The sequence below is a fragment of the Ranitomeya imitator genome, chromosome 2 (genome assembly GCF_032444005.1).
Source record: "Ranitomeya imitator isolate aRanImi1 chromosome 2, aRanImi1.pri, whole genome shotgun sequence".
In the NCBI taxonomy this organism is placed as follows: domain Eukaryota; kingdom Metazoa; phylum Chordata; class Amphibia; order Anura; family Dendrobatidae; genus Ranitomeya; species Ranitomeya imitator.
The window spans coordinates 799,637,069-799,925,426 of record NC_091283.1 but is presented as its reverse complement, the minus strand read 5'-3'; the positions used below and the strand labels follow the sequence as shown (position 1 = coordinate 799,925,426).

Here is a 288,358-nt window from a genome sequence, read left to right as displayed (position 1 = left end):
TGAAAAATCTCATACGAATCCGCAACGTTGGCACATAGCCTTAGAGTTGGGTTGGAATTAGGGTTGTGGTTAGGGTTAGGGGTGTGTTGGGGTTAGGGTTGTGGTTAGGGGTGTGTTGGGGTTAGGGTTGTGATTAGGGTTACGGCTACAGTTGGGATAAGGGTTAGGGGTGTGTTGGAGGTAGAATTGAGGGGTTTCCACTGTTTAGGCACTTCAGGGGGTCTCCAAACGCAACATGGCGCCACCATTGATTCCAGCCAATCTTGTATTCAAAAATTCAAATGGTGCTCCCTCACTTCCGAACCCCGACGTGTGCCCAAACAGTGGTTTACCCCCACATATGGGGTACCAGCATACTCAGGACAAACTGCGCAACAATTACTGGGGTCCAACTTCTCCTGTTACCCTTGAGAAAATAAAAAATTGCTTGCTAAAACATCATTTTTGAGGAAAGAAAAATGATTTTTTATTTTCACGGCTCTGCGTTGTAAACGTCTGTGAAGCACTTGGGGGTTCAAAGTGCTCACCACATATCTAGATAAGTTCCTTGGGGGGTCTAGTTTCCAAAATGGGGTCACTTGTGGGGGGTTTCTACTGTTTAGGCACACCAGGGGCTCTGCAAACGCAACATGACGCCCGCAGACCATTCCATCAAAGTCTGCATTTCAAAAGTCACTACTTCCCTTCTGAGCCCCCACGTGTGCCCAAACAGTGGTTTACCCCCACACATGGGGCATCAGCGTACTCAGGAGAAACTGGACAACAACTTTTGTGGTCCAATTTCTCCTGTAACCCTTAGGAAAATAAAAAATTCTGGGCTAAAAAATTATTTTTGAGGAAAGAAAACGTATTTATTATTTTCACGGCTCTGCGTTATAAACTTCTGTAAAGCACTTGGGGGTTGAAAGTGCTCACCACACATCTAGATAAGTTCCTTTGGGGGTCTAGTTTCCAAAATGGGGTCACTTGTGGGGGGTTTCTACTGTTTAGGCACACCAGGGGCTCTGCAAACGCAATGTGACGCCCGCAGACCATTCCATCAAAGTCTGCATTTCAAAAGTCACTACTTCCCTTCTGAGCCCCCACGTGTGCCCAAACAGTGGTTTACCCCCACACATGGGGTATCAGCGTACTCAGGAGAAACTGGACAACAACTTTTGTGGTCCAATTTCTCCTGTAACCCTTGGGAAAATAAAAAATTCTGGGCTAAAAAATTATTTTTGAGGAAAGAAAACGTATTTATTATTTTCACTGCTCTGTGTTATGAACTTCTGTGAAGCACTTGGGGGTTCAAAGTGCTCACCTCACATCTAGATAAGTTCCTTTCGGGGTCTAGTTTCCAAAATGGGGTCACTTGTGGGGGGTTTCTACTGTTTAGCCACATCAGGGGCTCTGCAAACGCAACGTGACGCCCGCAGAGCATTCCATCAAAGTCTGCATTTCAAAACGTCACTACTTCACTTCCGAGCCCCAGCATGTGCCTAAACAGTGGTTTACCCCCACATATGGGGTATCAGCGTACTCAGGAGAAACTGGACAACAACTTTTGGGGTCAAATTTCTCCTGTTACCCTTGGGAAAATAAAAAATTGCGGGCTAAAATTCATTTTTGAGAAAATAATTTTTTTTTTTTATTTTCATGGCTCTGCGTTATAAACTTCTGTGAAGCACTTGAGGGTTCAAAGTGCTCACTACACATCTAGATTAGTTCCTTTGGGGGTCTAGTTTCCAAAATGGGGTAATTTGTGGGGGATCTCCAATGTTTAGGCACACAGGGGCTCTCCAAACGCGACATGGTGTCCGCTAATGATTGGAGCTAATTTTCCATTTAAAAAGCCAAATGGCGTGCCTTCCCTTCTGAGCCCTGCCGTGCGCCCAAACAGTGGTTTACCCCCACATATGGGGTATCTGCATACTCAGGACAAACTGGACAACAACATTTGTGGTCCAATTTCTCCTATTACCATTGGCAAAATAGGAAATTCCAGGCTAAAAAATCATTTTTGAGAAAAGAAAAATTATTTTTTATTTTCATGGCTCTGCATTATAAACTTCTGTGAAGCACCTGGGGGTTTAAAGTGCTCAGTATGCATCTAGATAAGTTCCTTGGGGGGTCTAGTTTCCAAAATGGGGTCACTTGTGGGGGAGCTCCATTGCATAGGCACACAGGGGCTCTCCAAATGCGACATGGTGTCCGCTAACAATTGGAGCTAATTTTCCATTCAAAAAGTTAAAAGGCGCGCCTTCCCTTCCGAGCCCTGCCGTGTGCCCAAACAGTGGTTTACCCCCACATATGAGGTATCGGCGTACTCGGGAGAAATTGCTCAACAAATTTTAGGATCCATTTTATCCTATTGCCCATGTGAAAATGAAAAAATTGAGGCGAAAATAAATTTTTTGTGAAAAAAAAGTACTTTTTCATTTTTACGGATCAATTTGTGAAGCACCTGAGGGTTTAAAGTGCTCACTAGGCATCTAGATAAGTTCCTTGGGGGGTCCAGTTTCCAAAATGGGGTCACTTGTGGGGGAGCTCCAATGTTTAAGCACACAGGGTCTCTCCAAACGCGACATGGTGTCCGCTATCGATGGAGATAATTTTTCATTCAAAAAGTCAAATGGCGCTCCTTCCCTTCCGAGCCTTACCATGTGCCCAAACAGTGGTTTACCCCCACATGTGAAGTATCGGTGTACTCAGGAGAAATTGCCAAACAAATTTTAGGATCCATTTTATCCTGTTGTCCATGTGAAAATGAAAAAATTGAGGCTAAAAGAATTTTTTTGTGAAAAAAAAGTACTTTTTCATTTTTACGGATCAATTTGTGAAGCACCTGGGGGTTTAAAGGGCTCACTATGCATCTAGATAAGTTCCTTGGGGCGTCTAGTTTCCAAAATGGGGTCACTTGTGGGGGAGCTCCAATTTTTAGGCACACGGGGGCTCTCCAAATGTGACATGGTGTCCGCTAAAGAGTGCAGCCAATTTTTCATTCAAAAAGTCAAATGGCGCTCCTTCCCTTCCAAGCCCTGCCGTGCGCCCGAACAGTGGTTTACCCCCACATATGAGGTATCGGCGTACTCAGGACAAATTGGACAACAACGTACGTGGTTCAGTTTCTCCTTTTACCATTGGGAAAATAAAAAAATTGTTGCTGAAAAATCATTTTTGTGACTAAAAAGTTAAATGTTCATTTTTTCCTTCCATGTTGCTTCTGCTGCTGTGAAGCACCTGAAGGGTTAATAAACTTCTTGAATGTGGTTTTGTGCACCTTGAGGGGTGCAGTTTTTAGAATGGTGTCACTTTTGGGTATTTTCAGCCATATAGACCCCTCAAACTGACTTCAAATGTGAGGTGGTCCCTAAAAAAAATGGTTTTGTAAATTTCGTTGTAAAAATGAGAAATCGCTGGTCAAATTTTAACCCTTATAACTTCCTAGCAAAAAAAAATTTTGTTTCCAAAATTGTGCTGATGTAAAGTAGACGTGTGGGAAATGTTATTTATTAACTATTTTGTGTCACATAACTCTCTGGTTTAACAGAATAAAAATTCAAAATGTGAAAATTGCGAAATTTTCAAAATTTTCGCCAAATTTCCGTTTTTATCACAAATAAACACAGAATTTATTGACCTAAATTTACCACTAACATGAAGCCCAATATGTCACGAAAAAACAATCTCAGAACCGCTAGGATCCATTGAAGCGTTCCTGAGTTATTACCTCATGAAGGGACACTGGTCAGAATTGCAAAAAACGGCAAGGTCTTTAAGGTCAAAATAGGCTGGGTCATGAAGGGGTTAAACTGTTTAGCTCCTCCTTTTCTATAAGAAACTCCACATAGAATGCACCCCATATCTAAGCTGGTAGGAAAAAATAAAAATAGCGAGGCACCATGCATTCTTATGAAAAGTAAAATAATAAATATATTCTTAATATTGACGAGGATAGTAAAAAGAAGGCAATAATGTTCAAGTACAGGTGGAAGGGAGGGATTATAAGAGAAAATGAAAAAAATGTGGCTGAAGTTTTTCTGCAAGATTTGTATGTAAACACTCACACGCTGCATTAATCTCGCAGACCTATATATAGCGGAGAATTGCTGAAGAACATGGCATCCTCTAGAAATCTGAAAATCTTGAGCAATGGTAGACTTACATTAAGCAAGACATTCCAACAAGATTTCCACCACCGCAGAGTAATAACATCGCTGTTACATCTGGAATTCAGAATGGACTATTTTCACACCTACATTCCACGAAAATATAAATACAGGAGAGGTCAAGTTTATGTCTGTATTCCAGCAATGTGGATTTTTATAGAGAAATACAAATTTTTCTCATACGTTAATATTTTGCAATGCATTAACATGACACAATTGTAGATGTGTGTGTTACGCAAAGTGGCCCCTTGAAAGTACAAAATTAAAGACTCCGGAATAACCGGAAAACATTGTAAGATGAGACTATAACTCGATGGAAAAACTAGTAATTGGTTCCAACGACCTAAAATAAGTCAAAATATAATATGACAAAAAGTAAACAGAAAACTAATACTAGTAAAACAAGTCATTGCATAAAAAAAAATCAATAATAACTGCTGGAAGCTACAAATCACTTACCATGCACAGAGGATCTTCTTCAGGATCGTGTGGGGTACACAAGGTGCCACAAAAATATAATAAACGCCGTCTTCACCTGTTGTCCAGAACTCATCCTGGCATAGAACATGAATTAATCAGCTTAACAACCAATCCATGCATGCGTTTCAGTAAAACAAAGGTTTTATCAGTGAATTGGCTACACTGAATTATTATTTTAGTGACTTATACACTTAATTTCATTCATTCCAAAGTGCTGTACAGACAATATCATTACTGTCCCCATTGGGGCTCACAATCTAATTTCCTTATTCGTATGTTTTTGGAATTTCTAAATGTGGTGCTGAAGAAGGATATTATCAACACCATGAACAGCAAGAAGAACAAACAAATCAATTTTAGAACAAATCAAGCTAGACATGTTACTCGAAGAAAGGATGACCAAACTACGTCTTGCCTACTTTGGACACATCATTTGAAGAGAGCAATCACTGGGAAGAATAGAAGGAAGAAGGTGAAGAGTAAGACCAGCTACCCGATGATTTGGTATTATCGAGATAATGGCAGAGAAGAACCTGGTGGACCTATCTAGGCTTGCACAAGATCGATCTTCCTTCAAGTCACCATGGTTCAAGATCGAGCCGAAAGCCGTTAAAAAGTGGAGTGTGGGAGAAAATCAGAATAGCTGGAGGAAACCTACGCAAACACAGGAAGAACATACAAACTCCTTGCAGATGTTGTCCGTGCTGAGATTTGAACTGAGCCACCATGCTGCCCATACTTCCAGCCGATCACATATGCTGTAGATCACAAGGGTCTGGGGCACTATATGTGAAAGTAGCATTATGATAATGGCTCTAGGATGGCCATAGAGAAAGAAATAGTTATTAGTGGCACGATTGGTAAAAAGTCGTTATAGCTTTTGCATTTAATTGACAAAGACAGCAGCCATACCTCCTTGAACCACTGTAATTCAATTAAACTTAAGTAGACACATTTAATCTAGACATACAATGTCATATAGAAACCTGAGATAAATGTCTAATTAATGGGCTGGTTTAGTTTATGATTTAACTGGGGAAGATTTATTAAGCTAAAATTCACCAAGATGCTGGCACAATCTGCGCCAAAAAACTGTCTTGCACCCTATTCATTATGTGTTTTAAATATTTTCTGCCCCTGCTTGGCAAATGGTGTGGTCAGTGAAAAGGGGCATAGTTTATCAGAATGGGGCAGAATTAGGCAGTGGGACATATTATCTTAGATGGTACATACACTAGATAGTCTTAAAGGGACACTGTCACCTGAATTTGGAGGGAACAATCTTCAGCCATAGAGGCGGGGTTTTTGGGTTTTTGACTCACCCTTTCCTTACCCGCTGGCTGCATGCTGGCTGCAATATTGGATTGAAGTTCATTCTCTGTCCTCCATAGTACACGACTGCGCAAGGCAAGATTACCTTGTGCAGGCATGTACTACGGAGGACAGAGAATGAACTTCAATCCAATATTGCAGCCAGCATGCAGCCAGCGGGTAAGGAAAGGGTGAATCAAAAACCCAAAAACCCCGCCTTCATGGCTGAAGATTGTTCCCTCCAAATTCAGGTGACAGTGTCCCTTTAAAGTGCACCACATTTATCATAGAGGTTCACTCAGTTTCATTAATCTGGAATATTTTTGACTGTCTAGTCAGACGAACACCCATTAGTTGGCTTTATTTGTGCCAGAAATGTGCACTATAATTTTGAAATTAATATTATTTTTTAAAGCATTCTTAATTCCAGGGCGCTGAACATATAAATAGGTGAAAACAAGGTTTACAATCCATTACATAAATAAAAAACATGAAGATACAAAAGTCCAACAATTTAATTTTTATTCAACAATAGATAAATAAAAGATACACATCAGAGAAATGTTAAAAGAAACATTAAAATGGTTATTCATATGGAGTTTGCAAAAGACTCTGTTGTCGAGTGTCCTGTGACCAGGGGTTCCTTCCCTGTCCCTAATGCTAGGGGCGCCCTTGCTCACCCTGTTCGGATTACTTCTGATGGTGAAGATGCCGGAGCCACGTACCTTGCCTTAGCTCCTGAATCTGCCCTCAGTCTGTACCCTTCCCCTACCAAGGGAAGAGGGGAGTAGTAGTGTACTGTAATACACAAACCAAACTTACAAGTTAATACAAACAGGGATAATGGAAAATACCAATCATACAACTATACTCACACAAACAACAGTGGTATACACCGGGGAGTGGAAGATGGGGTAAAACTAAAGAAGGAGATGGAGGGGAATTAGCACACACCCACAACCTAGCAACAGTCACAGATTAATCCACCAAATGCCTTCTCAAACAAAAACAACAAGCCACCATCTCCTAACCATTCAGCATAAGCCATCTGTGGCAATGAGTGCTTGCCAGGGCCCAGAATATATAGGAGAAGGGAGTTGCTAACAGTGAACAACTGGGAGCCTTAATGCAGGAAAACTTCCAAGAGCTCTCAACTGAGCAGACTAAGCTCTGAACTGCTAAAAGAAAACTGCACCATTTAATATGAAGGTGAAGTGCTTCTAATCAGTGCAGAAGTAGGAGAAATCAGATTCTGCAGTCTTCTGGCTCCTCTGTGTCGCCGTAAACCCATAACAGAGACCCCAAGCCTGGACAGCCCCTTTAACCTAGAAAATCATTACTTATTTGATTTAAACTACCTGTTGTTAACTGTAATACACCTATTACTGGTGGAGTTAGGGTGGAGTTAGGTCTTTGTCTCTCTGATACTACTCACTTGTCTGTCAGACAGGTGGACTTTCAAGTAAGAACAGTCAAGCTGTTAGATAACGGTGGGTGCAATACATGCTGAGAGGGGGAAAAGAAGTTCCTGCACAGATAATGCTGCAATGAGGAACCACGCACTCAAAAAGACTAGATAACATGTTACTGGGAGCAAATATAGGGACATATTACATTGTTACGCGCACCAATAGAATAACCTCAATTCCAGAAAAGCTGGAACGCTGTTCAAAATGTAAAGAAAATAAGAATGGAATTATTACAGAACATAGAGTACATATCTTTTTCATTTCATTTAAAAAAAATAACCAATTCAGAAACTGATGGCTGAAACACATCTTGAAAAAAATGTTTACGGTTAACAAAAAGCCTGGAAAAGTAAGTAGTACTTATGAAAAACAACTGGAGGGTCAATGTTCAACTAAATTCAATTACTGTATAAAAAGGAAATGTTAGAGAGGCAGAGTCTCTCATAAGCAAAGATGGTCAGAGTCTTAACAATCTATGAATAACTGAGTCTAAAAACTGGAAAATTGCAAAAACTTTGAATATTTCACCATATATAGTACATAATATCATCAAAAGATTCAAAGATTCTGGAGAAATTCATGTGCACAAGAGACAAGGCCATTGAATATTCTAGATCTACCAGAAGCACTGCATTAAAAACAAGCATGACTGGGACTTGAAAATCACTACATGGGTTTATGAATACTTTCAGAAATCATTGCCTGTGAACACAATTTTCTATGCAAACTACAAATGCAAGTGAAAGCTTTATCATGTAAATATAAAGCTGTATGGCAACACAATCAAGAAACGCTGCTATCTGAGTCAAAGCTCAATTAAAACTGACTGAGGAAAAATGGAAAACTGTTCAGTGGTCACATTAATCAAAATGTGAAATTGTTTTTGGAAACCAAGGACTTTGTGCTATACGAAGTCAAGAGGAGACGGACCATCCAGCTTGTCATCAGAAAGGGGTTGAAAATCTGCATCTCATGGTACGGGGCTGCATTAGTGCCTTTTGCATGGGACAGCTTACACATCTTGAAAGACGCTATTAATGCTAAGAATTATATATAGAGATGATTGCACTTGTTTGGAAAACGTTCGCCAATCTCAAATTTGGCACCAATGTAGCACATTCGGATTCGTGTTTTTCCTCAAAGTCAGCAAAGTTCGGAAACAGTTCAGTAAATGATCTTGTTTCCACTACTGCTTTTGTTAGTTTAGCTAGGATAGTGGTGCTGTATGATGAGCGGGGTAAGGACATGTGATTTATGAGGAGAGGGAGTGGGAAGAGGTGGAAGAGGAGTAGTAGCGGCAGACTCTAATTTTGTATTTTTAGCTTAATGGTGCAGATTCCGGCAGCTACTCAGGGCACATAAACCATCCACAACATCCAGACACAATGGCTTCTGTCACTGGCTGCCGAAGTCACATGACCCTTTCCAAATAAAAAGCCTACATGCTGTTTTGGCGCCATTTTGTCAAGTAGCAACGCAGAGAGGCTGCACCTGCTGGAGGCTGCTGCTGCTGCAAGCAATCAGAGAGTTAGCTAGATGGTTTATTATCAGCTAGTTCAGCTAGATAGCATCCTTTGTGAAATGGACCTTTCAGCATATAACGCTCGCATCCTGACAGGTTGGCGCGAGTGTGGGGGTGTGGCCCCACTGTGCCACAAACCAGACTACCCTGGAAGGGGCATGACTAAGCAGCTACCTTGGTGTTCACTGGAGCCTCTGATGGTGAGGTCAGGGTGGTGTCTGCCTGTGGCTGCTGATCCCACTGGGGGACGGAACACAGGCAGGCAGGTGGGCATGGCTGAGACACTGGCAGGCAGGCGGGCACGGCTGAGATAGTGGCTGGCAGGCGGGCACCACTGAGACACTAGCAGGTGGGCATGGCTGAGACACTGGCAAGTGGGCATGGCTGACACACTGGCAGGACAGGCGGACACAGCTGGTACTCTGGCAGGACAGGTACTGACTAGGTAGGGACCGGAATACAGGCAGGTATATGGAAACAGGTAGGTTAGCAGAACCACAGGAGGCGGAGCTAAGAGCAGAAATGTAGGAGGTGGAGCTAAGAGCAGAACTGCAGGAGGCGGAGCCAAGAGCAGAACCGTAGGAGGCAGAGCCAAGAGCAGAAAGGCGCAGAGCCACAGGGTGCAGTGAGCAGAGCAGAGAGAGTTAGAGCCACAGGTTATGGCTGGCAGAGCAGAGCCATAAAGTGTGCAGCAGAGCAAAACAGAGCAGAGCCACAGGTTAGCAGCGAGCAGAGCAGAGAGGCTCAGAGCCACAGGTTGCGGCGAGTTGAGCAGGAAGGAATGGACACAAAGGTACGCACAGCTGAGTGGGAAAGGCAAACGGACAAGGAAAGAATAGGAACAGATATAGACCAGAGTACAGCCAGGATCAGGAACGGGACAAGGCACAGAGACAAGGATTCTGACGAGTGTACAAAGCCCCACTGGGTGGCTGACACAAGAGACACAGGTTCAGAGGGCCAGGGTACAAAGCCCCACTGGGTGGCAGAGACAGGACAGGACCTGGCAGCTCAGTAGTAAGACACTGAGGGAGAAATTTGCTCAGGCATCCTCCAATGGGTGGGGACGCCATCTAAATTGTGCTAGTACTGTGGTGTAGGCATCTGGCAACATTTCATGATCTAAATAGTTTGTGATAATACTGTGGTGCAGGTGCAAGAAGAGAGACCGGGCCGGGGGTACCTTTTGGGTGCCGGGGCCAGAACTGTCGGGACTGTCACCTTTGTTGACTGGGGGAAAGGTTAGAGACTGGAACCGACCTTTGCACTCGACAGCAGGGGGCAGAGGGAGGATAAAAAGGGATGAGCGCACAATAGAGAGGGGACTTGGTGGGAAGACACAGAATGCAGCAGAGGAATTTAGGTGCTCTGTTCTCTGAGCACCGTGACAGCACAGGACCACGCTACATTATCCCGGCTGCTCCCTACAAAGACTGCAACCAGAGAACCGTTTTCTGCCCGTTGGCCCCCACTGCTAAAGTTACTCAACGTCACGGGCCACTGTATAACATGCGCATGCTGCCTGAAGAAACCGGGTGACTGATTGGGAACTTTACCCTTACTCACCTGCTTGCTTCTACCGGGCTCTGTCCAGCCCCGCCAGTGCAAAAGACTGCTCTTCTCCCTGCTACTCAAGATCCCGAGACAGACATGGAGGACTCATCACCACCACCAGGAATCGGTACATCGATAACTACAGGCCTGCAGCATATCTGTCACGTGCTGACAATGTCAACACCACTGTGTGCATCTGAGACTCTTCACTCTGAAGCCATTGGACTGATAAGTTTACTACTATTGAACATTGTTTATAACTTTTGCCCTTATTCCCTCCATCAGTATATTGAAAGTGTTAATACCACCTGCCTCTACCTTCTCTCCTCCCTGCATGAAGTAATATTCTGGTGCAGGCAGGAGGCCAAATTTCCTAATCTAAATGGTTTGTGGTAATATTCTGGTGCAGGCAGGAGGCCACATTTCATAATCTACATTGGTTTTGCTAATACTGTGGTGCAGGCACCAGGACCCATTTCATAAACTAAATAGTTTCTGCTAATACTATGGTGCAGGCACCAGGACCCATTTCATAAACTAAACAGTTTCTACTAATACTATGGTGCAGGCACCAGGCGACATTTCATAATCTAAATTGTTTATGCTAATACTGTGGTGCAGGCAACAGGCCACATTTCCTAATCTAAATCTTTTGTGATAATACTGTAGTGCAGGAACCAGCCACATTTCATAATCTAAATCCTTTGGGCTAATACTGTGGTGCAGGAACCAGGCCACATTTCATAATCTAAATAATTTGTGCCAATGCTGTGGTGTAGGCCCCAGGCCACATTTCCTAATCTAAATCATTTTTCCTAATACAGTGGTGCAGGCACCAGGCTACATTTCCTAATCTAATTCATTTTTCCTAATACTGTGGTGCAGGTACCAGGCTACATTTCCTAATCTAATTCATTTGTGCTAATACTGTGGTGCAGACAAATGGCCACATTTTATAATCTATCTCATTTGCACTAATACTGTGGTGCAGGCAGGAAGAAACATTTTCTAATCTAACTAGTTTGCGCTAATAGTGTGGTGCATGCAGGAGGCCACATTTCCTAATCTAAATCGTTTGTGCTAATACCGTGGTGCAGGAACCAGGTCATGTTTCAGAATCTAAATCCTTTTGCTAATACTGTGGTGCAGGAACCAGGCCACATTTCATAATCTAAATAATTTGTGCCAATGCTGTGGTGTAGGCACCAGGCCACATTTCCTAATCTAAATCATTTTTCCTAATACAGTGGTGCAGGATCTAATTCTTTTGTGCTAATACTGTGGTGCAGACACAAGGCCACATTTTATAATCTATCTCATTTGCGCTAATACTGTGGTGCAGGCAGGAAGAAACATTTTCTAATCTAACTAGTTTGTGCTAATAGTGTGGTGCATGCAGGAGGCCACATTTCCTAATCTAAATCGTTTGTGCTAATACCGTGGTGCAGGAACCAGGTCACGTTTCAGAATCTAAATCCTATGGGTTTATACTGTGGTGAAGGCACCAGTCCACATTTCCTAATCTAACTCGTTTGTCCTAATATTCTGTTGCAACCAGGAGGCTATATTTCATAATCTAAATCATTTGTGCTAATTGTGTTGTGCAGGAAGAAGGCCATGTTTCATTATCTAAATCGTTTGGGCTAATACTGTGGTGCAGGCACCAGGTCACATTTTGTAATCTCAATCGTTTGTGCTAAAAGTGTGCAGGCAGGAGGCCACATTTCTTAATCTAACTCTATTGGGTTAATAGTGTAGTGCAGACACCAGGACACATTTCAGATTCTAAATCATTTGGGCTAATAGTGTGATCCAGCGAGGAGTCCACATTTCAGAATCTAAATCCTTTGTGCAAATTGTGTGATCTTGACATCAGTCCACATTTCAGCATCTAAATCTTTTGTGCTAATTATGGACCACACCCCTTAAACAGAAATTCAGTTACAATTTTTTGCCCATCAAAGCTTGTTTAACCTTGAAGACCCCTTTCTATATGCCCTAGTAAGGTCTATGGGTATAATAAAGTGAACAGACATAGAAAGAGCAAGAGCAAGGGGATGCTTACAACACTTGCTCTGGTAATGCTTACAACACTTGCTCTGGTAGGCCCGGTTGGTCCATATATTTATTTGAATGACAGCGTGTAATATTACATTTTGATTGAAGTGGCCAAAAAGTATAGCTAGCCAGATCTTTCTATAGTAAAATCAGTTTATTGCAGTTCTCATAATAAATGGGTTGTCTGTGACGATAAAGCACACGTAACTGTACTTTAGGATTTTGTATTTTTGGAGACCCATATTTCAATAGCTTGCAGTATCGCCATATATTGCCCTACCTCCTGTGGTAAGCACTTGGACGCAGTTCTTATCATGGACTTGGGACTGGGAGACCTGTGAACCACTCCACAACAAGTGTGCACTGTGCAGATTCTGCAATGGTCGTTTATGCCAAGGTTGTGTTCACCTGGCTTCAGCCCCTCGTCTGACTCTAATCACAACACAGTTTGAGACACCTGTGGGCTGTGTGACGAATGGGCCAAGGCCAGGCTGACGCCTCCTGTACTACCTCCTACTGCCAGACCATGAAGCAACCAGATATGTATGTACACACTGGTGGCAGCAAATTTCACTGGAAAAAAAAATCACAGAGTGCTTTTTTCTGCCGGACACTATGGATGGCAGAGAAAAGCACCTGTTTTTTACAGATTGTCAGTAAATTTACGGATAGTTAGCAGCCATGCCGGTCCCAGGTATCCCGGTCTCTATTTCCTTCAACTGGGTCCGCTGCCCTCTTTTGTGCTCCATGTTGGGTTTTGACAGTTGCCTGGCGTGGATGATTTCCCTAGGCCTATCTGAGGCCTGCTAAGAGGCACACACCTGTATCTCTACTCCTATGTTTGGTGTGCTCCAACATCTGTACTTTTGTGTTTGCATTAATTCCTGCTGGCTTCCACTTTATCCATCCTGCTGCTCCAGTTGTGTGTGCCAAGTCCTCTGCTCACGTACTGTTCTGCTACCTCACTCCGGGGATCCATGTGCCCACGTGGACCAGAGGCTTGGAGAATCCTACTCAACAGGTGGGCGTAACAAGCAGCTATAATCCTACACCAGACAAGAATGGGACATTGCTTGTTATGGACCTGGTGGTTAGGAGCACCCGGAACGACCTGATAGTTAAACTCACACAGGACAAGCTCTGGGAAGTGGGAGCTCTGCTGACCGCAACCCCTAATCCTATCACACAACTAGAAATAGCCGTGGAGCGTACCTAACACGACCTAGACGCCTCTTCACAGCCTAAGAGCTAACTAGCCCTAAAGATAGAAAATAAAGCCTACCTTGCCTCAGAGAAATTCCCCAAAGGAAAAGGCAGCCCCCACATATATTGACTGTGAGTTAAGATGAAAGTCACAAACACAGAAATGAAACAGGTTTCAGCAAAGGGAAGCCAGACTTACTAAACAGACTGAGGATAGGAAAGGTATCTTTGCGGTCAGCACAAAAAACTACAAAAAGACCACGCAGAGTGTGCAAAAAGACCTCCGCACCGACTCACGGTGCGGAGGTGCCACTCTGCATCCCAGAGCTTCCAGCTAGCAAGGAAAAATCATGATAGCCAACTGGACAAGGAAACAATGAACAAATAATTAACTAGCAGGGACTTAGCTTCTGCTGGAGTAGACAGGTCACCAGAAAGATCCAAGAGCGAACTGAACCAGTACAAGAACATTGACAGCTGGCATGGAGTAACGATCTGAGTGGAGTTAAATAGAGCAGCCAGCCAAAGAATAACCTACGTCACCTGTGGAAGGAACCTCAGAAGCAGCAGCTCCACTCACAGCCACCAGAGGGAGTCCATGGACAGAACTCGCCGAAGTACCATTCATGACCACAGGAGGGAGTTCGATAACAGAATTCACAACAATTCCTCTCCCAAAACTTCAGCAATTGGTTTCTTCATTTCCTGGATATTTGCAGACTGTTATAAAAAGAAGAGGGGATGATAGGCAATGATACACACATGGCGCTGGCCCAACGTTTTCGAGATGTGTTACTGCTAGTGATGAGCGAGTATACTCGTTGCTCGGTTTTTCCGAGCATACTCGGGTCATCTCTGAATATTTGCTAGTGCTTGGACATTTAGTTTTCCCCGCCTCAGCTGCATGATTTACGGCTTCTGGACAGCCTGAATACATGTGGGAATTCCCTAACAGGCATTCCTCACATGTATTCAGCCTGTCTAGCAGCTGTAAATCATAAGCAATACACCTCAGAGGACTAATAACTTTCAAAGATAATCAATACAATCCATACATGAGTATATAAAATTAGAAATTATTTGTTCCTCCCCAGTGCAACAGAAAAAGAAGTGGAAACCACTCAACCATTATAGTGAGACCAGTCACCAGAACTATGGAGCAAAACCTAAAAAATCACTAGCAAGGATATAAAATTAATTAAACTTTATTTGCAGCAGTTAAATTACAATATACTTTGTGTGCACATGTTTTAGGACAAAGAATACTAATAAAAGCAAATATACATAAAATCACTAATATATTGAGACCTAAGTAGGAATAAGAGGCACCGGGAAAGAATATAAAAAATATATGCAGATCTCCTGTGAAACTAGATACAATAAAAAAAAACTCCACAAGTGATCCCATTAACATATGAGTTAACTAAGGAATCAAGTATCCTTATTAAGAGAAACCAATGAAAAAACGTGACCAAATAAATCAGGCAGCAAAAACCCATACATAGGGCAACAATGTGCAATGTGCAAACAAAAGGAAATTAATTGGGAGATTCTGTACCTTATAGGTGCCACTTGGTCCAGACAATGCGCACACCCCGACACGCGTTTCGGATTAGAAATCCTTCGTCACCCCCTGACGAAGGATTTCTAATCCGAAACGCACGTCAGGGTGTGCGCATTGTCAGGACCAAGTGGCACCTATAAGGTACAGAATCTCCCAATTAATTTCCTTTTGTTTGCACTTTGCACATTGCACATTGTTGCCCTATGTATGGGTTTTTGCTGCCTGATTTATAATAAAATAAAGTTTAATTTTATATCCTTGCTAGTGATTCTTTAGGTTTTGCTCCATAGTTCTGGTGACTGGTCTCACTACAGCTGTAAATCATGCAGCTGAGGCGAGGAAAACTAATTCTCCGAGCACATCCAAATACTCGGAGACCACTCGAGCAACGAGTATACTCGCTCATCACTAGTTACTGCCATCAATTTCTAAAAGTTAGTTTTTTCAAATTAAATTGAAAAATTCCTAATGTTCTGATCAGTCACCTTCTAATCTGTTTTCTGTTGTGAATAGTATATGGTTATAAAAGATTTCCAAATCGTTACATTCTTGTTTTCTTTACATTTTACTCAGAGCCCCAACCTTTTGGTAATTTGAGTTGCAGTTTTAACTTGTTTGAAGGCATCAAAACCATGCTTTTTTTTTTTACGTTTTCGTGTGAAAGGTACACTTTTAGGAAACATTTTTAACTGTGTAGATTTTTTTTCACTGCATGCATAAACTGGTGACCATCTTCAATTACCCAACAAGTTTGTACAACGCTAACAGCGGAGAGAATTACCTGAACAGTTCACGATAATGAAACAAGATACTAATCGCTTTACCAACACACAACAAAGCTGGCCGTGGTCCTGAAACTTTTCTTTTTACACTTGACACTTACTGTACTCTCACGACAGTTAAGAAGGCAAAGTTTCAGTGTATATGAGCTTAGACAATTGTATAAAAGTTCAGTGTGTACACGGATAAATATGAAGCCACCCAGAGCAATCATGACTCCGAGAGGTTAGTGATGTTTTCATTCGCAATGTATTAGGAATTGAACATGATTATAGATGCAAACCCGCTCCATTACATCATGTGTCACTTCAATTATTGATCTGTTTATCCAGCAATGAGCCATCAATGTACAGATGTCTGTTTGAATTTACTCAGTGTAACTAGAGGCCCTGGGGCCTAATGTAAATGTTCAGCCCCACTGGTCCTACAATATCCCTTATGTATACTGAATATTTGTCTTTTTGAGTTTCATTTCCTAGATCTAATTCCAACTGATGGATTATGTGGTTATATTAACCTAAAAACGACAAGGCTATTTTTCCTTTTTGCGATTCACTCCCCCCCCCCCCCCAAAAAAAATAAAAAAGTAATATTTATATTTTTTGTCGACATGATGTAGTTTTGAATGACACTTTTGTTTAACCATACACTGTACTGTAAAAAAGGGTAGAAAAAAATAGAAGGGGCGGAGAAATAGACAAACAAAAATAAAACAGCAATCATGCCATTATTTTTTGAGTTTTGGTTTTTCAGTGTTCATTGTATGGTAAAAATGGATTTCATAGAATCATAGAATGGTAGAGTTGGAAGGGACCTCCTTCGTCATCTGGTCAAACCCCCTGCTCAAACAGGATTCACTAAATCATCCCAGACAGATGTCTGTCCAGCCTTTGTTTGAAAACTTCCATGGAAGGAGAACTCACCACCTCTCGTGGCAGCATGTTCCACTCATTGACTGTCAAAAAGTTTTTTTTAATATCTAATCTGCGTCTCCTCCCATTCAGTTTCATCCCATTACTTCTAGTCTTTCCTTGTGCAAATGAGAATAAAGATGATCCTTCTAAAATGTGACAGCCCTTGGGATATTTGTAGACAGCAATTAAGTCTCCTCTCAGTCTTCTTTTTTGAAAGCTAAACATTCCCAAATCCTGTAACCATTCTTCATAGGACATGGTTTACAGACCGGTCACCATTCTGGTCGCTCTTCTCTGAACTTGCTCCAGCTTGTTGATGTCTTTTTTAAAATGTGGTGCCCAAAACTGGACACAGTATTCCAGATGAGGTCTGACCAAAGAGGAGTAGAGGGCAATAATGACTTCACGTGATCTAGGCTGTATGCTACATGCAACATGATTCCCCAAATCAGTATAATAAAGGTTTATTTTTTAAATTTAAGTGGAAAATAAATTAAATAAAAAAAAAAAATGGGACTAAGATTGAAGCCATCGACAACCCTGTGATTGCGTCGACAAGGGCAGATAGGAGCCAGTACACATTTACCATGGAAATCGATTCATTTAAATTCTCCTGTTAATGATCCATAGTGGTATTTAAAGGGTTTATCTAGGACTTTTTTTTTTACCATGGACTCAAAAGCTAACACTCAGGCAGTTGTGTTGTGAATTCTGTGGCTGAGTTCACTTCTGTGGTCACAAGTGGTATTGCAGTCTCTGGGCTTCCTCCCTCAGGTGTTTTGGTGAGCTCGTTGGCTGCCTTGCTATTTAGCTCCACCTGAGTCTGTCTTCCTTGCTCCTTGTCAATGTTCCAGTGTTGGATCTGAGCTACTGCATCTTTCCTTGGGCCTGCTGCTCTGCTAGATAAGTGCTTCTAGTTTGTTTTCTGTTTTTTTCTGTCCAGCTTGCTATTGTCTTTTGCTGGAAGCTCTGAGAAGCAGAGGGGTGCACCGCCGTGCTGTTAGTTCGGCACGGTGGGTCTTTTTGCCCCTTTGCGTGGTTTTCATTTTAGGGTTTTTTGTAGACTGCATAGTTCTCTTTGCTATCCTCGCTCTGTCTAGAATATCGGGCCTCACTTTGCTGAATCTATTTCATTCCTACGTTTGTCTTTTCATCTTGCTAACAGTCATTATATGTGGGGGGCTGCCTATTCCTTTGGGGTATTTCTCTGAGGTAAGTCAGGCTTGTATTTCTATCTTCAGGCTAGTCAGCTCCTCAGGCAGTGCCGAGTTGCATAGGTAGTTGTTAGGCGCAATCCACTGCTGCTTATAGTTGTGTGAGGATAGATCAGGTACTGCAGTCTACAGAGATTCCACGTCTCAGAGCTCGTCCTATTGTTTTTGGTTATTGCCAGATCTCTGTATGTGCGCTGATTACTGCACGCTGTGTTGCCTGATTGCCAGCCATAACAGTACAAGGAGCCCCACCAATGATTCCCAATAGAGGGAAAAAAGAAATCCTGACATCATTTTTTTTTCTTAGCTCTGTCTTCAGTCTTTTTTTTCCCCTAGACATTAGAGTGCTTCAGGACACAGCTGTGGACATGGATATTCAGGCTCTGTGCTCCTCAATGGATAATCTCGTTGTAAATGTACAAAAGATTCAAGATACTATTGATCAGAAATCGATGCTAGAACCAAGAATTCCGATTCCTGATTTGTTTTTTGGTGACAGAACTAAGTTCCTGAGCTTCAGAAATAATTGTAAGCTATTTTTGGCCTTGAAACCTCATTCTTCTGGTAATCCTATTCAACAGGTTTTGATTATTATTTTTTTGCGCGGCGACCCACAGGACTGGGCGTTTTCTCTTGCACCAGGAGATTCTGCATTGAGTAATGTTGATGCATTTTTCCTGGCGCTCGGATTGCTTTACGATGAGCCTAATTCAGTGGATCAGGCTGAGAAAAATCTGCTGGCTTTATGCCAGGGTCAGGATGATGTAGAAGTATATTGTCAGAAATTTAGGAAATGGTCAGTACTCACTCTGTGGAATGAATATGCACTAGCGGCTTTGTTCAGAAAGGGTCTCTCTGAAGCTCTTAAGGATGTAATGGTGGGATTTCCTATGCCTGCTGGTTTGAATGAGTCTATGTCCTTGGCCATTCAGATCGGTCGTCGCTTGCGCGAGCGTAAATCTGTGCACCATCTGGCGGTACTGCCTGAGAGTAAACCTGAGCCTATGCAGTGCGACAGGACTATGACTAAAGTAGAACGGCAAGAACACAGACGTCTGAACAGACTGTGTTTCTATTGTGGTGATTCTACTTATGCTATTTCTAATTGTCCTAAACGCACTAGGCGGTTCGATAGCTCTGCCGTTATTGGTACTGTACAGTCCAAATTCCTTTTGTCCATTACCTTAATGTGCTCTTTGTCATCGTATTCTGTCATGGCGTTTGTGGATTCAGGCGCTGCCCTGAATCTGATGGATTTGGATTATGCTAAACGTTGTGGATTTTTCTTGGAGCCTTTGCGGTGTCCTATTCCGTTGAGAGGAATTGATGCTACACCTTTGGCCAAGAATAAGCCTCAGTACTGGGCCCAGCTGACCATGTGCATGGCTCCTGCACATCAGGAAGTTATTCGCTTTCTGGTACTGCATAATTTGCATGATGTGGTCGTGTTGGGGTTGCCATGGCTACAAACCCATAATCCAGTATTGGATTGGAACTCTATGTCGGTAACCAGCTGGGGTTGTCAGGGAGTACATGGTGATGTTCCATTTTTGTCTATTTCGTCATCCATTCCTTCTGACATCCCAGAGTTCTTGTCGGACTTTCAGGATGTATTTGAAGAGTCCAAGTCTGATGCCCTACCTCCGCATAGGAATTGTGATTGTGCTATCGATTTGATTCCTGGTAGTAAATTCCCTAAGGGTCGTTTATTTAATTTGTCCGTACCTGAACACACCGCTATGCGCAGTTATGTGAAGGAGTCCCTGGAGAAGGGACATATTCGCCCATCGTCGTCACCATTGGGAGCAGGGTTCTTTTTTGTAGCCAAGAAGGATGGTTCGCTAAGACCGTGTATTGATTACCGCCTTCTTAATAAGATCACTGTTAAGTTTCAGTATCCCTTGCCATTGATTTCTGACTTGTTTGCTCGGATTAAGGGGGCTAGTTGGTTTACTAAGATTGATCTTCGTGGTGCGTATAATCTGGTGAGAATCAGGCAGGGAGATGAATGGAAAACGGCATTTAATACGCCCGAGGGTCATTTTGAGTATCTGGTGATGCCGTTCGGACTTGCCAATGCTCCATCTGTTTTTCAGTCTTTTATGCATGACATTTTCCGTGAGTATCTGGATAAATTCTTGATTGTTTACTTGGATGACATTTTGATCTTCTCAGATGATTGGGAGTCTCATGTGAAGCAAGTCAGAATGGTTTTCCAGGTACTGCGTGCTAATTCCTTGTTCGTGAAGGGATCAAAGTGTCTCTTCGGTGTGCAGAAAGTTTCATTTTTGGGGTTCATCTTTTCCCCTTCTACTATCGAGATGGATCCGGTTAAGGTTCAGGCCATCCAGGATTGGACTCAGCCGACATCTCTAAAAAGTCTGCAGAAATTCCTGGGCTTTGCTAATTTTTATCGTCGCTTCATCTGTAATTTTTCTAGCATTGCCAGACCATTGACCGATTTGACCAAGAAGGGTGCTGATTTGGTTAATTGGTCTTCTGCTGCCGTGGAAGCTTTTCAGGAGTTGAAGCGTCGTTTTTGCTGTGCCCCTGTGTTGTGTCAACCTGATGTTTCTCTTCCGTTCCAGGTCGAGGTTGATGCTTCTGAGATTGGTGCAGGGGCGGTTTTGTCACAGAGAGGTTCTGGTTGCTCAGTGTTCAAACCATGTGCTTTCTTTTCCAGGAAATTTTCTGCTGCTGAGCGTAATTATGATGTGGGCAACCGAGAGTTGCTGGCCATGAAGTGGGCATTCGAGGAGTGGCGTCATTGGCTTGAGGGTGCTAAGCATCGCGTGGTGGTATTGACTGATCATAAGAACTTGACTTATCTCGAGTCTGCCAAGCGCTTGAATCCTAGACAGGCCCGTTGGTCGTTATTTTTTGCTCGTTTTGATTTTGTGATTTCATACCTTCCGGGCTCTAAAAATGTGAAGGCGGATGCTCTGTCTAGGAGTTTTGTGCCCGACTCTCCGGGGTTATCTGAGCCGGCGAGTATCCTCAAGGAAGGAGTCATTGTGTCTGCCATCTCCCCTGATTTGCGGAGAGTGTTGCAGAAATTTCAGGCTAATAAACCTGATCGTTGTCCGGCCGAGAAACTGTTCGTCCCTGATAGGTGGACTAGTAAAGTTATCTCTGAACTTCATTGTTCGGTGCTGGCCGGTCATCCAGGAATCTTTGGTACCAGGGAGTTGGTTGCTAGATCCTTCTGGTGGCCATCTCTGTCACGGGATGTGCGTGCTTTTGTGCAGTCCTGTGGAATTTGTGCTAGGGCTAAGCCCTGCTGTTCACGTGCCAGTGGGTTGTTTTTGCCCTTGCCGGTCCCGAAGAGGCCTTGGACACATATTTCGATGGATTTCATTTCTGACCTTCCCGTTTCTCAAAAAATGTCGGTCATTTGGGTGGTCTGTGATCGCTTTTCTAAAATGGTCCATCTGGTGCCCTTGGTTAAATTGCCTTCCTCCTCTGATTTGGTGCCTTTGTTCTTCCAGCATGTGGTTCGTTTACATGGCATTCCTGAGAATATTGTTTCTGACAGAGGTTTCCAGTTTGTCTCGAGGTTCTGGCGAGCCTTTTGTGGTAGGATGGGCATTGACCTATCTTTCTCCTCGGCCTTCCATCCTCAGACTAATGGCCAGACCGAACGAACCAATCAGACCTTGGAAACATATCTGAGATGTTTTGTTTCCGCTGACCAGGATGATTGGGTGTCATTTTTGCCGTTGGCTGAGTTCGCCCTTAATAATCGGGCCAGCTCAGCTACCTTGGTCTCTCCATTTTTCTGCAATTCTGGGTTCCATCCTCGTTTCTCTTCAGGACAGGTTGAGTCTTCGGACTGTCCTGGTGTGGATTCTGTGGTGGACAGGTTGCAGCAGATCTGGACTCAGGTAGTGGACAATTTGACCTTGTCCCAGGAGAAGGCTCAGCTTTTCGCTAATCGCAGACGCCGTGTGGGACCCCGACTTCGTGTTGGGGATTTGGTTTGGTTATCTTCTCGTCATATTCCTATGAAGGTTTCCTCTCCTAAATTTAAACCTCGTTTTATTGGTCCATATAGGATTTCTGAGATTCTCAATCCGGTGTCTTTTCGTCTGACCCTCCCAGACTCCTTTTCCATACATAATGTATTCCATAGGTCGTTGTTGAGGAGATACGTGGCACCTATGGTTCCATCTGTGGAGCCTCCTGCCCCTGTTTTGGTGGAGGGGGAATTGGAGTATATTGTGGAGAAGATTTTGGATTCTCGTGTCTCTAGACGGAAACTCCAGTATCTGGTCAAATGGAAGGGTTATGCTCAGGAAGATAATTCCTGGGTTTTTGCCTCTGATGTCCATGCCCCAGATCTTGTTCGTGCCTTTCATGTGGCTCATCCTGGTCGGCCTGGGGGTTCTGGTGAGGGTTCGGTGACCCCTCCTCAAGGGGGGGGTACTGTTGTGAATTCTGTGGCTGAGTTCACTTCTGTGGTCACAAGTGGTATTGCAGTCTCTGGGCTTCCTCCCTCAGGTGTTTTGGTGAGCTCGTTGGCTGCCTTGCTATTTAGCTCCACCTGAGTCTGTCTTCCTTGCTCCTTGTCAATGTTCCAGTGTTGGATCTGAGCTACTGCATCTTTCCTTGGGCCTGCTGCTCTGCTAGATAAGTGCTTCTAGTTTGTTTTCTGTTTTTTTCTGTCCAGCTTGCTATTGTCTTTTGCTGGAAGCTCTGAGAAGCAGAGGGGTGCACCGCCGTGCTGTTAGTTCGGCACGGTGGGTCTTTTTGCCCCTTTGCGTGGTTTTCGTTTTAGGGTTTTTTGTAGACTGTATAGTTCTCTTTGCTATCCTCGCTCTGTCTAGAATATCGGGCCTCACTTTGCTGAATCTATTTCATTCCTACGTTTGTCTTTTCATCTTGCTAACAGTCATTATATGTGGGGGGCTGCCTATTCCTTTGGGGTATTTCTCTGAGGTAAGTCAGGCTTGTATTTCTATCTTCAGGCTAGTCAGCTCCTCAGGCAGTGCCGAGTTGCATAGGTAGTTGTTAGGCGCAATCCACTGCTGCTTATAGTTGTGTGAGGATAGATCAGGTACTGCAGTCTACAGAGATTCCACGTCTCAGAGCTCGTCCTATTGTTTTTGGTTATTGCCAGATCTCTGTATGTGCGCTGATTACTGCACGCTGTGTTGCCTGATTGCCAGCCATAACACAGTTGCTAAATATGCACCTGTTTACATAGCGCCGGATCAGAGCAGTCATTGACTGCCCCTGCTGACAGATCAGCTGCTCAACATCAACAGAGCAGCTCTTATTTTTCTGGGCTGCTCTGTCGATGGTGCGTGACTGCCGACATCATGCTGATTGACAGCTGGCTCCCCGCTGTCAATCAGCATGATAGCGGCACTCACGTGCTGTCAACAGAGCAGAGTGGAAGAGAAGCCACTGCTCTATCAATGTGACTTCAGCGGAAGCTGCTGTATCGCCGGCAGGGATGGTCAGTGTCCACTCCGTGATGCCAGACATCGGTGCTGGGCACAACAGGCAGGTAAGTAGGACCTACCTGCCTGTTAGTTTTTAGGCCCATAGTTAAAAAAAAATCTTGGATAAACCCATTACATGGTTAAACAGCAATGATAGAAGCCAGTGCCGGTCAGCAATGTAACAGCAAAATGTCTAACAGTCAAGGAGCAGCAGGGGTGATTACTGCGCGCTCACTGTGTAGAGAGCAGTGTCCAGATACCTTGCCAAACATCATTAAAATGTTATTTACCTCCAGATTACCAGTTGCAGGCAGCAAGTGGTTTTATGGGTGACAGGAATTAATTTCACATACTGCAGCGATTCCATAAATGTTTGAGTTTCGGCAACCTCTTTAAGTTTAACCATTAAAACACCACGGAATTTTTTTTTTTTTTTCCTCACCTTCTTCCAAAAGCAATAACTTTTTTTTATTCTTTCTTCAACATAGACAGATGAGGGATTATGTTTTTGCAGGACGAGTTGTAGTTTGGAATTACGCCATTTTGCCATAGAATGTATTGAAAAACGTAAAAAAAAAAAAAAAGTAGGATGAAATGATAAAAAAAAAATGCAATTCCACCAATGTGTTTTTGGGTTTTGTTTTTACAGAGATCATTGTGTGGTAAAAAATAATCTGGAAATTATTGCAGAGGTAAGTCCGATTACTGCGATACCAAAAATATATTTCATATTTTCTATTTAAAGAAAATCGGTCATCAAGATTTTATACCCCAAACTATTTGCATGTATGAGTAGGCTTTAATGCTGATTAAATTCTTACCTTACCCGAATCTCATGTTGCAGTGATCCGTCAGTCACAGACAGGCGGCAGGCCGCGGGCGGTGCATAGGGAGAGAGGCAGGAGAGCTGGAAGTGCAGGGACAGCGCTATGGATGTCTCTAAAGCAGCAAAACATATTTGGACAAAAAAAAGCAAGGCTTTAATCAGCATTAAAGCACCTTTATATAGAAGTCCTTATTTTGCGGTATAAAATCCCGATGACAGGTTCTCAAGTGATGAAAAAAACTTCAAAGCATTGTAAAAAAAATATTTTGCTTCATGTCACCATTTTCCGAGACCCGTAGCATTTATAGTTTTCCACTAATGGGGCTGAATGGGGACTTGTTTTTTTGGCAGTGCGCTGACGTTTTAATTGATATCAATTTCGTATATATAAGACGCTTTGACTGCTTATTGTTAGATTTTTTAGGGAGGTGAGGTGACCAAAAAACCCCCCACAATTCTGGTGTTTTAATTTTTTTTTTTTAAACTTAGAGGTTAATTCCATATTTTGATTTATTAGACTGTTATGAACATGGCAATAACAAATGTTTATATTTTTATTTTTTACCTTCCTTTATATTTAACGGGGTAAAAGGAAATGGATATTCATTTTTATATTTTTAAAAACTTAAAGGAAACCCGTTAGCAGGATTGTGCACAGTAACCTACAGACAGTGTCTGGTTGGCGCCGTTATACTGATTAAAATGATGCCTTGGTTGATGAAATCCGTCTCGTGGTTGTTGTTTAATATTTACTTTCAGTTTTGAGTTAATGATATGCACCGTGCTCATGTGGTGCCGCCCCGCACCACGAGCAGATCATTAACTCAAAACTAAAAATGAAGATTAAACAACAACCACAAGACAGATTTCATCAACCAAGGTATCATTTTAATCAGTATAACGACACCGACCAGACACTGTCTGTAGGTTACTGTCACAATCCTGCTGACTGGTTCCCTTTAAACTTGTAAAACTTTTTTTTTTTTTTACATAATTTTTTACTATTCTTATTGGACCTGAACCTGTGATTATTTGATTGCTCTCATACTATATTATACACTACCACAGTACTGCAGTACATAGTGAAAATCTCAGCCTGCTCCTGAGAGTCACAGAAATACCAAGATGACCACGGCCTCTGGTTGTTATAACAATCTATTGGTTCTCCGCAATCATGTGACGGGTGGACTGATGGTAGCAGGTGCATGCAAGTATTCAGGGCCGCCATCAGGGCATTACAACCATTACTGCTGTATGGGGCCCAGTCAGCAGCAGTACACAGAGGGGCCCGCAGATCCGGGGCCCCACTGTTGTGCTTCTACTGATCGGGCCCCATCATGCAGTAAAATACTGTGCACTGCGGCGCTGGGGCCCGGGAGCCTTTTTGGAGCTGTGCACGGCCGTCTCACCTAGTCGGCTGCACAGCTCCTGCTCGGCTGTGGCTAGAATGTATGGGCTCCCTGCAGGTCCTGACTACAGCCCATACATTCTAGCCGTCTCAGTAGTGAAATGTGCTAGAATGTAGGGGCTCCTGTCAGGTCCTCTCAGCAGCCCATACATTCTAGCTGCTGCTTCACTGCTGGAAACACTAGACGCCCCGGGAACGACTGAGGTAAGTATAAAAAACATTTTTGTTTTTTTAATAGGTGAGGTGAGGTGGGGGGGAGTGAGACTGCAGATGATGGGGTGTGTTTTAGGGAGTACTGTACATGATGAAATAATAGGGGGCTGCAAATGATAAAGTGTATTTGAGGGGGTACTACACATGAAATGATTGGGGCTGCAAATGAAGTAAGGGGGACTGCAGATGAAGTGAAGGGGGGATAGGGGACTGCAAATGATGATGTGGGGGTGATGGGGACTGCAAATGATGTGGGGGGACTGCAAATGATGTGGGGGGGACTGCAAATGATGATGTGGGGGGACTGCAAATGATGATGTGGGGGTGATGGGAACTGCAAATGATGTGGGGATGATGGGGACTGCAAATGATGATGTGGGGGTGATGGGGACTGCAAATGATGATGTGGGGGTGATGGGGACTGCAAATGATGTGGGGGTGATGGGGACTGCAAATGATGTTGGGGGACTGCAAATGATGTGGGGGTGATGGGGACTGCAAATGATGTGGGGGTTATGGGGACTGCAAATGATGATGTGTGGGGATGGGGACTGCAAATGATGTTGGGGGACTGCAAATGATGATGTGGGGTGATGGGGACTGCAAATGATGTGGGGGTGATGGGAACTGCAAATGATGTGGGGGTGATGGGAACTGCAAATGATGTGGGGGTGATGGAGACTGCAAATGATGTGGGGGTGATGGAGACTGCAAATGATGATGTGGGGGTGATGGGGACTGCAAATGATGTTGGGGGACTGCAAATGATGATGTGGGGGTGATGGGGACTGCAAATGATGTTGGGGGACTGCAAATGATGATGTGGGGGTGATGGGGACTGCAAATGATGTTGGGGGACTGCAAATGATGTGGGGGTGATGGAGACTGCAAATGATGATGTGGGGGTGATGGGGACTGGAAATGATGTTGGGGGACTGCAAATGATGATGTGGGGGTGATGGGGACTGCAAATGATGTTGGGGGACTGCAAATGATGATGTGGGGGTGAGGGGGACTGCAAATGATGTGGGGGTGATGGGGACTGCAAATGATGTGGGGGTGATGGGAACTGCAAATGATGTGGGGGTGATGGAGACTGCAAATGATGTGGGGTGATGGAGACTGCAAATGATGATGTGGGGGTGATGGGGACTGCAAATGATGTTGGGGGACTGCAAATGATGATGTGGGGGTGATGGGGACTGCAAATGATGTTGGGGGACTGCAAATGATGATGTGGGGGTGATGGGGACTGCAAATGATGTGGGGGTGATGGGGACTGCAAATGATGTGGGGGTGATGGAGACTGCAAATGATGATGTGGGGGTGATGGGGACTGCAAATGATGTTGGGGGACTGCAAATGATGATGTGGGGGTGATGGGGACTGCAAATGATGTTGGGGGACTGCAAATGATGATGTGGGGGTGATGGGGACTGCAAATGATGATGTGGGGGTGATGGCAACTGCAAATGATGTGGGGGGACTGCAAATGATGATGTGGGGGTGATGGGGACTGCAAATGATGTGGGGGTGATATAATAACCAATTATATATTAATGGTGGGTGAACGTCTGTAGTCAGATGTGTAGTGTAGAAGAAAGGGAAAAAATGGGGAATGTGCTCTGGAAGCGGTGCTCTAGATAACTGTGTTATTTTATGCAGATGAGACGAGTCCTGGCAGAAAGAAGTGATAGCGGTCTGCGCTGGATTAAAAAGAAACGCAAAGATGAAGGACTTTAGCTAGAGACGTCACTGGTGAGTATGTTACCTGTACACTGACACCATACACTGTATACTGTATACAGTGCTCCTGTGTATAATGTCACTGGTGATCACTATACTATCTGTACACTATACACTATATACAGAGCTCCTTTGTATAATGTCACTAGTGATTGCTGTATTACATGTACACTGTACCCTATATACAGAGCTCCTGTGTATAATGTCACTAGTGATCACTATATTATCTGTACACTATACACTATATACAGAGCTCCTGTGTATAATGTCACTAGTGATCGCTGTATTACATGTACACTATACACTATATACAGAGCTCCTGTGTATAATGTCACTAGTGATCGCTGTATTACATGTACACTGACACTATATGAAGAGCTCCTGTGTATAATGGCATCGGCGACCACTGTATTACCTGTACACACACTGCATACTAAGTACAGATCTCCTGTGTATAATGGCACTTATGGTGATAGTATTTTTTTTTTTATTAATGATCAGTATTGTACTATTCAGTCACAATGTGGTGGTAATATGTTGTCCGGCCATGGTGTAGCGGTATTTGTTCCTTGTATGTGCTATTATTCGGTCACTGTGTGGTGGTAATATGTGGTCTGTTCATGTTGTGTTGGTATTTGTTCCTTGTATGTAGTTGGTCACCATGTGATGGTAATATGTGGTCTGGACATGCTGCGGTGGTATTTGTCCCTTGTATGTGATATTGTTCAGTCACTGTGGTGGTAATATGTGGTCTGCACATGGTGTGGCGGTATTTGTTCCTTGTAGATAGTATTATAGGTCACTATGTGGTGATAATATGGTGTCTGGTCATGGTGTTGTGGTATTTGTCCCTTGTATGTGGTATTATTGGTCAATTGAAAAATAAATAAAAATACACCTAAATTGTATTGCATATTTTAACAAATGTTTAATAGATTAGAGTAGAGTAGGGCTCGGCCAAAAGAGTCTACCTTGTTGTCGTCTCAAATTTAAAAAAACCTTTTGGCCAAAACAAAAGCTGCTGGCTATGTGTTTGATCTGGTAATGGGAACTGTTAATGTGTGATTTGTGAGAAGTGGAGTTTTGGCAAGAGACAGCGGTGGGGCTGTTGACAGTTCGAGGGGTGGAGGCGGGGCTGGGGTGGAGCCTGGGCGGAGTCTTAAGGGGCCCTGAAAATTTTGCCAGTATGGGGCCCTGAAATTCCTAGTGGCAGCCCTGCAAGTATTGGCTGGTGTTCCATTTAAATGCTGTTGTCAGACATTGACAGCGGCAGTTAAATGGTTAAATGCAGCGACCAGGCTGTTAGAGACATATGCCGGCTATGCAATATTGCCGGTATCAGCCACGTGTTGGGAGCTCAGCTCCAGAAGCCTCTCCACGTATGCGGCCTTCTTCCAAGGTGATAATTAACATACTAATGTAGGAATGGGTTCATTTATTCTCCATAATTAATGTTATTGCTCCTATCTGCACTATTCATTATATTAGATGAAATAATTAAAAGGGTTTTCAAATACTCAGGTAATCCCTGCTACATCGCTATATTTCCCCCTTGTAAATTAATAACACCTATACTCACCACCGATGCCAGCACCATTGCAGCATTGTCAGCACTGGTCCTTCTGGGGATTGAGTGACATTGTTATGTCATGTGATCCCCTGGAGAGCCAGTGCCGAATTCACTGCAACAGTTCCGACAACGGAGGTGAGTATAGGTGTCATTAATTTACAAGGACAAAATAGCAATTTTGAAGGGGTTGACCGAGTAATGGACAACCCATTGAAAGAGTGATTCTCTTAATAGGTTATCAAGAGTACAGCGCTCCTCAGCCTCCTGAATGCAGGAGGTCGGTGTGTGGCGCCCCTGGAGTCCAGTCGCCACAGAGATACTGCACCTCACCCAGAGGTGTGGTATCCCACTCTCAGGTAAGGAGGGAGCACTACCCAGGACTCTAACACTCACATCCAACACACACAGTTCAGTCAGGGCACCTGGGCGTATCCTTAGGGAGGAAGGCCTCATCCCAGGCTGGATAGGAAAGGGTGTTGGAGAGTGGGTTGGGTAGGTAGAGTAGGGGAGGCACCAATTAGGAGGGAAAGTGTGAAGGAGGGAGGAAGTAGAGCTGGGCAGAAGTGCGAGTCTGCAGCTCCTGATGGACAAAGAGAAGTATGAAACAGAGACAGAAAGAAGCTCAAGAGGGGTTCCTAGGGGCACGGGAAGTGCAGAAGCCACCCATAGGACCCGCATCCAGAAGTGGAGAGACCAAGTCACAGTAAGGGGCTCGGCCCCAACTTAGTGAGAAACTACAAGTCTAGCTGAGAAACCAGAGGCTGTGCCTTTTGCAAGAAGCACAGCCACATCCACCCATACTTCGCCGAAAAAGCAGCCGTAGAGAATTCAGACTGAGAATGTCGCCTGACCAGGTTCGTGGTTGCTGGCTCGGGACACTGTGTGTAAGGGGCTGGGCAGGAGAAGAGAAAAGCCAGCATAGAGAAACGGCTAGAGGAAGGCTTATGAAAGGAGTCCAGGAAGGGTGCATCCCAAACTACCTGGGAGTTTGCTGGACCACAGACCTGGGGAACACGGCACACCCGGCTGTGTGCCATAAAGAACTGTGAGTAAAAGTCTGGAAACTTCACCTTGCTGTGTCCTTTTCGTTATTCCAATCGCACCTGCCCGGCATAGCCACTACCGCCATATTATATCTCTACACTACATCTGCCCTGGGGTTAGCTCTACCCGTTGAGAGCTGCAGCAACTCTGCTGCATCACCATCTGCCCCAGAGGATCTGAACTGCAGCGTCGGCCACCATCTCATTGCCGAACACTACGGGTTTCCCATTTACCACCAAAACAACGCTTTATTATTGGACGCTTGGGGCCACGGACTGGGGCCCTGCTGCCGTCCCCTTCCCCTTTAAGAACTGCCGTGTCGGACCCGGTTCCGAGTATCCCACGGCCCCATGAGGCGCTTCAGGTGCATTCCTGATGATTTACAGTTTAGACCAGCTGACCCAAAATGGTGTGCTCTCCCATGCTGCAAGCACAGGCAGCTTTGCCTCTGCAGTATCAGAGGAGCGCAGGGGCACTGAAGTTGGCAAGATTCCACGATCCGGCCAGATTCAAAGTAGCGCTTAAAAGCTCTATAGAAAAGTTCTTGTAAGTGATGGGCTCCTGGCCAAGGAGACTGGCTAACTATGATAGTCTGCAGAGGTGTTTGGTAATCTAGGCAACGAGCAGTAAGCTATAGAGTTAAAGGTGTTTTCCCACAAACAAAAGTTCATTGTAATCAATAGATCTTGGAATAATACAATCCACAATTGGATATGTTTAAATAAAATGTTCCTGTGCTGAGATAATCTTATAAATGTGACACTGCTGTGTACTGTGCAATGGCTGTTTCTGATCATGCAGGAACATGGTCTGATCATACCACAGCTCCTGGGCAGGTGGGAAGCAAAAGAGAATATTTCCGTATGGTTCAGTGAACACCTGCAGATTTACCTGCGTTCAATAGAAGGCAGCGTTTTGGATACAGTATGTTCGCTGTGTCCAAAGAGCTGATAGTTTCGGATGGTGGGCACCCGTGCTAACTCTGCTGCCTCATTATAGTATCTCCTCGGGGGTTTCATCTGAATTACGTCACTCGAAGATTTAAAGGGAAACCCAGATTTGAGTGCTCAGCGTAGAGCGCAGGATAAATGTGACCCAAATTGTTAGCTAAAATGTTCACAATAAAAGCTTCAACTCAATCCACGAAAAAAAAGTCCCCACTCACATCCAAAAGTAAGCCTCCACTCAGGTCCGTCATTTTTTATTGGAAATGTAGGGGGTTTCCATATTACTGGTAGCACAAAGCCTATGGAAAACTGAAATGGCCCTTGCCCCCCAAAAGAAATTCAGCAAATCTAAATGCCCCCTCCCTTCTGAGCCCCAGTGTGCCTAATCCACACTTAAGAGTCCACATGTTTGGCATTTCTGTAGCAATGACAGCCCACCTAATTTACAGGTGCATAAACTGGGCACAATGTACGGTCACTACAATGGCAGTTTGCAATTTTCACTCAGCAACATCGACTGCTGCTTGTTTCTGGAAAACACCCATAAACTCAAAATCATCACAACACCTGTAAATAAATTCCCAAAGGGGTATAATTTCCAAAATGGGGTCACTTGAAAGGGGATTCTGTTCTAGTAGCACTTAGGGTCTCGTTATATGGAGTCCGTAAACTATTCTAGGAAATTCTGCGCTTCAGCATGTCTTTTGTACTGCTCAGCCATACAGCGAGACTCGGGAGGGACAGAGCGCTATTTGCCAATAGCGCTCTCTCCCTCCCGAGTGTCACCGTGTGGCTAAGCAGTACTGTACAGCCACATTTGGAGTATTTCTATATTCATCAGAAATTGTGGGACAAATTTGGTGCCATTTGCAAAATATGGGGCTAAAACAAAATTTTGGTTGTAAAAATATAACTCTTTCTTCATTGCCCATTGATATAAAATTCTGCAACCCATCTGTGGGGTTAATATGCTCACTGCACACCTAGATTAATTCATTGAGATGTGTAGTTTGTAAAATGGGGTCTCTTATCGGGGGTTCTGCTCTTCTGGCGCCTCAGGGGCTCTGCCAATGTGACATGGCACCCTCAATCCAGTCCAGTAAAATGTGAATGCCAATATGGCGCTTCTTCCCTACAGATCTTTGCACTGTGCCTCAAAAGTAGTTTTCAACCACATATGGGATATAGGGTACTCAGGAGAAATTGCACAACAAATTATCTTGCATGTTCTCCTGCTATCCTTGTGAAAATATAAAATTAGGACTAAAATAACATTTTTGTGGGAAAAATCGTTTTTTTTTTTTTTTATTTTTTACTCCTGTGCATTATTAACTACTGTGAAGCAGCTGAGCATTCAAGGTGCCCACCACACATCTAGATACATTCCTTGAGGGGTCTAGCTTACAAAATGGTTTCACTTGTGGGGGTTTTCCACTGTTTAGGCACATCAGGGGCTCTCAAAACGAGACATGACACCGACACACCATTCCATCAATGTATGTATTCCAAAATGTCACTACTTTTATGAGCCCTGCTGTGAGCCTAAACAGTATTTTACCGTCACATATGGGGTACTCAGGAGAAATGGCATAACAAATTGTATGGTGCAATTTCACCAGTTACCCTTGGGAAAATGCAAAACTTTGGGCTAAAAATCATTTTGTGGGGAAAATTGGAATTTTTTTTAATGGCGTCTGCTAATTATTCCAGCAAATTTTCAATTCAAAAAGTCAAATGGTGCTCCTTACTTTCCAAGCCCTACTGTGCACCCAAATAGTAGTTTTTTTTTTACCACATATGGGCTATCAGCGTACTCAGGAGAACTTGCACAACAAATTGTCTGGCGCAAATTCTCCTGTTACCTTTGTGAAAATGATAAATTTGGGGTTAAAAAACATTTTTGAGGGGAAAATAGATAAGTTCCCTGAGGGGTCTAGTTTCCAAAATGTTGCCACTTGTGGGCAGTTTCCACTGTTTAGGCGCATCAGGGGCTCTCCAAACATGGCATCCGCTAATTATTCTACCAAATTTTACATTCAAAAAGTCAAATGGTGTTCCTTCCCTTCTGAGCCCTGCCGTTTGCCCCAAAAATGGTTTTCTCCCACGTAGGGGACATCAACATGCTCAGTAGAAATTGCACAACAAATTTTGGGGTCCATTTTTTCTTGTTAACCTTGTCAAAATAAAAAAAGTTGGGTCTAAAGTAAAATTTTTGTGACAAAAAGGTAAATATTCAACTTTTTCTTCCACATTCCAAAAATTCCTGGGAAGCACCTGAAGGGTTAATATACTTCTTGAATGTAGTTTTGAACACCTTGAGGGGTGTAGTTTATAGAATGATGTTACTTTTAGGTATTTTTTGTCGTATAGGCCCCTCAAAGTCACTTCAAATCGGATGTGGTCTCTAAAAAAATAGTTTTGTAAATTTTGTTGGAAAAATGAAAAATCGCTGATCAAATTTTAACCCTTATAAGTTCCTAACGAAAAAAAATTGTTTCAAAAATTGTGCTGATGTAAAGTGTAAAGTAGACATGTGGTAAATGTTATTTATTATTTTGTGTGATATATTGGTGTTTCTCACAAAATTAGAATATCATCATAAAGTTCATTTATTTCAGTTCTTCAATACAAGAAGTGAAATTCATATATTATATAGAGTAATTACAGAGTGATCTATTTCAAGTGTTTATTTCTGTTAATGTTGATGATTATGGCTTACAGCCAATGAAAACCCAAAAGTCATTATCTCAGTAAATTAGAATAATTAACAAAAAACACCTGCCAAGGCTCCAAAGCATTTAAAAAGGTCCCTTAGTCTGTTTTAATAGGCTCTACAATCATGGGGAAGACTGCTGACTTGACAGATGTACAGAAGGTAGTCATTGACACACTCCACTAGGAAAGTAAATTTTGCATTTAATTTGGAAATCAAGGTACCCGAGTCAGGAGGAAGAGTGGAGAGGCGAACAAGTCAAGCTTTTTGAGTCTAGTGACCAAAGTCAGCGCAGCTGTCTACCAGGAAATTTTAGAGCACCTCAGGCTTTTCTCTGCCGACAAACTATTCGGAGATGGAAATTTCATTCTCCAGCAGGACTTGGCACCTGTCCACACTGCCAAAAGTACCAATACCTGGTTTAAAAACAACAGTATCACTGTGCTTGATTGGCAGCAAATTCGCCTGACCTTAATACCATAGACAATCTATGGGGTATTGTCAAGAGGAAGATGAGAGACACCAGACCCAACAATGCAGATGAGCTGAAGGCTGCTATCAAAGCAACATGGGATTCCATAACACCTCAGCAGTGACACAGGCTGATCATCTCCATGCCACGCCGCATTGATGCAGTAATTGATGCAAAAGGAGCCCTGACCAAGTATTGAGTGCATTTACTGAACATACATTTCAGTAGGTCAACATTTCGGATTTTAAAATAATTTTTCAAGCTGGTGTTATAAAGTATTCTAATTTACTGAGATAATGACTTTTGGGTTTTCATTGGCTGTAAGCCATAATCACCAACATTAACAGAAATAAACACTCAAAATAGATCACTCTGTTTGTTATAACTCTAGATAATATGAGCTTCACTTTTTGTAGTGAAGAACTGAAATAACTTAACTTTTTGACGATATTCTAATTTTGCGAGAAGCACCTCTAAATCTCTGATTTAACCCTGCTGTTGTCTTCGGTCTGGGGAGACCTATTTTGAACTTTGGTATTTTTTGGGGTGTTCAAGATGCAGTTCTGAAACTTGTGGCTGATTGACTTAAATGAGGATGGGTCGGTCGGCCACGAGTTTCAGAGCCGCATCTTGAATATTTTAAAGAATATTGAAGTTCAAGGTCGGTCATTTTTGACCGAAGACAACAGCAGGGTTAAGGGCATAAAAATGTAAAGTTTGCAAATCTGAAAATTACAAAATTTTCACCAAATTTCCAATTTTGTCTAAAATAAACGCAAGTCATATCAAAGAAATTTTACCACTATCATGAAGTACAACACCTCATGAAAAACAACAGTCTCTGAATCAGTGGGATTCATTGAAACGTTCCAGAGTTATGACCAGACAAAGTGACACTGGTCAGAATTGTAAAATTTGGCATGGTCATGAAGGTGAAAACAGATTCAGGGGTGAAGGGGTTAAGATTTTTAAAAATAAGAAAAATTGCTTATTTTTACAAACACTTTTGCATTTTTTACTAATTTATTATGATGAGAAAACTCCTTTAAAGGGAACCTGTCGCCCCCAAAATCGAAGATGAGTTAAGGCCACCAGCATCAGGGGCTTATCTACAGCATTCTGGAATGCTGTAGATAAGCGCCCGATGTATCCTACAAGATGAGAAAAAGAGGTTAGATTATGCTCACCCAGGGGCGGCGCCTGCGCACTGCAGTACTTTGCTCTGCCCTCAACAGGGCAGACAAAGGACGCCTGCGCCGGAGCCGCAGCGAGAATACAAGAAGAGGACGACATCGTAAGAAGATGGGGGGCCCCGGACTGGACCACAACGCCCATCGGACCAGAACTGGACTGGGACCGCCCCTGGGTGAGTATAATCTAACCTCTTTTTCTCATCTTTCAGGATACATCAGGAGCTTATCTACAGCATTATAAAATGATGTAGATAAGCCCCTGATGCCGGTGGGCTTAGCTCATCTTCGATTTTGGGGGGGGACAGGTTCCCTTTAAATAACTTAAAGCCGTATATTTGAGCGTTAAAACGTACGTTTCACTCAGTGTCATTATTTTGCAGGTTGCAGAATAAGGGTCAGTAGATTACAACAACCCACATCTGTACTAATTACTTCAATAAACTTTCCAAAATGGTGAAATAACAATAAGACCAGAACATATTTTTCTGCCCTTTTGCATCATCCTAGAAGGCTAAGGATCTGTCAGGATCGTGTTAAAAAAAATAAACCAACGTATTTGTGAATTCACTTGCGGCATGTAAAAAAAATTTCAGTTTACCTTGAAATTAGAAAGGGGAAAATCTCCCAATTAAAGTTATATTTGACGTTGCCAGATGCTATTACTGCTTCAAATACGTCAACCTGAAACAGATTTTTCTTGAAGTTTCGGAAGGGAAATAATTAACTGGAAATTATAAGAAATGAACTCAATGTATATACAGGAATGTATAGGATTGCTATGTGCACTATATGGGCTGCAGGATGAAAACGCACAGAAGATGTTGCTAACATCAATGTTACAAGCTGAACCATCAGATCACGGCGGAGGGAAAACAAGTGGCCCGAGCAGCAGAGATTTCGTTTTCAAGTGGAGTTGTATAACAAAATAGTCCAAGGGTGTAGCTACATTTTTAGGTCTTGCAGTTTTAAAACATTTTTGAAAGGAAATAGTTCTTAGTTTCACAGCCAGCCTATAGCAACAGCTGGGAGACTACTTATTTCTTCAAAATGATCGTTCAAGCAGACACCTGAAAAATAAATGTACCAGGATAGACACATTACTTCATTTAAAAGTCCCCCAGATGTAAAAGTATATGAAATGGAATGCAAGGCATGCAAATCGTAATCTATCTCATGGTGGTATGAAAATTCTTTAAGATAAACTTGTGGGGGCAGCAGACCTGCTATACTGTTCTAGTAGTTAAATTCTTGGCATTATCTTTAATTATGTGCTATGAAGTCTTGCAATAAAAATATGGTGAGTATTACGGGTTTTTGAAGACTAATTTAAACTGAAGAAAAGTAAAGGGCTTATCCAAGAAAAGCAGATGAAGGCAGATGGCCGATTGCCCCCTGTTTATTTTGAGCTTTCAGACAAGATACCTTGGGAGAAGTACTGGTTTTCCTTAAAGGGTTTGTACAGGTCACCCTATGTGGCTGCGGACCTCACAGCACGCACTGTTAGGATTCTCCGATACAGGCGGCGAGACTGCACAGTACTGTGACCTCAAGGATGCAATGTGCATACTCCCGGTTACATTCCGACTAGATGTACACGACATCGCTCAATTCACGTCTAGTCCGAATGTGGCTGTAAGTATGCATATATCATCCTTCCGGCCACATGACCGCGCAGTCTCACCGCTGGCACCAGGGAATCTTCTCATAGTGTGCCACGAGGAGTCACAAATCTGAAGTCACATAGTAAAAAACCTGGATAACCTCTTCAAAGAGATCAGCTGAGGATGGAGTCAATGCTCCATGGGAGAAAAGTACAGGTGCTTCTCACAAAATTGACTGAGTTTGCCATCACCACCTCCTCAGGCAAGAAATTCCAGATTCTCACTGCCCTAACAGTAAAGAATCCTCTTCTTTGTTTGTGTAAAAACTTTCCCTCTTCCAAACGCAGAGAATGCCCCCTTGTGACCGTCACCTTCCTTGTTATAAACAGATCCTCGGAGAGATATTTGTATTGTCCCCTTATATACTTATACATGGTTATTAGAACACCCCTCAGTCGTCTTTTTTCTAGACTAAATAATCTTAATTTTGCTAATCTCTCTGGGTATTGTAGTTCCCCCATTCCCTTTATTAATTTTGTTGCCCTCCTTTGTATTTGCTCCAGTTCCATTATATCATTCCTGAGCATCGGTGCCCATAACTGTACACAGTACTCCATGTGCGGTCTAACCAGGGATTTGTACAGAGGCAGTATAATGCTCTCATCATGTATCCAGACATCTTTAACTAGGATCCCCAAGTCCTTCTCCATGTCAGGTTTACCTAGTGGTTTCCCGTTCAGTGTGTAATGGTGATATTGATTCCTTCTTCCCACGTGTATAACCTTACATTTATCATTGTTAAACCGCATCTGCCACCTCTCAGCCCAAGTCTCCAACTTATCCAGATAAATCTGTAGCAGAATACTATCTTCTCTTGTATTGACTGCTTTACATAGTTTTGCATCATCTGCAAATATCGATATTTTACTGTGTAAACCTTCTACCAGATCGTTAATAAATAAGGGCATAGTGCCCCCTTAGATGAAGCCCACACACCCAGCCAGCACCCTCATCGTCATGTAGCGAGCCGCCCAAGGCTGCCGCCCCTCACCACGTTACCCAACAATTTGCCTTGAGATGGACAGGTGGTTTCGTCTTGTTAGACGAGATTCAAGGAAGCTCGCAGTTGGTCATTTTACTTGCAATGTCTTGTAAATTTCTATTACCGGTATTTTTTTTTTAAATTAAGTAGAGTCCTGCATGAATATTCAATTTTTCCAAAGTTTTAAACTTACATTTGCAGCATCTAGCCATTTAATAAACTGCTCCCTTAACATAAATAGACAAAAAGAATAGTACAGTATGCAGTCCCTTAAGAAATATTACAGCCATCGGAATCTGTGTTTTATTGTCTACATTCCTTTGTCGTGATATACACGTCCTCGTGTGATACTCCCATCATCCAATACAGTCCTAAATTACTCAATGATCACCCTCCAAAGGTTCCAGAAAACACAACAGGGTAGCTTTCCCTTGTCCAAGTCAATATCAGACAATGATTATTATTGTACTTTATTGTTCTTTTTTCTGCTTTTTCTGTAGCCACAGCAAAATTTACAGCATGATTACCACAAACGCCCCATGCTTCATGCTTGACATGCAATATTCTGTTTTACTGAACTGGAACATGTATCCCTTAGAGGGTCGAATCAGATAACTGGGAACGACTGAACGATTAAAATGTGCCAAAAATGTTAACATGAAATTGCTTAGAAAAAAATCATAGGGTCTTTTTTTTTTTTTACTTTTAGGAATAAGGTTCTCAAAGAGAACCTCACAGCTGACACATGCTGCCCGTGGATTGGGCAGCATATATCAGGTCCTGGCTGCATGGATTCAACCTGGCACGTGGGACTCCGAAATGCTGCAGCGTTTCAGAGAAAAACATGTTAAAAAGGACCAAGCCGCGTTGTAGGCTTGTCGGACAGGTGGGTCACAGGCCGCTGCCCTGGAATGACAGGTCTACAGTAAGAGACCTTCCAATCCAGGGTAGTGGGTGGGGAGAAGCTGCTGGGGACCCGCCTGTCCGATTAGCTTACAGAGCGGCTTGGTCCCCTGCAACCTTTAACGCATGTTTTTTTCTGAAAGGCCGCAGCGTTTCAGAGTCACACATGCCTGGCTGAGTTCATGCAGCCAGTGCCCGATACGTGCTGCCCGTGGATGGGGTAGCATGCATCAGTTGTCAGAATCACTATAAGGATATGCTCACAGTGGCGTAGATCTTCTCATGCGAGAGAATGGGGCCGGTTCTGATCATAATTTGATCTGAATGTAATCGGAGTGTGATCTGAAGCAGCACAAATGTAGAGAAGATGGAGAATATAATTTCTCCATCTTCTCCATTGTCTCTGTGTGCGTACATTGGACTGTGCTCAGCTGATATCTGAGTGTGGTACGATGTTTCATACGCACCCATTGACTGGTGTGGGTGTGCGTGATCCGAATATAGGAGCCATCCGCAGCATGCTGAGATTGCTTTCTCATATCATCGTAGATCCGAGCTGCCCCATAATATAGCACCGACCGAGTGCAATCCGATAAAACATGGGATAGCCCTCGGTTGTGTTATACGCCAGTGTGAGAGAGCCCTTAGCCTATCAGTCAGGACTAGATTAAATTAACTAAAGGAGTTGTTACCCTCTCTTGGTCCAACTCCACCTCACGGGCACTGCTCCGGTCTGTGTTTTCAGGCTGCAGCGTTGATGGGCACTCTACTATTTCATCACCGATGCAGCCTGTGAACTAAGACTGAAGTAGCGGCGGGGAGGCAGCGCTGGACCCGGGGAGGGTAATTAGTAATTCCATTTATTTTAACCTGTTGGTCAATTAGGCAGAAGAGCCCAATTCCTAGTAAACCCATTTACACCAAGGGGATAATGAGCCCCCGTAGATTAGAGAAATAGCTACAGAATAGATTCCTAACCTGGCTATACACATAAGATAGCTGACGGCTCATTCGGCGAACCGCTATCTCTTCTGTCTCCCCCATACACATGAGTGCCTGCCTTAACCAAACTCATGTTTTCAAAGGGGACAGTGGCGAATCGGCTCCCAAATGGCTCTGGCTTATAGCCTGCATACCAAACAGATGAGGCGTTGAAATTAAAACTGTTTATACCTTATATCCCCCAACACCATCTGTTGGGAGACCCCCTACACATTAGACCCCCTTCACATTTGCAGCATGTGTGGTATGCGGTTTTTTCATGAATGTCACACGTACCCATTATAATCTACGGTGCTGCTGACATGTCCGTGGTTTTACCAGCAGCTCGGATGACGGGCCAATACAAGTCTATGGGTCTGTGTAAAACACGTACAGCACACGGATGGCATTAATGTGTCATCCGTGTGATATGCTAATTATGTAAATTGTCTCTTCAGAGAGGAAGAGGACTAGAACTCTAGTGCCACCTACTGGAAGGTAGCAATCCTACAAGTTAATGTCGACCCTTTAACGAGCCTTGTTGCATGACTTAGGATAATAGCCAAACCAGAATCTCAATATGCAGACACTGTGTTTCGGGGTACTGCCCCTCGTCAGTGCAAAGTGGAGATCTGGTTTGGCTGATTGAGAGGCGTCCGACCGATATCCAAGAAGTATTGTTTCTCCTTGCGGAATATCCATGTGATATAAATGTTTAACATTGCAAAATAATGGAGAAGCTTTGGAATTGACTTCTCTTAAGCCATACCGGAAAAAAACAGATGGCAGACCGTCCAAAACACTGATGAAACCGTAACGGTTGGACTGAATGGAACATACATTGTGTAATTTGCAGTGCGTTAATTTTCTCAACTGTCCCATGTAACCCTACTATGACTACCTGATCTACAGAATCTTGTGAGAACCAGAAGTCAACCTAACAGTGCAATCCTATGAGATCCTCCACGTAAGTAACATAGGAATTAATGGATACTGACGTCCTCTCTGCAGGGTTCAGGCTGTTAGCGTGCGGGCCACATGGGACAGTGGAGCAATGGAGAGGAGTATATTAATGAATAAACAGAAACTGACTATGATGAGGTTCAAGTTTTTTTTAATTTCATGTTAAATGATTGCACATCACAATTATACAACCGATACTATACTTCCCCCCCCCCATACAAACTTTGTACCCAGAGAAGCTTTGAAAGGCTTAAAAGTCTCCTCACCTTGGCATGCCAGGCTTGACATGTCACTCTCCGCATGGAGAAACGTTAGCCCTTGGATACCTCTATTCATAATTCATCAGTGATGTATCCACAACACATCAGATTGGTGATCTCACATCATGTTATAGTTCCAAAATGGAAAGGATTATAGAATATTTAACCCTTTTGGCCTCTGCTCATAGATTTCTGATACTGAAAACTGTTCAAAGCAAAGGGGTCTTCGTAATCACGGGCGGCATTCTGATGATTGTATTCAATTACCAGAAATCTCCGAGAAGTGTCAAAAGAGGCTCCTCACATGTATCTATGATATTTACTGGATTATCTGTTAGGCTAGGTTCACATTGCGCTAATGGGTGTCCGCTAGCGGACTCCGTTACATGGCGCAATTGTCGCAATTAACGCTATGTAACGGATCCGTTAGCGCACCCATTGACTGCAATGTGCTAACGGATCTCTAGCGCATCGCTAGCGCATGCCATTTTTGGCATGCGCTAGCGATGTCCCATTAGTTTAGGACGCAAGCAGCGTCCAAGGTCCGTACCTCACTAGCGCAGATTGGGTATCTGCGCTAGCGGGATCGCCAAACGCGATCCCTTTTGGGACATTGCGTTAGCGCAATCCGCTAGCATATGCGCTAAACGGATTGCCCTAACGCAATGTGAACCTAGCCTTAAAGAGGTTATCCAAGACATATATGAGGATACGGTAAGTTATCAGCCTCACATCTGCGGGGGTCCATCAAAAAGACACAGCTAGTTTTTTCACTTCTTTCCAAGAGCTAAAGCTTTATCATTTTTTTCAATTGATGTGGCCACATAAGGGATTATTCCCTGCATAGCGGATTGTACTTTTTAACCCCTTAGTGACCACCAATTCCTCTTTTTACTGACCTGAGATATAAGAGAATAGCATTCCCATACAGGCGACGATCCAGCAGCTGTCAGCTGTACCGTATAAGCCATGATCAGTGTTGCTACCGACTATAGCTATTTAACCGCTTAAATTCTGCTGTGCATAATGACTACAGCATCTAGATGGTTAACAGAGTGTGAGCTCTCCCTCTTTAACCCCATCGGCACCCTGAGATCTTGACCGTGTGGTTCTGATGTTTGCTAGGACAATTAACAGCCAAAAATGGCCTTAAATTTTGCCAGATATAGTGACCGGTTCAGAAATTATCAACTTTTAGATGATAAACATACATTTCTTTATTCCTGTTATGCCACTTTGCAATAATTCCTGAAAAGCACCTGAAGGGTTAATTATCTACCTGTCAAAAGTTTTGAATAAGTTGAGGGGAGCTGTTTATAAAATGGTATCACTTTTGGGGGTTTCCAATATATAAGACCCCCAAAGTCACTTCAAAACCTAATAGGTCTCTAAAAAAATAAGTTTTGTAAATTTCCTTGAAATAACGAAAAAATTACTGCTACATTTTTAAACCTTGTAAAATTCTAACAAAATAGAACAACATTTTACAAATAACACACAAGTAGTCGGCTCACCTGGAAATCTGCCACCTCTCATCCGTTCCTGCACGGAGGTAGGAGCACACAGTCCACAGGAAAAAATATGATATATCCAGCAGGATATTCAAGTAAAAATTCTTGTTTATTTCTTCATATTAAAATATAGATAATGTAAACCACTCAAAAAGTATTACACAGCAACACACATAAAACGTTCATGGAGTTCAGCCATGATTAAGACATCAAGTCGAAACGCGTCAGAATAACGCTGCCACTCCATGAATTTTTTATGCGTGATGCTGTGCAATACTTTTTGAGTGGTTTACTATTATCCATATTTTAAATATGAAGAAATAAATAAGAGTTTTACTTGAATTTCCTGCAGGACCTATGGTATTTTTTTCCCGTGAACATTTTACAAATGGTGCTGATGTAAAGTATACGCGAGAGAAACGTTCATTTATTAATGTTTTTGTGTGATATGAGTTGACTGGATTAAAAAGATAATCAAAGTTTCATCAAAATTGCTGATTGTGTTGGTAAAATTTCTCATATTTTTTATAAATAAATGCAAAACATATCGACCTGAATTTACCATTATCATAAAGTACAACATGTCACGAAAAAAAACAATCTCAAAACCAATGGGATATGTTGAAGCGATCCTGAGTTATTACCACGTAGAATGACACTGATCTGATTTTAAAAATTTGGCCTGGTGACTAAAGGTACCTTCACACTCAGCAACTTTGCAACGAGAACGACAACGATCCGTGATGTTGCAGCGTCCTGGATAGCGATCTCGTTGTGTTTGACACGCAGCAGCGATCAGGATCCCGCTGTGCCATCGCTGGTCGGAGCTAGAAGGCCAGAACTTTATTTGGTCGTCAGGTCGGCGTGTATCGTCATGTTTGACAGCAAAAGCAACGACGCCAGCAACGAGCATAGGGGGCGTGGCAGCGTCTCCTTCTAGCCAGGTAGGCGTGTTACATTCCAAATGGAGACGCCCTCAGCCGCGACGGCCTGGGAGGGACCTTGCAGCAGGAACAATGGTAGCTGGGCGTCTCCCTGTGAACGCTGATAGGCCACAGCAGGATCATCTGTAGCTGCGTTCCGAAATATAAACCGCGACTCTAATCCTTTGCAATCACTTGTGCGTCCTCTGCCATCTACGAGCCTCTCGTGAGCGTCCTGTTTGGAAATCCAGAACTCTGCATCGTCTTCGTTCTCTATATCTCTTTCAGCTTATTAACGGTAAGTATATATTTGTGCTGTTTGTTTCATCTGCCATGCAGCAATGCTAATTTATGTGTATTGTAGAGTGATGTATACTACATCTCTGCAGAGATCTGTTTGAGCTTGCAAGTTTGTGAACAAATACGCTTTTGCGCTGGCTGGCAGCCATTTTGAGCTATTGCTTTATGGAAAGTGTATTGTAGAGTGATGTATACTACATCTCTGCAGAGATCTGTTTGAGCTTGCAAGTGTGTAAACAAATACGCTTTTGCGCTGTAGTATTGGCCGTTAGTGGTCATTACTGGGTAACAAGGATTTGGTGATGTGGTGTGTTTAGGATGTTAAGATGTTCACCAACAAAATGGCCACCGCCGAATTTACATTTGCCATCCACAAAATGGCAGCTGTTTGACATGGAGCTAACAACCAGCGAGAACGATAAGTGAGTCGCCGTTACGTCACTGGATCGCTCCTGCATCGTTCTGGAGTTCCTGTGTTTGACGTCTCTACAGCGACCTAAACAGCGACGTTAAAGCAATCTAGTTTAGGTCGGATCGTTGTCTATGTCTCTGCAGCGTCGCTGAGTGTGACGGTACCTTAAGGGGATAATCATTTCGGTAAGCACAGGAGGTGTTAAAAAAAAGTATTGTTTGTTGACGTAAGAAAAAGGAAAAAAAAAAGCCTTTTTTTTAATTAAAATGTTTACCTTTCACTAAAAGTGACATGTTAACTTCATTCCTTGGGTCAGTACAATTAAAGGGAGGCCAAATTCATGTAGCTTTATTTATGGTTTTCTATTGTTATGCAATAAAGTACATAATATATATGAAATATATTTACAAATTTTTAGAGTTTTTTTTTGCTGGACGAGTTGATGTTTTACATTGATTTTTTTTTATTAAAAAAAAGAAAAACAGTCATTTTAGCATTTTTTTGACACTTTGGTAAAAGACTATAAAAACTAACACAAGATAAAAAGGCCCAGTTATCTTATACCATATCTTGGGTTTATAAAAAAAACACCGGATTACGTACCGGTAATGCTCTTTTATAGAGCCACGACAGCACCCACTGAGAGAGGGGATCCGCCCCTAGGAACAGGAAACCCTACGGAGAGATAAAAGGGGCGGTCCCCCTCGCTCCCACAGTTTGGGTTACAGAGATTGCGAGGAACCGCCCACCAGTTTTAGTAGGTAATTCTATATCATCATTTATTATAACTTAACTACGTATAATTTACAAGAATTCACCACCCTTAACAGTGCTCATATGCAAACTAATATATGTAAATGGGAGGGAACTGAAGTGGTGCTGTCGTGGCTCTATAAAAGAGCATTACCGATACGTAATCCGGTGTTTTCTCTTCGCCACGACAGCACCCACTGAGAGACTTTCAGAGATAGTTATTTGGGGGGGATTATCGTATTAAGAACTGATCTACCAAAACACAAGTCAGTGGAGGCAGATAGATCTAATCTATAGTGACTATAGACGGTAGTAGGAGAAGACCAGGTTGCGGCCTTACATATGAGTTCTATAGGAACCTCTGCTCGCTCAGCCCAGGATGATGCCATCGCCCGGGTGGAATGTGCCTTCACAGCCTCAGGTGGATTCTCCCCTTTAGAAGAATAGGCCAGGTATATCGCCTCCCGAATCCATCGGGATAATGTGCCCTTTGTAACACCAGATCCTTTCCTTTGACCCTGGAAGGAGACAAAGAGAGCCCTGCTCTTCCTCCAGGCGCTAGTCCTGTCTAGATAAGCTATTATAGCCCTTCTCACATCTAAAGTATGGTACTTTTCTTCCTCCTGATTTGTAGGGTTATTATAGAAAGAAGGATTTCTTGAGACCTATGAAATTTAGTACACATTTTAGGTAGGTAGGAAGGGTCTGTTTTCAGGACAATTCTATCTGGAAATATTGACATAAAGGGAGGATCTACTGATAGCGCCTGTATGTCACTTACCCTTCTTGCCGACACCAGCGCGACAAGAAGAGCAGTCTTGAGGGAAATACATTTAATGTCAGCTGAGTCTAGAGGCTCAAACGGGTGACCTGTCAAGGCTTCCAGGACCAAATTAATATCCCAAGGAGGTATCTGGGGAATCTGAACTGGTTCTGATCTCTGGCAGGCTGAAATAAATCTAGCTATCCACCTATTACCCGCAATATTGTGACTATACAAGGCCCCTAGAGCAGAAACTTGTACTTTTAGAGTACTAACTGAAAGGCCTAAATCACGTCCTTTCTGAAGAAACTCTAGAATAGTACAGACGGGAATTTCATTTGATAAGGCCGATGGATAGAGACTTAGAAATTTCTTCCACACTCTCACATATATGGCAGTAGTGGATTTCTTTCTACTTGACAATAAGGTATTAATTACTTTATCAGAGAAGCCTCTTAGTTTTAACAGCTGCCTCTCAAATTCCAGGCTGTCAACCGTAGACCCTTCACATGAGGGTGGTTGAAGGGCCCCTGGAAGAGAAGATCCTGATCCTCTGGGAGAATCCACGGATCCGAGATGGACATGGCCCTGAGCAGGGAAAACCATGGTCTCTTTGGCCAAAATGGGGCAATCAGGATTATATTTGCTCGGCCCTCCCTTATCTTCCTGATTACTGTTGGAAGAAGAATCAAAGGTGGAAAAGCGTATGCTTTCTGAAATGTCCATGGAACCTGAAGGGCATCGAGAATATCGGGATTGTTGGCCCGAAACATTGAAGCGAATCTTTTTAACTGCCTGTTGTCTCTTGTAGCGAAGAGATCTATCTCTGGTATACCCCATTTCATGGTTATCATTTTGAAAATTTGATGATTTAGAACTCACTCCCCTTGGTGGAGGGTATGACGACTGAGGAAGTCCGCTTTTAAGTTGTCCACTCCTCTGACATGTAACGCTGACAGGGACAGATGTTCTTCGGCTATCGTTAGAATGTCTTCGGCTATAGACATGAGAGTTCCTGATTTTGTTCCTCCTTGATGATTGATATAAGCCACTGATGTCATGTTGTCTGACAGAATTCTGGTATGTGTCCCGTGTAGCTGCGGAAGGAATTCACATAGAGCATGATAGATAGTAGCTTTTAGCGCTCTTATATTAGAAGAGTCGTCTGACTCCGTAACTGACCACAGTCCTTGGACTAGGTGGTCTCCTAAATGTGCTCCCCAACCACTAGGACTGGCATCCGTATATATTGTGTTTGAGGGTTTAACTACCCAGGGGACCCCACTAACCAAGTTTTTTGGTTCTAGCCACCAGTTCAGAGATTGGACTACTTCACCAGAAAGGGAAATTTTACCATCTAAACGACCTTGTGATTTTACCTCTTCATGTAAAATTGCATACTGTAAATGCCTCGAATGGAATTGGGCCCATGGAACCGCTGGGATACATGACGTGAAGGAGCCAAGAAGGGACATGCCTTCTCTCAAAGAAATTAGGGGTTTATCTATTACAGACTGAACCTTATTTCCAATCGTTATTTGTTTAGTTTCCGGAAGGAAACATCTCTGGCTTGTAGAATCTAATATAATCCCCAGAAAAATTTGCCGAGTTGTTGGGAATAGCCTAGATTTTTCCCATTTTTTTAACCACCCTAATCCTTGTAGAGATGAAATCATATCACACAATCGTTGTTGACATTGCGAAGGAGAATTTCCTACTACCAAAAGGTCGTCTAGGTATGGAATTACGAGGGTGTCTTTTAACCTTAGGGATGACATTACCTCCGCCATTAATTTAGTGAACACTCTTGGAGCTATAGATACTCCAAAAGGCATTGCGGCATACTGAAAGTGCCGTATACACCCATTCAATACAATCGCCACACGGAGATATTGTTGATGTTCTATATAGATTGGTAGATGGTAATACGCATCTTTAAGGTCAAGAACCGTCATAAAGCAATGGGGAAACAGGAGTTTTATGGTGGACCGGATAGATTCCATTTTAAAGGTTTGATTTTCTAAGAAGATGTTCAACTTTTTAAGGTATATAATGGTTCTGAATGATCCATCCGGTTTTGGAATAAAAAATAACGGGGAATAGAATCCCTTTCCCTCCTGAAGGAATGGAACCTCCACCAAGACTCCCTTGGATAGAAGATTCATTACTTCCTGCTCCAATGCCTCCTGTTGCAATTGAGACTTTAAAGGGAACCTGTCACCCCGGTTTTTCAGTACGAGATAAAAATACTGTTAAATAGGGCCTGAGCTGTGCGTTACTATAGTATATTTTGTGTACCCTGATTCCACCCCTAAGCTGCTGAAATAACTTACTAAAGTCGCCGTTTTCGCCTGTCAATCAAGCTGGTCAGGTCAGATGGGCGTGGCGACATCGCTGGTTCTTCCCCCAGATCTTGCATATATTTCCTTTGGTGGCGTAGTGGTTTGTGCATGCCCATCTTCTGAATCCACTGGGCAGGAGAAGAAAAAACGCGCGATCGGCGCTATTTCCCTGGTGATCTGTGGGGGCGGCCATCTTCTTGAGGCCGCGCATGCTCTGCTGCCCGGGGCTTCAGGAAAATGGCCGCGGTATGACGCACGTGCGCAGATGGAGATCACGGCGGCCATTTTCCTGAAGCCGAGTTTGCATCTCAACTTCAGGAAAATGGCCGCCGCGATCTCCATCTGCGCACGCGCGGCATCCCGCGGCCATTTTTCTGAAGCCCCAGCAGCAGAGGACTCCATATGCGCACACGCGGCCTCAGGAAGATGGCCGCCCCCACAGATCACCAGGGAAATAGCGCCGATCGCGCGTTTTTTCTTCTCCTGCCCAGTGGATTCAGAAGATGGGCATGCGCAAACCACTACGCCACCAACGGAAATATATGCAAGATCTGGGGGAAGATACAGCGATGTCACCACGCCCATCTGACCTGACCAGCCTGATTGACAGGCGAAAACGGCGACTTTGGTAAGTTATTTCGGCAGCTTAGGGGTGGAATCAGGGTACACAAAATACACTATAGTAACGCACAGCTCAGGCCCTATTTAACAGTATTTTTATCTCGTACTGAAAAACCGGGGTGACAGGTTCCCTTTAAAGAAGTCAATAGAAATGAGTCCGGAGGGACTCGGGAAAATTTTAATCTTAAGCCAGAGGTGATGAGGCTATTTGCCCAAACATTTGATGTTATCGCTCGGCACTGATTTGAGAAGGAGGACAATCTGCCTCCCACAGGCAGATCTGTTCTAACGGGGTTTGTCTTCAACTTTGATAGGGTGCTTCCCAAAGAATGCACCTCTTTGTTTTGTGTCTCTTGTGGCCCAGCGGTCTTGGTTCTTAAAATCTTTCCATTTATTAAACGCGGGCTTTCGGAACGCTCTCCTATAGAATGGAAGGTAATTATTATTATTAGGAAAGCCCTTTTTTCTCTCTCCCGCTTTGGTTAGAATCTCGTCCAGTTTAGTACCAAACAGGTACTCACCCTGACATGGGAGGCCACACAATTTGGATTTTCTTTGGGGATCACCCTTCCAGTCCTTAAACCACAGGGCCCTACATTCGTCAGTCCTGCCGACTTGGCTGCCAGGCGTATGGAATCAGAAGATGAGGCCGCCAGGAAGGCTGTAGTACCCCTAATTAGGGGTATAGAGGATAACAATTTTTCTCGAGAGAGACCTCCTTTCAGCCCTTCCTCCAAGTCACTTAGCCAGACTAGCATGGACCTAGCGGTGCATGTAGCTGAAATAGCCGGTCTAAAAGCCCCTGTAGAAGTCTCCCAGGCTCTTTTTAACCCCTTCATGACCCAGCCTATTTTGACCTTAAAGACCTTGCCGTTTTTTGCAATTCTGACCAGTGTCCCTTTATGAGGTAATAACTCAGGAACGCTTCAACGGATCCTAGCGGTTCTGAGATTGTTTTTTCGTGACATATTGGGCTTCATGTTAGTGGTAAATTTAGGTCAATAAATTCTGCGTTTATTTGTGATAAAAACGGAAATTTGGCGAAAATTTTGAAAATTTCGCAATTTTCACATTTTGAATTTTTATTCTGTTAAACCAGAGAGATATGTGACACAAAATAGTTAATAAATAACATTTCCCACATGTTTACTTTACATCAGCACAATTTTGGAAACAAAAATTTTTTTTGTTAGGAAGTTATAAGGGTTAAAATTTGACCAGCGATTTGTCATTTTTACAACGAAATTTACAAAACCATTTTTTTTAGGGACCACCTCACATTTGAAGTCAGTTTGAGGGGTCTATATGGCTGAAAATACCCAAAAGTGACACCATTCTAAAAACTGCACCCCTCAAGGTACTCAAAACCACATTCAAGAAGTTTATTAACCCTTCAGGTGCTTCACAGCAGCAGAAGCAACATGGAAGGAAAAAAAAATGAACATTTAACTTTTTAGTCACAAAAATTATCTTTTAGCAACAATTTTTTTATTTTCCCAATGGTAAAAGGAGAAACTGAACCACAAAAGTTGTTGTCCAATTTGTCCTGAGTACGCTGATACCTCATATGTGGGGGTAAACCACTGTTTGGGCGCACGGCAGGGCTTGGAAGGGAAGGAGCGCCATTTGACTTTTTGAATCAAAAATTGGCTCCACTCTTTAGCGGACACCATGTCACGTTTGGAGAGCCCCCGTGTGCCTAAAAATTGGAGCTCCCCCACAAGTGACCCCATTTTGGAAACTAGACGCCCCAAGGAACTTATCTAGATGCATAGTGAGCACTTTGAACCCCCAGGTGCTTCACAAATTGATCCGTAAAAATGAAAAAGTACTTTTTTTTCACAAAAAAATTCTTTTAGCCTCAATTTTTTCATTTTCACATGGGCAACAGGATAAAATGGATCCTAAAATGTGTTGGGCAATTTCTCCTGAGTACACCAATACCTCACATGTGGGGGTAAACCACTGTTTGGGCACATGGTAAGGCTCGGGAGGGAAGGAGCGCCATTTGACTTTTTGAATGAAAAATTATTTCCATCGTTAGCGGACACCATGTCGCGTTTGGATAGCTCCTGTGTACCTAAACATTGGCGCTCCCCCACAAGTGACCCCATTTTGGAAACTAGACCCCCCAAGGAACTTATTTAGATGCCTAGTGAGCACTTTAAACCCTTAGGTGCTTCACAAATTGATCTGTAAAAATGAAAAAGTACTTTTTTTTCACAAAAAAATTCTTTTCGCCTCAATTTTTTCATTTTCACATGGGCAGTAGGATAAAATGGATCATAAAATTTGTTGGGCAATTTCTCCCGAGTACGTCGATACCTCATATGTGGGGGTAAACCACTGTTTGGGCACTCGGCAGGGCTCGGAAGGGAAGGCGCGCCATTTGACTTTTTGAATGGAAAATTAGCTCCAATTGTTAGCGGACACCATGTCGCGTTTGGAGAGCCCCTGTGTGCCTAAACATTGGAGCTCCCCCACAAGTGACCCCATTTTGGAAACTAGACCCCCCAAGGAACTTATCTAGATGCATATTGAGCACTTTAAACCCCCAGGTGCTTCACAGAAGTTTATAACGCAGAGCCATGAAAATAAAAAATAATTTTTCTTTCCTCAAAAATGATTTTTTAGCCTGGAATTTCCTATTTTGCCAAGGATAATAGGAGAAATTGGACCCCAAATATTGTTGTCCAGTTTGTCCTGAGTACGCTGATACCCCATATGTGGGGGTAAACCACTGTTTGGGCGCACGGCAGGGCTCGGAAGGGATGGCACGCCATTTGGCTTTTTAAATGGAAAATTAGCTCCAATCATTAGCGGACACCATGTCACGTTTGGAGAGCCCCTGTGTGGCTAAACATTGGAGATCCCCCAGAAATGACACCATTTTGGAAACTAGACCCCCAAAGGAACTAATCTAGATGTGTGGTGAGGACTTTGAACCCCCAAGTGCTTCACAGAAGATTATAACGCAGAGCCATGAAAATAAAAAAAAAAAATTATTTTCTCAAAAATGATCTTTTAGCCTGCAATTTTTTATTTTCCCAAGGGTTACAGAAGAAATTGGACCCCAAAAGTTGTTGTCCAGCTTCTCCTGAATACGCTGATACCCCATATGTGGGGGTAAACCACTGTTTGGGCACATGCCGAGGCTCGGAAGTGAAGTAGTGACGTTTTGAAATGCAGACTTTGATGGAATGCTCTGTGGGCGTCACGTTGCGTTTGCAGAGCCCCTGATGTGGCTTAACAGTAGAAACCCCCCACAAGTGACCCCATTTTGGAAACTAGACCCCGAAAGGAACTTATCTAGATGTGTGGTGAGCACTTTGAACCCCCAAGCGCTTCATAGAAGTTTATAATGCAGAGCCGTGAAAATAATAAATACGTTTTCTTTCCTCAAAAATAATTATTTAGCCCAGAATTTTTTAATTTTCCCAAGGGTAACAGGAGAAATTTTACCCCAATATTTGTTGTCCAGTTTCTCCTGAGTACGGTGATACCCCATATGTGGGGGTAAACTACTGTTTGGGCACATGCCGGGGCTTGGAATTGAAGTAGTGACATTTTGAAATGCAGACTTTGATGGAATGCTCTGCGGGCGTCACGTTGCGTTTGCAGAGCCCCTGATGTGCCTAAACAGTAGAAACCCCCCACAAGTGACCCCATTTTGGAAACTAGACCCTGAAAGGAACTTATCTAGATGTGTGGTGAGCACTTTGAACCCCCAAGTGCTTCATAGAAGTTTATAATGCAGAGCCGTGAAAATAATAAATACGTTTTCTTTCCTCAAAAATAATTATTTAGCCCAGAATTTTTTATTTTCCCAAGGGTTACAGGAGAAATTGGACTCCAAAAGTTGTTGTCCAGTTTCTCCTGAGTATGCTGATACCCCATGAGTGGGGGTAAACCACTGTTTGAGCGCACGTCGGGGCTCAGAAGGGAAGTAGTGACTTTTGAAATGCAGACTTTGATGGAATGGTCTGCGGGTGTCACGTTGCGTTTGCAGAGCCCCTGGTGTGCCTAAACAGTAGAAACCCCCACAAGTTACCCCATTTTAGAAACTAGACCCCCCAAGGAACTTATCTAGATATGTGGTGAGCACTTTGAACCCCCAAGTGCTTCACAGACGTTTACAACGCAGAGCCGTGAAAATAAAAAATCATTTTTCTTTCCTCAAAAATTATGTTTTAGCAAGCATTTTTTTAGATTCACAAGGGTAACAGGAGAAATTGGACCCCAGTAATTATTGCGCAGTTTGTCCTGAGTATGCTGGTACCCCATATGTGGGGGTAAACCACTGTTTGGGCACACGTCAGGGCTCGGAAGTGATGGAGCACCATTTGACTTTTTGAATACGAGATTGGCTGGAATCAATGGTGGCGCCATGTTGCGTTTGGAGACCCCTGATGTGCCTAAAAAGTGGTAACCCCTCAATTCTACCTCCAACACTAACCCCAACACACCCCTAACTCTAATCCCAAATGTAGCCATAACCCTAATCACAACCCTAACCACAACCCTAATTCCAACCCTAAGGCTATGTGCCCACGTTGCGGATTCGTGTGAGATATTTCCGCACCATTTTTGAAAAATCCGCGGGTAAATGGCACTGCGTTTTACCTGCGGATTTTCCTGCGGATTTCCAGTGTTTTTTTGTGCGGAATTCACCTGCGGATTCCTATTGAGGAACAGGTGTAAAACGCTGCGGAATCCGCACAAAGAATTGACATGCTGCGGAAAATACAACGCAGCGTTTCCGCGCGGTATTTTCCGCACCATGGGCACAGCGGATTTGGTTTTTCATATGTTTACATGGTACTGTAAACCTGATGGAACACTGCTGCGAATCCGCAGCCAAATCCGCACCGTGTGCACATAGCCTAATTCTAAAGGTATGTGCACACGCTGCGGAAAACGCTGCGGATCCGCAGCAGTTTCCCATGTTTACAGTTCAATGTAAACCTACGGGAAACAAAAATCGCTATGCTGCGGAAAAACTGCACGGAAACGCAGCGGTTTACATTCCGCAGCATGTCACTTCTTTGTGCGGATTCCGCAGCGGTTTTACAACTGCTCCAATAGAAAATCGCAGTTGTAAAACCGCAGTGAAATGCGCAGAAAAAAACGCGGTAAATCCACCATAAATCCGCAGCGGTTTAGCACTGCGGATTTATCAAATCCGCAGCGGAAAAATCCGCAGAGGACCAGAATACGTGTGCACATACCGAAACCCTAACCCTACCCCTAACCCTAATCCTAACCCTAACCCTACCCCTAACCCTACCCCTAACCCTAACCCTACCCCTAACCCTATTCTAACATTAGTGGAAAAAAAAATTTCTTTATTTTTTTATTGTCCCTACCTATGGGGGTGACAAAGGGGGGGGGGGGTCATTTATTATTTTTTTTATTTTGATCACTGAGATATAATCTATCTCAGTGATCAAAATGCACTTTGGAACGAATCTGCCGGCCGGCAGATTCGGCGGGCGCACTGCGCATGCGCCCGCCATCTTGGAAGATGGCGGCGCCCAGGGAGAAGACGGACGGGACCCCGGCTGGATCGGTAAGTATGATGGGGTTGGGGGGGACCACGGGGGGGGGGGGGGGATCAGAGCGCGGGGGGGGGGGAATCGGAGCGCGGGAGGGGTGGAACGGAGCACGGGGGGCGTGGAACGGAGCACGGGGGGCTGGAACGGAGCACGGGGGGGTGGAACGGAGCACCGGGGGGGGGGGGGGTGGATCGGAGTGCAGGGGGGGTGATTGGAGCACGGGGGGGTGATTGGAGCACGGGGGGAGCAGACAAGAGCACGGGGGGGAGCGGAGCACAGGACGGAGGGGAGCCGGAGCAGTGTACCGGCCAGATCGGGGGGCTGGGGGGCGATCGGTGGGGTGGGGGCACATTAGTATTTCCAGCCATGGCCGATGATATTTCAGCATCGGCCATGGCTGGATTGTAATATTTCACCCGTTATAATAGGTGAAATATTACAAATCGCTTTGATTGGCAGTTTCACTTTCAACAGCCAATCAGAGCGATCGTAGCCACGAGGGGGTGAAGCCACCCCCCCTGGGCTAAACTACCACTCCCCCTGTCCCTGCAGATCGGGTGAAATGGGAGTTAACCCTTTCACCCGATCTGCAGGGACGCGATCTTTCCATGACGCCGCATAGGCGTCATGGGTCGGATTGGCACCGACTTTCATGATGCCTACGTGGCGTCATGGGTCGGGAAGGGGTTAAAAGCGAGTCGGCTTTACGGTCTAGTGGATCTTGTAATGAGCCCGAATCCTCCACAGGCAGCAAGGATATTTTTGGATGTGGACGCCACTGCCGCGTCTACCTTCGGGGCTTTTGACCATGTTGAAAACTCTTCATCATTGAAGGGATAACGCCTTTTTGAAGATGGTCGTAACCCCCTTTGCCCCTGGCTTTCCCACTCCTTTTTGATTAAATTTTTCTCTGCTGCTATTACCAGAAAGTAGGGCCTTTTCCTTTCGGATAGACCAGCAAACATTATGTCTTGCTGTGTTCTAGGGACCTTAGAATCCTCGATGCCCATGGTGTTACAAACGGATTTCACAAGGTTATCAATACTATCCGTGGGAAAGCATGTATCTTGATCCTCATCTGAGGAAACATATTCTTGGGATTTATTAGAGTCTGCATCCTCTATATCAGAAGACTGGTCAGAAATAGGGGAAACGTATCCCCTTTTATCCTTAGTACGCGGCTCCTTGTCAGAACTATGCAGGGCTCGTAATTCTTTCCTAATCATGATTCTGATGTCTTCTGATTTAACTGAGGCTTCCTCCCGTAAGGTAGTATCAATACATGATTTACAAAGCCTCTTAGTGTGACTATCCGGAAGGGGCTGGAGACATAACGCACACTGTTTCTGTTTCGTTTTTTCCGTTATTTTTGCCTATTATGTATAGAGGGAGAGGGGACAATAATCAGCTTAGTGGGGTAGATGCACACTCACCCAGTGAAGCTGTCTGTCAAGGTACCGGCTGAGGAGGAGACTGAGGCATAGGTGGAGGAATAGGTCGATCCGACTTCTTCCTAGAAGATCCGCTCTGTATAGAGCGGCTGCTGCTGGTATGGCTGCGTGGGGTGATAGCGGTGACTTCCACGGAAGGCATCGCAGGCTCATTCGCAGAATCCATATTGGACGCCGGATTGTCAGCGCCGGCGTCCTTTTCACATGGGGGCCACCATCTTCTTCCTGTTGAACCCGGAAGTGCTAACCCCTTCCGGGTCGCGGCCATACTGTATGCACCTGCGCTGCCACCGGCATCAGCGCAGGCGCCGTCTCCCTCCTCCATTACACCGGAAGCTTACTTGCACTTCCGGGGGCACACACGGGGCTCCACGCTGCCTGAGCGTCCGCCGAGGACGGCGCGACGCTCCTTACCGGCGCTTGCTCCCTGCAGACCAGCCGAATGAATCTCCGTGAGCCAGCAACCGCCCGTCCTGGCCTCACAAAGTCTGCCAGCAGAGGGGGGAAACTGAGCCAGGACCTCCGACACTGCATCCAGCTCTGGAGCCCTTGCCATCCTCAAAGGTAAACTGCGCAAGCGGCATCCAGGCTGGGCATCCTCTTCTCCGTGGATCTTCCCGTAGGAACAGGAAACCAAACTGTGGGAGCGAGGGGGACCGCCCCTTTTATCTCTCCGCAGGGTTTCCTGTTCCTAGGGGCGGATCCCCTCTCTCAGTGGGTGCTGTCGTGGCGAAGAGAAAAATAAAAAATGTAAAATTGAGGTTAGCAGCAGGAATAAAACATGCAAAACATTGCCCACTCTTCACCTGGTGACAGATCCTCTTTCAAATTTAACTATATAATTTTTTTATTACATTTTTTATTGGTCCCAATATGGAACTTGACTGAGGGATCACTTGACACTTGTACGATACATTACGATCTTGATTTATTGCAGTCTCTGGTATAAATACTGGTCTCCTATGATGCCGAGCTGCGGGCAATAGGTGTACAGATACGGCCGACACAGGGGTGTTCTGTAAACCTCCCGACTGCCATGACAATGCCATCCAAAGACAGAAAGAGGGGTCCATGTGTAATACCGCACACGCAAGTGAGAAGGCAAATGGGAATTACCGCCCACCCGGGTGGATTGTGTCCCAGCACAACAACGATACGTATGGTGAAGGATCAGTGAGTGGCTGCTGCTCTGGCCCCTAAACCCACAATTGGGACTAGGGATGATATAGAAACAGGATGAAGAAACTGACGGCATGAAGAAACTGGCGGTGAAGAAACTGGCGGCATGAAGAAATTGTCGGTGTGAAGAAACTGGCGGTGTGAAGAAACTGGCAGTGTGAAGAAATTGGCGGTGTGAAGAAATTGGCGGTGTGAAGAAATTGGCGGTGTGAAGAAACTGGCGGTGTGAAGAAACTGGCGGTGTGAAGAAATTGGCGGTGTGAAGAAACTGGCGGTGTGAAGACATTGGCGGTGTGAAGACATTGGCGGTGTGAAGACATTGGCGGTATGGAGACATTGGCGGTGTGAAGACATTGGCGGTGTGAAGACATTGGCGGTATGAAGACATTGGCGGTGTGAAGAAACTGTCGGTGTGAAGAAACTGGCAGTGTGAAGAAATTGGCGGTGTGAAGAAATTGGCGGTGTGAAGAAATTGGCGGTGTGAAGAAACTGGCGGTGTGAAGAAATTGGCGGTGTGAAGAAACTGGCGGTGTGAAGACATTGGCGGTGTGAAGACATTGGCGGTATGGAGACATTGGCGGTGTGAAGAAACTGTCGGTGTGAAGACATTGGCGGTGTGAAGAAACTGGCGGTGTGAAGACATTGGCGGTGTGAAGACATTGGCGGTATGGAGACATTGGCGGTGTGAAGAAACTGTCGGTGTGAAGACATTGGCGGTGTGAAGAAACTGTCGGTGTGAAGAAATTGGCGGTGTGAAGAAATTGGCGGTGTGAAGAAACTGGCGGTGTGAAGAAATTGGCGGTGTGAAGAAACTGGCGGTGTGAAGACATTGGCGGTGTGAAGACATTGGCGGTATGGAGACATTGGCGGTGTGAAGAAATTGGCGGTGTGAAGAAATTGGCGGTGTGAAGAAACTGGCGGTGTGAAGAAACTGGCGGTGTGAAGAAACTGGCGGTGTGAAGAAATTGGCGGTGTGAAGAAATTGGCGGTGTGAAGAAACTGGCGGTGTGAAGACATTGGCGGTGTGAAGACATTGGCGGTATGGAGACATTGGCGGTGTGAAGACATTGGCGGTATGAAGACATTGGCGGTGTGAATAAACTGTCGGTGTGAAGAAATTGGCGGTGTGAAGACATTGGCGGTGTGAAGACATTGGCGGCGTGAAGAAACTGGCGGCGTGAAGAAACTGGCGGCGTGAAGAAACTGGCGGCGTGAAGAAACTGGCGGCGTGAAGACATTGGCGGTGTGAAGACATTGGCGTTGTGAAGAAACTGGCGGCGTGAAGACATTGGCGGTGTGACCAGGGCACTGACAAGAATGGTCGGAGATCGTACATGCTTCATGATAAAATATTTATTCATACAACGCGTTTCGGAGTTGGTTCACCCTATGGAAGGAGATGCCCCAAATCCGAAACGCGTTGTGTGACATTATTTATTGTGACATTTGCGATTTCTGACCATCCTTGGCAGCGCCTGGATCACACTCTCAATGTCTCCAGCCTTTCACCATGACGATGCCGCCGGCACCCCACAGTCGTGTTGCGGGGAGGCTAATGGACATCGGGACGGACACCTTCCCCCATTTATAACCTCTTAAATGCTGCTGCCATAATTGACAGTAGCAATTAATGGGTTAAATTGCTGCGATCAGCGATAGATCGCCAATTGCTGACGCCGGTATTCACTCATGTCAGCTCCTGTCCCCAGAGGGGATTTCAACCGAAGTGCCCACACAAAACACAGTAAAAACCATGTAGCTCTTACTGATAACGATAAGAAAATTACTATACGGTACTAGCAATAGAATAATAATGCGGAGAAAAAGCAGCTGCCACATTTTATACTTTGTTTTGTATTTGGTTGCTATGAGCTTTTTTTTCCTTTAAGTGGGAATCACATTTGCCCTAGCAACCAATCAGATCACGTATTCCATCGTACAACCTGCAGTAACAGAATGAAAGCCGGACGCTGATTGGCAGGTGCATCTCACCGCTGTATGAGCACAGGAGCCGCCGTTGTTCGTCACGTGACGCGGTCAGGCACTGACATGGCTCCCGGTGCCAGCTACTTGTGACCCGACGACAACCATGGGAGAGAAGACTGCGCGGAGACCGAAGCAAGTCCGGATCCTGAGCACCAGGCCCCCTCTGACATGGGCGCCCACTTCCTGCAGCTGCCTGAGGAGATCCTCCTGCTCGTCCTCTCCTACCTGGACGGCCGGGCGCTGGGGCGGCTCGGGCAGGTGTGCAGGAAGCTCCGTCACTTCACCTGCAGGGACGCGGTGTGGAGGAGGATAGCCCGGCGCTGCCTGAACTCCGGCTTCGTGCTGCAGGGCGCAGACGTGTGAGTACTCTGCTCTCAGGCTGCGGCCTAGTCACTGGGGAAAGCTTTACGTAAACTACGTTGTTGCTAGGGCGTACCAGTGCCGCGGGTTACGAAAGAAATGTGCGTATGTGCTGGTATTCTCGAAGGCGCTTGCGTAACGCGTCACTTTCTTTATTATAAAACTACAAGTCCCAGCAATGCCTGACTGACAAGGGCAGAGATTATTAGAGCGTGTAATATCAGCTGGAACATGGAGTGTAATTTTTACCTGTGTACATTGCAGAACACACATAAAAGTCTGTATCCTTGTATGTTTCACAGTGTGAGAGGATCTAATGGTAGGAAGCAAAAAATATTACCCCAAAGTAATGTCAGGTGCCAACCACTACACCCCCCTATACCGACAGCCTTGTACCGTCACATTCGAGACAGATTTAATGGTTCTTCTCATTTTCCTGTCTGGGTGCGGTTAGATAGTACATGTTGATATAAGCAATTTTCTGCTTATTGAATTTTGCAGCCGTTCTTGAAATATTAACACTTTTTCTTTTGTTTACAGCTCGCTGCCTTGGAAACCGACCACCGCTGCTAGACAGGAGCACGGCACATTTTCTTCTATTTATTGAGCTTGTAAGCGCTTGTTTGGAAGCTGATGGGGATCGCTGCGTCACACTGTTACTTAATAATCCCCGGTGGTCGGTCTCCTAGGCAACGAGGTGTATACAAAAGACAAGTGTTAATCTCTCTAGAATGGCTGCAAATTTTAATAAGCAGAAAATTGTGAAAGTGCTTGTATTTACATGTACTATCTGACAATAGCTTCTGTGAATATGGGAGTGGACTTGGTATAGTGTGTTTTTGCATGTAGAAGTATTACTATATTGGGGAACAAGCACCTATATCTATGTAGGTTTAGGTGCTTGTCTTCCATCCTCGTGCACTATGTGAAGTGAGGATGTGCCAGGAGGGCGATCATGTGACCACAAGTATATGATTTGCCAGGAGGGCGATCATGTGACCACAAGTATATGATTTGCCAGGAGGGCGATCATGTGACCACAAGTATATGATTTGCCAGGAGGGCGATCATGTGACCACAAGTATATGATTTGCCAGGAGGGCGATCATGTGACCACAAGTATATGATTTGCCAGGAGGGCGATCATGTGACCACAAGTATATGATTTGCCAGGAGCGGGCAATCATGTAACCACAAGTATGTGATTTTCATTCTTCCGGCTGCATTCCAACTAGATGTGTCCGGCCTTGCTCAGGTCACTTGTATTGAGCGATGCTGTGCACGTCTAGTCGGCACGTGATCACGTGTATGCGAATCACATACTTGTAGTCACTCTCCCGACGCTTCCGGTGCTGGCACGAGAGAGTTCTAAGGCCGGGGTCACACGAGCATATGTTCTGTGCCGTGAGAAAATTGGCTCCATTATGCTAATGACACTTTTCTCAAGCTCTGATCTGAGTTTGAGCAGAGTGTCAGCTAAGTGTGATCCGATTCTCGCTCGTGAGAAAATCGTAGCACAGGTAAGGAGATGGAGGACTTAATTTCTCCACCACGTCCATTGTCTGTGTAAATCTGACTGCACTCAGATGTCCGATATTTTACATGCACCCATAGATGTAAATGGGTGCACATGATCTGACTTGTGAAACCACTCGTAGGATGCTAGTATTTTTATTTTCTCATTACGAATCGGCATGAGAACAAAATCACAGATCTGCACTGCCCCATAGTATAACGTTGGCCCAAATGTTATCCTATAAAACCTCGGACAGCCCTTGTCAGATGTATATGCTCTTGTAAGCGAGCCATAACTATGAGCAGTGTGCGTGCTGTGAGGATTCAGAAGTCTGCAGCCAACTAGAGTTACTGTAGACTTGTACCCTGAGGCTATGTGCACACGTTGCAGATTCGTGTGCCGATTTTTTTCCGCACCTTTTTTGCAAAATCCGCAGGTAAAACGCACTGCGTTTTACCTGCGGATTTACCGCCCAATTCCTGCGGTTTTTATGCGGATTTCACCTGCGGTTTGACGCCTGCGGATTCCTATTGAGGAGCGGGTGTAAACCGCTGCGGAATCCGCACAAATAATTGACATGCTGCGGAAAATGCAATGCAGCGTTTCCACACAGTATTTTCCGCAGCATGGGCACAACGGATTTGGAAAACAGCTGCGAATCCACAGCGGCCAATCCGCAGCCAAATCAGCAACGTGCAACGCCTAAGGCCAGACAAGCTCTTTATTTGAGTTCGGCCATCTCCAGCTTTCCAGTAAGGCTACTTTCACACTGGCGTTTTTTGCCAGACGTCGCAATGCGTCGTTTTTGGCAAAAAACGCATCCTGCAAAGTTGTTTGCAGGATGCGTTTTTGCCCCATAGATTAACATTGACGACGCTTTGCCACACGTCGCAACCGTCGTGCGACGGTTGCGCCGTGTTGTGGCGGACCGCCTGGGAGCAAAAAACGTAAACGTAAATGTAACGTTTTTTGCTCCTGACGGACCGCTTTTTCCGACCGCGCATGTGCGGCCGGAACTCCGCCCCCACCTCCCCGCACCTCACAATGGGGCAGCGGATGCGCCGGAGAAATGCATCCGCTGCATTCGTTGACGCATTGCGACGGGGAGATTCCGACGCTAGTGTGAAAGTAGCCTAACTTGACCACTTCTGCATTTAAATGAGGGATGTTTAACTCCCCATTCTAGAAATGTGGGGGGTTCTCAGCGTTCTGTGGAAAGATGATGGCTCCTTTTTACCAAAATACCCTTTTGAATTACGGTAAAAAGAAGACTACTTTGCGCTGTGTGTGATGTGTAGTTGGTTTCTATTGCTTTTTTTGTTGTAGTTGGTTTCTATTGCTTTTTTTGTGAAGATAAATTGAAAATAATTTTGATGCCCCATTAAAGGGGTTGTCAAGCAGGAAGGCACACTCGGTGACTGACGTTGCTCCCTCTGTACGAACTCATAGACAATGAGCCTTCAATCACTATGTGGGTGGGAGAAGCAGGGATTATGGCCTTTTATGTGAGTCTTGGTTGCAGTTAAACAGGTTTTTACATGAAAATAACCAGGAATTATGAGGAGTCCATGATCTCAGGGCTTCCCCCCATATGGAGAGCATAGGAGACCTGGCCGTGATGCTTTTAAATGGTGCATGCATCATCTGAGGACTGTCATCCATTACTGGAGGAACGTAGCACTGAACAGCTCCATTTACACGCTCACTAGGGGGATAGCTACATGGATTGCAGCAGTAGCAGTGGCATCCAGGACCTGGTGGCTGTTGGTCCAAAAGCCTTCTGCAACATAAGATGACCCCAGTATAATGAACGGATCAGGGGAGCTGAAGAGCCCTGTAGAGCTGAGCAAAAAGATTTGCGTTACCCAGGTCCAGTGCCCTCTTTGGTTCTCCATGACCGCCACACCAGGGCACATTTGCCGTGAAAATCTGCAGCATGAATTGACACGGTGCAGATTTACAATCCAAACTGTAGGTGAATTTTCACTGCGGATTATTAACCTTCATTTTCAGATGGAAATTCTGCCACACATCTGCTGTGTGTGAACATAGCTTTACAGCACTATTATTGGAGACCTCGTCACAGGCTCATGGGTATACGTTACAGAAATGTCACTGCTCTCGGTGCACGCAGTATCCTCTGTATAAGTATATGTCATAGTGATACGTGAGATAAAGCCACAACATAGGGAGTGCGATAAAGCTGTAATACATTGCGAGATCTATTCCTGGCGATGTCACTAATGACTTCTTAGAGAATTGTCTGCTCCGAGCTTCTAAAATTTTCTTTCAACAAGTTCTAGAAACGTGAGGGTGGAGAGGGAGTACACAAGCCATTTAGGACACTGCTGAAAATGCCTCATTGTTTGATGGCAGGTCACAAGATGGTGATCACATATGTGAGCTGGCGGAGTCTCTGAACCATCGAGTCGATCTTTTAGTGCTGTGTGCATGATAACATTGTTACTGTACAAAGAGTATTCTGCACTGGAAATAGTCCCCGGCCGGTGGTCTCCTGGTGTGAGACGCATGAACTTCATGAAGAAGTCTAAATTGCTCATTAATATTTTCGGTGATCATTTCAATCTAAAGGGGTCAACAAGAGGAATTACCTTAGTTCTGCCTCAATCTCTAATAACACTTGTTCATTTTGCGGCCTCAAAAAGTAAGTTTTTTTTCCTGTATTTGATCTGTTTTTTTTTTTTTTTTAAACGTGTATCTGTTTTTTGGGGTTTTTTTGCTAAATTTTTCATTCATTTTTCGCATACAAAAAAAGTATGGAGTTTTCCCAAGTGTCTCATAGAAACCAATCCGTAACAAATGAACAACACATGCATGCTGGCCACTTCTTCATCAATCCTTTCGTTGAATATATATCTGATGTAATTGTAAGCCAAAACCAGGAGTGGGTGATAAATCCAGAAGTGGTGCATATGTTTCTATTGTACTTTTCCACTCCTGGTTTTGGCTACAAATACGGATGTAAAATACTGACCAAATACTGCTAGTGTGACGGCAGTCTAAGGGCTCATGCAGACGAGCGTATAAATCGGACGGGTGGTGTCTGATTTTTGATTGGACATCACATTGACACATTCAGATGAACTATGCGCTATTTTCATTCGTGTATCGGCCGAGACTCATCCATTCAAGTCTATGGGTGAGTAAAAACAGAAGGGATCCGAAAACAGAACATCCGTGTGGCATCTGATTTTTTTTTTTTACGGATTCATTTCTGTTATTAGCCCCTTAGTGACCACCAATACGTCTTTTTACTGACCTGCAATATAAGAGAATAGCCTCCCCATACAGGTGACTGTACACACTAGCTGACAACTTGCTGCATCAGCCACGATCAGTGTCTGCACCGTCCATTTGTTTAACCCCCTTAGATGCTGCTGTCAATAATGACTATATCATATAAATGGTTAACAGAGTGTGGCTTCTCCCTCTTATCCCCATTGGCACCCTGAGATCATGATTGTGTGGTCCTGATGTTTGCCATGGCAGTTCACGACCAAATAGCGGCCTTAGAGTCTGCCGGCTACAGCGGCCTGTTCAAAAGTCAGCGACATTTAGGTGGTAAAAATTCACTTTTTCATTCCTATCATGCCACTTTGTTTTAATTCCTGAAAAGCACCTGAAGGGTTAATTAACTACCTGACAACAGTTATCAGTATGTCAGGGGTTGTTGTTTTTAAAGTGGTATCTCTTTTGGGGATTTTCCAATATATAGGACCCCTAAAGTCACTTCAAACCTGGATAGGTCCCTTTTTAAAAATTACAAATTTTCTAAATTTCCATGAAAAATTGCTACTACATTTTAAACCTCCTAAAATGCTAATAAAATAAAATAACATTTTACAAATGGTGCTGATTTAAAGCAGGCATGAGGGAAATATTATTTATTAATGTTTTTTTTTGTGTGGTATGACTATCTGGATTAAAGGTATAATCATTCAAAGTTTGAAAATTGCTATTTTTTTTCGTCAAATTTCTGATATTTTTTGTGTTTATATATATATATAAAAAAAAAAAAAAAAAAAAAAATCAACCTAAATTTACTATTCTCATAAAGTATAATGTGCCACGAAAACAACACTCTCAAAATCACTGGGGTATTTTTCAAGCGTTCCAGAGTTGTTACTACATAAAGTGACACTGGTCAGATTTTAAAAATTTGGCCTGGTCACTAAGGGGTTAACCTAGGAAACTGAATTTGATCATGTCCATTTGTAAATGTAGATGTATGAAAATGGATCGTACGCAGACGTCACATGGAAGTAAAAACCAGACACACGGATGAAAACCGTCCAAATTTTCTTTATGAAACTCACATAATTCTTCTGAGTAAGCCCTAAGGAAGGAGCAATGTACTCGGTGGACTTTATGATCAGTGGGGGTCTATCCTTTGGGAGTGCGGTGGATAAAGTACTAATCTAGTGTTGCTCCCCCCTTCACCATTTTCCCTGCACAGCATCACGCTGGCCAATTACTGTCCCAGGAAACCTGCAGCTACATGTTTGAATCAGTGAGGGTCCCAGACGTTGGACCACCACAGTACATGAAGTGGTGGCACATCCTAACGCTTGAGGTCAATGTAAAGCACAGTCTGGTTAGATGTCATCAAGGTTTGTAGGTGCCGCCCTCAAAACAGTGACCTTTTAGAAGGCAAAGCCATGGATAAGCAAATACCGTAGATATAATTGAACTAGAAAATGTAATCTAGTAAATTACTCCATTGGTTTGATAGTGACATATTGGTAAGTACCGCAGTGTGATGGTGGCATCTAGGGGACCTTGCTCATATCCTTCACTGGCCAGAATCCCTGTAATAAAGTCTGTGCGTAGCTCGCTGTGTCTCAGGTCTGCTCCGAGATTTCAGCGCTAGAGATGTGGAGTCAGTTTTATGTGGAATTGGTACATTTCTGCCAATTCAGACTTTATAACCCTGGTAATAAGGGGAATGGCTTATTAATATTCTTATATATATATATATATATTTCAGTAGGATCAACCCTCATAATCCGTCTATATGGACCTGCTGGTTATAGGAAGCTGAATAAAATAATTATTTGGTATTTGTGATCTGATATCTTTTTACAGAGAAATCCACTTTTTTCTTATGTATAAATGAGCTGTTATAATCTCTGGGCCAGACACAGATCTCCCTGAGAATCTGCTTCCGGAGATTATGTCAAAGGGAAAAAAACTCCAAGTAAATGTGGCACTAAGCACCTACGGATTTTTTGAATGCATCCACTTCAAGTGAAAAATGTTAATAAAAATTCATTTATTTTCTCAAAATAAAAAAATAAAATATATTTGTTGCAACCTCCAAGTTCTCTTATTTATGAGGGTTCCTAGCTAGGAACCCTCATAAATAAGAGAACTTGGAGGTTGCAACATCATTTTACAGTGCCTATTGTATTGTTTGTTCTTTTTGTTTTTTTTGCTACCTGATGAAGGCTGCACTGTAAAAAAAGCAGCCGAAACGCGTTGAACTGTTTTTTTAAAAATATTTTACAAATATATTTTATTTTTTTATTTTGAGAAAATAAATGAATTTTTATTAACATTTTTCACTTGAAGTGGATGCATTCAAAAAATCCGTAGGTGCTTAGCGCCACATTTACTTGGAGTTTTTTTCCCTTTGAAATCGCCACCTATGTGGATCTGAAGCAGGATCAACGCATAGTTCTCCAAAGTGAGCTGCACACCTTATTGGATTATACTACATACGAAGAAGAGTTGCCTAAAGAATTGATTCCTTGAGAATCTCATCGTGCATTTCTTACCGATAGAAGGTGAGCATAACTACAAATAAAAGAAATGTTTTTAACTTGTTGGTAAAAACGTATTACGCTCAGAGGAAGCGCCGCACTTGTCTCTTTTTTTTTTTTCCCCCTCTTTTCCTAAATCAGGGTATTTCTAAAGACTTCCGGAGATTATGTGAAATGAAAGGAGGCGTTACCGGGGTGAGACATGTAATGACTGACATTCTGCGCTCCTGATCTACATGTCTCACACTAATAATGCCCCCTTTTCTTGGGGAGATCTATGTCTCACTCATAGATCTTAACAGCTCATTTACATATAAGAAAAAGGTGGATTTCTCTGTGAAAAGAACTAGATATCTGATATGATATATCATTTTATTCAACTTTTTATAACCTACATGTCCATATTGACGGCATAGGAGGGTTGATCCTCCTGACAGACTCTAGAAGGCCTCTGTGCAGCTGTCCTCTTGCATATGGAAATAATGAGACGTGATGAATAAGAAGCTATGATGGCCGTGAGTACATCTGCGACTGCGTGCCCACGAGCAGGAACTGCTGCACGTTTGACGCTGCGTATTTATACATTGCCAAACCCGCAGCGGCCAGCTGTGACCGCATAGTGCATGGGATTTCTAGAAATAGTCATAGGCATAGTCCCCTGCGGATCCCCCGCGGACACTGACATGCGGCTTGTCTATCAAGAACACATCATGTCAATTTCTCTTGTGGACACGCTAGTCTCCGCAAAGCCTATAAGATTTCAGAAATCTCATGCACACACATTATTACTTTTTTGTCATCAGTATTTTGTGTTTTTTATGGTTTTTGGACATAGAGCATGCCACATCTTTCAGAGTATTTTTTTTTTTTTTTTTAGCGTTTTCGCCCATTGGCTTGAATGGGTGGTGAAAAAACGCACCAAAAATGCAGGTATCAGGTTTTTCAGCGTTTTTGTGCCAAAACCTGATTTTCTGGAATAGGACTTTTTTTTTCAATACTAAAATTTATCAGCATGCACAAGAGACAATTCTAGCATGCCAAAAAACGCTGCAAGATAAAACGTTAAAAAAGCCTAGTGCGAACTTACCCTTATACTGTTCAGGCTTCTTCATATTAAAGGCATCTGTCAATAAAGAAACAAAGTAACTGAACAGCAGAAGTTTATCGCATCCCTTCACCTGATGACTTCTATTCTCCTTCTGAATCATACCTTGTTTTATTTTGCCTGATTTTGCGTCTCTGACCCTACGTTTCTTCCAAGCGGATGGGCTCCTAGTAGAAGATATATTACTACAAAGTACACAGTTGAAAACTGATGACCACAAACTAGCACTTTTCCAATTGCTTATTTCAGCAGCAATGAATTATGGAGCACAACTGCTCATTCCCAGCCTCCAAAGCTCAGCTAAAACCCCAGGATGCTTCCAAAGAGGTTAGGGAAACCCAGATTTTTACTTGTGTGTATACACACACACACACACACACACACACACACACACACACACACACACACTCACTTTACCGCATTGTTGTTTGTAGAAAGCACAGTGTTGTTTTTTATTTTTGTTTGTTTTTTTTTGGTACTTGGTTGTAAAAGTTTTTATTGGTATATTGCACAGGATGGTCAGTAAGGTCAGCCAAACTTTGATGTGGTTGTAAGTCAGTTTAAAGTAGCTGAGAAGATGACAGAAGAGTTATAAACCCTGTATTTGGAGGTAACACACTGACGGACTCACTGTTACTTAATTCTGCAGTTTAATATGTACAGTGATACATAGAGGCCGAAGAAGCCAAATGGTTCATCATTTATATTGAAACCCAACTGTAAAACAATGATTTCTAAACAAATAAACGTGTATTTAAGGGGAAAAAAAGCCCTCAAGGGTGTATATACCCTCTGCGTTGTTGTAACCAAATATTGCTGATTAGTTTTAAACTTGTATTCCTGATGCCAGCTTCTCTGTCAGAATTTTTCCTTTCTTTTTAGGCATCAAATCCATCAGCATCATTTTTGTTGTTGTCCATGGCCTCCTTTCCAAGACATCTTTAACAACCCTCTACTCCTAAAATAAAATGTGACTATACAGTACAATTTTTTTTTTTTTTTTTTTTTTTTTTTTTAAGGTATTGTTACCATACGAGGTGACTTTGGTTGTGCTGTTGCTGCCTCCTTCTGTTAGTTTGGTGCCCTATTGGTATCCTACTGAAGATGCCTGTCTCACTGGCATGAACCATTTGTCCCCTCACTTCCTGTGCCATGGGATCACTGCCAATAATGTCATTGGTGGGATCGCTGCCAATAATGTCATTGGTGGGATCACTGCCAATAATGTCATTGGTGGGATCACTGCCAATAATGCCATTGGTGGGATCGCTGCCTATAATGTAATTGGTGGGATCGCTGCCAATAATGTCATTGGTGGGATCGCTGCCAATAATGTCATTGGTGGGATCACTGCCAATAATGCCATTTGGTGGGATCGATGCCTATAATGTAATTGGTGGGATCGCTGCCTATAATGTCATTGGTGGGATCACTTGCACTACTGTCATTGGTGGGATCACTGTCAATAATGTCATTGGTGGGATTAGTGCCTATTATGTATTTGGCGGGGGATCACTGCCAATAATGTCATTGGTACTTTTCCATCCCACTACATAGGAAAGGTGGGGAGGACTGGTCCAGACTTTCCATAATACTTCTGTGCCAGTGCGACTGCCATCTCTTATAAGAAACAAATGGGGCACTGATGAGACAGAAGGAGGCAGCACAATGGTGGGTGCCAAGTATGGCTCCTGTGCATGAAAAATGTACAGTCACATTTAGGCTATGTGCCCACTTTGCAGAATGTATGCAGAATTTTCCTCATCAAAATCGAACTCCCTTGCCAGGAAATCTTCTTGCGTTTTTCTAGGTTTTTTTTTTTTTTTTTGAGTTTTTATCCCGGTTTTCATGCGTTTTTTTTTTTTTTTCCATGCGTCCTAATAAAATTCTATAGTGGCAAAATCGTCGATTTTGGCCAAATTGAATGAACATACTGCGTTGTTTCCGCTGCGGAAAAAAACGCAGCATGGGCACAACAATTGCGGAATGCCATTAAAAAGAATGGGATGCGTTATGTGTTTTTTAAGCATTTCTGCAGTGGAAAAACGCTTAGAAAGCGCAACGTGGGCACATAGCCTTAAAGGGCGTATCCAGTGAAATCTAGTTGGGTGATAATTTCCTGATAGGAGGGTGTCCCACCATATGGAGCCATGCCGATTGGCAGATCCAGGAATTTAGGTCCCCAGCATTAAACTTCTCCTCTTTCCAAAATGGCGCAGAGTACTGGACGCCTGTACACCGCTTCATTCATTCTCTATGTGGCTTCTGGAAAAAGCTAAGTGCAATACTCGGCAGCTTTATAGGGAGTGAATGGAGTGATTGAACGTACACCTTGCCGGTTTTGCTGATCGGTGAAGGTCCCAGCAGTTGGACCATCACCGATCACTAAGTTATTGACCATCTTGTGGATAGGAAATATCTTGTTTTCACTGGATAACCCCTTAAAGTTCAGCAGAGATGCTTTCAGATTAAATTCACACTCGTCATAATAGTCTGTTTTCTTTCATGACGTTTCCATCCACTTGCGTTCAGTGACCGCCATCAGTTTGCATTTTCCAGCTCCTGCTCGTGTAGTCATTAGGTAGAACTTGTTTCTCGGGTCATATTTCAGCCCTGTGTATTTTATGATTACATAGGATGAAAAAAAATAAAACTGTTTTATTAATTTGCATTGTTTGTGGTGCAGTTGAGATAACTGTTATAACGCTTTCCACATGACTTAATAAAAAAAGGTTTATTTTATATTTAAAATAGTTTTGCACAGCAGGAAATGACCCATCTTAGCAAGCACTTAAATAATTTATTAGGGGGAAACCTGTCTGCATCGCCCTCTTCCCCGGCATATATGTTCAAATCCTTCTTTTCTCTCCTTGAAAGTTGTAAAACAGGAAATCTCCTGGTTTTTATATGAAAAATTAACCAGACCCCAAAAGTAGTTCTTTAAATTCCATAATTTTACCTCCAGTAGATTTAGAACAGATACGCCGATAACTCCTAACGTGTGTGACTTTGTTTCAGGAAATGTGTCTGCACTTGGTTTTGTGTTTATATAGGCTTAGAAAAAAAATGTTGTACCCCCATAACACCAGAACGCACTTATCGCAACCTTCATCTGCAGATCAATAACCCAAGCCACAGATGTAATGGTATCATTAGAGGAAGAATCAGATGCTGTACTCTAGCCCTGAGTGATCTTAAAAGGGGTTGTCTACATTGGCAGAGCAACTGAGCTCAGTGATTGGCTGCAGTGCTCTTGATGCCACGTTGGTGCTGCGGCTGAACAATAGAGAATGATGTAGCACTGGAGATAAAGCACTGGACTCAGGGAAGTTGAGTTAAGGTACCGTCACACTCAGCGACGCTGCAGCGATATAGACAATGAGCCGATCGCTGGAGCGTCGCTGTTTAGGTCGCTGTAGAGACGTCAAACACAGCAACTCCAGAACGATGGAGGAGCGATCCAGTGACGTAGCGGCGACTCACTTATCGTTCTCGCTGGTTGTTCGCTCCATGTAAAACGTTGCTGTCATCGTTGCTTTTGATGTCAAACATGACGATACACGCCGACCTGACGACGAAATAAAGTTCTGGACTTCTAGCTCCGACCAGCGATGGCACAGCGGGATCCAGATCGCTGCTGCGAGTCAAACACAACGAGATCGCTATCCAGGACGCTGCAACGTCACGGATCGTTGTCGTTCTCATTGCAAAGTTGCTGAGTGTGACAGTACCTTAACACTGGAGATAAAGCACTGGACTCGGAAGTTGAGTAGCACTGGAGATAAAGCACTGGACTCAGGGAAGATGAGAAACACTGTCTTTTTTTTTTTTTATAGCTAAAGCAGGTTATAGCAGTAAGATTTCTAAAAGGGGGCAACCCCTTTAAAAACTACTGTGTACACATTAGGCCTCTTTCAGACATCCTTTCTTCACATTGCATCAGCTGAATTTCTTCTGATAATTACGCAACAACGTTTTATCCATGGGTATATTATTACAGAACATTGTTGTACATTGTTGTCCTATCCTAGTTCTGTTATTTCCTTTTGCAATTGTTGTGTTGGAGACAAGACAAAGCCTTTTTTTTTTTCATTTTTATTCATCTTTGTATAATATATGATGATTGAAATGATATGAAAATTCATAGATCTTTTTTAACCCCTTTACGCCCAAGGGTGGTTTGAACGTTAATGACCGGGCCAATTTTTACAATTCTGACCACTGTCCCTTTATGAGGTTATAACTCTGGAACGCTTCAATGGATCCTGGTGATTCTGACATTGTTTTCTTGTGACATATTGTACTTCATGACAATGGTAAAAATTCTTTGATAGTACCTGCGTTTATTTGTGAAAAAAACGGAAATTTGGCGAAAATTATGAAAATTTCGCAATTTTCCAACTTTGAATTTTTATGCAATTAAATCACAGAGATATGTCACACAAAATACTTAATAAGTAACATTTCCCACATGTCTACTTTACATCAGCACAATTTTGGAACCAAAATTTTTTTGTTGTTGGAGTTATAAGGGTTAAAAGTTGACCAGCAATTTCTCATTTCTACAACACCATTTTATTTTAGGGACCACATCTCATTTGAAGTCATTTTGAGGGGTCTATGTGATAGAAAATACCCAAGTGTGACACCATTCTAAAAACTACACCCCTCAAGGTGCTCAAAACCATATTCAAGAAGTTTATTAACCCTTCTGGTGCTTCACAGGAATTTTTTGAATGTTTAAATAAAAATGAACATTTAACTTTTTTTCACAAAAAATTTAATTCAGCTCCAATTTGTTTTATTTTACCAAGGGTAACAGGAGAAAATGGACCCCAAACATTGTTGTACAATTTGTCCTGAGTATGCCAATACCCCACATGTGGGGGTAAACCACTGTTTGGGCGCATGGCAGAGCTCGGAAGCGAAGGAGTGCCATTTGACTTTTCAATGCAAAATTGACTGGAATTGAGATGGGACGCCATGTTTCGTTTGGAGAGCCCCTGATGTGGCTAAACATTGAAACCCCCCACAAGTGACACCATTTTGGAAAGTAGACCTCCTAAGGAACTTATCTAGAGGTGTGGTGAGCACTTTGACCCACCAAGTGCTTCACAGAAGTTTATAATGTAGAACTGTAAAAATAAAAAATCATATTTTTTCACAAAAATTATCTTTTCGCCCCCAATTTTTTATTTTCCCAAGGGTAAGAGAAGAAATTGGACCCCAAAAGTTGTTGTGTCCTGAGTACGCTGATAGCCCATATGTGGGGGTAAACCACTGTTTGGGCGGATGGGAGAGCTCGGAAGGGAAGGAGCGCCGTTTGACTTTTCAATGCAAAATTGACAGGAATTGAGATGGGACGCCATGTTGCGTTTGAAGAGCCACTGATGTGCCTAAACATTGAAACCCCCCACAAGTGACACCATTTTGGAAAGTAGACCCCCTAAGGAACTTATCTAGAGGTGTGGTGAGCACTTAGACCCACCAAGTGCTTCACAGAAGTTTATAATGCAGAGCCGTAAAAATAAAACAAAATTTTTTTCCCACAAAAATTATTTTTTTAGCCCCCAGTTTTGTATTTTCCTGAGGGTAACAGGAGAAATTGGACCCCAAAATTTGTTGCCCAATTTGTCCTGAGTGCGATGATACACCATATGTGGAGGGAACCACTGTTTGGGCACATGGGAGGGCTCAGAAGGGAAGGAGTGCCATTTGAATGCAGACTTAGATGGAATGGTCTGCAGGTGTCACATTGCGTTTGCAGAGCCCCTAATGTACCTAAACAGTAGAAACCCCCCACCAGTGACACCATTTTGGAAACTAGATTCCCTAAGGAACTCATCTAGATGTGTTGTGATAGCTTTGAACCCCCAAGTGTTTCACTACAGTTTGTAACGCAGAGCCGTGAAAATTAAAAAAAAAAAATCTTTCCCCCCAAAATTATTTTTTAGCCCCGAGTTTTGTATTTTCCCAAGGGTAAGAGGAGAAATTCGACCCCAAAAGTTGTTGTCCAATTTGTCCTGAGTACGCTGATACCCCGTATGTTGGGGGAAACCACCGTTTGAGCGCATGGCAGAGCTCGGAATGGAAGGAGCGCCATTTGGAATGCAGACTTAGATGGAATGGTCTGCAGACGTCACATTGCGTTTGCAGAACCCCTAATGTACCTAAACAGTAGAAACCCCCCACAAGTGACCCCATATTGGAAACTAGACCCCCCAGGTAACTAATCTAGATGTGTTGTGAGAACTTTGAACCCCCAAGTGTTTCACTACAGTTTATAACGCAGAGCCGTGAAAATAAAAAATCATTTTTTTTCCCACAAAAAATATGTTTTAGCCCCGAGTTTTGTATTTTCCCAAGGGTAACAGGAGAAATTGGACCCCAAAAGTTGTTGTCCTATTTGTCCTGAGTACGCTGATACCCCATATGTTGGGGTAAACCCCTGTTTGGGCACACGGGAGAGCTCGGAAGGGAAGAAGCTCTGTTTTACTTTTTCAACGCAGAATTGGCTGGAATTGAGATCGGACGCCATGTCGCGTTTGGAGAGCCCCTGATGTGCCTAAACACTGGAAACCCAACAATTATAACTGAAACCCTAATGCAAACACATCCCTAACCCTAATCCCAACAGTAACCCTAACTACACCTCTCAACCAGACACACCCCTAACCCTAATCCCAACCCTATTCCCAACCGTAAATGTAATCTAAACCCTAACTGTAACTTTAGCCTTAACCCTAGCCCTAGCCCTAACCCTAGCCCTAACCCTAACTCTAACCCTAGCCCTAATGGGAAAATGGAAATAAATACATTTTTTTAATTTTTCCCTAGCTAAGGGGGTGATGAAGGGGGGTTTGATTTACTTTTATAGCGGGTTTTTTAGCGGATTTTTATGATTGGCAGCCGTCACACACTGAAAGACGCTTTTTATTGCAAAAAATATTTTTTGCGTTACCACATTTTGAGAGCTATAATTTTTCTATATTTTGGTCCACAGAGTCATGTGAGGTCTTGTTTTTTGCGGGACGAGTTGATGTTTTTATTGGTAACATTTTCGGGCACGTGACATTTTTTGATCGCTTTTTATTCCGATTTTTGTGAGGCAGAATGACCAAAAACCAGCTATTCATGAATTTCTCTTGGGGGAGGCGTTTATACCGTTCCGCGTTTGGTAAAATTGATAAAGCAGTTTTATTCTTCGGGTCAGTACGATTACAGCGACACCTCATTTATATCATTTTTTTATGTTTTGGCGCTTTTATACGATAAAAACTATTTTATAGAAATAATAATTATTTTGGCATCGCTTTATTCTCAGGACTATAACTTTTTTATTTTTTTTGCTGATGTTGCTGTATGGCGGCTCGTTTTTTGCGGGACAAGATGACGTTTTCAGCGGTACCATGGTTATTTATATCTGTCTTTTTGATCGCGTGTTATTCCACTTTTTGTTCGGCGGTATGATAATAAAGCGTTGTTTTTTGCCTCGTTGTTTTTTTTTTGTTTTTTTTTCTTACGGTGTTTACTGAAGGGGTTAACTAGTGGGCCAGTTTTATAGGTCGGGCCGTTACGGACGCGGCGATACTAAATATGTGTACTTTTATTGTTTGTTTTTTTTTATTTAGATAAAGAAATGTATTTATGGGAATAATATATATTTTTTTTTTTTCATTATTTTGGAATATTTTTTTTTATTTTTTTTTTACACTTTTGAAAATTTTTTTTTTTAACTTTGTCCCAGGGGGGGACATCACAGATCGGTGATCTGACAGTTTGCACAGCACTCTGTCAGATCACCGATCTGATAGCAGTGCAGGCTACTTCACAGTGCCTGCTCTGAGCAGGCTCTGTGAAGCCACCTCCCTCACTGCAGGACCCGGATCCGCGGCCATCTTGGATCCGGGGCTCGAGCAGGGAGGGAGGGAGGTAAGACCCTCGCAGCAACGCGATCACATCGCGTTGCTGCGGGGGGCTCTGGGAAGCCCGCAGGGAGCCCCCTCCCTGCGGGAAGCTTCCCTATACCGCCGGCACATCGCGATCATCTTTGATCGCGGTGTGCCAGGGGTTAATGTGCCGGGGGCGGTCCGTGACCGCTCCTGGCACATAGTGCCGGATGTCAGCTGCGATAGGCAGCTGACACCCGGCCGCGATCGGCGGCGCTCCCCCCGTGAGCGCCGCCGATCGCGCTGGACGTACTATCCCGTCCATGGTCATAGGGGCCCACCCCACATGGACGGGATAGTACGTCCGATGTCAGAAAGGGGTTAACTGAACCTGTTAATCAATTGATGCTGCCCAAACCAGGGACAGCATGAATCAGAGCTTAGCTGCATGATTGCCACAAGGCATGTTTTTTTCTGAAATGCTGCGGCATTTCATAGAAAACCATAGTTTGAAGAGCCAAGGACCTACCTGCCCATATACATGGCTATAAGAGAGTTGATCCTACTTACAGATTGCCTTTTAAAGGGAACCTGTCACCCCCAAAATCGAAGGTGAGCTAAGCCCACCAGCATCAGGGGCTTATCTACAGCATTCTGGAATGCTGTAGATAAGCCCCCGATGTATCCTAAAAGATGAGAAAAAGAGGTTATATTATACTCACCCAGGGGCGGTCCCGGTCCGGTCCGATGGGCGTCGCGGTCCAGTCCGGGGTCTCCCATCTTCTTACGATGACGTCCTCTTCGTGTCTTCATGCTGCGGCTCCGGCGCAGGCATACTTTGCCCTGTTGAGGGCAGAGCAAAGTACTGCAGTGCACAGGTGCTGGGCCTCTTTGACCTTTCCCTGCGCCTGCGCACTGCAGTACTTTGCTCTGCCCTCAACAGGGCAGACAAAGTACGCCTGCGCCGGAGCCGCAGCTTGAAGACCAGAAGAGGACGTCATAGATAGGAGGCCCCCGGCAAGGACCGCGATGCCCATCGTACCGGGACCGCCCCTGGGTGAGTATAATCTAACCTCTTTTTCTCGTCTTTCAGGTAACATCGGACGCTTATCTACAGCATTACAGAATGCTGTAGATAAGCCCCTGATGCTGGTGGGCTTAGCTCACCTTCGATTTTTAGGGTGACAGGATCTCTTTAAATCATTTTTCTTACTCCTGTTTTCATTGGCAATTCTTTAAAATGGTGAACAATGATTACAATTGGCACAAATTATTATTTTTGTATCTTTTTTTAATGCTCCTTTTATATAGATAAACAAAAAAATTAGGCAAATTTTAGTATTCATTAGATTAGGGTACCGGACGGAATATCCTTGCCCCAATTTTTTTATTATCTTTTTTTTATATGTTACCGTATTTCCCAAAATCGCAAAAGAAAATCATTAGCATTATTAAGAAACCCCTAAAAACTCGGTCCAAAAAAGCTAGCGTAAAAAATGTCTCTAATTACATAGGGGCTGTTTAATCAGTTTCCTAGGATAAAACCCTTTTTAAAAAGTTGCAAATTTCTGCATGTTCACACTAGCTCCAGCAAACTGGGTAGAATGGGTCATGGCAGGGCCTGCCCGCCGAACTCGTCAGAAGTCAGGCAGCTATAACATGTGCCGGTAAGGTTACTCGTCCAGTCCAGTCCATTTCTGGCGAGCTGCACGCCTCTGGGAAGAAACGCCAAACTAATTACCGGTAACTGAGGTGAACCTCAATGAGTTTGGTGATTTGTTCTCCCCAGTGCTTCCACAATGCCAGTCTTAATAAATTGGCCTCATAATAAATTTTAAATTAAAAGAACATGCCTAAAATCCAAACTTAAAAAAAAAAAAAAAAAATATGAAAAGAGTGCAAAAAGAATGATGACTGTCACAACTATTAATAACATTTAAAAAGGAATTACAACATAACCCCGACTGCAAAATAAAAACAAAATATTAATAAAGGGTGTTTTACCATTTTGGACATTTATCTCGTGCCCAGGATTTACCATAAAGGTCTAGTTGATGTCCCTCATTTATCTCCAGTGGATGGAGAGATTCCTAGACTTCCAGCTGGGTAACCTGGCTTTCCATGATGGAGGTAGTTGTACAGCCGCGGATAGATATACCGCTGTTCCAGTGACTAATAGAAGCTGCTGACATGATGCTTCCAGCTTTATAAGTAGATACATAGATCTTCCTCTCCAAGTTACTTATTTGTTTCCAGACTCCGCAGACCTCATCCATTATTCCCTGTTACCATGTACCTGGCTTTCTCTATTTTTATCCAGTATCTTCCCCAGCTGCGTCTGACAAACCATAGGACCAGCCAAATATCATTATTAATGATGCGATCTTCTTCATAATGCACAGGGATCTGGTTTTATTTTTTATTTCATATTTCCTCTTGGAAGACACAATGTATGATGAAGAGGTCTCTTGTTTACCGAGGCCAAGTCTTCCTGGAAAGTGTTTTCTGCATCTCGCCAGTGATCAGGACACCTAATAGGCTTATACATTGGTAAAACAATAAAAATGTATGATTTTCCCAAATAACTCACTAGAAGCGCTGTAGGAGGCCAGGTTCTTCATGTAACATTTGTAGAATAGACAAGTCTGGTGGTCATGTATCGCTACAGTGTGTTACGAAACATTTTTGAGAAATCATTTATGGGCTTATGGTTTGTTTTTTTTAAACAGTTACATTCAGTTCTAATAGTTATCAACTATCCAAAAGACAGATACCTTGCCGACTAGTCGGGTCCAACAACTGATGCCCCCTTATCCCAAGAACAGAACTTTGAAGTGCCCCCATTGGATTACAGCAGTGGCCGCACTCGACTTTTTCCAGCAGTCCCACAGAGCGTGAATGGAGCTGTTAGCGAATGTGCACAGCATTGTTATGATCCGGTGACCTAGGAGCTGCATGAGAACTTTCACTGGAGAAAGTGGCCATTGTACTGACCGCAATCCTGAACTTAACAGCGCAACTAGAAGTAGCCGTGGAGTGTACCTAACACACACAGACACCTCGTCACAGCCGGAGAACTAAATACCCCTAAAGATGGAAATATGAATACTAACTTGCCTCAGAGAAAATCCCCAAAGGATAGACAGCCCCCCACAAATATTGGCGGTGAGTCGGACAGGAAAAAACATACACAGGCAGAAAAACAGGATTAGCACAGGACGCCACTCTAGCTACAGGTCCTTCTAAAAAAAATTAGCATATAGTGTTAAATTTCATTATTTACCATAATGTAATGATTACAATTAAACTTTCATATATTATAGATTCATTATCCACCAACTGAAATTTGTCAGGTCTTTTATTGTTTTAATACTGATGATTTTGGCATACAACTCCTGATAACCCAAAAAACCTGTCTCAATAAATTAGCATATCAAGAAAAGGTTCTCTAAACGACCTATTACCCTAATCTTCTGAATCAACTAATTAACTCTAAACACATGCAAAAGATACCTGAGGCTTTTATAAACTCCCTGCCTGGTTCATTACTCAAAACCCCCATCATGGGTAAGACTAGCGACCTGACAGATGTCAAGAAGGCCATCATTGACACCCTCAAGCAAGAGGGTAAGACCGAGAAAGAAATTTCTCAACAAATAGGCTGTTCCCAGAGTGCTGTATCAAGGCACCTCAATGGTAAGTCTGTTGGAAGGAAACAATGTGGCAGAAAACGCTGTACAACGAGAAGAGGAGACCGGACCCTGAGGAAGATTGTGGAGAAGGACCGATTCCAGACCTTGGGGAACCTGAGGAAGCAGTGGACTGAGTCTGGTGTGGAAACATCCAGAGCCACCGTGCACAGGCGTGTGCAGGAAATGGGCTACAGGTGCCGCATTCCCCAGGTAAAGCCACTTTTGAACCATAAACAGCGGCAGAGGCGCCTGACCTGGGCTACAGAGAAGCAGCACTGGACTGTTGCTAAGTGGTCCCAAGTACTTTTTTCTGATGAAAGCAAATTTTGCATGTCATTTGGAAATCAAGGTGCCAGAGTCTGGAGGAAGACTGGGGAGAAGGAAATGCCAAAATGCCTGAAGTCCAGTGTCAAGTACCCACAGTCTGTGATGGTGTGGGGTGCCATGTCAGCTGCTGGTGTTGGTCCACTGTGTTTCATCAAGGGCAGGGTCAATGCAGCTAGCTATCAGGAGATTTTGGAGCACTTCATGCTTCCATCGGCTGAAATGCTTTATGGAGATGAAGATTTCATTTTTCAGCACGACCTGGCACCTGCTCACAGTGCCAAAACCACTGGTAAATGGTTTACTGACCATGGTATTACTGTGCTCAATTGGCCTGCCAACTCTCCTGACCTGAACCCCATAGAGAATCTGTGGGATATTGTGAAGAGAAAGTTGAGAGACGCAAGACCCAACACTCTGGATGAGCTTAAGGCCGCTATTGAAGCATCCTGGGCCTCCATAACATCTCAGCAGTGTCACAGGCTGATTGCCTCCATGCCACGCCGCATTGAAGCAGTCATTTCTGCCAAAGGATTCCCGACCAAGTATTGAGTGCATAACTGAACATTATTATTTGTTGGTTTTTTTGTTTGTTATTAAAAAACACTTTTATTTGATTGGATGGGTGAAATATGCTAATTTATTGAGACAGGTTTTTTGGGTTATCAGGAGTTGTATGCCAAAATCATCAGTATTAAAACAATAAAAGACCTGACAAATTTCAGTTGGTGGATAATGAATCTATAATATATGAAAGTTTAATTGTAATCATTACATTATGGTAAATAATGAAATTTAACACTATATGCTAATTTTTTGAGAAGGACCTGTAGATAGGACAGGATAGGACGGAGTTCTGTGCGGTCAGTATAAAAACCCTTCAAAACATCCATAGCAGAATATACAAAAACTTCCTACATCTTTACTAAAATATGTAGGAGCGTAAATCTGCAACTCCAGTGAATCCTACAATCAGAGCAGGAATAAAACTGAAACAAGCACACTCGCAGTGTGCCACAGAAACAAAAACCAAACACTTATCTTTGCTGAAATAGGCAGCGAGCAGGAGAAGCCAGAAAGTGATCCAACACTTCACAAGGAACATTGACTACTGGCAAGGGCTAAAGGATCCTGCCCACTTAAATATCCCGGCAGAATTGTAATCATCCGATACACCTGGCCAGGTCTGTGACTCAGAGACAACTGCATTCCCACCTACAACCACTGGAGGGAACCCAAGAGCAGAAGTCACAACACAGCATACCCTCCATTATGACGGGAAATTTCAGAGCCCTAGCAGACTTGTGCAAAATACCTGCTAATCCTGGAAGCGTGCCCGCAGATATAGTGGGAAAAAAAGTATTGGACACACTGCTGATTTGGCAAGTTTTCCCACCTACAAGTAATGGAGAGGTCTAATTTTTATCGTAGGTACACTTCAACTGTGAGACAAAATCTAAAAATAAAAATCTAGAAAATCACATTGTATGATTTTTAAATAAGTAAATTGCATTTTATTGCATGAAATAAGTATCTGATCACCTACCAACTAGCAAGAATTCTGGCTCACAGACCCTTTTTTCTATAAGAAGCCCAACCTCTCTGCACTCATTACCAATATTAATTGCACCTATTTGAACTCGTTACCTGTATAAAAGACACTTGTCTACTCACTCAGCCAATCGCACTTCAACCTCTCCACCATGTCCAAGGCCAAAGAGCTGTCTAAGGACACCAGGGATAAAATTGTACACAAGGCTGGGATGGGCTACAGGACAATAGGCAAGCAGCTTGGTGAGAAGACAAGAACTGTTGACACAATCAGTAGAAAATGGAATAAACACAAGATGACTGACAGTCTTCATTGGTCTGAGGATCCATGCTTGATCTCGCCTCATGGGGTAAAGATGATTCTGAAAGAGGTCAGGAATCGTCCCAGAACTACACGGGAGGACCTGGTGTACGACCTGAAGACAGTTGTGACCACAGTCTTAAACATTATTGTTAGTAACACACTACGCTGTCATGGATTAAAATCCTGCAGGGCACGCAAGGTCCCCCTGCTCACGCCAACACATGTCCAAGCCCGTTTGAAGTTCGCCAATGACCATCTGGATGATCCAGAGGAGGCATGGGAGAAGGTCATGTGGTCAGATGAGACCAAAATGGATCTTTTTGGTTTCAACTGCAAACGCCATGTTTGAAGGAAGAAGAAGGATGAGTACAACCCCAAAAACACCGTCCCAATCGTGAAGAATTGTGGGGAAAACCTACTTTGGGGATGCTTTTCTGCAAAGGGGACAGGGCAACTGCACTGTATTGAGTGGAGGATGGATGGGGTCATGTATCCTGAGATTTTGGCTAACAACCTCCTTCCCTCAGTAAAAACATTGAAGATGGGTTGTGGCTGGGTCTTCCAGTATGACAATGACCCGAAACACACAGCCAAGGCAACTAAAGAATATTTCAAGGTCCTGGAGCGGCCTAGCCAGTCTCCAGTTTTGATCCCAATAGAAAATCTTTGGAGGAAGCTGAAAGTCAATGTTTCCCAGGAACAACCACAAAACCTGAAAGATCTGGAGAAGATCTGTATGGAGGAGTGGAACAAAATCCCTGCTCTGTATTTGCAAACAAAGGTTTTTGTATCAAATATATGAAGTTCTGTTTTTTCTATTGTATCAAATACTTATTTTGTGCAATAAAATGCAAATTAATTAAGTAAAAATCATACAATGTGATTTTCTGTTTTTTATTTTTAGATTCTCTCTCTGTCACAGTTGAAGTGTACCTACGATTAAAATTTCAGACCTCTCCATTCTTTGTAGGTGGGAAAACTTGCATTTGGGTATCGTATACCATCCTTTGGGGGCCGTACAAATTGCTCACTAACTCTGCGCTGCACTGGCGTCGGGACCTAATCTTTAATTGCACGCGACTAGTAGTGAATACTACTAAGAAATTAATGGGTCGCGGGTTATCAAAATACAGATTTACAGTATTGAAAAAGTTGCCCTTGGAGTTCAAACTTGAAGTCTCCAATTAGTAAATATAAAATGTAACTTTTAATATAATAAAATAAAAATCTAGAAACACTACAAGTTTAAATACACAAAATACCATCACCAACTTAAATTATGTTATAACTTTTCTTATGATTTTTTTTTTTTAACTTTTGGTAAATCCCTTTAATAAAAATAATCCTTCTGGAAGTAAAATGTGAATTTCTGTGGCACCAGGCTTCCACGCACATTGCTTACCTATATCGTTTGCAAACATTAATGCACCATTCAGAGTCAGCTTTTTATTGCATATTAAAGACAACATGCAGGTGCCGGAGTAATGATCTCTGGTGCCGCACAGGGAAGAACTGTGCATACTGATGGGCAATTAGGATTTTTCTCCCTAAGGTCCAAACACTTCCAGTAACATGGAGTTGCCTAAATGCAGAAAATATAAATTGCCTTACAGCTTAACTACTCAAGCAGATTAGTTCTAAAACAATTTGTAAGTCCCTCGGGGCTTTTCTGTTTTAAATGGATCAATTAGACACCTTCTAAGTACAGCAATATTGAAGAGAAACGTCCGCACATGGGCTGAGATGTCTTCAGATTTTAAAGGAAGAAATAAAGATGAAAAATTATAGTTTTTTTTTTTTGCCTTTTACAATCCTGTCTGCATAAATAAGTTTGGGTGCAAGCACCTTTAATCATATCGTGTAGTTAGATCATACTAACCAAAATGGTTCCCCACAATATAAAAATGTACTTGAACATCTTTTCTAAGAACTTTGCATTCTGCTGTTGGTCTATTATCCCTCCTAGGAATTTGTTAGTCGCTTTTACCCAGGACAAGCGTCAGTCACACTGGCGCATCGGGATTCGTTCCCCTTGCTTTTAGCACCAATTGTAGGATTTCTACTCACTCTGTTGCATTTGAGGTAGGCACAGGAAGCGGTTTCAGTAACATGTCCAGGCTGGTTTATTAAAACTTCATAAACTGCTCAGAGAAGAAAGCAAAACAGCCTTTTCTGGTACAAAGTAAATAGTCCATACAGTATTGCGGGATCGCCCGCTTGGATAAGTGTCCAGTTCTTGAGTCCTTTACAAAGACCAAACAATACTAGGTGTCTGCCCACCTCCGGTGGGAATATGTGAGCAGCCAGTCCCACCCATCTCTTCGACTGCTCATAAAAACCCGGCCCTTGACATGCCCTATTAACTCTCGGCATTCTACATGCCGGAGCCTGCCTTTCTGGGTTTTTATCACTGACGCTACCAGCCTTGATGATACATATCTCCCCTCGAAGACCTGTTTGGTGGCCATAACGAATTGAAGCTTCACTTTGTAACGCTATAATATGTAAACATTGAATATATGAAGGCCAAACAGCCAGAGCTCAGCTTTAATTTAATTATATAGAGGAGCTCTCTTAGCTTGCGCCTGTTCACGTTTGTCTTTCTGTTTAGAAGTGACGGTCCGTTTTTAATATTTGCAGTTCATGCCCTCTAACCAAGCACTCCTCTCATCAGCCTATGGCATTTTTAAATAAAGATTGGTCCCACGTACCCATATAATTGTTGGCTTTAAGCACGGGAGAGGTGTCACATTAGGCTTATGGTCCCAATAAAAGAGTACACCTTGTCACTGACTGTTGAGTTCTCATGAATTGGCCAATTTGTGCGCAAAGTACCTTCATTTTTAACATGTTTTTCTACAGTAAAAATGCTGTTCCAGTTTCATATATTCAATGTTTGCACATTATAGCATTTCAGAGTGCAGCTTTAATTGTGCCTGACCTGTTCACACTGGTCTTTTTCTGTTTGGAAGTAGCAATCAGTTTGTGGGCGTGCGCTAGCGATGCGTCCGACATATGGGATAATGGTGGCCTTAGATGCACTACTTTATGCCGCGGTGTAATGTAGCCTGTCTAATGGACGCCACAATGTGATGTGAACCCAGCCTAATACACTGACACAACACACAATCGGATCTATACACTCTCGTATTCCTTCACCCATACTTACCTTTTTAGAGTGTGCAGGAATGGATGCATGCCAGGTAAAGTGCTGATTGAATACATAAACAGCGGGGTAAAAAAGTGTTTTCCCCCTTTCCTGATTTCCTATTCTTTTGCATGTTTGTCACGCTTAAATGTTTCAGATCACCAAACAAATGCAAATATTAGACAAAGATAACACAAGTAAACACAAAATGAAATTTATTAACCCTCCGTCACATACAACTGATCTGACAGGCGCTTCTCTTTTACTTTCATTTCTCCTTCCTCACCAGATTGTGAGGAAACCCCCTCCCTCCAGGTAGTCTCCTGTCTCTTGAAGGTCTGTGAAGCCTGATATCACAGTTGGATTTCAGAGCTTCATGGGAGAGGATATAGCTGCACAGATCTCTCAGGCTCATTGTATGTGAATACGTCACATTCAGTAAGGTTGGTATTTTATGTTTTTATTCATCACAATAGTTTATTTAGCTTGTTTTATGAATGTATAGCACAAAATGTGAGGATATTTCATAGAAATAAGGGAGATTTTATAAAAGAAAGTGTGCTGCTCAGGCATATACAGTAGTTCCCTAACATATTCCTTCTCTTGCTTCAGATTATCTGCTGAAATGGAGAGGAAAATGTACAATTTATCCAAACAACTTGATGTTGAGGAAGTAACAAACATGCTGTTAGATGATAGAGACCTCACACTGAATGAGGATTTAGGAGAGGAAAGTGAGATTGATTCTCATGATGAGGTGGAAGAATGTGTCCTGGATTCTGAAACAGAGCAAGATGGTGACAGTGGTGAGGATGAAGAAGTTGGATCATATTATATTGGAAAAGATAAAAATACTAAATGGAACAAGAAGCCATTCCAGAAAAAACGTAGGGAACCTTTAAACATTATTGCTCACCTTCCTGCAGTAATAGGAACTGCATGTAATGCAAAAACTGCAGTTGAATGCTGGAACAGTATATTTACAGATGACATTCTGGACTCTATTGTCACATATACCAACCAATATATAGACATTATAAAGGACAAGTACATCTGCAACAGAACCATCAAGCCCACAGATGAAATAGAACTGCGTGCTTTTTTTGGATTACTATACCTTGCAGGAGCTTATAGGGCAAATAGACAAAGTTTGGAGGAACTTTGGGGTAAAGATGGGGATGGAGTTGAAAAATGTAGCCTTGTTATGTCCATAAACAGATTCAAGATTCTAATTCGTTGCCTTCGGTTTGACGACAGAACTACCCGAACCGAACGCAAAACACATGACCGACTTGCTCCAATTCGTGATATATTTCAAAGATTTGTTGTAAACTGTAAACAAAGTTATTACCCTGGAGAGAATCTCACTATTGACGAAATGCTCCCTGGTTTTCGTGGTAGATGTGCCTTTCGTCAATATATTCCATCAAAGCCAAACAAATATGGAATAAAAATGTATGCCCTTGTTGATGCCAGTAAGACCTACACTTACAACCTGGAAGTTTATGCAGGAAAACAACCAGAAGGTCCTTACTGTGTGAGCAACAAACCCATTGATGTTGTAAAAAGACTGGCTGAACCCTTATTTGGATCGGGTCGCAATATTACAGCTGACAATTGGTTTACAAGTTGTGATCTGATTGATTATCTGAAAATTCAGAAGCTGTCATATGTGGGAACTGTAAGAAAAAACAAAAGGGAATTGCCGCCACAGTTTGTAAGTGTGAAAGAGAGACAACAGTACAGCAGTATGTTTGCATTCCATAATGGAAAGGCTTTAGTTTCCTATGTACCACATGCCAAAAAAATCGTACTTCTTCTATCAACACTTCATGATGATGCTGCCATCGATCCTGGGACTGGGGCAGAAAAAAACCCCGAGATAATTACATTTTACAATGCCACCAAAGGGGGTGTGGATACAGCAGATCAGATGTGCTCCACTTTCAACGTCAGCAGAAACCTCAAACGCTGGCCAATGGTCATATTTTTTGCTATGTTGAATTTGGGTGGTATAAATTCACAAGTAATTTATCTTGAAAACAAGCTTGAACCACTCCGTAGACGATTGTATCTGAAAAAATTGGCCCATGAACTAGTACTTGGAGAGCTACGCAGGAGAAGCGTGAAAACAATCGGTATCCCCTCTCGCCATCAAGTTCAGCTCAAAAGGTTCCGCCCAGAAGATGATGGTGAAAAGTCACCATCTGCACCACCTCACAAAAGAAGGAGATGCACCACCTGCCAAACGGAAAGCGGAACCAGAAGGCTTTCAAATTATGAATGTCTCAAATGTCATAAAGCAATTTGCCTGACACATGCAAAAATGGTGTGTAATTCTTGCTATTTGCTCTGCAAGTGTGACTTTTCTGGGGAAACCTCAGCATCTACTTCTGATTGAATATGTTTTTAATAGTACTTAAGGTACCTCAAAATTAAGTTTGTGTTCAAAAATTTTCTTTGTACATTTTTTTGAGAGAGTCGAACTGGGGACTATTTGGCGGGAGTTTTGAAAAGTTTGTATTTCATAGTTATTAGTTTTATGTTAAGTAAATGTTTTTTTTTTTGCAACTGATTATGTGTAATCTCTTTTATTACATCCCTATGAAGGTCACTGATCACTTTTAGAGCTCTGAAATTGCAAACATTAGATATTATAGGTATTTTTCCAGCAGGCGCCTGACAGGCACATTGTATGTGAACTCGTTAGTCCGAATATTGTATGTGACGGAGGGTTAAGGGGAAAAAGAAACCTACATTGTCCTGTGTGGAAAAAGTGATTGCCCCCTATATCCAATAACTGGTTGGGCCACCCTTAGCAGCAACAACTGCATTCAAGCGTTTGCGATAAGTGGCAGTGAGTCTTTTACAATTCTCTGGAGGAATTTTGCCAGATTCCCTCTAAGATAGGCTCCAGGTGACATGTACATGTGAACCTATTCAAAAGAGGTGGTGTCATCACATGGACACTGTCTCCAAGACCCCCTACAAACAGTTGATTTGTTGTTGGGGAAGAGGCCTGTTTGACCCTTTGGGCGTCACCGAGTGGAGCGGCACAGGTCTGCACTCCACTTCAGCCTCCTAAGCCACTCTGCCATAAGCAGGACGTTTTCAGGCTTTAGATAAATAGGGGCAATGAACCGTAACATGTAAAGCCGTGATGTTCACCTTCTGGTAAATCTATGTAGAAAAACTCCAGACGCTCATATTCAGCGTGGCGTGTTGTATTCTCCCATAGTATTTACTGCTGTTCTAGGCTGTGGCTGCAAAACATATTGTTACCTGGAAACCTAAGTGTTCTTGTGCTGCGTCACCTGTCTCCCCAAAAAGAGGGCTGATTTATTTGCGCAGAATTGTATGTCTGGGAATCAAGAGTCTCAAAGTAAGTGTGTCCGACCTGTCCCTGGTCTCCGCTCCCAGACTACACAGACGAGAGCTTCTGAAATACTCAGCCGTGACCTCAGCCAGGGAACCATTTCAACGACTGGGACACATCCCAAGGCATAGATGGGTTTTATTTTTAGATTAAAGAAAAGGAAAAATTAAAAAATTGTGAACATCTAAAAGTTTTAACATTGTTAAACGCGTGAAATGTGTGGTGTGTGGAAAACTCATATAGAAGGAGTTATAAAGCTGCAGAGTTTGGAAAACTTTTGAAGTTTTATATGTCGTCCAGTGTTAATGTGTTGGCCCATTGTTCCTGTCAATGTTACTGCGTTTTTTTTTTTATAGATTGAAATAAAGGGAAAATCTATCATACCGAACCTCATACCGCATATGGGGCCTGAGTCATCAAGCATTTTTGCCATTCTAGTGTAAAACTGCTTGAAAATGCACAAAAATTTGAGAACTTTTGAAGTTTTTAACCAGTCCCTGCCAGCTTTGCCATTCTTTTGGTAAGTGGGTAGTGCTTGGATGAGGCATGGTTAATCGTGCCTGACAAATTCATGATAATTCATGCCATAAGGTGTTGTAAGTTAAGACAGAAATGCATGCCAGCCTGTGGCGGTGGCACACGGCAGTTGAAAGATGCTCCAAATTCATTAAAGGTAATCTATCAGTGTGATCAACCCTCCTAAGCCGTCGTAATGGGCATGTAGGTCACAGGAAGCTGAATAAAATGACACATTGATATCTGCGATCCGATGTCTTATTCCAGAGGAATCCATCTTTTTCTTAATATCTAAATGAGCTGTTAAGATCTATGGTCCGGAGCTGTTAAGATTTATGGAATCTGCTTCCAGAGCTTATTGTAGATAAAACCAGGTGTTACAAGTGTGAGACATGTAGATCATGAGAGCAGACAGTCAGTCATTACATGTCTCACACTGGTAGTGCTCTCTTTCATTTATAATCAGCTCTGGAGGCAGATTCTCGGGGAGATCTATGTCCGGCCCATGGATCTTAACAACTCACATATTCGGAAAAATGTGAATGTCTCTGGAATAAGACATCCGATCGCAGATATTGAGGTATCATTTTATTCAACTTCCTGTGACCTACCTGCCCATATAGATGGCTGAGGAGGGTTGATCCTACTGACTGATGGCGCATTCCTCTTAATGAATTTGGTACATCTTACTTCAGCATTCCCTTCATAAAGATGGACGTGCAAAACGCTAGTCTTAATAAATCTTCTGTCAGAGTCGTTGGAGTTTCTTCCTCATAGATCTATCAAATGGCGGAGCACAGAGTACCTATAGCCGTCTGCACCAGTCCCTGTATAATGTATACATTATTGTACATTATTTTAAAAGATACATTTTTAAAGGGAGTCTGTCACCCCCAAAATCGTATGAGCTGCGGCCACTGGCATCAGGGGCTTATCTACAGCATTCTGTAATGCTGTAGATAAGCCCCCGATGTAACCTGAAAGGTGAGAAATAAAGGTTAAATAATAAATAATCTTTATTTTTATGTAGCGCTAACATATTCAGCAGCGCTTTACAGGTTGCACACATTATCATCGCTGTCCCCGTTGGGGCTCACAATCTAAATTCCCTATCAGTATGTCTTTGAAATGTGGGAGGAAACCGGAGAACCCGGAGGAAACCCACGCAAACTCTTTGCAGATGTTGTCCTTGGTGGGGTTTGAACCCAGGACTCCAGCGCTGTAAGGCTGCAGTGCTAACCACTGTGCCACCCTGCTGCTCCAGGTTATATTATACGCACCCAGTGGCGGTCCCGTGCTGTCCGGGTCCGATGGGCGTCGCAATCCGGGTCCAGCGCCTCCCATCTTCATACGATATCGTCCTCTTCTTGTCTTCTTGCTGCGCCTCCTGTGCAGGCGTACTTTGTCTGTCCTATTGAGGGCAGAGCAAAGTACTGCAGTGCGCAGGTGCCGGGCCTCTCTCACCTTTCCCAGTCTCTTCTGCTTGTTGCCTGTCCTTAGCAATGGTTTCCTAGCAGCTATTTTACCATGAAGGCCTGCCACTGCACTTGGGGTCACTTTCAAAGTTTTCCCAATTTTTCGCACTGACTGACCTTCATTTCTTAAAGTAATGATGGCCACTCATTTTTCTTTACTTAGCTGCTTTTTTCTTGCCATAATACAAATTCTAACAGTCTATTCAGTAGGACTATCAGCTGTGTATCCACCAGACTTCCGCACAACACAACTGATGGCCCCAACCCCATTTATAAGGCAAGAAATCCCACTTATTAAACCTGACAGGGCACACCTGTGAAGTGAAAACCATTCCCGGTGACTACCTCTTGAAGCTCATCAAGAGAATGTCAAGAGTGTGCAAAGCAGTCATCAAAACAAAAGGTGGCTACTTTGAAGAACCTAGAATATAAGATATAATTTCAGTTGTTTCACACTTTTTTAAATATATAATTCCACATGTGTTAATTCATAGTTTTGATGCCTTCAGTGTGAATGTACAATTTTCATAGTTATGAAAATACAGAAAAATCTTTAAATGAGAAAGTGTGTCCAAACATTTGGTCTGTACTGTATGTAAAACTTAATAAGATATTACTTTCTACAAGGCTGCACTCGGACACAATATTTTTTCATGTTTTGGTTTGGTTTTTTTTTTTTTTTTTTTTTGCTACTGTCAAAAAAATAACAACTTGTTGATACCAGAAGTATGTAGCAAATTATGAAAAAGTCTACACAATCAGTTTTTTGTGCCATTTTATTTCTGAATGCAGCATGCTCTGGGTATGACACTTCTTGGCTGTTTTAAAAACGTGCAAACTAAAAATTGATGCCTTAAACGTTTTTAAATTTCGTTGAAATACTTTTGAAATGCAATGAAAAACACTGGAAACGATGAGGGAGAATTACGTAGAAGAAAAATCTTTCATGACTCGTACCATATTTGTGTTTTAGACACTTACTGGGTGCAGCTTCACTGAAGAGGGCATAGTTTAGGGGAAAGATGGAGCAACCTAAGATGCATACAAAGTAAGCAAACTAACAGGTGGTAAAAACTTAAATCTAACATCTCTAACTCCTTGGCATCACAGCCAGGTTTGGACTTTATGACTGACCTTTATTTCTTCCTCTTTTTTTTTTTTTTTCTTTTTCTTTTGTGGTATAATACTACTCCCCTCTTCCCTGAGTGGGGGAAGGGTACAGAATGAGGGCAGATTCAAGAGCTAAGGCAAGATATGTGGCCCCGGCATCTTCACCTCCAGAAGTAATCCGGGGAGCAGGGCGAGCTAGGCGACCCCTAGTGTTATGGACAGGGAAGGAGCCCCTGGTCCCAGGACACCCGACAACAGAGTTGTGACAGTAGTGTTAGGGGTGCACATCTTTCTACATATGATGTTGGGTGCAGCTTCCTACTGCATATGACCCTTTTCTAACATTCTAGAACAGGTCTCTCTCAGTGAAACAAGGCGGCAGCCATTTTAATTCTTTAGTGTGTCACTCACGCAGGTGGTGCATGTGGTTCATGGATCCACTGTGCCACAGACTGGACTTACCCTGGAGCGGCGTGACTAAGCCCCTACCTTGGTGTTCATTGGAGCCTTTAGTGGTGATAGTGGTGAGGTCAGGTTTGTGCGGCAGGTAGCTTCCAGGTACCATTCCAGGGAAGCGTCTGGCAGTAGCATCTAACACCAAGGGTCTAGGCTGTTAATCAGATTCCTGGATAGGAGAGGATGGCCACTTGGGAGAGGTTTACAGATGCCGCCAAGGCGGTGACGGGAGCAAGGACAAACTATACTCAACTAACGGTACACAGGAATAACTTTATAATATACCATGGGAACACGATATACAAGAATAGCAAGAACAGACTAGGGGCGGGGGACCTGGCTACGCAGTTTCACACACCAAACCACCTAACAGAATCTATAGGGGTTGCACAAGCCCTCCCCTACTGGGGAGGGTGCCTGTTATACAAGATGCCTCCCAGCTATTGATACCAAATATGTGTTGTTTATGCAAGGTTCCTTTTATAAGTGCAACTTGTCAGTGTGCGACTAACAGCCTATCAGGCCACACCACCTGTCCAGATGTCATTGTCTGAGACTTACGGCTTTGTCAGACCAGAGGCCATTGTTAGGCTGACTTGTCACACAATAATCCATCACCCCTTGATCGAGAAATAGGAGTGTCGATAGACTGATAAAGGGAGTGATCAAACTTCCGCTCCCATGCAGCAGTCACTACTCACAGCGGCATCTGAGGTGTAAAGTATTGGAGATGTGTCTGGTCTCCGCATACAGCAGGAGCTCGGCCATATAGAACAGCCAGCTTCTGCTGCAGATGGCTCCCGAGTCCGTGCCATCCCTCTGACATAAGGAAGGGGTCTGTCAAACAGCGTGTACCTGTTTGATAAAATTTTAGAAATGTGTTGCATTTTAAGACTGGTCTAAATTTTCACTAAGAATTAGCCGATATTGACAGTGTGTGCACCGTAATTTGTCATATAATGGAAGATATCATTTTTCCCCGTAGTTTATGAATAAGCTTCTGTATAAAATCAGAGTCAAAAATAGTAAAATGGCATACAGTAAGCGCCCCTAGTGGCAGACCGTTTAGCCATTTAACTCTATAGCTATATACGATGTTTAAGCACAAAAATGAAACTCAAAGTGATGTAAAGAATTGTTGTTAGTTTGCAAAACCAAGTGGAATAAATCTTACTATTTCTATGTTTCCATGGTCAGAAATGTGTTTTTCCTCTGTTTATTTTTTTCTGCAAGTGTCCACATCAGAATCCACAATAGCTGCCTTCACTGATTATTGCGATCTTGCTGCATTTTTTTTTTAATGCGTTTTCCACTTTTTTGTTATGTGGCTTGGATGCAAATTTGACACATCGGTTTTTATGCATTTTTCAGTGCAGAAGTGATGGGATACTGCACCTTAAATCGCAACTGCTCTTTTACATGAGTTCTTTCAGGTTCGCCATAAAAGCCTATAGGAAAGAAACACGTACTGTCCTACAGCACAGTGGGTGTGAAATTGCTTAATCTGTTAAAGCGCTGTATCCCCCGACTTCTGCGTTTTGCTAAATGCCCCTTTCAATGTGAGCAATGCCAGTCTCTTTCTCCATTATGGCTGATGCAGAAACGCACGATGGGGCCTGAGCCAAACGGCCCCCTTCACACAAATCACAAAGATGGCGGAGGAGAGGCAGAAGTGAGGCGTCCTAGCCCCTGGAACCACTTTGAAGTGTAGCAATAATTAAAGTATAGTACAAGATTTTTTATTAAATTACCGTACATAACATTTCATGTCTGTGGACATCTCCTTTAATCAGCTAGAACGAATGCTAGGGCTAAAACTAACCTGCTCCTGAGAAGGTGGACATTCACTATAATATTAGAAAATGCTGTCTGGCATAGAAGAGGTTAAGCCCTCCTTTATTTAGGAAGGTAGACATAGGGTACGGGGTTTGTGGACTCATGGTTTTATTTGTGTTCTGCGTTGGTGACTAGTGAAAGTTTCCAGCTCAGGTGCAACAGTTCAGTATTAATGGCAGCAGATGGTGTTCATCAAAGTGGAAGAAATCACATTATAATCGATACAGGTAAAATTTGCTTCTTTTGATTTTTATTTATTTTCCAGTTATTTCACTTTCTCTGTTATGCAGATGCCTTAGTCATTTCAGCAAGTCGAGCAGATTATGAAACAATTACTTAATTGTGTTTCTGTCAAAGAGGTCTACAGCAGATCGTAGCAGGGTAACTTTATTAGGCAGCGCATGTTAGATGAATGGATATGTTGGTCTGTTCTTTTGCAAAGTACAGAACTTTATTTTTCTCAAGAGAATACTGTGCCTGTGACGGACTTGGCTGATAATCCCGCTGGAGACTCGTTCTGTGAGCTGCACTAGCGCTTTACTGCACATTATTACCTTCCCGTGGATAATACAGAACTAGGGACTTAAAGGCAAACCCTTATTTTGTGTAGGTCTGATAAGTGCATGTGGAATGTTTTTTTTTTTTTTTTTGTGTGTGTTTTATTTGCCCTCTCCCCCATTTTTTTTTTTTTATTTTTTTTTTTAAAGACTCCCATACTTAGGATGAAAGTCGACCGAATCCGCCAACCATCTGATGTGTATGGAGCCCTCCTGACTCTCCCGTGACAGATGACGTTGAGCAGTTGGAATTTCAAGGCCCGATCCTTTTTGTTTTTGGGGAAGATAAGTCGCTGTCAGAGGGTCTGTCGGCAGCTTTTTCCTCTCACCACACAAAAAACAGCAACCCAAAAGAAAACCGATGAATATCACCAATGAACAGATGAATGCCAGCCTAACCCTATATCAAGTCGTATCAGTCTTTTGTGGATTGTGAAACAACACATACACCTTCAGCAACCGGTCCAGATCATAAGAGAAGCTCACTCCATGGGAGCAGAGACGCGGTTTAGTTTTGGAGTTTGATCATTTTATCCTCAGATTGACACTTGATCTCAAACATCCTCCTGCCTGCAGCATATTATTGCCATTGTTGCACGTTTAGGCAGTCATGCCAATGCTATCATTGTGTTCGACGTTTTAGATATTAAAGCCCCACCCTTATTATTGATGATAACCTCATTAAGTAGTTTAAATGTTTCCTGTAACCTTAGTAAAGAGTTCAATTGGTGGATTTTTTTTTTTTTTCCTTCAAGGGCGATATCGTTTTTTCCTTAACCCATCTTAATTATATGTGTAATTTTCGTGTAAGCTTCTTAAAAAGCTTACTGATCACAGTTAGGGCCAAAAGCGCACCAGAGTGGCACTGGAAATCGTGGGAATCAGGAATATTTTTTTTTTAAAAATTCATGAACCTACATACATCTCCTTTTGAAGTGGACTTGCCACCAGATGAAAAGTATAAAGTTTTCGCTCTAATTTTACTTTTGCTACTATTTTCATTTTTCATTTATTTATTTCTTAACTAAACTCCACCTTATAATTCCGGAGATGTGGGTCTTTTTATTAAGTGATAATTTTCATGGTCTTTCCCGAGAGGGTGGTGCTCACAGGCCTAAAGACACGCCTCCTAAAGAATCCGTGAACAACGCCCCTTTGGTAATGAACATTAAAGCTAACACCAGATACAAAGGACCATATCTTTTGGAACCATATGGCTGATTTAAAAGCTAAAAAGATGGATTGTCAGGGAATCTGTAGAAATAAAATAAAAGCAAAAACTGGACACTATTAATATTAACCTGGTGACAGGTCCTTTTTAGGTGCATCTGTTGCCAAACTTAACCTTACAAATTGTATACATTACTAAATGGATTTCTAAGACCTGATGTGCCTGAAAATCAAACAGACTATCTTATTTAAGATTTGAGTCAAGGTATGGAATGAAATTGCACATAAGTCCAAGTATATTTTGTTTCCACCCACCTAGCCTGGCTGACAACTGCAGCTTCTTCTCAGGACTCGACAACAGCAGGGAGGAAGGACACTGAGGAGCTGTCAATTATTGTCAAAGTCAATATACCAGTTTCATATGTGTGCAGTTTGTATAGAGAAATCTAATCACAGTTTTAATATAATTACATACATAAATATACACCTATACACATTTTCTAAATAAATATATTTCTAAAGGTGTTATTGCCATGAAATTCTCACCAGATATCGGTAACAGCCCATCCAATCTACACAGGCAAAGAAATCACACCACAAAAGAAACATCTCATGATGGGTAAAACCATTGAGCTATCTCAAGACCTTTGCAACCTTATTGTTGTTAAATATAATTATGGCATTGGTTTCAGAAGAATTTCTAAACTACTGAAGGTTCCAATGATCACTGTTGGGGCAATAATCCAGAAGAGGAAAGAACATAATTTCACCATAACATAGCAGTGACCAGATGCTCCCTGCAGTATTTAAGACAGAAGAGTGAAAAGAGTTACCTGAAGAGTTGTCCAAGAGCCAAGGTCCACCTATGGAGAGCTACAGGAAGACCTGGAATCGGCAGGTACAATTGTTTCAAGGAAAACCATAAGTAATCCACACTCCCATGCAAGACTCCATTACTGAACAAAAATCATGTTCAAGCATATTTAAAGTTTGCTTAACATTTAGACAAGCCTTTGAAATACTGAGACAATATAGTCTGGTCAGAAGTGACCAAAATTGAACTCCTTGGATGCCATAATACACACCATGGTTGGAGGCCAAAAGGCACTGTATATCACCCCCAAAACACCATATCAACAATGAAGTTTGGTGGTGTGAACATCATGGTGTGGGGCTGTTATTAGCATACGACACTAGCAAACTTCATGTAACTGAAGGAAGAATGAATGGAAAAATATGCCGAGACATTCTCGATTAAAAATCTGCTGCCATCTACCAGGATGATGAAGATGAAACGAGGGTAGACGTTTCCGCAAGACAATGATCCCAAACACACAGCCAAGGAAAGTCTCAACTGGTTTTGGATAAGGAAAATAAAGCTTCTACAATGGCCCAGTTAATCACCTGACCTGAATGCAGTATAACATTTATTCAAGGAACTAAAGCTCAGAGTTCATAAAAGGAGCCCACAGGACCTTCAAGATGTGAAGAGTGTGTGGAAGAATGGGGCAAAATCACCAACAAAGGCTTTTGTATGAAGCATTAAATAAGTGTGTTCAATACTTTTTCTCTGTGTCATTTCTTATTATTACACAGAACTTAATGTATGGTGTAGTGCATCAGGGTTGGTGCAGTGTAACAGATGGGCAGGGACCACATAAAAGTTTGAAGCAAATGTCTTTTAATGTCCAAAGAAACTCACAAGTGGAAAACCCACAGAGATGTCAAGACAGTCTGTATCCGAGACCGGTTCCATGGCCATTTGGCTTCGCTTCGTGTTACTTCACACAGGCTAAATCTTTGCAAACCAACACTAACACACCCAACCCTTTGCTGCAGGGTTTTTAAATGAAATCTGTGGCCATGGGCCACTTGTAAGACCTGGCCTGGAGGGAGCGAACTGCCCCACTACCATCCTGTAGTTCACTCCAAAAATAAAAGCCCATGCCGGGTTTTCTTAAATCTGCCTTGGGCAAATAGCTTGCCCAAGACCAAGCTTACTTTTATTTTGTACTTCAATCACAGCAATGCACTCCAGCTGCCTCAATACGCTTCTATGCGCATCCTGGGGGACACATAGTGACCTTCGCATATAACACCTGTCTCTGCCTCACAATGGACATCTATGGTTTGTTGTCTTTGCCTGTGTGGATTGGATGAATTGTTACCGACATCTCATGAGAATTTCATATTAATAACTCCTTTTAGAAATATATTTACTTAGAAAAGTGGTGACCTATTCAATACTTATTTCACCCACTTATTATTATTACTTAATATTCTCTACACCCATATGTCACATATTGTGCTGTGCCAATCACGCCATCCTCCTTACCCCTTTTAGTCTTTCCTCCATCCCCTTTTTCGTCTTGTCCCTCATATCCAGAATGGACTCCAGTTGGCGCATAGTCTAGCTTGGAATTTATATTGAAGACACCGGACATGGCTATTTCACTATTACATTGTTTGCATCCAGTTGTTTATTATGTGTCTTCCTTGTGGAGTAAATAACTCGAGGACTCCTGAGCTCGTGCTGCACTCGATACCTGTGACAATACAAATATCTCGCTGAGGATCTGTTTATACCAAGGAAGGTGACGGGCACAAGGGGGCATTCTTTGCGTCTGGAGGAGAGAAGGTTTTTCCACCAACATAGAAGAGGATTCTTTACTGTTAGGGCAGGGAGAATCTGGAATTGCTTGCCTGAGGAGGTGGTGATGGCGAACTCAGTCGAGGGGTTCAAGAGAGGCCTGGATGTCTTCCTGGAGCAGAACAATATTGTATCATACAATTATTAGGTTCTGTAGAAGGACGTAGATCTGGGGATTTATTATGATGGAATATAGGCTGAACTGGATGGACAAATGTCTCTTTTCGGCCTTACTAACTATGTTACTATGTTACTATGATTTTGTGGAATCTATACCACATTGACCGATTTCCATGTTGGTAATACACCACTGAAATCTGGGTGCCAGTCACTACTTTATGTTGTCCTAAGACAGAACAACATACACGTTTTACAACTCTTTTAAAGGGTTTGTCGGAGTCAAGGAAAAACAACTATTGTGGTTGGGTGACAAAAAATAAAACCCAAGCATTGCTTACCTGTTAAATCCTCCCAACGCTCTGTCTACGCCTCTCTGGTGCACCCTGACGGTCTTTGTATACATGGCCGTGGGGTTGATGTTTCATCTGCACACTGGGCAGTGATTGGCTGCAGCAGTCAGAAGTAAGTAAAGCCGGAGGAGAACACTGAATAGTGTGGGAATTAATAGAAAGGTAATTCTGTAATTCTGCTCCCTTATTCTGACGATTAATGGGGGTGTCAGCAGTTGGACTCCAGTGGATAGGGGATAACTAATTACTTGTGTATCTCTTTAACTGATAGTCATCAGGCAACCCCTTTTGCAACGAAAATTATGTAACATAGTCCGTATTGGTGTGCCTGAGCTCGTGCCATTCTGCTGTATAATTATGCCCTATTTGAAGTTATGCACGGGGTGTCTTTATGATGCTGTAAATTAATGAGGGGGTGGACTTTGTACATTGGATGTAGAGATCTTGTGTTAATGGTTCTCTTGATATGTTGCTATTACAGTTCATGTCAAACAATAAAAACTGTTTGCTTGTATTCCTAACGGAGGATGTTGAGCTACATGTAACGTGTGAGTCACATTTCGGGCATTATTTCTCCAGCCTGGACATATCAGTGTCTGAGCATCACATTTGCTTTGGGAGGGTCTGCGCAGGAGCCTGTCCTAATCCCTCGTGCCCTCTCTTTTTCAGAGTCAGGAGTTTTGCGTGGGATAGATAAAGTGACTGTAAAGTTACGTTTCTTGCTGGTTGTGGAGTTGCGAGCCTTCATTACAGCTCCTTCCTGCAGCTGGAACCTGGAGCTCGCAAGGGATATTGCATTTCTTCAGCTGTACTGGCCAAGTTCGAGAGGAAATCCTTAATTTGAAGACTCCCCTCACCTCCTCATTGTTTTGTTACATATTTTTCATACAATGGAGTTGCCTACTTAGGGAAAATGTGCTGTATACCACGTTTCATCTATGAAACTTAATGGTGAAGCCCCCAAATGTATATTTCTTACTGCAGTCCTGGATTGCAGCGCCAAACATACCTAGAAGAAATGCAATCCCGCTGTAGGCGAGAACTTTTCGGACAAGGCCATAAAAGTTTATAACATTTAAAGAGAACTTGTCCCTTCAAGAAATCTTATTTACCTGTAGATATTGGGGGTAATCTGCAGGTAGATGGCTATAGGGAGGAAATTAAGTTTTCTCTTCCCTGTAGCTGCTCGATTTCAGGCATTGAGGTGGTGCAAGGAGGAGATACAGTCCCCGACCATTACACAGGGAGCACACTGTTATCACTCCCTAGCACTTTGATTGACAGCCTGCTCTGTGGACTGTGTGTGTAGCAAGTGTATGCAGAACAGGATTGCAGAACAGGATGTCGGTGAAATTATTCAAGAGTAATTACATGATTACGGTACATCTGCACTTGTATAGTTATTGGTGACTACAACTGCTGTCTACACCACCCTAATGACTGGAGGCGAAGGGCTGCAGGGAGGATGTTACTTAATTTTCTACCTGTAGCCGCTGCTCCAGTAAGCAGACTATACAAGACTATACAGAGCTTAAATGCTATTTACTAGCAGAATACCCCTATGTCTGCAGGTTAGGTGACCTGATCCCTTACAAAAGAGACAAAAGGATAGGTTTAGCTATTGAAATAGTTGTTTAGAATGATCCCTTAAGCCCCCCATACATATTTTACTAACAGCCAAAACCACCGATATCAGCTCGATCAGCCAACAGTGTATGGAGACACCGGACAGATGATTGTCTGGAAAGAAGGATTTTTCATGTCCGATGTTGGCAGTGACTTGGTGTGTGTGTGTGTAAGAGAGACATCTGAGATAGCGGTCAGCCAACAGCCATCTAAGGTGTGTGGTGGGCTTTAGGCACAGTTCTAAGAGGTGAGTGGTGGATGGCCTAAGAAAGGGATTGCCAAGGCTTAGAGTGATGACTCCTAAGCATCGCTGTATTATGAGTTTGTGCTATCCGGATCTATAATACAGCTCCCATAGGCAGCCCTAAGCTATATGCCATATAACTCACTGTGCCTTCATGGGCCTCTAATTCCACACTGAGACAAAGATTTACCTTACCTAGATTGGCTTTAGGCTGGAGTCTCAGACACCAACCAGTGTGGTGATGCAAGATGCATGAAATGTACGCAGCCTAATATATTCAGTGCATCTTTGGCTGACGGAATTTAAAATGTTACACTTCTATGTTTTTCTGCCAAAATTTACAACTCTTTATGGTGTAAAAGTGACATAAATCGCTCAATAAATTTTAGCACAATTCTTTCATTTTTTTTCTCGATACTGTCAGGAATTTTTTTTCTGGGAGGCGCCAGAACGCATCGCGAGAACTGCCCTCAAGTCCTTAACCATGTACAAGGTCCGTGCTCGCAAAACACCCACGACCATTGCAACGACCAATCAGCGACGGCCACAGTCCGGCAGCAATATGGCCGCTCTTTCCTCCCCGCAGTCAGTGCCCGCTCCATACTCCCCTCCAGTCAGCCCTCACACAGGGTTAATGCCAGCGTTACCGGAGCGCGGTGTAACGCACTCCGGTTACGCAGCTATTAACCCTGTGTGACCAACTTTTTACTATTGATGCTGCTCATGCTGCATCAATAGTAAAAAGATCTAATGTTACAAATAATAATAATAAAAAAAAAACATTATTCTCACCCTCCGACGTGTCGCCCTGTCCTCGGCAGTGCAAGCAGCAGGTTCCGGTGCTAAGGATGCTATGCGAGAAGGACCTTCCATGACGTCATCACAGGTCCTGCGCTCATACCAACCCTGGGACCGGAAGCTGCCGCGTGCACCGCACACAGGCGACAGAACTACAAGGGGCACTCGGAAGGTGAGTATATGTTTCTTTATTTTTTAACCTGTTATATACCTAGCTGGGCAATATATTACGTAGGTGGGCAATATACTCCGTGGCTGGGCAATATACTCCGTAGCTGGGCAATATACTCCGTGGCTGGGCAATATACTACGTGCGCTGTGCAATATACTACGTGGACATGCATATTCTAGAATACCCGATGCGTTAGAATCGGGCCACCATCTAGTTCATTCATAAATGGGAAGAGATGGTATAAAATAGACGGGGAGAGGACCGGAAGGTGGGGAAGGACCAGGTGACCACAAGCAGAGTTTGTATGAAGAATTGATTAATAAAATATACAATACTTGTGATTAGGAATATTAACTACAAGTACAGGTAAAAACGTTCTGGCATTGTCCTTGGTATACAGAATAATACCCTCTTTTGTGTCACTTTTTTATAGTAATTTAATTGGTATAATTCCACATGCCGTATCCACAGAGGCCAAAAAACTTATTTTCCGTACATCTCACTTTTGTCATCGGAACGGCAAACTCCTCTGCGCTTTCAGCATCTGTTCTACTTAACATGCTGTGGATTTCAAATCTGCAATGTTGTTCCATTTTATTTTTTATTTTTTATTTGCTGTGTATTTTCTTCTTAGGCCGGGGTCAAACTCGTGCCTCAATACCCGGCACTGCCGCCGTCGGTTCGGAACGGAGCGTTCAGCTGCATAGAAATACATGCAAATAGATCAATGGCTGCACTCAATTTTACTGTACTAAAGCAAGGAAATGTGCGATACATGAAATGTGAATAGCATAATGGCTTGTGAAATCTATGAAAAAACACATGAGATGCTTAGCACTAGACTAGATTGCTGTTCAGTCAGTTTTCCTATATTTACTATGTACTATTTTTTCTGACTTGAACGCCCCGCCCTTCACCATGCTGTGATTTTAATTACATCCAAACACAGTTGGTTCCGACCTTCCTATAAATGCAGGCTGTACCATGTTATTAGCCAGAGATAAGTGTTCACACTAGGCAGTCAGGTCAGGGACCCATCCGATCTGAGATTACCTTGACGTTTGGTGGATGGGCTCATAATTTTTGGCCAGATCTTGTGCTAAGCGTCTCATGTGTTTTTTCATAGATTTCACAAGCCATTATGCTATTCACATTTCATGTATCGCACATTTCCTTGCTTTAGTACAGTTGAGTGCAGCCATTGATCTATTTGCTATGTACCGTAAGTCTTTTTTGGTTATGCACCAGTTCAGACTAGATTGCTGTTCAGTCATTTTTTTTTTTATATTTACTATAGAAATACATGCAGCCACACACTGCCGCCGGTACTCGGGGCCGGAGTGCCAGGTATTGAGGCGAGCGACTCACGTGAGTTTCTTGCATTGCAGTTGCAAGTGTGACCGCAGACCCCGGCCTTAGTGTGTTAATGAGATTGACAATGGCGATCAGTAGCAGGAGATGCGGGTGTGCTGTGCTGCTGGTCAATAAGGAATAAGAGATACCAAGAGAATCCAGGGTATAGTGAAATGATAGTGGTCTTATTGTCCATGCGTTTCAAAATTTCTATTACTTCATCAGTAGAATCCACAGAAAACTATGGTTACTCCTTATAAAGAAGTTATAGACACTTTGAATTGTCGAGAATAAGACCACCATCATTTCATCATACCCTGGATTCACTGGATATCTCTGAGGCTGGTTTCACACTTGCGTTTTTGTCTGCTGCGTTTTTTTTCAAAAAAACGCATGCGTTTTTTTTTCCTATATTTAACATTGAAAACGCATGCGTTTTTTTGTGTATGCGTTTGGTCGCGTTTTGCAACGCATGCGTTTTTTTTACTGCATGCGTTTTTTTTCTAAAATGCTACTTGTAGTATTTTTAGAAGCGTTTTTTGGGACCAAAAAAAACGCATGCGTTTTCATGCGTTTTTTTTGTGTCAAAAAATGCATTGGAGTCAATGGGGACGCATGCGTTTTTTGTTGCATGCGTTTTTTGCGTTAAAAAACGCATGCGTTTTTTTATTAAAAACACTGAAAACACACTAATATGCCACCACCCAACGTAAAGGTGATAAAGGGATCCTAACCCTACCCCTAACCCTAACCCTACCCCTAACCCTAACCCTAGGGGATCCTAACCCTACCCCTAACCCTAACCCTAACCCTACCCCTACCCCTAACCCTAAGGGATCCTAACCCTACCCCTAACCCTAACCCTACCCCTAACCCTAACCCTAAGGGATCCTAACCCTACCCCTAACCCTACCCCTAACCCTAACCCCTTTATCGTTAGGGGTAGGGTTAGGGTTAGGGGTAGGGTTAGGATCCCTTAGGGTTAGGGGTAGGGTTAGGGGTAGGGTTAGGATCCCTTAGGGTTAGGGGTAGGGTTAGGGTTAGGGTTAGGGGTAGGGTTAGGATCCCTTAGGGTTAGGGTTAGGGGTAGGGTTAGGGTTAGGGGTAGGGTTAGGGTTAGGATCTCTTTAGGGTTAGGGTTATGATCCCTACCCCTAACCCTACCCCTACCCCTAACCCTAACTATTTCTGTTTATAGTGGGTTTTTTACTTTTTTTTAATGATTGGCAGCTGTCACACATTTCTCAGCATGCGTTTAAAAAACGCAAACGCATGAAAAAACGCATGTAAACGCGGTAAAACGCCGCGTTTTTTACACCACATGCAAAAACGCATGCGTCAAAAAAACGCAGCGTTTGCATGCGTTTACATGCGTTTTTTCACCATGCGTTTTTTTGCGTTTTTTACCGCAAAAACGCACCCAAAAAAACGCAAATGTGAAACCAGCCTTATTCCATCTCCTGCTTCTGATGCTGGACCCCCAACCTGCAGAGCAGCACCTGGATTTCTATGTTGTACCTATAAAGTGTTTGTGCTTTCTCACAATACCATATCACCCTATAACGCTGTTGTCTGGATAGCGGCTCTTTTCTGTTCCTCTAGCTTTCTCTCCGTGAGATTCACAAGGCAATGACTGTAATACACAGCGGATTTTACACCCGGATCTGCAGATATGCTATTTGGCAACACATCCTAAATAAAATAGTGCCCAATAATTTTAAGAGAAACTACTCACTGGACAGCCCCCAAAATGTACATGTAGGGGATGAATTTAGCATACAGCTCATAACATTTTTGTCTATATTCCTGTGAACCGAATGACACAAGTTCCAACAGATAAATCCTTCTTAAGGTGTGCACACATCTTAGGCTACTTTCACACTAGCGTCGTTTGGCCTCCGTCGCAATGCGTCGTTTTGCAGAAAAAACGCATCCTGCAAAGTTGTCTGCAGGATGCGTTTTTTCTTCATAGGCTTGTATTAGCGACGCATTGCGACACATTGCCACACGTCACAACCGTCGTGCGATGGTTGCGTCGTGTTGCGTCGGACCGTCTGCACCAAAAAACGTTGCTTGTAAAGTTTTTTGGTGCGTCGTGTCCGCCATTTCCGCCCCCTCCTCCCCGCATCTCACAATGGGGCAGCGGATGCGTTGTAATAATGCATCCGCTGCCACCGTTGTGCAGCGTTGAGACAGGATGCGTCGGCCCGACGCACTGCGACGTGCCGACGCTAGTGTGAAAGTATCCTTAGGCTTTGTTCACAGTGCATTTATGCAGACGCATCTATGAGTTTCTCTTCAAGCCCCGAAAAAATGGGTTCAGACAGTACCCCACCCAAGCCATGGACTGCAAGGATCAAACAGAGCTCATATGGGCTCCGTTTGTGTGTTGGGGAGTTGCCAAGAACAGCATCTGTATTTTCAGTTGGGCACTAGAATGCAGTCAATGTTTTTGTGCCCATCTGAAAAGGACAGTGCCTGAAAAAATACATAAGGGGCATCCATCCTGTCCCTGTTTGTATCATTACAGTCTATGGCTCAGTTGGGGGTACTGTCATAATCCTGTTTTTCAGGGATTCTGATATTACCCAGGAAAATGCATAAACTTATTGGGGAGAGGACTTGTTAGGGTATGTGTCAGGATTCCAGGATTGCATCAGGATTTGATGCAGCTAAAATCTGCACCAAATCTGCACCTGAGGTTACTGGCAGGTCACCTGCGTTTTTCATGCGTTTTTTGACGCATTTTTCATGCGTTTTTTTAATGCGTTTTTTTTCATGCGGATTTTTGTGTTTTTGTAAGATCAATAAAGATATACAAAAAAAGAATTGTGATGTAATTTCTTGTCAAACCTCTTCATTTACATACTCCATTGAAGAATATACACACACAGCTAGATAGACAGATAGATAGATACGTTAGATGGACACAATAGATAGATACGATAAATATCTATCGTATCTGTCTATCGTATCTATCGATCACATCTATCTATGGATCTATCTATCGTATTTACGGTATCTATGGTATCTATTGATATATCTATCTATTATCTAACGATATATCTATAAATATATCTCTATATAGATATATCGATAGATATATTGATAGATAATAGATAGATAATAGATACAGAGATAATAGATAGATACGATAGATAGATAGATGATCGATAGATAAACTGATGATTGATAGATACGATAGATGGATCACACAAGTGAGAAACTTGGACGAGTCTCGCATCTTAATACCCGGCACTGCCGCCGGCACTCGGGAGCGGAGCGTGCTGTTGCATGTATTTCTATGCAGCTGCACGCTCCACTCCCGAGTGCCGGCGCCAGTGTCCTGTATTAAGATGCGACTCTTGTCCAAGTTTCTCGCATGTGTGATCCCAGCCTTAAATAAAGACACACACACATGAAATCTGCGTTAGGCCGTTGTCACACTCGCGAGAAACTCACACAAGTCTCTCGCTTCAATACCCGGCACTGCCACCGGAACTCAGAAGCGGAGCGTGCGGCTGCATGTATTTCTATGCAGCTGAACTCTCCGGTCCTGAGTGCCAGCGGCAGTGCCGGGTATTGACGCCGGCCTTAAACGCAATATGTTTACCGTATATACTCGAGTATAAGTCGACCCGAGTATAAGCCGACCCCCCTAATTTTGCCACAAAAAACTGGGAAAACTTATTGACTTGAGTATAAGCCTAGGGTAGAAAATGCAGCATTTACCGGTGAATTTCAAAAATAAAAATAGATGCTCCATACCGTTCATTATTGCCCCATAGATGCTCCATATACAACTGTGCTATATAGAATGCTCTGCACCGTTGATTATGGCCCCATAGATGCTCCTTATAATGCTGTGCCATATATGCTCTGCACCTTTGATTATGGCCCCATAAATGCTCCTTATAATGCTGTGCCCCATATATGCTCTGCACCTTTATGGCCCCATAGGTGCTCCTTATAATGCTGTGCCCCATATATGCTCTGCACCTTTATGGCCCCATAGGTGCTCCTTATAATGCTGTGCCCCATATATGCTCTGCACCTTTATGGCCCCATAGGTGCTCCTTATAATGCTGTGCCCCATATATGCTCTGCACCTTTATGACCCCATAGGTGCTCCTTATAATGCTGTGCCCCATATATGCTCTGCACCTTTATGGCCCCATAGATGCTCCTTATAATGCTGTGCCCCTTATATGCTCTGCACCTTTGTGGCCCCATAGGTGCTCCTTATAATGCTGTGCCCCTTATATGCTCTGCACCTTTATGGCCCCATAGGTGCTCCTTATAATGCTGTGCCCCATTTATGCTCTGCACCTTTATGGCCCCATAGGTGCTCCTTATAATGCTGTGCCCCTTATATGCTCTGCACCTTTATGGCCCCATAGGTGCTCCTTATAATGCTGTGCCCCTTATATGCTCTGAACCTTTATGGCCCCATAGATGCTCCTTATAATGCTGTGCCCCTTATATGCTCTGCACCTTTATGGCCCCATAGGTGCTCCTTATAATGCTGTGCCCCATATATGCTCTGCACCTTTATGGCCCCATAGATGCTCCTTATAATGCTGTGCCCCTTATATGCTCTGAACCTTTATGGCCCCATAGATGCTCCTTATAATGCTGTGCCCCTTATATGCTCTGCACCTTTATGGCCCCATAGGTGCTCCTTAGAATGCTGCTGGTGCTGCCATAAAAAAAAAAAATAAATCACATACTCACCTCTCTTCTCAGGACGCCGGCGCTTTCAATAATTACCTGCTCCTCTGCGGCTCCGTCTCCAGCACTGACGCTCAGCAGAGGGCGCGCACTGACTACGTCACAGCGCCCTCTAACCTGAGCGTCATTGCTAGAGGACGCTGGAGACGGAGCCGGAGCGAGGAGCAGGTAATTATAGCGCTGCGGTCCCTGCAGTCCCTGGCTTCTCCGGCGCTGCAGCTTCTTCCTGTAATTGAGCGGTCACATGGCACCGATCATTTACAGCAATGAATATGTGGCTCCTCCCCTATGGGGGTGGAGCTGCCTATTCATTTCTGTAATGAGCGGTGCCATGTGACCGCTCAGTGCAGGAAGAATCTGCAGCGCCGGAGAAGCCAGGGACTGCAGGGACCGCGCTGGGAGCAGGTAAGTATGATTACACAGCCCCCGCTCCCCCTCCCCTGCTGACACCCGGGTATATGACTCGAGTATAAGCCGAGAGGGGGACTTTCAGCCCCAAAAAATGGGCTGAAAATCTCGGCTTATACTCGAGTATATACGGTAATTTAATTTAAAAAAAAATTGGAAAAAAAAATGGTGTGGGCTCCTGTGCAATTTTCCGCGCTAGAGGGGGAAAGCTGACGGCTGGAGGCCAATCTTGTAGCCTAGGAAGGGGGTAATACCCATGGCGGGCTCATATTCATAGCCTATGGATATTGCCCCTCCCCCCCCCCCCCCCGGCTACAAATACCAGCCCCCAGCCGCCCCAGAAATGTCGCATCTGTAAGGCTACTTTCACACTACCGGTTTTTTTTTTTAATCCGTCGCAATCAGTCGTTTTGGGCAAAAAACGGATCCTGCAAATGTGCGTTTTTTGCCCATAGATTTGTATTAGCGACGGATGGCCACACATCGCGTCTGTCGTGCAACGGATCCGTTGTATTTTGGCGGACCGTCGGCACGAAAAAACGTTCAAGTGAACTTTTTTTTTTTGTCTGTCGCGTCCGCCATTTTCTACCGCGTATGCACAGCTGAAACTCCGCCCCCTCCTCCCCGAACTTCAGAATGGGCAGCGGATGCATTGAAAAACTGCATCTGCTGCCCACGTCGTACACAAATTTCACAATGTACGTCGGCTTGACGCATAGTGACGGACCCGTACCGACGCAAGTGATATAGAAACAAGTGTGAAAGTAGCTTAAGATGCGCCAATTCCAGCACTTAGCCCCTCTCTTCCCACTCCCCTGTAGCGGTGGGATATGGGGTAATAAGGGGTTAATGTCACCTTGCTATTGTGAGGTGACATTAAGCCTGGTCAATAAGACGCCTATCCATTATTAATCCTAGAGTAGTGAAAGGGTTAAAAAAATAAAGACACAGCCAGAAAAAAGTATTTTAATATTCTTAATTTTACCATACTTACCATACTCGATCGCCTGCATAAAAAATTGAAATAATTAACCAACCGTACACTTTCCGCCGTAGACTAATTAATAACGAGTGTCCCACGACGATCTCCCCTATAGAGCAGTGACATCGGGTGATGTCACTGCTATAGGACCTTCAGTGACACACTGACAGGAGACAATGGCTCCTGCAGTGCATCGCTGAGGTTTCCTTAGTTCAGAGTCTCACTTTATGGCATTGCTGCATGGGAACTTTCTCACACAGCAGAGCCACAAGTGAGACTATGGACTATTTTTTACAGTGGCGGAGGAATATAGTGCGGAAGAATACCTTACATCATTGTATTCCTGGAGCCCCAGGAGAGCGGTCGCATCAGCTGATGCTGCTGCTCTCCACGGGAGATCGTCGTGGGACACTCATTTTAATTGGATATCTACGGATCAGGGAGTATAGTGTTTGTTTATTATTTTATAATTTGTTACAGGTGACAATGGATTTGGGGATCAAGGTGACAAGTGATGGTGAGTATGTACTCTTTTACATGTACTGTATGTCTATATGTATTGTTGTATTGTGTGTATGTTATGAATGTTGCATGTTCTGTATGTATGTACAGTATGTTGCATGTTGTAGCATGTTGTTGCATGTTATCGCATGTTGTATGTTGCATTGTGTATGTTGTGTGTTGTTTGTTGTGTGTTGTATGTGCACATGGTCTAGACGAGTCCAGCTCTGCTACATCTGGATGCCTGATATCTAGATGTAGCAGAGCCTGTAGATGATTGCCGGAGAAAACTCTCCAGCGATCACCTACACTACAGCGTTCTCACAATCAGCTTATCAGCTGTTTGCGAGAACCAGACTAGTGACCGGAGATAAGTCCCGGTCACGTGCACGGCAGTTCTCGTGATAACATAAGTTATCGCGAGAACTGCAGTGGATGAGGGACTTCCGGCGGCGGGACAGCTGAGCCGGCAGACATGCGTAGTAAGCTGCGTGTACGCAGTTTCTACGCATGTGACAATTTTATCGATTTTTATCGCATCTAATGATAGTCTATGGTAAATTTACGGGGCGGTGATGGAGCGTCGCCGATTTGTAAACAGACATGCTGCGTTCTGAAAAGACGCGCCGCATGTCCGTTTACGCGGGTCTGCCGCCTGCGTGTTTTACCGCATAGTGGAGACAGGATTTCATGAAATCCCCTCCACTATGCTGTAACATCTGGACGCAGCGTTTCCTGAACGTGGAAACATACCCTTAAGCTGACATGCAAGGAACGCTCAGCTCAGTGGAGCGTTCATGTGTTTTCAATGGGGAGAGGATAGAGCGCAGATAAGCAAAAGGATCATGTGTATGAATGTTAACCTCACCCTTTTGTTCCCGGATGGCTGAGAGTCTGGATGTCCACATGCACATTATATGATCACCTAGTCCTACTGAAAACGATTTATGGACGCTGACTAGTCCGGGTGACTTACTTCAAGATAGATGGCCGTATTGGCATGTGGATGTGAACGAGTCTCTGGTATTTAAAGAGCTGGATGGGTTATTACTGCATTTTTCAACTTTACAGCAGTTCCTATAATTCTTTGACTCTAAATAATACATTTTTTTCTAAGTATTTCTATTTTTCTGACTTATTTGCACAATGCTATATCTCCATTCACCCTGCCTCCGCCTCATTCGGATATCCTTCCATAAAGTTAAAATAAGCATGAACGTTCCAGGTCCCCCTGCGTTCAGCTCGGAGGGGAGAGATTAGCACGATGTGTGGTCTGTTTCTGGGCTATGGCATGCTCTGTTTGGGTAACCAATTTACTTGAATGCTGAAAACAGTTTTTTCTTCCTTTCTCTCTCCCAATTACTTCTTCAGCCTGCGATTGTTACTTTCTGATACATTTTGGCATCTATATTCCATTGGGGACGTTCCGCTCCATTGACTTTGTTTTTGCGCTGAGTTTTCCAAGCACTAGCCATAAAGTTCAGCACAAGTGCAGTTATTGATATATAGGTGGGGGATCGTATTGTGTGTACATTGAATTTAATGTCACACGGGGACTGAACTATTCTTCGGGATACGGCTGCAGTTTTTTTTTTTTTTTTTTTCTTCTGCTGCTGGGAACCAACACAATTATTGCTTTTTTTTTTTTCTTTTTAATTTCTGGAATCCTTCCTCAGTAGAGCAGTTGTAAGACCTCTAAATTATTCTCTGGTCTAGCTTTGCTGATCATAGGCCAGGTGCCGGCGAAGATTTAAATGATCGAAAAGCTTTTGCTTTTTGTTTTGTTTAAAACAGGTCAGATGCCCAGGAATGCAGTCAAATTATAATGGTCTCTAAGTGCCGGAAGATGGAGAAGAGGGAGACGAGAGAAAAATGAGCCCTGGGCTTTAAGAAAGGGCTGGGAAAATGGAGATTTAGGCAGGCCCCGAGGCCAGGTTAGAGATTCCTACATGTATTAACAGCAAGGTGTGATGTTTATATACACGGGACTAATCGTTTTTTATGTGGCCTCTCCTCTCAAAGCCTCCGCTAATGGGCTGCAAGTTTTACCCATCGTTGTTCCTATTCTTTTTGTGTCTGTTTTCTTCTTTTTTTTTTTTTCCATCTCGTGGTCCAAAGGGATTTTTTAATAGAATAATTTACTTTAGTCTATATTTTAATATTTTACCAGTTATTGGTTTTGCTTGTGTTTTTTTTTTCTCTCTCCATAAACAGTATACATAGTCTAATTCAAACGGATCAATTTTGTCTGATTTCTTTTTTTTATCCTTTTATTATTTTTCCCTTGTGTCCATTTTTCAACTTGGCATTTTGTTTTCTTATGCCAAACAAAGGTACTGAAACCATGGGATCTGTCCATTTTATTGTACCCATAGATGTTTGATATAAACATACTTTTAGTAGTCGGCTAGGACCATGTGTCTCAGATGAGCAGTCTGAAGCAGGACCCTGGCGGCGTCTCATATATATAGATATAGAAATAGATATAGATAGATAGATATATAGATATATATAGATATAGATCTCTCTCTTTCTCTCTCTCTCTCTCTGTATGTATATATATATATATATATATATATATATATATATATATGAGATAGATAGATAGATATAGATCTCTCTCTATATATAGATATAGATCTCTCTCTATATGTAGATATAGATCTCTCCCAATGTGTATGTATAGGGAAAGGCCTGTCCTGCTCCGGATGGGGGCGCATAGTCACTGACCACTTCTAAAAGTATTAGAAGAGTTAAGCAACTGCACTCTCTCAAAGTCTTAAAGGCGTTAAATCAAAGAATATTTATTTGTGCAGAAAGCATAAAACACATGATGTGAGCTTTGGAGACATGGGTGACAAAGTAGGACATTTCGACCCTTCCCGATTCTTTTTCAGGTAGTAGAGGAAAGTGAAAATATAGTACACACCAATTTTTATTTTCTTTATAACTCCTCAGTATTTCGGAATAAAACACCCATGGCTCCATTCGTGCAGGGAGTATTTAATTCATGCGACCCGTGGTTCGGGCAGCACGAATCAGCTGAAAAATGATAAAGGACAGACAGCCCTCGGATGACACGTGAATGGACGGCATCCAAGCGCTATCGGTTTATTTAACACCATTTGAACTGCACGGCCCATCAAAATTTGACACGTGGCTTTTAACCACAGAAATGAGCCAGAGCATATGTTTGTGTAAGAGAATAAGTGCAACGTGTAGGTACATGGCCACCTAACAAGCAAAACCTAAGGTGAACAAAACAAGCAAATACCCTGCAGTAAGTAAATAAATAGTAATAGTACATGTAAATAACTAAGTTACTTAGTTGATATTGTTTTGATCAAAAAAGTGTAAAAGCCGTCCCACCGCGATAAGGTGTACCCCAATTGGGTTGGTCCTGTCTCTGAGCATTTTGTCTTATGTATAGCTTTCCTCGGGCAGGCGTCTGATCAGTCGGTCTGGGTCCTACCCTGCTCCCATCTACGTTAAGGTCCGCTGACATGCTGAGGTTTAATACTAGAGATAAGACCATCCCGATTGGGTGCACCTTGTTGTGGGGGATAGCTTTTTATGTTTTTTTGATAAAAACACTGTTCCTATGTTATATCCATGTACTATTAGTATTTATTTGCTTATTGCAGAGTATTTGCTCACTTTGTTTTTATCTTAAAAAACAAAACAAAAAAACAAACAATAACTCACATGTGAACATGCCCACAGACTATGACAAACATGAATAGAAAATGTGCATGAAATAAATGGATGTGTGAATGACGGCTAAATCTGGTGAAAGATCCAGTTTTGATCAGCCTAGAAACGAGGATAAATCCAGACATATTCTAGTTAAAATCTGTGGCGATTCTGCTGAAAAATGCTCATATTCTCATTGTGCTGCTTTTTGACTATGGCTTTAACGCCTTCGATCTGGAAATCCGCAACATGCTTCCTTTTCTGTGAAGAAAATTCGTACAACACATGGGTGACTCTTTGAACGCCTCATTCTCATATACTGTAATATATTTACGGCGGGTTCGTATTGTAACGTCTAGATGAGCCAGATTTTATTTATTTTTTTTTGCAAATTGAAGTACTAGTACTATACATGTTCATTAGATTTTAAAAACTCCATTCACGTGTAGTAGACATTTTCTGTACAGGAAAACTCTCACGGGACAGATTTTTAAATCCACAAAATGGTTATTCTGCTGTATAAAATGCGCCAGGTTTTCCGGATTTCAACCATTCCGGCTTCATTGTGGAATTGATAAGATTTACGCCAATCTCTGTTGTGGAAATATCTCGCTCCATGTTTGGGCTAAGGATAACGATAAACACAATGTCACACAGACGGGATCCACAGAAAAGCTCCAGACGGTAACTTTTATTCAATACTGTTTAGACCACTTAAAAACATAGCAACATGCCTAGAAAATGAAATCATACCAATTAGTCATTAATCAATTATTACTACTTATGTAGCCTTTATATCTCCAAATGCTTGTTAGCGACTGTCCTAGGAAAATAATCGTCTAAGGGTTCATTTACATAGGTGTACGGGATCTGCTATAGCTCAACATTCCTCTATTCTTGTGCAAAGAGATTTTCTGTGGAAATCAAATAGTGGCATGTTATATAAATGAGACCTTAATGGGTGGGAGACAAATGTGTTTATTGCACGTCCCTTTAAAGGCAATCTGTCAGTAGGGTAAATCCTCCTAAGCCGCCGTCTATATGGGCATGTAGGTCATATAAAAGCTGAACAAAATGACACCTTAATCTCTGATCCAATGTCTTATTCCAGAGAAATCCACGTTTTTCCTAATATGTAAATGAGCTGTTAAAATTTATGGTTCGGACATAGATCTTCTTGAGAATCTGCCTCCAGAGCTTATTTTAAAGGGGACGTTACCAGTATGAGACGTGTAGATCAGGAGAAGCAGATTGTCAGTCATTACATGTCTCACACTGGTAACACGTAACTTACAATAACCTCTGGAGGCAGATTCTCAGGGAAATCTATGAGATCTATGTCCGGCCCATAGATCTTAACAGCTCGTTTACATATTAAAAAAGAAGGGGAATTTATCTGAAATAAGACATTTGATCGCCGATATTAAGGTATCGAACTTCCTATGACCTGCATGTCCATATAACAGTGCTTCTCACTAAATTAGAATATCATCAAAAAGTTATTTCAGTTTTTCAATACAAAAAGTGAAATTCATATAGACTCATTACAAATAGAGTGATCTATTTCAAGTGTTTTTATTTCTATAAAAGAACTGATGGCGCGCTTAAGGATATATCACTACTGGAAGGGCGTATATGCAAAATAAAACACAAGATAAAATCCCCCACCGGTGCTCCTGTTGTGCGCCCAGAATAAATATGCCCTGTAACTACTGTGCAGTGTGGAGAGTAGATATACCATATGTACAAACACAATATCTAGCACGGATTGCTACTAGCTCTGGTCTGACTCACCAGGTTTCCGTAGAGTAGTGGGTGCAAAGAGCTGTCAGATGCGTGGATCGGGGCCATCCCGATGAGCAGGTACTGGGCAAAGAAGTGGGCAGGCAGCAGCCGCAGACAAGCGGGGTAGCGGTGAGTCGGCGTGGAGTCCGGGAACGCCCCGGCCGGTGGCGTCCCTGAATATAGACAGGTTTTATCATCAGCGTTTGGTCCGTGTGTCTGTTTTATCATCAGCGTTTGGTCCATGTATCTATTTTATCATCAGCGTTTGGTCCGTGTGTCTGTTTTATCATCAGCGTTTGGTCCATGTATCTGTTTTATCATCAGCATTTGGTCCATGTATCTGTTTTATCATCAGCATTTGGTCCATGTATCTATTTTATCATCAGCGTTTGGTCCATGTATCTGTTTTATCATCAGCGTTTGGTCCATGTATCTGTTTTATCATCAGCGTTTGGTCCATGTATCTGTTTTATCATCAGCGTTTGGTCCGTGTGTCTGTTTTATCATCAGCGTTTGGTCCATGTATCTGTTTTATCATCAGCGTTTGGTCTGTGTGTCCGTTTTACCATCTGTGTGTCATCAGTGTTTGGTCCGTGTGTCCGTTTTACTATCTGTGTATTATCTGCGTTTGGTCCGTATGTCCGTTTTACCATCTGTGTCGTCAGTGTTTTTCACAGATGGATAAATTACAGCTTCTCCTATAATTTGTTAAATATGGTCAGCATGGACACCTTGAAAGCGACTTCAGTAGGTGACGTCACTGAATCAGATTTCAGATCCGTGTCTGAAAAATTTGCGGCCGTGTGAACATGACTGCAGGTTTCCCATTGAAATCCATGGAAAGCAATTTGCGAGTTTCCACTGTGAATCTCAGAAGGCGCTACTAAAATCCATGTAAGCTTGATATAAGTAGTTATAAGGTCTAAATCTAAGGATGGCTACATATACCCCACAACTGCTAAGAAATGTGAGTATCTAGGATGCATGGTGAATATATTGGGAAAAATAAGTATTTGATACACTGCCGATTTTGAAAGTTTTCCCAGCTACAAAGAATGGCGAGATCTGTAATTTTTATCCTAGTACACTTCAGAATCTTAACAAAAAAAAATCCATAAGTTCACATTGTATGTTTTTTTTCATAATTAATTTGCATTTTATTGCACGAAATAAGTATTTGATACAATAGAAAAACAAAACTTAATATTTGGTACATAAACCTTTGTTTGCAATTACAGATGTCAATTGTTTCCTGTTCTTGACCAAGTTTGCACACACAGCACAGCAGCAGTGATTTTGGCCCACTCCTCCATACAGATCTTCTCCAGATCTTTCAGATTTCAGGGCTGTCGCTGGGCAGCATTGAGTTTAAGGTCCCTTCAAAGATTTTCTATTTTGTTCAGGTCTGGAGACTGGCTAGGCCACTCCAGACCTGAATTTAGTTGCCCTGGATGTGTGTTTTGGGTCATTGTCATGCTGGAAGACCCAGTCACGATCCATCTTCAATGCTGTTACCGAGAGAAAGAGGTTCTTGACCAAAATCTTGCAATACATGACTCCATCCAACCTCCCTTCAATACAGTGCAGTCATCCTGTCTCCTTTGCAGAAAAAGTACCCCCAAAGTGATGTTTCCCCCACCATGCTTCACTGTTGGGATGGTGTTCTTGGGATTGTACTCATTCTTCTTCTTCCTCCAAACACGGAACGTGGAGTTGATATCATCCAAATGGTCACTGACTAACTTCAAATGGGCCTGGACATGTGCTGGCATGAGCAGGGGAACCTTGCATGCCTTGCATGATTTTAATCCATAGCAGCGTAGTGTGTTACAAACTGTAATGTTTGAAACTGTTGTCCCAGCTCTCTTCAGATCATTGACCAAGTCCTCCTGTGTAGTTCTGGGCTGTGGTTCCTGATCTTTCTCAGAACCATCCTTGCCCCAGGAGGCGAGATCGTACATGAATACCCAGACCAAGGAAGATTGACAGTCATCCTGTGTTTCTTCCATTTTCTAATAATTGTGCCAACAGTTGTTGCCTTCTTACCAAGATACTTGCCTGTTGTCCTGCAGCCAATCCCAGCCTTCTGCAGGGTAACATTTTGTCCCTCGTGTCTTAGACCACTCTTTGGTCTTGACCATGCTGGAAAGGTTGGAGTGTGATTGAACTTATTACCTGCATTAATTGTACCTGTTTGAATGTGTGGACACGTGTCTTTTATACAGGTAACGAGTGCAGCGTAGGAGTGCTTCCGAAAAAAAACCTAACAGGTCTGTGAGAGCCAGAATTCTTTCTGGTTGGTAGGTGACCAAATACTTATGTCATGCAATTTAATTATTTAAAAATCATACAATATGATTTTCTGGTTTTCATTTTTAGATTCTGTCGTACAGTTGAAGTGTACCTACGATAAAAATCACAGACCTCTCGATTCTTTGTAGGTGGGAAAACTTGCAAAATGGGCAGTGCATCAAATACTTGCCGTATTTTCTCCTCTGTATGTCTTTTATATGTGTTTTCCAGGGGGCTGGATGAGGTTTAGGTAATTGTATAGATCATATGTATATTACATTAATAAATATTATTGTGTATATATATATATATATATATATATATATATATATTATATGTATGTTATATTTCTATATATATAGATCATCTTTTTTCTTATTTTATACTGTTCCTTTTTTGCATTTTTTAACAACTTGAACTGTCTCACTATAGGAAAATGTACCATAGCTTTACTTTTCCTTGAAGTTGGACAGGCAGAATGGTATAATTCCTTATGTCAACCAAACCGCTTTTCAGACGAGGATTTGCGGAATAACACCGGTCTTTGTCTACAGGGCTCCTGGAATTCCCGTGAAGGAAAGAGTACGGGTTTCTCAAAACTGGAAAAATGGACGCTGTCGGCGGGATGTCCTACTCAAGTGGAAATGCAAGCAAGTGACACTTCTGTCTTCTTATAGTCTGAGTTCTCTAAAATGTTTAGCTTACGTGTTCGTCTTATTGTTCTTTTAAGTCTGAGCCAAGTTATTATATTTTATCTCCGTTATTACTAACGCAAAACCACACAGCTGTATGGCATGTGGTGTCCGCTTTATGTCCGTCTTTTGGGGCTAGTTCACATGTAGTGTTTTTTATGCTTTTCTTTTTTACACTAGGAAAAATATATAATTTTACAGTAACCGCAAAGCGAGTGAGATTTTTTAAAATCACATTCACCCCCCCCCCCCTTTTTTTTTTTTTTTAAATAACTGCAGTGCACTTTTTTTTTTTAAAAAAGCCACATATAATTTCTTTCTGGGCTTGTTCACACAACGCGCTTTTTTTTTTTTTTTTCTGTGATTCTCCAAAAACTAATTAAAAACTGATTTCTGAAAACCGTGGCAAAAAAAAAATCATAGTTTGAGCGCGGCCTAAGTGTTTTTACTGCAATTTTTTCCCCATTGAGATAACCATGCACTAAAATGTGTAATTTCTGTTGTTGATTTCTAGCCCATAGCCTGTTTTTTTTTCTTGAAGACGAAAGCACTATGTATGATCATACCCTAAAGAGGTTGTCCTGGACTTTTACATTGATGGGCTAGGATAGGTCGTCATTGTCGGATAGGTCGTCATTGTCGGATAGGTCGTCATTGTCGGATAGGTCGTCATTGTCAGATAGGTCGTCATTGTCGGATAGGTCGTCATTGTCGGATAGGTCGTCATTGTCGGATAGGTCGTCATTGTCGGATAGGTCGTCATTGTCGGATAGGTCGTCATTGTCGGATAGGTCGTCATTGTCGGATAGGTCGTCATTGTCTGATCGGTGGGTGTCCAACACCCGGCTCGCCGTCAGGTCATCTGATCTGCTGGTGTTGGCCGGAACTGCTCAGGATACTGGGAGTGGCTGGTTACTGCGCGGCTGCCCTCTATTGATTCAATTGGGGGCAGATATACAGTGCTCAGCGTGGGCACTGTACAGTGCTGTGCCGCTCCGCTACTGAGCAGCTTCGGCCACCACCTGCATCGGGAACAGCTGATCTGATGGGGTGCCGGGTGTCGCACCCTCACCGATCAGACATTGATGACCCATCCTAAGGATAGGCCGTCAATATCCCAGACGAACCCTTTAGGGTCACCTATGCCACCGTCTGCAGAAGTTACTGTCAGCTGCTCTGTTTCCTTGCAGTGGCCACTACAGGATACACTTAGTACTGCATGTGACCATCAGTGAACAGTCCTTATGTAATACATACGTAGTACTGACCTAACAGAGCAACTTCCACTATGGCTCACAGTGCGGGTGATCTTGAGTACAAGAGATCCCCATTTATTACATCAATATGCCCTAAAGTATATGAAAATGGGCTTCAGAGGGGCCACATACCTTAATAAACCTCACTGATTACACTTCTAGTTACATTTCCATAACATGCCTCATCTGTCGGCATTTGCCACATCTTCTTATTGATGTCAGTGTGTTTTAAAGCTGATTTTCTGTGGATTAATGTCCTATATAAATCAGTTTTAAAGTCCAGTTTGTCTCCTCAGGGAGCCATATTTACACGCAGCTCTGACATATAGGCACAATCCATTTCCCCGATCTGAGAGCTGCTGACATCGGGGGCTTTTGTAGTCATCCCCTTTGATACATGTCCAGGTGCTGAGGAGGTGGGTGTCTTCACCAGAAGGAAGAAGGTTGCAAAATGGGGGTGGAAAAAATACATTTTACAGTTAAGTATAAGGCGGCACCGACACAATCTATAGTTTCATGTATCGCCCGCAGTGATATATGTCGCAATTAAGAAAAGAGTAGAAATCCCAAAACTCGTGGAGCGGATCGCTTTGTACCTGCTGCTCTGCAAGCGGAAAAGCAAAGATAAATGTGTGCGAGCAGGAACCGCTGCCCCATAAAACATCTCCTGCGTCTGCCACGGCCGCTTCATAATCATCTGTTTGTGATGACAGAGTTTGCTGGGAAATGACTCTGCTGTCATTGAGGACCTAGACGCCTGGCGTTAAGTGTAGAAATGCCTGAAGGGTGACCAGTGCCCGAGCCGCACCACGTGGGGAATATTACCAGATCTCATTTCCTGCCTTCAAATACAGACTTTTTATTAATCACGCCGGTCTCTGAGTAGGTGAGATATGCACTGGATGGAGAAGATGTTTTCAAATGAAAATTTTCTAATAATTGCTTGCTTCTTTTATTGCGTGATGTTTTATCACTGCCCCGGGATTGTGATACATCAGTCAGTAATAGTGACTCAGTAGTTAGAATTGTGTTCATCAGGGCTGCTCTTGTAATGGCCGGAATATCCTATAGGCCGGGCACTCGCTGATCAATAGAAAGCTCATTGACTAGGAGTCCTTTATCCATTATAGCATTTTAGATCCAGTTTTGTTTGTTTTCTTCCAGAGAGCCGCAGCAGAAGGCCGTTTTTTTTTTTCTTTGTTGTGATGCATTTTTGGTAATGAACCACTTTGATCTCACTGGGGAGAAATAAGAGTGCAGCCGGCTATCAGTCAGTGTCGAGGCGTGCCGCACTCAGCATGCATGACTGAAAGCTGGCAGCTCCTGGGAGAAATGATGAATTAATTTTCTCTCAGCGCCGCACTTTCAGTACAGTGGCCAGGCTCCTTCATAACACTATTAACCTGTAGATTAACCCTTTACCTGCTGGTTAATAGTGTGATCAGGCCTGACCGGTTCCCTTTAATGATGGCCATGTTGGTTGTCACTCAGTTTACCCAGAAATGGATATGACTTAAGCTACATTCACACATCCATTTTCTACATCCATCATGAACTGACCGTTTTTCTCCCGTGTATCTTCCATTCTACATCCATTTTTACTTTTTTTCTCATCGGTTTTTAAAGACAAGCAGATAAGCAAAATTATTTTTTTCTCATTAACACTAAGAATTGGATAAGTTAAAAACGGATGGAAAAGTGATGTAAAATGGACAATCCGTTATTGATGGATACTTGAAACTTGAGCAAACGAGCCTGATCCTCAAAGAAGGGTTGGGATAAGTCATGTGTAGCAGAAGGGACACACGGATCCTTTATAACGAAACCTCATCTGAATGGCAGCACATGCATGAGAAAAACAGATGTGTGAATGTAGGCGTAGAAATACTTGTGCTCTTTCTTACATAAAGGGGAAAAGTCCTTCTAAAATGCCCGAGTCCCCGGAGTAAAGAAAGTGAAACTTATACCCACCTCCTTCACCGCTGCCGTTCCAGTGATGTTAGCGCCAGATCTCCCGGATCTTGTGTGCCATTGGCTGCAGCGCACATGTGACATAACATGTGACATTCGCGGTTGGTGATCGGCTGCTGCTCACATCCGCTCTGACGTAATAGTAAAGCATCGGTAGACCCAGCGCCGACATCGCCAGAACAACGCCGGGGTGGGATGTGATTATAAGCGCTTATTATTTTACTTGAGGAACTTCAGCATTTAATAAGGGGCTGTCCAGGCAGTAGACAACCCTTTTAAACCAAGTAAATCAGGAATATAATATTGCATTTAAAAAAACAAATAAAATAAAATAACACCAGCGAGCACAGAAAGCATTTCCTAATGTAAAATATTAGCGCAAACCTCATAGAAATGTAAAATCTGAAAAAGGCAGCAAATTCCCCCCCCCCCAAAAAAAAACAAAAAAAAAAACAAAACAAAAAGAGCTAACTACTCCTATAACTTTTTTGTTACACTCAAGAAGTGATCTCCGAGCCCGCAGACAATGATCCTGATGTATTTCATTACATTCATCTCGTCCGTGAGTGAGGACTATGTACTTGGCGCCCAACGTGGCGCTCTGCCTGCTCCCTGGCTCTGCTTCATCTGACATCTATGCCGTCCTGTGGTCTATAGTTTAGAAATCCTACAGGGCCAAAGATGCTGTAAACCAAATCCACAGGCGGATTATACACCTCTCTGTGGTTTGTGGTATTTATTCACCTGTGCTCCTTCACCCAAATCATTGTCCTGCGCAGTAGGAGCAGGATTTGTGGTTTCACCACTTGTGGGATTAAAGTCAAACATTCAGCCCATAAGTTAACCTGTTAAATGTCGTGCTATTGAAACCTCATTGTTTTCTATTGGCCACTGAACCCCTTACTGTAAATTCTATATATATAGTAAGTGTACAGTTTTGGCCAAAAGTATTGACACCCCTGCAATACTGTCAGATAATACTCCGTTTCTTCCTGAAAATGATGGCAAACACAAATTCTTTGGTATTATTATCTTCATTTAATTTGTCTTAAATGAAAAAAACACAAAAGAGAATGAAGCAAAAAGCAAAACATTGATCATTTCACACAAAACTCCAAAAATGGGCCAGAAAAAAGTATTGGCACCCTCAGCCTAATACCTGGTTGCACAACCTTTAGCCAAAATAACTGCGACCAACCGCTTCCGGTAACCATCAATGAGTTTCTTACAATGCTCTGCTGGAATTTTAGACCATTCTTCTTTGGCAAACTGCTCCGGGTCCCTGATATGTGAAGGGTTCCTTCTCCAAACTGCCATTTTTAGATCTCTCCACAGGTGTTCTATGAGATTCAGGTCTGGACTCATTGCTGGCCACCTTAGAAGTCTCCAGTGCTTTCTCTCAAACCATTTTCTAGTGCTTTTTGAAGTGTGTTTTGGGTCATTGTCCTGCTGGAAGACCCATGACCTCTGAGGGAGACCCAGCTCTCTCACACTGAGCCCTACATTATGCTGCAAAATTTGTTGGTAGTCTTCAGACTTCATAATGCCATGCACACGGTCAAACAGTCCAGTGCCAGAGGCAGCAAAGCAACCCCAAAACATCAGGGAACCTCCGCCATGTTTGACGGTGGGGACCGTGTTCTTTTCTTTGAATGCCTCTTTTTTTTTCTCCTGTAAACTCTATGTTGATGCCTTTGCTCAAAAAGCTCTACTTTTGTCTCATCTGACCAGATAACATTCTTCCAAAACGTTTTAGGCTTTTTCAGGTAAGTTTTGGCAAACTCCAGCCTGGCTTTTTTATGTCTCGGGGTAAGAAGTGGGGTCTTCATGGGTCTCCTACCATACAGTCCCTTTTCATTCAGATGCCGACGGATAGTACGGGTTGACACTGTTGTACCCTCGGACTGCAGGGCAGCTTGAACTCGTTTGGATGTTAGTCGAGGTTCTTTATCCAACATCCGCACAATCTTGCGTTGAAATCTCTTGTCAATTTTTCTTTTCCGTCCACATCTAGGGAGGTTAGCCACAGTGCCATGGGCTTTAAACTTCTTGATGACACTGCGCACGGTAGACACAGGAACATTCAAGTCTTTGGAGATGGACTTGTAGCCTTGAGATTGCTCATGCTTCCTCACAATTTGGTTTCTCAAGTCCTCAGACAGTTCTTTGGTCTTCTTTCTTTTCTCCATGCTCAATGTGGTACACACAAGGACACAGGACAGAGGTTGAGTCAACTTTAATCCATGTCAACTGTCTGCAAGTGTGATTGTTATTGCCAACACCTGTTAGGTGCCACAGGTAAGTTACAGGTGCTGTTAATTACACAAATTAGAGAAGCATCACATGATTTTTCGAACAGTGCCAATACTTTTGTCCACCCCCTTTTTTATGTTTGGTGTGGAATTATATCCAATTTGGCTTTAGGACAATACTTTTTGTGTTTTTTTCATTTAAGACAAATTAAATGAAGATAACAAATAATTTGTGTTTGCAATCATTTTCAGGAAGAAACTGAGTTTTATCTGACAGAATTGCAGGGGTGTCAATACTTTTGGACACAATTGTAGGTGAGGTCATAGCTCAGTGATTAGGGTTTAGTGGCTCCTGAGAGGACAAATCTCAAAGGGCATTACTAATAAGCATTCAAACCATAGCTGCTGCACAACCTCTTTTTAAGGAGACTTGGTAACTTAATGTCAGTCCCTGATTTCACCATGTAAATTGTATACTGCAGTTAAGCTGTGGGCTCTCGCATACGTTGCCAACAGGTGCCCTCTCCATGCAGTGGTGCCTATTTGTGCCACACACCAAGGCCCCCATATTGTGCTGCGCACTGACTTTTCAAAGGTCATAACTTGTACCCTGAAGCTCTGTGTAACCATTGCACAATGTGCTGAAAATACAATTATTACCTATGGAGAAAATCCCATATGATTACTTTAATCACAAATGCCAAAATCAGACGTAGCACATGGCAGTATTGCATACAGTCTATTGTTTTGCATTATTTTTGGTCTTGCCACACATCACATTCCATCCTCATCCCAAAGTTGCATGTTGAGCAGGTGGACGCAGTAGTACGGTAGGTTGTCCCATCACATTTAGGCTCTGTGCACATGGCATATACACCATTAATAGATATCCCTTTGTATCCATCAGATGCTTCTGTAGACCTCTGTGGACTGGTCTTTGGGTCCCACAGGGTAGACACCCACCACCCAACATTCTGGTTATTGCATATCCCAGGGTAAATAGAATGTAAATGTTTTATGGCCTTATTTTTCTCGTATGATTTCACTTTTCTCCCTTCTTCTAGTTTGATGCCCTGGCTGCAACTAGACGGGAACGTGTTATATTTTACTCAGGCTGAAGAAATCCGAGCCCACCAGCTGCACACCAATGGCGGCCGACTTCACAAAAGACCCTTTGCAATGTTCTTGGGTCATCAGGAAGATGTCTGTCGCTTTGTTATCTCCGATTCTCATATAATCAGTGGCGGAGGGTACGTAGATGCAATTTACTTCTGTGTTATCCATTAAGAGCATGTACGCTAGCAAATCTGCAAGACGTAGAAGCGAGGTGGAAGACAGCGCGACTGCAGGATGGGACTACAGAGATTGTGTGTAGTCTGTTAATGTGGAGACCATCTTTCCAGATCTCAGTATATTACCATAGGACTGGTCTTAAGACGGAGAGCAGGTGTCCACCTATCATCAGACGTGGCAGAACGTCAGCTGCAGTTCTGTATTTCTATGCATGGTCTCACATTCACTTATGATGAACACCACGTGCATTTGAGAATAGTTTAGGCGGCTAGGGAGGATATGCCAACTGTTTTCATTCTTAAAAAGAGTTTTTCAAGCAAATATTTTTTATTATCGAGAAGTTGCGCTACTTTTCCCCAAGAGATCTCTGTTTTCCCCATAGGCTGCTTGGTTTGGGTCTGTTATCTTAGGTGTATGGGCAGTTTAGGACCATGGGTTAGTGTTAGTAAGCGCTAGATTATATACTGGAGCACGTCTTGATTCTGTATAAATGGCTTCGTCTTTCCTAGCTCCTTTCCTGAGACAAGTCCGTTGACTGAGCTGCTGCAGGGTGTGATTATTATTGCATGGCACCCAATGACGGAGATTTATCAGTGTCGTCTTATTAACCCTCCTTAGATGTTGATCACCAGTCTTGTTAGAAAAGCACTTGAAACACGTTAGCGTGTCTCCGAAACTCTGGAATCTTTTTGTATGTGTTGCATGAAAAAGTGGCATATCCATCCAGGGCTTCCAGAGTAGTAGGGGAGTCATCTCTTTCATGGCCACATGCAAACTGGAGGGAGCAAATCTCGTATGCTAACATTCCCTAAGGTCGCTTATCTACTATTGTTTGTCATTCCTAGGCTTTGGCATTTTTAGTACTTTTTGATCTCCACTGTAGCGCCCATTCGTCATGGAAGGATACAACTTTTGCCCCAACACGTAGAAATAAGACAATGTAGTTCTTCAAAGGTACAATGTATCTGAAGCCTAAACCTGGGCTGAGGTCATGGCTTTTTGAAGATTCACACTAAAATGTCAGTACGAGCAGAAGAGTGTTAGCAGATAATCCTCTTCATAAAAGAGATAAATGGTCTGACTCATTCCACGGTGAGCTCTGCTGCATTGCTCAAAGGTGAGTTCAGCGGCTGAGCCTGCCGAGGCAGGCGGGGAGCGCAGCTCTGCAGCATCACCTTTTGTGTTTAACGCCAACTGCATCGGAAAATGTTAAGACCTCAGCCGGGAGATCCATTCAGCATCCTCAAAGTGATGGGAAGAGGAAGGGAAAAAGAGAAAAAAAAAAGTTTGGAGTGGAATTTTTAATGGAATCCTTAGTTCGGTAAGCCTGGAAATGGGCATGTAAAGGAATTATATCAATTATGTTTGCTTTGAGCAGCGTTTTATAGCTGGAAACATAAGTAAGATTTCCTTTGATCCCTAATGTATGGTCTAATCGCCTTTTTCCTGTGCTATCACTCGTCTTGACTCATCGGTGTGATTGCAGGACTCCGTGGCGGGTGCAAAGCACAAATCATCTGCCCTTTATAATCATCATTTATTTATTACTAGCTCATTCAGTATGCTGGGATTTAATATAGTGTCCCACATTATCAATAAAATCAAAGCGTTTCCAGTCCAAATTCCCAATCCTAACCCCAGGCACATACACTATAGGACTAATTCAAGTGTTTGGTCATGGCCACCAAGCCTTATGAGGGGCATCCAATGCTTATGCTTATACAGACAAGTCCATCAATTAAAGGCTTTTTCACATAGAGACCACGATCAGCTGATCTCGCCACCTGAGCAAATAACTGTCTCTGATGGGAATAGCAACCGCCATGCAGGTCTTATGGCTTGTTCACACCTGTATTTTTTTCTGCTCCACACCCCACCCCCGCACGATTTTTATGGCAGCATTTTACAGTACCAGCAAAAGTGAAAGAGACTTTTTTGCAGATTTGAAAGTGTTTTTCCAAATCTGCAGCAAGTCAACTCCTTCAGCCTTTTTTTGCAGCGTTTTTCATATACTTAAGTGAATGTAGGGGGAGCACGTAAAAAAGCGCCGTATTTTATTCTGTATTTTTCCTGCCAAGACGCTGTTTTCTGTGCAGAAAAATGTACTGCAACTACTCAAGGTGTACACGTAGCCTCAGGCTGGTGCTACACAACTCCACAGCAATCCTCAGACAAGTCGCCCGACCAATAACACTCGTGCAACTCGCATTGACGTCTATTGCAAGTGAATCGCATCTGATTTGCAGCCAGCGACCGAATATCCTACACATTCGGAAGCATTCGCGACTGTGTTGAAGTCGTGGTAGGTCACAGATCTGAAATCATAAGATGGCAGTGTCACGCAGCACATATTGTCCTAGCCTTAAAAGGCGGCCGTACAAATACATGACCACCCTAGTGTTACAGAGTGACCCTTCCCTCCCGCTCATAGATGAGGGTCTTAATTAGTGAACACCATTCTATGATGACCATGTGCCATAAGAGGTTATTTATACAGGGGTTAAAATTTGGATAGATCCCTCTTAAGTCATACTTTATGACTTTCCTTATGATTTTGTCATAGCGTGAGATTTCCAACAAGTCCGTTCATGACACAGGCTGGAGTCACACTAGCGTATGGCAACGGATGGCATATGGTAACGACCCTCGGCTGTCACCCAGAGAGGATCAGAGCACAGCTGCGGAGGAGACGGAGAAAGTAATTTCTCCATCTGCTCCTCTGCCGGTGCGAGATATCACCCGAGTGCGGTGCAATATACGCCGACGCTGGCAGAGGAGGAGATGGAGAAATGACTTTCTCCGTCTCCTCCGCAGCTGTGCGAGAGGCTCGGAGCACAGAGCACGGACACTTGGCTCCCTCTCGCAGCAGAGCAGGAGCCGAGGGTCTTTAGCAGATCACATCCGATGCCATAGTGTGACCCCGGCCTTAGGTATAGAGTTGCTGTAGCTAGAAAGAGGCAAAGACTAAAGGCTACCACATCGTTGTCACCAAGAAGACGACCACTCCTGGTTAACAGCGTGGAAATGCTCAAAACACCTAGGTCTTGTGTTACGTCATTTTTCGGTTTTTAGAGCTTATCAATAAATGATGTTTTTAATATTTTTATATTTTTTTCTTATCCATAAAAGACCACACAGGCTCGCAGTTTGGGACCACCAAGTGTGGCAGTGTCTATCCATTTTCGGTTACAGTTGTAAAGTTCCAAATCCGTTCTTTAAAAGGAATCTGTCACAAGGTTTTTGCTACCGCATAATGTAGAGACAGAGACCCGGATTGCAGCGATGTATTGCTTACTGTGTTTTGTTGCTGCACTTTTGATAAAATTTCTGTTTTATCTCCCAGATCCAATGATTTTATTAAAACTGCAGCAAGCAACACAGCAAGTGGTACATTACTGGAATCAGGGTATCTGCCCCTACATTATGCTGATCTCAGATTGGGTGGCGGATTTCCTTTTAAGAGTGAAAGATCAGTCTAGGGAGAGAAAGAATCCGATTTCTCTGATCACAATGATTACAAAGTATTTTTCACGTGTACTATTGATTTTATAATAAAAATTAAAATGACGGTTAGTTTTTAAGTTCTTGTTCTAGGAGTTCTTTAAGGTGACTTACACGCAGAGCTCGGGGTATACCCACAGGCCTTATCCAGTAGCACCAGCTCTTCAGGACACTTCTCTCCTTGGATTCAGTTAACACATCTCTGACTTGGATCTCCCTGCAGGGATGGAAAGATCGCCCTTCATAATCTTCACAGCACTGCCAGCATCCAGTTCTCCGCACACGAGCAAGATGTGAACTGCGTGGATTGTCACGGAGGAATTATAGTCAGCGGCTCCAGGGACCGGACTGCCAGGGTAAGTCCTCATGAAGCTGTCGCTCAATCATTCCCTCTGACCGTCCGTGGACAGGAGAGACGGAGCACCTCCGTGAGGCACATTACTCACCCTCATGCTGAAAGCTGATTAGCTAAAAAGGCAGCTGGACGGGAGCCACACTGTACTCCGTGCTAGTCCTCTCCTATAATTCATGGAGATTGAGCGGGGCGGTTCGATGCAGCTTACCCTGTATTCAATCCTTCTAAATAAAAAAAATGCAAAAAAAACACACAATCAAGATAAGTATGCACAGATCAGGACTTGATTTAGCTGTAACTGTACAGAAGGGCACATATGTGACTGCTTTATACACCAGGACATACATCCGTGCTGCATGCATTTGGGCAGGTCTCTATCCGCAGCGATCATACAGAATATTGGTGGCGTAATCACTGGGGTTTGTCTTGATATACAGTGAATCTTTAAGGGTATGTGCACACGCTGCGAATCTGACGCTGCGGATCTGCAGCAGTTTTCCCTGAGTTTACAGTACCATGTAAACCTGTGGAAAACAAAATCCGTAGTGCCCATACTGCGGAAAAAAACACGCCGAAACGCTGCGTTGTTTATTCCGCAGCATGTTGTTATTATTATTATTTATTTATATGGAACCATTGATTCCATGGTGCTGTACATGAGAAGGGGTTACATACAAATTACAGATATCACTTACAGTAAACAAACTAACAATGGCGGACTGATACAGAGGGGCGAGGACCCTGCCCTTGCGGGCTTACATTCTACAGGGTGTCAATTCTTTGTGCGGATCCCCCTGCGGTTTACACCTGCTCCATAATAGGAATCCACAGGTGGAATCCCCACAAAAACCGCTGAAAATCCGCAGGTAATCCGCAGTGCGGTTTACCTGCGGATTTACAAAAACAGGTGTGGAAAAATCTACGTGTGCACATACCCTAAAAGTCACCCAAAGGTTATCCAGAGAAAGTTCATATTACTGCATAAAGATGTATTTTTATTATACATCCCAGAAAAATTATTTAAAGGGAATCTGTCAGCAGGTTTTGCTATGTAATCTGACAGCAGTGTTATGTAGGGACAGAGATCCTGATTCCAGCAATGTGTCACTTAGTTTACTGCGTGCAGCAGTTGTGATGCAATCCCTGTTTTCTCTACAGCAGATCGAGCTATGTATAACCTCACTCACGTCACTGCTTGGCAGCTTTCTTTGTAAACACACTGTGCATAGGCAGAAATCTACCAATCATTGTGGGGGTGAGGTTGGGCCAGTAGGCCCAAGACACCTAGTTTTGTAGTTATAATCTCCTGCTGATAAAATGCTAATTTTATTGAAACAGGAAAACACAGCCCATTAAGTGACACATCACTGGAAACGGGGTCTCTGCCCCTACATCAAGCTGCTGTCAGATTGCAAACTCCTGTTGACAGATTCTCTTTAAAGGGATGATACAGGATTAGAATCGCACAAAAACATAGTTGTTTTCTGCCAAAAATAGCATTGCAATTGTCTATAGGTTGTGTTAGCTTCATTGAAGCACATGGGGCTCAGCTGAAAAATCATAGACACCCTGCGGACAGTGCTGCTGGAACCCAATTTAAATTTTTTATTGCTCGTTTGGATCAGTGATGATAAAAATGCAGAGCATTCCTTGTGCCAATTCTGTTATTCCTTTTGAGAGAGTATGAGTCCAGCGATCTTGAGTATTGGCATCTTCAACCTCTGCTCCATTCATAGTGTATAGGACTGTGTGATAACGCTGAGTACAGCAGTCCCATTGACAATGGAGGACAAGTATGTGCATCACTGCTCCATTCGTAGTGTATAGGACGGCGGGATAATGCTGAGTACAGCAGTCCCATAGACAATTAATAGAGTGGATGCCGAACATGTGCATCTCTGCTCCATTCAACATGATGTTCATCAAAACCCTGTTCTTGGGTTTCAACAGAGCCCTGTTCTCGGGTTTAATCTTTTCATCAGAGTCCTGTTCTCGGGTTTGATCAGAGCCCTGTTCTCGGGTTTGATCAGAGTCCTGTTCTCGGGTTTAATCTTTTAATCAGAGCCCTGTTCTCGGGTTTAATCTTTTAATCAGAGCCCTGTTCTCGGGTTTCGTCAGAGCCCTGTTCTCGGGTTTAATCTTTTCATCAGAGTCCTGTTCTCGGGTTTGATCAGAGCCCTGTTCTCGGGTTTGATCAGAGTCCTGTTCTCGGGTTTAATCTTTTAATCAGAGCCCTGTTCTCGGGTTTAATCTTTTAATCAGAGCCCTGTTCTCGGGTTTGATCAGAGTCCTGTTCTCGGGTTTAATCTTTTAATCAGAGCCCTGTTCTCGGGTTTGATCAGAGTCCTGTTCTCGGGTTTGATCAGAGTCCTGTTCTCGGGTTTGATCAGAGTCCTGTTCTCGGGTTTGATCAGAGTCCTGTTCTCGGGTTTGATCAGAGTCCTGTTCTCGGGTTTGATCAGAGTCCTGTTCTCGGGTTTGATCAGAGTCTTGTTCTCGGGTTTGATCAGAGTCCTGTTCTCGGGTTTGATCAGAGTCCTGTTCTCGGGTTTGATCAGAGTCCTGTTCTCGGGTTTGATCAGAGTCCTGTTCTCGGGTTTGATCAGAGTCCTGTTCTCGGGTTTGATCAGAGTCCTGTTCTCGGGTTTGATCAGAGTCCTGTTCTCGGGTTTGATCAGAGTCCTGTTCTCGGGTTTGATCAGAGTCCTGTTCTCGGGTTTGATCAGAGCCCTGTTCTCGGGTTTCGTCAAAGTCGCAATCTCTAGCTCGCTGGGGGTCTAATCACTGTGGATAGGGGATAACTAGTGCTAAAGTTATATGGACTGCTAGGACTAGTGCTGAAGTTATATGGACTGCTAGGCCTGACTTGAGAATTTAATGTCTCTCCTACATGTGCTAATTTAAGCCATTAAATGACTGCCAGTTGTAGGTATGCAAGCAGTCATTTACCGGCCTATTTAGACCGGCCAATGAACATTTAATGCCCACTGGACAATCGCTAATACCATCATTCCATGTGCATAGAATATTATAATTGCTTTTAAGCAAGTGTAATTGCAAACAAACAACCAGCATCTAGCATGCTCATGAGATGGCTGTCGTCCTGTTAGGATGAGCGTTACTTGAGCACTTGTTTGTCGATTGTTGCTCTTGTAAATGGGCCATAACAGACCACTAGGTGCCAAAGTAATGGAATTTTTCATTGTTTTTAGAAAGTGGCTGTATCTGGGAAAGGGCAAGGTATTGTGAAGATGAGACGACCTGCACTGTTACGGCAGACACTAGTCTCGGACAGATATTCTATTTTCCCTCCTCCCTCCCGAGCTGTAGAACTCTATAAAACACTTCCAGGCGGTGTCTGCCGGGAATAATCTGACATTGCAGTTAAAACACTCAAACTGGTTTCTCCAGAGCAATGTCATGCAGAAATCTTGTTTCCAGCTGGTTGTACTACTGTTACTCACGCGGGAATTGGGACCGTTTGATCTAAGCGTGCACCTTGAAAGGGTTAATGAGCGAGTCCGTTTCTGAAGGCTGAGCCCTACTTAAACTGGTCTGCCTTCAGAAAGTTTTATTTTCATTTCACAAGTTTTTACATTATTATTTTAGTTTATTAGGTTTACAGCATAGCATTACTATTTTACTGCCGTTTAGGTAGAAATCACTGGTAAAAGTGAAGCAAGTCCCCGTAGTGGTTGTCCTTGCCCTCATCCAACGACTTTATTTCTCTTCACCAGTTTGCCCAAACCTGCAGAAAGCATAAATTACATAGTGCCCTGTATGGAAACTGTCTAGGAAGAAAGTTAGAAGGGCTGTCTATTCTGTAGATACCGTTGCGCTATCCTTGGGTCATCACTATGAGGTTGGCGGAGGTCCAATAGAGCGGTCTATTCTGTACATACTGTTGCGCTATCCTTGGGTCATCAATGTGAGGTTGGCGGAGGTCCAATAGAGCGGTCTATTCTGTACATACTGTTGCGCTATCCTTGGGTCATCAATGTGAGGTTGGTGGAGGTCCAATAGAGCTGTCTATTCTGTACATACTGTTGCGCTATCCTTGGGTCATCAATGTGAGGTTGGTGGAGGTCCAATAGAGCGGTCTATTCTGTACATACTGTTGCGCTATCCTTGGGTCATCAATGTGAGGTTGGCGGAGGTCCAATAGAGCGGTCTATTCTGTACATACTGTTGCGCTATCCTTGGGTCATCAATGTGAGGTTGGTGGAGGTCCAATAGAGCTGTCTATTCTGTACATACTGTTGTGCTATCCTTGGGTCATCACTGTGAGGTTGGCGGAGGTCCAATAGAGCGGTCTATTCTGTACATACTGTTGCGCTATCCTTGGGTCATCACTGTGAGGTTGGCGGAGGTCCAATAGAGCGGTCTATTCTGTACATACTGTTGCGCTATCCTTGGGTCATCAATGTGAGTTTGGTGGAGGTCCAATAGAGCTGTCTATTCTGTACATACTGTTGCGCTATCCTTGGGTCATCAATGTGAGGTTGGTGGAGGTCCAATAGAGTGGTCTATTCTGTACATACTGTTGCGCTATCCTTTGGTCATCACTGTGAGGTTGGCGGGGTTCCAATAGAAGGCACAGATGTTTGCAACTCTGCCGGTGGCAGCTGGATGTGAGGGGTTTATGGGGCCGTACACTGTCTAGTGGCCGTTCTCCGGTACTCTGGTGATGATTGGCGTTACTTAGGAACAGACAGTATCGTGTATGACGTGCTGTTCGGCCGCCATTACAAACATCTGATGAGTTGGGGTGTTGGGTCTCAGATCTCCACTAATCGAATATTGTTGACCTATCAAAAGACCATCAATAATCAAAGAGTGAAGAGCTCCTGTAAATGTCCTTGTGTTTTCAGTATTGGCCAGATTCTTCCTTGACATGAGGAGCTTTGCGGCTGGTCCAAACCATTTTGTGTATACAGTTCCTATGTGGACCCATGTATCACCATGGTTACAAACTATTAAAAAGCATGTGCGATCTGATTTCTGCAGTTTCTTAGGGCCCTTTCACACTTCGTTCTTCTTCATGTTTAGTGGTCTTGTCGGGGCCTGCCTCCAGTAGTCTTTTATGCCAGAAAATTACGTACGCCTGAGCAGACACCGACTCCATCTGCACCATTATCGTTAATGGCCCTGACAGCGCATGCACACAAATCCTGTTTTGCGGGAGGTTCGGACTTGACCCCCGATGGGGCCAAGAAGGTACGACAAAGCGCAGCATGGACACACCTTACTCTGTTCCATTTAATCCCTATGCTAAAAGCAGCTTAGAAAAAAAGAGATGAAGATGGTGCAAAACACAGTGGATTTCCGCCTGCGTATTCAAGTTTTTAGAGTGCCAGCAAACTGGGTAAACTGACAGGAGCGCCGGGTTTGGGATCCGTTGCGGTAATAGGTGAAATGTGCCGAGCAAAGGATGATATGTGTGGCTTCTCGCATCTTTGTATCACCGAGGGGGCTTCACTACCAGGAAATGCATTCAGTCGTAACATGGCCTAAAGGCCAGTAAATTCCCTGTAGTGAGGGTCAACCATAGAGATCGATGATCACCTTCCGTTTTCTCGTGTTTATCTGTCACCAATAGCAAAGATGTTCATTTGTACGATTAATATGAGTGTTTGTCCGCACCAACAGCCCCCCAAAGTTTCCACCTCTGTAAGACTTTTCATCAAGAATATTTGCAAAGTTATGCCATTAAAAAAATTAATTAATTTGAGCAATAAACCGGAAAGGAGGTGGACATATTGTTTCACTTATGTATATGGTTCCAGATTCATTCTTGTATTTAGGTGATCACTTTTTTCATGATTTCACAATGAATATTTGGCCGTTACCGGTTGCAATAAATTTGCATGGTCCATTTGTACATGAAGCGGAGGAATCCCAAGCTGACGGGAGCACTAAATGCAGAGCGAGTGGCTGGGACGGAGCTCGCTGGAGTGTTGAGTTCTGTTAAGCCCGGAGAAGCTGCTAATGTACATTCCTGACTGATAGGCCAGAGATAGGCTGCTCCCAGCAATATTTTTAACCTGTTGAAGATAGTGAAGCTTAGCCTAGTTAAGCTTGCCACCTTCATTCAGTTCCTCGTGGTGCGATAGTAAATTCCTGTTGACACGACTAAAACACAATCCCCTTTGTGGTCAACAAACACGTGCGCGAAAAGAATTCTGAAGATTTGGGGATCTTATGTGCATAAAGAAGGAGCTTAGACATAAAAACACAAACATTCATCAGAGGAGATCTTGTGCTTACAGGGAAAGCCATCTCCAGCGATGGGCTGAGGAGCATTGAGCGTATTCAGGATTATGTCACTTGGAGTCTTGTTTTTTAGATATGTATATGGAGAAGATGTCACACATATGTAATATGGCTGTAGCCGGAAAGTCTTCTCTGTGTATTGCACTGATATGAGGGCTTCTATGTAGAGTTTCATACGAAAAAGGATAAAACCTTGAGGAACCCTTTGTAGCGATATGTTTCTGCATCAGTCTATTAACTTTCTACCTTCTGCAAACGTTTCAGGTGTGGTCTCTTTCCTCGGGCGCAGACGGGCGATGGCTGCACACCATTCCGACAGAAGACAGAGTTTGGTCGGTTGCCATAAACCCTGTTTTGAGGTAACGGAAGTATTCAGTGCTTTAGGATTTCATTAATCTTTACCTTTTTATTGTTGGATCTATCCCAATGCTATAACGCTGTACAAGCATTTGTTCACACTTTGCACTTTGGCTGCATGTCTTGGTTGCGGAAAAAAAAACGCAGAGTGTAACAGTACCAGCAAATTGCATGCGATTTCTAGAATTTCATTCACACACTGCTTACTTTTTCCTTGCAGATTTGAACTTTCAAAATGTTTTTTTTTTATCAGTAGCATGTCGATTCTTTCAACATTTTTGCAGCGTTTTTCATCCATTCAAATGAATGGGGGAAAAAAGTGCATATTTTACTCAGCTTTTTATATTTACTGTCAACACTTGAGTATTTGCAGCAGGTTTTTCTTCTGTAAAACCAAACTTCTGCATCTGCCCTGAAGGAAGAAAGATTTACTACAAATGCACATAAGTATCATCTGTAGTTCTGTCTTCCTGCTCCATATTTAATGCTGCTGGAATGTTTGTGAATGATTTTGTAAAGTCTGTGGCTTTACAGGTGGACTATCAAAGAGGTGTGGACTATCAAAGAGGTGTTGACTCCCCATAGGCAAGATAGACTATTTGTTACCATCCCTGCCTTTTTGGTCTCTGTCTACTCGGTGCTCAACTTTTGCAAGTAGACTCTGACCCTGACTCTTAAGACCCATGTTCTGGTGATGAGACGATTGCCGGGTGCTGGAGACTTGCACGGGCCAGATCAGCTCTGCTGTGTATCCCAGGAGGCTGGAATTTGTCCCACTTATTGGGAAAATCTACAAATGAAAAAGGTGTGAAAAGGTTCTCCTGAAGGTCTTAAACAAATGATAAACGTAAAACTGAACACACAGACCACCACCACAACTTTCAATCCCTCCCATAAAGGCACAAATACGTCCGTATAACTTCATTGGGGAATTTAGTGGATATCATCCGCTCTGATGTAGAAATGAATGTCCAGGCGTGTTGGATATAAAGGATGATGATTTATTATCAACGCGTTTGGAAGTCACTGGGACTTCTTCCTCAGGAGATGCTATGTATAGTGACTTCGAAACGCGCTGAGAATAAACCATCATCCTTTATATCCAACACGCCTGGACATTAATTTCTACAGCAGCGCGAATGATATCCACGAAATTCCTTAATTGAATATTCTGATTCGGTCACCAGTTTGAGCAGTGGATTTACGGCAGCTGTTAACTCTGATGAGTATTTTACGTTATATTTTCGGAAGCATCAGGTGAGTGCAATCTCATTGTATATACTGAAATCTCCATCGGATAAGACCCTATTGCGCTTTTCTCTCCTGCAGCATCTTTAGTTTTCATTGGGGAATTGCACTCCAATGGTAATAGTTATTCTAGAATAATAGTGCAAAAAGTCACTTGTCCTGCTAAGGCTACTTTCACACTAGCGTCGTTTGGGATACGTCGCAATGCGTCGTTTTGGGGAAAAAACGCATCCTGCAAAGTTTTCTGCAGGATGCGTTTTTTCCCCATAGACTAACATTAGCGACGCATTGCCACACGTCGCAACCGTCGTGCGACGGTTGCGTCGTGTTGTGGCGGACCGTCCGAACAAAAAAACGTTGCTCCGCCCCCACCTCCCCGCAACTCCCAATGGGGCAGCGGATGATCTGGCAAAATGCATCCGCTGCCCCCGTTGTGCGGCGCTTCCACAGTATGCGTCGGTACGTCGGCCCGATGCCCTGCGACGGGCCGAGTACGACGCTAGTGTGAAAGTAGCCTAAAATGTCACAGTAAATTTGCCCAAAAATTTGTCAGCTTTTGAAAAAAAAAAATCCATTACCGTAGCTAAAAACATCTGGAAACCTGCAAATTTTGGTCCTAGTGAAGAACATAAAAAAACACGGGAGAACACATAAAATGAACTTAAAAAAATTGAAAAGAATGAAAACATCAAAAAGTCACAAATCTATAATCAATTGGGCCATCCTTTTTTTTTTTTTTTTTTGCCCTTTCTTTAAAATTTCCTGTGATACCATCCCCCACCTATCCAAAAACAAAAATGTGAAAGTAAAAATTAAGCCCACTATATTATTGAAAAAACAATACACTTTTTTAACCCTGCTGTTCTGTTCGGTCTGGGGAGACCTATTTTGAACTTTGGTATTTTTTGGGGTGTTCAAGATGCGGTTCTGAAACTTGTGGTTGATTGACTTAAATGAGGATGGGTCGGTCGGCCACGGGTTTCAGAGCCGCATCTTGAATATTTTAAAGAATATTGAAGTTCAAAGTCGGTCATTTTTGACCAACAGAACAGCAGGGTTAAATAATTGGATTAACTGAACAAGATAATACATCCAGACTTGAAAGCTATAATGTTTTTTGAGAGAAAACCGAAATGTTTCTAATCGTGAACTGGAAAAATGGCTTGGTCTTTAAATGGTTAAATAAAACATTTATGTTGCTCAAAATGCCGTAAAAATTAATTTTTCTTGTGAATAACAAGACCTCGCTCTGGCATGAGAGAAATTTGGAGAAAAAAAAGAGTGAAAAAAAAGGCAAAAACATTGTCTGTGGCTCAGTTCTGCTCTACCTTTCTTGGGTAGGTGGGTTTAGAGGTGACCTCTGAGCGATACTCCTTATTCTGAGAGACGATCAGATGACACATACATAGGATTTATTGGAAATATGTGGATCGTAAATGTAACCGTGAAGTTTTCCCTCTTCAGCTTATTGGTGAAGTAAATAAAAGACTATGCGCTGCCTTGTGTGTATTTTCACCTCGTCCTCCTCCAGGTATGTGTTAAATGCGGCTTTGTTATGTAGTAACGTGCCACAGCAGAGTGACAGATCGGCGCCGAGTTGCTCAGAGGCCTGCGTTTTGTCAGGTTTTCAAATGATAGATCAAGTTTTAATCTGTAATAGAAGTTGGATAGACTGCGGGTCTTCAGCTTCGTTTTTATATTGCCTCTTTCAGCCCAGATTACTCAGATGCTGTTATTTTACGGAATTTACAATTTATTTCTTCTCCAGACTAATGGGATTGAAAAGTTCATGGAAAAGTAATTTTCTGTCCTCGCACACCAACTTTTCCAAAACTCTTTTTTTTTTTTTTTATTCTAGTATTCCCTAAACAATGTCACAAAAGAAATAATGTAATATATTTTCGGCATGTGAATCTTCTTTGAAATCACAATTGGAGCACAGGAGAAGCATGCAAAGATGTGGACAGAGTTCTACACAGAGCTCTGTCTGATCAGTACAAAACTGCACACGATGGTTCTTTCTAGGGTCCTGCGCATTGTCTGGATGGGAGTCACAAAATATTGGGCACTTGTCATATGATAGGTCAGTGTTGTACAGCCCAGTATGGATCTTATGATCTTCATCTTCTGGATGCCGAAGATTTAAAAAAAAATTCCACCAGCATTACAAATTCTATAGAAATGAGCAAATGGATTTTCAGAACCGTGGTTGAGCAGCCGCATCAGGGCAGGAGATCTGTAAGGCTTACTGTGTGCCGGCATCGCTTGTGATTATGAGGCCTGATACAACATCACGTGGGTGTCTTGATGCAATGATGACGTCGCAGCGGGCGTTCCTATGTACGGGGTCGCAGGGGATATCAAGCGATCGTTTGGTGGCAAATGTCTAATGTGCTGGAGCCTTCTTAGGAATTGTGACCAGAGGGCATTGTATGCTTCTCCGAAAAGCCTGCAATGGTTCAGTAGGGAATATGGCCCCCATTCATCAAGACGGGCGGTTTTCATGCCAGCCTTGGTGAGGGAGCCTGTTGGAGTCAAATACTCCTGACTCATTAAGAAGCCCACACCTTTTAATGAATCAGAAGCATCTGAAAAATTTGCGCTTTGACAAATATTTTACCCCAGTTGGGGACTGGAGGAAGATTTTTGGCATATCAAACACTACCACTCCTCATGAATTTAATAAGGCCGTTGCCATACTTCCTTTCCACCCAAGCTCTGCCCACTTTGTCAGAACTGGGCACAAATGGCGTGAGAGCAACAAAAGATACCACATTTTAACGCAGCCTTGTGTTGCACCAATACTTTGTGACTCTTCAAAGCTTTTTACGACAGAATTCTGGCTTAAAGTTTTTGATAAATAGGGCAATATGTTGTTTTTATTTGCTTTCTCTACGGAGTATCATGATGGGTTTAGGTGATGACCCTTTAAGCTCGTTTCTTGTTAGGCCGTGCATCACCTTTTCGCCCCGGCTCCATTATGAAGCTGATGACCGTAGATGTCCACACTCTTACTGTCACAATATTTACTAACAATGTTTCCTTTATAGGGACGAATGATAGATGTGTCTTTAGCGGAGGGGCTGCAGTCCCTCCATTGACTAAGGTTTAAATCAGTCACCCATTTTATGTGAGACCATGAGGTTCTCCCTCCACCCCAATTATCTATCCACTCTCCACTCCATGCAAATTCTTCTTGAATTAGAGACCATTATCCACGTCATTAATTCTTCAATTTGATGGCTGGTATAGCAGGGCCTGCAACACACTACTGACCTCAGATAATGGAAACCCACTCTTTAACATATTGATGATGAGAGAAGTTAATTAAAATTCCTGGGAGTAAAGGTGTCAGCCAGCCTATAAACCTGTCATTGAACAACGGGCTCCGAGTGATCTACAATAGGAGAAGAGAGGAGAGGCAAAATCGGTGTTCAGAAGAGTGTAGAGAGATCAGAAGAAGATACATTTCCTAAAATAATAACTACGTCTCTCTTTAGCATGGACGAGCAGTTCCAGAGATCAGACTGCTCCTAGCAAAACCCAGAAGACTTGTGGCCCTGGCTGGATCGTAACAGCTGAAGAACCCTTGACCCAACCTCCACGTCCAGCTTGTGTTCTCCATATGGGTCCAGAGCGCTTCACGGATAATGTTATTTGTTCATGCCTCATCATGATAGCACAGGAGAACACATGTTGATTTTAGGAAACCTACCCCATAGGGCAATCATTTATGCACTGATAGACCCGTTAAATGAACATCCAAGGATCATCCGTGGCCTTCCAGTCTGCCGTGTATAACTGATTAAGATCCCGCAGAGGGTTGAAGGATTGTAAAATCAGCTATATGGTGGTCCAGCCTGACAGAAGAACAACTTTTTTTTTTTAAGCCAAAAAATAGAGACATTACTATGAAATTTTTACCTTTAAAATAGTTGTGTTGCTTGTGACTTATTAAAAGAAATAGAAACGAGCAGACTGTTCAGCAATCTGCCCATTTGTCAACTGGCGTAAAGATTCCTTTTCATCTGCGAATGAGATGTCAAAATTTTCTTTATATTGTATTTAAATTATTATTTGGAAAGTGGATGAAGCTTAGCGAGGAGGGGTACGACCAACAAATCATCTTAATTTACACCACAAAAGTGGCATGAAATTACCACGGTAATGTAATCCAGGCCGTGAATGGAGTACATTTCTAAGTCTGAGCATAGCCGCTGAAAGAGCCGCTAAATTCATTGGCCTCCTAAAAGAATTGTCCACTTCTCAGACAACCTCTTCTCAAATGCTATATCCCCCTTAAATACATAATTATAATATAATTAATAATTATAAATAAAATAACATTCTGTACTGACCTCTGGAGCCCCTCTAGCAATGACGTTACTAGGTCTCCCGGGGCTTGTGTGATATTGGGGGGGAAATATAGAGATTGAGAAGGGTTTGTCCGAGTAGTGGACAACACCTTTAAGAGGTCTGTGACTTTTAATGAATTAGACACGTTTTCCTTAGACAGCGCTTTCAAGGCTAGTGTGCAGAATGCTAGTCTTGATGAAATGGGACAATGACTTACGGTAATTTTATATTATTTATTTTTTATTCTACCTTACCTATGTCAATATGTGATTTTTTTTTTTCTTTCGATGTTTTTGTAAGGGACAAAATGTCATATTTTATTTCCTTCTTTTCTTCCTTCCTTTTTCTTTTTGTTCTCTCTTTTTTTTCTGTTTTTATCGTATTTTTTTTTCTTTTATGCTATTTTCACTTTTTCACTTTTTTGGGGGGGTTATTTCTCTATTCTCTTTTTATTTTTATTTTTCATGTCTCTTGTTCTTTTTCTCTCATTTGTGTTTTTTTTTTTTCTTTTTCTCTTCCCTCTCTAAAATTCTGTCTCTTATTTTTCTTTCTTTCTTCCTTTCACCCCCCCTCTTTTATTTCTCTCCCTCTACATATCTATAGATATATATACACACATTCATACAGTGCTTGATCATTTGTTTCCATCTTTTATCTGATGAGTGATACTGTTTCCCTTGCTGGTGCTGGGCAGTGTGCCTTTTGTTTTTTCAGCTTTGATCAGTGCCCTGCCAACAGATAATTTAGGAATCGCATCCGAAGTGTGTCGTTAATGTTAAAATTACTTTCTTTTCCCCTTTTTTCTCTTGGGTGATGAAGCAGAGCAGGAGAGCAGACAGGGGCTATAAATCCTGCCGCTATAGGAGGCTATCTTTCTACATCTCTCCAGTTTCACCAACAGATAAATGTTTGTTCACAAATCAGTAAAGTTTGTTTTTTAGCTCGGATAATAATTTACTGTAGAATCCTAGACTTTGTTTTCCTATTACCCGTTGTCTATGGTCCTGCTGGCCACTCCAGTCCTTTCATCTCAATGGCCTGTCTAACATCACTAGGGATTCCTGTGGGGTCCCCATTAAGGATCCTCATCATCCGGAAATTGAAGGAGCCATTTATTTTATTTATTATACTCGCTTATATAGTGCCACAGTAGTTTTCAGACATCATCATCGCTGTCCCCATTGGGGCTCACAATCCAAAGTGTGTGTGGAGGAAACTGGAGAACCCGGAGAAAACCCAAGCAAACACGAGGAGAACATACAAACTCCTTGCAGATATTTTCCTCGGTGGGCTTTGGACCCAGGACCCCAGTGCTGCAGTGCCACTGAGTCACTGTGACTCTGTTATTAGCGCTGCAGCTAATCAGTGGCCACTAATGGGCTACAGCTCTCCCATTTCATAGAAGTCTGATCAAGAGTCCATGAAGCAGCGCATTAATAGCTGCTTATTGGCAACAGTGGTCACGTGTCATAATATCATACGAGCGCCAGGAGCGCAGGAGGGGAGTATCAGGTTTTTTTAGTTGACTTTGGTGACTATGGTATTTATGAATGAGTTGACCCAGTAACCCACATTCCCTTTACGCCATTGCTGCCAGTTTTCCACACATTATCACTGATCACGGCAGTCCCTTCAGTGGGGGCTCCACTGACTTTAAGCTGATCACTGGGTATCCTCGCTGAAGGGGATACCCAGCGATCAGCTGAATGTCAGGGGAGCCCTCAAAACAGCATAGACCAATACGGAGAACTCCTTTAAGGGAAACAGTCCAATATAATTATTATTATTTATTTATATAGCACCATTAATTCCATGGTGCTGTACATGAGAAAGGGGTTACGTACAGAGTTATAGATATCGTTTACAGTAAACAAATTTACAATGACAGACTGGTACAGAGGGGAGAGGACCCTGTCCTTGCGGACTTACATTCTACGGGATAATGGGGAAGAGACAGAAGGTCGGGGATGCGGCAGATCTGGTGGTGGTGAGGCTGCAGTTCTGGTGGTGGTGAGGCGGCAGCTCTGGTGGTGGTGAGGCGGCAGCTCTGGTGGTGGTGACGCGGTAGCTCTGGTGGTGGTGACGCGGCAGCTCGGGTGGTGCTGAGGCGGAAGCTTGGGTGGTAGTGAGGTGGCAGAATGGTTATTGCAGGCTGTAGGCTTTCCTGAAGAGATGGGTTTTCAGGTTCCATCTGAAGGATCCAAGGGTGGTGGATAATCGGACGTATTGAGGCGTGGAATTCCAGAGGATGGGGGATATTCGGGAGAAATCTTGGAGGCGGTTGTGTGAGGAACAAATAAGTGTGGAGGAGAGTAGGAGGTATTGGGAGGATCGAAGATTACTTGAGGGAAGATATTGGGAGATTAGTTCAGAGATGTAGGGAGTGGACAGGTTGTGGATGGCTTTGTAGATCAGTGTTAGTAGTTTGAACTGGATTCGTTGGGGAATTGGGAGCCAGTTGAGGGATTTGCAGAGGGGAGAAGCAGGGGAGTAGCGAGGAGAGAGGTGGATTAGCTGGGCAGCAGAGTTGAGGATAGACTGGAGCGGTGCAAGAGAGTTAGCGTGGAGGCCACAGAGGAGGGTGTTTGCAGTAGTCGAGGCGGGAGATGATGAGGGCATGCAGAAGAGTTTTCGTAGATTGTGGGCTGAGGAAGGGACGGATTCTGGCAATATTTTTGAGTTGGAGGAGACAGGAGGTGGCAAGAGTTTCGACATGCAGTTTGAAGGACAGGGCAGAGTCGAGAGTTACCCCGAGGCAGCGGATTTCAGGTGCGGGAGAGAGCGTGATGCCGTCTACCTTAATAGATCAGGTAGGGGGGATACGCAAGATGGGGAAAGATGATGAGTTCGGTTTTGTCTACATTGAGTTTTAGGAAGCGAGAGGTGAAGGAGGATATGGCTGATAGACACTCTGGGATTCTGGACAGCAGAGAGGTGACATCTGGGCCAGAGAGGTAGATCTGAGTGTTGTCCGCATACAGGTGGTACTGGAAGCCATGAAACTTTGAGTTGTCCTAGGCCAAGGGTATAGACGGAAAAAAGTAGGGACCCTAGGACAGAGCCTTGAGGGACTCCAACAGAGAGAGGGTGGGATGAGGAGGTAGTGTGGGAGTGGGAAACACTAAATGTGCGGTCAGAAAGGTATGAGGCAATCCAGGACAGGGCGAGGCCTTTGATGCCAAGGGAAGAAAGAATCTGTAGCAGCAGGCAGTGGTTGACTGTGTCAAAAGCAGAGCACAAGTTGAGAAGGAGGAGGATGGAGGACTGTCTGTTAGCTTTGGCTGTGAGTAAGTCATTAGTAATTTTGGTCAGGACAGTTTTGGTGGAGTGGTGGGAGCGGAAGCCAGATTGGAGGTTGTCAAGGAGAGAGTTAGATGAGAGGTGGAAGGAAAGTTGAGCGTGGGCATGCTGCTCAAGAAGTTTTGAAGCAAACGGGAGCAATGATATGAGGCGATAGCTGGGCATAGCAGTTGGGTCAAGGTTAGGTTTTTTTGAGGATGGGTGTGATGGTGGCATGTTTGAAGGCAGAGGGGAAGGTACCAGAAGACAGTGATAGGTTGAAGAGGTGGGTTAGGGCTGGAATGAGTTAGTGAGGTCGGGGAGCAGGTGGGAAGGGATCAAGTCAAGTGCACAGGTGGTGAGGTGTGATTTGGAAAGGAGGTCAGTAAGCTCTCCTTCAGTGATGTTGGAGAGGGAAGTTATTAGGGAAGGGTAGAGGTCTGGTATATGGGTGGTTGGGGTGGTGGAACAGTAAAGGTTTGCCTTGTTTGGTCGATCTTGTTTTTGAAGTAGGTGGCAAAGTCCTCGGAAGAGATGAGGAGTTGAAGGTGGCAGTGGTGGGCGAGAGTTAAATGTGCAAAACAGTTGTTTTGGGTTGTATGATAATGAAGATACAAGGTTAGTTAAATAGGTCTGTTTAGCGGAGGTGAGGGCTAATTTGAAGGCAAGTGTACAGGTCCTTCTCAAAAAATTAGCATATAGTGTTAAATTTCATTATTTACCATAATGTAATGATTACAATTAAACTTTCATATATTATAGATTCATTATCCACCAACTGAAATTTGTCAGGTCTTTTATTGTTTTAATACTGATGATTTTGGCATACAACTCCTGATAACCCAAAAAACCTGTCTCAATAAATTAGCATATCAAGAAAAGGTTCTCTAAACGACCTATTACCCTAATCTTCTGAATCAACTAATTAACTCTAAACACATGCAAAAGATACCTGAGGCTTTTATAAACTCCCTGCCTGGTTCATTACTCAAAACCCCCATCATGGGTAAGACTAGCGACCTGACAGATCTCAAGAAGGCCATCATTGACACCCTCAAGCAAGAGGGTAAGACCCAGAAAGAAATTTCTCAACAAATAGGCTGTTCCCAGAGTGCTGTATCAAGGCACCTCAATGGTAAGTCTGTTGGAAGGAAACAATGTGGCAGAAAACGCTGTACAACGAGAAGAGGAGACCGGACCCTGAGGAAGATTGTGGAGAAGGACCGATTCCAGACCTTGGGGAACCTGAGGAAGCAGTGGACTGAGTCTGGTGTGGAAACATCCAGAGCCACCGTGCACAGGCGTGTGCAGGAAATGGGCTACAGGTGCCGCATTCCCCAGGTAAAGCCACTTTTGAACCATAAACAGCGGCAGAGGCGCCTGACCTGGGCTACAGAGAAGCAGCACTGGACTGTTGCTAAGTGGTCCCAAGTACTTTTTTCTGATGAAAGCAAATTTTGCATGTCATTTGGAAATCAAGGTGCCAGAGTCTGGAGGAAGACTGGGGAGAAGGAAATGCCAAAATGCCTGAAGTCCAGTGTTAAGTACCCACAGTCAGTGATGGTGTGGGGTGCCATGTCAGCTGCTGGTGTTGGTCCACTGTGTTTCATCAAGGGCAGGGTCAATGCAGCTAGCTATCAGGAGATTTTGGAGCACTTCATGCTTCCATCGGCTGAAATGCTTTATGGAGATGAAGATTTCATTTTTCAGCACGATCTGGCACCTGCTCACAGTGCCAAAACCACTGGTAAATGGTTTACTGACCATGGTATTACTGTGCTCAATTGGCCTGCCAACTCTCCTGACCTGAACCCCATAGAGAATCTGTGGGATATTGTGAAGAGAAAGTTGAGAGACGCAAGACCCAACACTCTGGATGAGCTTAAGGCCGCTATTGAAGCATCCTGGGCCTCCATAACATCTCAGCAGTGTCACAGGCTGATTGCCTCCATGCCACGCCGCATTGAAGCAGTCATTTCTGCCAAAGGATTCCCGACCAAGTATTGAGTGCATAACTGAACATTATTATTTGATGGTTTTTTTGTTTGTTGTTAAAAAACACTTTTATTTGATTGGATGGGTGAAATATGCTAATTTATTGAGACAGGTTTTTTGGGTTAACAGGAGTTGTATGCCAAAATCATCAGTATTAAAACAATAAAAGACCTGACAAATTTCAGTTGGTGGATAATGAATCTATAATATATGAAAGTTTAATTGTAATCATTACATTATGGTAAATAATGAAATTTAACACTATATGCTAATTTTTTGAGAAGGACCTGTAGCTTGTTTGAAAGCAGAGAAGTCATCTGGCAGGCGTGTTTTCTTCCAACGCAGCTCCACGACCCTGGATATATATAATGCAACATATTTGTTAAAGGGACATGGCCAGAAACAGCAAGATGATCATTTCATACTCCTAAGTTTCAGTGTGAGGTTTATTTCATCATGTACAGTAATGTGTGTGCATAGCGATTACCGGGACGTTTATAGGCAGTGGGAATGTCTAGGAAACCTCTAATATTATTATTATTTATTATTATAGTGCCATTTATTCCATGGCGCTTTACATGTGACAAGGGGTATACATAATTAAAACAAGTACAATAATCTTAAACAATACAAGTCATGACTAGTACAGGAGGAGAGAGGACCCTGCCCATGAGGGCTCACAATCTGCAAATATCAATGGATATCTTCCGATTTGGGCAGCTCAGTCTGATCGCATCCTAGTTCACCATCTACTTGATAGATAGCGTCGTTACTTAGTGGTGACACCATTGTCACAATATAGGACAAAATCACCTCCAGCTAACTACTGAAGTGATTGCTTCCCCAGCATCTACACACGTGGTCAAAATTGTTGATACCCCTCGTTTAATGACAGAAAACCCACAATGGTCACAGAAATAACTTAAATCTGACAAAAGTAATAATAACTAAAAAATCTATGATAATGAACAAAATGAAAGTCAGACATTGCTTGTCAACCATGCTTCCACAGAATTTTTAAAAAGTTGAAATAAAGCTTTGAAGAATATCGTCCGCCATCCATCTTTATCCACATCGCAGATTTGGACACATACCCCTGGTTTGTGCCATTATCCTCGGTCTTTAGACCCATATCCTGCAGCAGCTGATCCAGACTTTTCACATGTTGCTTAGTTGCAACAAACCAGTTAAGACCCTATTTGCGTATTTTTTGCTCTCCAGATTTTTCTTATGACTATGGATAAGAGGACCCTTGGAAGTTCGAGGTTTTTTGAGTTCGCCTGAACTTCAGTCCAAAGTTCGGTTCGGGTAATAACTGTACCTGAACTTGAACCTTAACCCGAACCTCATAGGTTAACCATCGCTGAGACGTGACAGTGGAAAATCAATCCGGATGTCACTTTGTATGTCATGTAACAGGAGCACAGATTGTCTGGACGCTCATGTACACACAGTACAGAGAGAATGGTCTTCGTGTAAGTATAGAAGGCTGGTAAGACTCTCTATGTTGTGCCCCATTGCCCCACACAGGCAGCTTGTTAGACGTGGTACATTTATTTCTGACATAAGATGCGGCTCTAGTAACATGGCATAAAGTTGATTTATTTTGCTATTTTAGGGCTTTAGACATAAGCCGAATAAAAGCCAGTGGGAGTCTTCTCCAGGAATTAGTTTCTCTTATTTGAAATGTATGTAATGATTTTCTACATTGTATAAAGATTCGCTCTCCATTTACCCACATTATGATACTTGTACCTGTAATAAATGTTATTATTTCAGCTTTTAATCCTTAATGGCAGACTAAATTCTTGTAATCTGGTAGCTAAGCATCTCTCTCCACTAAACAGCTGCCTAAGTGTATGGATAAAGTGATGTTTTATAATGCCATCTTATTGACGTGAAAGTGTGAGAACTTACAGACCTCCATACAGATCCAGGCTCTTTCTATAACGTTTAATTAGTGAAAAGAAAGAAAAAAGCATAATACATATTAGTCTCTGGTCATGTAGCAGTCTGCAGTCCTCTATAAAGCTCCTTGGTTCGAACATTACTGCCAGGATTTGTGCGCTCGTATAGCCCCTTAATGACCGCCAATACGTCTTTTAACTGACCTGAGATATAAGAGAATAGCCTCCCCATACAGGTGACAATCCAGCAGCTGTCGGCTGTCCACTATAGCTGACAACTTGCTGCATCAGCCACAATCAGTGTTTGCACCGTCCATATCTGTTTAACCCCTTAGATGCTGCTATCAATAGTGACTACATCATTATAAATGGTTAACAGAGTGTGGGGGCTTCCTCTTTATCCCAGTTGGTGCCTCAGATCACGATTTTCTGGTCCTGATGTTTGCGATGGCAATTCACGACCAAATAGCGGCCTTAGAGTCTGCCGGCTGTTGTAACCGGTTCAGAAGTTAGAGGCATTTATGTGGTAAACATACACTTTTTCATTTCTGTCATGCCACTTTGCATTATTTCCTGAAAAGCACCTGAAGGGTTAATAAACTACCTGACAGCAGTTTTCAATATGTCAGGGGGTGCTCTTTTTAAAATGGTATCACGTTTGGGGGTTTCCCAATATATGAGACCCTTAAAGGCACTTCAAACCTGGATAGTCCCCTAAAAAAAATAATGTTGTAAATTTCCTTGAAAAAATGAAAAATTGCTGCTACATTTTTAAACCTCCTAAAATGCTAACAAAATACAATAATGTTTTACAAATGGTGCTGATGTAAAGCCGACATGTGGGAAATGTTATTTATTAATGGTTTGCTGTGGTATGACCATCTGGATTAAAGGGATAATCATTAAAATTTTGGAAATTGCTAATTTTTTAACATTTTTTTCAAATGATATTTTTTTTATAAATAAACACAAAACATATTGAACTAAATTTACCATTATCATAAAGTATAATGTGTCACGAAAAAACAATCTCAAAATCACTGGGATTTGTTGAAGAGTTGCAGAGTTATTACCACATTAAGTAACACTGGTCAGATTTCAAAAATTTGGCTCCGTCACTAAGGGGATAGTCTTTGATATCTAGCACTAATGTTGGGTGATTTATGGCAGGCTAAACATGGCGGCTCATCCCAAGGGAGGTTCTTCCAAGATTTGAAGAATGTTTTTTCTATTTCGAGAAAGCTTGCACCGTAATAACCATTAGCAAAAGTGCACTATAGACATGCGTGTTCAAATCTTCACCTGAATGCGGTGATCGCCTCACCATGTGAATAGAAGGCCAGAAGATTCCCACATAGGCAATGAGACTTCCTCCTATACGAGGGTAATCAGTGGATATGGCCACCAGGTCCTTTATTTCAATACTTGAACTATATCACCATGAAAGCAAATGGTTCCACCTCCGATTTTCTGCAGCATTAGGATTTTCCTTACTGGAATAAACAGACATGTCGTAGATTCAACAATAACTTTAATTCCGTGTACAACTGAATGGCCAAAAAAAAACTAATTTCATGGGACTCATAATGAACGGATATTGTGCTTATAGTGCTTATACTTTACGAACGTCACCCAGCTGTCTCTTCATATGAATGTGTTGCCGACCGCTTCAACACTGAGCAATTTTTTGATTTTTTTAAAAAAGGGGGGTATCATCAACTTGGAAAATATCACCAGGATATGTCACTACTCCGATCTATAGGACAGGCCATTGATTTTGAATACTTTCTCTATAAGGCTGTGTGCACACCATGAGTTTTTGGAGAGTTTTCGTGGCTGTGTATTTTTCCTTCATCAAAAGCACAGCATCTTACAGTTCCAGCAAAGTTGATGGGATTTATAGAGATCTCTTGGCGGCTGTGCTTTTATATTACTCAGCATAAACTGACCTGCGGTGCGAGTTTAAAATCCGCAACGTAATTTTTTTCTTTTCATAGACTAGAAAATCCACAGGTTAAAATCCTTCATGTACTTTTAGTGAGTTTCCACCCCAGAAAAGGAATAAAAAATGCTTGTAATCTACACTTGACTGTATCAATAAAGTTTTGTCAAAGCCAAATAGTAGGAAGTATCAAAAGCAAAATAACTTTATTTAACACATGACAAACCAAAAAAGAGGCAAAAAAAGGCTTAAAAAATGTGGTAGAAATGCACAGAAAATCGCAAGTAACCTAATTTACGGTACTTTATAGGTTCAGAAAATCTGCAACATCAAAAGCTCATTGTGTGAACAAAGGTTTAGACTTCCCTGCTCAATGTTGATTATGACCACCCAGATATGCAGGAAAAAAACAATGAAGGGGATGCAACTCTAAACTGGAGATGCTGCCTTCTTATCAAAGGGGTTAATTGGAGATCCCAGAGATCAGATCCCTAGCCTAGTAATATGGCCGCCTTTTCAATCTCCACCAATGACAAGAACTGTGATCTCCAGGTCCCTTTTACCCTCCCCGCGGGATTGCAGGGAGGGGGAGTTTGAATAGAACGCAATCTGATTTGCACCATGACTTTTTTAATTAATGTCTATAGGGCTAACAGAAAGAGCCCAAGGTAAAAAGTGAAAGAGATAAAAGTTTTCCTCACTGCGGTCACAGCCAGAGGAAACGGCAACCAGACATTCATCCCATGGATAGTGATAAAATTCCAAAGTAAAATGGTTGATCTGCTGTAAAGAAGGCAATCCCCATCTTCTCCAGCCTGGCTTGTATATTTCACTGGTACACAGGGCTGTGGAGTCGGAGTCGAAGCTCATTTAGGTGGAGTCGGTGTCATGGAAATTGAGGAATCGGAGGTTTGGCTTACCGACTCAACAGCCCTGGCAGGGCTGTGGAGTCGGAGCCCATTTTGGTGGAGTCCATGTCACCACAGCCATGAAGCCATGTCCATGACTCCACAGCCCTGCGTAGTTGTGCACGGTGATTTTGGTGCCAACGCTGTCTGAACGGTTTTATATTTATGGCTCTGATTAAGAGTATGACTTCAGTTTTGCCAGATTGACTCTAGTTTCTGAAATACTTAATAGTTAATTAATTACAGTAGAATTTTGGCTTTGAAAAGTGGCTTTTATAGCAGTATAAGCCTACCAATTGAAATACACCATAATTATGTGGGATAATTTCATTACCGAAGACACTGATGGAGGCCAAAGACCAAAAGCTATTGCATTTGTCATCCCACACAGGTCGCATTTGGAGAGTGCATTGTTTCCATGGATGAATTATCTCAAAAACTAAAACCAGTTCAGCAAAAGTCATGGGATTTTTCATTTCGGCACCCTCAAAATACCCCAAATCCATTAAAAATAAACTTTGGCACCTGCAAAAAATTTTTTTTTGGGGGGGGGGTCAATCCGTGTAATCATGAATTCTCCATCCTGCGTAATCATGAATTCTCCATCCTGCGTCGTGTTCCTTGTCAGGATGCTGCCCGCCCACACTTTCCATTTCAGCGAACCCAATTGCAGATTGTTTTTCTTCTTGTGAGGGCTCGTGCACACCTCCGTTTTAATAGGACGAGCGTTGTCCGTGGTTTTGACGGATCACACTCATATCCATGTTATACTGTGCGGCTGGGCATATGTCCGATTTTTTTTTTTTTCTCACACTAAGTGGCTTGAGAAAAAAAAAATCACAGATTGGATGAATTGCCTCTGATGGCACTCACCAATTCATGTCTATGGGTCCGTGAAAAAAAATTCTGAGTGCAATCCAATTTTCAGACTGACGTAATGGAGAAGGTAGAGAAACTTCTTTTTTTTTTTTTTTTTTTTTTTTTTTTTTTCCACCTCCCAAGAAAATCAAATCACGGGCTGATCAGAAACTGATTAGCACAATAGTGCGAGAGTAAAATACGGTCGCCTGCGCCTAATTTCAGAGTAACAAATTGCAACTTTTTTTTTTAAAGTGAACTGTTTTTTATTTTTTTTTAAGTGAGTTTTTTCCTTTGTTCAGGGTACGTGCACACGTCAGGATTTCGTGCAGAAATTTCCTGAGCAAAACCGGACTTTTTCTGCAAGACATCCGCATGCGTTTTTTTTCGCTGATTTTTTTTTTTTGCGTTTTTTCCCGGAGATTTCCCAATGCAATAATATATTGGGAAATCCGCAAAAAATCCACAAAATTAATGAACATGCTGCGTTTTTTACCGCGATGCGGTTTTTTTTTTTTTTTTGCTGAAAAAAATGCATCATGTGCACAAAAATTGCGGAATGCATTCTAAATGATGGGACGCATTTGTATGCGGTTTTTATGCATTTTTATAGCGAAAAAACGCAAAAAATCCGCAACGTGTGCACACAGCCTTAAAGTGAGATTTTTTTTTTTTTTTTAAATATACATTTTTTTTTTCCAGCAAATTTTTATATCCTCAACCCTTATCCTTTTTACTGCAAAAATATTAATTGAGTTTGTGGTTGAGAAATTAAAAATGAACGGGTTGAATGTTACAAATCTCTGTATTATTAGCCTTGCACGCTGATACAATGAACTGTAGATGTACGTGATAAAGGAGGACAAATGAGGGAATGATTTAGGACTCGGGGACCTTTTTCTTCCCAGGCTGGATACACTTGTAAGTAAAGCGATGTATTTGAGAACAAATACCTAATAATATGTTCTCTCCGGCATAGAGCATCTTTGATTAGGTGGAGGTCAAAAGAATTTCCACATTGTGGCCTTTCCTCCCTGGGTGTGATTGGCAGGCTGTCGTTGGAGGGAGCGCGGCCTCTCCCTTTCATCTCACTTAGCAGCGCACAGGGACAATAGGAAGCAGATTTTCCTTGTTGATTCTCATTTCAAAAGGTCTGGTATCTCTACTAGGTACCTGTAGCATGGGGGTCTTGATTGGGGTCTCATAAAGGGCTCTGTCAGTATGTCCAAAGGCCAAGAATACAAAAGCTATCAGTGGGTGGGGGTCTCAGCTGACCACTGAAGAAGGGAGGGGAGGGCCTGAGAGGCAGTGGAGGGAGAAGTAACCCCCGATGAGAGCCTTAAAGAGAGAGCCATTTTTGTCTAAAACCCATCAAGCACATCTGCAGAATTGTCCCAGTTGCTGCCTCCCAGTTTCAAAAGAAAATGATCGTTTGATAAACCGTCCTGATTCACCACTTTCTCACAAGAGCGAGGGACTCACCTTTGACCTTCGTATGATTTCACATTAGGCCGGCTTTTCTCTCTGCCTCAAATTGCTATAGAAACTTTGAAATGCATCTCTTGCTTTTCTATATTCCCTCACCCTCCTTCTCTGTCTCTCCCTTGCTCTCTCTCTTCTCTTCCTCTGCCTTTCTGCTTTTTTTTCCCCCCCCCCTTTATTATTTTCCCCTCACTTTGGCTTTGTAAAGCCAACACATTTTTTTTCCCCTCTCTTTCTACAGTCGGGTAAGTAATTAGTGTTACAAAAAAAAAAAAAAATGCAACGGTCTGTCTTCTCATTCCCACAATTTGCGCAGCGATTTTAAAGCAAAAAAATTATAAACAGGTGGTGCTCGACAGGCACCAACAATTTATTATCTGACGGCAGATCCATAATCTACGCGCTGAACTTATGTATCATCTTGGAAAAAAAAAGGTGATTATTCTAATGAAGCAAAGAAAAGTTTGGATACGCTTGTCGGGTAGTAAAAATGCACATCTTCATATTGCAACTGTTGATAGACAAAAGAGACTGAGGTGTCCACCTGCCATTTGTAAATGTCAGTAATGTGGTTTTTTAGGTCATTTTTTTTTGTTCGCAATTTTTTTTTTTTACCTACTGATCACATGATTTTAACTGCTATGATCAAAATGATGCCGGACCTAGTTGGTGATCTTTATGAAATGAAGAGTTTTGGGGATTAGACATCTTTATGGTGTATTGCATATGCAGCTGGTGAAATAAGTATTGAACATGTTGCCAGTTTTGTAAGTAAATATATTTTTAAAGGCGCTATTGACATGAAATTCCCTCCAGATGTCGGTAACATCAATCCAATCCATACAGGCAAAGAAATCAAACCAAACATGTCCATAAATTATGTGTAATGATGAGAAAGGACACAGAGAAAAAGTATTGAACACGTAAAGAAAGAGAGATGCCGAAACCCATGGAGAGTCATGAATCCAGCTGAAATTTATCAATAATTAGAAAGAAATCCCGCCACTTAGTAAAAAAATATCAGCTGGTACAACTGATGGCCTATAAAAAGGTGTCTCATTCCCAAGCTGCCACACAAAAAAATCTCATGATGGGTAAAACCAGCGAGCTGTCTCAAGACCTTAGCAACCTTATTGTTGAAAAACATTATTGATGGCATTGGTTACAGAAGAATTTCTAAACTGAAGGTTCCAGTGACCACTGTTGGGGGCCATAATCCGTAAGTGGAAAGAGCATGCGGTAATTACACCATTAACCAGCCACGATCAGGTCCCCCCCCTCAAAATTTCAGACAGAGGCGTGACGATAATTATCAGAAGAAGAGTTGTTCAAGAGCCAAAGACCTCTGTGGAAAGCTATTGAAAGACCTGGAATTAGCAGGTACAATTATTTCAAAGAAAACAATACGTAATCTTCTCAACCTCCATTGCATGTACGCATGCTCACCATGCAAGGCTTCGTTGCTGAACAAAAATCATGTTCAAGCACGTTTACAGTTTGCTCAACAACATTTAGGCAAGCCTCTGAAATACTGGGAGAATATAGTCTGGTCGGATGAGACCAAAATTGAACTCTTTGGAAGGGCAGAACGGTGGCTCAGTGGTTAGCACTGCAGCCTTGCAGCGCTGGAGTCCTGGGTTAAAATCCCACCAAGGACAACATCTGCAAGGAGTTTGTATGTTCTCCCCTTGTTTGCGTGGGTTTCCTCCGGGTACTCCGGTTTCGTCCCCCACTCCAAATACATTCTGATAGGGAATTTAGATTGTGAGCCCCAACAGGGACTGCAATGATAATGTGTGCAAAACTGTACAGCGCTGCGGAATATGTTAGCGCTATAGAAAAATAAAGATTATTATTATTTCATAATACACACGTTTGGAGGTTAAAAGACAATGAATATCACCTCAAAACATCATACCAACAGTGAAGTTTGGAGTTGGGAACATCATGGTGTGGGGCTGTTTTTCAGTACTGGCAAACTTCCTATAACTGAAGGAAGGATGAATGGACAGCTGTACCCAGGCATTCTTGATAAAAATCTGCTGCCAGGGTGATGAAGATGAAACAAGGGTGGACATTTTCGCACACAGCCAAGGAAACTCATTTGATTTCAGAGAAAGAAAATAAAAGCAGCTAGAAAGGCCCAGCCAATCACCTGATATGAATCCAACAGAAAATTAATAGGAAGAACTAAAGCTCAGAGTTTATAGAAGGAGCCCATGGGACCTTCAGGATTTGAAGAGTGTGTGTGTGGAAGAATGGTCCAATATCGCACCTGAGCAATGCAACTACTTTCTCCATACAGGAGGCATCTTGTAGCTGTCATCACCAACAAAGGCTTTTGTATGATGTATTTTAAATAAATTTCAGTAAGCGTGTTCCATACTTTTTTCCTGTGTCATTTCTTATTATTACACATAACTAAATGTATGGACACCTAATGTTGGATTTCTTTTTCTGTGTGGATGGGTTGTTACAGACATATTTATTTAGAAAATTGGTGGCGTGTTGAATACTTATTTCACCCACTGTATCTAGGTTACTTGGACTCATGAGCAATCGCAAGATCTGAAATCACAAATCACTGTCTGCTATTCAAAATAGCTCTTTGTTTTATGTGGCATATATTGATTTTTTTTATACTTTTTTTTAACTGTCTGAAAATATAAACATTAATGCTCTAAATTCTAAAATGTATATGGACACATACAGTCATGTCCAAAAGTATTGACACCCCTGCAATTCTGTCAGATAATACTCATTTTCTTCCTGAAAATAATTGCAAACACAAATTCTTTGATGTTATTATCTTCATTTAATTTGTCTTAAATGAAAAAAACACAAAAGAGAATGAAGCAAAAAGCAAAACATTGATCATTTCACACAAAACTCCAAAAATGGGCCAGACAAAAGTATTGGCACCCTCAGCCTAATACTTGATTGCACAACCTTTAGCCAAAATAACTGCGACCAACCGCTTCCGGTAACCATCAATGAGTTTCTTACAATGCTCTGCTGGAATTTTAGACCATTCTTCTTTGGCAAACTGCCCCAGGTCCCTGATATTTGAAGGGTGCCTTCTCCAAACTGCCATTTTTAGATCTCTCCGCAATCTTGCCTTGCGCAGGCATGTACTACAGAGGACATAGAATGAACTTCAATCCAATATTGCGGCCAGCATGCAGCCAGCGGGTAAGGAAAGGGTGAATCAAACACCCGAAAACTCTGCCCATATGACCAAAAACCGGTCCCCCCAAATTCAGGTGACAGGTTCCCTTTTAAAGACTAAAGCTGGAATGTTACTTCTATCTCTGTAAGTGGGAGGCAATGCATATTTCCCCTTTTCAAATTGGATTCACACGTGGCTTATTAGGGTATGTGCACACGTTGCAGACTCTCTGCGGATCCGCAGCATTCTTTGCAGTGCAGAAACGCTGCAGATCCGCAATTGATTTACAGTACAATGTAAATCAATGAGAAAAAAAAATGTTGTGCACACTTTGCGGAAAATCTGCTGCGGAAACGCTACGGTTTAAAAGAAGTAGCATGTCACTTTTTTTTTTTTTAATCTGCAGCGTTTTTGTACCCATTCCATTATAGAAAACTGCAGGGGTAAAAACCGCAGCAAATCCGCAAGAAAACCGCAGCAAAAATGCGCAAAAAACACTGCGGAACCGCACAAAAAACGCGACAAAACCACAGGTGCGTTTTCTGCCAGAAGAGGCAGAATCCGCACCAGAAATTCCTAAGCCTAATCCGCAACGTGTGCACATAGCCTTATTCTGCCGTGAATTTGGCTATAACACAGATTCGAACTCGGCTTCAGGAAAATGGCCGCCGCGATGTCCATCTGCGCACGCGCGGCATCCCGCGGCCATTTTCCTGAAGCCCCGGGAAGCAGGAGACTCCATCTGCGCACGCGCGGCCTCAAGGAAGATGGCCGCGCCCACCGAGAAACTGCTGAATAGCGGCGAGCGCGCTCTTTTTCTACAGCTGCGCAGTGCATTCGGCACTTGCGCATGCGAGAAGCACTACGCCACCAACGGGAACATAAGCAAGATGTGGGGGAGAAACAGCGCTTGTGACCACGCCCATCCGACCTGACCAGCTTGATTGACAGGCTAAAAAGGCCACTTTTGTAAGGTATTTCGGCAGCATAGGTAGGGAATCAGGGGACAAAAAATACCCTATTGTAAAGCACAGCTCAGGCCCTATTTAACGGTATTTTTATCTCCTACTGAAAAAACGGGGTGACAGGTTCCCTTTAAAAGGGATAGTGCATAAGTGGTCAGTAATCACGAGGCTTTGCTAAGGTTGCTCACATGACACACACACACAGAAGATACGAGCGTTTTTCCTGCACAAGCAGATCATTTCCATCTGTGTGATGGCTGCATGCATGTGTTTCCCTTGTCCCTGGAATCCAAAACTAAATAGAAGCATACTAGAGAAGATCCATCATCCGAGGCTTTGAGAGAAACTTTTTTTGACATGAGCTCTCATAAAATCTTCAATAACGAGATCACCCATGTCATGTGTTTATTAGCTATAGGTCCCTCTATAAAACTGTATGCACTAGATAATTTAGCAAATAGCAATCCTAAAACTTTCTCTAATCTATGTTGTGTTCGAGTCTTTAGGCAGCATTATAGATGTGCTGCTGCTTTATTACACCATTTTCATATTAAGTATAGTTTAACACAAATTAAACAATCACATGATTGCAATAAAAAATTGAAACAATTGTGGAATTCCACACAAAAAATAGTACATATGATAAAGCTTCTTGATATGTACTGTAATATGTATGTGTAAATTTTGAATAGCACAAGCACCGGCAAAGAAAAGAAAATTGTAGCTGTCGAAATGTGATGGAAATTCTTATTTTTGCACCAAGGTATTTGACACGGATTTTGGAATAGATTCTACTCCAAGATCCAAAAATCACTTAAAATACTCTTTGAATAAGCTTCCTATTTTTTCAGAAGAAAACCGCACTCCTGTTTATACACTTACCGTAAGTTTTTTTTCGACAAAGTTTTAAAAAACGCCCATTGGGGTAAAAAAAAAAAGTGATGTCACTTCTTTTCATGCAGATTAATCATGGAAACCACATCATACTGGACATTAAAAAAAAAGTTCAAAATAATAATAATAATTTTTTTTCTTTATATAGCGCCAACATATTCCGCAGCGCTTTACAAATTATAGAGGGGATTTGTACAGACAATAGACATTATAGCATATTGCTGCTATATGAATAAATACGGTAATAATAATAACAAAAATCACAGTTCAACATAGATACCGAGAGGAGTGAGGGCCCTGCTCGCAAGCTTACAAACTATAGATCCATGTCAAATTTTATTTCTGAAGTGAACTTCTCTACTTTTTCTCTTTTCATAACGCGTCGCTTCAAAAACTTCAGTACTAACTTACTCTTGATGGAGTAAGGGTATGTTCACACGTTCAGGATTTCCATCCTTTTTTTTTCCTGACTGTTTTTTAAAAAACTGCAGCTCTTGGCAGAAAACGCAGGTCCTTTTTTTGGTCCTTTTTTGGTCCGTTTTTGATGCGTTTTTTGATGCGTTTTTTGATGCGTTTTTTTGATGCAGTTTTCTAGCCAGAGTCTGTGTGTTTTCTAGGAATTTTTTTAGGGTTAAAATGGCTGAAAATACCCTAACCCTACCCCTAACCCTAACCCTAACCCTACCCCTAACCCTACCCCTAACCCTACCCCTACCCCTACCCCTAACCCTACCCCTAACCCTAACCCTAACCCTACCCCTAACCCTACCCCTAACCCTACCCCTAACCCTACCCCTAACCCTAACCCTACCCCTAACCCTAACCCTACCCCTAACCCTACCCCTACCCCTATTCTAACCTTAGTGAAAAAAAAAAAAAAAAATTCTTTATTTTTTTTATTGTCCCTACCTATGGGGGTGACAAAGGGGGGGGGGTGTCATTTACTATTTTTTTATTTTGATCACTGAGATAGGTTATATCTCAGTGATCAAAATGCACTTTGGAACGAATCTGCCGGCCGGCAGATTCGGCGGGCGCACTGCGCATGCGCCCGCCATTTTGCAAGATGGCGGCGCCCAGGGAGAAGACGGCCGGACGGACACCGGGACGCCGGGTGAGTATAAGGGGGGGAGATTAGGGCACGGGGGGGGCATCAGAGCACTGGGGGGGGGGCATCGGAGCACTGGGGGGGGGCATCGGAGCACGGCGGGGCGGGATCGGAACACGGGGGGGCAGCCACACTCCGCCCACGCACTTCCGCCCGCTCCCCGCACTTCCTGCTGCAGCGGTTCTGCACATCAAACCGCAGTAAAACCCGCAGATATATTTTTGATCTGCGGGTTTTACTGCGGTTTGGACCTCACAATGGAGGTCTATGGGTGCAGAACCGCTGCGGCTCCGGAAAAAGAATTGACATGCTCCTTCTTTTTTCCGGGAGCTATTCAGCGCGTCTTTTTTTTTACAATTTCCGGACCATGTGCACAGTGTGTCCTGTTTTCCATAGGGTACAGTGTACTGTACCCTGCATGGAAAACAGCTGCGGAACCGCAGCGGCAAAACCGCCGCGGTTCCGCGGTAAAAAACGCACTGTGTGAACATGGCCTAAACATGTTAGTTTTTGAAGAGTTGCAAGGACAGTTCTCAGGTTCTGGGATATCTTGCTGAGAACCATTGTTTGGGGACATTAATTGAGGATGTTACCCAGAATTTTATCTACCTAGAAATGGTTTACTTGATGAAGTTATCATATGCCTCAACAACTCTCCATCCCAGAAAGCCATACGAAGAGACTTAATACATGGCTATCTAAGAAAAAGAAATCAGTCCGTCTTAATGATCTCCAACATGTTCAGCCCAAGAACCTATGGATTTTGTGTCAAAATATTAAACTCGTTGGACAATGCAGGTCCTGTTTATGTTCTACATAACCAAATACTGGTTACATAGCAAGATGATGATCCATGAAAAGTAAGCCTACATCACATTGACTAACGAGAACACAATATCAAAGTTTATGACTGCTTTAGTCAAGGACCCTGAACAAGCAGTTTATGTACAAAAATCTCTGAATGCCGCAGATACCTTGCTGAAGTCAATATTGGTCACAATCATGGTTCTCCTAGTTTGGACCGCTTCTCTGCGAGCCAGCAAAGAAAACATACAGATACTATGAAAAGTAGATTTACATAAACACGTAAAGGTCTCCATTCAATTTACACGAAAGTCGGCTAAACCTGCTGATTTTGGAAGGACTGGCTGACCATATGATGTGTATGGAGTCCTCCCAGCTTTTCCCTAACAGATGATGTTTCAAGAGAGAAGGAATGGTCAGGTAGAATTTCTTCATCCGATCCTCTCTTTTTCAACTAAGATAAGCCACTGCCAGAGGAGTCTTTTGGCTTTGTCTCTTACATTTGTTTCTTGACATCTGTTCTTAAAGGCAGTCTGTCATCACAGAATGACTGTTGAAACCAAGTGCATGCGCTCTGGGCACCCTTGCAGAGGCCAAACATTTAAGTGCACCTTCCTACCTACTTGCTTTGCATCTATCTCTACATTTCTCTGGCTCTGTAAACCAGTGTTGTCAATCAAAGAAGAGGGTAGTTTGGTAGGGTGCTGACGGAGGGAAAATAAGTAAATGTTTGGCAATCCCAAGGGGGCATGGACTTGGTTTGAAAAATCATTCTGTGCTTACAGCCCCTTTAAGAACAGATGTCATGAAACAATTTAGGAGATGAAGCCATAGTCATTCTTACTCCCTTTAACTACAGGCAAGGTATGTGTTGCTGTAAGTAATTGAGGCTAAACTATAAAGAGATTTTCTGGGAGTACAAAAAAAAGAAAATAATAAAGCTGTCAATACACTCCGGTTCTGAATTTACTACTGTTCTCTCTGCTGCTATTTCTGGTTTACTTTGCATTTTTATCAGTAAACTACATTCGTGGCCAAAAGTTTTGAGACTGATACAAATTTGGGTTTTCACAATTTTTGCTACTTCAGTGGTTTTTAGATCTTTTAGTCAGATGTTTCTACAGTTACTGAAGTACAATTATCAGCATTTCATAAGTTTGTAAACTTTTATTGACGCATACATCAAGTTTATGAAAAGACTCAATATTTACAATGTTGACCTTTTATATTACCACACTTATGTAATTCGCCCAAGCAACTGGATATCCGCTTCTGGGCAAGATCCTAACTGATGACAGCTCATTCTTGTCTAATCATCTAATCAGTACTTAGAGTTTATCACAATTTTTGTATTTTTATTTGTCCTCCTGCTCTTTGAGGATTGACCAAAAACTCTCAATGAGACTGAGATCTGGGGAATTTCCTGGCCATGGACCCAAAATTTCAATGTTTTATTTACCGAGCCACTGTGACATGGTTTTCATGCTGGAGAAAGCATTGTTCATTGCCAAATTGCTCCTGGCTCTTTGGGAGAACTTGCACTTTGAGGATGTTTAAGTACCATTCTTTATTCATAGCAGTGTTCTTTGGAAAAAATTAGGAGTGAGCCCACTCCCTTGGATGAAAACAACCTCTCACCCCCATTCTCTGCAGTCTAGTCCCTGTACTTTCTGTATAATGTCAGTCTATCCTTGAAGTTTTTCTTGAATAGAAGTGTCTCTTTTGCTGCTCTTTTTTGACACCAAGTCGGCCTTCAAAAGCCTTCACCTCACTGTGTATGCAGATGCACTGCCTGCAGCCAGTTTTGCACTGGTGTTAATCCAATCCCCTAGCTGAATCCTCTTGGGAACAAGGTTCTAGCACTTATTGGACTTTCTAAAATGCCCTGAATCCTTCTTCACAGCAATCGAACCTTTGTTTTTAAAGTAAATGAGACCATAAATGGTTGATTTAGAGGCAATTTTACAGCAATGTCTTGCAGCGATGTCCTTGCCTGTAAAGCCTTTTTGATCAAAAGCAATGGTGGCTGCATGTGTTTTGTCCACCACTAGGAAACCCCTTCTTGAGCTAATTGTTTGGCCCTGATAAAAATAAAAAAGCCTATACTCTCCCTTTGTGCCAGCCCCATTCCCACGGTGTCGGCACTTGCGGTCCCGGGGCTTTCGTGCGGTTATTGTGACACATGACCCTGTTGCCCAATCAGCGCTGGCATCATTGTCGTCGCCTTCGGAACAATCGAACGTAAAGAGGAAGTCTGGGCTGCAGCTGATCTGACTTCCTCTTCATGTTCTATTCGACAGGAGGTGGGGACAGTGACGCCAGCGCTGATTGGGAACTTGGGTCACGTGTCACAGCAACAGCAAGGAAGCCCCAGGAGACTGAGTGGCGACACCGCGGGAACGACACCGGCATTTTTTATCGGGGGCCAAGTGTGGGGTATTACAAGGAGTTGTCCAAGTAGTGGACAACTTTTTATTAAGGATGTGTTGCACAACCAATCACGAGACCGGAGTGGTGCTGTGTTTGTAAAGAACATGTTTTTTACCTTTTTTTTGTTGTTTTTAAAACACCATTAAAACTAAACAATAGTGATTATACAGGTCTGCAAACTACTGGATGTGTGCTTGAGATTACTGTGCTAAAGTGGATTAATGGAAATGCTCACTCAGTGGGGTCAAGTACACAAACATTCTGTGGGTGCTAAGCATCTGCAATTTTGAGAATACACTTCTCATAGAAGATGGCACTTTCCTTTAGGGTTTTAAAATGGCTTGATAATTTGCTTGAACTTTCTAGAGATGGAAAGTGTCATGGAGAAATCTGGAGTAGTGCTGAAAGTTGCAGCGATAAAATGCCCTACTACAGGGAGTAATCATCTACACACTTTAAGTTGAAAAACTTGGGTATTCATTAGTGTTTTTTTTTTTAGTTTTACTTCAAGACCCTCCATACCATGAATGTACAGTGTGCATAGAGCGTGAACTGTTTCCTAACTTAAAGGGGTTTTCCAACGCTGACTTTTTTTTCTAGGCATGAATGGTTTTAACCCCTTCCCGACCTTTGACGCATACGCTGCGTCATGAAAGTCGGTGCCATTCCGACCCATGACGCAGCATATGCGTCATGGAAAGATCGCGTCCCTGCAGGCCGGGTGAAAGGGTTAACTCCCATTTCACCCGATCTGCAGGGACAGGGGGAGTGGTAGTTTAGCCCAGGGGGGGTGGCTTCACCCCCTCGTGGCTACGATCGCTCTGATTGGCTGTTGAAAGTGAAACTGCCAATCAGAGCGATTTGTAATATTTCACCTAAAAAACTGGTGAAATATTACAATCCAGCCATGGCCGATGCTGCAATATCATCGGCCATGGCTGGAAACACTTATGTGCACCCACCCCACCCCTCCGATCGCCCCCCCACCCCCCCGATCTGTGGTCCGCTCCCCTCAGTCCTGTGCTCCGCTCCCCCGTCCTCCTGTCCGCTTCCCCGTGCACCAATCACACCCCCTGTGCTCCAATCAAACCCCCCCGCACTCCGATCCCCCCCCGCACACAGCGACCCCCCCCCCCCGTGCTCCGATCCACCCCCCCCGCACAGCGATCCCTCACCCCGTGCTCCAATCCTTCCCCGTGCTCCAATCCTCCCTCCCGTGTTCCGATCCACCCCCCCCCATGATCCGATCCACCCCCCCGTGCTCCGACGCCCCCCCCGTGCCCTGATCTCCCCCCCCTTATACTTACCTGGCCGCCCGAGGTCCGTCCGTCTTCTTTCCTGGGCGCCGCCATCTTCCAAAATGGCGGGCGCATGTGCAGTGCGCCCGCCGAATCTGCCGGCCGGCAGATTCGTTCCAGAGTGAATTTTGATCACTGAGATATATCCTATCTCAGTGATCAAAATAAAAAAAATAGTAAATGACCCCCCCTTTGTCACCCCCATAGATAGGGACAATAAAAAAAATAAAGATTTTTTTTTTTTTCACTAAGGTTGGGGTAAGAACTAGGGTTAGGGTTAGGGGTAGGGTTAGGGGTAGGGTTAGGGTTAGGGGTAGGGTTAGGGTTAGGGGTAGGGTTAGGGCTAGGGTTAGGGCTAGGGTTAGGGTTTCGGTATGTGCACACGTATTCTGGTCCTATGCGGATTTTTCCGCAGCGGATTTGAAAAATCCACAGTGCTAAACCGCTGCCGATTTATCGTGGATTTACCGCGGTTTTTCTGCGCATTTCACTGCGGTTTTACAACTGCGATTTTCTATTGGAGCAGTTCTAAAACCGCTGCGGAATCCGCAGAAAGAAGTGACATGCTGCGGAATGTAAACCGCTGCGTTTCCGTGCAGTTTTTCCGCAGCATGTGCACAGCGATTTTTGGTTCCCATAGGTTCACATTGAACTGTACACTCATGGGAAACTGCTGCGGATCCGCAGCGTTTTCCGCAGCGTGTGCACATACCTTTAGAATTAGGCTATGTGCACACGGTGCGGATTGGCCGCTGCGGATTCGCAGCAGTGTTCCATCAGGTTTACAGTACCATGTAAACATATGGAAAACCAAATCCGCTGTGCCCATGGTGCAGAAAATACCGCGCGGGAACGCTGCGTTGTATTTTCCGCAGCATGCCAATTCTTTGTGCGGATTCCGCAGCGTTTTACACCTGTTCCTCAATAGGAATCCACAGGTGAAATCCGCACAAAAAACACTGGAAATCCACGGTAAATCCACAGGTAAAACGCAGTGCCTTTTACCCGCGGATTTTTCAAAAATGATGCTGAAAAATCTCATACGAATCCGCAACGTTGGCACATAGCCTTAGAGTTGGGTTGGAATTAGGGTTGTGGTTAGGGTTAGGGGTGTGTTGGGGTTAGGGTTGTGGTTAGGGGTGTGTTGGGGTTAGGGTTGTGATTAGGGTTACGGCTACAGTTGGGATAAGGGTTAGGGGTGTGTTGGAGGTAGAATTGAGGGGTTTCCACTGTTTAGGCACTTCAGGGGGTCTCCAAACGCAACATGGCGCCACCATTGATTCCAGCCAATCTTGTATTCAAAAATTCAAATGGTGCTCCCTCACTTCCGAACCCCGACGTGTGCCCAAACAGTGGTTTACCCCCACATATGGGGTACCAGCATACTCAGGACAAACTGCGCAACAATTACTGGGGTCCAATTTCTCTTGTTACCCTTGAGAAAATAAAAAATTGCTTGCTAAAACATCATTTTTGAGGAAAGAAAAATGATTTTTTATTTTCACGGCTCTGCGTTGTAAACGTCTGTGAAGCACTTGGGGGTTCAAAGTGCTCACCACATATCTAGATAAGTTCCTTGGGGGGTCTAGTTTCCAAAATGGGGTCACTTGTGGGGGGTTTCTACTGTTTAGGCACACCAGGGGCTCTGCAAACGCAACGTGACGCCCGCAGACCATTCCATCAAAGTCTGCATTTCAAAAGTCACTACTTCCCTTCTGAGCCCCCACGTGTGCCCAAACAGTGGTTTACCCCCACACATGGGGCATCAGCGTACTCAGGAGAAACTGGACAACAACTTTTGTGGTCCAATTTCTCCTGTAACCCTTGGGAAAATAAAAAATTCTGGGCTAAAAAATTATTTTTGAGGAAAGAAAACGTATTTATTATTTTCACTGCTCTGTGTTATGAACTTCTGTGAAGCACTTGGGGGTTCAAAGTGCTCACCTCACATCTAGATAAGTTCCTTTCGGGGTCTAGTTTCCAAAATGGGGTCACTTGTGGGGGGTTTCTACTGTTTAGCCACATCAGGGGCTCTGCAAACGCAACGTGACGCCCGCAGAGCATTCCATCAAAGTCTGCATTTCAAAACGTCACTACTTCACTTCCGAGCCCCAGCATGTGCCTAAACAGTGGTTTACCCCCACATATGGGGTATCAGCGTACTCAGGAGAAACTGGACAACAACTTTTGGGGTCAAATTTCTCCTGTTACCCTTGGGAAAATAAAAAATTGCGGGCTAAAATTCATTTTTGAGAAAATAATTTTTTTTTTTTATTTTCATGGCTCTGCGTTATAAACTTCTGTGAAGCACTTGAGGGTTCAAAGTGCTCACTACACATCTAGATTAGTTCCTTTGGGGGTCTAGTTTCCAAAATGGGGTAATTTGTGGGGGATCTCCAATGTTTAGGCACACAGGGGCTCTCCAAACGCGACATGGTGTCCGCTAATGATTGGAGATAATTTTCCATTTAAAAAGCCAAATGGCGTGCCTTCCCTTCTGAGCCCTGCCGTGCGCCCAAACAGTGGTTTACCCCCACATATGGGGTATCTGCATACTCAGGACAAACTGGACAACAACATTTGTGGTCCAATTTCTCCTATTACCATTGGCAAAATAGGAAATTCCAGGCTAAAAAATCATTTTTGAGAAAAGAAAAATTATTTTTTATTTTCATGGCTCTGCATTATAAACTTCTGTGAAGCACCTGGGGGTTTAAAGTGCTCAGTATGCATCTAGATAAGTTCCTTGGGGGGTCTAGTTTCCAAAATGGGGTCACTTGTGGGGGAGCTCCATTGCATAGGCACACAGGGGCTCTCCAAATGCGACATGGTGTCCGCTAACAATTGGAGCTAATTTTCCATTCAAAAAGTTAAAAGGCGCGCCTTCCCTTCCGAGCCCTGCCGTGTGCCCAAACAGTGGTTTACCCCCACATATGAGGTATCGGCGTACTCGGGAGAAATTGCTCAACAAATTTTAGGATCCATTTTATCCTATTGCCCATGTGAAAATGAAAAAATTGAGGCGAAAATAAATTTTTTGTGAAAAAAAAGTACTTTTTCATTTTTACGGATCAATTTGTGAAGCACCTGAGGGTTTAAAGTGCTCACTAGGCATCTAGATAAGTTCCTTGGGGGGTCCAGTTTCCAAAATGGGGTCACTTGTGGGGGAGCTCCAATGTTTAAGCACACAGGGTCTCTCCAAACGCGACATGGTGTCCGCTATCGATGGAGATAATTTTTCATTCAAAAAGTCAAATGGCGCTCCTTCCCTTCCGAGCCTTACCATGTGCCCAAACAGTGGTTTACCCCCACATGTGAAGTATCGGTGTACTCAGGAGAAATTGCCAAACAAATTTTAGGATCCATTTTATCCTGTTGTCCATGTGAAAATGAAAAAATTGAGGCTAAAAGAATTTTTTTGTGAAAAAAAAGTACTTTTTCATTTTTACGGATCAATTTGTGAAGCACCTGGGGGTTTAAAGGGCTCACTATGCATCTAGATAAGTTCCTTGGGGCGTCTAGTTTCCAAAATGGGGTCACTTGTGGGGGAGCTCCAATTTTTAGGCACACGGGGGCTCTCCAAATGTGACATGGTGTCCGCTAAAGAGTGCAGCCAATTTTTCATTCAAAAAGTCAAATGGCGCTCCTTCCCTTCCAAGCCCTGCCGTGCGCCCGAACAGTGGTTTACCCCCACATATGAGGTATCGGCGTACTCAGGACAAATTGGACAACAACGTACGTGGTTCAGTTTCTCCTTTTACCATTGGGAAAATAAAAAAATTGTTGCTGAAAAATCATTTTTGTGACTAAAAAGTTAAATGTTCATTTTTTCCTTCCATGTTGCTTCTGCTGCTGTGAAGCACCTGAAGGGTTAATAAACTTCTTGAATGTGGTTTTGTGCACCTTGAGGGGTGCAGTTTTTAGAATGGTGTCACTTTTGGGTATTTTCAGCCATATAGACCCCTCAAACTGACTTCAAATGTGAGGTGGTCCCTAAAAAAAATGGTTTTGTAAATTTCGTTGTAAAAATGAGAAATCGCTGGTCAAATTTTAACCCTTATAACTTCCTAGCAAAAAAAAATTTTGTTTCCAAAATTGTGCTGATGTAAAGTAGACGTGTGGGAAATGTTATTTATTAACTATTTTGTGTCACATAACTCTCTGGTTTAACAGAATAAAAATTCAAAATGTGAAAATTGCGAAATTTTCAAAATTTTCGCCAAATTTCCGTTTTTATCACAAATAAACACAGAATTTATTGACCTAAATTTACCACTAACATGAAGCCCAATATGTCACGAAAAAACAATCTCAGAACCGCTAGGATCCATTGAAGCGTTCCTGAGTTATTACCTCATGAAGGGACACTGGTCAGAATTGCAAAAAACGGCAAGGTCTTTAAGGTCAAAATAGGCTGGGTCATGAAGGGGTTAAAATAAACGGTATCACCCCTTTTGGCTGCAGCATTCGGGTGACTAGGAGATCACATCCTCTTATGTTTATCAGATGAAGCGCTCTTCTAGAAGTCCTGGTGACTTGCAAATAGAACATGCATTGCTTCTGGAGCCTGTGCAGACTTCCAAAGCAGTATGTGCTGGATCTGCTGGGTAGTTGAACAGAGGTAGTTAGTATGCTCCATTTATTGTTTGAAATAAAAAATTTTCCTAGGTATGAGTATTTTAAGTGTTTGACAACCCCTTTAAGGCCCCCATACATATTGGATAAAAAGATTAATGGAGAATCAAAGGAGTTAATGCTCATACTAGCTTTTATTGCATATATTACGAAGAGCCAAATGATATATAAAAAATCATCAGGAAAGGAGAAAAAAGCAGTACAAAGAATGGATGGACCACACCAGTTGACACAGCATGTAAGTGAAAAAATTAGTGCAAATGTGCACTGCCTTAAACTATCATAGACACCATGGTCAAATTTATATATAGTATAAGCTTTACATCATAATATGAATGCACTAAACTAGAACTAACATGCAAACATGTTAATATACATTGGGAACACAGCCACAACAGCGGACACGTGTTACATATAGTAGACATCATAGTCATAAAAGTCTAAACTGCAAAAAAAAAAAGAATTATTAACATGCATTTTATGAGTTCATACCCATGAATGAGGTAGAAATTTGTGCCGGTAATGAGATTCACCCAGAGAGAAATCCCCAACGCGCGTTTCGCAATATTATGTATCTTACTTGATCAGAGAGGAGGGAAAAGATTCCTTTAAGGCCCCCATACTTATTGGATAAAAAGTCATCCAAACTTGCCAAATTTGGAATTTTGATTAAGAATTGGTTGGATTATTTTAGGGAATTTATTAGACTACAATGAAAATCCTTTTAAGTAAATGTGGTTGAGCTGCAATACCGGACACAGCTCAAAGATGATAGTGATGCAGATTCTAGGAGAAGCCAACTATGGGGTCAGGCTCGCAATATGGCATCCTACTGAAATGACAGCATAATGATTAGTGATGAGCGAGTGTACTCGATGCTAGGGTTTTACCGAGCACGCTCGGGTGACCTCCAAGTATTTAACTGCTTGGAGATTTAGTTTTCATCACCGCAGCTGAGTGATTTACAACTACTAGCCAGCTTGATTACATGTGGGGATTCCCTAGCAACCAGACAACCCCCACATGTACTCAGCCTGGCTAGTAGCTGTAAATCATCCAGCTGCCTCGATGAAAACTAAATCTCCGAGCAGTTAAATACTCGGAGGTCACCCGAGCGTGCTCGGAAAAACCCCGTGCAACGAGTATGCTCGGTCATCACTAATAATGACACAAAGCAAGGCCGTAGGGCTAGTTTCACACACTGTTTTTATTACATTTTTTGGGAGGGGGTTGGAAGGAAATTCTGCTTGTTAAAACCTTTTAGTAAAATATGAAAAGGAGTACTGCATGGCATTTCGAATTGGAGTTGGTGGCAAAAAAACAGTCTTCTTTTTTTCAAAGGCAAGTCTAATAGAACTTCAAACATTTCTTGATAAGTATATTCAATATTATACCATATAAAAAGCCATTAAAATGCAAGTAAAAGATAAAAAAAAACACTGAAAGAATCTTAAAAAGAATCCCATCAAATCAAACGATTTTTTTCAACTATGTAGCCTGCTAGAATAAAAAAGAGAAAAAATGACCAGGTTTTTCTGCAACATTATGGGTTAAGCAGTGTACATGTATTTAGTCGTGCCATGCACTCACTCTATTTTTTGGCATAAGTGTGATTTCATTTACTATATTCCCTGAATTTTCTTTATCTAACTTAAAAAAAAAAAAAAGAAGAGAAGCTAAATATTTTGGTTTTGTTTTCCGTGTCCATTGAAAGCCTCACCTATGTAGCATAATTAAAAAAATGGCAAAATTATTGAAACAAAAATCATCATCATGTATTTTTTCAAAGGATAACACTTTTACTGTGAATGCCAAAAGCCTTGGTCCGAAAAGGGTTAAAAAAAAAAAAATTAAAGCAAAAAGAATTTTGTCTTAAGTTTCATATTTATTTTGTCCATAAGGGATATATATATATATATTTTTTTTGCTTGTTCTGATCCCTTGAATCAACAAAATCTCGACGTTTCTTCTACGTTTGGTGGCCATGTTGCACTTTGATCTGCCAGCAATTCTATTGTGCGCCCAAAAAGTGAAGAAATCCTAGTGTAATAAAAGACTGCAGATGTAATAATGGCCTTCTCTTGAAGGAATGGATTAGTTGTACTTTCTTCCAGAGACTGCATTTTAGGTGACTTTGGGATTTGGTAACATTATATAAAAAGCAGATTGTGTTTCACGGTAGAAAAAAAAAAAATCACAAAAGGAATTTCCTTTTTGTAGTGAAGAGATACAGCGTCACCTACTATAAATTCAAAGCGATGTTTTGGCTGTAAGGTGCATTACAGACAGAGTTTCTTATGAATGGGCGGCTTTATCTGCATTTTTTTGTAATTTGGGAAACTCAACCTAAACTGGGAGAAAAGAAAAGAAAAATATCCTTAAAGGGCTTTTCTGTATTTTGTGTCACAATGTCAAGAAAACGATGTTCTTAAGAAGAGGTTTCTTTAGTAACTTGTGTAAAGCCCCAGAGTGAATGGAGATTTATTTTTGGTTATTAAAAACCAGGCACTCACCTGGTGGGTAATGACACCCTGTTGTAAAGTTAGTTATTTGTCTGGGCCGTTCCTTACCTTCATCTCATAGTACCTAGTTGACAAAAGTTGCTACCTCATTTGTTTTTTCATGCTGAGAGCAGGTCCAAAGTTGCATGTACTTAGTACGATGTTTGGCCTGCACAGCTTGCCTATGAAAGAGCCACCGCTAATTGCAATGTCTTAAAATTACAACTTTCCATCAATTCGCCCTCCCCCCCCCCCCCTTATTCTCTCTCGTCCTTTTCTTTTGTCCTTCTGGGAAACATTTTAAGTTTTCATTGTATTAGAACAAACAAAAGCCCTCCTACAGGTACAAGCCCCTCATGCAAATCTACAGGTTCATACATCGAAATGAATAGAAAGGTAATTACAAGTTCGTCCAGGTGAAAGCAGTGTTAAACTTCCAGAAACAAATTAGGCTCAATTGATAGAGTAAGAGAAACTTGTGTCCTCGGGCATCAGATTCGATTAAAAGAAAAAAAAACATTCTATAAAGTAGAAATCTATATTTTCTAAATAAATAATTACGATCTTAAATTGATGTGAAATTAAACAAAATATATGGTAAGTATTTATTTTTTCTCCTTTGTCCTCCCCTTCTTATGTGGGAGTTTTTTTTTTTAGACTTTAGAAGTGAAATCTTTGCACCAACCTTAATCCTCTCAAATCCCCGCACGGAATTCATGTTCTAGCAATTAGGAGCTTATGTAAAATTCAAGAGACTTCATCTTCTTTACAGGTTTCTTGTGCCAGACTCTATATATCATCTACACAAATTAACATGACTACTTTCCTAAAGAAACCAATATGTACCCTGTGGAGTCGTATGTTTCAAATGCATGTTATCCTTTCGAAGACATTTGGGATGATGGGAACCCCCCACCACCCCGCGGTCAACTAATCGAGCATTAATAGGAGCTGTTCAAGGATTGTTGACTGATAAAAAGTGTAAAACATACTTATAAGAATATTATTCCTTCCAGCGGGACTAGAATTACATTTTAATATGCCAAAAGTTTCTGGATTGTCTCAGTCAGTGGGTTTAGAAAAAAGGAGGCAGAGATTACACGAAAGATTAGGTGCTTATAGTGGACCAGTGTGCTAAACAATAAGAAAAAAAGAAAAAAACAATCATACATGTAGAACAATTTTGAGTGCCTAGGATAAGATATTCACCTACACAGGCACAAAAGAATGATTTACCGTAGTTATCCAAATAAACCATTGCATAATTAAGCAAAACCTGTCATCACAATATCTGAAGAAATCCTATCCATACAAGAAACAAATAACAAAAGTTAATGACTTATCCAAACAACTGTGTAAATGCAGTGCCTAACATTAATTAATTTCCAAAAATATGTGTGAAACAGTAAGTCCTACAAAGCAATTGTGCCCCAGTCATGTTCGACAAAACATATACACTACCATTCTAAAGTTTAGGGTCACTTAGAAATTTCCTTTTTTTTTTTTTTAAAGAAAAGCACAGTTTTTCCCATGAAGCGAACATTAAATGGTTCAGAAATATACTCTATACATTGTTAATGTGGTAAATGACTATTCTAGCTGCACACGTCTGGTTTATAATGCAATATCTTCATAGGTATATAGAGGCCCATTTCCAACAACCATCACTCCAGTGTTCTTTTCGTACTTTGTGTTTGCTAACTGTGTAAGAAGGCTAATGGATGGTTAGAACACCCGTGAAAACCTTTGTGCATGTATGTTAGCACAGCTGAAAACAGTTTGGCTGAGAACTTATAAACCTGTCCTTCCTTTGAGCTAGTTGAGAACTGGAGCATTACATTTGTTGGTTCCATTAAACTCTCAAAATGGCCAGAAAGAAACAATTTTCATGTGAAAGTCGACAGTCTATTCTCGTTCTTAGAAATGAAGGCTATTCCATGCAATAAATTGCCAAGAAACTGAAGATTTCTTACAACGGTGTGTACTACCCCCTTCAGAAGAGAGCACAAACAGGCTCTAACCAGAGTAGAAAGAGAAGTGGGAGCCCCGCTGCACAACTGAGCAACAAGACAAGTACATTAGAGTCTGTAGTTTGAGAAATCGACGCCTCACAGGTCCTCAACTGGCAGCTTCATTAAATAGTACATGCAAAACGCCAGTGTCAATGTCTACAGTGAAGAGGCGACTTCGGGATGCTGGCCTTCAGGGCAGAGTGGCAAAGAAAAAGCCTTATCTGAGACTGGCTAATAAAAGGAAAAGATTAATATGGGCAAAAGAACAAAGACATTGGACAGAGGAAGATTGGAAAAAAGTGTTATGGATGCACAAATCCAAGTTTGAGGTGTTTGGATCACACAGAAGAACCTTTGTGAAACGCAGAACAACTGAAAAGGTGCTGGAAGAGTGCCTGATGCCATCTGTCAAGCATGGTGGAGGTAATGTGATGGTCTGGGGTTGCTTTGGTGCTGGTAAAGTGGGAGATTTGTACAAGATAAAAGGGATTTTAAATAAGGAAGACTATCACTCCATTTTGCAATGCCATGCCATACCCTGTGGACAGCGCTTGATTGGAACCAATTTCATCCTACAACAGGACAATGACCCAAAGCACACCTACAAATTATGCAAGACCTATTTAGGGAAGAATCAGGCAGCTGGTATTCTACCTGTAGTGGAGTGGCCAGCGCAGTCACCAGATCTCAATCCCATTGAGCTGTTGTGGGAGCAGCTTTACCGTATGGTACGAAAAAGTGCCCATCAAGCCAAACCAACTTGAGGAGGGGCTTCTGGAAGCATGGGGGGAAATTTCTACAGATTACCTCAGCAAATTAACTGCTAGAATGCCAAAGGTCTGCAATGCTGGAATTGCTGCAAAGGGAGCATTCTTTGACGAAAGCGAAGTTTGAAGAAGAAAATTATTATTTCAAATAAAAATCTTTTTTTGAACCTTGTCAATGTCTGGATTTTCAATTCATTTGGCAACTAATTTGATTAATTAAAGTATGAGTTATCATGGAAAACACAAAATTGTATTGGTGACCCTTTAACTTTTGAACGGTATTGTAAGTGCGGACTTCTACATGGGAATACCATACAGTAAGCAGGGCTGTGGAGTTGAAGGAAGTATAAATGTTCCATCTGAATCTTAAAATAAAATATTGACCTTCATTAATTTATTTTAGGTTTTATTTGTCTAAGCCATATTTTCATATGCACTACATCACAAATATATATATATATATATATATATATATATATATCTGTGTCTATATATCATTACATCACATTACATACAGTCATGGCCAAAAGTATTGACACCCCTGCAATTCTGTCAGATAATACTCATTTTCTTCCTGAAAATGATTGCAAACACAAATTCTCTGGTATTATCTTCATTTAATTTGTCTTAAATGAAAAAGCACAAAAGAGAATGAAGCAAAAATCAAAACATTGATCATTTCACACAAAACTCCAAAAATGGGCCAGACAAAAGTATTGGCACCCTCAGCCTAATACCTGGTTGCACAACCTTTAGCCAAAATAACTGCGACCAACCGCTTCCGGTAACCATCAATGAGTTTCTTGCAATGCTCTGCTGGAATTTTAGACCATTCTTCTTTGGCAAACTGCTTCAGGTCCCTGATATTTGAAGGGTGCCTTCTCCAAACTGCCATTTTTAGATCTCTCCACAGGTGTTCTATGGGATTCAGGTCTGGACTCATTGCTGGCCACCTTAGAAGTCTCCAGTGCTTTCTCTCAAACCATTTTCTATTGCTTTTTGAAGTGTGTTTTGGGTCATTGTCCTGCTGAAAGACCCATGACCTCTGAGGGAGACCCAGCTTTCTCACACTGGGCCCTACATTATGCTGCAAAATTTGTTGGTAGTCTTCAGACTTCATAATGCCATGCACACGGTCAAGCAGTCCAGTGCCAGAGGCAGCAAAGCAACCCCAAAACATCAGGGAACCTCTGCCATGTTTGACTGTAGGGACCATGTTCTTTTCTTTGAATGCTTTTTTTTTCTCCTGTAAACTCTATGTTGATGCCTTTGCCCAAAAAGCTCTACTTTTGTCTCATATGACCAGAGAACATTGTTCCAAAACATTTTAGGCTTTTTCAGGTAAGTTTTGGCAAACTCCAGCCTGGCTTTTTTATGTCTCGGGGTAAGAAGTGGGGTCTTCCTGGGTTTCCTACCATACAGTCCTTTTCATTCAGACGCCGACGGATAGTACGGGTTGACACGATTGTACCCTCGGACTGCAGGGCAGCTTGAACTTGTTTGGATGTTAGTCGAGGTTCTTTATCCAACATCCGCACAATCTTGCGTTGAAATATCTTGTCAATTTTTCTTTTCTGTCCACATCGAGGGAGGTTAGACACAGTGCCATGGGCTTTAAACTTCTTGATGACACTGCGCACGGTAGACACAGGAACATTCAGGTCTTTGGAGATGGACTTGTAGCCTTGAGATTGTTCATGCTTCCTCACAATTTGGTTTCTCAAGTCCTCAGACAGTTCTTTGGTCTTCTTTCTTTTCTCCATGCTCAATGTGGTACACACAAGGACACAGGACAGAGGTTGAGTCAACTTTAATCCATGTCAACTGTCTGCAAGTGTGATTGTTATTGCCAACACCTGTTAGGTGCCACAGGTAAGTTACAGGTGCTGTTAATTACACAAATTAGAGAAGCGTCACGTGATTTTTCCAACAGTGCCAATACTTTTGTCCACCCCCTTTTTTATGTTTGGTGTGGAATTATATCCAATTTGGCTTTAGGACAATTCTTTTTGTGTTTTTATCCTTTAAGACAAATTAAATGAAGATAATAATACCAAATAATTTGTGTTTGCAATCATTTTCAGGAAGAAACTGAGTATTATCTGACAGAATTAAAGGGGTGTCAATACTTTTGGCCATGACTGTACATATCTGTGTAATAAAATCCACTTGCGGTATATCACACTTTTATCTTTTTTTTGTGTTCCGCCTCCATTTATCTATTTTATTTGGTAGGCTTGCAAGTTGCCTCTGTCTGAAATCTTGTGAGAAGCACCTCTTCATAGCCGGTCTATGGTGAAATGATGTTCTTTCCACTTCTGGATTATGGGCCCAACAATGCTCACTTGGACCTTCAGTAGTTTAGAAATTATTCTGTAACCAATGTCATCAGTATGTTTTGCAACAATAACGTTGCTAAGGCCTTGAGACAGTTCACTGGTTTTACCCATCATGAGATGTTTCTTGCGTGGCACGTTGGTAATGAGACACCTTTTATTAGGCCATCGTTTGAACCAGCTGATATTATTTTTCACTAAGGGACAGGATTGCTTTCTAATCACCGATAGATTCCAGCTGGTGTTTTCAGCTTTCCATGGCCTTTTGCACTTCTCTTGCTTCATGTGATCAATACTTTTTCCCTGGGTCATTTCTTATTATTACACATAGCTTAATTTATAGGCATCTATGGTGTGATTTATTTGTCTGTGTGATTGGATGGGTTGTTCCCAACATCTAGTGAGAATTTCATGTCAATAGGACCTTTAGAGATACAGTATATTTACTAAAATTAGTGACATGGTCAACAATGCTTGTTTCACCCGCTAAGAAAAAAACCTCTGGTTATTTATTACAATAAATTTGTTATTACTAACAATAGAGGAGTTAGAACCCAGTCTTAGCCCAAAGAGAGTCTTTCACTGTCAAGAAAACGTATGGTATCTTGGTGCCAATTTTCCAGAAATGGACAAATATGGATAATACATAAGATACTTGTCAAGTAAAACTTTCTGCAGCCAATACCTTCTTTACAAGCATTTATAAAACATGCCCTCTTGGCTTAGGTGAGCATGTGTGTGTGCTGTTTGATGGTGGATCTCCTGTGTGTAGCAGAAAATGAAACCAGAAATCCAACTGAACTTCTTGGTTTGGTTAAAATCCAACATCTATTTTGGATGGAGCATAATGTTTTTTTAAACATTAAGTTGAGCAACACAACAAGCCATGAGGAAGAACCAGTGTTTGAAACGCATTGGAAACCCTGTATGCTCCCCCGTCATACTTGTTTGTACGACTCAGATTGGAAGAGGGGAGGTTTATTGATTTTTCTTAAAATCAAACATGTCTGGTCCTTGTTTCACCTGCGATTAGAGAGCAATCTGAGGCCATCATACACTGTTTATTGGAGAACGCAGCCATTTTTTAAAATCCTGTAGAACCCTATTTAAGATCAAAAGTGTAAAAATTCAATTATTACAATTTTATTTAATTGTAATTCCACAACCGGATATTCCTCCTTCCCTCGTAAGAATCTGTTTAACTTAGTAAGGTTTCACATTAAGATATAGTATTTCTATCACCAAATCTTCACCACGTTCCAGGACTCTTGAAGATGCCACTGCGATTTTGACGACACCCTAAGTGCCTACAAATTCCATCCCACGAACGCGCCAAGTATAGAAATTATACAATGATCACTCTCATTTTCCTTATGCATTATCGACTGCCAGAGCTCATACATGGATTTCACTGACACGAGCAGGCTTTTAAGATTTCCAGGACAGTGAGATAAGGCATCGAGAAGTGTCATGGCAGCTTACAGAATGACATTCTCCCTGTGCCAGCTATCTTATCTTCTAAATTATCTGAATCGCTGTAAATTGTGATGGTTGTGATGGTTGAGTCTTATTTATATGACAATGTGGAAATAACGAGAATGAAAGTTCAGTAAATTATGTTGTAGAAGTTCCCTTATGAGAAAAATGAATACTTTCAATATTGTATGGCCCTCTTTGTGATATCTGCTGAAAAGAGTGGAGCCCTTAACTTCCTGGGTAATATAGGCTTATGGCCTGGTCTACGTGGTTGTGCATATATGCAAATTGTGAGAACCATACTAGGCTTGTCCCTTCCCTTCGTGTACATTTATGGCGTAGTCACCGGATGCTCAATAAACGTCTGATGAGTATGGATCCCTCCTTTGGAACCGGCATCTATTTTGAGAACAGGCTGAATGAAATAGAAAAGTGCATCAGACATTTGTGCGGATGACCTGGCTTCCCACCTTATAGAGAAAATAGATAATATCCATCAGGATATCCACTCCCAGCCACCAAGTGGAGTGACTCCCATCCCTCCCTGCATTTCCCCTGGCTCACGCTCCTGATTCGATCCCACCACAGAAGAAGTCTCCAAACTTCTCTCTTCTTCTCGTCCAACTACATGGACCACTGACCCCATTCCCTCACATCTCCTCCAGTCTCTCTCTCCAGTCGTCACAACTCCCCTAACTACAATCTTTAATCTCTCCCTCTACTCTGGCATTTTCCTCTCCTTCAAACACTCTTTCATTACTCCATTATTAAAGAAACACGCCTTCGACCCATCCTGCACAAACAACTACAGACCAGTCTCCAATCTCACCTTCATCTCTAAACTATTGGAGCGATTCACCTCCCGCCTTACCCGTTACCTTTCCACTCATTCCCTCCTAGACCCTTCACAGCCCGGCTTCTGCCCCCTACATTCGACAAGAATTGCACTCATCAAAGTGACCAACGACCTTCTGACAGCAAAATGTAATTTGACCACTCTCTGCTCATTCTTCTCGACCTTTCTGCAGCTATCGACACTGTTGACCACCCTCTCCTGCTCTCTAGGCTCCAGTCACTAGGCATTAAAGACACTGCTCTCTCCTGGTTCTCTTCCTGTCTTTCTGACTGTTCTGTTCACTGGCTCCACTTCATCTCCTCTTCCTCTCACTGTTGGGGTACCTCAGGGCTCAGTCCTTGGCCCGCTTCTCTTCTCACTCTACATGGCCCCACTTTGACACACCATCAGCAGATTTGGCTTTCAGTACAACCTTTATGCTGGTAACACACAACTATACAGGTCATCCCCTTACCTTACCCCTGCTGTACTACAGAACGCCAGTGACAGTCTGTCAGCAGTCTCCATCATCATATTCGCTCTCTATCTGAAACTCAACCTTTCCAAAACCGAACTTCTTCTACTACCGCCACCTACTAACCTCCCTAAATCTGACATTTCCTTCTCCGTGGGTGGCACCCTAATAACGCCCCGGCAGCAGGCATGCTGTCTGGGTGTTATGTTTGACACCAATCTCTCCTTCACCTCCCATATACAATCTCTTGCCCGCTCCTGCCGCTTACACCTAAAGAACATCTCTAGAATCCATCATTTTCTCACCATGGAAACAACAAAAACCCTCACTGTCACCCTGATCCACTCCCGCCTGGACTACTGTAACGCTCTATTAATTAGTCTCCCCTTTACTCGGCTTTCCCCTCTCCAGTCCATCCTTAATGCAGCAGCCAGGGTCATCCACCTGGCTAATCGTTACTCAGACGCGTCTGCTCATCGCCAGTCGTTACACTGGCTGCTCATTCATTATAGGATCCAATTCAAAGTACTTGTTCTCACCCACAAAGCTCTCCACAATACGGCACCCCCTTACATCTCCCTCATTACTGTCCATCGGCCTAGCCTATCGCTGCGCTCTGCAAACGACTTTCGACTAACCTCTGCACTAAGCCGTACCTCCCACTCCCGACTCCATGACTTCTCCCGCGTTGCGCCAATCCTCTGGAATGCTCTACCCCAAGACCATCCACAATTTGTATAGTTTTAGGCGCTCCCTCAAAACATTTGTTCAGAGCGGCCTATCACGTTCCCTAATCAGTCATTTTATGTGTATGTGTGCGTGTGCAGCCCATTCACTATACCCATCTTTCCCCCACCCCCTGAAGATGGCTGGACCCTCACTGTAAATACATCATTGTAAATACACACCTGTACTTTGTGTCTCCCCCACCTCATTGTAGATTGTAAGCTCTCACGAGCAGGGTTGTTTGATTTTGCTTTAATCATTATATTATTGTTAACGCTGTTACTTATGACTGTTGTGTTTGAAACGGTTTAACTGTAAAGCGCTGTGCAATATGTTGGCGCTATATAAATAAAGATTATTATTAATTTTAATAGGGTCTTATCCAAGTAAAGGCCCCTTCACATTAAGCGACGCTGCAGCGATACCGACAACGATCCGGATCGCTGCAGCGTCGCTGTTTGGTCGCTGGAGAGCTGTCACACAGACCGCTCTCCAGCGACCAACGATGCCGGTAACCAGGGTAAACATCGGGTAACTAAGCGCAGGGCCGCGCTTAGTAACCCGATGTTTACCCTGGTTACCATCCTAAAAGTAAAAAAAACAAACACTACATACTTACCTACCGCTGTCTGTCCCCGGCGCTGTGCTCTGCTCTCCTTCTGTACTGTCTGTGTGAGCACAGCGGCCGGAAAGCAGAGCGGTGACGTCACCGCTCTGCTTTCCGGCTCACCGACGCTCACAGTCAGTACAGGAGGAGAGCAGAGCACAGCGCTGGAGGACAGACGGCTGTAGGTAAGTATGTGGTGTTTGTTTTTTTTTTACTTTTAGGATGGTAACCAGGGTAAACATCGGGTTACTAAGCGCGGCCCTGCGCTTAGTTACCCGATGTTTACCCTGGTTACCAGTGAAGACATCGCTGAATCGGTGTCACACACGCCGATTCAGCGATGTCTGCGGGGAGTCCAGCGACCAAATAAAGTTCTGGACTTTCTTCCCCGACCAGCGACAGCACAGCAGGGGCCTGATCGCTGCTGCCTGTCACACTTGACGATATCGCTAGCGAGGACGCTGCAACGTCACGGATCGCTAGCGATATCGTCTAGTGTGACAGTACCTTAACACAATGGAAAGTAAAGTTAATTGCACTCAGCTTATAGAGTTGTGTGTGACACAACCACTTAAAAATACCAACGTCCAAATGCTGCAATTTCCATACGTTAATCTAAGAAAAAGGTTACCAGGGCAATGGAAGTAATCTGCGCTTACTGGAAAGATGACATCCACCATTGGATTAATGCAGGTTTAGTGTCTACGCTTTTCAGAGTCACACCGCCTCCTTCTTCAGGACAAACCTACATCTGTACATTGTGTAATTGTCCTGAAGGAGCCGGTGTGACTCTGAAATGCGTTGACAATAAATCAGCATTAATTCAATGGTGGATATCATCTTTTCAGTAAGCGCAGATTACTTCCATGACTCTGGTAACCTTTATCTTCAAGACAGGGCTCCGTCCCGTGCTGGCAGTGGGACTTGTATCTATTAGACATTTATGGATATACTATAAATGCATGAAATGGGACTATGCAGGATCATATGCAAAGCCATAGGGAATTTACATGACTGCTAGGACATAATGTCACGTTGGCAAGCTTGACCAGCTGCCAAAATATTTTATCATGTCTGCTGGTAATATACCGCAATGACCAACAAGAGTCTTGTCAATGCCACCTTTTGGTCATGATTACCTTAAAAGTCATGTGTATGACCTATTAATGAGCCTCATGACCTAGAATTTTAGCCAACTGGTGGGCAAGTTCCCAAAACAGTCTGCATATAGGTGTCTAATAAGGTGTATATTTACACAGAATTTATTTTTTATTGAGGTGGAAAAATCCGACGTGGTTTTTCAAGACCACTCCACATCAGTAATCCGTGCCTGTTTATGACGAGACTTAGTTTTTTTAAACAATTTGCAAGAAACTTTTGAAGCTTTTCCTCTTCCCTCAAGTTTGGAGTGAACTCCATGAAATAATCAATCTATATCAAAGCAAAAAAAGTGACTTAATTTAGCGTCGACGTTTCCAAACTTCGTTGGAAAAAACTTGAAATAGACTCTTCACATCAATAGGAAGAGTACTCAAAAGTTTTGCAGTTTTTTTTTTTATGTTGATTTGGAAGCAAATCCGATTTGAAATCCATGTTGAAAATACCTGTGTGTGAACATACCCTAGCAGAATAGATGCCAATAGCAATTTCTAAGCAAGCAAGCGCTCCATTTGTACTACTCCTTTTTTACTTAGTCATGAAAGCTGGTTCAAAATTTTTTTTTTTGTTTAGACTTTTTATATCTTGTCTATGTGGATCTTCATAAATGCTTGGTCAGCTGCAGCCCTGGCGCTACGTCCATGCCGCTTGGTACCTTTTCAAGACTAATGACGGCTGATTAGGTCACCACTTGCAGTTGGAATGTAGAATGCTCTAATGACTCATTGTTGCAGCTTGCGAAGTAATGAACGAAATGGGTGAATCCAGGTGCTGACAAAGGCTGTGACCTTTGGTGCTATAATATCACTGTTTCACAGGCTGGTTGGTTCCCTAACCAACTTTCAGCCCATCAAAAATTGATTTAATTGCAATTCTAAGCCTACCCCCCTTATTTGAAGCATCGGAGTATGACTAATTGTAGTAATAGAGAGTAATAAGGCTCAGATAAAAAGCTTTCCTTAGCCTCTTTTGTATCTTGTGTCACTGTCTGTCAGAGGTCAGAGAGCTTGCATATTCTATTAGTTGCCTTCATTTGGACAAATTAGTTTACCCAACAGTAATTAAAATGCCAGTACGGGTCGGGAAAAGCTGAAAGCACTTGATGGGCACAATGATGAAGGACTTGACAGCTATGGTGGCCTTCCTTGCCAAAGCGTGTCACTGCTGAATTAGAGGATACACAAACCACAAACTTATATGCTTGGTAGCATTGGGGTCATGTCATTCTTTTTTTTCCGCCTATCTACTTTTATCTTCTTCGTCACCTGCCATATGTCTTGACTTGGTTGTTATTTTTAGCCATTGTTTCAAGAACAACTAAATGGTAAAAAAAAAAGAAAATTCAAACTGGTGTAAGTCATGCCTACTTGTGTCATTATTATTCATGGTGAGCGATTGAATATACCATAAAAAAATAAGAATCTGGACAAAACCAAGAGATCTAATAATATCACAATAAATGGGAATACGACATGGTGCTCATAGCCGTTGAGGTAAAGTCTAGGTAAAGTCTATGACATTCTCAGCTCACTCTCCGCAAGGAGAAACAACACTTCTTGGATCCCGGTCAGACGCCTCTTACTCAGCCAAACCAGATCTCCACTTTGCACTGATGAGGGGCAGTACCCTGAAATAGTGTCTGCAAATTGAGATTCTGGTTTGGCTTTTATCCTAAGTCATGTGACAAGGCTCGTTAAAGGGTCGACATTGACTGTTAGGATTGCTACTTCCAATAGGTGGCACTAGAGTTCTAGTCCTCTTCCTCTCTGAAGAGACAATTTTCTCCGCTCATGCACTTTTGCATATTTGTGGTGCAATGTTCTCTAATATGTGACCAGACATTGTTGTGGACCGATACACCCTGAGCACAGTGGCTCAATGATTAGCACTGTAGCTTTGCAGCACTGGAGTTCTTTATTTGTATGGGGTCTAAATTCCCTATCAGTATGTCTTTGGAGTGTAGGAGGAAATCGGAGAACCTGGAGGAAACCCATACAAACTCCTTGCAGATGTTGTCCTTGGTGGGATTTGAACCCAGGACCCAGCGCTGCAAGGCTGCGGTGCTAACCACTGAGCCACCGTGCTGCCCATTATCAGTATGTCTCCTTGACTGTAAACTGTAGCCCTACTTTATACATAGGTTATATTATATTTACAAGGAATTCGGTCCCACTGTAATTTTGCATTGTCCTTATGTCCTTTTTATGTTACCTATATCTGTTTTACCTACATGTTTTATTACAGTGTATCTCGTATTATAATGAAAAGCTATATTAGCGTGCATATAACTATGCAATCACTGCCATAGCGTCCTGCTCGCTCTCTTCAGCTCTCGTATCCAGTAGAGGAGCCGGCACTGTAGAGTCACATTACATTTTACAGCACCAGCTTCTATACTGAGTATGGAGCATCGGAGACGCTGTGTCTCCTAACGCTCGGTTATGAGCAGCCGGCTCGTCACTTACTATGTAACTGGTTTAGAAAAATGATTGATGCTCATACTTCTGCACTACAGTTCCTTTTCTGTGTGATTGACGGTACAACCTTAAGTAGTATGCCATAGAAAATGATGATGCCATATTATTCACAGGAGGGTTCCCCTACATATTGTACATCTCCCCAAGGGAATTAATGATCTTACTTAGGCTACTTTCACACTAGCATCGGTACGGGTCAGTCGCTAAGTGTCGGGGTGGCGTACCGACGCACGTTGTGAAATTTGTGCACGAGGTGGGCAGCGTATGCAGTTTTTCGACGCATCCGCTGCCCTTTCTGAAGTCCAGGGAGGAGGGGGCGGAGTTCCGGCCACGCATGCGCGGTAGAAAATGGCAGACGCAACGTACGAAAAAAACGTTACATTGAATGTTTTTTCGTGCTGACGGTCTGCCAAAACACGACGCATCCGTTGCATGACGGACGCGACGTGTGGCCATCCGTCACGATCCGTCGCTAATACAAGTCTATGGGCAAAAAACGCATCCTGCGGATACATTTGCAGGATGTGAACAGATTGCTACGGATTGCTAAAAACGCAAGTGTGAAAGTAGCCTAATTGGCACCATCAGATTCCTCAGTTCTTTAAAGGGCCACTGTCACCCCCTCCAGCCGTTAATAAACTAAAAGAGCCACCTTGTGCAGCAGTAATGCTGCATTCTAACAAGGTGGCTCTTTTAGTTTTTGCGTCTGTTATTCCCTTAATAAAGCGTTTTATAATTTTCCCCAAATAACTATCTTTAGCCAGGGAGGCAGGTCTGAAGCCCCCTCTTTGAAGCGCCCAACTGCCGTCAGTCATCTCTTCCGGTGAGCTGGTTGCCACCCCTTCAGCGCTGTTTACGTCTCAAATCCGGCACCTGCACTGTGCGTGCATGCCAGGGGCAGGCGCATTGAGTAGTGGCCGTCATAGCTCAGATGCCGGGTTCCTGACGGCGCCTGTGCGGGCAGTGCGGCCACCCTGTTGCTGAATCCCCGCCCCGCAGTGTGTTATGCATTATGCACAGTGCGGGGCTGGGATTCAGCAACAGGGTGGCCGCACTGCCCGCACAGGCGCCGTCAGGAACCCGGCATCTTAGCTATGACGGCCACTTCTCAATGCGCCTGCCCCTGGCATGGACGCACAGCGCAGGCGCCGGATTTCAGACGTAAACAGCGCTGAAGGGGCGGCGACCAGCGCCACAGAAGAGATGACTGACGGCAGGAGGGGGCTTCAGACCTGCCTCCCTGGCTAAAGATAGGTATTTGGGAAAAATTATAAAACTCTTTATTGAGGGAATAACAGAAGCAAAAACTAAAAGAGCCACCTTGTTAGAATGCAGCATTACTGCTGCACAAGGTGGCTCTTTTAGTTTATAACCGCTGGAGGGGGGTGACAGAGGCCCTTTAAGACCTCACTGTCACTTTCCCCATTGGGGTTCACAATCTATATTCCCTATCAGATTGCTTTTGTGGTGTTGTACGTGTAGGACGGCTCGCGTGCAGCTGCATCGACCTCATTCCCGGATGCTCTACAATACAAATGTCCTTGATAAAGACCATTATTGGTCGAAATGTTAGACCTTTTCTTGCTGTATCAAAATAAAATCTTCACTAATTTCATCAAGATCTTTCGCTCCCCTTCATCATTTCTGTGCTGAGGTTTTTTGTCTACCTGTAGGAGGCCCGCGCCAAGTCAGGGACACCATACAAACTGTTTGCCAATGTAATCCTTTGTGGGATTTGGAATCAGGACCCCAGGGCAGCAAGGAACAGTGATAACCACAAAAAAACGGGAAACCCTAGAACATTCTGTCTGAACAGGAAAGTGGAAACGGCAGTCCATCCGTTCCCACCGGCATGTAGTATTTTTTGCCAGGGCATCGGTGGGCACCACAGCCAGTGCAGAAGAAAGGCACCGGTGCAGAGGGGAGGTTTATATAAATTTCCCACCCTGAGTCCATACACAGTAAGTTTGAAAGTAAGTAAATTCCCCTTTATAAAGAATATTTGAGGAAAAACTTGACTTCAGAAAGTTTCTGTGTTCTCTACATCCCGGTGTCTATATAGTGAAATAGTGTAGACTGGACAGTCAGAATATTGATAAGGAGGACACTTAGAAATATAGTTTTTGTGATTTTCATTGTCTTGAGAAAATATTAATGAACATTCGATAGAAAATTGGGAAATGTGGGTGCTTTAATACTCAGTCCAATTTGCCTTCTTGTTTTTTCGTTAGTAGAATGTAATGCTTTATACTGTGCATGATGAAGATTAACTATTTATTTTCATTTCCTATGAAAGAATTTCAAGATAATTGATTGATGGCAGAGGGAACCTTCAGAACCTCTCCCCAGGATTTTGCCACCTAGTATGAGAACAGTATGATGTAGGGGCAGAGACACTGATTCCTGCAATTTGTCACTTACTGGGCTGCTTGCTGCAGTTTTGCTGCTCTCAGATGAGGCGGCAAAAACTTGCTGACATTCTCAATTAAAGTATGTTTAAAGCATTAGGCAAATCCATGCATTACAGGGACATCGCATTGATTTCAATGAGGGTTGCGTATTGCTTCCTTTTCCATGGCTGGTGGACTGAACATTACCCCAGTTTTTTGTGCAGGGTCTTGGCATTAGGACATAAAGGGGTTGTCCAAAGCAGGTAACACCTTCGCAGGATATTACAAAATCTGCCGTAGGAAAGGCAATGGTATAAAATAAAGAAAAACATTAATTGCCCTTGGAATTTTCCATTACACCAGATCCACACTGGACAACATCCAATGACGTCCTCTGCATCATTCATCTGACCATTGCCACCATTCTCTTGCCTTAGTGTATGTTTCCACGGTCAGTAAACTTTGCTGGTTGGGCGCTGCGTACATCCGCAGCGTCCAGATGTTACAGCATAGTGGATGGGATTTCAAGCAATGCCATCTCTAATATGTGTGCACGGACTCCTCCAGCTTCCCTGCGTATACGCGCATGCGGCTCGTCTTTGCAGACTGCAGCATGTGAATTTATCTTGCGGAGACTGAGATAAATTTCTCGTCCAATGTATTGGGCGCGGTGATACCGCACAGTTCAATGAAGACATGTGGAATCACCTGTGTTCAAAAGCTGGCCGCCCATTTGGACGGAGCAGACATGTGCTGCCTCCAAAGCGCTGCTGATTACTGACCGTGGGGACGTAGTCTAAGGGCTCATAAGCCATTGTAGAAATCCCCTGTAAAAAACAGAAAAAAAACAAAAACACCACTATAATAGATCCCAGAAGCACAACTAGTAGTTTCATTCCTAAGCAATCTTCAATTAATGTAATAAAGAATGTGGTACATCAGAAAATGATAAAGTTCACATGACTACACATGGTTCCGAGGTAAGTGTATGTTGGGCCGAGTGGGCAGTTCTAACTTTTTCTCTTTAATTATTTTTCAAAATTTTGCTATTGAACATTTTCCTGTCTGTGCAATTTAATTAAAAACGAGCTGCAAAAGATAACGACTTAATAAGATTCTATATTACCTTTTGAGACTCCTGGAACAAAAAAATCCATGAGAATTAAGGCCTTTGGCTTTTTATGCCCCTTTTTTTTTCTGTGCCACACATACTCATGTAAGGCCAATCTTATCGAAAGAATAAAGAAGCAATTCTGTTGTATTAAAGAAGAGGAGCGCTGGAGTGGAAAGATCAAGGTGGTGGGAAAACCACAGGTATCTTGGTGGGACACAACGCCTTCTCTAAACCAGCGGCTCAGTATGCACCTGGAGAAATGCGTGAAGACAATATGGGGAGGGAAACTCGTTTGGTTTTAGTCTGCTAACTGCAGACTGGATCAAGTAAGAGAGGCAAAAGAAGGGGGGCCCAGTGGTGAAGGGCCAGTGAGGTAGCGATATTAATCCCTACCGCAGGCCTACTGGGAGGTCAGATTTGCCAGAGTGGCAGGGATTAGAATTGGGTTCCTCCCCTCTTTCTTCACTATTAGCTTACCTTGACGCTAATTTAGACCCGTGGCAACAATCAAAGAGTGTTATTGCATACCTTCCAGAGGGGCGAATAGCCCTGCTCCACTCTTCTTTGTTTACATTTTTTTTTTAAGCATCTTAAGAAGCAAATTGCTCCCAAGAATGATTTTGTGAGAGGCTGGTATGTTACTCTCTACAGTAATTGGCTTTGGTAGTTATTAATGGATTACGGGGAAGAAAAAGACAATAATGTATTACTTTTGTAGTCGCACGCTTCATTGACAAAATACTTTTTTTTCTCACATTTTCAAACGCCAGTTGCTTCTGAAGAACACTTTTTGGAGTAGGTGGATAAACAGTCTGAATTTTTAGAATTCTTTTTTTTTTTCTCATTTTCTTCTACAGTTTTTAAAGTCTAAACATTTTAGATAAGGCTACTTTTACACTTGCCGTGTTTTTTTTGCGGCCCGTTAATGCGGGCCTTTTTTTGTGGGCCGCATCGCCGCAATTTTCACGGTCTGCCGCAATAATGGACCGCAAACACCATGCAGATGGCCGTTTTTCGGGTTTCCAATACTATGGAGGTAGTATTGGGAAAAAAAACGGCGTTCCGCAAAACCGGAAGTCACGGTGCACTGCAAAAACAAATTTCCGTAAGTCATGAAAAAGATCCAGCAGGCTCGATCTTTTTTCACGGCCATAAATACGACCATACGGCGCACTGTGAAATGATTGATAGAAATCTATTGGGGCTGCAAAACAACGGTATGTGTAAAAGAAGCCTAATGGTCATGTCATTAAAATAAATAAAATTGTGGTGGAATAATAAGTTTAAAGGGCTTGTCCACTTGAACAAAAATGTAAAATACTTATTTTATTTTTTCGCCACAATTCTGCTGTGCAGGTCACAGTTATGTGGTTCTGTGCTATTTCCTTCCATCCCACCAGTCTTTAAAGGGAATACGTGAGCAGGTATTTGCTGTGTAATCTGAAGACAGTTGTTTACTAACTGTGAAGGATTTATCACTAAGGGATTCGCATTGCAGGACTACACTAGTCCGGCAACACCCCCCTCCCACGTGACAGCCTCTCCCTTGATGCCCCTGCAATGTTTCGCCAGAAAAAGAAGGGTAATAAGGGTATTTGGAAAGTTTGGGGATTTGTTTTGCAAGTGTTATCGGAAAAGTGGAGTCCAGTCCTTTTTACCATAACACTTTAAGAATGTGCTGTTTTATTTGTAAGGGACTTGGGTGGTCGGATCCACAAGTTAGTGGACGCACTCATGAAATATCATACTTTTGGCTTGTGGCCAGACTGGGAAGAGAGGCTTAGAAATGATCTGTTCTTCACTTTGCAATCACCTCATGGAGTCGAGGACTTTTTCAGAGAGGCTCCCAACATAATTTTCCCGGAATAGTTCCGCACTTAAAATTTAGATGTGAAACTTTACCAGTATGGACGACAAGGAGCGCAGGGCAGGTGTAAAATGTGTAATACTAGAAGACGAGTACGAGTCAGAGCAGTCAAATCCGCAGCTTTAGGTCTAATTAGTGAGAACTGCTCTGTATATTTAAAGGAGTACTCCCATCTCTGTAAATGATGACTTATCACGAGGATATGCCATCACGTAATGTCTGAGACCAACCTCTCCTTCACAGTTTTATTTTGGCATATTGCATTTCTGGATAACTACTGCAACATGGATACACTCAAGTTAATGGGGGCCAGCTCTGCACCGCTAGATGGGGACAGGTGACATCAGTAAGGCTGTGATAATGATACTTGACGATTACTTTGTGCAAAGTCAAGTTCAAATATACAGGTGCTTCTCACAAAATTGGAATATCATCAAAAAGTTCATTTATTTCAGTTCTTCAATACAAAAAGTGAAACTCCTATATTACTGTACTTGGCGCCGTCCCATTCTCCACACTTTGCACTTTGGGCCATGCTGGTGCTGATGTAACTTGACATTTGACTGCAGTATTGTGACATTACAGTTGTGGAGAATCTACAAAATCCCAAATATCTTTACCGTACATGTGTATTTGTGTGTAGGTCAGTGCAGCGGCAATGGTATAGCTTGTGATCATAGCTGCAAAGGACTCCTAATAGTAAGCTATGTATAAGAAAGTGATATGGACCATGAATTAGTGATTATGCTCTCGATACAATCACTGTGTGCTCGCTATAGGGAAGGTGGCCCCCAGAACGTCCTCCGATGAGTAATGTTTTTCCCCCTTTCTGTGTCTTCACAGCTCCTTCGTTACCGGGACAGCCTGCTGCCACCATACATCACCGCTCAGGATTTGGGACCTTCAGAGGTAATATCTGTGTGTAATATCAGACATCTGTTTTCTGCCAACACATTCATAACATAAATGATCTTGCAGGACCCTTTTTCTTAATGTACTGTGTAAATTTTCCTAAAGACATGTAGTGACAGTGAAACTGATATAGCAATCTGGAATATGAGCAGATGAATCTCCTAATTCTGTTCTGGCATCTGATCCAGTTATAGAGTTAGCCAGATATAACACTATATAGGAGGAATCGCAGTTTAGCAGGCATAACATATGAGTTAAGCAATTCTTCACACGCAGATTTTTTTTTTTTGAATGTTCTCATTTTTTCATCCATCCATTTTTCCATCATGGGCACTTTTTTTTTACCCATTAACCTACGGTATGTATTCTAGGAAATGATACATGCAACATAAGTTGGGAACCAAACATCATTACAAATGTCAAAAGTGCAACAAGATAACATACAAAAACCTGCAATAACGCTCAGAACTTCCGACAAGAAGGCCAATATCCCCTTTACCATAAGTCAAACGTTTTTAGGAAGCTAAGATCTATGATGTGATTCGATTAGGTCTTGGGGAGCAGCTTTAGTTAATCTAACTTGTGGAAGAACTGCTATGGAGTCATCAGCGAGAATTTGCTTTTCACAACTAAGCATGGTGGATCTAAGTCTAAAGGGTCAATAGTCCATTTTTGGCACGCTGGAGTGATTCCTAGACCTCCACTACTGTCACATTACTACCAGGAGTCAAAGTGCCAAAATCACAAGAACGGCAGCAGTCCAGGAGGTAAGTAATACCTTTTTTTCATTTGTTCTGTGCCTATTAAAGGGAACATGTCATCAGGTTTGTCCCATATAGTAGGGCCAGCACCTGTAAGCCCTATCTGACAACATTCTAGAATTCTGGATCTATGTTCCAATGCTGCTTTACACTCACCTACAGGGCAGTCCGGTCCGATGGGCATCACTGTTCTTGCTTCGTGTGGATGACACATTCTGCATCATCCACGGTGTCTTCAGCATCACGCTCCAACGCAGGAGCACTTCTCTGCCCTGATGAGGGCCGAGCAAAGTACTGTAATGCACATGGGCGGGGAAAGGCCAAAGAGCCCTCAGCCGGGCTGAGAAGTGCGCTTGCACAGGAGCGCGATGCCGAGGAACTGTGTGGATGACACAGAATGCGTCATGCACACAAAGCAACAAGAAAGGAGGCGCCGGATCAAGACCACGGATGCCCACCGGATCAGATCGCCCCGCCTCGTAAGTGTGTGTAATAAAAGCTATTTTTTTGTGTTCTGCAGAGCACCTTGGGGACATATGTACAACATTTTAGAAGGCTGTATATGAGGGCTTACAGGTGCTGGCCCTGATTTATATGGGAAAAACAAGGTGACAGGTTCACTATAAGAAGCAGTTTTCCAATAATGGACAACTCCTTTTATTCATCTATTTTGAGGGCAGAAGCCATGATGGTGGTAAGAAATTTGACCACTAATAGGAATACTGCTAATCTAATGACATTTACCTTAAGCCTGAGGATAATAACTGTGAGTGTTATAACATAGAGAAGATTTACAGTAATATACAAGAATCCTAATGAAATGAGCAGACAAGCGGAGTCCTCAAGACTCCAAACTCCTGTGACTTTCCCGTCTGGCACATAGAGGAGGATCCTAAGCGGGGGACTTTCTTTTATAGCATGTATGTGCCCCACTAATACATGTGGACCTTTCAATAAATTATTATTAGTAGTATTATTATAACAACATTTTTGAGGATGTATTAAAGGTTTTTATTTAGGTAGTTTGGAACCAAGAAGGTCACGATCGGCCTGTAACCACTTAAGAGAAATACCTGAAAATAAAATATGCGGCCAAGTGTGTGGGCAGCTGTTTCTTTAAGTTAAGATGAATTTTACCCAAAGTATGTGGCTGTGTCTGTATTCACTTCTGACTGACCAAAACAGGTGGGTCAGGAGTGTTTAGTGGGGGGTAGACATGACCTGGACAAATCAGCAGACCCTTTTGAAGGGTGCAGTATGTGGTCTCTTCTTGTTTTGGGTAGGAATTCCAGAGATATTGTCTCGGAAGCACTTGGCAATCAGAATACATCAGATGTGATCTTTTTTCCTACTGTAGTCAAAAAAAGAAAAGATCGTAAAGTGTATTGGCAAATATGCATATATCTGTATCAAAGTTCCTAGGGATCGATTGTATCAGCATCAATATGAGCCCAGCGATTTTTGTCGTAAGGGATAGTACATGGGTGATTTTATATTATAATGTTTGGAAGCACACAGTACCGTACTACAATGGTTTACAATGTTACAGATCAATAATCGTATGGTTTTGGTTTACTTTAAAAGGTTTTCCTTAGTGTAGACCATTAACGTTTAGTTGATGGGTGTCCAATCCCCAAAGCCCCCCCGCAATCTTGAACAGTAGGATATACATATGTATACAGCGAATCAGTTTTTGGCTTCCTGACGACCCCTTTAAGTGTATGTACTACGTATAAAGATATAAGTACACAATGCGTCAGAATACTAATGAATACATAAACTCCACTTTAGCTGTAAACGTTAAAATAGTAAGGGAGGTAGTTAACATTTTTTCATGACTATGAAAACTGTACATTCACACTGAAGGCATCAAAACTATGAATTAACCCATGTGGAATTAAATACTTAACAAAAAAGTGTGAAACAACTGTAATTATGTCTTATATTCTAGGTTCTTCAAAGTAGCCACTTTTTGCTTTGACTGCTTTGCACACTCTTGGCATTCTCTTGGTGAGCTTCAAGCGGTAGTCACCAGAAATGGTCTTCCAACAATCTTGAAGGAATTCCCAGAGATGCTTAGCACTTGTTGGCCCTTTTGCCTTCACTCTGCGGTCCAGCTCACCCCAAACCATCTCGATTGTGTTCAGGTCTGGTGACTGTGGAGGCCAGGTCATCTGGCGTAGCACCCCATCACTCTCCCTCTTGGTCAAATAGCTCTTACACAGCCTGGAGGTGCGTTTGGGGTCATTGTCCTGTTGAAAAATAAATGATGGTCCAACTAAACGCATGGAATAGCATGCCACTGCAAGATGCTGTGGTAGCCATGCTGGTTCAGTATGCCTTCAATTTTGAATAAATCCCCAACAGTGTCACCAGCAAAGCACCCCCACACCATCACACCTCCTCCTCCATGCTTCACGGTGGAAACCAGGCATGTAGAGTCGATCCGTTCACCTTTTTCTGCGTCGCACAAAGACACGGTGGTTGGAACCAAAGATCTCAAATTTGGACTCCTCAGACCAAAGCACAGATTTCCTCTCGTCTAATGTCCATTCCTTGTGTTCGTTAGCCCAAACAAGTCTCTTCTGCTTGTTGCCTGTCCTTAGCTACTTAGCAGTGGTTTCTTAGCAGCTATTTTACCATGAAGGCCTGCTGCACAAAGTCTCCTCTTAACAGTTGTAGAGATGTGTCTGCTGCTAGAATTCTGTGTGGCATTGACCTGGTCTCTAATCTGAGCTGCTGTTAACCTGCAATTTCTGAGGTTGGTGACTCAGATAAACTTATCCTCAGAAGCAGAGGTGACTCTTGGTCTTCCTTTCCTGGGGCGGTCCTCATGTGAGCCAGTTTCTTTGTAGCGCTTGATGGTTTTTGCCACTGCACTTGGGGACACTTTCAAAGTTTTCCCAATTTTTTGGACTTATTGACCTTCATTTCTTAAAGTAATGATGGCCACTAGTTTTTCTTTACTTAGCTGCTTTTTTCTTGCCATACAAATTCTAACAGTCTATTCAGTAGAACTATCAGCTGTGTATCCACCAGACTTCTGCACAACACAACTGATGGTCCCAACCCCATTTATAAGGGAAGGAATCCCACTTATTAAAGGGAACCAGTCAACCCCCAAAATCGAAGGTGAGCTACGCCCACCAGCATCAGGGGCTTATCTACAGCATTCTTGAATGCTGGACTCATCGGTCCAGTCCGAGGAGTGTCGTGGTCCGGTGCGGCGCCTCCTATCTTCATCAGATGACGTCCTCTTTTTGTCTTCATGCTGCAGCTACGGCGCAGGCATACTTTGTCTGCCCTGTTGAGGGCAGAGCAAAGTACTGCAGTGCGCAGGCGCTGGGCCTCTCTGACCGGCGCCTGCGCACTGCAGTACTTTGCTCTGCCTTTAACAAGGCAGACAAAGTACACCTGCGCCGGAGCCGCAGCTTGAAGACAAGAAGAGGACGTCATCGTAAGAAGATGGGAGGCCCCGGACCGGATTGCGACGTCCATCGTACCGGGACCGCCCCTGGGTGAGTATAATCTAACTTCTTTTTCTCATCTTTTATGATACATCTTTTATGATGATTCCAGAATGCTGTAGATAAGCCCCTAATGCTGGTGGGCTTAGCTCACCTTCAATTTTACAGGTGACAGGTTCCCTTGAAACCTGACAGGGCACACCTGTGAAGTGAAAACCATTCCCGGTGACTACCTCTTGAAGCTCATGAAGAGAATGCCAAGAGTGTGCAAAGCAGTCATCAAAGCAAAAGGTGGCTACTTTGAAGAACCTAGAATATAAGGCATAATTTCAGTTGTTTCACACTTTTTTGTTAAGTATACAATTCCACATGTGTTAATTCATAGTTTTGATGCCTTCAGTGCAGTAGCATAGCTACCGGGGGGCAGAGGGTGCTCTGAGGGGGCCCACCTGGAGCTATGCAACTGTAACTGTATCGGCGCGCGCAGCATTAAGCCGATACAGCTGATCTCATTGATAGGAGATGGAGCGCTGCACTCCTTCTCCCATCATCCCCCTGTCAGTGTCTGCGTCTGACGTTACCGACACAGACAGCGGGCGCGATGACGTCACTGCTCGGCGCCTGCTGTCAGGAGATTAGCGGGAGCAGCACAGGAACAAGAGAGGTAAGTATTTATTTAATTTAATTTTTATGGGTGCTGCTGTCTTATTACAGGGTCTGCCTACGGGGGGGCTGCCTTATTACAGGGTCTGCCTATGCGGGGGCTGCCTTATTACAGGGTCTGCCTATGGGGATCTGCTGCCTCATTACAGGGTCTGCCTATGGGGGGTTGCCTTATTACAGGGTCTGCCTATGGGGATCTGCTGCCTTATTACAGGGTCTGCCTATGGGAATCTGCTGCCTTATTACAAGGTCTGCCTATGGGGATCTGCCGCCTTATTACAGGGTCTTCCTATCGGGATCTGCCGCCTTATTACAGGGTCTGCCTATGGGGGGGCTGCCTTACTACAGGGTCTGCCTATGGGGATCTGCTGCCTTATTATAGTGTCTGCCTATGGGGGCTGCCTTATGCTATAGAGTCTGCCTATGGCGAGTGCATTATACTATATTGTGGACTATTTGGTTCATTATGCTACTGTATATGGAGGCTATCTAGGGGGCCATCATACAGTGTGGAGATTACAGTGAGGGGGTCATTATACTGTGTATAAGAGAGCATCATGCTGTGTATAGGGGAGCTGTACAGGGGGGAGACTCGGAACATTATTAAATGTAAAGTGGGCACTTACTGTTATAGGGGAACTCAGGTTACTGTGACTATCAAAGGAGCACACAGGACAATATTACTTTATAGGGGTGCAAAATATGGGCACTGCTTTCTAGGGTACTTGCACCCGGCATTACTATATTATAGAGGGGTGCTTTAGAATTTAGAGGGCACAGAGAACTACACAGCAGGTTCAGTAATATGGACACATACGGCAGAAGTGGCTCAGTATTGGGGTATCAGGTGCAGTAATAGGGACACATACGGCAGCAGCGGCTCAGTATTGGGGTATCAGGTGGAGTAGTAGAGACACATACGGCAGCAGCAGCTCAGTATTGGGGTATCAGGTGGAGTAGTAGGGACACATACGGCAGCAGTGGCTCAGTACTGGGGTATCAGGTGCAGTAATAGGGACACATACGGCAGCAGCGGCTCAGTATTGGGGTATCAGGTGCAGTAATAGGGACACATACGGCAGCAGTGGCTCAGTATTGGGGTATCAGGTGGAGTAGTAGGGACACATACGGCAGCAGTGGCTCAGTATTGGGGTATCAGGTGCAGTAATAGGGACACATACGGCAGCAGTGGCTCAGTATTGGGGTATAAGGTGCAGTAATAGGGACACATACGGCAGCAGTGGCTCAGTATTGGGATATCAGGTGCAGTAAGCGGGACACATACGGCAGCAGTGGCTCAGTATTGGGGTATCGGGTGCAGTAATAGGGACACATACGGCAGCAGCGGCTCAGTATTGGGGTATAAGGTGCAGTAATAGGAGCACATACGGCAGCAAGGGCTCAGTATTGGGGTATCAGGGGCAGTAATAGGGACACATACGGCAGCAGCGGCTCAGTATTGGGGTATCAGGTGCAATAATAGGGACACATACGGCAGTAGTGGCTCAGTATTGGGATATCAGGTGCAGTAATAAGGACACATACGGCAGCAGCGGCTCAGTATTGGGGTATCAGGTGCAGTAATAGGGACACATACGGCAGCAGCGGCTCAGTATCGGGGTATCAGGGGCCGTAATAGGGACACATACGGCAGCAGCGGCTCAGTATTGGGGTATCAGGTGCAGTAATAGGGACACATACGGCAGCAGCGGCTCAGTATTGGGGTATCAGGTGCAGTAATAGGGACACATACGGCAGCAGCAGCTCAGTATTGGGGTATCAGGTGCAGTAATAGGGACACATACGGCAGCAGCGGCTCAGTATCGGGGTATCAGGGGCCGTAATAGGGACACATACGGCAGCAGCGGCTCAGTATTGGGGTATCAGGTGCAGTAATAGGGACACATACGGCAGCAGCAGCTCAGTATTGGGGTATCAGGTGTAGTAATAGGGACACATACGGCAGCAGCAGCTCAGTATTGGGATATCAGGTGTAGTAATAGGGACACATATGGCAGCAGCAGCTCAGTATTTGGGTATCAGGTGCAGTAATAAGGACACATACGGCAGCAGTGGCTCAGTATTGGGATATCAGGTGCAGTAAGCGGGACACATACGGCAGCAGTGGCTCAGTATTGGGGTATCGGGTGCAGTAATAGGGACACATACGGCAGCAGCGGCTCAGTATTGGGGTATAAGGTGCAGTAATAGGAGCACATACGGCAGCAAGGGCTCAGTATTGGGGTATCAGGGGCAGTAATAGGGACACATACGGCAGCAGCGGCTCAGTATTGGGGTATCAGGTGCAATAATAGGGACACATACGGCAGTAGTGGCTCAGTATTGGGATATCAGGTGCAGTAATAAGGACACATACGGCAGCAGCGGCTCAGTATTGGGGTATCAGGTGCAGTAATAGGGACACATACGGCAGCAGCGGCTCAGTATCGGGGTATCAGGGGCCGTAATAGGGACACATACGGCAGCAGCGGCTCAGTATTGGGGTATCAGGTGCAGTAATAGGGACACATACGGCAGCAGCGGCTCAGTATTGGGGTATCAGGTGCAGTAATAGGGACACATACGGCAGCAGCAGCTCAGTATTGGGGTATCAGGTGCAGTAATAGGGACACATACGGCAGCAGCGGCTCAGTATCGGGGTATCAGGGGCCGTAATAGGGACACATACGGCAGCAGCGGCTCAGTATTGGGGTATCAGGTGCAGTAATAGGGACACATACGGCAGCAGCAGCTCAGTATTGGGGTATCAGGTGTAGTAATAGGGACACATACGGCAGCAGCAGCTCAGTATTGGGATATCAGGTGTAGTAATAGGGACACATATGGCAGCAGCAGCTCAGTATTTGGGTATCAGGTGCAGTAATAAGGACACATACGGCAGCAGTGGCTCAGTATTGGGGTATCAGGTGTAGTAATAGGAACACATACGGCAGCAGCGGCTCAGTATTGGGGTATCAGGTGCAGTAATAAGGACACATACGGCAGCAGTGGCTCAGTATTGGGATATCAGGTGTAGTAATAGGGACACATACGGCAGCAGCAGCTCAGTATTGGGATATCAGGTGTACTAATAGGGACACATGCGGCTGCAGTGGCTCAGTATTGGGATATCAGGTGTAGTAATAGGGACACATACGGCAGCAGCAGCTCAGTATTGGGGTATCAGGTGCAGTAATAAGGACCCATACGGCAGCAGTGGCTCAGTATTGGGGTATCAGGGGCAGTAATAGGGAGACATACGGCAGCAGCGGCTCAGTATTGGGGTATCAGCAGGATGAGGAGTTTGTGCAGGTTGGGAATAGATGGTGATGGGGCTGGAATATGAGAAGTGAAATTTGTCTTTGTTGTATTCTCTGCAGACGAGTTGTAGCTGGAAGAAGTTGTCATGTCGGTCTGGGCAAGATGGAAAAGATGAGATAAATGAACATTTCCATCAGAAAGAACGTGAGCGGTAAGTCATTATCTGTAACTGTGCTGTGATCTATGTTCTGTAGGGCTGGTATCTACCACTGACCATATGGCGGTAATATCCATGTTGGTCTTTAGATAGAGATTATCTTCAGTAACAGCGCGGTCATCTGCTGAGATTCTCCTCCACTATTAGGGCGCGTCACCCAGTTGTAATCTAGGTTACCTGGTTAGGGGCCCACTCAGAAGTTTCGCCTCACAGAGCCACAACCCTAGCTACGCCTCTGCTTCAGTGTGAATGTACAATTGTCATAGTCATGAAAATACAGAAAAATCTTTAGATGAGAAAGTGTGTCCAAACTTTTGGTCTGTACTGTATATGTACGTATATATTTGTATATTGTTAATTTTTCACAACATCCTAGGTAAGTGTACCCCCATAGGATAAAAAGGTGTCCTTTAACCCCTTCCCGACCTTTGACGCATACGCTGCGTCATGAAAGTCGGTGCCATTCCGACCCATGACGCAGCATATGCGTCATGGAAAGATCGCGTCCCTGCAGATCGGGTGAAAGGGTTAACTCCCATTTCACCCGATCTGCAGGGACAGGGGGAGTGGTAGTTTAGCCCAGGGGGGGTGGCTTCACCCCCCCCGTGGCTACGATCGCTCTGATTGGCTGTTGAAAGTGAAACTGCCAATCAGCGATTTGTAATATTTCACCTAAAAAACTGGTGAAATATTACAATCCAGCCATGGCCGATGCTGCAATATCATCGGCCATGGCTGGAAACACTAATGTGCCCCCACCCCACCGATCGCCCCCCCAGCCCCCCGATCTGTGGTCCGCTCCCCTTCTTCCTGTGATCCGCTCCCCCGTCCTCCTATCCGCTCCCCCCGTGCTCCAATCACACCCCTGTGCTCCAATCAAACCTCCCCGCACTCCGATTCCCCCCCGCACAGCGATCCCCCCCGTGCTCCGATCCACCCCCCCCGCACAGCGATCCCCCACCCCGTGCTCCAATCCACCCCCCCGTGTTCCGATCCACCCCCCCATGCTCCGATCCACCCCCCCCCCGTGCTCCGACGCCCCTGATCTCACCCCCCTTATACTTACCTAGCCTCCCGGGGTCCGTCCGTCTTCTTTCCTGGGCGCCGCCATCTTCCAAAACGGCGGGCGCATGTGCAGTGCGCCCGCCGAATCGGCCGGCAGATTCGTTCCAGAGTGCATTTTGATCACTGAGATAGGTTATATCTCAGTGATCAAAATAAAAAAAATAGTAAATGACCCCCCCCCCCCTTTGTCACCCCCATAGGTAGGGACAATAAAAAAAATAAAGAATTTTTTTTTTTCCACTAAGGTTGGGGTAAGAACTAGGGTTAGGGGTAGGGGTAGGGTTAGGGTTCGGGATGTGCACACGTATTCTGGTCCTCTGCGGATTTTTCCGCAGAGGATTTGATAAATCCGCAGTGCTAAACCGCTGTGGATTTATCGCGGATTTACCGCGGTTTTTCTGCGCATTTCACTGCGGTTTTACAACTGCGATTTTCTATTGGAGCAGTTGTAAAACCGCTGCGGAATCCGCAGAAAGTGACATGCTGCGGAATGTAAACCGCTGCGTTTCCGTGCAGTTTTTCTGCAGCATGTGTACAGCGATTTTTGGTTCCCATAGGTTTACATTGAACTGTAAACTCATGGGAAACTGCTGCGGATCCGCAGCGTTTTCCGTAGCATGTGCACATACCTCTAGAATTAGGCTATGTGCACACGGTGCGGATTTGGCTGCGGATCCGCAGCAGTGTTCCATCAGGTTTACAGTACCATGTAAACATATGGAAAACCAAATCCACTGTGCCCATGGTGCGGAAAATACCGCACAGGAACGCTGCGTTGTATTTTCCGCAGCATGTCAATTCTTTGTGCGGATTCTGCAGCATTTTACATCTGTTCCTCAATAGGAATCCGCAGGTGAAATCCGCACAAAAAACACTGGCAATCCGCGGTAAATCCGCAGGTAAAACGCAGTGCCTTTTACCCGCGGATTTTTCAAAAATGGTGCTGAAAAATCTCATACGAATCCGCAACGTTGGCACATAGCCTTAGGGTTAGGGGTGTGTTGGGGTTAGGGTTAGGGGTGTGTTGGGGTTAGGGGTGTGTTGGGGTTAGGTTTGTGATTAGGGTTACGGCTACAGTTGGGATAAGGTTTAGGGGTGTGTTGGAGTTAGAATTGAGGGGTTTCCACTGTTTAGGCACATCAGGGGGTCTCCAAACGCAACATGGCGCCACCATTGATTCCAGGCAATCTTGTATTCAAAAAGTCAAATGGTGCTCCCTCACTTCCGAGCTCCGACGTGTGCCCAAACAGTGGTTTACCCCCACATATGTGGTACCAGCATACTCAGGACAAACTGCGCAACAATTACTGGGGTCAAATTTCTCCTGTTACCCTTGAGAAAATAAAAAATTGCTTGCTAAAACATCATTTTTGAGGAAAGAAAAATGATTTTTTATTTTCACGGCTCTGCGTTATAAACTTCTGTAAAGCACTTGGGGGTTGAAAGTTCTCACCACATATCTAGATAAGTTCCTTTGGGGGTCTAGTTTCCAAAATGGGGTCACTTGTGGGGGGTTTCAACTGTTTAGGCACACCAGGGGCTCTGCAAACGCAACGTGACGCCCGCAGACCATTCCATCAAAGTCTGCATTTCAAAAGTCACTACTTCCCTTCTGAGCCCCCACGTGTGCCCAAACAGTGGTTTACCCCCACACATGGGGTATCAGCTTACTCAGGAGAAACTGGACAACAACTTTTGTGGTCGAATTTCTCCTGTAACCCTTGGGAAAATAAAAAATTCTGGGCTAAAAAAAATCATTTTTGAGAAAAGAAATTTTTTTTTTTTTTCTTCATGGCTCTGCGTTATAAACTTCTGTGAAGCACTTGAGGGTTCAAAGTTCTCACCACACATCTAGATTAGTTCCTTTGGGGGTCTAGTTTCCAAAATGGGGTCATTTGTGGGGGATCTCCAATGTTTAGTCACACAGGGGCTCTCCAAACGCGACATGGTGTCCGCTAATGATTGTAGCTAATTTTCCATTTAAAAAGCCAAATGGCGTGTCTTCCCTTCTGAGCCCTGCCGTGCGCCCAAACAGTGGTTTACCCCCACATATGGGGTATCTGCGTACTCAGGACAAACTGGACAACAACATTTGTGGTCCAATTTCTCCTATTCCCATTGGCAAAATAGGAAATTCCAGGCTAAAAAATCATTTTTGAGAAAAGAAAAATTATTTTTTATTTTCATGGCTCTGCATTATAAACTTCTGTGAAGCACCTGGGGGTTTAAAGTGCTCAGTATGCATCTAGATAAGTTCCTTGGGGGGTCTAGTTTCCAAAATGGGGTCACTTGTGGGGGAGCTCCATTGCATAGATACACAGGGGCGCTCCGAATGCGACATGGTGTCCGCTAACAATTGGAGCTAATTTTCCATTCAAAAAGTCAAAAGGCGCGCCTTCCCTTGTGAGCCCTGCCTTGTGCCCAAACAGTGGTTTACCCCCACATATGAGGTATCGGCGTACTCGGGAAAAATTGCTCAACAAATTTTAGGATCCATTTTATCCTATTGCCCATGTGAAAATGAAAAAATTGAGGCGAAAAGAAATTTTTTGTGAAAAAAAGTACTTTTTCATTTTTACGGATCAATTTGTGAAGCACCTGAGGGTTTAAAGTGCTCACTAGGCATCTAGATAAGTTCCTTGGGGGGTCCAGTTTCCAAAATGGGGTCACTTGTGGGGGAGCTCCAATGTTTAAGCACACAGGGTCTCTCCAAACGCGACATGGTGTCCGCTAACGATGGAGATAATTTTTCATTCAAAAAGTCAAATGGCGCTCCTTCCCTTCCGAGCCTTACCATGTGCCCAAACAGTGGTTTACCCCCACATGTGAGGTATCGGTGTACTCAGGAGAAATTGCCAAACAAATTTTAGGATCCATTTTATCCTGTTGTCCATGTGAAAATGAAAAAATTGAGGCTAAAAGAATTTTTTTGTGAAAAAAAAAAGTACTTTTTCATTTTTACGGATCAATTTGTGAAGCACCTGGGGGTTTAAAGGGCTCACTATGCATCTAGATAAGTTCATTGGGGCGTCTAGTTTCCAAAATGGGGGCACTTGTGGGGCTGCTCCAATTTTTAGGCACACGGGGGCTCTCCAAACGTGACATGGTGTCCGCTAAAGACTGCAGCCAATTTTTCATTCAAAAAGTCAAATGGCGCTCCTTCCCTTCCAAGCCCTGCTGTGCGCCCAAACAGTGGTTTACCCCCACATATGAGGTATCAGCGTACTCAGGACAAATTGGACAACTTTCGTGGTTCAGTTTCTCTTTTTACCATTGGGAAAATAAAAAAATTGTTGCTGAAAGATCATTTTTGTGACTAAAAAGTTAAATGTTCATTTTTTCCTTCCATGTTGCTTCTGCTGCTGTGAAGCACCTGAAGGGTTAATAAACTTCTGGAATGTGGTTTTGTGCACCTTGAGAGGTGCAGTTTTTAGAATGGTGTCACTTTTGGGTATTTTCAGCCATATAGACCCCTCAAACTGACTTCAAATGTGAGGTGGTCCCTAAAAAAAATGGTTTTGTAAATTTCGTTGTAAAAATGAGAAATCGCTGGTCAAATTTTAACCCCTATAACTTCCTAGCAAAAAAAAATTTTGTTTCCAAAATTGTGCTGATGTAAAGTAGACGTGTGGGAAATGTTATTTATTAACTATTTTGTGTCACATAGCTCTCTGGTTTAACAGAATAAAAATTCAAAATGTGAAAATTGCGAAATTTTAAAAATTTTCGCCAAATTTCCGTTTTTATCACAAATAAACGCAGAATTTATTGACCTAAATTTACCACTAACATGAAGCCCAATATGTCACGAAAAAACAATCTCAGAACCGCTAGGATCCGTTGAAGCGTTCCCGAGTTATTACCTCATAAAGGGACACTGGTCAGAATTGCAAAAAACGACAAGGTCTTTAAGGTCAAAATAGGCTGGGTCATGAAGGGGTTAAGCAGAAAAATCGAAAAATCACAATTTTTATTGAATCAATAACATGACAAAAATGCAAAATATAAAACAAATAAGAAGAGTGCAGAAAAAAGAGGGGGACATAGGACTCAATAATAAGTCAAATTTGCTGTTTAGAAAAGATGACAAGACCAAGACCCAACTGGAAGCTAAGGTTAGCCGCATAAACATCCCTTTAGGAAGAAAAATTAACTTTGAATTTGGGAGTGGGCACTTAGTACAATTGGGTTACCACATTCATGAGGACCTTTTTTGTATATTGGCCATGTAACGTATTTGTGTACCTGTAAATTAATTTAATACTAAAGGTGTGTGTGCTGTATTGTATTTTTTCATTTTTCAAGTTGTACAGTCATGGCCAAAAGTTTTGAAGCTCACACAAATTTTGCTTTTCACAAAGTGTGTTGCTTCAGTTTTCATAGTAGCAATTTGCATTAAAGAGAACCTACGGCACCAACTTCCAGCCCCATGTGACCTCATTCTATAAGGCTGCACATATGACTCCAATTTGCCCTGTAAGTAAATAAAAAAAAAAAAAAAAAAGACCTGTTATTATACGGGGTGGTCTGGTCCAATGGGTGTCGCTGTCTTGGTCCGTGCCTCCTCTCTTCTTGCGATGCCGTCCTCCTTCTGTGCTTCGTGTCTGATGCGTCCTACATCATCCACACAGTGTTCCCCTTCGCGTTTCTGCGCATGCGCACCTCTCTCTGCGCTGAAGAGGGCAGAGCAAAGTACTGCAGGGCGCATGCGCCGGCGCTCTCTTCACCTTTCCCGGCCCATGTGCACTGCAGTACTTTGCTTTACATAATCTCATTGCAGCTGCTGAAGAACCTCTTTTTGAAGATATAACAAGCAATTAATCTATGATACATTGCTTGCTTGTACAGAAAGTGATGAGCGGCATCTATGAAGCACCACTCATCTCTATAGCCGCCTGCCTGTAGCATAAAAATCTGATTATAAGAGACTTATTTACAGACACTTTACAACAAATGTTCTACTGATAGATATTTTTTTTTTTTGCATATATAGCAACATAGAATCGCAAACCTAATTTCTTAGATGAACTCTATAAAAAAAGCAAACTTTCAATGAAATGAATCTGAACGCCGTGATCTATCAGTTATATCCATTCTTCAGTTCAGAGATATATCTAAATTTCAGCATATTTCAGTACTGTATTTTTCCCGGACACGCCATATGGTAATGCTATTCAGTGCAACATAATCTACAACGTATGCCAGTAGTTGCTTCCCTAGGTAATCCTAGCCTCTGACCTATGACTAACTGCATTTCAATGCACCATGATATGTATGTGAATATACAGTTTGCTTGTAGGTGAGTGGGTGTTTGTTAAATTACTATACGTACATGCTGCCATGTATTTATTGCAGGTTGCCTTATATTTTTAAGTGTAAACAGCTTAGAAAAACAGAAAGGTCTTAATTACATAACCATATGTAGCATATTATATACATGATCAGAGTTTATTTTTCTTGATACTGCTGCTGCCTGTTGCTTGACATCGTTTTTCTCATTATTTTTTTCCCACCTTAGGCTACTTTCACACTAGCGTCGGAATCTCCCCGTCGCAATGCGTCGGGCAGAGATTCCGACGCTAGCGTTTAACGCACTGCACAACGGAGGCAGCGGATGCATTTCTCCGGCGCATCCGCTGCCCCATTGTGAGGTGCGAGGAGATGGGGCGGAGTTCCGGCCGCGCATGCGCGGTCGGATAAAGCGGTCCGTCAGGAGCAAAAAACGTTACATGTAGAGTTTTTTGCTCCCGACGGTCCGCCAAAGCACGACGCATCCGTCGCACGACGCATCCGTCGCACGACGGATGCGACATGTGGCAATCCGTCGCAATGCGTCGTCAATACAAGTCTATGGGGAAAAAACGCATCCTGCAAGCACTTTTGCAGGATGCGTTTTTTCTGCAAAACGATGCATTGTGACGGATTGCAGTTAACGCTAGTGTGAAAGTAGCCTTACACAAGACTGTGACACGGTGATGGACACATCTACATACACAGCAGTCAGCGTCAGTCTCTGCAGAGAGGGGCTGTGATAAGATGGGGTATCCACTTATGACTACACTGTGGGAGAAGTCTATCGACTGTATTTTCATACGTCAGTCTTGAGCCGGCTGTAGTACAGTGCGCTAGATTTGTAAAATGGGTTCGCCAGTGAAAACAAGATATCAGCTGTCTAAGAGATAGATGATAATGTATTGATTGGCAGAGGTCTGACCGCTGGGCCCGTCGCTGATTACAGAACAGGGAACTTTTTTTCCCCGTCAGAATGTAGCAGCAGTGTGCATACCGGACCACCGCTTCATTCATTCCCAGTGGTGGTGTCAAGCTCTGCACTCTGATTTTCCTGGCAGCCTCATAGAGGATGAATGGTCAGGCTTGCACACTGCTGCTTCATTTTAGCAGGGATAAAAGTGCCCTGTCTGGCAGGGCTGTGCCGTCTGAGTCTGAGCCCATTATGGTGGAGTCAGTGTCATAGGAATTGAGGAGTCGGAATCGGAGGTTTGGCTTACCGACTCCACAGCCCTGCTGTCTGGGATAAAGGTTCCTCGTTGTGTTGATTAGTTATGGTTCTAGTGGTCGGACACCTGATCAATAAGTTGTCTCCTATCCTGAGGATAGATGAAAACTTGTTTTCACCCGAGAATCTATTACGGTAATTAAATGCTTCATAATAAATTTTGCACATCTTTTGGGCCACATAAAGCATGTACCATCTTTGCTGGATTGGCACTGTGATTATTCTTCCCTCTATATTATCCAAAATTGGCTCAGATATTAAAAGTATATAGTCAAGGAAACTGAAATGCTCTCTTCTTTATTTGACTATTCTGACAGTAGTTGTGTAATTATCATCATCATCATCATCATTAAGTGTGAAAGGAGCTTTTCTCTTCCATCTGTGGAGAGCTTCAGTTGCACAGTTCATGCATTTTCATATGATCTAGCTGTAGTGAAAGTAAATAGTAATAATAAAAGATAGAAAAATTTGCGGACTGGAACTAAAAAAATTAAATCAAATTTTTTGACCGTTTAAGTAAAACTATTTCATAAAATACATTTTAAAATTTTTAATCTGCACTTTTACTTTTATATTCTGTTTCGTAACATAGAAGGTAACAGGTGTGTTAAAACGGTTCTAAAAAAATGTTGTGATCATCTGTCTCGAGCAGAGCAGACGAGCAACAATTAATAAATTGTCGTGTCAGGTTCCACATTTTGCATTTTTCAGCTTCCAGTTTGGTTTCAGTTTTTCTTATTCTGCGGTTAAGAATTCTTGGACGGTAGAAACAATGCCGCGAGCAAACCAAAAGAATTCAAGTAAACTTCAATCTCTGCGATCAGTCGTCTTTAGGAAACAGTTGGATTAAAAAATGAATTATTTCATCACATAAGGAAATAGTGAAGTTTTTTTTTTTTTCTTCTTTCTTGAAATTCATCATTTCTCGGCAAAAACAAAATAAGTGTTCATCATCCGTTGAGAAGCTGGAAAGAAGAGGAAACCTGGAATCCACAAGACTTGTTTATTTAGCAGATTTGTTAAACGTCCTTTTGGTAATGAATGAATGTTCTTTACCTGGAAAAAAAAACAAACCTTCGAGAACGTGCCATCCTTAACTGCTTTACCCAGAGAAGCCGAAACAGATAATAAAGCTGTAGAAAATAGGATTAAGGTATTGAACAGGCAGGATTTAGTCTGATCTTTCAATAATACCAAAGCCTGACTGAAGAGCGAATCAAGAGCCAGAAAGCATGCAGCCAACACAAGACTTGGCTATGTCGGCTAAACGTCCAACCTGTCACAGCTGAAAAGTGCCGTTCTATTTATCTTTTATGTTTTTCGTTCTATGTGTGAAGTTTATCCCTTTTTCATGCCTTTTTTAAACCAAGAAACAATAGAGGCGGGTGGCTGTGTAGTGAAAGGTATGAATATACTTGTGCTCTTTCATTAGCACATCTGAAGTTGTATTTTTTTTTCTTCGCTTTTTATACTTGATGACTAGTCCTAAAAGGTGTTTTTAGATTAATAAATAAAATTAGTTTCCTTGCTGCTAATTAATAGCATGGGATCAGGCAGTTGTGATTAACGGGATAAGGCAAAGTTTCATACAAGGTTGGCAGTAGTTATAAAAAAAAAATAATAATATCATAGAGTTCTATATTTTTGCACCGGTCAAGTTCCCTTTTAAATATCTCAGAGATGTGAAAAGTTGGTAAAAGATGTGAAAAGTTGGTTGGTGGTGATTGCTAAAATGAAGAGGTCATTCCTCCTCAGAGCCCCAATCCTTTCATCCTTATGCAAATTAATAATAATACCGTAATCTTTATTTTTATATAGTGCTATCATATTCCACAGCGCTTTACAATTTGCACACATTATCATCGCTGTCCCCGATGGGGCTCACAATCTAAATTCCCTATCAGTATATCTTTGGAATGTGGGAGGAAACCGGAGAATCCTGAGGAAACCCACGCAAACATGGGGAGAACTGTTGTGAATTCTGTTGTCGAACTCCCTCCTGTGGTCGTGAATGGTACTTCGGCGAGTTCTGTCCATGGACTCCCTCTGGTGGCTGTGAGTGGAGCTGCTGCTTCTGAGGTTCCTTACACAGATGACGTGGTTTATCCTTTGGTTGGCTGCTCTATTTAACTCCACTCAGATCGTTACTCCATGCCAGCTGTCAATGTTCCTGCATTGGTTCAGTTCACTCCTGGATCTTTCTGGTGACCTGTCTACTCCAGCAGAAGCTAAGTTCCTGCTAGTTATTATTTGTTCATTGTTTCCTTGTCCAGCTGGATATCATGATTTTGCCTTGCTAGCTGGAAGCTCTGGGATGCAGAGTGGCATCTCCGCACCGTTAGTCAGTGCGGAGGTCTTTTTGCACACTCTGCGTGGTTTTTTGTAGTTTTTTGTGCTGACCGCAAAGATACCTTTCCTATCCTCTGTCTGTTTAGTAAGTCTGGCCTCCCTTTGCTGAAACCTGTTTCATTTCTGCGTTTGTGACTTTCATCTTTACTCACAGTCAATATATGTGGGGGGCTGCCTTTTCCTTTGGGGAATTTCTCTGAGGCAAGGTAGGCTTTATTTTCTATCTCTAGGGCTAGCTAGCTCTTAGGCTGTGAAAAGGCGTATAGGGAGTGTGAGGAACGCTCCACGGCTATTCCTAGTTGTTGTGATAGGATTAGGGGTTGCGGTCAGCAGAGCTCCCACATCCCAGGGCTTGTCTTGTGTGAGTTTAACTATCAGGTCGTGTCGGGTGCTCCTAACCACCAGGTCCATAACAGAGAACATACAAACTCTTTGCAGATTTTGTCCTTGGTGGGATTTGAACCCAGGACCCCAGCACTGCAACGCAACAGTGCTAACCACTGAGCCACCGTGCTGCCCCACATTACACTCCAATTGCAGTGAATGGGACATTTTTGGCTGCAAGCTCTCAGGTGCTGCTATGAATCTGTTCCTTCTACCAGTTTGTAGGTTGTCACTGGACTTAGCCCTTCACCAGTGACATCTTAGAACAATTTAGACGTTTGCTTTCAAGTCATTTAAAAAAAGATTTTAGTTATAAATGTTCATTAAAGGGATTATTGGATAATCTCGATTAATTAGAGAGGTGTGCCTTGAAAAAAAAAATCACAAAGTGTATCTCTGCTGAGACGCCCAGCAATCAGCTGCTGATACACCTGGCAGTAATTGATCAGTTTCCCCCTGCAGCGCCACCACAGTTGAAATTAATCATTACACAGTCCCATTCAATCAGTTGTTTGCGGTGTAACACATTACAGGTTCTCCAGAGTGAGACATGCTCTTTGTAGCCAAGAGATGAGGATCCTGAAAGTGGACCTGAAAATGTCTTAATTGAGTATGCCAAATATGTTTTTCTAAACTAGAAACCTAAGGAGACTTTATGATACGTACTAAATACTTATTTTATCTCCAGTCTTTTCCAAGCAGCAGCAAAATTGTGACTGGGCTGTTGCCAAATGGTGGGCACTGTAGGGGGCAGGGGTTACATAATACTGGGAGATGGCTTTTAGGAGTATTGGTATTGTATTGGTACAGGTAGCTGGTAGGAGTATTATTACAGGTACGTAGCTGGAAGGAGTATCATTACGGGTAGGTGGCTGGTAGGAGGATTAGTACGGGTAAGTAGCTGTTAGCAGTATTATTACGGGTAGGCAGCTGGTAGGAGTATTAGTACGGGTAAGTAGCTGGTAGCAGTATTATTACAGGTACTTAGCTGGTAGGAGTATTAGTACAGGTAAGTAGCTGGTAGCAGTATTATTACAGGTACGTAGCTGGTAGGAGTATTAGTACAGGTAAGTAGCTGGTAGCAGTATTATTACAGGTACGTAGCTGGTAGGAGTATTAGTACAGGTAAGTAGCTGGTAGCAGTATTATTACAGGTATGTAGCTGGTAGGAGTATTAGTACGGGTAAGTAGCTGGTAGCAGTATTATTACGGGTAGGCGGCTGGTAGGAGTATTAGCATGGGTAGGCAGCTGGTAGGAGTATTATTACAGGTACGTAGCTGGAAGGAGTATTAGTATGGGTAGGCGGCTGGTAGGAGTATTAGTACGGGTTAGTAGCTGGTAGCAGTATTATTACGGGTAGGCGGCTGGTAGGAGTATTAGTATGGGTAGGCGGCTGGTAGGAGTATTAGTATGGGTAGGCGGCTGGTAGGAGTATTAGTACGGGTAAGTAGCTGGTAGCAGTATTATTACGGGTAAGTAGCTGGTAGCAGTATTATTACGGGTAGGCGGCTGGTAGGAGTATTAGTATGAGTAGGCGGCTGGTATTAGTATGGGTAGGCGGCTGGTAGGAGTATTAGTATGGGTAGGCGGCTGGTAGGAGTATTAGTATGGGTAGGCGGCTAGTAGGAGTATTAGTATGGGTAGGCGGCTGGTAGGAGTATTAGTACGGGTAGGCGGCTGGTAGGAGTATTAGTACGGGTAGGCGGCTGGTAGGAGTATTAGTACGGGTAAGTAGCTGGTAGCATTATTATTATGGGTAGGCAGCTGGTAGGAGTATTAGTATAGGTAGGCGGCTGGTAGGAGTATTAGTATGGGTAGGCGGCTAGTAGGAGTATTAGTACGGGTAAGTAGCTGGTAGCAGTATTATTACGGGTAGGCAGCTGGTAGGAGTATTAGTATAAGTAGGCGGCTGGTAGGAATATTAGTATAAGTAGGCGGCTGGTAGGAGTATAATTAGGGGTAAGTAGCTGGTAGCAGTAGGGGTAAGTAGCTGGTAGCAGTATTTTTACGGGTAGGCAGCTGGTAGGAGTATTAGTACCTGTAAACGGCTGGTAGGAGTATTAGTACAGGTACACGGCTGACATGAGTATTAGTATGAGTAGGTGGCTGGTAGGAATATTAGTACGTACGGGTACACGGTTGGTAGGAATATTAGTTCGGGTACACGGCTGGTAGGAATATTAGTACGGGTACACGGTTGGTAGTAATATTAGTATGGGTACATGGCTGACAGGAGTATTAGTACGGGTAGGCGGCTGGTAGGAGTATTAGTATCTGTACACGGTTGGTAGGAATATTAGTACAGGTACACGGCTGACATGATTATTAGTATGAGTAGGTGGCTGGTAGGAATATTAGTACGGGTACACGGCTGACGGGAGTATTAGTACCTGTAGACAGCTGGTAGTAGTATCAGTACCTGTAGACAGCTGGTAGGAGTATTAGTATGGGCAGACGACTGACAGGAGTATTAGTACTGGTAGATGAGTGGCAGGAATATTTAGGTTCTGCCTATCTGCTATTGATTTAATATTAATATAAATTTGAATACAAGAGTCTACAGTTATTTCACTTTTATTTTTATCTTTGATACAAAACATTTTTATGTTGCTGATGTAATACCTTTTGGAATCAATATAAATTGTATATTGTCCGCTTTTTAGGCTCTAATTCTTTCCAGTTTTGTTAGATTAGCACTGATTGATGCCTATTGAGAAATAGAACGTTACTTTTCCTGAAAAAAAAAATCAGAACGAAAATGAAGGCTAGAGCCTGCTTATTGGTGTAATCAAAACAGATTAAGAAAAATTAGCGCTTGGCAGATTATACTCTTGACTCATTTAACAATAATGTAAATCCTGTAATTAAGCTGAAGAAGTCATACTTTGCATTTGTTAAGGGGAGTTTGTTCTGAACAGGTAAGCTGTTGTTATTGTTACTAGTTCTATTATTTCCCTGGAGATTTACATTACTCATTACACGTTTCACTGTGAAGAAGTAGTCGCACAATGATGTAACCAGTGGTACTTGTGCATCAGATTGTATACAGCAAAATCTGAGCTACACCTAAAACGGAAGCTAAAAATATATTTCTTTGAATTGACTCTTAAAAGTCATTTAATTGTTACAGATTTTCTAAAGGTCACTTTGCAGATAACGTTATAATTTACAACCTATACCTGCCACACATTTTTTCAGTATCTCACGTCACATACTTTGCCAGCGAACCTGTCACAATATATACATATGGCACTTTGTCTGTCTGTCTTTCTGTCTGTCACGGAAATCCCGTGTCGCTGATCAATCATATATACTATGTGGCGGTGTTATAACACTGCCCACGTAGTATATATACTGTGAGGCCTGTGTTATATACTGTGTGGCCTGTGTTATATACTGCGTGGGCAGTGTTATATACTACGTGGGCAATTTTATATACTACGTGGGCAATGTTAAATACTACGTGGGCTGTGTATGTGGACTGTGTTATATACTACGTGGGCAGTGTTATATGCTACGTGCGCAGCATTATATACTACGTGGGCAGTGTTACATACTACGTGGCAGTGTTATATACTACGTGGGCAGGGTTATATACTACGTGGGCAGGGTTATATACTACGTGGCAGTGTTATGTACTACTTGGGCAGTGTTATTTACTATGTGGGCAGTGTTATATACTGTGTGGCCTGTGTCATATACTACGTGGGCAGTGTTATATACTGTGTGACCTGTGTTATATACTGTGTGGCCTGTGTTATATACTACGTGGGCAGTGTTATATACTGTGTGGCCTGTGTTATATACTACGTGGGCAGTGTTATATACTGTGTGGCCTGTGTTATATACTACGTGGGCAGTGTTATATACTGTGTGGCCTGTGTTATATACTGCATGGGCAATTTTATATACTACGTGGGCAATGTTAAATACTACGTGGGCTGTGTATGTGGACTGTGTTATATTCTACGTGGGCACTGTTATATACTACGTGCGCAGTGTTATATACTACATGGGCAGTGTTATATACTGTGTGGCCTGTGTTATATACTGTGTGGCCTGTGTTATATACTGTGTGGCCTGTGTTATATACTACGTGGGCAGTGTTATATACTACGTGGGCAGGGTTATATACTATGTGGGCAGGGTTATATACTACGTGGGCAGGGTTATATACTACGTGGCATTGTTATGTACTACTTGGGCAGTGTTATATACTACTTGGGCAGTGTTATATACTGTGTGGCCTGTGTTATATACAGGTCCTTCTCAAAAAATTAGCATATAGTGTTAAATTTCATTATTTACCATAATGTAATGATTACAATTAAACTTTCATATATTATAGATTCATTATCCACCAACTGAAATTTGTCAGGTCTTTTATTGTTTTAATACTGATGATTTTGGCATACAACTCCTGATAACCCAAAAAACCTGTCTCAATAAATTAGCATATCAAGAAAAGGTTCTCTAAACGACCTATTACCCTAATCTTCTGAATCAACTAATTAACTCTAAACACATGCAAAAGATACCTGAGGCTTTTATAAACTCCCTGCCTGGTTCATTACTCAAAACCCCCATCATGGGTAAGACTAGCGACCTGACAGATGTCAAGAAGGCCATCATTGACACCCTCAAGCAAGAGGGTAAGACCCAGAAAGAAATTTCTCAACAAATAGGCTGTTCCCAGAGTGCTGTATCAAGGCACCTCAATGGTAAGTCTGTTGGAAGGAAACAATGTGGCAGAAAACGCTGTACAACGAGAAGAGGAGACCGGACCCTGAGGAAGATTGTGGAGAAGGACCGATTCCAGACCTTGGGGAACCTGAGGAAGCAGAGGACTGAGTCTGGTGTGGAAACATCCAGAGCCACCGTGCACAGGCGTGTGCAGGAAATGGGCTACAGGTGCCGCATTCCCCAGGTAAAGCCACTTTTGAACCATAAACAGCGGCAGAGGCGCCTGACCTGGGCTACAGAGAAGCAGCACTGGACTGTTGCTAAGTGGTCCCAAGTACTTTTTTCTGATGAAAGCAAATTTTGCATGTCATTCGGAAATCAAGGTGCCAGAGTCTGGAGGAAGACTGGGGAGAAGGAAATGCCAAAATGCCTGAAGTCCAGTGTCAAGTACCCACAGTCAGTGATGGTGTGGGGTGCCATGTCAGCTGCTGGTGTTGGTCCACTGTGTTTCATCAAGGGCAGGGTCAATGCAGCTAGCTATCAGGAGATTTTGGAGCACTTCATGCTTCCATCGGCTGAAATGCTTTATGGAGATGAAGATTTCATTTTTCAGCACGACCTGGCACCTGCTCACAGTGCCAAAACCACTGGTAAATGGTTTACTGACCATGGTATTACTGTGCTCAATTGGCCTGCCAACTCTCCTGACCTGAACCCCATAGAGAATCTGTGGGATATTGTGAAGAGAAAGTTGAGAGACGCAAGACCCAACACTGTGGATGAGCTTAAGGCCGCTATTGAAGCATCCTGGGCCTCCATAACATCTCAGCAGTGTCACATGCTGATTGCCTCCATGCCACGCCGCATTGAAGCAGTCATTTCTGCCAAAGGATTCCCGACCAAGTATTGAGTGCATATCTGAACATTATTATTTGATGTTTTTTTGTTTGTTATTAAAAAACACTTTTATTTGATTGGATGGGTGAAATATGCTAATTTATTGAGACAGGTTTTTTGGGTTATCAGGAGTTGTATGCCAAAATCATCAGTATTAAAACAATAAAAGACCTGACAAATTTCAGTTGGTGGATAATGAATCTATAATATATGAAAGTTTAATTGTAATCATTACATTATGGTAAATAATGAAATTTAACACTACAGGTCCTTCTCAAAAAATTAGCATATAGTGTTAAATTTCATTATTTACCATAATGTAATGATTACAATTAAACTTTCATATATTATAGATTCATTATCCACCAACTGAAATTTGTCAGGTCTTTTATTGTTTTAATACTGATGATTTTGGCATACAACTCCTGATAACCCAAAAAACCTGTCTCAATAAATTAGCATATTTCACCCATCCAATCAAATAAAAGTGTTTTTTAATAACAAACAAAAAAAACAACAAATAATAATGTTCAGTTATGCACTCAATACTTGGTCGGGAATCCTTTGGCAGAAATGACTGCTTCAATGCGGCGTGGCATGGAGGCAATCAGCCTGTGACACTGCTGAGATGTTATGGAGGCCCAGGATGCTTCAATAGTGGCCTTAAGCTCATCCAGAGTGTTGGGTCTTGCGTCTCTCAACTTTCTCTTCACAATATCCCACAGATTCTCTATGGGGTTCAGGTCAGGAGAGTTGGCAGGCCAATTGAGCACAGTAATACCATGGTCAGTAAACCATTTACCAGTGGTTTTGGCACTGTGAGCAGGTGCCAGGTCGTGCTGAAAAATGAAATCTTCATCTCCATAAAGCATTTCAGCCGAGGGAAGCATGAAGTGCTCCAAAATCTCCTGATAGCTAGCTGCATTGACCCTGCCCTTGATGAAACACAGTGGACCAACACCAGCAGCTGACATGGCACCCCACACCATCACTGACTGTGGGTACTTGACACTGGACTTCAGGCATTTTGGCATTTCCTTCTCCCCAGTCTTCCTCCAGACTCTGGCACCTTGATTTCCGAATGACATACAAAATTTGCTTTCATCAGAAAAAAGTACTTGGGACCACTTAGCAACAGTCCAGTGCTGCTTCTCTGTAGCTCAAAAGTGGCTTTACCTGGGGAATGCGGCACCTGTAGCCCATTTCCTGCACACGCCTGTGCACGGTGGCTCTGGATGTTTCCACACCAGACTCAGTCCACTGCTTCCTCAGGTTCCCCAAGGTCTGGAATCGGTCCTTCTCCACAATCTTCTTCAGGGTCCGGTCTCCTCTTCTCGTTGTACAGCGTTTTCTGCCACATTGTTTCCTTCCAACAGACTTACCATTGAGGTGCCTTGATACAGCACTCTGGGAACAGCCTATTTGTTGAGAAATTTCTTTCTGGGTCTTACCCTCTTGCTTGAGGGTGTCAATGATGGCCTTCTTGACATCTGTCAGGTCGCTAGTCTTACCCATGATGGGGGTTTTGAGTAATGAACCAGGCAGGGAGTTTATAAAAGCCTCAGGTATCTTTTGCATGTGTTTAGAGTTAATTAGTTGATTCAGAAGATTAGGGTAATAGGTCATTTAGAGAACCTTTTCTTGATATGCTAATTTATTGAGACAGGTTTTTTGGGTTATCAGGAGTTGTATGCCAAAATCATCAGTATTAAAACAATAAAAGACCTGACAAATTTCAGTTGGTGGATAATGAATCTATAATATATGAAAGTTTAATTGTAATCATTACATTATGGTAAATAATGAAATTTAACACTATATGCTAATTTTTTGAGAAGGACCTGTATATGCTAATTTTTTGAGAAGGACCTGTACTGTGTGGCTTGTGTTGTATACTACGTGGGCAATTTTATATACTACGTGGGCAATGTTAAATATTACGTGGGCTGTGTACGTGGACTGTGTTATATACTACGTGGCAGTGTTATATAGAACGTGGGCACTGTTATATACTACGTGCGCAGTGTTATATACTACGTGGGCTGTGTTATATACTACGTGGCTTGTTATATACTGTGTGGCCTGTGTTATATAGTGCGTTGGCAGTGTTATATACTATGTGGGCAATTTTATATACTACGTGGGCAATGTTAAATACTACGTGGGCTGTGTATGTGGTCTGTGTTATATACTACGTGGCAGTATTATATACTACGTGGGCAGTGTTATATGCTGTGTGGCCTGTGTTATATACTACATGGCTGTGTTAGAGACTACGTGGCTCCTATATACTACATGGCTGTGCTATATACTATGTGGCGGTCTGTGTTACTTGGCCTCTGCTATATGCTATGTGGCTGCTATATACACATACATACATACATATTCTAGAATACCCGATGCGTTAGAATCGGGCCACCATCTAGTTCTAGAATATGTATGCCTTTTAGTGAATACAGCTCTTCTCGCCCCACCACGTCCCTTTATTAAGACTGGCATTGTACAAGGCCAGCCTTAATGAATTGTCCCCATAATTTAGCTGTTTTTGTACTGGGCTGTTTTGTAGGTATCACAGCACCATGATCTGTAATATGGCATGATATAAACCTCTTCTATTTGTTGAGCGTTCCCTGATGGCAGCGGCAGTGCTTTGATTTGATCACATCACATGTTGTTATGACTACGAATGGTAATGTTTGTGGATACATTACAAAGTCAGGAATTGTCATGTTCTGTTCTGCGACATCTTCAGATTGTGGTTTGTGATACCCACCTATTCAAATTCCTTAATAAAACTGTGTACACAGGCCAAGGCGCCTTATACAGAAGTGGGGCGTGGAGCCTGCTTTTAGATAAGAATACGTCAATAAATAGAGACTTGTTAGGAGTCGAGTTCCCGCCGCTGCACAGGGGGAATCTTGAACCATGTCTACTGCGGTCTCCCATTCTACATCAGCCGCAGTGGAGCCTGCTCAGTGGAGAAGTCGGTCCCAGCGTCTCACTCAGTCTGATTCTGTGCAAAGGGTTACTGCTGCCTTTCCAGGCTCTGCTGTTGTAGCCGGCACTGGTCAGCGGCGAGCAGGCTTTTCTGGGACTAAGTCCTGCTTTGCACACACTGAGCATGCCCAAGGTAAGACCTCTCATTGGAAGTCAGGGGTCACATGCTCTAATACTGCTGCAGCTCCCATTGGTCCTCTAGTAAGGTCCTGAAGTTGCTCTGGTATTGCAGCAACTTCCATTGGTTCCCTAGGAATGTCCTGAAGCTGCTGCAGCTATAAAAGGTTTGCACGGTCGCACGGCCATGCGCTAGTATTACCTCATGTCATGATCTTGTTATTTGTGGTCGTGCCTGTATGTATGTATTCAGGGACCCAGCTGAAATAAGTCCCTAGAATACCGGCAACTCCGGTGAGGAGTTTTGAATGTATGTATTCAGGGACCCGGCTGAAATAAGCCCCTAGAATACCGGCACCTCTGGTGAGGAGTTTTTAGTGCATGTATTCAGGGACCCAGCTGAAATAAACCCCTAGAATACCGGCACCTCCGGTGAGGATTGTTTCTGTGCTTTTCTGGTGCGTGACCACTGACTGCCATTAGCTCAGCAGTTAGCTGTGTTCCCCTGTGACGCTATCTGGGCACAGTATCTTGTTTCTAGCGAATCTGTGGAGTTAACAGAGTTCGCTTCTACTGCCATATAGTGCCGCCATTCGCCAGCAGCAGGTTCCTCTCCTGCACGGTGGACCCCGGGTTGCGAACGCACCTATTTATACATATATATATACTCGGTGCGTTCTGCCAACCCTAACACATATGTTGACAATATCTAAAATAGACATTAAATGTTCATTAAACATTAAATTTACATTCTCAATTGAGAATAATAATTTCGGGGATGGAGATGTTAAGAACATGAAAACGTGAAAGGCAGCAGGTGTAAAAAAAAAAAAAAAGATCAAGGGCGACGTCAAATACTCAAGAAAGGAAAACAAAGCCTGCCTAAACAACCTGCATTCTCACTGGTATGCGAAAAGGCACTGGGTACTGTCATTTTGGGCTCACCTGTATTTCTGTGATTTACTATTTCCAATTGGCACATCGTTCATTTTAATTATTTTTGACTATTGTATTGAAAAGGGCCAAATAAAGAGGTCTTAAAAAAAGATGCTGCCATATAGTGCTATCTCACCTGCGCAGTGAGGGTAGAGCTGGTCGTGCAGCGGTTTGGTGGATTGGTGGTTACTGCAGGTTGTAGGCTTATAGTCCTTATTGACAGCAGCATTTAAGTAGTTAAACAACCATAGTCTGTGCCAATACAGATTGTGGCTGATGCAGCAAGTTGTCAGCTATAGAGTACAGCCGACAGCTGCCAGATTGTCACCTGTATGGGCATGGTAGTCTCTTTTATCACAGGTTAGTAAAAAAGACGTATTGTGGTCCCTAAAGGGTTAAAGCGGTTGACTCTATGAGCCATTAAAGAGCACCTGTCACCAATCGAGGACTATCCTTTTATGTAACACACTTTTATAATTTTTGTAAGTATAAGCTATTTTCAAAAGTCTGCAGAAAGAACCTTATTGCATATGTCAAACCCGAGCTTGGTCCACTACCCTCTTCGGCAACGCCGACAGTGAAATAGCAAGATCTATCACGTCATGGCGAGATCTGTCTCTTTACATCCTTCACTAAGCAGTTACCAAATGGTGAGATCAATAGTGTGGTTAATGTTTGATAACCACTTAATAAAGGATGCGGCAGTTGTAGGTTAGAGCGAAAAGCGAGATCTCTCAATAACATGTTTGCCTGCTTTCCAGGATCCCACAACCCAGAAGTTGAAGCCCGCCTTTTGCTTGAAGGTCGGCCCTTTCGGGGGCCATTGGGGTTCCTTTTGCACACTTTTGATATTAACATAGAACAATAGTTTGACATTGTCCATACTTCACCCCTACAAAAATCTGCGTGTTTGTTAACCCCTTAACAGCCGCCGGTACGCCTTTTAACGTCGGTATTTTAGGGTACTTATTCCTCAGCACCGCTTTTAACGGCGCTGAAAAATAAGGTTATGGCGCACCCCCGTGTCGGAAAATCTCTGGGGTCTCGGCTCACAGGGGTTTCTGAGACCCCAGAGAACATGATTTGGGTGGGTTTTTACCGACCCCAGTGTTGTGTTCACCGTTATTCACAGAATAACGGAGGCCTCCCAAATAAAAAAGATTTCCTATTTATTTCTCTCTCCTCTGATATGATCTAGCACATCAGAGAAGAGAGAAATGGGGTCCTGTTATGTTTGCTAATGACAGGTGTTATGAAGGCAATCCAGAAACACAGTGTGCTTAGCGATCAGAGCGCACACAGTGATCTGACAAATACCCAAAAATACAAGAACGAGCTCTGAGACGTGGAAACTCTGTAGACTGCACACCTGATCCTATCCTAAACACAACTAAAAGCGGCTGTGGATTGCGCCTAACAACTACCTAGGCAACTCGGCACAGCCTAAGAAACTAGCTAGCCTGAAGATAGAAAAATAGGCCTGACTTGCCCCAGAGAAATTCCCCAAAGGAAAAGGCAGCCCCCCACATATAATGACTGTGAGTAAGATGAAAAGACAAAACGTAGGGATGAAATAGATTCAGCAAAGTGGGGCCCGATATTCTAGGACAGAGCGAGGACAGTAAAGCGAACTTTGCAGTCTACAAAAAACCCTAAAGCAAAACCACGCAAAGGGGGCAAAAAAAAACCACCGTGCCGAACTAACGGCACGGCGGTACACCCTTTGCGTCTCAGAGCTTCCAGCAAAACAAAAGACAAGCTGGACAGAAAAAAAGCAACAAAAAAGCAAAAAGCACTTAGCTATACAGAGCAGCAGGTCACAGGAACAATCAGGAGAAGCTCAGATCCAACACTGAAACATTGACAAGGAGCAAGGATAGCAGCATCAGGCGGAGTTAAGTAATGAAGCAGTTAACGAGCTCACCAGAACACCTGAGGGAGGAAGATCAGAAGCTGCAGTACCACTTGTGACCACAGGAGTGAATTCAGCCACAGAATTCACAACAGTACCCCCCCCTTGAGGAGGGGTCACCGAACCCTCACCAGAGCCCCCAGGCCGACCAGGATGAGCCGCATGAAAGGCACGAACAAGATCGGAAGCATGAACATCAGAGGCAAAAACCCAGGAATTATCTTCCTGAGCATAACCCTTCCATTTAACCAGATACTGGAGTTTCCGTCTAGAAACACGAGAATCCAAAATCTTCTCCACAATATACTCCAATTCCCCCTCCACCAAAACCGGGGCAGGAGGCTCAACAGATGGAACCATAGGTGCCACGTATCTCCGCAACAACGACCTATGGAATACATTATGTATGGAAAAGGAGTCTGGGAGGGTCAAACGAAAAGACACAGGATTGAGAACCTCAGAAATCCTATACGGACCAATAAAACGAGGTTTAAATTTAGGAGAGGAAACCTTCATAGGAATATGACGAGAAGATAACCAAACCAGATCCCCAACACGAAGTCGGGGACCCACACGGCATCTGCGATTAGCGAAAAGTTGAGCTTTCTCCTGGGACAAGATCAAATTGTCCACTACCTGAGTCCAGATCTGCTGCAACCTATCCACCACAGAATCCACACCAGGACAGTCCGAAGACTCAACCTGTCCTGAAGAGAAACGAGGATGGAACCCAGAATTGCAAAAAAATGGAGAAACCAAGGTAGCCGAGCTGGCCCGATTATTAAGGGCGAACTCAGCCAACGGCAAAAAGGACACCCAATCATCCTGGTCTGCAGAAACAAAACATCTCAGATATGTTTCCAAGGTCTGATTGGTTCGTTCGGTCTGGCCATTAGTCTGAGGATGGAAAGCCGAGGAAAAGGATAGGTCAATGCCCATCCTACCACAAAAGGCTCGCCAGAACCTTGAAACAAACTGGGAACCTCTGTCAGAAACAATATTCTCAGGAATGCCATGCCCAATCATCTGAGAAGATCAAAATGTCATCCAAGTAAACAATCAGGAATTTATCCAGATACTCACGGAAGATGTCATGCATAAAAGACTGAAACACAGATGGAGCATTGGCAAGTCCGAACGGCATCACTAGATACTCAAAATGACCCTCGGGCGTATTGAATGCAGTTTTCCATTCATCTCCTTGCCTGATTCTCACCAGATTATACGCACCACGAAGATCTATCTTAGTGAACCAACTAGCCCCCTTAATCCGAGCAAACAAGTCAGATAACAATGGCAAGGGATACTGAAATTTAACAGTGATCTTATTAAGAAGGCGGTAATCAATACACGGTCTCAGCGAACCATCCTTCTTGGCTACAAAGAAGAACCCTGCTCCCAGTGGTGATGACGATGGGCGAATATGTCCCTTCTCCAGGGATTCCTTCACATAACTGCGCATAGCGGCGTGTTCGGGCACGGATAAATTAAATAATCGACCATTAGGGAATTTACTACCAGGAATCAAATTGATAGCACAATCACAATCCCTATGCGGAGGTAGAGCATCGGACTTGGGCTCTTCAAATACATCCTGATAATCAGACAAGAACTCTGGGACCTCAGAAGGGGTGGATGACGAAATCGACAAAAATGGAACATCACCATGTACCCCCTGACAACCCCAGCTGGATACCGACATGGAATTCCAATCCAATACTGGATTATGGGTTTGTAGCCATGGCAACCCCAACACGACCACATCATGCGGATTGTGCAACACCAGAAAGCGAATAACTTCCTGATGTGCAGGAGCCATGCACATGGTCAGCTGGGCCCAGTATTGAGGTTTATTCTTGGCCAAAGGTGTAGCATCAATTCCTCTCAATGGAATAGGACACCGCAAAGGCTCCAAGAAAAACCCACAACGTTTAGCATAATCCAAATCCATCAGATTCAGGGCAGCGCCCGAATCCACAAACGCCATGACAGAAAACGACGACAAAGAGCATATCAAGGTAATGGACAGAAGGAATTTGGACTGTACAGTACCAATGACGGCAGACCTAGCGGACCGCTTAGTGCGCTTAGGACAATCAGAAATAGCATGAGTGGAATCACCACAGTAGAAACACAGACCATTCAGACGTCTGTATTCCTGCCGTTCAACTCTAGTCATAGTCCTATCGCACTGCATAGGCTCAGGTTTAACCTCAGGCAGTACCGCCAAATGGTGCACAGATTTACGCTCGCGCAAGCGTCGACCGATCTGAATGGCCAAAGACAAAGACTCATTCAAACCAGCAGGCATAGGAAATCCCACCATGACATCCTTAAGAGCCTCAGAGAGACCCTTTCTGAACAAAGCTGCCAGCGCAGATTCATTCCACTGAGTGAGTACTGACCATTTCCTAAATTTCTGACAATATACTTCTATGTCATCCTGACCCTGGCACAAAGCCAGCAAATTTTTCTCAGCCTGATCCACTGAATTAGGCTCATCGTACAGCAATCCCCGAGCGCCAGGAAAAACGCATCGACACTACTCAATGCAGGGTCTCCTGGCGCAAGAGAAAATGCCCAGTCTTGAGGGTCGCCGCGCAAAAAAGAAATAATAATCAAAACCTGTTGAATAGGATTACCAGAAGAATGAGGTTTCAAGGCCAGAAATAGCTTACAATTATTTTTGAAACTTAGAAACTTAGTTCTATCTCCAAAAAACAAATCAGGAATAGGAATTCTTGGTTCTAACATAGATTTCTGATCAATAGTATCTTGAATTTTTTGTACATTTATAACGAGATTATCCATTGAAGAGCACAGACCCTGAATATCCATGTCCACACCTGTGTCCAGAATCACCCAAATGTCTAGGGGAAAAAAAAAAAAAAGTGAACACAGAGCAGAAAAAAAAAAAAAAAAAAAAATGATGTCAGAACTTTTTCTTTCCCTCTATTGAGAATCATTAGTTTTGGCTCCTTGTACTGTTATGTTTGCTAATGACAGGTGTTATGAAGGCAATCCAGAAACACAGTGTGCTTAGCGATCAGAGCGCACACAGTGATCTGACAAATACCCAAAAATACAAGAACGAGCTCTGAGACGTGGAAACTCTGTAGACTGCACACCTGATCCTATCCTAAACACAACTAAAAGCGGCTGTGGATTGCGCCTAACAACTACCTAGGCAACTCGGCACAGCCTAAGAAACTAGCTAGCCTGAAGATAGAAAAATAGGCCTGACTTGCCCCAGAGAAATTCCCCAAAGGAAAAGGCAGCCCCCCACATATAATGACTGTGAGTAAGATGAAAAGACAAAACGTAGGGATGAAATAGATTCAGCAAAGTGGGGCCCGATATTCTAGGACAGAGCGAGGACAGTAAAGCGAACTTTGCAGTCTACAAAAAACCCTAAAGCAAAACCACGCAAAGGGGGCAAAAAAAACCCACCGTGCCGAACTAACGGCACGGCGGTACACCCTTTGCGTCTCAGAGCTTCCAGCAAAACAAAAGACAAGCTGGACAGAAAAAAAGCAACAAAAAAGCAAAAAGCACTTAGCTATACAGAGCAGCAGGTCACAGGAACAATCAGGAGAAGCTCAGATCCAACACTGAAACATTGACAAGGAGCAAGGATAGCAGCATCAGGCGGAGTTAAGTAATGAAGCAGTTAACGAGCTCACCAGAACACCTGAGGGAGGAAGCTCAGAAGCTGCAGTACCACTTGTGACCACAGGAGTGAATTCAGCCACAGAATTCACAACAGGGTCCCCCGGGTACCTGCGGTGTCCCCCGGTGTCTTCTTCCGGGAAGAAAATGGCAGGCGCATGCACAGTGCACCCGCCGAGATCTGCCAACCAGCACCTGGCAACAGTAGGAGTTTTCTCCTATTAGTTCATTTTGATCACTGTGACAGATCTTATCACAGTGATCAAAATAAATAAAATAGTAAATCAAACCCACCTTTATCACCCCCTTGGTTAGGTAAAAATAATAAAATAAAAAAATGTATTTTTTCCATTTTTCAGTTAGGGTTATGGTTGAGGTTATAGCTAGGGTTAGGGTTTGGGTTAGGGTTGGGGTTAGAGGTAGGGTTAGAGCTATTGTTAGTGTTGGGTTAGGGTTGGGGTTATAACTAGGGTAGGGTTGGGAAAGAGTTAGATTTAAGGCTAGGGTTAGGATTGGGTTAGGGTTGGGGCTGGGGTTAGGTTTGGAGCTAGGGTTGGGGTTAAGGTTGTGTTGGGGTTAGGGTGGTGTTGTGGTTAGGGTTATGGTTAGGATTGGGATTAGGGTTAAGGGTGTGTTGGAGATTAGGGCTGTGTTAGGGTTGGAGTTAGAGTGGGGGTGTTCCACTGTGTAGGTACATCAGGGAGTCTCCAAACGTGAAATGGGGCCCGCCATTGATTCCAGCCAATTTTGTGTTAAAAAAGTCAAACTGTGTTCTCTCCCTTCTGATCCCTGCCCTGCGCTCAAACAGAGGCATTGGCATACTCGAGAAATTGCGCAACAAATTTTGTGGCCCACTTTTTCCTGATACCCTGGTGAAAAAAAATTAGTTTGGTTCCAAATTAAATTTTTTGTGGAAAAATTAAAATGTTCTTTTTTTCCCTTCCACGTTGCTTTCGTTCTAGTGAAGCACCTGGAGGGTTAATAAACTTCTTGAATGTGGTTTTGCTCACCTCGAGGGGTGCAGTTTTTAGAATGGTGTCACTTTTGGCCATTTTCTGTTATATTGACCCCCCAAACTCACTTGTGAGGTGGTCCCTAAAAAATGGTTTTGTAAATTTTGTTGGAATAATGCAAAATCGCTGGTCAACTTTTAACCCTTATAACGTCCTACCAAAGAAAAATTGTTTCCAAAATTGTGCTGATGTAAAGTAGACATGTGGGAAATGTTATTTTTGTGCAATATGACTCTGATTTAACCCCTTCCCGACCTTTGACACCACGTAGGCGTCATGAAAGTCGGTGCCATTCCGACCCATGACGCCTATGCGGCGTCATGGAAAGATCGCGTCCCTGCAGATCGGGTGAAAGGGTTAACTCCCATTTCACCCGATCTGCAGGGACAGGGGGAGTGGTAGTTTAGCCCAGGGGGGGTGGCTTCACCCCCTCGTGGCTACGATCGCTCTGATTGGCTGTTGAAAGTGAAACTGCCAATCAGAGCGATTTGTAATATTTCACCCATTATAACGGGTGAAATATTACAATCCAGCCATGGCCGATGCTGAAATATCATCGGCCATGGCTGGAAATACTAGTGTGCCCCCACCCCACCCCTCCGATCGCCCCCCCACCCCCCCGATCTGGCCGGTACACTGCTCCGGCTCCCCTCCGTCCAGTGCTCCGCTCCCCCCCGTGCTCGTGTCCGCTCCCCCCGTGCTCCAATCACCCCCCCGTGCTCCAATCACCCCCCCTGCACTCCGATCCACCCCCCCCGTGCTCCGTTCCACCCCCCCGTGCTCCATTCCAGCCCCCCCGTGCTCCGTTCCACGCCCCCCGCGCTCCGTTCCACCCCTCCCGCGCTCCGATTCCCCCCCCCCGTGCTCCGATCCCCCCCCCCGTGGTCCCCCCCCACCCTATCATACTTACCGATCCAGCCGTGGTCCCGTCCATCTTCTCCCGGGCGCCGCCATCTTCCAAAATGGCGGGCGCATGCGCAGTGCGCCCGCCGAATCTGCCGGCCGGCAGATTCGTTCCAAAGTGCATTTTGATCACTGAGATATAATCTATCTCAGTGATCAAAATAAAAAAAATAATAAATGACCCCCCCCCCTTTGTCACCCCCATAGGTAGGGACAATAAAAAAATAAAGAAATTTTTTTTTTCCACTAATGTTAGAATAGGGTTAGGGTTAGGGGTAGGGTTAGGGTTAGGGGTAGGGTTAGGGTTAGGGCTAGGGGTAGGGTTAGGGTTAGGGTTAGGGGTAGGGTTAGGGGTAGGGTTAGGGTTAGGGGTAGGGTTAGGGGTAGGGTTAGGGCTAGGGTTAGGGCTAGGGTTAGGGTTAGGAATGTGCACACGTATTCTGGTCCTCTGCGGATTTTTCCGCTGCGGATTTGATAAATCCGCAGTGCTAAACCGCTGCGGATTTATGGCGGATTTACCGCGTTTTTTTCTGCGCATTTCACTGCGGTTTTACAATTGCGATTTTCTATTGGAGCAGTTGTAAAACCGCTGCGGAATCCGCACAAAGAAGTGACATGCTGCGGAATGTAAACCGCTGCGTTTCCGTGCAGTTTTTCCGCAGCATGTGCACAGCGATTTTTGTTTCCCATAGGTTTACATTGAACTGTACACTCATGGGAAACTGCTGCGGATCCGCAGCGTGTGCACATACCTTTAGAATTAGGCTATGTGCACACGGTGCGGATTTGGCTGCGGATCCGCAGCAGTGTTCCATCAGGTTTACAGTACCATGTAAACATATGAAAAACCAAATCCGCTGTGCCCATGGTGCGGAAAATACCGCGCGGGAACGCTGCGTTGTATTTTCCGCAGCATGTCAATTCTTTGTGCGGATTCCGCAGCGTTTTACACCTGTTCCTCAATAGGAATCCGCAGGTGAAATCCGCACAAAAAACACTGGAAATCCGCGGAAAATCCGCAGGTAAAACACAGTGCCTTTTACCCGCAGATTTTTCAAAAATGGTGCGGAAATATCTCACACGAATCCGCAACGTGGGCACATGGCCTTAGGGTTAGGGTTGGAATTAGGGTTGTGGTTAGGGTTAGGGGTGTGTTGGGGTTAGGGTTGTGGTTAGGGGTGTGTTGGGGTTAGGGTTGTGATTAGGATTATGGCTACAGTTGGGATTAGGGTTAGGGGTGTGTTGGGGTTAGTGTTGGAGTTAGAATTGAGGGGTTACCACTGTTTAGGCACATCAGGGGTCTCCAAACGCAACATGGCGCCACCATTGATTCCAGCCAATCTCGTATTCAAAAAGTCAAATGGTGCTCCCTCACTTCCGAGCCCTGACGTGTGCCCAAACAGTGGTTTACCCCCACATATGGGGTACCAGCATACTCAGGACAAACTGCGCAACAATTACTGGGGTCCAATTTCTCCTGTTACCCTTGTGAATCTAAAAAAATGCTTGCTAAAACATAATTTTTGAGGAAAGAAAAATGATTTTTTATTTTCACGGCTCTGCGTTGTAAACGTCTGTGAAGCACTTGGGGGTTCAAAGTGCTCACCACATATCTAGATAAGTTCCTTGGGGGGTCTAGTTTCTAAAATGGGGTCACTTGTGGGGGGTCTCTACTGTTTAGGCACACCAGGGGCTCTGCAAACGCAACGTGACACCCGCAGACCATTCCATCAAAGTCTGCATTTCAAAAGTCACTACTTCCCTTCTGAGCCCCGACGTGTGCCCAAACAGTGGTTTACCCCCACATATGGGGTATCAGCGTACTCAGGAGAAACTGGACAACAACTTTTGGGGTCCAATTTCTCCTGTAACCCTTGGGAAAATAAAAAATTCTGGGCTAAATAATTATTTTTGAGGAAAGAAAACGTATTTATTATTTTCACGGCTCTGCATTATAAACTTCTATGAAGCACTTGGGGGTTCAAAGTGCTCACCACACATCTAGATAAGTTCCTTTCAGGGTCTAGTTTCCAAAATGGGGTCACTTGTGGGGGGTTTCTACTGTTTAGGCACATCAGGGGCTCTGCAAACGCAACGTGACGCCCGCAGAGCATTCCATCAAAGTCTGCATTTCAAAACGTCACTACTTCAATTCCAAGCCCCGGCATGTGCCCAAACAGTAGTTTACCCCCACATATGGGGTATCACCGTACTCAGGAGAAACTGGACAACAACTTTTGGGGTCAAATTTCTCCTGTTACCCTTGGGAAAATTAAAAAATTCTGGGCTAAATAATTATTTTTGAGGAAAGAAAACGTATTTATTATTTTCACGGCTCTGCATTATAAACTTCTATGAAGCACTTGGGGGTTCAAAGTGCTCACCACACATCTAGATAAGTTCCTTTGGGGGTCTAGTTTCCAAAATGGGGTCACTTGTGGGGGGTTTCTACTGTTAAGCCACATCAGGGGCTCTGCAAACGCAACGTGACGCCCACAGAGCATTCCATCAAAGTCTGCATTTCAAAACGTCACTACTTCACTTCCGAGCCCCGGCATGTGCCCAAACAGTGATTTACCCCCACATATGGGGTATCAGCGTACTCAGGAGAAACTGGACAACAACTTTTGGGGTCAAATTTCTCCTGTTACCCTTGGGAAAATAAAAAATTGCAGGCTAAAAGATCATTTTTGAGAAAATAATTTTTTTTTTTATTTTCATGGCTCTGCGTTATAAACTTCTGTGAAGCACTTGGGGGTTCAAAGTCCTCACCACACATCTAGATTAGTTCCTTTGGGGGTCTAGTTTCCAAAATGGTGTCATTTCTGGGGGATCTCCAATGTTTAAGCACACAGGGGCTCTCCAAACGTGACATGGTGTCCGCTAATGATTGGAGCTAATTTTCCATTTAAAAAGCCAAATGGCGTGCCATCCCTTCCGAGCCCTGCCGTGCGCCCAAACAGTGGTTTACCCCCACATATGGGGTATCAGCGTACTCAGGACAAACTGGACAACAATATTTGGGGTCCAATTTCTCCCATTATCCTTGGCAAAATAGGAAATTCCAGGCTAAAAAATCATTTTTGAGGAAAGAAAAATTATTTTTTATTTTCATGGCTCTGCGTTATAAACTTCTGTGAAGCACCTGGGGGTTTAAAGTGCTCAATATGCATCTAGATAAGTTCCTTGGGGGGTCTAGTTTCCAAAATGGGGTCACTTGTGGGGGAGCTCCAATGTTTAGGCACACAGGGGGCTCTCCAAACGCGACATGGTGTCCGCTAACAATTGGAGCTAATTTTCCATTCAAAAAGTCAAATGGCGCGCCTTCCCTTCCGAGCCCTGCCGTGTGCCCAAACAGTGGTTTACCCCCACATATGAGGTATCGGCGTACTCGGGAGAAATTGCCCAACAAATTTTATGATCCATTTTATCCTACTGCCCATGTGAAAATGAAAAAATTGAGGCGAAAATAATTTTTTTGTGAAAAAAAAGTACTTTTTCATTTTTACAGATCAATTTGTGAAGCACCTGAGGGTTTAAAGTGCTCACTAGGCATCTAAATAAGTTCCTTGGGGGGTCTAGTTTCCAAAATGGGGTCACTTGTGGGGGAGCGCCAATGTTTAGGCACACAGGAGCTATCCAAACGCGACATGGTGTCCGCTAACGATGGAAATAATTTTTCATTCAAAAAGTCAAATGGCGCTCCTTCCCTTCCGAGCCTTACCATGTGCCCAAACAGTGGTTTACCCCCACATGTGAGGTATTGGTGTACTCAGGAGAAATTGCCCAACACATTTTAGGATCCATTTTATCCTGTTGCCCATGTGAAAATGAAAAAATTGAGGCTAAAAGAATTTTTTTGTGAAAAAAAAGTACTTTTTCATTTTTACGGATCAATTTGTGAAGCACCTGGGGGTTCAAAGTGCTCACTATGCATCTAGATAAGTTCCTTGGGGCGTCTAGTTTCCAAAATGGGGTCATTTGTGGGGGAGCTCCAATTTTTAGGCACACGGGGGCTCTCCAAACGTGACATGGTGTCCGCTAAAGAGTGGAGCCAATTTTTGATTCAAAAAGTCAAATGGCGCTCCTTCCCTTCCAAGCCCTGCCGTGCGCCCAAACAGTGGTTTACCCCCACATATGAGGTATCAGCGTACTCAGGACAAATTGGACAACAACTTTCGTGGTTCAGTTTCTCCTTTTACCATTGGGAAAATAAAAAAATTGTTGCTAAAAGATAATTTTTGTGACTAAAAAGTTAAATGTTCATTTTTTCCTTCCATGTTGCTTCTGCTGCTGTGAAGCACCTGAAGGGTTAATAAACTTCTTGAATGTGGTTTTGAGTACCTTGAGGGGTGCAGTTTTTAGAATGGTGTCACTTTTGGGTATTTTCAGCCATATAGACCCCTCAAACTGACTTCAAATGTGAGGTGGTCCCTAAAAAAAATGGTTTTGTAAATTTCGTTGTAAAAATGACAAATCGCTGGTCAAATTTTAACCCTTATAACTTCCTAACAAAAAAAAATTTTGTTTCCAAAATTGTGCTGATGTAAAGTAAACATGTGGGAAATGTTATTTATTAACTATTTTGTGTCACATATCTCTCTGGTTTAACAGAATAAAAATTCAAAATGTGAAAATTGCGAAATTTTCAAAATTTTCGCCAAATTTCCGTGTTTATCACAAATAAATGCAGAATTTATTGACCTAAATTTACCACTAACATGAAGCCCAATATGTCACGAAAAAACAATCTCAGAACCGCTAGGATCCGTTGAAGCGTTCCTGAGTTATTACCTCATAAAGGGACACTGGTCAGAATTGCAAAAAACGGCAAGGTCTTTAAGGTCAAAATAGGCTGGGTCATGAAGGGGTTAAAGGCACAAAAATTTAAAGTTTGACATTTGCAAAATTTCAATTTTTTTAAATAAATAAGCGCAAGTCATATCGAAGCAATTTTACCACTAACATAAAGTGCAATATGTCACGAGAAACCAGTCTCAGAAACCGTGGGATCCGTTGAAGCGTTCCAGAGCTATAACCTCATAAAGTGAAGGTCAGAATTGTAAAAATGTACTTGGTCATTAAGTACCAAATTGGCTCTGTCACTAAAGGGTGAAAGGGCCATGCTCATTAGATTAAGGTTGATGAAGATGAACAATTTCAGCCAAAATGATCGGTCACCTGGTAAAAACATAAGAACATTTATTTTACAAGACCAATCACGTATTGTTAAAAAATTTAGTTCATGGTTGACTTTTTTTTTTTTCCAGCTGACAGTCAAACTACAGGTTGTATATTTTGTCGTATGTTCATTATTTCAACTACTGTAACTGGTAATATGGACTTAAGTCTAACTAGCTTTGTTGGTATTCCGATCGCACAACCAGCAGCATACTTAAATGAGCATGGGTGGACTGAACTTTCCTGTATTGTCCCAGTCTGGCTTTAGTCCTCTGCAGCTTACAAACTGATGCCATCTATGAAAAGTAACCTCTATGAAAAGAAAACCCATTACTATATGTATTTCTAGTTCAGTTATTATTTGGTATGTTTTGCATTTCCTCGAACCTCCGCTAGGCTTTCATTCATACTGTGTCTTCCTGTATGTAATATGCTCTTGGCATATCTGTATTTCGTATTCTATAGATCGCAGCTTTATTACTCATTCATCTGTTTACATAAAGACAAAAGCAGACGTTGAGTTTGATCTTTGTTAGTTTAACCAATAAAGCACACATCCCACTCTTCTCACTGCAAGAACCACAGAATCTTGCGGTTGACTTTCTGGAAGAAAGAAGTCCAAGTACTTAAGTGCCTCTTCACCAGATTTGAGGATCATGACAGATTTTCTCTCTTCGCCCCCTCTAGTATTTACTGAGGGATTTGCCCGGTTAAGTGGAGTGTTCCTAAGGAGACATCTCTTTAAAGTTATGCACAGCGATGTAACACAATACTTCAAATTTTACCATCCATGCAGATCAGACGAGGGTTCCCAAAGAGGAGATTTGCCTGGCAGGGGTCAGTGGCAAACTCTTGTACACACCATTACGAGAATACTCAGTGGTATCTGTTGCACTTCTTACCATCTGCAAAGAAAATACAGACAAAAAAAATGTTGTCCTTTAAGAGATTTTGTGTGAAATATTGGCCATTTTTGTATGTTTTGACAGGTTTAACGCTAGCCCTGAGCTAAACATAATGCTTAGTTCTAACAAAGGAGGGATAACCTAGTCTTAACTGTAAAGGTGCAAAAAAATATTTTTTTCCCAAACCAAGATTTTCTTTAGAAATCTAACACATGAAATTAAACTAATTTTAATTTTTGTAAACTGGAAAAGCAGTCAGGTGAAATAACTTCATTTTTGAGGGGGTTCTAAAATTACACGGTGGCCCACAGTTTCCTTTGGAAATCTGTGTTTTGAGCAGGTTCTCTTTAAATAAACAGACTTACAATACCTGATTATGATATATGAAGTTTATATTGCTCAATTATATTTTTTAACGCTCACTTTAGCCCAAGTTGAGCTCATAGTCTAACTTTCCTATCTCGCTCTTTGTGGGCCAATTTCGCAGCAGGACAACTAACCTAACAGTACGTTTTTTGGAGTGTGGGAAGAACTCGAAGTACCTGGAGACAGCCCACTCCCAACATGAAGCGAGCCTAAAATTTCCACGCAAATATTGTCCTTGGTCAGATTTGAACCCACAATCCAAATGCTGCACGGCAAGAACGCAAACGGCTTATCCACTGTGTATTTCTGCCCCTAAATAGTAGATGCAATTGCATCCACTACATTTCTCCCTGAAGTACAATCAGTGGGTTAGTTACAATGGGCCATGAACTCCTTTCAAACACATTGGAGAAGTTGTTTTTCAGTCTTCCATACGGCCCAAGACTGCCATACAGAAAATTCCGTAAAACATAATTTTTTCTTTTAGAATCTGGGGTTTTATGACGACTTTGGAACCTTGTTTTAATATTTCCTTAAGCTTTCTATTTTTCTTTTTGTGTTTTTTTTTTTGTAAAGTTATTTCACATAGATAGTAAAAGAATTAAGAATCAAATATGTTCACATTGTTAGACTAACTAAAATAAGGCCATGGCTAAATCAATATCTCTTGAATGCTTTCTATAGCTTGAAGTGTAATTAAATAATTTAAGGAAAAGTCTGTCTGGTTGCAGTAAGTTTGTGTTTCTTGGGCAAATTGGTTGTCTTTTTGCTAAGTTTAGCCACCATGTTACATTTGTTTGCCCACTGAGACCCCACTGATGCTTTTCTCCTTGTATAAATCGATTCCCACACAAGAGGTGTAAACGCGGGGATCTGTGCTGAGAGCCACCTTGGCAATTTCACCCTGAAAATCACAGCCACAAAGCTGCGAATTCTTGACATTCTTTTTTTCATAAAGGGGTTAAATGTCTGAATTTGGGGGTCACAGTGTTATACAAATTGCAATCTAATAGTTTTTACAAGAACACACGTGCAATAAGAAAAGAAATGGAAGACAAGAAAAGGAGACAGACAGCTTGTTTTTTTTATCCTCCCTCCCAAAAGTTTTGACCAATTGTCATGTCCCCTGAGAGGGAGAGAGAACATTGCTTTATCATTAAATTGGTCCATAAGCAAAGGGGCTCAGTGCCATTTCTGTTTGTTTTGCTAAATAAAAGACCCAGTGGGGTCTCCCTTGTACCACCCTGGCTTTATTTAACGAAGCTGGCTGTTTCCCATAGCCCAGCATGTCCGTTTATACACTGAACTTAACCTTATGGGAACCTGGACAACAAAACCTGACAGGGTCTCTTAGCAGGGATGGTAAAGAAATTGTATCTTTTTTATTGGTCCATTTAAAATGTGTGTGGCAAATTCAGTGAAAGGAGGCAACCTTCCATTATGAGCGCCAACATAAAACGTTTTCATTTGGTCAATTGCTTGTATACGTAGTGACATTTAATTAATAGATAAAAGAAAGAGAAAATTACAATTTTGCTGATTGAGCCATTTCATTCAGCAAATTGGTATGAACGAGACAGAATGTTTTATCCTCGTGTTACAGTAAGATGTTCTTACAGTATTTTGAAGACTTAACCGCAGTAGATGAATTGGCCGATACATTCAAATATAGTGTGTTGTGGTATTCATCTGTATCTGGCTTATATATCCTCGATGGTAACCTCTGTCTGTTTGTATTAACATGCGCAACACAACTCTTTGCTTCATGGTGCCTCCATGAGTATGTATCATGTATTCCACCTTAAGGTGCCTCATTGAGACATCATGTTCTTCTTGGCCACTAACTACATATAGAGTCCCTCGCTGCCTAGTATCCAGCAGCACAAAACACAGCATACATTGTCCATACCATTCCTCATGGCGATGATAATGACTCCTATGTACAGTCATGGCCAAAATTTTTGAGAATGACACCAAAATTATATTTTCACATGATCTGCTGCCCTCTGGTTTTTATTAGTGTTTGTCTGATGTTTATATCACATACAGAAATATAATTGCAATCATATTATGAGTACCAATAGGTTATATTGACAGTTAGAATGAGTTAATGCAGCAAGTCAATATTTGCAGTGTTGACCCTTCTTCTTCAAGACCTCTGCAATTCTCCCTGGCATGCTCTCAATCAACTTCTGGACCAAATCCTGACTGATAGCAGTCCATTCTTGCATAATCAATGCTTGCATTTTGCCAGAATTTGTTGGTTTTTGTTTGTCCACCCGTCTCTTGATGATTGACCACAAGTTCTCAATGGGATTAAGATCTGGGAAGTTTCCAGGCATGGACCCAAAATCTCTGTTTTGTTCCATGAGCAATTTAGCTATCACCTTTGCTTTATGGCAAGGTGCTCCATCATGCTGGAAAAGGCATTGTTGGGCGCCAAACTGCTCTTGGACGGTTGGGAGAAGTTGCTCTTGGAGGACATTCTTTATTCATGGCTGTGTTTTTAGGCAAGACTGTGAGTGAGCCGATTCCCTTGGCTGAGGAGCAACCCCACACATGAACGGTTTCAGGATGCTTTACAGTTGGCATGAGACAAGACTGGTGGTAGCGCTCACCTCTTCTTCTCCGAATAAGCTGTTTTCCAGATGTCCCAAACAATTGAAAAGGGGATTCCTCAGAGAAAATGACTTTGCCCCAGTCCTCAGCAGTCCACTCCCTGTACCTTTTGCAGAATATTAGTCGGTCCCTGATGTTTTTTTCTGGAGATAAGTGGCTTCTTTGCTGCCCTCCTTGAAACCAGGCCTTGCTCAAAGAGTCTCCGCCTCACAGTGCGTGCAGAAGCACTCACACCAGCCTGCTGCCATTCCTGAGCAAGCTCGGCACTGCTGGTAGTCCGATCCCGCAGCTGAAACAGTTTTAAGATACGGTCCTGGCGCTTGTTGGTCTTTCTTGGGCGCCCTGGAGCCTTTTTGACAACAATGGAAGCTCTGTCTTTGAAGTTCTTGATGATGCGATAGATTGTTGACTGAGTTGCAATCTTTGTAGCTGCGATACTCTTCCCTGTTAGGCCACTTTTGTGCAGTGCAATGATGGCTGCACGTGTTTCTTTAGAGATAACCATGGTTAACTGAAGAGAAACAATGATACCAAGCACCAGCCTCCTTTTAAAGTGTCCAGTGATGTCATTCTTACTTAATCATGACTGATTGAACGCCAGCCCTGTTCTCTTCAACACCCACACCTGTGTTAATGGATCAATCACTAAAACGATGTTAGCTGCTCCTTTTAAGGCAGGACTGCAATGATGTTGAAATTTGTTTTGGGGGTTAAAGTTCATTTTCTGGGCAAATATTGACTTTGCAAGTACAGTAATTGCTGTTAAGCTGATCACTCTGACATTCAGGAGTATATGCAAATTGCCATTAGAAAAAATGAAGCAGTAGACTTTGGAAAAATTAATATTTGTCTCATTCTCAAAATTTTTGTCCATGACTGTAGTCTGGCAATTCTCGTTCTTAAAGTGACTTTCCACCCTGGCACTGAAAAGTGATTAAACGTCATGTACAGTCCACTTTGACTTTTGTTTCCTCTTCCACTGAGACCGGTGCTCTTGTCCACTTGCATCCAAGATGACCACAACAATGGCATAGGGAACAGCAAAGGAGGCAGCAGAGGAATCGTTTAGACTTAAAAAACTGTGCTCCCCATGCATTACAGGATCAATCTTGGATATAGAAGGATAAGAACACCAGAGGAGGCAAAGGATGACAAACTGAGGGCACAAGGATTTATAACCATACGTGGCAAGCCAGGGTGGAGTGTCGACTTAGGACTGGGAGGTTAGTCTCAGTATTCTCAGCTTTTTAAAGGATCACACTCGCTAGCTGACACATTAGGCAGCACGGTGGCTCAGTGGATAACACTGCAGCCTTGCAGCGCTGGAGTCCTGGGTTCAAATCCCATGAAGGACAACATCTGCCAGGAGTTTGTATGTTCTCCTCGTGTTTGCGTGGGTTTCCTCTGGGTACTCCGATTTCCTCCCACATTCCAAAGACATACTGATAGGGAATTTAGATGTGAGCCCCATCGGGGACAGCGATGATAACTGTAAAGCGCTGCGGAATATGTTAGTACTATATAAAAATAAAGATTATTATTTATTATTAGGCTTTCTATGTAGCCAATACCATAGCACATCCTGGATGGATTACAGCAGAGAGGAGCCTTCTCTTTCCACTCTGGTCACTCTATGTTCTTCATAATCCAAAGTAAAAGAAGATGATTCTTCTAGCCCAACATCTCTTAAGACACATATTTTACACACATCTCTCATTTTTATAGCTGCCCTGCTACTGATACTATGGGGTATTTTTTATATAAGATGTTTGAGCCTTTTGCAGATCCACCCCCCATGCCTTTGTCTGGAGACTAGGATGTTTGGCTTCCAGCAACAGGCTCATTTTAAGGCCGGGATCACACATGCGAGAAACACGTCCATGTCTCGTATGTGAAATCCAAGCTCTGGTGCCGGCACTCCATAGCGGAGTGTGCAGCTCCATGTGTTGCTATGCGACCGCACGCTCCGCTCCGAAGTGCCAGCGCCAGAGCTCGAATTTCACATGCGAGACACAGACGTGTTACTCACATGTGTGATCCCGGCCTTATACAGAGACCGATCTCCTCCAACTTAGTTTGTACTATGATAGAACAACGCTGAGTGACTCAGGCTTATGATAGTAATTATGCTAATTTTGTTGTACTTGTTGATAATTGGTTAATATTACTGAGTTAAGGACTTATGGTACTTGCATTTTTTCTTATGGTCATGGAATATGTCTTGATGATTTAAATATTTTGCCACTTTATGCCAAAAAAAGTATAAAAACTAACTTTGCACTTAGAATGGCTAGAAATGAAATGTTGCCAATATCATAAGGATATCTAAAATATGGATGGTGCCACCACATCATAACAGTGAATAACAACTTTTATGTATGTTGCAGATCCAAGAAAATGAAAATTGACAACATTATTAAATTTGAGTAATAAGTCATTTGACCTAAATCAATCATTTCAATCCTAAAATGTACATTCTCATATGTTCATGTTCCAGTTTTCTTTTCATATTATTGTAATTGACAATGACCCATAAACGCCTCCATCTAAAGTAGGAGTCCTATGGAATTTTTACTAGTGACTGCGAAAAAATTAAACCATAATGCATCCCAAAGTAATAAATAGTAGGAAGAGGCAGGATTTCACTCCCAAAACTATCTACGGTATATGTGCATGTAGCGTTTACAAAGTCAAGTCCAGCAATACCTTTACATGGCCGGTCCGTTCCTATTACTGAGATGTCAGCATTTGAATTGATATGCAAATGAGGCTGAAGAGCGATTTGTAGATTATTATTATTTATTATTATAGCGCCATTTATTCCATGGTGCTTTAGATCTGAGGCCTCTGTCACTCCAGCTCTTTTCCCTGCCTAGCGCTGTCTTATCCTTCTTTGAAGTCCCAGATCACAAAGGTGGTCAGTGAAGCAGGTGGAGGAGGCGCTGAGTGAAGAATAGATCTGGAGTGACGGAGGCTTCGGATCTGCCACAATCGTCCAACCTCATTTGCATATCAATTCAAATGCTAATTTCTCATCAACAAAGGAGGGGACTGGCCATAAAAAGGTATTGCAGGACTAATGAGGGGACTGGCCATAGAAAGGTATTGCAGGACTTGTCTTTGAAAGAGCTACATGCCCATATAAATAGTTTGGGGAGGGATGAAATTCTGCTGACATATTCTATTTAAACAGTGAATTTAGGAATCTTTATTTATTTTTATCATGACTGTCTCGGTGAAAATGGATTGTTATACAGAAGGTGTACCTCTGTTCTTCAGATACTGTGACTTTTACAATGACTTTTGTCCTCATGGAAGTTGTGTTCGGTGCATGAATACTCCCACGTAAGGTAAACCATAATGGACATCACTTTATTATATCCCTCCCGGTGATTTTTACACTTATACTTTTATACTTATAAGCGTACTATTATCTTATCCACTTTCCAAGTTCTCTCCTTCTAATATTTAATTGGGTTTTTTTTGGCTCTGGAGGCTTACAATGATGTTAAAAGAAATGCACAGCTCCAGGGAAGGCTCTGCCAGCTTTAGCTTGCCACAATAGGTCTCCTGCTGGATAATTAAGGAGAGCTGTTGAGACAGGGCTTCATGAGAGATGTGCTGGATGGACCCGCTGATGTGTTTTCTTTCACAGTGGGTGGGATATATCACCCATCTACTGGAAGAAAAAAAATGTGATTTTATTAATATTGCAGAGTTGAAACCTATCCTGCATATTTTTGGCTTGGTAAAGCATCCAATATGTAACATAGCAGCATCATAATAAAACTAGAAGTGACTGATATAATGGTGAATGGTAAATACACAAGGCAAATTATCGACAGCTGGATAATTATATCCAGGATATCCAAATATTGGAGGGACACGCCATACTTTTCTTCCAGATCTGTCTACCCTGTTCACTGTCTCCATGGCTGTTAACTGCATGTTGCACACCAAGAAGTATATTATTTCATGTTTTTGTGCAATATAGACATCATTAATTTGTATATTTGGGTGATTTATATGGTAATGTGTAAATGAAAAACTATACAATGGTATAAACATAAGCGATAAAACTGTATGCGGTGAGCCGTAAGTGACATCTGCAATCACATGTAATATCTTGGGAGGGCCGTATGGTCTCCTGGGTACGTTACTTGCCGCACAGCCCCAGCACCAATAGATGTGTTATAAAGGGGTTATCCATGTTTTTATTTCAGGAACAGCACTAATGTGACCATGGGTTGTGTGTGATATTGCAGCTTATGCCCCATTCACTACAATGGAGCTGAGTTACAATAACAGACACAACTCAAACCTCTGTTTTCCAAAATGCTCAAAGATCATTAAGAAAAGCTAATTGGAGCTGCCTATGGCATAAAATAACAAATATGCACATGCGGTATTTACCCTGTAAAAAAAAGTATTTTTTTTTCTTTGCTGCTCCATTTGTGTCTGCTATGAAAAAATAAAAATGTAGGAAAATTCCAATAAAGTTTTTAATACTTATTTTGTTTTGGGGGTTTTGTTTTTTTGTTTCTACTTTTTTATGACAGTAATTGTATATCCAAAGTTATGCAGGTTATAACACGTTTTTTTTTAAAAATTTACGGTTTTTCACAGGGTTACTAATATATATTTTTGCTGCTTTTCGCTCTGTATAACGTAAAGCCACCTTCATAACCTACAGATTTGCTTATTGCTGAAAATCTGTGGCAGTTTTACAAGTTGTACATTTTTTTTTAGATTGATATACTATTTTCTGAATTAGTTATTTTTGTACCTTTTTGGAGCTTTGTTCCTCCGTATACAGTGAAGCAATTTCAGATTTCCCTACTGCTGAAAATCCAAGGCAGAAATTAAGATTTGGTCAGAATTTAGGTGCAGAAACTCTGCTTTCTACCGCTGATAGCCCACACACGGATTAGCCTCCTTGACTTAATTTTTTTCTCTGTGGCACAAACTCCTCGACAATGATAAATTTGCTGTGGATATAAAATTGGCAATTTTGGGCAATATCCTGTGCAGAAATTTTGTGGTTCACCAAATGGGTAATACACTGGGTATTCACGTCAGCAGGTTCTAGCTGGATATTTGGATGACATCTTCTCTTAAATTGTCAAAATCATAACCGAGCAAGTTATGATGTTTGACTTAATTGCAGTTGTATAGAATCTCTTGTACCAAATTATTTTGTGTGATCTCAGCTAAATCAGAGCTTTCCTGAACAAAGTACTCTAAGTACTCTAGTACAAACTACTCTAAGTACTCTAGTATACACTACTCTAAGTACTCTAGTATAAACTACTCTAAGTACTCTAGTATACACTACTCTAAGTACTCTAGTATAAACTACTCTAAGTACTCTAGTATACACTAACTCTAAGTACTCTAGTATAAACTACTCTAAGTACTCTAGTATAAACTACTCTAAGTACTCTAGTACAAACTACTCTAAGTACTCTAGTATAGCTGCGCTTTACAGTTTTGCACACATTATCATCACTGTCCCCGTTGGGGCTCACAATCTAAATTCCCTATCAGTATGTCTTTGGAATGTGGGGGGAAACCGGAGGAAACCCACGCAATCACGGAGAGAACATACAAACTCTTTGTAGATATTGTCCAGGGTGGGATTAGAACCCAGGACCCCAGCGCTGTAAGGCTGCAGTGCTATCCACTGTACCACCGTGCTGCCCACTCTAAGTACTCTAATATAAACTACTCTAAGTACTCTAGTACAAACTACTCTAAGTACTCTAGTATAAACTACTCTAAGTACTCTAGCATACACTACTCCTACTACTACCCCACATATGACGTGTTTGACTCCGATCTCTCCTTCACATCCCATATACAATCTCTTGCCCGCTCGTGCCGCTTACACCTAAAGAACATCTCTAAAATCCGCCCTTTTCTCACCATGGAAACAACAAAAACCCTCAATGTCGCCTTGATCCACTCCCACCTGGGCTACTGCAATGCTCTATTAATTGGCCTCCCCCTCACTCGACTTTCCCCTCTCCAGTCCATCCTTAATGCAGCAGCCAGGGTCATCCATCTGGCTAATCGTTACTCAGACGCGTCCGCTCTTCGCCAGTCGTTACACTGGCTGCCCATTCATTACAGAATACAATTCAAAGTACTTGTTCTCACCCACAAAGCTCTCCACAGTGCGGCACCCCCATACATCTCCTCCCTCATTTCTGTCTATTAGCCTAACCGACCGCTGCACTCTGCAAATGACTTTCAACTAACCTCTGCACTAATCCGTACCTCCCACTCCCGACTCCAAGACTTCTCCTGTGCTGCAACAATCCTCTGGAATGCTCTACCCCAAGAAATTAGGACCATCCACAATCTGCATAGTTTTAGGCGCTCACTTAAAACGCATTTATTCAGAGCGGCCTACCACGTTCACTAATCAAAGTCATTTTATGTTTGTGTGTGAGTAGCCCATTCACTATCTCCATCTACCCCCCACCCCTGAAGATGGCTGGACCATCATTGTAAATACATCATTGTAAATACACACCTGTGCTTTGTATCTCCCCCACCTCATTGTAGATTGTAAGCTCTCACGAGCAGGGTCGTCTTATTTCGCTTTAATTATTGTATTGTTAACGTTGTTACTTATGACTGTTGTGTTTGAAACTGTTAAACTGTAAAGCGCTGCGGAATATGTTGGCGCTATATAAAGATTATTATTATTATTATTAAATACTCTAGTATAAACTATTCTAAGTAGTCTAAGCTAAAGTGTATTCTCTTGCCGCAGAGGCATTCCTCAACATGTACCCACTATGGCATTGCACGCCTGACTTTATTAGTATTTCTGGACCATTTCCTTATACACCTGTTTTATAGTTAGTGAATGAGACCTGTACTTGTCATAGAAATCTACAAATATGGATGAGACGTCAAGAGACGTTGACTTACATGACATTATTGTGACACTAAAATGTGCCATGCTTTCTTACACCAGACACCTAATGAGCGGAGCTCCTGTGGAATGGCACTTTTCCATCTTGTGGTTCTCCACGTGGAGGCCAATACGGAGAGAAAACCTGGCGTTCAATCTCCCTCTGCAGACCTGCCTCTCCCTTTGTTACCCTCCAATTCACCCTACACACAGACACCCTAAGCTTTCTTTCACTGCAGGTTTCTTCATGCTCATGTCCCCAAGCTGTGTAAGCTGGGTGGGCAGACCATAAAAAGCTGGGATATCCCACCCTCTGTAAATTGCAAACCCTGCGCTTAGCTTTGATGTACACAATGCAGCCACATAATAACAAATTTAGCACTCAGGTGTTAGGAAGAAAAGAAACTGTGAGAGGTTGTTACACTCTGTGGGTATCTGAGAGGCTTTTATTGTTTCACATTTCTCTCAAAAAATGTCTGTTTCCATTTCCATCGTTACAAACAGACATTGAGAGTATGTGCACACGTTCAGTCTTTTTCGCGTTTTTTTCGCGATAAAAATGCTATAAAAACTCATTAAAAACGCATACATTATGCATCCTATCATTTAGAATGCATTCTGCAATTTTTGTGCACATGATGCGTTTTTTTTTCCGCGAAAAAAACGCATCGCAGTAAAAAAAAAACAGCATGTTCATTAATTTTGCGTTTTTTTTTTCATGTTTTTCCTGCTATTCCATACATTTGGAAAAAAAGCAAAAAAAAAAAGCATCAAAAACGCAAAAAAAAAAAAAACGCATGCGGATTTCTGGCAGAAATGTCCGCTTTTTGTCAGGAACATTTCTGCCAGAAATCCTGACGTGTGCACATACCCTGATGTTTTTGAGATTTTTATTGGCATTTTTATTTATTTAATAGTTAAATATTTATTTTAAATCGAGATGGGATATGATTTATTTTGATGGTTATGTCTTTATACTTTTGATTGACGTTGGTAGTTTGTGATTAAAGTTCTCAGCAGCTCGATTTGTGTAAGAGATGATGGAAGTAGGTATTACCGGGTGTCCAGCAGGCTATACTGAACAAGTCATGTAAGTGAAGGGGGCTGGTTTCCTCTTCCGTCTATGGTGCTTGTTATACAGTGGATCATGTGCAGCTGTTGTTGGACACATTGGGAGATGCTGGGTGACATTCTTGATTTTTAATCATTCTGTGTTTTCCCGGAAGGTGACTATGCCTCTAGAACGTAGTGCGGAGCTGTCAGTCATAATGCAGTGGCCCCCCTCACTTCCAGGTCCTTATATTGTTGCCGGCACCGCACTGACCAGTATCGTGAGTGATTTATTATTTAGATGTTTTTCGATTTTTCTTTATTGTACTATATTTTCATAAACCTTTTTTCTTAAAAGGAATGTGTTCGATATAGGTCTTCAGAAGCGCACTGCCTCCCGGATTTCAGCTTGCCGGGCGGTAGGTGTGATCCTGATGATTGACAGTTTGCACCAGGGGTATATTTGATCCAGACGCTGGTCCACACTGAGCTTTTCTCATGCTGCAGGAAGAGGTAGTCGTTCCCCTGCATAATCGTAGAAAGGGACTGAAGCCGGCCACATCCTACCAGCCTCAGAGCAACTGTTATAGCAGCAGAGGTGGCCGGTAACCTAGGCAGTGAGCAGCGAACGTTAGAATTATAAATATCAAAATTAAGCAATTTCCAAAGTTCACAATCTTACCTACCGTATTTATGATGGTGAGAAAACCTCTTTAATTGGTACCATACACACACACGCATAATTATTTCCCTTGATCTCTTTATGCAGTGTTGTACCTGACATTACTGTTATTATTATTATTATTATTTTCTAGAACCTGGCGCTCTCCCATGTGAAACTTGTCAAAGTTTTTCTTTCTATAATTTTTTTAATGAAATGTTCCTGAATTTAGATTTAATGATCTTAAACAGATTGTTTTTGATTAAGTGTAAAAACTGGTGTTACAGGGTAAATGTTGGGTAAATATTTTGAAGTACAGCAGGTTATAACATATCTCATAACTCTTTAATACAAGCTGATGTTCTTTAATCTGTGTGAGAAAATGAATGAACATATATTACTTTTTATACAGCAGTTTTTCATCGTTTCAGGCTTGCCTGAATGATAATTTTTCTAAAGAAAAACAATTCAATTGAGCATCTAGAATATCCACATATGACACAAATTGAAGGGGGGCTTCTAATTGAAGCATAATAAACATAAAAGCACTGCCCCTGATCGGTGGTAAAATCACTACCACCGGTCAGACAGCCACGGTTCCCACGCTGTGCCCCCCCCCCCCCAACATTTTTGACAACCAGCCAAGCTGAACCAGACAGCTGGGGACTGGTATTCTCAGACTAGTAAGGGGCCATAGATCTTGACCCCTCCCTCCCCCCCCCCTCCCCGGCTATTCCATGCATCCATTCTGGCTCTTTACCCGGCTCTTCCCACTTGACCTCTGGCTGTGGCAAGTGGGGTTCTTATTTGTGGGCTTGATGTCATCTTTGTGTTGTCCATTGACATCAGGCCCACGACTTAGTAATGGAGAGGCATCTATAAGACACCTTTCCATTACTAATCCTATAGTTGTATTGTAAAAAAACACAGCCAGAGTAAAGTTATTTGAAAAAAGAAAAAACACTTTTTTTACTTTTTTTATTTTAAAATAGCAAACACAGTTATACTCTCCAAAAACCCATTCCACTGAAGCCATGATCTCCTGTTCTGTCCCATGCCATAATCTATGTCTGGGGATAAATCGTTTTCATCCTGGACAGAGACAGAGCCAAGAATGTCCAGGCTGAGAACCACTGAGGAATGAGCTGCTGCGATCTCAACGTCAGTGACCAGCGGTGACGTCATCAAGGTTGCCGCAAGTCACGTTCACAGCCGGGCCTCTGCACTACGGTGGCCTCGGTGAGATCACCACTAGCACAGTGCGAAAAAGTCTCACGGTGCTGCACTGAGCTCAGAGAGTTCACAAGGAGAAATGAGAATTTTTTCCCGGTGAGCTCACTGCTGCCCCAGATTATAACTGAGCCTCCTCCATGTTTCACAGTAGGTACGGTGATCTTTTCTTTGCATGTTTCATTTTTGCCTCTGTGAACAGAGCTGATGTGTCTTGACAAATTGCCTCAGTTTTGTCTCATCTGTCTAAAGGACATTCTTCCAGAATCTTTGTGGATTGTTAATATGTATTTTGACAAATTCTTCAAGTTCTGTGAGATTCCTGATGTTCAGATTAGGGGACTGTGAGAGCCATTATAAAACCTTCAGGTAGTCTATTGTGGTAGTGTAACCCGTGCCTTAAAAACAAGCTGCCCGCTCCATCCACACAGGAAAGCTGACTGCTCCATCCACACAGGAAAGCTGACCACTCTGTCCACGTAGGAGAGTTGACCACTTCGTTCACATAGGAAACCTGACTGCTCTGTCCATTCAGGAAAGCTGACTGCTCCATTCACATAGGAAAGCTGACCACTTCGCTGACAAAGGAAACCTGACTGCTGTATCCATGCAGGAAAGCTGACTGCTTCATCCACATAAAGGAACTGACTGCTTCATTCACCTAGGCGCATTATGGTAACTGATGGCATGAATGGAACCATTGATACGGCCTTTTCTCCAAAGTTATCCATGAACCATTTTTCAGCATGACGCCAGGCGGCATGTTTCTTGTGCTACTGTGAACAGCCTGGTGGCCTAAATATGCTACCATGGCCTGCAGCATCTCCAGATTTGTCTCCCATCGAGCACATCTGGGACATCATTGGTCATCAATTGTTCAAGTGCATTCAGCATGGCAGAACATTCCTCGGAGAACCATTAATAACCTCATTGATAACATACCAAGGCATGTAATAGTGTGTATTTCTGCACGTGGTGCTCATATTTGATACTGAATAAATCAAGATGTTTTGAAAATTATGTTCTCTTGTTCAGTGTTCATGGGTGTATGTGTAGACTGTGAGCCCTCGCGGGCAGGGTCCTCTCTCCTCCTGTACTTGTGTGTGCCTTGTTCTACTCATGTTTATTGTACTTGACTATATTTGCCCCGTTCACATGTAAAGCACCATGGAATAAATGGCGCTATAAAAATGTATAATAATAATAATATATTCGGAGTCAATAGTCTAGAATTTCTATACCATTGTTGCTGCAGTGTTATCATTTTATAAATCTTACTTTGAGCTCCCAGTTGTTTTTTTTATTTTATCTTTGTCTGTTTCATTTTTTTACTTTTATTTAGAAGTAACATATTGCAGCAAAGTAGTTTTTTTTTTTAAATGAATACAGATTTTTTTGTACCATATTTTCCTTTTTCGTAGCTCTTCGCTGCTTCTGTGTAGAATGCTTGTTTTCTTCATTTCAATAGATACAATAGTCACATCCTTGAAATGCCAAGTTGCCACTTCATCCAAAAGCAGGGAGGCATTTGTGAATAGATAATGCTGGCTCTGTACACTCATACCTCCTTCACACTGCACACTGGCATGCCCGCACCCAACAAGTGCCAAGCAATTCTCACCCCCTCCTCCATCCCTTTCATCCGCTATAATGTAAAATAAACAAACAAACAGAACGTACATTACGTGTCCAGATTCAACTCGACAAGAGCTCTTCAGCGTGTTTGGCCACCACACATTATAGCCTCATTAGTGAATGCTCAGCGTAAAGGAAAAAAAAGGAAAAGGTCAGAACCCAAACAATAAATTTGGTAATATTGGAAAGCCGAGCAGATGTTTTTCTAATGAATTGAAGTGGTACAATAACAAATCTATGGAGGGAGCTCTTTTCTTTATTTGGTAATGAATATACCACTTGAAAGTGTCTCGGGTGTTATTAAAAGCAGAGGACCTCACAAGACAAGACCAATGTTCGAAACGATCATTTGTTGTGTGACGGAGTCAGCAATTCAGGAGGGGTAAATGAACTATTAGCTGATCAGATTAAGGAGGCCTCCTTTACTAGAGAAGGCTCTTATGTGCTTTCTTTAACCCGCTTTCCTTTTAGTCCCGTCTATACAAGTGGAGTATTGACGGCCTGCACTTGAAAGGCTGAATAAGAGACAAATAGATCAATGCAGATCTTACATTGTGACGTGCGTTGGGTTAAACAGATGTTCCCTGCTACCAATTTTCATAAATGTTTTGCACGGGCTGCAGTACAATCTCAGTGACTTTTTGCAAGATTTTTGGGTTCCTAAATTCTGACAAAACAGTATTTTGACAAAGTAGTAAATTGCCAATGTAGAATCATCACTGAGTATAAAACAAGTGGTGTTTGACTTAGCATCCGCCTTACAGGTGTTGTTTCATCAAGACAAATATGTTTTAATAATTGGAACTTTCCCACAACAAAAAAAAAAATCAAGCAAACTTTTTCAGGTCCTATACTAGTTCATACCAAGCGTACATAGCCAAAAGATTGCAATGCATCACTTCCGTGTGTAATAGTTTAACTTTACTGTCCCCCGTGTGTCTTTATACATATGCCCGTTGTATCTGCTTAGTGGTTGGCAGCAGCTTCCATTGCTCTACTCTTTTGTTAACTTTGGAGCTTTTTGCGTAAAATAAAGCAATAAGGGAATATAAAAACAGTTGTTGAACAGCCAAGGACCTGATTCCTCATTGCTGTTTCTCGAGTATTCTGTAGTAATTTATTCCCCTTTAGTGGCTTTAGTATCTGCACCTTATTTTCTATACATTTTAGTGCCACTTTTTAAGTTGTCTTTTTCGAGTCTTTTTTTTTTCTAATTTTGTTTTACATCTTTGCTCAAACGGGATGTTTTAGACAGATTCATGAAATGCGACTTTTACGAAATGTGATGATTTTTAGCACCTCTCACTCCCAAGTCTCTGCCCGGAGTAAGGCTTCTGGAGAACTTTTCAGTTTGGCACATTCATGCGACTAGTCAAAGCATTTGTGACTTTTGGTGCTGACAATTTAAGAACATTTTTGATTTTGCGACGAAATCATGAACCACGTGCACCATTTTGAAGAATTTCTGACAAAAATGTGAGCGAATTCCACAAGACAAAAAAATACCAAAGTGACTTCAGTAAACCATAAATGATAAATCAGGCCCATAGATTGTATAGCCATGCTAATTTTTTTGCAGTAGTATGAAAACCTAAGCAATTGGTCCCAGTGCTGGCAGAAAAATGCAAGTATCCTCTTGCAAAGATTTTCAGCATCCTAAAGTTAGTGCATATCTGCTGCGGACACTCTCATTGTTGAAGTAGCGTAGTTAATCCAAACATTTCACTTTTTGTGTCGCAAAGGGTCACCTACCATCGAAAAGACTCTCGCCTACCATCGAAACCTTCAAAAAGAGCCTGAAGACCTACCTCTTCCGACAAGCCTATAAACTGCAGTAACCACCGATTGACCAAACCGCTGCATGACCAGCTCTACCCTCATCTACTGTATTCTCACCCATCCCTTGTAGATTGTGAACCCTCGCGGGCAGGGTCCTCTCTCCTCCTGTACCAGTTATGACTTGTATTGTTTAAGATTATTGTACTTATTTTTATTATGTATACCCCTCCTCACATGTAAAGCGCCATGGAATAAATGGCTCTATAACAATAAATAATAATAATAATTCAAGGTACCACATGCAGCATAAACTGACATGTTGCAGATTTCTAATCTGCAGCTTTGGTAATTTCTTGCTACAGATATTCCTTGCAGCACATACATGAGATTTATTAAAAGGATAGTTCTGTAAAACCCAGCTGACTTTTTGTCCAGATGCAAAATCCACTTCTTTTTCCCCCCTTCATGGGAACATACTCTAAACATAAATGTAATCATCACTTGGTATGATATTCCGGTGTATTCCTTGAGATCTTGTGGCCGTGTTCACATGTCTTCCAGATGTTATCACTTTTATAGCTTACCTACAAGTCCCTCGCCTCTATCTAGGAGACCTTTTTTTGTCTCTTGTGAGTCGGGGATGGAATGACAGAAATGTTATTGTAGGCTCAGGCTCATTGTTGTCTTTGTGGTGGTTGCCTACCTTGAGGAGATGTCTAAAGGTAAGGAATGATGGTGAGGGCTTTCTTTTGAAGTTAAACTCATGACAAATTTGGCTTTTATTCTGCTCTCATGTTTCATCTAGCACTCTATAAGATGTAGGATGACTGGAGGAGATAAGGGTGCAGGTTTGGTCACAGGATAGGGCTTCTGCTCCTTTCCTATCACTGGGAACATCAAACCCTCAATGTAAATAACATCATAAGTCACTTTTTCTTAGACACTACAACGTGAATCATGGCCAGTGACGTTCAACTTCTTATACAGGGTTAATGTCCTTTCAAATTTGTGGGCTCAGAAGTCAAATATTTTATATTTAAGGGTTTTTAGAACTTCTATTGGACAGGTGGATCTAGTTTTGAAGTCTCCTTTATATTTTATTCCCTCAGTTTTAGGATATTGAATTTTCTATGGCTACTACAATTCGTTATCAAGAAAAATAACAGCGGAGCAAACTGGCTCTTTCATTTTACGACCGGTTGGTGGTCTTACGAGTAAAATATGGTTCTCATTCACATATTCTATCATTACTGCCAGGCTGGCGATATTATACAGGAATTGGGAACATCATGTGGGCTCTTTTTGCCTCTACCCATATGTGCTACCATTTCTTGATTTCTAGTAATTTTTGTCTAAGCCTGTCCATACTCATTAGATAAAAGAAACCCAGCTTAAAAATATCACATTCTTAATGGCGTCATGTAAAAAAAACTCACAGATCCTCAGTTTTCGTGTTGATATTTTGAACAGGCATTTCTAATCAGGCAGCATCCATTAGGATACATATGTATTGCAGATTTGCACTTAGCAGTTGTTCTCAACGCACAATATGTTCCTCTCCAAATAAATGGCATGATTCTGTATAAATCAAAGTGAATGAGACCTTGAGTAAAACGATCGACTAATTTTTAATTTTACAATGCAGTCTATATATTGGCAAAACCATATGGTCACTGTCTTCCCCCATTCAGGGTTTCGCTCTTGAGGCTTCTTCCTGGAGCTCTTAATGGGACAATTGTAAAGCTATTGTCCAACATCTAGCCTAATGGTTACTACCTGATTAGAAGAACCGTCTGGTTAAAGTATTTATATTAAAGTTGGTGGTCTGTAACAAAAAAAAAAATGTATGACTCCCTTCTGACTGTGATGATGTTGAGCCACCCTAACTTTGCTTTTCTATTTGTGCTATGGTAAAGTTCTTTGTGGACTTTCTGCTCCAATGTAAGACCAGCTCCACAGAAAATTGATTATACAGACTTTATATGCACAATATTTTGGACTTTGTATTGCCCTTTTGTAATAATTTTTGCAGCTCTTTTATATTGTGCTCCAATTATTTTATAATCTTGCACATTAGATTGCTATGTGCTGAACACTCTTTTGGCTGGCCGCTCTCTCCCAACTCCCCATGCCCATGCGTACATTATCACAACCAAGATGGTTGTGTTCTCTGTAGCAAAAAAAGTTAGTTGCTGCAAGACACTTCTAAGAGCCAGCCTATAATCCTGAGAATGAAAGGATGTTCTTCATTTGGATAACTGAGCAACACTTTGTATAGGGGAATCAGTGGACTTTACCTTTATGCCATCACTTACGGTATTTATTGCCAGCCTAAATTCACACGAGCATTTTTGATTTGTGTTTCTGAGCAAATGGACCAATGTTATTCCATGTTGTAGGTCTCATGCGAGTTTTTCTCCATGGACCAACTGACTGTGTTGGAGAAAAGTCACACAATGTGCTAGTCTCTTCAGTTTTTCATTACTTAATCCCATATTAAAGCAACATAAGCCAATTGTAAAACATATCTGGAATGGGGAAATCTAAATTCACCCGACATGTTCCAGCCCGAAATGGTCTGTGCACGTAGCCTTTATATGCATTACATTCATTTCATGAACCACGTATGTATGCTGGTGGAGTTACAATTGCACAATTTGATAAAAATCCAGGTAGTTTAATTATGCGGGACAAAATACTAACTTTTGAATACCCGAAACGTTTTATAAACTAGGGCATTAATGTTACATATATGTCAGACAGAAAGCAAGTAATGGTTTCAGGAGCCACGGATGCAAACCATTTTGCTGATATTTAAACATCCAATGCCCTGAGAAAGTGTAAAGACCAATAACTAGAACCCCTGCGTCCAGGTTTGGGGGATTAGTTCATGCACTTGATGTTAAAGCTTGCCCATGATGATCTCATGGGAGGCTGTTGCTAGGTCCGTCAAGCCGGTGTAAATGGTTGATAGGGACAAGGCATCAAGGGTCGATGTTGTTGCCCACAGTCACGGTCACGGAGGGAATTACACATCCACAATGAAATTGTTATTCTACATAATCTGCTCTTTGGAGAGCCACTAGGGGAAACGGGCCGGCCCCAGCATGCAGCCAGGGCTGTGATCACAGAAGCGTGCTGGCTACAAAGATCGTACAGGACTTCGCCTTCTGATCTGGGAACTCCAGCGCGCCAGACGCTAATCTGCTTTATCAGCTATTTCGCTGACACAAAGGTGTTTACTTATTTTAGCATCTCCTAGGACTCTATTTCTCCTTTTGTGTGGTCTTTATCCCTCCAACAAGGTTTTAGCCCAGATTACAGATGGTGCCTCAGATCTGTGACACTGGATCAAGGAGCAGAGAGTAACAAAATAATGGAGTCCGACGCATGAGTCTCATGTCAGATTCCATTCTCTTGACTTAGTGTATATCGTTTGTAACTTACTTAAAGAGCAGGTGCTTTCGCTCCATTGTGCGGAGTACAAGAGAAGCAGTTAAATTATTGAGCAAAGTAGAAGATTATGATATTCCGTTATTTGGCTTAATTTTCCCAAAAGCAGGTCATTTAGACGCCGTTCCCAGGGATTACCAGGCCATGATTAGTTTTCTGTAGTAACTATGCAGTGCTGATAATGGGCAGATGAGATTACCCATCTGATACATTCCAGCATATTGTAATGAATGGTAGCTCACTCCCTAAATAATGTCCTTCACAAGTGTGGATTGTAAAGAACCAGTCAACTACACTTTATTGAAGCGGCCGCTTATTTTCAAGCCTTGAAGCTCTTAATTCATTTTATTCTAGTAGAAGGTGAAACTTTAATGACTTTTTTTTTATATAGTTTATTGAATGTGTCTAAATGAAGACAAATATGGATCTATATACGGTATGTGATTTTCTCAAGTCCATTTATACTTTTTTGTATATATGGTTATAAAAATAAACCTGTAATGATTAGTGATGAGCGAGTGTACTCGTTGCTCGGGTTTTCCGGAGCACACTCAGGTGGTCTCCGAGTATTTGTAACTGCTCAGAGATTTAGTTTTCATTGCCGCAGCTAAATGATTTACAGCTACTAGCCAGGCTGAGTACATGTGGGGATTCCCTAGCAACCAGGCAACCCCCACATGTACTCAGCCTGGCTAATAGCTGTAAATCATTAAGCTGCCACGATGAAAACTAAGTCTCCGAGCAGTTACAAATACTCGGAGACCACCCAAGCGTGCTCGGGAAAACCCGAACAACGAGTATACTCGCTCATTACTAGTAATGGTGTATAGCATAACCAGTGGTATCTCCAAAGGACAGGAGTGTACAAGCTTTTTCACTTCTAGTCTTCTAGTGACAGATTATACCTCTTTCAAAGGCCAAATAAAACTTAACAGTCATTTATGGTATATCAACCATATCTCATTAAAGAGGTGAGGGTTCGACTGTGGAAACTTCCACTTATGGGGTGAATGCAAAAACAGTAAAGCATTTCATAGGTCCCTAAAGCGGCAAAAATATCTGTCCAACTGACATTGTCCAAAGAGGATCAGACACTATGATAGAAATGTCACAAAAGGGAGTAGGTCTTAAAGGATCAATCTCGATAAACCTCAAGGTCTTAAAGCATGTGTCATTTATATATTTTACTTGCTTATATAGCGCCATTCATTCCTCAGCACTTTACAGACATCATCATCACTGCCCCCAATAAATATTCTCTGTCAGTTTGTCTTTGGAGTGTGTCAGAAAACTGAAGAACCCGGAGGAAACCCACACAAACACAGGGAGAAGATACAAACTCCTTGCAGATGTTGTCCTTCATGGGAATTGAACCCAGCCACCGTGCTGCCTACACAGGGATTTAAAGAACACCAAAAATGTACGACTCCTCAAGCTATTTTTTGTCAGGTTGTGCATTCCCTGATTTCTCTTAAAGGGACTCTGTCACCTGAATTTGGAGGGAACAATCTTCAGCCATAGGGGCGGGGTTTTCGGGTGTTTGATTCACCCTTTCCTTACCCGCTGGCTGCATGCTGGCTGCAATATTGGATTGAAGTTCATTCTCTGTCCTCCATAGTACATGCCTGCACAAGGCAAGATTGCCTTGCGCAGGCATGTACTATGGAGGACAGAGAATGAACTTCAATCCAATATTGCAGCCAGCGGGTAAGGAAAGGGTGAATCAAACACCCGAAAACCCCACCCCTATGGCTGAAAATTGTTCCCTCCAAATTCAGGTGACAGAGTCCCTTTAAGGCGGTCTCACCAGTCATGACGTACCAAGGCCTCATCACTTGTCGAAGTTCAAGCCAAAATTATAGATTTTTCTCTATCTGTTAATTATCTCCAGAATGTATAATATTTATATGATAACAGTACGTCAATTATGTGGATAAACCAGATATTGATGAAGCCAAAGATAGACTTGTCTAAGAAAAATGATGATCCCTTCTGTTAAAACGTCTTTTCCTCACAACCGGCAATTCCCTTTTGGTTTGAGGAGCACTGAACTATAAGAGCTACAGAGATGAATAATCTAGCGGGTGCTTTAATACATCAGACATGTCATTGATCCTGTATAGCTGTGGACTCCAACCTATGGCTTCCGGTCTTTGCAAAACTTGGGACTTGTGACGAGCCACAGGTTGGAGATCATTGCTATAAACAGGAGCATTTATTTCCAGAGTTTCACAGTCCTCCGTGTCCCTGTCCAGCATTGATCTGTGGAAGTGCAGGATGGGAAAGGAAGCTAAGTGCTTCATGTTTGAGACAAGACACATCACTGGCATCTTGGATGTTAAGAAAATCACCACTACCCTAAACCGCCAAAGAAGGGGACATTACCATAGACCGTCAGAAAAAGAAAATATTTACCCTTTTTTTTATCCTAGAAGCCAAATTATGATTGTCCTCACCACCCTGAACCACCAGAGATGGTGATAATTCAGCATTTAAGAAGGGAGGGTGATAACCTGTATCGTAGACTTATTACTCTAAGAGTAAGGTTTAATGTCTGACTCAACCATTTGGATAAATTAGAGTTGCGTTTAATACTTGCACAGGGTTGGCTGAAATCACTGTAAGTAATGATTCCACAGAATAATATATAGTAAGAAGAATTATTGCCAGAGGATAAGGATGGAGATACAAGAGGCCATGTGTACTTAAAAATGCGATTTGTTCTTCAATATATTGTTCATGTATGACTTTAATCTGAACAATGGTCCAATTCTACTTGGGGAGTCCGAGCGTCAGCAGGTTCTAGGATGTATTGGAGCAAATACACATTTTAATATGCAATGTTTTTGCCTAAGAACATAAAGTTGGAAAGCTGCCTCAGACACCTGCTTCAGGGACCGGCATAGAGGATTGAGACAGCATTTCACTATGAGAAGCATATGTTCCAAAGATGAGACATATAGGCATCTGGTTTAATAAATATTACTGACCTTTCGAGTATCTGAGAAAGGAAAATGTATTCTCTGGTGTTATTGATTTATGATCCATGGTGAGATTAGATTAGCTGGTGATGAACATTTTCCTGCTTTATTTGGATGTTCAAAGTGAAGCCAATATTTCTATTCCAACATTGATCACAGACCTTAATGTACACAAGGCATTATGTAAGGCTTTTGGAAAGATAATTGTTATAGGCACTCTACAATTCATGCCATATATATGTATTTATTCAAAGGCAATGCCATATAAACTAAAGAGGTGGTAGAGCCTCAACTCAGGTGGGCACCATCCACTTCTTTGGACGTAATGAGCCCGCCTTAGGTTTTTTGTGTCCACAGAAACTTATCAGTCCAACCACTGTTCCCCATTGAATTTCTTCTTGCCGAGATGGTCGGCTAGCTCTGCTGGTCTGTCTGCACAGGGTTAATTTTCTTTGTACATATGAACTATATGTAAGTAAATAGCTGTAATGTTGTACCATCTCTCATTGTAGTGGCCAGCTCTTGAACTGTCTTGGGACTGAATTCAAAAGAGGTGCTGGAGTTTTGGATGTCTGCTATGAAACCCCATCCATTTTGTTGTCATGTGGCTATGATACCTACATTCGATGTTGGGACCTAAGAACAAGTTTAAGGTATTATCTGTAGTGAATTTGGATGATAAGTGGACCTATAGAATGCAAATTCATTATTTTGTCAATAGTTCTTTAGCCTTAATAGTTAAAGGTGTTATCTGGTCATAGCATATAGATGACCTATTCACAGCATAAGTGATCAATATGAGATTGGTGACACCTTGCAACCCCACTAACCAGCTTTTATTTGTTCTGCTGGCTGACGGATGGAAATACTTTGAATCAAGTTGGATTGCGCTCCTCCATTTAAAGAGTAGTGGCTTCTGGCTACTACATAACAGAAACTGTTCTGCAGCACCCAGCAGCTGTCGCTACACATTGAATGGAGCTGTGAAGTGCAACTCCGTTCATAGTGTTTACATCTGGTGGCCGACGGAGCAAATATCGGCTGATTGGTGGGTGTGCCAGGTGTGGGACCCTCACCAATCTCATATCGATGACCTATCCCAGTCATCAATACGGTATGACCGCACAACATCCCTAAAGGAGTTTTTCAAGATTTTACCCAGTATAAAATAAAGAAATTAGCCTTACTTATACTTTGAATCCCCTCCTGCTGCAGCACTCCCTCTTTGATGGTAACTAACTTTAGTAATGATGTCTCTCCCATTAATGATCGGACTGCCGCTGCCGGTTCCTGGCATTGGCAGTGACGTTTATATGTACATTAAGTGACGACTGAGGACAGTGATTGATTGCAGCAGTCAAGTTACTTTATCACTTCAGTCACAACTAGGACCTCCAGACAGGTAGCGTTTATTTGGCAGTTGAATTTCACGGGGTGTTAAGTAATTTCTAAATAACGTTCCCGACTTGGGGCACCAATATTTACCAAATCCTGAAAAACTCCTACAAATAATCCAAGAATATTATTGTGTGGAATGTTAGTCCCTGTTAGACGCAATTAGGTCCTTCAAATCAAATTCACATAATAAAAGGTACCGTAAATATTTCAGTAACCAAACATGAGTTTGAACACAACTGATTTCCAAATGAAACTGATGGCGCACATTTGTAGACATCTAGTAGGGGGAACTTCAGAATCCTGCACATTTTCTTACAATAAAAAAAACAAAAAACTTTTGAAGCACCTCTTAAGTGTGAACTTAGACCAAGGTCTAAAAACATGGTCAACCACAGGATGACGTTACGTCCTGCTCCTTTCTAAATGACAGTCAGCCCTCCTAGGCCCACATACGTGGTGAATTCAGGTCACGAATCCCAATTAAAATTGCATGTAGAGCAGTCATCAGTTTTCTGGGATTTGTGAGTACAATATCTGACAATCCAAGATGTCTCTCTGCAGCCGAGCACAAGCTTTATGTGTATATTATCACACCATCCGAGGTCTGAGAAACAGATGAGGGAGTGAAAGGCATTAAAGGAATGAGGAATCACACTCCCACTGCAATTAGAAAATAATTTTAAAATAACTTTTAATTATGGGCCCTGGCGAGGCCCCAGAGCGGATCTGCTTTGTTGGAGCCTAAGTGTGCTTGACACGTCCAGTTCAGTAACTGGTACATACTGAGAACATTTGTTCTTTCTTAGGCTAGTTTGATTATATCCTAAAGGATCTGGTATCGTTATTATTCATCCCATCACAGATATTGATTACAAAGATCGGTATCATTTTACAATTTTTAAAAAGTGAAATTTAAAAATGGGCATGTTTATTGGCCAATAGTCACATGGCTGTGATCTGTAGCCTTATCTTCTGGTTGGAAACCCAACGTAGCTAGAATTGTGTTCTACATCACAGCATGGCGAGGTGACACGTGCGTCTATCCGGATCATGCTGAGTAATGCTAGGCCCCCAAAAAGTCACTTTAATACTCTTTAATTGTCATACACAACTTTTAATATGTAAATAAAAAAAATATATTCTGGCTAAATAACAAAAAAATAACAGGTGTGGTAGGGGGAACGTGCTGTGTAATATATCTTCAGTGATTGATGGCAGCAGTGAAGTTACTGATGGACGTGACTTCATCACTTCAGTCACAAGTAGGACCACCGGACAGGTGGAGTTATTTAGCAGGGAATGTCAATTCATTTCTTAATAACATTCCCTACTTTGGTCACAGTTTTCCAAATCCTGGAAAACCTTTTCTGCAAATAATCTAAGAATATTCTTGTGGAAGTTTAGACCCTGTTAAATGCATTTATGGTCTTCAAATCAAATTCATATAACAAAAAGTGAAATATTTCAATAACCAAATGGGAGTTCGGACACAACTGATTTCCAAATGAAACTGATGTTTTATGCACCAGTTTTAATCTGCCGGAGTCGGATGTGTCAAATTCATTAAATAGGACCATTCACCAAATTTTTCGTGTTGAGCTGGACACACGATGTAATAGTGGATACAAAGCAAAATAAAAAGTGTTTTTTTTTCTTCAGTTTCGCTTTTCCGTTGCGAAAATATTAGTAATCAAATATCTAGCACCTAATGAGTTAACTTTGGTTAAGTCTAGGTAGTTGTTAGTTAATTTTCCCCGGGGTGTGTGTCCTTTTGCCTCCTGGTTGTTATTGTCCAATCATAAGCGGGCAGCAGCATAGAAGTGTAGAAAGACGTGTGATGATGTCATTAGGCTCAACTGCCTAATACCAGCTGAAGTGTGCAGCCTAGATAAGCACTGAAAATATATTACACAGAGGTGAGGAGCCAGTTAATATTCCAAGAACGTCTGTGCTGTGTAATATATCTTCAGTGATTATTTAAGCTGCACACTCTGGCTGACAGGAACTGTGGTCTCAGGTCATGTGACCCCGATGACATAATCACAGGTACTTCTACACTTCTATGTTGCTGCCTGTTTATGATTGGTCAGCAACATATAGGTTGCAGAAGTACACGCCCCCCCAGTGAAAATGATCTAAGAGCACCCACTTGGACTTAACTTTTGTTAACTCATTAAGTGCCAAATATTTTACAGCTAAGATATCCGTAACGGAGAGGTGAAATAAAAAGAATAACAAAAAACAAAATGTTTTATTCTGCTCTACATCCCCTGTTACATGGTGTATCCAATTCAACGTGAAAAATGTGGTAAAAGGTCTTCTTTAACGCATGAGTCTTTTCATCCAGCAGATTCTGAATTAACAATGATATATAAATTCCCCACCGCTCTAATTTTTTGAGATTTTTTTTTGTTTTGCTAGAATCAACATTAATATCAACAAATGTGACAACTTTTTTTTAACCTTTTAATGAATTTTACACACCTGTTGGCCACCCATGAATCAGATTTACAAAATGTACTCTATTTGTGGACATCGACACATTTCTAGTATAATATTAAGCCACTTTTGTGGCGTATATTATAATGCATTTTTGGTCCTGCGCTAGGCCACACCCCTTAGCTCCACCCACTTACAAATAAGATGGCTGCGCTGGGGTTAATGGAAATATGTGGAACATTTTTGTGCAACCACCATGTTGTGAAAAATTGTTCATCTTTTTAGCACCAGTTTACTGTAATAATTTGCTTTATGAATCCCCCCCCTGTACATTTTAAATGCACGAATAACGGATCCAGAAATGTATTTTGCAAATTGTCAGTAAATATAACTATCAGAGTACACATAAAGGGTCCGCCTTTTATCACCATGTTGTTTTCAGACCACATTTGGCATCAAAACTCAATTTTTTCTGATTGCGAGCTCAACATTTCTTGCATAGATTTACATAGATTTGAAAGGCATTATCCTGTAAAGAATAAAAAATAAAAAATCAGCAAGTGTTACAAGTGTTATGAAACAAACAAAGAAATTAATACTTCTGTCTCCCTCTGATGTGATAAGCATGTGACCGCTGCAGCCAGTCAGTGGCCGCAGTTGTCATGCGTCATACTACCGGCAGCGTGGCCCAGGTACATGACTGTGACGGCAACACATGCTGGCCGCTAGTACTGGATTGCGGGGGGGGGGGGGGGGTAGAAAATATGCCCTCCCATAATGCACTGCTGTCTATGGTAACCGGATTCCAAAGCAGAATTTTGGATTTTGCTTTTCAGTTCAAACGGATAATAAATCATCAAACGGTTACAAATCAGCAGAAAATACGTAAAGCAAAGTGTTGACAAAGATGGTCACTTTTTATGACCATTTAATCTAATAATCCGTGCAATGTCAGTTCTCCATCGAGTGCCGTCCTGAACGCCGGTGATGTCATTAGCAGCATATGTATGGTAATGCCTGTATATAAGAGGCGTAGAGGAGCAGCGCTGGCTGGCAGCAGTGTGCAGCATCCAGCAGCTCGGATCTATCGATTGCCTACATTACCACTTAGCACAGAGCCAGTGTGACTGCACATAAGGTCAAGGGGAACACTTTGTTTACTGTCAGCGTCCTACATTAATGGGAGAAGGACAGGTCGGGTCTCCATAGAATTGATTATCTTTCAGTCGTGGGTCTTTTCTGCCAGATACTAATTGGTCTTCCTGCTTTTCACTTATTGGGATAGACAAGATGTCAGACTAGTGAAAGTGATGCCATCCTATTATAATTTATTAATGCAGATCCCTGCAGAACGCTAAAGATTCATGCGTAATGTCAGATCCTTATTCGCCACCTCATCTAATGCTGACACCACAGCCTGAGGTGATGAATGCAGTGGGGCGTTTGTGGGACCCCCGAAACACAGGAGTTACATTTATATTGTATTATGTTTTAGGATGAGATAGTAGTCATCAAGTCACTTCTCCTAGCCCCCACGCCACAGGACTTGGCTTGTTGGTGAACTTAGGTTTTGTTAGACTCACATTAAGAGCCTTTCATTGGTGGCATGCGTTGGGTGGATTTTCTGACATATACCTCTGACGGGAAGCTGTGACATAGCCCACTGTATAAGTTTCTGTTGTAGAAAACATGCATATATTGTGCGGTATACTTTTCTGCTCTGGCAAAAATTAAGAGGCCACCACATCAAAATCCTGTCATGGGCAGCCCAATCTCCTGACCTGACCCCAATGAAAACCTCTGGAATGGAGGATGATGAATAGTCACAAGCCATCAAACATGGAAGAACTGCTTACATTTTTGCGCCAGGAGCAGTGTGAAAGACTGGTGGAAAGCATGCCAAGACGCATGAAAGCTGTGATTAACAATCATGGTTATTCCACCAAATATTGATTTCTGAACTCTTCCTGAGTTAAAACATTAGTATTGATGTTTCTAAATGATTATGAACTTGTTTTCTTTGCATTATTTGAGGTCTGAAAGCACTGTTTGTTTTTTTAATTTTGACCATTTCTCCTTTTCAGAAAAAAAATACAAAATTTATTGCTTGTAAATTCAGAGACATGTTGTCAGAAGTTTATAGAATAAAAGAACAATTTACATTTTACTCAAAAATATACCTATAAAGAGAAAAATCAGACAAACTGAAGATTTTTGCAGTGGTCTCTTAATTTTTGCCAGAGCTGTATGTTAATATGAAATGGCATTGTTTCAAGTGGTTTACCATCTTGAAGGAGGTCAAAAAGAAATTCTGCCTTCATGCCAAGAGCAAGGCTTAAAGAGTACCTACCACCAATCTGTGGCTGTCCTTTCTATTTAATAAAACAGTGGGCAGTGCTAGATTAAGGATTTTTCTGATCATGTATCAAAAAAATTGTTCAAAAGGATCGCTAATGTCCACCAAACTGGCCCGACTTTCTATCAAAATTTGGGACTGAATTTCTGGATTGTGGGATCACAGCATGTATTGTGGAAGGACACAACCCCCTGTGGTTCTCCTTGCACTAAACAAACAAGATGTTACCATACAGTAACATGATTAAAGAAGAGTCCAATGGCCGTATATCTTGAACGAGGATTGCAGCGCAGTGCTCAGACTGCCCTTTGGCTCTCCTGACTCGAGTGAGATAGCATGTGTTTCTGTGCAGCTGTAACACTTGGGTCGGCAGAGCTGACGGCAGTCCGAGCATTGCGTTGCGATCCTCTTTCGAGTTATTCTCTCCCTTTAATGCAATTACCATTCGGTAACATCTTAGTAACGTACATAACAGTTCGCGCAAAGAGCAAAACCTTGCGAGATCTCACTCTTTACCTGCAGGAGCTGTCACAGAGAGTCGTGGGATCCTGATCTGCATGCCAGGATCCCACATCCCAAACGTTTGGGTCTGACTTTTGCTAGAAACTGAAATCCATTTGGAGGACATTAGGGAGCCTTCTGATCAATTTCGATAATGTTTGATATTTATAAAAAATCACCAATCTGGGTCTGCCCACTGCTTAATTACATAAAAAGTGCAGTCCCAGTTTGGGGGTAGGTACTCTAATGGGAACGGAATTGGGAGTTCATTATTGCTGATGGCTATTGGTGTCTGGTGGTAGCCTTTTCCAGTCTCCCCATAAAGAAAAATCTATATGGAAACCTCAAGATAAGTCGGGCACGATAGCATGGGGTAAAAGCAGTAGTATGCCCCGGACAGAAGCCAAGGACATGGTTTCTATGGGTGAGACTGACCCCAATCTCCCCAGTATTACGGGGCAGTAGTGCTAATGTGAGAAACAATTTATCTTTATTAATAAAGACAGAAACTCTCTGCAGTTAAAAAGAGAGAGTTTGTGAGAGATGGTATGCTTTGTGAGAGACCCTGCGGTACAAGAACGGATGAAGCAGAGTTGACAGTACGCTTCCCTTCTGCCAAGAGAAGCTACTTAAAATGCTATTGATCCACACACAAAGGGGTACTTTGGGATTTCCTGCTTTTCAACTGCTCTTGACCTAAGAGTGTAGGAAATATAATCATCAATGGGGTAAGCTCCCTCTCTGTGGAACGTGTCTCCCTTAAGGCTCAATCCGCTGTGGCCATAGGGAGGTGTCAGAGCCTGGTGTGAGGGTTGATAGTATTGGGATATTTGTACCTCATGATGACCTCGTATTTATATAAGTATTATTTTCTTTATCATTATTTCATAGTTCATTGAAGAGTACAGAGTAGTCATATATTACCTGTGCCAACGACCCATGGATACTATGTATGTACAGAAACACAGCAGTCTTTTTATGTTAATCTTTATGCAAAAAAAATATTAACGTATTCTAGATGTTCCAAAGGTCACCAGTGCGCCCACAAAAGGCAGCCACTTACTGATGTTTGTAGCTAACTTGTCAGTTTTGTTGTATAGACTGGGACAGAATGAGCACTGTCATCTCATCATTTGAGGGTGGTTGAGGTAGTAACAGCTCAGTTGTACTGCTGGATGGTTAGATAAGGCCAGATAGTTGCACTACAAACACAGATAAAGTTCTGTATACATCTCCTCTGTCACTCCCTGGTCTCTGGGGGACCAGACTGTGCGCCATCACTGTCTGCAGACTGAAATAAGCTGAGATCCATCTATTAACTTCCATATTCCAAAATCTCTGACCCTTTCAGGAGGTGTGTCAGTGAATGGGAGGAACCCCATGACAGCGCGTTGTACTGCATACAAAGTGACGGGAACAATATGATAGCCAGCGGATCTTCATACTATGGAGTCGTCAGACTGTGGGACAAAAGAATGAATCCATGTTTACAGGTAAGGCAGAGGACACTCTCTTATCGTATGTATTTAGAAATACACACAAGAAAAAAAATCAGGGGTGGGATATGAAGTATAACTATCCTTCGGAGCATTATGATTGTGGTGATACTTAATAAAAACATAATTATCAATACATATACAGGTCCTTCTCAAAAAATTAGCATATAGTGTTAAATTTCATTATTTACCATAATGTAATGATTACAATTAAACTTTCATATATTATAGATTCATTATCCACCAACTGAAATTTGTCAGGTCTTTTATTGTTTTAATACTGATGATTTTGGCATACAACTCCTGATAACCCAAAAAACCTGTCTCAATAAATTAGCATATTTCACCCATCCAATCAATAAAAGTGTTTTTTAATAACAAACAAAAAAACCAACAAATAATAATGTTCAGTTATGCACTCAATACTTGGTCGGGAATCCTTTGGCAGAAATGACTGCTTCAATGCGGCGTGGCATGGAGGCAATCAGCCTGTGACACTGCTGAGATGTTATGGAGGCCCAGGATGCTTCAATAGCGGCCTTAAGCTCATCCAGAGTGTTGGGTCTTGCATCTCTCAACTTTCTCTTCACAATATCCCACAGATTCTCTATGGGGTTCAGGTCAGGAGAGTTGGCAGGCCAATTGAGCACAGTAATACCATGGTCAGTAAACCATTTACCAGTGGTTTTGGCACTGTGAGCAGGTGCCAGGTCGTGCTGAAAAATGAAATCTTCATCTCCATAAAGCATTTCAGCCGATGGAAGCATGAAGTGCTCCAAAATCTCCTGATAGCTAGCTGCATTGACCCTGCCCTTGATGAAACACAGTGGACCAACACCAGCAGCTGACATGGCACCCCACACCATCACTGACTGTGGGTACTTGACACTGGACTTCAGGCATTTTGGCATTTCCTTCTCCCCAGTCTTCCTCCAGACTCTGGCACCTTGATTTCCGAATGACATGCAAAATTTGCTTTCATCAGAAAAAAGTACTTGGGACCACTTAGCAACAGTCCAGTGCTGCTTCTCTGTAGCCCAGGTCAGGCGCCTCTGCCGCTGTTTATGGTTCAAAAGTGGCTTTACCTGGGGAATGCGGCACCTGTAGCCCATTTCCTGCACACGCCTGTGCACGGTGGCTCTGGATGTTTCCACACCAGACTCAGTCCACTGCTTCCTCAGGTTCCCCAAGGTCTGGAATCGGTCCTTCTCCACAATCTTCCTCAGGGTCCGGTCTCCTCTTCTCGTTGTACAGCGTTTTCTGCCACATTGTTTCCTTCCAACAGACTTACCATTGAGGTGCCTTGATACAGCACTCTGGGAACAGCCTATTTGTTGAGAAATTTCTTTCTGGGTCTTACCCTCTTGCTTGAGGGTGTCAATGATGGCCTTCTTGACATCTGTCAGGTCGCTAGTCTTACCCATGATGGGGGTTTTGAGTAATGAACCAGGCAGGGAGTTTATAAAAGCCTCAGGTATCTTTTGCATGTGTTTAGAGTTAATTAGTTGATTCAGAAGATTAGGGTAATAGGTCGTTTAGAGCAGGGGTCCCCAATTCCAGTCCTCAAGGCCCACCAACAGGTCATGTTTTCAGGATTTCCTTTGCATTGCACAGGTGATGCAATTATTACCTGGGCAAGACTAAGGAAATCCTGAAAACATGACATGTTGGTGGGCCTTGAGGACTGGAGTTGGGGACCCCTGGTTTAGAGAACCTTTTCTTGATATGCTAATTTATTGAGACAGGTTTTTTGGGTTATCAGGAGTTGTATGCCAAAATCATCAGTATTAAAACAATAAAAGACCTGACAAATTTCAGTTGGTGGATAATGAATCTATAATATATGAAAGTTTAATTGTAATCATTACATTATGGTAAATAATGAAATTTAACACTATATGCTAATTTTTTGAGAAGGACCTGTATGTGTGTGTGTGTATATATATATATATATATATATATATATATATATATATATATATATATATATATATATATATAATGAATACATATATTATGTTTTGCTACTTTTTGTAAACTTGGAAAACTAAAAAGTTATGCGTTTCAGAATAACGGCCCAAACTAATTTTTTTTGTCATTTGGACTGTGTGATGGCATTTTTTTGTCGGGCGAGCTGTAGTTTTATTCATTCGTACTACTACATAGAACATAGAACTTAATTTTAAGAGGCAAGGTGACCAAAGAACTGGAATTACTCTTGTCGCCTCATTGGGGGACATATGACCATGGGTGTTATGCTGCTGTCCACTAAGAGGCAACACTATGCATAATCTGGAACAGATTAACCATGGCTCCTCCTCTGCAGTACGGCGTCAGCCTTCTCCAGTTTTTGCTTAGTGTCGCATAGGAGGCACACCTGAAATTTTTTTTTTTACTCCGTTTTTTTCTGACGGGATTACAGATGAAGAAAAGTGGGTCTCCTGTGAGACTCCCGGCATGGCTCCTTCCTCGGTCCCCTATTACAGGGTGCCCGGTTGAAGTCGAGATGGCTATTCCCCATGTCGCTCCTTCCCCAGTCCCTCAGGTGCTGGTTTGAAGTCGAGACCCCCCTCCTTCCCTAATTCCTTTTGGTTTCCGGATTGAGGTCGAGGCGAGGATAAAGCCCCCTCATGGTGACAGCAGCACCCTCCCTAATCTCCCTTTGGGGCATTAGGTTGAGACGCCTCAGGTAGGGCCTGCACAGGCAGCACTCTGCAGCTCCCAGCATGGGCCAGCACACTGCAGCTGCATCCAGGGACCCCAGCCCAGCTGAGGGCTCCTGTCGGGGCCGAGGGGGAGTGCAGGCATGCATGGCTCAATAGCATGGCTCCCTGCGCCCCAACTCTGCGGCAGCACCAGCTCTATAGTGCATCATGGGGACCCCTCACAGGGCCCCCCTTCCGCTTATAGCCCCACCACTATCCTGCCTTTAAATCCGGGGGGGGGGGGGGGTCCAGTTCAGATCCGAACCCCTCCCGGAATTTCGTGCCAGCCTGGAGCCTTTCTGGGCATCAGGCATTTAATTTAGGCCGCGGCTGTGGCCTAGCTGAAGCCGCCGCCTCCTCTCCGCCCCCTGCCCCAGGCCTTCCCCTGGATGACAAATATGACACTCTAAAGTGTCATAGAGAGGGCGGATCGAGACAGAAGGGGCGCGTTTTTACACGTTTTTACACAGCTCTGCCGCTTTTTTCAGCTCTCCGCCCCCTTCTCCCCCTTCCTCTCCTTCTTGGTGGCCATTTCTGCTGCAGGACAAGGATTAACCCTGCACCTCCCGGTCAGCAGGACCAGGCCAGCCAGTCTCCGGGGCTACAGGACTGTGGATCTTCGGTGCTGGACCTAGGGGCAAACTGGTGGGGTAAGATCACAGCTGGGTTTTTTATTCGGCTGTGAATCCATATTCCCTATATAGGTTCCCCTATAGGTTCCTCTGCATAGCCAGCCCTTCTGCACTCTGTGCACTATGCCGACAAAAGGTCCAAGAGAACCAGGCAGGACTGCTATTATGCATTCTGCACAGCCTGCTGGACCGCTCTCCCCGATGGCAGCACGTACCCGCACTGCCAGGACTGCATCCAGACTACTGTGTCAGAGCCCCAAGAAGCCCCTGCCAATGCTTCGGTGTTTAATGCCACGCCGGAATGGGCCACTCAGATGTCGCAATCTATGACGCAGTCTATAGATAACCCAACCTCCACATTGTTTCAGGCTCTGCATAGTCATGCCTCGGCTATGACCGTTACCCAGCAAAGGGAGAGCTTTACTCAGGAACCGGAGGACCCTGGCACATCCACATCTAGGTCAGGAAAGTCCTCCTGCGTCATCCCATAGCACACGGTCATCCCCTTCTAGGGAGGGACACCGTAGTTCCAGGTCATCTAGACCGTCCCCTTCCAGGAGCAGACAATGCAGATCTCCGCAATCCCCGACCAAAGAAGGCTTACGCCCCAGCTCACCCAGCAGGGGACGCCTCAGTGATACATAGGATTCCGAAGGCATCTATGACTCCGACTCAGACAAGGAAACGGAGGGGTCCCTGATCCCAATTCCCCCTAGCAATACAGCGCTAGTTGGGGACATAATCTCTTCCATCCATCGGGTGCTGGACATTTCTGATCCGTCTCCAGAGGCCCCAGAACACAAGATTTCCTTTGAAGGAGCTCTGAAGCCGCCTAAGGTTTTCTCTAACCACCCAGAGTTTAAGGCGATCCTTAAAAAAGCAGCTCTCACAGCCTGAGAAAATTCGCTAATTGCAAATATCTGGAGGCAAGGTACCCTTTCCCACAGAAGGACACCAAGGAATGGACAGATCCACCCGAAGTGGGCCCCCCAGTCTATAGACTAGCAGCACAAACCCTCCTCTCACTGCCAGATAGCTCAATCCTCAGGGACGCAGCAGACCGGCAGGTAGAACGCATGGCTCGTTCAATTTTCGAGGTGGCAGGGGCCTCCCTGGCTCCCGCGTTTGCTTCAGCTGCCAAGGCCATCCTGGCATGGGCCAAAAATTTACAAGCCCGCCTCCAAGCATCCACTCCTGAGCTGTCGGACCAAGCGGTTCAAATAGCAGTTGTAGCAGATTACATGCTTCATGCAGCTCTGGATTCAGCAAGGGGTGTAGCGGGGATAGCATCAAACGCCATCACGATTCGATGTATCCTCTGGCTGCGGGAATGGAAAGTGGGCGCAACCTCAAAGAAGTCCCTCACACATCTCCCGTATCTCAGTGGGCAACTTTTCGGTGAAAACTTGGACACGATGATATCCAACGCCACTGGGGGTAAGAGTACCTCTCTCCCTCAACTGAAACCTAAATGCACTTACAAGAAGCATAACCAAACCCAATTTCGATCCTTTCAGAATTCTTCAGGCTGGTCCGTCTCGCGTCCAGCACAAAATCGTAACCGTTCCCCACGCAGGGATAACTCGCGGTCGACGCAAAGGTCGGACAAGACCTGGCAGTCAAAAGCAGGCCAGTCAAAGCCCAAAGGAGGAAAACCTCAGACTTTCTCTTCATCATGACTCACGGACTCCGGAAGACATCCCACTCGTAGGCGGCTGACTTTTGCTCTTTCAGCAAGTCTGGCTGCTTATTACAGAAGACAGGTGGGTCAGGGAACTAGTGTCTTCCAGATACAAGATAGAGTTCACTTCCAACCCACCGAACCGATTCTTCCTCTCTGTTCCCCCAAAACCGCCAGCCAAGGCTCATGCCTTCCACCAAGCGGTTTCCTCGATTCTTCAAGCAGGAGTCACAGTACCGGTTCCCGCGGCCGAGCGCTTCCGAGGGTTCTACTCCAGTTTATTCGTAGTCCCCAAGAAAGGCAGCGTACGGCCCCTACTGGACCTAAAACAACTCCACAAATATGTATGGGTTCGTCACTTCCGCATGGAGTCCCTTCGGTCCATCATTGCGTCCATGGAGAAGGGAGAATATCTCACCTCCATAGACATACAAGACGCATACCTGCATATACCGATTGCACCCGCCCATCAGAGATTTCTCAGGTTCGCAATCGACCAGGACCACTACCAGTTCGTGGCTCTCCCGTTCGGACTCGCCACGGCTCCCAGAGTGTTTACCAAGGTCATGGCAGCCAGAGGCATAGTAGTCGTTCCATACCTGGATGATCTACTCATCAAGGCTCCCACCTTCAAAGACTGCGAGCTGAGTGTCTCAATCACAACAGACACTCTGAGTCGCATGGGCTGGTTAGTCAACCTATAAAAGTCATCACCAACCCTGAGTCAGTCTCTGACCTTCCTGGGAATGCTATTCAACACCTCCAGGGGGTCTAGTGCTCCTTCCCATGGACAAGGCACTGGCTCTCTGCCTAGGAGTTCACACCCTCCTCCGCAAACCCCCTCGATCTCTCAGGTTTGACATGAGAGTCCTCGGCAGGATGGGGGCAGCAATATAAGCGGTCCCATTTGCCCAGTTTCAACTCAGGTCTCTCCAACTAGCCATTCTCAAGTCCTGGGACAGGTATCCTTTTTCTCTCGACAGGGAGTTCCAGCTAACGTCATCAACCAGGAGGTCCCTGCACTGGTGGCTCAAGCCAACCTCGCTAGCAAAGGGGAAATCCTTTTTCACAGGTCAATAGAAGGTTCTGACCACCGATGCGAGCCTGACGGGTTGGGGTGCGGTGCACCTACACCACAGGGCACAGGGCAAGTGGTCCCCAGTGGAAGCGACCATGCCCATCAACATTCTGGAAATTCGTGCCACCCTCCTGGCATTGAGGGCCTACCATCACTTACTGGCAGCCTCTCACATCAGAATACAGTCGGACAATGCCACGACTGTGGCATATGTGAATCCCCAAAGGGGAAACCGCAGTACCCAGGCAATGCGAGAAGTGTCACACATCCTCCACTGGGCGGAGGACACACAGTCGGTTCTCTTGGCGGTCCACATTCCGGATGTGGACAACTGGGAAGCAGACTTCCTCAGCCGACAAGGAATAGACTTGGGAGAGTGGTCTCTCCATCCCAAAATTTTTCGCCAGATCTGCCATCGCTGGGGGACCCCGGATGTGGACCTAATGGCATCCCACTTCAATTCCAAGGTCTCCAACTTCATGGCCAGAGCACACGATCCGCGGTCGTTCGGAGCAGACGCACTGGTTCAGGACTGGACCCAGTTGCAGCTTCTGTACATTTTTCCACCTCTCCCCCTGATATCCAGAGTGGTGAGGAAGATCAAGCAAGAGGGCGTTCCAACCATCCTAATCGCACCGGACTGGCCCAGATGCACATGGTACGCCGACATCGTACAACTTACAGCAGACGCCCCCTGGTGCCTCCCCGACCGCCCGGATCTTCTATCACAAGGCCTGTTCTACCACCAGGACTCAGGGACCCTCAATTTGACGGCGTGGCCCTTGAAACCTGGATTATAACCCAGGCAGGGCTCTCGACGGACATCATTAGGACCATGATCAGGGCACAGTAGCCAGCCTCTGCCAAGATCTATTACCGTTCCTGGAAAGTTCTCTTTACCTGGTGCGACTCTCGTGGCCAGACCCCATTCCCTTATTCCCACCCCAAACTACTTGGTTTTCTCCAATCGGGTCTGGAGGCCGGGCTGTCCCTGGGCTCGCTTAAGAGCCAGGTGTCAGCCCTCTCATTGCTTTTTCAAAGGCACATTGCTACCAAGCCGCAAGTAAGGACATTCCTTCAGGGGGTTTCCCGATTGGTTCCCCCTTACAGACGACCACTAGAAATGTAGGACCTCAACCTGGTCCTGACAGCATTGTAGGAACCACCCTTCGAACCCCTTAAGGATGTCCCGCTCCGCCTTTCTATCCCAGAAGGTGGTTTTCCTGGCGGCAATCACCTCGCTACGCAAGGTGTCTGAACTGACAGCACTCTCCTGCAGATGGCCCTTTTCTGGTTTTTCACCAGGACAAGGTAGTCCTCTGTACAGTCCAACTTCCACCTCAATGAGGAAATTTCTCTGCCTTCCCTTTGTCCGGTCCCGGTTCATAGAGTGGAGAAGGCTCTGCATATGCTTGACCTTGTCAGAGCATTGCGTATATACACTGTGTTCCAAATTCTTATGCAAATTGGATTTAAGTGTCATAAAGATTTAATTGTTTTGTTTTTCAAATAAACTCATGGATGGTATTGTGTCTCAGGGCTCAATGGATCACTGAAATCAATATGTGATAATTAGTTTTCCAGGTGATTCTAATTAAAGGAAAACTACTTAAAAATTATGTTCCACATTATTAAGCAGGCCACAGGTTTCAAGTAATATGGGAACTAAAAAGGATCTCTCTGCTGCTGAAAAGCATTAAATAGTGCAATGCCTTGGACAAGGTATGAAAACATTAGATATTCCACGAAAACTTGAGTGGTCATCATACTGTGAAGAGATTTGTGACTGAAACCGAGCACAGACAGAGTTCATGCAGATAAAGGCATAATGAGGAAGGTTTCTGCCAGACAAATTCATGGGATTAAGAGAACAGCTGCCAAAATACCATTCCAAAGCAACAAACAGTTATTTGAAGCTGCTGGTGCCTCTGGATTCCCTCAAACCTCAAGGTGTAGGATCCTTCAAAGGCTTGCTGTGGTGCATAAACCTAATATTCAGCCACCCTTTAAGGGAACCTGTCACCCCGAAAATCGCGGGTGAGGTAAGCCCACCGGCATCAGGGGCTTATCTACAGCATTCTGTAATGCTGCAGATAAGCCCCCGATGTATCCTGAAAGAGGAGAAAAAGACGTTAGATTATACTCACCCAGTGGCGGTCCCGCTGCTGGTCCGGTCGGATGGGTGTCTCTGGTCCGCTGTAAATGTTCAGACTTTTAATTTTAAAACTGTTTTTTTAATGTTTCTTGTTTTTGTTTTTATTTGTGGGGGGAGGAGGGGTAATAGTATATTATTTACAAATGTTTTTTTCTAATTATCTACAATGTTTTAACCACCATCAGGAACATGAAACTAAAATGACTTAATTACTGGAATACTGCATTGTTGCATTCACTACTCCTGTGTTGCAGTGTATTGTCATTTATGTACAAAGATGGGAAACCTGGGGCTTTCATTAGGGCCCCTGGCTGCCATGAAACCTTATCATCTCCTGGTGATAACGGTAGTTATAAGCAGCTGTGAACCAGCACTTGCCGCCCTATAAGTAGCAGGCTCCGTTCCTGAAACCGCTCCATAATTGCACATCCAATATCCAATGTATACATCTAGAAGGGGTTGGACACAAGTGTGAGAGAACTGTATGGGATAGTTTAGCTGATCCAGCGTGGATAACATTTTATAAATTAGGACAAAGAACAAATCTAGGCCTGAATTTCTCTGATGGCATCGGCATTCCTTGGAGGCTCGGCACAGGCGCATGCAAAATATTCAGTTAATCCTGGCAGGAGTATAGGTAGAGAATGCATGACCCACCAAGGTTTCTGAAGGTAGGAATAGTAAAAGTAAGTCTGGGTTCAAATTGCGTTATGGCAGTCCGTTAGACGGACTGCGTTACGCCGGGGCATAACGCGGTGTAACGCAGTCCGTTAACGCTGCCATTAACCCCTATTATCAGGCGCATCGCCAACGCATGCCATAATCTGCATGCGCTAGCGATGTGGCGTCATTCAGTGACGGAGCCTTGGACGCGGGCGGCAGCGTCTGAGGCTCCGTCACCGCTACCACAGATGAATCATTGCGCTAGCGGTATAGCATAACGCGATGGCGTGTATGCTATAGCGTTAACGCAGCCCTTCAACACTATGTGTTGAACGGGCTGCTTGAATGCAATATGAACCTGGCCTTAGGTTTCCATCCTCAGAAAACATTTGTTTCAGGGGTTCCCCCATGTTAATTTTGGTGGGAGTCTGTGGGATTTACAATTTTTGATGTCTCGTAATGTTTTCTTTTTGTTTTCTAGTCCTTTTCCTTGTCATCTCCCACCAGCAGCCCGGTGTACTGTCTTCGCTTCAATACGTCTCACCTCTACGCCGCACTGGCTACATCTCTGCACCGCCTGGACTTCACAGTCTCCAGCCACTGCTTTACAGCCCTGTGAACCTTTTTTTTTTTTTCTTTTTTTAAATAGACATCTCCTTAAAGGATGAAAGGTCAGAAAAAAATGTCATTGTAGCCCAAATGAAAAGAGCCTTACAGTGTATTTAGTGCCAACAGTCTTTATACTGCTTCCTGTTGTTTGAAGACGTTGACCAGTCCTGTGCAAATAAAGCCAAGTCACGGTGCAATGAAAACCTTCTAATATACTGTTTAAATTCCTGATCATTTTCAGAAGTACTGCTTACTGTTAGTGAATATAAAGATTTTTGATTCTGAAACTTCACCCTAACCTAGTGCTGCTCACACTACTGCTGGGGATGAAAACTAAATCATCCCAGACTAGTACATTGAAACAAGCCCAGCAGCCACATGAGCTGGACACACTGAAAATTAATGTCTGGCTTGTGATTATATTCACTGGCAGCAAGCGGATATCCTGTAGACCTTTGTTTTACAATAGTCAGAGCTCATTCTCACGTTAATGTTTTTCTTGTATGAGAAAATCAATATTTTTGATCAGAATTTCATCAGTTTTTCTTTGGTGAGAAAAAGTTTCTCTTCCTTCCTATCTCAGCCCATGAAAAGCGTACAGCACTCGGATGGCATCAAAGTGCTGTACAGTTTTTTGACGGACCAATAGACTTTCATCTCTGGGTTCTGACACTCAGATCAGCATTGGACGTGTCTCTGCAATATTGCACGGACCACTCGATCTGCAAAACATCACGGACACGTGAACAGCGCCATAGTCTATCATGAGTACAAATTCTATCCATGAAAAATAAGGATAGCACTCGCACGAAAAAAAACTGACGTGTATGAGCCCTTAGTCTTGTATCAGATTGCTTATCCTTGTTTTGCACATTAAAATATAAAAAATAAACAGAGATGAGTTGAATACCTTATAAAAATCTGTACGCTTCCCTGATTTTGTTGCAGTTTTCCGATTTGCACTGTGCCATTCCATTACAGAGATATTCACATTGGCTACTTCTGGAGCTCCGCATGTGAAATCTCTGTTTTCAAATCAGCTTGGCATTCCTTCAGAGTCTTCTCTGGGAGTGTGCACTTTCACCCCTCCCTCCTTGATGCTACCAATCACAACTCATCAGTGTCTGAGCTGCTAGATCGGCTGTCAAGCTGGAGGGAGAAGGAAAGCACATGCCTTCCCAGAGAAGACTATAAAAATACCCAGTTGTTGTGTCAGCAGAGATTTCACATACTGCACTCCAAAAGCAGCAAATGTGAATATTTCCGTAATGAGTTATACAGCGCAAAACAGAAAAAGAGCAACCAAATCAAGGGAGCTCAGGGATTTTTACAACATTCTTTCGGCAATTTTTTTTAGTAATTGAGTAAATGACATGTCCTCTGAAAGTTGTTTTTTTTGTAAAAGGGTTATTCCTTGGTCTTGAGAACTGGGCTCTAAAATCCCTCGTTAAAATGGAGTGGTGGCCACAAAAGACATGTTCCTGTATAGGTATTTCATGTGGGATACAATTATTTACTACATCTGACAATCTGAGGTGGTGGAAGGTTCTCTTTAAGGCATCATGAGAATCATGGCACCAATATGTAAAGCCCTTTAAAAGGCTGTGAATATTGTGTAAAGCTTCAGTCTTCTGTTTTCTATGAAGAATATATTATAAAATGATGGCGATGATTATATATTGTAAGACGCATCCGATAATGCATTTTCTTTTATATAAATGGGTACTTTTAGCCAATATTTGAAACACAAATAGTCTGTCTTCCTAGATTATTTTTAGACTCTATCACTCAGCTTTTATCCAATTTGGTACAAAGCTTATATTCCTCTATTTGGTGGCGCAGGGCAGCACACAAAATATAAACCTATTTTTATATTGGGATTTACCACTTTTATTTTAAGATTTTATGTGCAGTAATTTAATTATTCCATTAAAGTTTTCAGACTTTTTGTTTCCTCAATGAATTCATTACTGTGCATTTAATTAAAATGTATTATAGGAACATTGAGTGCCTCATAATAGTGGTTCAGGGCATTGCTAACACAACTCTTACAGGGAAACTGTCAACAGTACAGGCCTTTTTTAATATCTCATACATATTACAGATTCACAAATTATGCAAAAGTAGCGAATGGAATCCACCTCCAAAAATTATATACATGGCACTTGAAAATAGCTTTATTCATAACCTACCCTCCTATAGCTACTTCCACTATGCAAGCCTAACAGTGGCCACATGACAACCTTCCCAGTTCTTCTTCTACTCCAAGGTGGTGGTGGTTTGTACTATCGTGATCTGCATCTGTTAAGTCTGATATAATTACCGTTCTAAAGGAGGACTTCTAAATGCTTAGTGTGAAAAACACAATGCAAAGATTGAGTCAACTTCTCCCCTTATTATCTAGTTTCAGGTGTGATTTTCATATTACCCAAACCTGTTACTTGCCACAGGTGAGTTTGAACAAGCATCACATACCCTCAATTTTGGAAAGGTGCTTAACAATTTTGTCCAGACCATTTTGGGGGTTTTGTGTGAAATTACCTCCAATTTGCCATTTTTTCTCAGTTTTTTGTGTTTTTCCAATACAGTAATCATGAGCTGATAACCAGCCAAAAAAAGGTCAGAAAATCAATCTACCGTATATACTCGAGTATAAGCCGACCTGAGTATAAGCCTACCCCCTAATTTTGCCACCAAAAACTGGGAAAACTTATTGACTCGAGTATAAGCCTAGGGTGGAAAATGCAGCAGCTACCGGTGAATTTCAAAAATAAAAATAGATGCTCCATATCGTTCATTATTGCCCCATAGATGCTCCATAGAAAGCTGTGCCACATATAATGCTCTGCACCGTTCATTATGGCCCCATAGATGCTCCACATAAAGCTGTGCCATATAGAATGCTCTGCACCGTTCATTATGGCCCCATAGATGCTCCACATAAAGCTGTGCCATATAGAATGCTCTGCACCGTTCATTATGGCCCCATAGATGCTCCATAGAAAGCTGTGCCATATATAATGCTCTGCACCGTTGATTATTGCCCCATAGATGCTCCATATAAAGCTGTGCCATATAAAATGCTCTGCACCGTTCAGTATGGCCCCATAGATTCTCCATAGAAAGCTGTGCCATATATAATGCTCTGCACCGTTGATTATTGCCCCATAGATGCTCCATATAAAGCTGTGCCATATAAAATGCTCTGCACCGTTCATTATGGCCCCATAGATGCTCCATATAAATCTGTGCAATATATAATGCTGCTGCAATAAAAAAAAAAAACACATACTCACCTCTCTTGCTGCCCGCAGCTCCTCAGCTTCCCGTCTCGGCGTCTCTCCGCACTAACTGTTCAGGCAGAAGGCGGCGCACACTAGTACGTCATCGCGCCTTATGACCTGAACAGTCAGAGCAAGAGGACGCGGAAGACGGAGCGGCGCCCGGCGGGTGGAACGTGAACAGGTAAGTATGACATACTTAATACTTACCTGCTCCCGGCGTCCCTGGCTCCTTCTCCCAGACAGCTGGTCTCCGGGTGCCGCAGCCTCTTCCTCTGTCAGCGGTCACCGTTAGAGGAATGAATATGCGGCTCCACCCCTATGGGAATGGAGTCCATATTCATAAATTTAATGAGCGGTCCCACGGTGACCGCTGAACAGGGGAAGAGCTGCGGCACCGAAGACCGTGGGACAGGCAGGGGGAGCGTCGGGACTAGGTGAATATGCGACAGTCCTCTCTCCCCCTCACCCGCCGACCCCACCGCCGATCATGACTCGAGTATAAGCCGAGAGGGGCACTTTCAGCCCAAAAATTTGGGCTGAAAATCTCGGCTTATACTCGAGTATATACGGTATTAACGCAAATAACCCTTATATCTTTATGATGACATAGATAAAACAGTAAAGTTTATTTAAATTCAATTTAAAACCATGAGACAACTACAAACAGATATCTACATAAAACACACAACCGTGCACTTTAGATTAACCCTGCTAATAGAGCCTATATACAATTCCTGCCTGTCAGCGGAGGTTGGCACCCTAAACATAGATACGAGAATGGCGCCCCCACTCACCATCGGCTGACCCTATGTCTCCTAATGTGAGCCCTGACATAAGTGTCTCATATGCGCCAACAATTATACTAGACCAGAAATGATAGGCGGGATTGTAATCCATTGGTATATTTATGTATATACATATAGGCCTAATTTGTGGCAGGGTGAGATACACGGACAAAGACAATATGTGCAAAACAAAAAAGTGCTCGTGCTTAAAAAATGGACCTCACTACCTATGTCCCCTGCTGATATGCGCCCTGCCTGACTGTGGGGGTTGGCACCCTACTTGTCAGCGGATATGGCGCCCCCACTCAACGGTGGCTGACCCTGGGACACCCTGCTGATATTCTAATGATAATTTTCAAATGGGTGATACCCACAGATATATAAATACAAAAACGGGCAAAGCACAAAAAAACGCAACATTCAGCTCCAATCTTCAGCCGAAGATTACATTAAATGTATAACATGAAAAACAGAGGGTGGGAACCGATACTTATCAGAGATGATGTTTCGTACGCCTCTACGCATTTCACCTCAACGGATCATCAGGAAGCCATGATATGTAGATGCTGCATGGAATCAAACTTCGTCCACTTATATACATGTGTCAATATGCGTTTGGGCGGTATCTTGGCAAAGAACACAAGAGCCAGAAACGGGGCCGCCATGATATTGTAGCCCAAATATAATGTCAGAGATGCCTAATACCTATAAACCAGCTCATGGCAACCGCCCACAGTTAGAGACATGCTTACTCGTGCAGTTAATAGAATAGACAGTGGCGTATAGTTAACTCATAACCTACAAATTCCATGCTGCTCTTAAGGGAGTTATCTCGGCGTGCGTCTCAGCTGGACCGCACCGGACTGCGCATGTCAGAATGCCATTGTGCGCCCAGCTGCACCGAGAGATGACGTCGATATGCGTGTCAGCTGAACCGCACCACACTGCGCATGCGCGAAGGACGCTGCTGATTTAGATGCGGCGTCCTAAACAATAATGCATGTAACAGCGCTGGAACCTGGGATAATGGAACCACAGACAGGAAGCAACACACCCCCTCTACAAAAACACTTGTAGGTTAACAATTTTGAGAGCATAGAGCTACGCATGTCAGATTGCCGTCAAATAGATGATGTAGATATGCGTGTCAGCTGAACCGCATCATATTGCGCATGCGCGAGGGACGCTATTGCTTTAGATGTTGCGTCCTACTCTTACCATAGCATGTTAACTTATCATATGTATATAGTGTATAGTAGAAATAAAGCAAAGTCATAAAGTAACCATATGAATATGGAAATGTGAGTTGATGTCACAAATAGCCACAGTGCACAGTCAATACTGTGTTTCCCCGTTGAAAATAGAGAATATAATGGTGGCATAACTAGCAACAGATTATCAATCACGGCACGCGCAAAAACAGTCTAAACCTTTTACAGAGGACCCCAATCTCTAAGTAATCAAGATGGAAAAGAGGAAAAAATTGTATAACCATAATTATAAAAAGCATGCATAGGAGACATTTTCATTGAGGCCTAGTGGGGCCATGCAATCAATACGATAGATCCAAGCACATTCCTTCTGTAATAATAATCTATCAAAATTGCCTCCCCTCGGATTCGGCGTATATACCTCAATGATGCTGAAGGATATCTCATTGACACTACCACCATGGAATTCATTCATGTGTCTAGCTACCGGGGTATCACCCATGTGTTCCCCTACACATCTCCTAAACTCCCTCTTGGTTTTCCCAACATAATCTTTAGGGCAGCTACATGTAACTATATAGATTAGACCACTAGTTTTACAATTAGCAAAATCACGAATATAGAATTTTTTACCAGTTGAGGAGCTTATAACAAATTTACCTGGTCTCATGGATCTACAATTTACACAGCCTCCACATCTGAAAAAAACGCATGTCTTTCGGTCAAGCCAAGTCCCTACTGGGGTGGTTGATCTCTTAAAATGGCTATGAACCAAGTTGTCTCTTAGAGACCGCCCCTTTCTATATGTTATCAAAGACCTAGGGCCTATCCATTTGCTCAAATCCGGGTCAGACGCCAGAATTTCCCAATATTTGGATAGCACTTTTATCACTTTCATTTTGGCTGTCAAAAGTGCCTATAATTCTGGTCTGATCAGAGTTAGTCGATACTGATCTATTTCGTGGTTGTAACAGAGTGCTTCTATCTTGTGAAAAAGCATGCTTATATGACGCTTTAATGACTCCTCTCGGATAGCCCTTCTCAATAAACCTCTTCCTCATATCTCCTGATTGCTCAATATATGTGTCAACATCCGAGCAGTTCCTTCTCAGCCTCATGAATTGACCTTTGGGGATACCGCGTTTAAAGGGACACTGTCACCTGGATTTGGAGGGAACAATCTTCAGCCATGGAGGCGGGGTTTTGGGGTTTTTGATTCACCCTTTCCTTACCCGCAGGCATGTACTACGAAGGACAGAAAATGAACTTCAATCCAATATTGCATCCAGCATGCAGCCAGCGGGTAAGGAAAGGGTGAATCAAAAACCCCGCCTCCATGGCTGAAGATTGTTCCCTCCAAATCCAGGTGACAGTGTCCCTTTAAGGGCTCTAGGGTGATGGCTGTCCCACCTAAGTAAACTATTAGTGCTGGTGGGTTTGCGGTAAATCTGAGTTTTCAAACAGCCATCATCACATTTTGAATAAGCACATCTAGAAATGGCAGGGTCTTATCATTAATCTCAATGTTATTTATATTGAGTTCTTTGACAAAGTCAATGAACCCTTGTTTTGTACCCTGCCATATGACAAAGATGTCATCAATAAACCTGTACCAGACTCCCACAGATTGATGCCACCATTTATTGTCATCGGTAAAGACTATGGTTTCCTCCCACCAGCCCAGGAACAAATATGCATACGATGGGGCGCAGGGACTCCCCATCGCAGTGCCCCTGAGCTGGTGGAAGTATTTACTGTCAAAGAAGAAAATTTTGGTGAGTGTAAACTGTAGGAGATCCAGCACAAATTGGCTATGAGCCATATGTCCGACCCTGACACAATTGGACGGCCCTTTAATGGCTCAAGTCCCTTATGCACCTTGGGTGTGGTGTAAAAGGTAGCTATAAGGGGGTAGGCAGGTAAAAGGAATTCATATTCATTTTTGGAAATCAGTCTGTTAGTATAAGCTGTTTCCAGTAGACCAGTCAATTCAGTTTTATATTGGGTCGAGGGGTCAGACTTGAGGACTTCGTAAGTAGTTGAGTCTCTCAGGATGGCATAGCACATCTTCAAATAGTTGGTTTCTGTCATAATGACTAAATTGCCCCCTTTATCGGAGGACTTGATTACCAGCTCATTATTTTTTATCAATTTCAGTAGGGCCTCATGTTCACCCTTTGTTAAATTAGATTCTCTAGGTACCATAGGAATTTTTCTCATCTCTTTCTACCAGCATGAGAAAAATATCTATGCTGGTAATGTCCCCCTGTGGCCGCATTTTCTTACTTTTATTTTTTAAATTAGTAAATGGACCCTCACCTTCATTTTGAGCATTTTCATCTAGTAAAGCAACCAATGCTGAATAACCATCCATGTCGTCATCACTCAGACCCAATTGGTTCAATTCAGTCTGATTGCTGTGTGAAAAAAATGTTTTCCACTTAAGCTTTCTGCAGAATAGGTTTAAATCTTTTATCCAACCAAAGCTATCTTATTTATTCACAGGAACATAATTAAGGCCCTTTCTGAGAAGACTATAATCATCACTTGATAGATTGTATTTGCGTTAATAGGTTGTTCCAATACACCCAAAGTAAATAAAATTGTGTATAACAAAATGTAACTTCTGGAACAATTTCAAGGGTGCCAACACTTTCGGCCATGACACTGGTTTTCTACTGCATAATTTACAACTACGTCAAGTTACTATAGCCTGTTCAAATACATGTTTGTTTATCCATTGAAAGGTTTTTTCAGATTTATTTTTTAGTTCTACATAAAAATAAGAAAATTATCGTTACTTACCTTCTGCTGCTCCATTGCTGCCTCTCTGCCGCAGCCCTGGACTATGTTGACATGGCTTCAGTGGTGACATCATGGCCACAGCATGTGGCCTTTGCAGCTAATCACTGGACTCATTGTTCTTCCTCCGTCTACTTGAGACTGACTTCTGACTAGTGATGAGCGAACGTGTTTGGACAAAGTCTTATCGGGCATGCTCGGGTGCTAACCGAGTATCTTCAGCGTGCTCGAAAAATATGTTCGAGTCCTCGCTGCTGCATGTCTTGCGGCTGTTAGATTGCCGCAACGCATGCAGGGATTTCCTAACAAACAGGCAATAGCCTCCAATCTTCCCTTCATCTCTAAACTCCTGGAACGCTTGCTCCACTCCAATCTGACCTTCTAGCTCTCAGATAACTCTCTTCTTCACCCCCTACAATCCGATTTCTGTTCTTTACACTCTACTGAAACTGCCCTTACTAAAGTCTCTAATGATCTACTAACAGCTAAATCTAATGGTCACTACTGTCATGTAATGGTTATGACTATACCCAGTGCACAAAGGAAAGTCGCCAAGGGTATGGTTGGGTAAGTTTGTTTTGGGAGAACGCAACTGGCCGTTCAGAACCCTGAGCTTGGCGTCATCTAAAACCTTTGGTATAATCAAGAATGAAGATTTGGAAGCCTTTTGTCCTACATAACCTCACAAATACTCTTTTGGATGAAGGGGCAAAAATTTTTTTTCCTTTTCATCCAGATTTTGGATGAAGATTTTAGAGACACACTTCTTCTAGATCCAGATTTGAGAAACACACTCCAAAATATTCTAGAAAGTCTTCCCAGAACTGTGAAAGGTGTTATAGCTGCAATGTTGGGACCAGCTCCATATTGCCACTTTTGGATTTAGAATAGGAAGACATAAAAGCTCATGCAGGTGTCGCAATATTTTTGCCCATATAGTAAACAAAATGGTAAGTTGACTTTCAGTTTCTGTGAATTTCAGCTCACCCAACTAGATCCAGAGAACTGTACATCAGACGGAGCAATGGGAAACATTTCATGTTGGGAAAGCACAGTCGTGTGACAAAGCAACTAGGTAGTGTAATGTCTAAATACAAAAAAGTGGTACATTATTTAGTTGTTCTGAAAACATTAACTGTTAACTGATTAACTGTTTCAAACCAAAACGTTCTTAAAGTGAACCGGTCACCCCCAAAATCGAAGATGAGCTAAGCCCACCGGCATCAGAGGCTTATGTACAGCATTCTGTAATGCTGTAGATAAGCCCCCAATGTATCCTGAAAGATGAGAAAAAGGTTTGATTATACTCACCTGTGCGGGTGGTCCGATCCGATGGGCGTCGCGGTCTGGGGCCTCCCATCTTCTTACGAAGACGTCCTCTTCTTGTCTTCACACTGCGGCTTCGGCGCAACGTACTTTGTCTGCCATGTTGCAAAGTACTGCAGTGCGCAGGCACCGGGAAAGGTCAGAGAGTATAATCTAACCTCTTTTTCTCATCTTTCAGGATACATCGGGGGCTTATCTACAGCATTACAGAATGCTGTAGATAAGCCCCTGATGTTGGTGGGCTTAGCTTACCTTCGATTTTGGGGGTGACAAGTTCCCTTTAAGCATTGCCATTTTGCCCATATAGTGTATCTATCACATGTAAACTTACCCTTAGGGCAGAGTCTGACTGCCGTATATCTCATGCGAGGATCACACTGCACGGACTGGCACGGCACCTCTCCTGACCTGAGCTTGACAGCGTGGTGTACTTCTATGCAGCTCTCAAGCTCAGGTCAGAAGAGCAGACAGCCGGTACGAGGTTTATGATGAGATCCTCGCACGAGTTATATGCCAGTCTGTCTCTGCCCTTAGTTGAAATTTCTGAGATATAGCTGTAATACTTGTAGGTTACTTGGGCCTGATATATAACCAAGTATGTCTGTGAGTGGGATTATGGGTTACTCCAAGCTTTTCTGGGCCATGTTCTACAATCAGGTTCATTCAAGGGCAGTGACTTATTTGTTTGCCCTGCGTAACTATTCCACTTACCTTTTTAACCAGTTTGATATATCCTTCCAATTGTCTCCCCAATATTAAAGGACAGAGAGTCATCTGTCATTTCTTTTCATATCACTAGGATATAAAATGTACTTCACATTGAATTGCCAGTTAATATTAAACGGTTTTGTTCTACATGTCAGAAATCCTTTGTCAATAAATAAGTTCTTTGGTTCACCGAAAGTGTTCAAAATCTCTCCATAAATTTCCCATTGCCCGTCTGGTCATTCCACTATGTATCTAATATACCGTACTCAGGTTTGTGTCACTGAAAGTAAATCTGTCATTTCTAATGAATTTTACTTGATTTAAGGTGCATTATGCCCCCCAATTCCTAGCTTCCAATGTCTAGTATTAGACCCCTTGGCATGATGCACTCTTGGCTGCTCATCTGTACCCTACGTTTGCTTTCATTTTGGAAGATTTCATTCTTTACCATTAAAAAAAGTTGCAAGTGGACAACCCCTTAGTAATTGTCTCAGAGTTGTAAAAAAAAAAATCATTGCTCGCCCCCTTGAATAGAACCTCTACTCTGTAGTTATCACTGTATTCTCCACTGGTTTCCCAACTTCAAAATATGGCGAGTCATCACTTGAACGTTACAGCCAATCTACAGCTTTGATCAATTTGAGCGTTCACATTTCATCTGAACCAGAAGAAACACTGCCAACATTAGTAAAAAAAAAAAAAACCCACAAGATTGTTTCCTAGCTGGGAATTACCTGCAGTCTGTTCTAAATTCTGCACACACTGGTGCACCATGATGGCAGACAGGACCCAATTGTTGATTTTTAAGAGAGAAAAGATGATCAAGAGAGGAAAAGAAGATCGATGAAGTAAGGGTGATGATAGGTTTTTTTGACCTTCGTAGTTGCGAAAGTGGGAAGTGGAACAAAAAAAATGGTGCATGAGGAAACGATAGATTTACAGATTAAAGACTAGTGCATTTTGCACTCAATGAGACACTATCAGCTGTTTTTCTTTTTTTTCTAAAAACTGGTTGTAGTTGCTGGACAGAGGCTATTTGATCCTATAATTTTAATGTTGAGACAAAAGGTTTGTCTGAGTTCAAGGGATAAGCATCAAGGTTGGTGGATGGATTTTCTCCTACTTGACGTATCCAGCATTCATTGATAGGAGAGGAAAGTGAGTTTCCTTTAGGATAGTTACTCAGTGCCTGCCTACGTATCATCCATTTTCAGTCATCATTCCTGTAATTAATTTAAAAGATCTTCCTGTTGGGACCCCAAAACAAAACCCTCTCCCTGAAGACTGGTGGTCATCCCAAGAGAGTCAGCTTGTTTCAAGGTTGCATGTGTAGATGTACAAGCCGTGCCATTGTGATCTACTGGTATAGAAAGATTATCATATATATAATATATATAGTAGATGGTGGCCCGATTCTAACGCATCGGGTATTCTAGAATATGCATGTCCACGTAGTATATTGCCCAGCCACGTAGTATATTCCCCAGTCACGTATATTGCACAGCCCACGTAGTATATTGCCCAGCCACGTAGTATATTGCCCAGTCACGTAGTATATTGTCCAGCCACGTAGTATATTGCCCAATCACGTAGTATATTGCTCAGCCACGTAGTATATTGCCCAGCGATGTAGTATATTGCCCAGTCACGTAGTATATTGCCCAGCTATGTAGTATATTGTACAACCACGAAGTATATTGCCCAGCCACGTAGTATATTGCACAGCCCACGTATATTGCCCAGCTACGTAGTATATTGCACAACCACGTAGTATATTGCCCAGTCACGTAGTATATTGCACAGCCCACGTATATTGCCCAGCCATGTAGTATATTGCCCAGTCACATAGTATATTGCCCAGCAACATAGTATATTGCTCAGCCACGTAGTATATTGCCCAGTCATGTAGTATATTGCCCATCAACGTAGTATATTGCCCAACCATGTAGTATATTGCCCAGTCATGTAGTATATTGCCCAGTCATGTAGTATATTGCCCAGTCATGTAGTATATTGCCCAGTGACGTAGTATATTACCCAGCGACATAGTATATTGCCCAGCCACGTAGTATATTGCCCAGCCACGTAGTATATTGCCCAGCCATGTAGTATATTGCCCAGCCACGTAGTATATTGCCCAGTCACGTAGTATATTGCGCAGCCATGTAGTATATTGCCCAGTTACGTAGTATATTGTCTAGTGACGTAGTATATTGCGGAGCCACAGCACAGAGCCACGTAGTATATTGCCCAGTGACGTAGTATACAGCACAGAGCCACGTAGTATAGTGCCCAGTCACGTAGTATATTGCCCAGCTACGTAGTATATTGCCCAGCCAGGTTTGTCACAGTTTAAAAAATAAACAAATACTCACCTTTCCGAAGGCCCCTTGTAGTCCACGGCAGCTTCCGGTCCCAGGGTTGGTATGAGCGCAGGACCTGTGATGACGTCGCGGTCACATGACCGTGACGTCATGGCAGGTCTTTCTAGCGCAGGGCCTGTGATGATGTCGCGGTCACATGACCGTGACGTCGTGGCAGGTCCTCCCATACTATCTTTGCCACCGGAACCTGCAACGGAAGATGGCGGCCGGCGCGAGCGGCTCCGCGGACTACGGAGGGTGAGTATCGCAGGTTTTTTTTATTATTATTTTTAACATTACATTTTTTACTATTGATGCCGTATAGGCAGCGTCAATAGTAAAAAGTTGGGGACACACAGGGTTAATAGCGGCGGTAACGGAGTGCGTTATACCTGCGGCATAATGCGGTCCGTTACCGCCGGCATTAACCCTGTGTTAGCAGTGACAGGAGGGGAGTATGCGGGCGACAGGCACTGACTGCGGGGAGTAAGGAGTAGCCATTTTCTTCCAGACTGTGCCCGTCGCTGATTGGTCGCGGCAGCCATGACAGGCAGCTGGCGAGACCAATCAGCGAATGAATAACCGTGACAGAAGGACAGAAAGACGGAAGTGACCCTTAGACAATTATTTAGTGTGTATATACAGTTAGGGCCAGAAATATTTGGACAGTGACACAATTTTCGCGAGTTGGGCTCTGCATGCCACCACATTGGATTTGAAATGAAACCTCTACAACAGAATTCAAGTGCAGATTGTAACGTTTAATTTGAAGGGTTGAACAAAAATATCTGATAGAAAATGTAGGAATTGTACACATTTCTTTACAAACACTCCACATTTTAGGAGGTCAAAAGTAATTGGACAAATAAACATAACCCAAACAAAATATTTTTATTTTCAATATTTTGTTGCAAATCCTTTGGAGGCAATCACTGCCTTAAGTCTGGAACCCATGGACATCACCAAACGCTGGGTTTCCTCCTTCTTAATGCTTTGCCAGGCCTTTACAGCCGCAGCCTTCAGGTCTTGCTTGTTTGTGGGTCTTTCCGTCTTAAGTCTGGATTTGAGCAAGTGAAATGCATGCTCAATTGGGTTTAGATCTGGAGATTGACTTGGCCATTGCAGAATGTTCCACTTTTTGGCACTCATGAACTCCTGGGTAGCTTTGGCTGTATGCTTGGGGTCATTGTCCATCTGTACTATGAAGCGCCGTCCAATCAACTTTGCAGCATTTGGCTGAATCTGGGCTGAAAGTATATCCCGGTACACTTCAGAATTCATCCGGCTACTCTTGTCTGCTCTTATGTCATCAATAAACACAAGTGACCCAGTGCCATTGAAAGCCATGCATGCCCATGCCATCACGTTGCCTCCACCATGTTTTACAGAGGATGTGGTGTGCCTTGGATCATGTGCCGTTCCCTTTCTTCTCCAAACTTTTTTCTTCCCATCATTCTGGTACAGGTTGATCTTTGTCTCATCTGTCCATAGAATACTTTTCCAGAACTGAGCTGGCTTCTTGAGGTGTTTTTCTGCAAATTTAACTCTGGCCTTTCTATTTTTGGTATTGATGAATGGTTTGCATCTAGATGTGAACCCTTTGTATTTACTGTCATGGAGTCTTCTCTTTACTGTTGACTTAGAGACAGATACACCTACTTCACTGAGAGTGTTCTGGACTTCAGTTGATGTTGTGAACGGGTTCTTCTTCACCAAATTAAGTATGCGGCGATCATCCACCACTGTTGTCATCTGTGGACGCCCAGGCCTTTTTGAGTTCCCAAGCTCACCAGTCAATTCCTTTTTTCTCAGAATGTACCCAACTGTTGATTTTGCTACTCCAAGCATGTCTGCTATCTCTCTGATGGATTTTTTCTTTTTTTTAGCCTCAGGATGTTCTGCTTTAACTCAATTGAGATTTCCTTTGACCGCATGTTGTCTGCTCACAGCAACAGCTTCCAAATGCAAAACCACACACCTGGAATCCACCCCTGACCTTTTAACTACTTCATTGATTACAGGTTAACGAGGGAGACGCCTTCAGAGTTAATTGCAGCCCTTAGAGTCCATTGTCCAATTACTTTTGGTCCCTTGAAAAAGAGGACGCTATGCATTACAGAGCTATGATTCCTAAACCCTTTCTCCGATTTGGATGTGGAAACTACCATATTGCAGCTGGGAGTGTGCACTTTCAGCCCATATTATATATATAATTGTATTTCTGAACATGTTTTTGTAAACAGCTAAAATAACAAAACTTGTGTCACTGTCCAAATATTTCTGGCCCTAACTGTATGTATATGTATATATATATATATATATATATATATATATATATATATATATATATATATATATATATATATATATGTATATGTATATATATATATATATACACACACACACACACTACTGTTTAAACGTTTAGGGTCACTTAGAAATGTCCTTATTTTTTAAAGAAAAGCACAGTTTTTTCCTATGAAGCCAACATTAAATGATTCAGAAATACACTTTATGCATTGTTAATGACCCCCAGGAAGAAGCAACAGCGAATCGTGCGTTGGGGTCCGGAGGCACGGCTTGTCACTTGGCAGTGGAGTCTTTGTGGAACTCACTTAGAGGTAATATGTTGGAGGAATTACACAATAGTATTTGATTAGGGGTGTCCTGTGATATGGGCAAATTGCGCCCTCAGCACTTGCTTTGAAACTACGGATATGATTTCCGGTTTCTCTTCTCCTCCTTTCCACTGCTTATGTGGATAATGTGTCCGGCATAAGTATTATACTATCAATGCTTAATGAATAAGATTGCAACGTGTCACTCATTAGATTTACAGCCATATACCTAGATAATTTTAACCCCTTCATGACCCAGCCTATTTTGACCTTAAAGACCTTGCCGTTTTTTGCAATTCTGACCAGTGTCCCTTTATAAGGTAATAACTCAGGAACGCTTCAACGGATCCTAGCGGTTCTGAGATTGTTTTTTCGTGACATATTGGGCTTCATGTTAGTGGTAAATTTAGGTCAATAAAATCTGCGTTTATTTGTGATAAAAACGGAAATTTGGCGAAAATTTTGAAAATTTCGCAATTTTCACATTTTGAATTTTTATTCTGTTAAACTAGAGAGTTATGTGACACAAAATAGTTAATAAATAACATTTCCCACATGTATACTTTACATCAGCACAATTTTGGAAACAACATTTTTTTTTTGCAAGGAAGTTATAAGGGTTAAAATTTGACCAGCGATTTCTCATGTTTACAACGAAATTTACAAAACCATTTTTTTAGGGACCACCTCACATTTGAAGTCAGTTTGAGGGGTCTATATGGCTGAAAATACCCAAAAGTGACACCATTCTAAAAACTGCACCCCTCAAGATACTCAAAACCACATTCAAGAAGTTTATTAACCCTTCAGGTGCTTCACAGCAGCAGAAGCAACATGGAAGGAAAAAATTAA

The 288,358-nt window shown here is 42.9% G+C and overlaps 1 protein-coding gene across 2 annotated transcripts; it reads left to right on the top strand.

Annotated features, from left to right (window-relative positions):
- Window positions 1-59,352: 59,352 nt before the first annotated feature.
- FBXW4 (F-box and WD repeat domain containing 4) lies at window positions 59,353-274,357 on the top strand. Of its 2 annotated transcripts, XM_069753756.1 has the most exons (9): window positions 59,353-59,704; window positions 117,773-117,868; window positions 124,454-124,639; window positions 128,407-128,539; window positions 135,076-135,170; window positions 190,031-190,096; window positions 255,209-255,349; window positions 262,742-262,883; window positions 272,282-274,357. In XM_069753756.1, exons 1-9 carry the CDS (start codon window positions 59,514-59,516, stop codon window positions 272,417-272,419), a joined length of 1,188 nt encoding a protein of 395 aa, XP_069609857.1. In that variant the 5' UTR covers window positions 59,353-59,513; the 3' UTR covers window positions 272,420-274,357. The 2 variants fall into 2 exon arrangements, with proteins under 2 accessions (XP_069609857.1, XP_069609858.1); XM_069753757.1 differs by lacking the exon at window positions 117,773-117,868 and having other exon boundaries at window positions 59,366-59,704.
- Window positions 274,358-288,358: the final 14,001 nt, after the last annotated feature.

Bases quoted from the DNA above. Each gene is read 5' to 3' on its own strand.
- FBXW4 (XM_069753756.1), top strand. From the start codon at position 59,514: ATGGGCGCCCACTTCCTGCAGCTGCCTGAGGAGATCCTCCTGCTCGTC. The intron at 135,171-190,030 runs GTAACGGAAGTA...GTGTCTTCACAG, and splicing joins GCCATAAACCCTGTTTTGAG to CTCCTTCGTTACCGGGACAG. The intron at 255,350-262,741 runs GTATTATCTGTA...TGACCCTTTCAG, and splicing joins GACCTAAGAACAAGTTTAAG to GAGGTGTGTCAGTGAATGGG.